We start from the raw sequence: 239,177 nt of genomic DNA on the forward strand, positions 1-239,177 counted from the left end.
ATTTGCATAACTGGGCGCGAACCTCGTACCCATTGCTGTCCCGCAGGTTTGTAAATAATACCTTCCCTCATACCAAAAATAGTTATGCTGTAGAATAAATTGTATACTATTTAAAATAAATTCCTTCGATTCTGGACTTATTTCCTCATCACTATTTAGGTAATGTTGTATTGCTCGTATTCCCTGCTCATGTCGTATACTAGTATAAAGTGCTTTAACATCTAAAGTTACTAGCAGCCAATTTTTCTCCCATTTTTGATTTGTCAATAAATTGAGTATTTGTGTTGAATCCTTTAAATAGGAGGGTAATTGGTTTACAAACGGTTGAAGTTTTGTATCAATGTAGTGGGAAAGGTTGCTGGTTAGGGAATTTATGCCTGAAATAATGGGTCTTCCTGGTGGTGTAATTGGATTCTTGTGAATTTTTGGAAGAATGTAAAAAACAGGAGTTACCGGATATTTACTTATAATATATTCCTTTTCTGTTCTATTTATTATTCCTTCTGTTTCAGCTTTCTCTATAAGTTTTTCCAATTTTTTTTGAAAAATTTCACCGGGATTATTTTCCAATTTTCTATATGTACTAGTGTCATTTAATAATTTCAGGCACCTTTATGTCTTGAGACTGGACCGAAACGTTGACAAATAAACTTCACTTTGCTTGATCTCATTATGAAGTCCTGGAGTGCGTCATTCCTTGGAACATGACTATTTTATAAATATATATATATATATATATATATATATATATATATATATATATATATATATATATATATATATATATGTGCTAGAACATATATCAATAGAGCAAAGAAATCCGCACTCATAGGTCTTTTTTATCACAAAAGTGCGGATTTCTTTGCTCTCTCTTGTTCTCTCTCTCTCCGCTGTGGGGCCACCCCCATAGTTTGGAATCCTATGGCATATACAGGCACTGTATATGGTTCTGGTCCCGTGCACTAGGTTGTGACCTTGTTCTCCAATCAGAATTGCTAGTACCCAATAGGAAAAAGGGTGGTAAAGAATGTTGCCCGAAGTATTTAAATAAAGAAATAAATAAAAAGAAATCAATACAAAGAAAAAAAACAGTACAAACATAATTTAAAAGCAGTTTTATTGTTGTCATTTTACAAGTTTTCTCTGGAGACTCTGGTAAAAGAATTTGCTGTAAAATTCTAATAAATAGCCTGCCTTTAACAACTCCCTGTTCAAAATAGGAACTCAGAGCAAGACATTAGAGTACTCTAGAGAGAGCCTTGCAAAAGATTCAATTTACAAATGATATCAAGCATTAGAATATAAATCTCCTTCATACAGTTATTAAAAAAAGACACTAAAACACTCTTTGTTTCAGCATTATAGCATTTCTACAAATGATCCCGAAAGGGGGGGGAATAACCATCGGACTGCAAGCTTTTCAAACTGCTGTGTAAGGGAAATAGGTTATTTCTGTACATGCCACTTGACCATTAGAAACATTTCAAACATTGTAAAGGAAAAAAATCCAATTTATTGATTTTTTTTCAGTGTCACAAACTTTACTGACGAAGCATAACACACTGAAAAATTTTCTTACAAAATATAAATATCTCTTTGCCTACATAGATTCTCATAGCAAATATAATGAGCAGTTCTCAAAATTTAGGCAGATTTCAAACTGTTTTTGTGTGTTTTGTGTTTCGCATTGTCCAGCTGTAAAATAAAAATGCATGTGGGCAAACGAATGTGGTTTATTAGAAGAGACAGTCGTGTGAGCCAAGTCCTCGGGTCTGAGCCACTCACTGAGAACTGTAGTTCCCGAAATCTGTGTTTGTTGTAGTATATAGGGTTTATAATGCACTTAAATAATGTCTTTAGAAATAGTTATACATTGAATCGTTTTAGTATATATCTAGTAACTACTACATCCAAAGTAATACCCTCTTTTGCAATATATTAAAACAATGCCCCCTTTCAGGCTATGTAGCAACATATCATCCCTTAAAATCATGTTATGCAGCAGTAATATCAAATTACTAAAATACATTTTTACACTATTCAATGTAGAATTTATAAGCAGAAGGAACAATGTCATACGAGACTGCAATATTCAAACCCACAACTTGGTTTAAAGAATTAGGTTATACTTTTTGTGACTGCGTAAAAAAAATAAAAAATAAAAAGGAAACTGTGATTTAATATGCATATAACATATTAGTGCTCTGTGTAATACACCAGAAAATTAAAGCAAGACAAAAAAAAAGAAGAAGAAGAATCTAGGTTTCACCAGTGTTGGTATTGTATTCAACAGCAAGTTTGGAATATCAGGGCCCTGTGTGCATTGTCTTATCCAGACAGGCTTCCTTTATAGACAAAGCAAGGAAGCCACATACCCTGGCACTTGCTACAGACCATAGTACCATAAGCATAGTAAAATAATGACGCCTAAAAGTAAATGCTAAAGGTCGCTCACAGATATCCATTCTCAATCTGTAGGCCTCATCTTCTGTAAACTTTAACATCGGGACTACAGAAGATCAATAAGATGATACAGGACTGTTCAATACTTGACTTATAAAAAAAATACCTATTATTGCTGCCCATTAGCAGAGGGGAACACTGTCATAAAGCAATTGAAAAATGAACTGTTAAAACATCTCTAATGGGAGAAAAATATCAAAATCCAAGATTTGTGGATCTTTGATAAGAAGTATCTTTTAATGCACAATTTTCCTTTAAATCATCCTTATTTTTTGTCGTTTTCTTAGGTTAATATAATATGAAGTGATATAAACCAGGTAAAATGAAACATTTCTGCACAGGGTTGGCTACACTCATTGCAATTAGTGCTTGAAATGCAGCCAAACATGGCAATTGTACTGCTTTCTGTAGTTATCAAAAGAAGCTGCATTTATGTGTTGCTGAAACCATACAGATAAATAGAGGTTGTGGCTCTCAGTTATGTGTACATTTTGATCCAGGAGCAGTTAAAGCTAGAGTGCTAAGTTATGGAGAAGTGATGGGCTTGCTTATGATCAAACCTGCCCTTAGCTCATATCTATGGTGTTGAAAACCCATTCGGTAAATTTTTTCAGCTTGGCCGAAGCGTTTTGGGATTCCTCTTGCAAGCGCATATTGTCCTCTCGTAAAAGTTGCACTTCAGCCTGAAGGTTGGTTTTATCTTCTCTTTCCTAGAGCAGAAGGAGAGTCGACATGATATTATGACATTATTTAATGTGCATTGTTCGTAGGCAATAGTAAATCATTGAGAATGATGGAGAGATTTTTGTTCTCTTCATTTATTAATATAAAAGTGAGGCAGATATTACCATTCTATAAATTACCTTTTTCAAATCATACTGGAGCATTTTGAGCATGCTTTCTAGCTGTTCCACTTTGGAGGCAAGCGTTGTAGGAGAATCTTTCCTGTCAAATGAATGAAGACCACAATGATCACCTTCAAGGCAACTGCAAAAAAAATGGTTCTCCATATACCAGATGCAGGCAGCATATCATACTCTTGTGTTAGTACTGTAACTATGAACTACTGTAATGTGCATGGCACTGGATACTAGGAGAGTTTTAAGGACAAATCCTACATCTTTTGACACTGTTAGCCCTTAAAGACCATCAAAAATTCTCCCAAAACATTAACATAAAAACATTAATATAAATTGTGCTGAACTTCTGTGTATACAGAGATAAAGTATAGAGATATGCATTTACTTGGCAATTACTTATTAGCTTACCCAAAGTATGTGTTGGCTTGGGATGCAGACTGGCTTTCTGTTTGGTCACCCAAGGATTCAGTGCTCCCAGGTCTATGGTCTTCATCGGGACTAGTAAAGAATGTGGCTCTTTGAACTATATATATATATACAAACAGAAGCAAGGATTAAACATGCAAGTCCTTTAAATTCCTTCACTTGCAAATGTACTTTGATTAGTATGAAAGTATCCAGATGGAATGTAACAGCTAATTGCACACAAAATGGTTTCTCTCAATGACACTTGTCTTAACCTACGTACCAAACCATAATCTGCCAACATAAATGTGTATGTCCTCTATGTTAGAGGATCAATCCATCAACAATTCTAGTTGATCCAAAAACTACAACTACCACTCCATCCCACCCCAAGCCTATCCATATTGATTTTGTAAGCAAATTCTGTGCAGGATATGGGTTTAGAACAGGACACTAAACTTGTTTTCTGCTGTTTCACTGTGTCAAGGTTTATGGTTAAATGGGGAACATTGGATACACTTGTTTCATAAAGAAATTGCACTAGAACAGTAGTGGCACCAAAGCCTGCTGCATCGTCCTTTACATACTGTAACTGGTTAAAATACAAAACAAACCCGTTGGCTTATTTTCTTTGGAAATTGCCCCTCCTTTCTGTAATCTTAAACCTTCATATCTACACGTAACGGACCTAATATGGTTTTATGCTGTGTGGGTGGCAAAGCTCATTTCCTTACAACAATATAAAATGAAAGCTTGATTACTAGAGGGAACAATCACACAAGAACAACTGTAGATAAACTAAATTAAATTCTTCATCTTGTAAAGACAAAAAAGAAACACAAAGAAAAGACCTTCAATTAAATTTGGGAAGAAAGGGGTCTCATTTGAGGGTATTTGAATTTTCTCATTTGCAGCAGGAGACACAATTATGATCAAAAACCTACTTCTCTCATTTTGCAGTAACCTCACATTGTACACGGTCAAACTCTATCCAAATATGCACTATAATAAAGCACATCCATAATCATCTTAGAATATCCTTAAATGTACAAAAATGGACCTCATGGGAAATATATTGAGTGCAATTAGCCAAGCCAAGTAATTAGAAATGTAAAAATACACAACCAATAAAATTTACCATTTTCCAAACATACAAGCCATGAGGAAGGAGAAGAACTTGAGGCATTCACACCTTCCAGAAAGGTCTAAGTGATAATTAAATAAATGTTGCTATATTAACTCTTCTCCTCGAAAATCAAGATACATATTTCACTTTGCTAACCTCTTGTTCTAGGCATATAATATGTATATAAATATATAGATATATAAACACACACACACGCAAATATCAGATGATAAAAGGAGACTTGCATTCCAAAAGGCTAAAAACTAGTAGATATCTTTCCCTTACTGCTAATTCTCCTTCCTCACATGGGAGGGACCTCCCATCCAAAAATATTCCACTATCACTATATATATACTAGATATCACTATATCTTAGCTTGCCCCCCCCCAAAAGAGCTAACTTTGTGCATGTGCAATTCTATACACATTTGTGGATGGCTACAGGCACATAATTACAAGGCAAAGATTGTGGATCACTGCAAATTAAAGCCACATATAGGTCAGTCAAATATAATGTTGTATCAGTACTGTCAACAAAAACAAACAATTTGGACTTAGTGGATTTGCAAAAAAAAAAAACTGGAGCTAATTCATTAACTGGCTCTCTGCCTATTCTGTGTATACACCCACACACAGGCCTGTGAGATGCATGCAGTGCAGTACCAAGTGGAAATCAAAGAAATATTTGGGAGGACTTCTTGTTTGCACTGGACAAGTCACTGATGAACCAGTAAAAGATGCAGGGGAAAGAGCAGAAATATACCAGAAATATGTTGTTTTAAGAGGAGTGCTCAAGTGTATATTGAAACAGAAAGCAAGGGTTGAAAAACCAAGGGCACATAGACTTCCTGGACTGGAAGCATGTCGTTTTGGATTAAAGCCATAGTATACTTTGGGCATTATTTCCTAAATTAAAGCCTATTTCTGTCTTCGTTTCATATGTTCCACCCTTTTCTTTTACTGGCATCCCACACACTGTATATCAGTTCCCAGCCCATTACTTCCATGAGTATATTTATAAGGCTCACAAGAACATGTAATTCTTCCAAAAACTCAACCGTACAACATTCTTTCCAGTCCTCCAACTGCCGATATTGCAACCCCTAAACCACACTAAATCTATTTCTAAACATATCCTTAACTTTGTTTCTTCTCCATGCTTTTACTTCTATACCACTACCTCTAACCTGCTTCATCAATACATATGCAATCTCAAAATTAAGATGATTACCAACCCTTAATTTCCTCAGAAATAGAGGCCTAGTTAAATTCCCCCTGACTAATCTGCCACCAGCTACCTCTTGTACGTGTATTCATCTCCTCTATAAAATCACATCTACTTAAATGTCTGGTCACTGTGCCGAGTCAATCATTCTTCTACCCTCAAAATTACCTAAATCCAAATAACTACGACCCTGGGACTCTGAACCTTGTTAAAAAGAAAACTTACCCTCAAATGCTTTTGCGGCATCTACCAGATTTGACCATTCAAGGTCTGAGGCAGCATCTGGGAGGGGCATGAGGCCAGGATCAGGCATGGCTTGCCTCCTTTGATCATGGATGTCAGTGAGGGAAGTATCAGAAGCAGAAAACTCACCTAAGCAAGCAAAACATTTTATTTAAAAATTGAGCTCTATTTTGCTTCTAGGGCAAACACTGGCAAGTACAAAAAAAAGAGAGAGACACTACAAAAATTGTCTCCCAATTTAAGCATTAAAGAAAGGGCTTATAAAGTACTCTCCATGTGGTACATCACCCCTCCCTAGAAACACACAGTCATCCCCTTTGCCTCACCCTTATGTTTTTGTGGGTGGCACTGAACTATAGTGAACGCTTTCTGGACTCGTTTTTCAGATGGCATTAAAAATACTTAACACAACGATATCTTCTACTCCAGCAGTAGTACGGTTGTGCTTACCAGACACAAAACCTCAACGTATCCACAGGGAGCTACTCAAATACTGGGAGCGGCACGATGGGTTGTGGTTTTTAACTGGTTGACCCCCAAATGATCTTTACTATATAAAAGACTCAACCACATTTAAAATATGCATTACCTCACAGCTAGATGTGTCAACGGATCAACACTTTTTTAATGTGTTAAGTCCATGTAGTATTTTTTTTTTTGTAACTTTTTTTTTCCCTTTCCCTTTTTTTCTTAATTTGTAATTTCCTTTTTTTTTTTTGAAAAAATGTTAAAACTCATAAATAGTTATAAAAAAATGAGACAAAATCTGCATATTCTGCATGTGGAAAACCTAGTGTACAGATAAGTATTGGGTCCTTTGCTTGTGTCAAAACCTTGTGAGCAAATAAAGAAACAGATAACCCATAGATGAGTGACAGCAGTTACAGTGAGTCAATCAGGACCTGTTGGCAAATATAATACAATTGAATACAGCTAATTATAATGACTTTATTGCAAATGGATGATACTAATGGCTAAAGCACAAGACTGCTAATATGCATTTTGATTAAAACGATGTAAGTTTGTTGTTGCTAAGCACATAGAAAAGAACCAAAATAGAACAGAAGCCTGAAAATTGCAGCTTTTAAAGTCAGTATAAAATTTGCTGCATTCTCTCTCTCTCTCTCTCTCTCTACAAAGGAACACTGAGGATTGATACATTTATTTTTCGAATTTGTTTCACATTTACATGCCATTATCTTTAACATTCACCCTTCATAAATGTCATTATTCTTTAATGAAATCTATGACTACGTTGTAGATAAAAGCCAAAATATTTGTTGAGGACCAAGCCTATTAGAAGCCCTATGGAGCAATAAGCATTTATTATGTATTGTAACTTTACTTTATATTTATGTGTATTGTATTTTTATACTTATTTGAACTTAGTATTGTAATGACCCCCTGTTTCTTCTACTAAATTATTGTTCTGCTGTACAGCGCTTTGCCTCAAGGAGTGCTATACAAATTAAAATATACATACATACAAATCTAAGGTCTCTGAGAAACCTTGGAATGCAGTAGCATCCTTATAGGATAGTGGAAGCAAATGTTACAATTGTTGTTATGAAATAATCTACGGTGTAGCCAATCTAGTGGGGGGGGGGGGGGTTCCAGTAAATTAGCCACCAATTTAGTAAATCCAATCACTAAGGTGCTCCTTTTAGGAAAAAAATGCATCAGCCCATGGAAAAAAACTTAAGGACCGAGTCTAATTGCAACATTTTACTCTGCTGTGCATGTGGGCACTTAAGAAAACAGGGCAAGCAGCTGCTAGGTCAATGGAGCCAACGGAGGCAACAGAACATCTGTAGTTTCCTTCCTACCTCCAGAATTGAGAACTGCAGTGGGACAAGTTTAATCGTTTCTGCATTCTGAAGTGGACTGAAGTTTAGGGATGCACCGAATCCATGATTCGGTTCGGGATTCTGACTTTTTCAGCAGGAATCAGAATCAGAAACCTAATATGCAAATTAGGGGCGGGGAGGGAAATTGCATGACTTTTTGTCAAAAAACAAGGAAGTAAAAAATGTTTCCCCTTTCCACCCTTAATTTGCATATGCAAATTAGGATTCCGTTTGGTATTCGGACGAATCCTTCGCAAAGGATTCGGGGGTTCGGCAGAATCCAAAATAGTGGATTCGGTGCATCCCTACTGAAGTTGTCTCGCCACAACTCTTACCATGTACTGATTTCACTCCTAGAGTATATGAAGGTCTCCGTAATGATATTGACTTGTTCAAAGATGGGTAGGTGCTACTGAAGAGGACATCATTAGGAAGCGCTTGATCCAGAAGTGAAGCCCTTGAATTGACATACAGCATGTCTCGCTGCCCGCTATAAATGCTTTCATCTGATAGTGTCCTGTGCAGGGATCGTCTGGTAGTTGGAGTTGTGGGAAACGGTGTCTTTTGTAGAAAGAAAAGATAAAACATAAGAGGGGTTACTCTTTAACTTGATGTTAATTAACAACAGGCCTACAGAAAAAAGATATCAGTTAGACTAAGTATCCCTGCAAAAATATGGAAACTGCAGAATCGCAAAACTATTTTAGAGACGTATCAGACTTATTTCCGGCAGACAACATTAAACAGCATTTTATGGTTGAAGGTTCTTCATTCAATGGCAAGGTAAGGGAAACACTAAAATAAGGGGGAGTTATGATTTATAAATCAGAAGGGACACACAAAATGAAATTTTGTGAAGCAGCAATCAGATTAGGTTAGATGAAAAAAAGAAACCAAGGTAAGGCAACCTAATAAAAGATATATAAAAAGCAAAATGATGGAGACTGAGGGGTGTGATCTGTTCAAAATGAGAATGGGCCGTTTTCTGGGTCTGCTGAAAAAACAAAAGATCTAAATTGTTTCCATTTATCCACATATAAAAGTTTTTGCCTATAAGGCCTGAAATATTAACATAAAACCGTTTCCTTGACTTATGCCGTATTATAAAACCATTGTGACAAAGCTCAGTTACTATATGGGATACATCTAGAACTCATTTGGAAGGTTTGCACTGATTAAGCTGTTCCTTTTCTTGTCTGCTATGGTACCAGTGGGTTGTAGCACAGCAGATATATTTCTAATTTTCAAAAAGACAATGTTGAGTTAATATTAGGGGTGCACTAAATCTAGGGTTAAGAGCCTTTTTCCGCTGGATGTAAATTCGGCTGAATCCAAGTGCCTGACCAAACCAAAACCGAAAAAAAACCACAAAAATTGACAACTTTTGGCAGGTGTGGCTCGACAAGTTCTACCGCAAGAAACACCAATTTGCATATGACCATTAGGGTTCAGTTTCCAAATACTGTGTGAAAGATTCAGGATTCAGATATAAACCAAAGAGGGGCCCACACTCTCCTTTTTCTCTGTAATAATAAAACAGTAGATTGTATTTGATGGTAACTAAGCTGCGTACATCTATACTGGTGGCAAAGCAATCCTACTGGGTTTATGTGCTGGTCATATTTCCCATTTAACATGAATGTTGATATTATGGGGAATATTTAATAGCTATAGTTAGTCGCCCCAATCATTTCATTCATTCCTAAAGGTAAGACCTTGCCAAACAAACAAATCTTTCACCGGTATTCCAACCTTGAGGTGGGCAATGTTGGGCTGATCTATTGGTTTGGCCCTCCCAGCTTGCCGCTAATGCAAGCTGGGACATGGATTGCATCAACATGCAGAGCGTTGTTCCATAAAGGTTAGAAATTATGATTAGAATAGGTACCTAGTAAGCCTGTGGGGAAATATTAAATGGTGCCCCTGTGCCACATATACCACAGTTTGTTTTTAGCTGTCCTATTTCTGAGAATACAGAGTGAACTTGATATAGAAACAGAATTTTGACATGCTGACATAACCTGTTATTATTTTTCAAGACTTTCTTTTGGTTTTATGAACACATGGGGAAGGAGTCTAGGGCATGGTTGTCATGGGAACTGTGCTTGCCCCCAGATAAAATATGCTGAAGTGCTCTGGGCTGCAAAGGTTTTGATTTTTTAAACTGTAAATTAAGCTCTTAATTCAAGCAAAATGTACATTTGCTGTGTAACCTGAGGGCAGTAATATCCTTTGTCCAGGAAGAAGTAGGGATAATGACTCAGTTTTCATGAGTAGCATTTTAAAGAAGTTTTTCTTTTTCTCTCTTGAATTAAAGGAGACATATAGGATACATGAAAACCCCCTAATTTGTTAGGCAATTATGAGTAATAAATGGTGTTCTTTTACATGGTGCTAAAATTATTATCTTTTAAATTAGCCCCTTTATTTGAGCTCCCTATAGATGTTCTCTGGTCCCTGTATCAAATGAGGGGTGGGCGTGTCCTAACGGTCCCTACCAGAAGCACAGTAGGAGGGGCACAGCCAATCACAGCCCTACAGTCACTCAATCAAAGACAGGCTTCAGTTCCCTATCAGGTCCTGCTAGCTGCTGATTGGTTCCTGTTCTACAGTGGAATGAGCTGAGTGCTGCTGGCTCCCCTGCACAGCCTGGGAATTCAGGGAGAAGGAAGTGGAAAAGAAGGGAGGGATTATCAGGGTTTTTGCAGAAGTATTCAATAAATCAGCCGAAACACCACTACACAATTCTTCTATATCTTTTTACACAAAATGTCTCCTTTAACAATTCCCTTGAGAAAAAGAAGATCTGAAAACGTTGCCACCCTTATGCTAACAGTAGAAGACTTAATGGCTCTGGCCAATGAGCCAACTGGTTTAAACTTTATTAAAGCACCATTACTCGCTTCATTCCTCAGACACCAAGAACAGTTTAAACCTCTGGAACCTTCTTCCACCCACTGATTGAGTACAGCCTCCTATTCTCATGTCAGAAGAACCTTGAAAAGTTTCTGCACTGCATGGTACCAGAGGATTCTGGCAAGGACCCTCTATGCCAGCGGTTTTCAAACTGTGGGTCTCGACATGTGGGATCAAAATGAAAGGCCAATTAGGGTATAATTTGGAAAGAAATACTATTTTCTCTCCTAAAAAAACCCTGAAAGCAAAGGTAGCAGTTGAATATTTGCTTTCCAAGATATCCTAGATATTTATGGAATTATGTCTGAATGAATAAGACACCACAGAGATTGTAAACTTCTCTTGTGTAGAATAGGACATCTGTAGGCTCTAGATCAACAGATACAAACTTTAAAACAGGCATATAAAGTTGCCTAAACTTGCAGACATACCAAATGTCTTAATAGAAAAGTTTGTCTTGAAGGTGAGTTTATGCACTCAAGAAGAGTGCACCTGGAGTGTTTAGGGTTTGTATATGAACACTGGATCCTCAACAAGGAATGTCTTGTGATAAAACAAGGGCTTTAAGGAAGGATTAAATATTCTCATAACAGCTCAAACCAATTCTTTTTTTTTTTTTTAGATATTTTAAATTGCTTATAAATCAATCTTTAGCCAGCCACTGAATTTAGCCCAAGGATAAAGATACGAGGCAATGCAGTAACCTGGAACAGAAGTAATCTTTATGAGTACGTCTTTCAACAGCAAATTAGTCATACATCTTGCAAATATGTTAGTGTTTCACTTATAGCATACCTTTAATGTATTTTCTGATCCACTTAGTGGGATGTCTAATTCTATGAGTTTCTTAAGCTCCTCCTGCACAGTAGACACCCTCTGTGGGGATGCCTGTAGATCTCTGATTGATGCACGGAGTCTTGGTGGAGGCATGTCATTACAATCAATGTGGTGGTGTCTTTAATGAAGAAAACAGAGGTCAAAAACTCATGAAAATTTGTTATAACATGAACAATGAATCAAGAGTGAAGAGTTTGAGAAACGGCTAAAGCAAAGGAAAGGAATATATTTTCTTTGTTATAGATATCACACCAATGCGTGAATACCTGTTAACGGAAGAAACCTGGTAGAAGTTTTATTTTGGCAACTAACCTATTTGAACTTTTAGCATCTTATCAGCTACATTCTTAAGATTCTTAAGCACATTAGGTTTGATTCATGCAAAATAGCGTGAAAGGGTTAAGTTGTGCGCATTGCAAGATTAGTGATGGGATGCTATTTGCTAGCAAAAGATACTGTTCTGCTATAGATGTAGGCAATTTAATACTGAAAGCTATAGTCCCATCTAGGATTTTGTAACAAAAGCAGAAGGGCTCTTACTTTCTTGAATCCATAAAGCCCACAGAGTTTATTGTCCCTTCAGGTTTTTTCCATCCAATCAGGTACTTGCTGGTAGCACCCTGACGAGGGTAGAAAGTTCTAGGACCAGAGGAGGAGGAGGAAGAGGAGGAGAAAGAAGGTGCAAGTTGTGGGGAAGTAGAAGAATGGGACTCTTCCTTGGGGGAACTTCTGGCACTAGTGAAAATAACAGGACTCGCTGAGTGCCGAGAACTCATGGTGCTAAGGGAAAAGGACAGAGAGAAAGCTATTCTTAATGGTTGTTTAGTAACCCTTTGAAAATCATTTTCAAAGGGAAATTTTACTTTGAAAAAGTCTGGGTCAGTGTCACCAGCCAGCAATTTATGGACCTGATTTAACACATAGACAAAATAGACAAAAAATGGAAGAGCAGGACTGTACACAATCCAATGAAGAACAAAAAAAAATCTCTCTTAAGTTTACTATTTTAGGGACTGTACCGAATCCAGGATTCGGCTCTTTTTGTCGGATATAGATTCAGCCAAACTGATTCGTGTGATAACAGATGATACAAGTTTTTAATCTCTTTATATATTTATAAGCAAATAAGGGTTCCATTTTATGGTTCAATATTTGATCAAATCTTTTGTTAAGAATACAGGCATCAACTCCAAAAGGGATTGATCTGGTGCATCCTTAGTCACTATGATTTGCGAAGTAATCTCTAATAGGGATATAATACTCAGAAGCCAGCAAAAAGAATTCTTTATTAACTGCCTCAATTTTTGACTGATGCCAGCTGCACAATGGATTAAATAATTGGCTCCACCACTGACTGATGCCAGTAATACAAGCCTTTTAATACAACAACAAAAACATTTAAAATGAAGGTATTAAATGTCTCTTTTCCCCTTTTAGACTTTGTGCGACAACAAAGACAAATGTGACTGAACTGACAACACATATTTAAATCTAACAAAACCTATTAAGATTTCCTTTAAACGATAAATGAATAATAAACTTTTTAGCCTACTGCTTGACGAGCGAACTGCATTGTAGAGCTGTATTATCATGAAATACATGTCTATGATAGACAGTTCAATTTAGGCATGTCTAGCAATATATCAATGTGGGAACACATTTACTTACTCATGAGAAAATCCTTTTTAAATATGTTTCAAGGCTTTGTCAAATACTAGTAGCTCTGCTGTTCTTATTTTTGAACAGCTCTGTAAATAAACCCCAACACTTTTACCGGGGAGGCTGCACTAATGAATCTATGCAATTCTTGAAGGTTGAAGTTTGGTATTTGAAAGGGAAACCAAGGGGAAGAATGGAAGAAAGGCAAGAGTTGGATTTTCCCATAACCATACTGATGCTCAAGCTTAAAAATGTTTTATACAGAAGGAAAATGCTAGTTTGTGTTGAACCACCACCGTTATTGAAGACACCACAGGAAGACAATGTGACAATACACACAATTATACCTACAAATAGTTGCATACCTTGTGTGAGAGGCTGCATCACTGAGGCTGTAGGCACTGTTCTCTCTTGTTAAGGGTTTGGAGCCAATCTGACTCTTCGTGTGACTGTCCATAGCCACAGGGGACTCCCGCTTAACATCTAATGCATGTGAGTCTCTGTCACAAGTCCTATCAGAGATTAAGCCAACATCACTGACACTATGCCACAGAGGGGCTACTTTTTCCTTTGGAGGACCAGAACGTGGTGAGGTTGAAGAGTTGCTGTGAGAGGCGGCGTTAACATGGTTGATGGCATATGAGGTGGTGTCTATTCCACTGTCAGCAGATGTTCCTTGAATGTAGGTGTAACTGTTTATGTCGGAATCTAAACGGTCTCCACTGTCATACCATTTTTCATCACTGTGTGCACTTGATGCATTACTGGAAAGAGTATTGGTGCTGGAATGGCTAGAGTAGTGGCTATCAGTCTGGGAGAAAAGATGAGAAAAGATAACCCATTCACTTGATATGCTTACAACAATATCATGATTTAGATAAAGAACTCTGCATTTACAAATGTGTATTCTCTTCTGTACATGTATTCAGTATATTAGAATATCTAGAAGGCACAAAGGATTTTACCATAAAGGAATTGTTCAGTATAAAAATAAGGTAAATAGATAGGCTGTGCAAAATTAAAAATGTTCTCGATATAGTTAGTCACAAAAATGAAATGTATAAAGGCTGGTGTGACTGGATGTGTAACATAATAGCCAGAACACTACTTCCTGCTTTGCAGCTCTCTTGGTTTACACTGATTGTTTACCAGGCAGTAACCAATTAGAGACTTGAGGAGGCCACATGTGTAATAACTGTTTGCTTTTGAATCTGTCCTGCATGATAAGAATCAATTGCAAACTCACTGAACAGTTATGTGCCCCCTCTTCAAGTGGCTGCCTAACTCAGAGTTAGAGAGCCCAAAGAGCAGTTGTGTTCTGTTATGTTAGACAGCTGTTCATTCCAACCTTTACAGATTACATTTTTGGCTAACTAGCTATATTAGAAACATTTTTTATTTTGCACAGTTTTTATTTTTCACTGTTCCTTTAAGAAAGGAATATATTCACATGTCCTGTGGGCATTCTCTTGGATCACTAGTAGGGACTGAATTAAAATGTTTTAATTAATTATTCTACTTGCAAAAGTTTAAAGGTTCTAATTGGATGCAATGAAGTTCACCAATGACAACGAGGAGCAAAAGTGAAACTGAATCTATGGAATTGCTGGTCATGCTAGACGAGAGAGAGTCTAGTTTTGGAATTGCTCTTTGCTTGCCTTAATTTTGCATTAGAAAATGAGCAGAGATTAAACATCCCAAGAAGCAATGTTAGATAAGAATAAAATGCTGCAATCACATTTTTTTCCAGCTCTAATTATAGTTCTTCATCTCACTTGTATGTGGAAAACTAAAGTTAATGTAATTCATTGTCTAACACAAAGACAAACATGTCAGACTCACAAAATTCTTGATAATGTTACTTCCATCACTGGTATGTATAGAAAAAGTATGACTGCCATTAAATAATGCAAGGTCATTGTTCAATGTTGGGCGGCACTGATAGAGGATAAACCACTTATACAGATGTGAAGGCCAATTATCCAGTAAGTATATGAATAAGTGAGGTTTGTAGTACCTTTACCCTACATGAGAAGAAGCAGTTAAGTGCGTACAGGCAGTCCTAATAACAGCACCTCATACATTAATGAGACACGAGTTAGGGGGAATTCAATTCCGAAATTGGGATGAATGGAAATTGGAATAAGCATTGCATAGCTGAGGACAGGGGGACAGTTTCAGTGAGCGTTACTCCATGTAAAAAATGTGGAGGAAAAATATTGCTAAAATTATTGTTTTTCAATGCAAATTCACAAGATTGACGGTGAACTGTCTTTTACCAAATGATGAAAATTGCTATTCGTGACAACTGTAGAGTTGAAATTGTGTCAAATTTCTGTTGTGAATATGAACAATGTATTGACACTAGTTTTAACACCACTTTTACTGCAAAAAAAAAAACCCCCAAAACCCTGCTTTCTGCTTTTTTTGTGAATTCTGCCGATGCATGAATTTTCATGTGAGCGCTGCAAGCTGTATACCTCATTAAATGCAAACAAAAGTAAATAAAAACACAGGTAAGGAAAGTCATACATTCTTTGCCTGAGGGGGATGCATGTACATTGCATACCAACTGAGGTGCAAGGTATGGGGGGATAGAATATTTCAATGAATTGAGTGGGCTGCATTAAAACTGCTTTCCTCCCAGCTTCTCATCAAACCTGTTATTTGGGTTTAACTGATTATGCAAGAAATCATGCAAGGCCTGAATCCATGTGAAACAACAAATAGCTTACTTCTAAAATGCATCTTTTAGGAAAGAAAAAAACAAAAACTGTATAACCTATTTTGTTATACTTACAAAATTTACTGAGAAGTAGAAATGGAACATTATTAAATAACTGTTGCCTATGTTTTCCAAGAGTAAAGGCTGACAACTGCTGACAGGAGGAAGATTTGACAAGAAAGGCCTGAAATAGTTCGAAAATCACCCAAGACTGTGACTTTTCCACAACAAACATTTTTATGGTGATTTCAAAATGTCTTTTACACCAACAAACACATGTATGGCTCATTTGGAAGGAAGCAGGTCAGGTGCCGATGCAGCCACAAGCATAACATTAGGATTCAGTAAAACAAACTGAGGCTCAACATGAATCCCTCTGCATAAAAAACTGACACAGGGATTTTGTTTCCCGTAAATAGCAGAGCATTTGTGGTTGTTTTTAATGCAGGGAAAATGAAAAAGCGATAAAAGGAAGCTTTATATTTTTTCCCTTAAAGGACTATTCAAACGAATGAATCGGTTCATTGTGTTCACAGAGAGCGTGCTAATGGTTGAAACTGGATGCATTTTCAAAATAGAATCATCAAATGAGCTACTTTTTAGTGGGAGAATTACTGATGGTTTAAATTAAGCAAAAGATGGGAGAAAAGACTGACTGTATTCCATGACACAGGTTCCCTTCTATAGCCAGTAAAAGAATATAAGCTCAAACATTTCTACTGCAATTGTAAATAGCCTTCAGCAGCAGAAACGTTTCAAAAACATATTTTTCTATCAAAGACTCACAAAGAGTTTCCAGTGCAGTTTAACCCAAAAAAACAAAAGCACATTTTAATGTAAGTGCTGCAACATGCTGCAGGACTACATTCCCCAAAATCTTCTGGCCAGTTGAAGTAGGCACCGGTTTGTTACTATAGCTAACTAATTCAGTCTGTATGGCTGCCTGTTAATATACTGGATTAAATCCACAGACAGAAAGAAGCAAACTCACAGGTGATTACCAGTAGTAACATGCAACTGTTTTGGTTTCTAGAGTAAACATAACCGCAAGGAAAAATGTAACAGTACCTGTCCCTGCTTGTGGGGAGAGAGATGAAGAACGGGGTCCTGTCGAATGAGTCGTCCAGTCGGGCTGTCTCTGTATGACGGATGTATTTTCGAGACAGCAGGAAGATGACAAGTTGGTTCTGCAATACAAGAGTTTTGACAATTTGAAAAGAAGAGGACTGAATCTAAAGCAGTTTCTGTATGTCTCTAACCCATACTTCCAACAGGGGATGTCCATCTTGAGTTTAGCCCCTTATACCCCCTTTGCAGACAAAAAAATCCTGCATAATCATTTGCCCATATGTCATCAACATTACTGAAGAATAAAGAGCTGATGGTGGAAAAGAACACAGGCTAAGATTACTGATTGGGTTGTACAGTAAAACAGCAAAACATGGCTGTCCTTGGATATTGCATTCAGTTGGGAAGTCGATTTCAAGACAGATACCTGTCATCATATATATATATATATATATATATATATATATATATATATATATATATATATATATATATATATATATATATATATATATATATATATATATATATATATATATATATATATGATGTGATCGTTAGGGCCCAACGATCACATCAAAATGAGAAGAATACATCAGTTGGATCGATAGTACCATCAATAAACCGATGTGGCCCGTAATTCGATAAAAATTATAAGCCCAACCTTATCTGTCAGCAGCTTATATCGGCTTGTGTATGGGGAGCAGAAAGCTGGATGTATACACATTTAAGCTTCTGATTTAGCCCCTTCAGACCATGTCGGCAGATTATCTGTATATATATATATATATATATATATATATATATATATATATATATATATATATATATATATATATATATATATATATATATAGAGCGAGATACGGAACGCACACCCCCAGCAGAAATTACAGATCGGGTGCCAGTCGAAAAAAAGCTTCAATAGGTAATGTGGGGTGACGGCACACCAAACAAATACAGCAACACGTTTCTAGAAGAAAAATAGGAGGTTTATTGGACTGAACCAACGTTTCAGTTCCTCACAGGAACTTTCATCAGGGAGTGAAAAGCTAAGTGCACAGTGAGACGCTTAAATTGTGAATAAGGCGCCAAAATTGGTTGCTAAGCAACCCTAGTAACAGTGTAAACAAGCAGTGATCGTGGCACCTGGACGTGAAGCACAATAAAAACAAAGCCGTATGTCTCGTAGTCAACAATTCTTACCTCCTCAGCCATGGCTTAGTGCCCCTTATTCTACATGGATCGTGTGTCGATGGCCCAATACAGTCCCCGTCCAGGGTCCTGTGCGCTGTGTATGTCTCTCACCACTTGCAGGCGCGGAGGGGGCGGAGCTTGCTGCGTGGTGCGCCAATTTGCGCATGCTTGCGATTGGAGGCCATACCGCTCAGATTGACAGCTAGGAGCCGTAACCAACGTCGCTAATGTATAGCAACGGTGGCGCTCCCCTGCTGTTCTTATCACAGCCCAGGCCCAGCAGCAATAAGGGTGTAGGGTCTGCGAGCTAACGCTGACCCATGCGCCTTGCTGCAATTAGCCCTGCTGGAACCTCTTTGGCCAATGCTTGCTCCCCAAATACGCCTCTCACATGTGGTGGAATGAGACCATGACAGCCATAAGTAGATCAACGAGGAACACACTATGTCGGGGGTACTGCCCCTGGGGTCCTGATGCCAGGCTGAGTCATGGGTAAGGTGACAGGGGACAATGGATATAACGGCATAGACTGTGAACAATAAAAACATATTTTGACATAAGAGGAAAATTAACACAATAGCGAGAGACCCCGGGCATAAGCTGGCAACGCAATGTGATGTGTCTCAGAACATATTATGACAGTACAACTGCTGGGCAAAACTGTCCATAAGTAGGTAAGTTCATATGAAGCACCCCAGTGGGAGTGTTTCGTTCAGACCACGGGGGGATACTGTATCCAATGTGTAAATCCACCTGGACTCTCTTCTTAACAGGGCTTGTTCTCGGTCGCCACCTCTTTCCAACGGAGGTTGATAATCTATAGCCATGCATCTGAACGTTGGGAGAGTGTGTCCTTCCACTAGAAAGTGTTTTGCCACAGGTTGCATGGCTTTACCTTCTTTCCATGCTTTTCTGATGGCGGAACGATGATTGCTGATTCTCTCACGGAGAGTGGTGCATGTTTTTCCGACATAATATTTACCACATGGACAGGAAATGATATAGACAATGTATGTGGAGGTACAACTTAATCTTTCACGTATCTTAATTCTCTTGCCAGTATGTGGATGAGGAAAGTCAGGACCTGTCAGTAAGCTTCTGCATGTTACGCAATTGGGACATTTGTAGCACCCGAGTTTCTCTTTCTGTGCCAACCAGGTAGTATCAGTAGTAATGGTGCCTTTAAAGTCAGTGCGTACTAGCATATCCTTGAGGGATTTACCTCTTCGAAATCCCATCATGGGTTTCTTAGTTGCGTGCAGTGAGAGCGATTCATCCATGTTCAGCATGGGCCAGTGTTTGTTAATACTGGCGGTGAGATGTTTTGATGCAGTTGAAAAGGTAGTGGTGAAGATCATTGGAGAGTTTGTTCCTGTCTTCTGTTGCGGTCTAGATAATAGATCACTTTGAGTATGTTGTAGAGCCTTGTCTAGCTGTGTACACAGTAGCTCCTCGGAGTAGCCTCTTTCTAAGAACCGACCAAACATCTCACGAAGTTGTACTTCGGCTGTTTCTCTTCTGCTGTTGTTACGTATTACTCTTAGGAATTGGGAATACGGGATACCCCGGATTGTTGCCGGCGGATGATGACTGGAGGCATGCAATACAGAATTGCGGTCAGTAGGCTTCCTATGCAGTCTGGTGCCCAGTTTGGAGTCTTTGATATAAATGTTTAAATCCAGAAAGTCGATGTTGTCCACATCAGAGTTGATGGTAAGTTTAATGGGGCTGTTGAGGTCATTGAGATGTTGGTAAAATTGCTGTAGGGCTTCCTGTGTGTCCACCCAGACCATGAATAAATCGTCGATATAGCGAAAGTAAGTGAGTATAGATAGTCCAATCAATGGAAGGATGTGGGAGCGTTTCGAAATTCAACATGTATAGATTGGCATATGAGGGGGCCAATGAGAGACATACACAGCGCACAGGACCCTGGACGGGGACTGTATTGGGCCATCGACACACGATCCATGTAGAATAAGGGGCACTAAGCCATGGCTGAGGAGGTAAGAATTGTTGACTACGAGACATACGGCTTTGTTTTTATTGTGCTTCACGTCCAGGTGCCACGATCACTGCTTGTTTACACTGTTACTAGGGTTGCTTAGCAACCAATTTTGGCGCCTTATTCACAATTTAAGCGTCTCACTGTGCACTTAGCTTTTCACTCCCTGATGAAAGTTCCTGTGAGGAACTGAAACGTTGGTTCAGTCCAATAAACCTCCTATTTTTCTTCTAGAAACGTGTTGCTGTATTTGTTTGGTGTGCCGTCACCCCACATTACCTATTGAAGCTTTTTTTCGACTGGCACCCGATCTGTAATTTCTGCTGGGGGTGTGCGTTCCGTATCTCGCTCTACATATGATTTAACTCCTGTTTTGGGGTTTCATCCTGGTTCGCACCCTGCTTTTGTCAGATGGACTGTTCATTTGATTTGCACAGTCCATATTCTTTCTACTATTACTAAAGTTTGATGCTCTAACCTTTATTTGGAGGCTGGTTTTTGAGAAGCTATTTTTTTTTTTTTTTGTACATAAGAGGATATACACAACCACGAACATCACGAGAGACTATAAGATTTGTGAAGAAGAATCAACTATCGTATAGATCGCACGGAATATTTTACGATAATGGCAGAGAATCCTTCGCAACTACCATTGGACATAGATACTACCTTGGACTTTTCTTTTAATGTACACGATGTGGACAGGATTCTCTTCACAGAAACTCCACTGGACATAGCGGTGGACAAACCGAGTAACGACATATACCATGAACTTTTGACCTTAAAGAAAAAAGCAACAGATCTACAACTACACGGCATCTACCTTTCCAACTACCACCGACAGAGATTAATCCCCAGAGGCTTCAGAATTTCCAATATCCCCACTTTAGGACGCAGCAACCCTGACTTCTGTGCAAAATGGTGTGGGATCTTAAACAGATGCTCCTTTGACCTTATCCTGTTGGTGGTAGAACAGGTAGGCAAAGAACTTATTACAGTCAAAGAAGAGATCAAACGACTGGAGGATCAACATTTGGAAACACTTAAAGCAGATACCTCATCTGATTGGATTGAGAAACTACAAAAACTGACGGATAAATACAAACAAGATTTGACACTTTTTAAACAGAACAAATTGACAAAGGTAACAGAGGATTATAGAGCAAAACGAGTCTATGGATGGCTGATGGGCTTAAGAACCGACAATTACAGAGCACCTCCCCGCAGAAGACGACATATACCTAGAGCATTGCACACTGTAGACAGCTCAGATCAGTCGACGGATTCAGATGCTGCATCAGAAAACACAAACACTAACTCTTTTTTAGGGGTGGCCACGAGGTCTCAGAAAACAAAAGAAAAAACAGGAGAAGATCGCACACGAGACGAGGTGGGAGGCATAATAAGAGGAAAACCACCAAGGGGCAGGAAAATATAATCTTCAACCTGAGTCGACATACATTATCCGCAGGAGAAACATCTCTTTTATCTAAAGGACTTTCCTTCGTTCCCAGTGGGGCTCCAAATACCTTGGACCTATTGGTTGATATCCACAAATTTCAGAGGAAATTAAAACTGAAAGAATTCTTCAAAGATTCACCAACAAGCAAGACACCAGTGTTCAAAAATAAGAGTACCTTTGAGCCCCCCAACACTCCCGCTTCGATCAAAACCTTTGGCAACATTCTAAGTAGAGATATTTTAAAGATGAAAAACACATTCAACCCTAAATGTAATCTCAATCCCTCTGAGAGACAAGCAATCAAATCCCTCAAAGCAGATCCAGATCTGGTGATACGGGCGGCTGACAAAGGGGGTGCCATCGTCCTATTGGACTACACGTACTACAGAAACGAAATCTTGCAACAATTATCGGACACGACAACATACAAGCCCCTTCCTGGGGACCCTACCATCAAGTTCAAACGGGAACTAGATGAGTTTCTATTCCTAGCCAAAAATGCTGGTTGGATAGACCAGGACACACATAGATACCTGGTAACAGAGCACCCGAGAACCCCCATAATCTACACACTACCTAAAATTCATAAGTCCCTGTCGGCTCCCCCCGGAAGACCGATCATCTCTGCCATTGGTTCCCTATATCAATCCATCTCTACATATGTGGATTTTTATTTACAGCCAATTGTACAGACCATGGCATCCTTCACACAGGATTCTAGCCATGTGATTAGACGACTGAATGAACTACACCACATCCCTTCTAGCAGCATACTAGTGACAATGGATGTAAAGAGTCTTTATACTGTCATCCCGCATGATCAAGGGATCCAAGCCTGCAGAGAAGCACTCATCAATACACCACCTAACACTGTACCCATAGAATTCCTCATACAACTTCTAGAGCTGACGTTGTCCAGGAACTTCTTCAGATATGAGAAGTCTTTCTTTCTACAGGTGTCCGGGACGGCCATGGGAAGTGCATTGGCCCCCTCATATGCCAATCTATACATGTTGAATTTCGAACGCTCCCACATCCTTCCATTGATTGGACTATCTATACTCACTTACTTTCGCTATATCGACGATTTATTCATGGTCTGGGTGGACACACAGGAAGCCCTACAGCAATTTTACCAACATCTCAATGACCTCAACAGCCCCATTAAACTTACCATCAACTCTGATGTGGACAACATCGACTTTCTGGATTTAAACATTTATATCAAAGACTCCAAACTGGGCACCAGACTGCATAGGAAGCCTACTGACCGCAATTCTGTATTGCATGCCTCCAGTCATCATCCGCCGGCAACAATCCGGGGTATCCCGTATTCCCAATTCCTAAGAGTAATACGTAACAACAGCAGAAGAGAAACAGCCGAAGTACAACTTCGTGAGATGTTTGGTCGGTTCTTAGAAAGAGGCTACTCCGAGGAGCTACTGTGTACACAGCTAGACAAGGCTCTACAACATACTCAAAGTGATCTATTATCTAGACCGCAACAGAAGACAGGAACAAACTCTCCAATGATCTTCACCACTACCTTTTCAACTGCATCAAAACATCTCACCGCCAGTATTAACAAACACTGGCCCATGCTGAACATGGATGAATCGCTCTCACTGCACGCAACTAAGAAACCCATGATGGGATTTCGAAGAGGTAAATCCCTCAAGGATATGCTAGTACGCACTGACTTTAAAGGCACCATTACTACTGATACTACCTGGTTGGCACAGAAAAAGAAACTCGGGTGCTACAAATGTCCCAATTGCGTAACATGCAGAAGCTTACTGACAGGTCCTGACTTTCCTCATCCACATACTGGCAAGAGAATTAAGATACGTGAAAGATTAAGTTGTACCTCCACATACATTGTCTATATCATTTCCTGTCCATGTGGTAAATATTATGTCGGAAAAACATGCACCACTCTCCGTGAGAGAATCAGCAATCATCGTTCCGCCATCAGCAAAGCATGGAAAGAAGGTAAAGCCATGCAACCTGTGGCAAAACACTTTCTAGTGGAAGGACACACTCTCCCAACGTTCAGATGCATGGCTATAGATTATCAACCTCCGTTGGAAAGAGGTGGCGACCGAGAACAAGCCCTGTTAAGAAGAGAGTCCAGGTGGATTTACACATTGGATACAGTATCCCCCCGTGGTCTGAACGAAACACTCCCACTGGGGTGCTTCATATGAACTTACCTACTTATGGACAGTTTTGCCCAGCAGTTGTACTGTCATAATATGTTCTGAGACACATCACATTGCGTTGCCAGCTTATGCCCGGGGTCTCTCGCTATTGTGTTAATTTTCCTCTTATGTCAAAATATGTTTTTATTGTTCACAGTCTATGCCGTTATATCCATTGTCCCCTGTCACCTTACCCATGACTCAGCCTGGCATCAGGACCCCAGGGGCAGTACCCCCGACATAGTGTGTTCCTCGTTGATCTACTTATGGCTGTCATGGTCTCATTCCACCACATGTGAGAGGCGTATTTGGGGAGCAAGCATTGGCCAAAGAGGTTCCAGCAGGGCTAATTGCAGCAAGGCGCATGGGTCAGCGTTAGCTCGCAGACCCTACACCCTTATTGCTGCTGGGCCTGGGCTGTGATAAGAACAGCAGGGGAGCGCCACCGTTGCTATACATTAGCGACGTTGGTTACGGCTCCTAGCTGTCAATCTGAGCGGTATGGCCTCCAATCGCAAGCATGCGCAAATTGGCGCACCACGCAGCAAGCTCCGCCCCCTCCGCGCCTGCAAGTGGTGAGAGACATACACAGCGCACAGGACCCTGGACGGGGACTGTATTGGGCCATCGACACACGATCCATGTAGAATAAGGGGCACTAAGCCATGGCTGAGGAGGTAAGAATTGTTGACTACGAGACATACGGCTTTGTTTTTATTGTGCTTCACGTCCAGGTGCCACGATCACTGCTTGTTTACACTGTTACTAGGGTTGCTTAGCAACCAATTTTGGCGCCTTATTCACAATTTAAGCGTCTCACTGTGCACTTAGCTTTTCACTCCCTGATGAAAGTTCCTGTGAGGAACTGAAACGTTGGTTCAGTCCAATAAACCTCCTATTTTTCTTCTAGAAACGTGTTGCTGTATTTGTTTGGTGTGCCGTCACCCCACATTACCTATATATATATATATATATATATAGGCAGATAATCTGCCGACATGGTCTGAAGGGGCTAAATCAGAAGCTTAAATGTGTATACATCCAGCTTTCTGCTCCCCATACACAAGCCGATATAAACTGCTGACAGATAAGGTTGGGCTTATAATTTTTATCGAATTACGGGCCACATCGGTTTATTGATGGTACTATCGATCCAACTGATGTATTCTTCTCATTTTGATGTGATCGTTGGGCCCTAGGGCCCAAGATCAGATCAGCCCAATATTGCCCACATCAAGGTGGGCACAACAAGGAGAATTCTGCTCATCTGGCGACGTAGCCAAACAAGCAGATCTCCCCAGCTTTACACATTGCACACCTATATGAATACATACGTTTTTCTGCAACAAAAAATTAAGATATCTACTCCTGTCTGGTTGGGGAAACACATGTTCAGCATTTTTTTTGGAAATGTTACTTTATAGAGCAGCCATTGATTGAATTGTGCAGTGTATTCTGTATGTTGAGCAATATAATACAACCGGCCTCTGTAAAAGCATAACATGCTCATGTTGCCGCAAAAGAATTTATCAAAACAAAGTTCCTCATGGTAAGAGGGAAAGATCCAACTCTATTTGCTAATGACTTGGTTGGATCACCTTCCTTTTCTGCAGATCAAAAGAAAAACCTGATCCCGAAGGAAATCTTTTTATTTCCTAATGGTTTCTATCCCAAACATTTTCATACTGAAGTACCTTGTATCTCCTCAGGGCTTTAACTTGTACTGCCCAAAAACAGACATTGGCATTATTTTCTTTGACTACAGGAAATGACTGCAAATTCCAGTGTCATAAAAATACATAGTAAATGATTCCTCTTACATCCAAATAAAAATCCATGGAGGAATCGTTGTAACTGTAAGACAAGTGGACACATTTGCAGCATATTCTACTCTGTTGCTTGCTGCATTAGTTTGAGACCATAGCTTATTCATTGCCATTAGACCACAACTCCATGAACTGCTGTCATATTTAACTTGCAATAAATCACTAAGAAATACAAAAATGGTCCTTGAAAACGGAAGATGGATAGAAAAACATTTAAAAGGATTCTAAGTTTCAGGGTTTAGTGCGCTATTTGAAATGTGAATCCCAAGTACCTAAATAAAATATAAGGTATATATAGTGTATTACAGTTTTTTCAGGAAGATAAAGCAAAAAACATATCTACTCACAGAGTGTTCTCTTGACTTGGCAGGATTCTGCCACTTACCGAGCAGGTGCAGTTGTTTGAGCGCTTGGGGCGAGTGCACCGCAGCTAGGAGGGAGGTGTACCGAATACCGGATTTACCTTTCACTATATGCGGCAATACTTTCCGTGAAAAGCACTGTGTCAAGAGAACACTCTGTGAGTAGATCCGGTTTTTGCTTTATCTTCCTGAAAGAACTGTATATACCTTATATTTTATTTAGGTACTTGGGATTCACGTATCAAATAGCGCACTAAACCCTGAAACTTTTTATTGCTTACTCTGTGGACAAGTGGATTCACAAAGCTTTGGTGCTGCTGACTACATCCACAAATAGACCTTGCACAGCGCTCACACCGGATTGACACCGGATTCTGTCATTATTTTTAAGGTGAATTTTTTTTTTCTTAAGTACACTGTTGACACTGCAAACAATTCACTCTATCATGTAAAATTTCATTCCTGAACCAACAAGTATATTTTTGTAGCTGTAATACTAGTGTGTAGGCAGCCATCTTAGGTAATTTTGCCTGGTCATGTGCTTTCAGAAAGAGCCAGTGCTGCACTATGGAACTGTTTTCTGGCAGGCTATTGTTTCTCCTACTCAATGTCACTGAAGGAGTCGCAGTAGGACATGGATTTTTACTATTGAGTGTTGTTCTAATATTTACCAGAGAGCTGTTATCTGGTTACCTTCCCATTACCTTCCCATTGTTTGAAAAACACGTTTTCCAATGACAGTATCTCTTGTTGAAGCAGGTTTTTCATTGTTTATTGATATAACCAGTGCTATTTGCTCTGTTTTCTTTCAAAATGGAAATGTTTTAGTGCTTTCATTTATTGTGGGGTTGCTCTTCTAGACTGTGAACATTTTAGTGCTCTAATTGATTCAAATGCAATACAAACGGGCAGAAGGAAAAGCATTGGACACATGCTTCCAGGCAAAACATACATCACTCAGGAAGGGACATGTGGTCCCGAAGCATTTGATTTTGGTTTCGTTGTCTGGTAGCAGTATGGAATAAATTTGGGATCACCCCCTTTGCAGCATCCAAAGGTATTGGCGTCTTTTTCATATTGCATTAATTACTGGTGTGTGGCTTCGCCAGTGCCATTACCTTACACCCTATATATAAAGAACTCTTTGAAGCATACATGGCACCAACAGTGTTGACACCTACCCAATGCTTAACTCTTTATTAAAGGTCTCTGTTGAATCTGGTCTCATAGTTGAATAAACACCACATATCTGACTTTAGGTCAAAAAAGTCCACAGTATTTACTAAATTAGCATACTGATATAGCAGCAACTAACTTAACAGAATTTTCAACCTCCTATTCCCTCTAATGTTTAATAGCCCTTGGAAAGCACCAAAAAGTAACATAGTTAAGTTCATCAAGTCCAACCCCTCCAAATCAAACCCAGCACACATACACACAGACACCGAAACCTCCATACACTCACATAACTATATATATATCAATTGCTCTATTAAATGTAGATTTTAGTATCACTATATCCTTGGATATTATGATTCTCCATTAAATCACCCAAGCCCCTCTCAAGTAGAATTCAACCCTAAACTTAAAAAACCCTTCTCCCTACCCAACATAGACCCCCCCCCTCCTCCCCCAGCATAAGTGTTACTCTGGGCAAATGCTCCTAACGTTTTACTAACCTCTCAGTGCAGATGAAGGCATTGAATGGAGGGGGTAGGGTTTTTTAAAGTTTAGGGTTGAATTCTCCTTAAGGTATTAACAGAATCAGTCCTCACAACATCATCCAGCAGAACATTCCACAACCTCACTGCCCTCACTGTGAAGAACCTCCTACGTTGCTTCAAATGAAAGTTCTTGCACTAGTCTAAAGGGGTGGTCTCTGGTGCTGTGATCCATTTTAAGGGGAAAAAAAAAGATCTCCTGCTATCTATCATGTCCTCTAATGTAAAGTGTAATAATGTGCCATCGCAAGAGTCTTTTTTCCAGAGAGAACAGCCCCAATTAAGCATAAGAATTGCAAAAAAAACAAAAAAAACAAAAATTAAAAGCTCTTGTAGTCATATAGAAGTCTGTGGGAACTGTCCTTAGGAAATTGTAAAATATTTAGTTACTTCGAGGAAGTAGTTTTTTTTTTATAGTGTAAATGCAGAAAAAATTTGGAGCAAATACGGATTGCGAGGTTTTCATATTCTTATAAATAGATATTAGTGTTTTGGGGTTTTTTTCTTTTTAAATGTGAGTTTAGTCAAAGTTGACATACAGCCCTCTAAGAGTGGGAAATCAGCCCACTGGAAGTTTTACAGCTCCTGCCATCTTCTCTACCCCACTCTACCCAAGCAAACCCTGGTAAGCTCAGTAACCTCTGCCATTGGCTAAATAAACAAAGGGATGCCTAAATATTCAAAATCAAAAAGGGACGGCACTCTGGAAAAAAGCAGGTTTATTGCAGTGTCCTGCAGATATTCTATGATTAAAGGATTGACTCCCAAAAAGCGTAAGGTGTTGGATATCTGCAGGACACTGTAATAAACCTGCTTTTTTCCAGAGTGCCGTCCTTTTTTGGTTTTTGAAAGTGTGCAGACAGTGGGGACGCTGTGAAACTGAGCACCCGGCCTTATATAGGATAGCTACTATGGGTGTGTGAGTTTTTTAAGTGGTAACTTTTGTTTTTTTGGATGCCTAAATATTGCTGCAGTGCAATCCTTTCACAAGGAGGCCATAACGGATAACATATTTTGTTTTCATACAGGTTTTCTATTTCTACAGCTAGCATCAGGGATGGATATTTATTATTAGTGAAGAACAGAACAAATATCTTTTTACATATTTGATGCATAAAATATGCCAATCTTTGCTGAATAATAATATTCAATAAAATGTATATTTGCTTTTACAAAAATTGCATCATAAATTACTGCTTAGCAAGTAGGGCTGTGTGCTTGGGTGAAGTGATATTACTCGAACATAGGTTAAACTGCTGAATGATTAAAATATCTAATTGAAACCCACTCCTTTTACATGACATTTACATTAGGATTTAAAGGGGGGGGAGCAACAAAAATACAGCTTGCTCCTACTGTTACCAGCTTAACTGAATTAAAACATCAGCGACTGAAAAACACATTCTGTCCCTATAAGAAATTACGGAGCAGTTAAATTGCAGGTTTGCCATGTTAGAATGTGCATGGAATGGAACAGATGGCTTCTGAATCAAGAAATGGCCAAGGCAGTGTATTGTATTGTGTTACTAGGCAACTCTGGATTTGATGGAATACATCTAAAGTTTAAGGGATAGTGAAGAATTTCAATTTTAACAAGAACGTGTACATATAAACCCCTTAGTGCTGCTAATCTTTTCTAATGGAGGTACCCTCTATCTCCCCCAGTTGAACACTTACTACCCTCATTCTATCTCTGGTATGGCTTTCAGTAGAGTATCTTCCTGAATAATGTCGTGCGTGTGTCAATATTCACATAGGCTGGGGTCATTTTTATATTTGCCCTTCAGCCTCAGGGCATTGCCTCAATCCCAAGTACACCGTCACTGACAACCCTGCTCTCTTTTAAGCCTCATTGGAGAGCTAGAAGGTAATAAGTGTTGAGCTTGGTGGAGGCAGGAGGGCACCTCCATAGGAAAACATGAGTAAAATTCGGGTTTATATAAGTATAGTGGCACGTTCCTGTTAAAAATTGGAACCTGTCACTATCCCTATGTTAAGTACTGGAAAATTAATAATGATTCCATGTCCAATACAGCATCACTGATGCTCAAGAAGTCTTTGGATAGCTTCAGTGCCTTTTCTGGCATGAGGCAGCAATTTACCACGGGCAACAAATCGATTTGAGCCTCAAACCCAAATGAGAACATTCTTGATACAATTTTATAAAAAATCAAAGTGAATAAAAATATTTATAGGTAATAAATGAAATAATCTAGGCTGAAATCTGCTGATTTTTAGTTCTGTCTCTCATCCTTTCAAGGAATGCCTTTGCAAGGATGACTTCAACATTCATTAAAGGGAAAGTCCACCTTAACAAATAACAATGTTGACACATCATTCTAAAAGTGGGCATACACACAAAGATATCTCACAAAATTAAGTTTTGTATGATATTCGGTGCTTGTATTGTGGGAGATGAGGTGACCGATATCAATGGACAGGATGGAAATGTTTTACTGGCCACCTTTAAACACGCCCGAACACTGGCAAAATTCAATGTTGAATCGTCAAGAGATAAGTAGAATTATTTTGTTTCTACCTGCATATCTCCCAGTACAGGGCAGGGAAAAGAGCAAATTGGCTGTTTCTTGGCCTGCATGTGTCGCACAAGCCTAGTGCAGTGGTGGACAATTATATCTCATGTTTATCCTAGACAACAGACACATAACCCTTTATTTAGTCATGCTAACTGTTACCCAAGTCCATCTGCCCCTAGGTAATTATGGAGGTCATACATTCATGTGCATTGTCACTCTTTCATCCTTCTTTATTCCCCCCCCCCAGCTTTTGTTACACTGTTACGCTTACCGATTTGTTCAGGAGCTCCATCCTCACTTCTCTGCCAACTAGGAGTTGACTTGCCACTGCCTACTGTATCAGTTTGAGTGCTTTGCCTGTCAAGTGAAGCAGGTGATCTACGACCAACTCCAAAACTGAATGGAGAGTGACAAAAAAAATAAAAAAAAAAGAATGTGAGCGAAGACTAAGAATGACCTAAGATTATAATTACACAAGTTTATTGTAAATGTCATATTTACTTTCCCTTCATGTCATACATAATGTAACAAAACTTCCTGATGACGGCTTGAGTTAGGAGCCGAAACTAATAAACTACATTTGTTTGCACTAAATTAAGCGGTTCTTTTTTTGAAGTTCTATATCATATATGTTTAACCAGCACCCAGGCAGTTACTACATTTTGGATTTTTGAGTGCACCAGCATATACATGTGCTTCAGTCAATACATAAGGAAAGCAAAAATCAACATATTTCTGTAGAAAGAGTGCTGTGCATCTTCACAGACAGAAGCAATCAACAAATATGCAAGCAGGTTATCTGCAGTTGTAAACAAGTGATTATAAAAAGACAAACATTTTCTGCCGACACCTGGCTGGGGATGGAGTTCTATCACCTTGGTCACAGTGTCTCATTAGACTATAGGAGACACAGCTTTGTGAATCACAGTCTCATTTAGGTTCTCACATACTCTGAAGACACAGCAATCACATTTTTTCCTCTGCACATCTTCCCCATAGGCAGAAAAGGCATAAAATCAATATGTACATCTCAAGACAGGCTGGATATCCATTTACATCAAGAATCAATGCTGATAAAACATCCAATGTAAGGCTACAAGTAACTGTGTGCACAAAGCATTCCCCTTCATCTAATCTGCACAGTATATAAGAGTAGGCGCTTCATGGTTTTCAAGAGACTTAAGGTAGACCCAGCAAACAGTATTTTTTTAGGTTAATGCATGCATTAACCTGCAGTACCTGATGGTCTTGCTGCTTACATTAAACAAAAATTATCAGCTGCCAAAATTCTACTAAAATCTCATTAAAAGAGTCAAACTGAGCACAAGACACAGGGAAAAATAGCAACACTATATATATATATATAGAGATGTGATGGATAGATAGGGTGAGGAATACAGCTCTGTGGTCTAATGGACCCCCTGTATATTGGCACCTAGATGGTCTGAATACTAATGTATAAAGTGCTCCGTCAGCTGGCCAGGAGACGTCAGGGGTGGATCTACCTCTCATTTGAATTCAATCTCCATTCCATAGTTATGGGAGTTACATCAGGTCAGTTCTGAAATACTTTAATAGGATATGACAATTCTTATTATAGCTGTTACGTGCCAAAAGAAAACATTCACCTCCATGCAACAAATGCATTCATCTGTCACCATATTAAATACTTAGAACATACCTGATTACAATTAACAAGCTAATAAAAGGATTTACATTACTGGTGATATCATTTCGTCCTTATGCCTCTTCTCTGTTTTGTTATAATCAAATAAAAAAACACTGATATTCCTACCCTGGCAATTGCTCAAAGTCTCGCAATAGGCTTATTGGCCTGAACACAAAAGGTGGTGTTCAATTAAGGAGCAGGGAAATTATATGCCATGTGTCCAAAACCTTTCTGAGCTGGGCCAACAAACTCACAGTAATGATTTCCCAGTAGCAAGGTTTGTGTTTATGAAGAATTAAATTACACAATATTAGGTTGTGTAAGGAGAACTGCTGAGAAAGAGCAAACCTGAGTATCATATTGCAGGAAATCTTTAGCCTTTCAGTATGTTTCCCGTGCCCTGAGGCACAATAGTTTAAAGCTGTTTATATCTACATTCTTTATCGATATATATATATTCAGAGGTATAAATTAGCATGGGTTGCCTGTTGTTAATGATCTTTCTTAAAGGAGAATTCAATCCTAACTTAAAAAAACCTTACCCTACATAGACCCCCCCTCCCATCTACCTAAGTGTTACCCCGGGCAAATACCCCTAACGTTTTACTTACACTTCGGTGCAGATTCAGGCAGGAGTTCACATGCGGCATCTTCTTCTGTTCGGAAATCTTTCGAATGAGACTGGCGTGGCGGCGCATGTGTAGTTGGAGCAATTTTCTGTTTCGTGACAACTGCGCATGCTCCAAAACTTGCAAAAATTACCGAAGCGCTGGTCTGGCCGGACGGGCTGAAAATGGCGACTGTGAACTCCAATGCCTGAATCTGCACCGAGGGATAAGTAAAACGTAACGGGGCATTTACCTGGGGTAACACTTAGGCTGGGGGGGGGGTGTCTATGTAGGGTAGGGGGGGTAGGGTTTTTTAATGTTAGGATTGAATTCTCCTTTATAGGAGAACTATCACGAAAATTTTCAGCTTCAGAATACTGAAATAAGAAACTTTCTAAATACAATCAATTAAAAATTCGATACTGTTTTTAAAATAAACACGTTTATCTGCACTATTCCTCTCTCAGCATCTGTTTCTCCTCATTTTGTCTTCATTCAGGAGTTGGGTGTCAGATGAATGATCCAATATATCTTATGGGGGGCTCCTTTTGCCTAGAAGATGTATTAGAGCTCACTCTATTGAAATCACTAGAAATCCTGTCTATCTACATTTAGAATGTGTGCAAAAGGCAGTTAATTTGTTAGATATTGTTTGTACTGGAATCATTTATTTGAATGAACTCTACTACATCTGCAAGGAAAGGGAGCCCCCGCCATAAGATATATTGGATCATTCATCAGACACCCAACTGCTGCATGAAGACAGAATGAAAAGAAACACAGGGATAGTGAACATAAACTTGATTATTTCAGAAACAATGCAGAATGTTTAATTGATTATATTTAGGAAGCTTCTTACTTCAGTATGATAAAGCTTATATTAGATTTTCATTTTTGCAATAGTTCCGCTTTTAGGAGATCTCAGACTTAAATGAATTAGCTACCGTATATACTCTAGTATACCCCGTCCCGAGTATAAGCCGAGGTACCTAATTTTACCTCCAAAAACTGGGAAAGCTTATTGATCGAGTATAAGCCTAGGGTGAGAAATGCAGCAGCTTCTGGTAAGTTTCAATCAAAAAAATTGAGGGTTTCTGCTCCCATTGGAGGTGCCGGCGTCTCGTTTTTGGATGCCGGCGACCATTCTTGGACGCCGGCGAATATTCTTGGAGACTATTCTTGGACGCCGGAGACTATTCTTGGACGCCGGTGACTATTCTTGGACGCCGGTGACTATTCTTGGACGCCGGTGACTATTCTTGGACGCCGGTGACTATTCTTGGACGCCGGCGACTATTCTTGGACTCCGGTGACTATTCTTGGACACCGGTGACCATTTTTGCGCTTGACCCGAGTATAAGCCGAGGTAGAGTTTTTCAGCATATTTTGGGGGCAGAAAAACTCGGCTTATACTCGAGTATATACGGTAATAGCCCATTATAGCAATAAGCCAAAAGAAGAATGCTCCATAGGTAAAAAGGGTAAGCTCCCCTTAGTGCTCTTGCACTTCTTGAGCAGGAGTATAGTAAATGTCTCTAATATATCCTCATAAGTCCATGTTAGTATTGCTAATACTGAACTTTATAAAAACATAAGGTTGTTTGTCTAATATTTTCATGCAGCATATAGTTGCTGAAAGTATCTACAACAATGTTTCAGGATATAACTTAATTACCATTGGTATGGCCCCTGCAGGTGACCAGAAAATGGATCATTTGGGACACCGGAAAAAGGTGCAGTTTTGTATGCTTGCCATTTCACCCATAACAACCCTTCCCCTATGGGCCCCCTTATAATGATATCAGGCTCATTGTTACGCCAATGTTTATTGCTTATTATGGCACAGGGATTCTGCATATGAGAGAGCTTAAAATAGATTCTTTGCTTTGCTAGATGTGACTCCTGAAACACTGTTTAGAGGTAATATGATAAAGCGACTTAGATGTGAACTGAAAAATTGTTTCAAGAGCCCAGTAGCTTTTCTGCTACATTTACAAGTAAATTAATGACTTTACATTTCCATTATGCAAAAAAAAAAAAAAAACTAAGAAAATCTTTTTTGTGAAGAAAGCATTGCCAAAAGCTTTTGGAGCAAGGTAACTCAAGAAAATTAAAAATATACTGACCCATCCGGCATTGATTTTTGTCTACGGTGAGAGCCTCCAGCAGACCCTGTGTCGCTAGATGATGAAAGGTTACTGGGAGAGTTGCGGCATGGCTGAGATCGGTTAATAGCAACGGAGGAAACCGTGACATAGATCTCTGAACCTGGAGAAAGCCTGTGTGGAAAAATAGACATTGTTATATAAAGTACATATCATAGGAATTCAGCTAAATTTTCTACTATCAAGGATGCTCATCTTTGGGATGGACGGATAGAAAACATTCAGGGTAAACTTATATGGTGACTGAAAATTCAAGTGAATCTTAAAGGGATACTGTCATGGGAAAACATGTTTTTTTCAAAATGCATCCGTTAATAGTGCTGCTCCGGCAGAATCTGCACTGAAATCCATTTTTCAAAGAAGCAAACAGATTTAATTTTGAAATCTGACATGGGGCTATTGTGACATATTGTGAGTTTCCCAGCTGCCACCAGTCATATGACTTGTGTTCTGATAAACTTCAGTCACTCTTTACTGCTGCACTGCAAGTTGGAGTGAAATCACCCCCACCCTCCCCCCCCCAACAGAACAATGGGAAGGTAACCAGATAACAGCTCCCTAACACAAGATAACATCTGCCTGGTAGATCTAAGAACAGCACTCAATAGTTAAATCCAGGTCCCACTGAGACTGATTCAGTTACATTGAGTAGGAGAAATAACAGCCTGCCAGAAAGTAGTTCCATCCTAAAGTACAGGCACAAGACACATGACTGGGGGCAGTTGGGAAACTGACAATATATCTAGCTCCATGTCAGATTTCAAAATTGAATATAAAAAAATCTGTTTGCTCTTTTGAGAAATGGATTTCAGTGCAGAAGTCTGCTGGAGGAGCACCATTAACTGATGTGTTTTGAAAAAAAACATGTTTTCCCATGACAGTATCCCTTTAATGTCATGATCACCTTTTAAGTGTACCTCTGGTTATTTTTATTTAATTAGCTTTTTCGTATAGTTTTGATTTCTTAGGTTGGCTGGCCACAATCTTCTATATCATGTCCACAGACATGCTACGGTATTATAATAATTTACAAAGAAGCCAGAAATGGGCATATCTCTCAATCGAGGGGCAAGATGAGGCTAGGGAGAGGGTGACCAGTGCAAACATGCCATAAATGAAACATTCTCAGTTTAATTTTTCTCTGCAAAATACTAAGGATATAAAAATAATAAACAAAATACCAAGACTCAAGTCAAAATAACTCATTACAACTGAAGTCTATTTGAATAGTGCTTTTAGTGTCACAGCATTATACCTCTTATTCTCCAACGGACGGCCATCACTGGAGATGCTGCGTGGAATATTTGCGCCACGCTCTTGTGTTTGCATTTTGCCATCTCCTTTTACAGAAGACACTCTAGAAGAAACGGGACTCTGCAACTGCGAGGGAACTTGTCGCAACTGTGCACTCTCTCCCTTTGCTGCATTCCTCTGCCATTTGTTGTTGTTTCGGAATGGAAATTTCAGCTCATAGGAAATCATTTCATTCATTTTATACTCTACTGTTGGTATGCGAAATGTTTCCGAGCAACCCCTAAAAGAACAACACAATCCAGTTATTTATTTTATACAATAAAAGCGAATCCACAATTTCTCCCAACATTACCAAAGCTCTCAAATAAAATTTCTCTCAACATTTTACCCACATGTTTTTTTAACTTAACTTAATGTACAACCTATACAAATGAGGAATCAGTGTATGCATTAAGTGCGTTAGATGAGCTTACCACTATGTACGGTGGGTCCGGGTGCACACGCCCCAGACCTTCAGCAAAGGGAGCAAACACCAGGAGACATCAAAAGAGGCCCGCACAAAAGTGTGGACCCACAAAATAGTAGAGCTGAAGTCAGATTGTAAAAGATTAAAAGCTTTTTTTTATTCTCCATGGTAGACACGAAACGCATCAGGCCTTGTTTCTTAATTAAGAAGAATATAATGTAAGCTTTTAATCTTTTACAATCTGACTTTGGCTCGACTACTTTGTGGGTCCAGGCTTGTGCCAGCCTCTATTGATGTCTCCTGGTTAGGGTAAGGCCAGACGAGGAGATTCGGGGAGATTTTGTCGCCTGGCGACTTATCGCCACGTCTTTTGCGCGACCATCTCCCCGAACTGCCTCAGCGTCTTTTCCGCATAGGCTAGAATAAAAAGTCGCCTGTGCTAATGCACACGCGGCGATGCGTTTTCAATAGTCGCCCAAAGTTGCCTCACTGAGGCAACTTTGGGCGACTATTGAAAACGCATCGCCGCGTGTGCATTAGCGCAGGCGATTTTGCGTTGTAGACTATGGGGAAAAGACGCTGAGGCAGTTCGGGGAGATAGTCGCGCACAAGACGTGGCGATAAGTCGCCAGGCGACAAAATCTCCCCGAATCTCCTCGTCTGGCCTTACCCTTAATGTACCACCATCAGACCAATCTCTGGAGGACCATTAATTTTTTTTTTTAAATTCTCCCATCTTTATTGCAAGAAGTTTGAAGAGGTCTGGACAACAAATATATCAATGTATCTGTTATTATAAAACCAACTAGACCTAGCATGTATTTGCCCCCCCCCAAAAAACGGAACACTTAGAAATTATTTCAATAATACTGACAAAACTGCACTTAAGTTCCCCCCAGAGCAGCTGTATGGGTATATATTGGGTGGTGCCATGGTTTATATGCTTTTACGTTAATAAACTTTAGTAGGTTTATTAGATTTGTTCACCAAAAAAAAAAAAATCATGACCAATGACTACATGAGCTGAAACTTCCAAATCAGTTTTAAGCTAGAGCATATTACAATGCAATAAAAAATGATAGCATTCAGCTTGCAGCTGATCTCTTCTACTCCTTATTTATTCCATAAAATATGCTCCCAGGGAAAGACTGTGCAAGAATCAACATTTATAACATTGTTTCCATCTAGGCCCGAGTCCTGTGAATAGGTGCACACAAAAGACAATGAAAGATTATAGAAAACCTGAGGACATTAAAAATTATTATTATTAAAAACAGTAAGCTACTCTCTCTCTTTTCTCAACACTTTGTGATGATGGCGTGTTTAAACCCCATTAAAGAATTAAGTGCAATGAAATGTTTAAATTGAAATTAATCCTTTTCCGTACTTTATTTCTTCTATAGACCTCAAGTTTCATCTTACCCCAGAGCTGAAGTTTTTAAAAACAAATGCGTGTACTCTTTTTAAAGAATAAATGTTGTCGCTCTGTGTCATAAGATTAGAATAAAATGAATAATGAATACTGAGAAAGATGGTTTATAAAAAAAACAAAAAAAAGTTCCATAAAACTTGATACATTAATAAATCCCTAAATACCTGCGGGGAATTCCATCTTCATGTGGTGGGATGATGATCACCTTTACAGTCACGGACGTTCTGAGAAGGTCAATCATTTGCTCATGACTTAGTGTGGCAACAGCAACTTTGCAGATCTCCACCAGTCTACTTCCTTGTCTTAATCCAGCTTGCCAGGCATAGCCATAAGGTTCCACCTCTGCGACGATTCCTTCATAATTTACATGGAAGCCAAGCTGTCCCAAGCCATTTCTTCTCAGAGTCATCTCAACTGTTTCACACCCTTTAGTAATAATCTGAAATTCAGAACCAATAAGTAAGGCAAATTTACTAGCACAGTTCAATAATTAATATTTACACTACACCTTATACCATGTTTGAATGGGACAATGAAAATGAATACATTCTACAATCAGACCTGTTTGTCCAGCATACACTAACCAATTCCAATAGTTCTAATCAAACATCTAATAAATGAAGGTAATGATAAAACCTGTCCAATACACTTGTACAGGTATGGGACCTGTTATCCAAAATGCTCAGGACCTGGGGTTTTCTGGATAATGGATCTTTCAGTAATTTGGATCTTCATACCTTAAGTCTACTAGAAAATCATGTAAACATTAAATAAACACAATAGGCTGGTTTTGCTTCCATTAAGGGTGAATTAGATCTTAGTTTGGATCAAGTACAAGCTACTGTTTTATTATTACAGAGAAAAAGGAAATCATTTTTAAAAATCGCAATTATTTCGATATAATGGAGTTGGCCTATCTGTAATTCAGGGTTTTCTGGATAATGGGTTTCCGGATAACAGATCCCATACCTGTATTTGTATTTTTTTTTATTCTAGTCCTGCCACAAAAATAATGCCTTTTTTTTTTACATAGCTGTATACCTATATTAACCCACAGAAGTTAGGGAGAGAAGTTCAGTTTGAAAAGTGGTGAAAAAATAAGCTTAAAAAGCGGCAACACAACACTAACACCAGGATATTACATTCAACTACACATCCACTTACAATAATACGATATTTATGCTAAAATTTCAGAATATATTAAATATTCCGAATATGCTAATATACTCCTGGGCATTTATGTGTAGAAGCAGCCATGGTTACTTAAGGCAAATTCTTCCCAAGAGCTAAAAATAAAATATAATCTTTGGTGGTAAAAAATGTATTTTTGCTTTGTAAACACACGCAAGCAAAGTGTGAAGTAAGCCTCTTTAAGACACGGGGGTACCATAAATGTACAAAACTTGGCCTCCAGATGGGCAGTCATGCGTAGAGAATCTAACATGCATCTGTGGAAAAGGGTCGTAGATTGCACCAGCCATTGCTAAACTTGAAGAAATCTGAACTAATTCTATGTCTCAGAGACGACAGGAAAAAGCACCTCTAGGAAACAAGTAACAGTTCTCCAATTCAATGGTAAACTTGGCAGCAATCTGAAGGAAACAGTTATTACTGGGTACATTTCTCTAATTAATACAAGTACTATTTGTGGTGGCATGGAAATGTAATGGTCTCTTAGTAAGTTGCCAGGAAAACATATGACACAAGTCTCTTTTTCTATTATTTAAAACTTGTTCATATATTTGGTTCCCAACTAGGATCTTCCAAAATTGTCAACTATACATGAAACATAAAGCTATGACCGACATAACTACGGGACTTATTACATTCCATCTGCTTTTTCCCCCATAGATAAAGCTCTTACCTCCAGTCTTTTGACAATTTCCTTGATGTCTTCGGTGTTATTGTTTAAACTCCTTACGAAAATACACTCGCCTCGCTCATAAAAGATCTTAATCGTTGTGTTATTGGAGGTCCAGCCTATAACATCCCGACTAGAACAGTTAAAAATGACGCTTTTTGTTTCATGGTCAATCAGTGCCAGTATTTCATTAGAAATACACAAAAAGCACTCTATCTCCAATGCATTGCTGAAGTCTTCCACTTGGACATTCCACACTACGGCACCATTACTGTAAAGTTCAGCCCAAGGATATGGTTTAGACTTTTCTTTTTTCTTTGATGCTAAAGAGATAAAAGGGAACTTTCCAGAAGAGTCTATAGAAGTGTTGGTGACATTTTTTTCAACAAGGTCTTTCAGGTATTCCTGATGGGTCCTTGTAGCCATGGCCAAGAATTTTTCAGACTTGTGAGCTGCGTTCTCAGCGTTAATGACTTTTGCTAACAGGAAGTCCCTGAATACTGTGGATTTAGGGAAGTTAAAGCTTTTTGGGATAGGTGGTCCAAAGCCAGGGACATCTCTGGATTGTGTAACAGCCACACTATGAGAAACACAAAAAATCAAAATACATGTGTTAGAATCATCCTTAATACATTTTTGTTCATTCACTCTGTGCACAAGAAATTCTGTTCATGGAGTCAGTATACCATCAAAACAAAATAGGTTTGTCTGTAAAATGAAATTACAAGCCAACCCTTATGCAATAGCATCTCTCAAAAGAGGGGTGCTACGTAGGGTCTATTGAAATATTCTTCCATTTTTAGTAACTGTATGCTAAATGCCCCACATAATGAAAAGAATTCATGAACCATAAGAAATTGAATCTACAAATTACTATGTGCTGGTGTTAACACGATTGCATACAGCCCAAGCAAATATTTCCAATACCTCTGCAATAGACTCCCCACTAAGGCAAACGCAGAGAGAGGCACATCAATTACTATGAATCGCTTGCTTACACCTGATAAAACGGTTGTTTAGTCTTGAGGTTTCTGTGTGTGCTCTGCATATTCAGCCAGGGGCTTGAAATGTCTCACTTTCCAACTAATAATCTTAGCCAACTGAATGCATCTGGTTCTAATTAAATTGTATGAACTCTAGGCTACAACATGCAATGCAAAAAAATATTATCATCATTGCTGCAGAGAAGTGCTACTCCAGACAAACTGCAGCATCCTAGCTGTGGTGAACCTATTACTTCCTAATTTCCCAGACAGAGATGAATCAGGTGGGCAAAACTGAGCCAAAGTGGTACAGAAGTAATGACACAAAGTGCATAAATAGCAACAGAAACTGAGATATGGTCAGATGGCACAGTACAATAAGGATTGTGAAAAAGTATTGCCTTAGGCATCACTAATAGCAAAGCTCCTCTCTACACTATGGGCTATATTTATAAACCTGGGTAAAATGTTTTACATCAAAAACCTGGGTCACGCAGTCCAACTAAATCCACTACAAAGTTAAAAGTAGGGACAAAGGTGCATATTTTTATACCTGAATTTTACACATTGGCTACTCAACTTTACAAAAACACATGTTTTCACATGGTGTTGATGGTCTGTGGGGTTTTGTAGCATATTTATTTTTCATGCCTTTTTAAATATACCTTGGTGTAGCACAGTAGCCTTCCAGGGACCATTCCATCAAAAATTGAGTAAACAATGTAAATATTCTTGACATACCAATAGCCGAGGAATCTTAGAGGGGGCAAACATGAATAATCTGCCCTCTTTATTTGCATCTGAATATAAAGGCATCACAATTTCTTCTAGGTTACTTGCAAGCTATCATGTTTGCTTTATTTGCTATGTGACAACCTACCCTGTAGCAAAACTTAAGGCAGATTTCACCTGGAACCTTTCATGCATATAAAATATAAGAGTAACTCAAAAAAGTAAAGCATCCTTAGAAAGTCATACCTGTAGCAAACAGAGTCAGTGCAAGGGTTGTGGGCTCTCACGATAACGAAGACGTGCTGAAAATGAGAGCGGATGTTCTTCGGGCTGAACGGCAGTGCTCCTGGCTCTTGAAACACTATTGTCACAATATCGTTGCCAATGTGGCGCTTTCTCAGCAGCTGCAATTAAAGAAAATCATAGTGTTGGACATTTAAAGGGATACGATCACCAAAGTTCTGTATCAGTGCTGAAAAACCTTGCCTCGCATGAAGTAAAAGCTTGGCAATGTAAATGTGTTTACAAAGGCATCTATTGTGAGATTTAATTATGCGCACATTTTATTTCTTCACATAGGTCAATTTCAAACTTGCAACAAGGACCCGATGTAAAACATTCTTTGGAGCTGAAAGCCTCATATGCACAAAAAATTATACAAGACATTTCAGGTGCTGCAATCAATAAAACAAGATCATTGAAAATATTAACTACTTTTAGTTGCAGCTTCTCTGCACTTCCTTTTGGCTGATCTATGGCCATCAGTACAGGTAATTCTTGATCCCCCAGGATTGCAGAGTTATCCCTCTAAATGCCCCCCTGGATTGCCATGCATGCCCAGATATTCAGGCATTGTAATCACAATATTCCAAACTGCCCAACCAAGTCTGGGCCTGTATGTCCATCTTAAGAGGGCAAGGATGGAAAAAGAACAAAGCCTTGGCTGTTATAATCACTATAAGTATAGCATGGACATAAATATTGCATGGCCTATCTATAAACAGAGTACTAACGCATCTGCCTTATAATCTACTGTTCCTATCACATTCATTCTGCTTATGTATTCTTCCCATTATTAGTACTTTTAGGTGTTTATTTCTTGGTTTCTGTTTTTTCACTCTTCTAAAGATGAAACAAACTTTAACTGAACATTTGGCTCTGATGAATCCTCCCCTCCCACAATATCACTTTGCCGATATAAATTCTGTGACATGGAATCAAGGCACATGGTTTACTCCATCTATTCTCCCTGTTGGCCCTCTTCTCATTGGCAAGTTTTGTGGTTCCATAGATCAAGCTTCAATTCAGGACAGAGAATGTCAGTGGCCCGGGCACAAAGCAACATGGTTGGTTAATCCGGATCATAATTACTGCATGTATTGAAAAGTGTCTGAAAAGGTGGCTTGGGCAGCTCATTTACAGAGAATGGGTAGACTTGGAAATCAACTTGAATTCAGATCTGCTCCCTCAGGTCATATGCATTAAAAACTTGATAATATTCAACTAATAAGCCTGTGGATTAAATGATCATATAACCATGGCACTGGTATAAGTATGGTATATCCATGAGTGGATCTTCTGCTATCACTGCACTAAACTTTATCATTGGCATGGTGCTAAACAATGATGGAAGTTGCAGATCAGCAGCAATATGAGAGACAAAGCATTGCTATCTTACTGAACAACTTCTACTGACCTTGCAATCTACACTCCAAAAAGAAATATGACATACATTACAAGATTAACCCAGATCAAATGAATACCGGCTTCCTGATTCAGTCCGAAGCCCACTTTCTCACCCACAGAAGAATCTATTTGTACATATAAAGCAAGCTGCAAGAATCAGAGCTTGTGTTTCTATAGCAACATAAGCTGACAGCCACTGACTGTAACAGTTATAATTATCCTTCTATGGAACTGACTGCTTTAATCACTAGGAGATCTGCATAATTACCTGTAATGTAACGTTTCTTCATCGGCTACATTGTGCTAAACTGCTCCGTGTTGGTAATGTGAGGCTATGCTATCGTGTTTAAAGCTGAACAAAAATAAAAACATCCCCTATTTTATTTGATCTTATGAACGCTCTGCGGTTTAGAATATGCCTATAATTTCAGTCTTAGTGGCAGCACCATAAGATCTGATGTGCTGAGTTTGCAAAAGCATTTATTATATTTACATGGCGTATTACAGTGGCACATGTATGCTATCTGGGTGCTCAGTGCTATGCTAATAAAGTACAACAGCAGTGTCCTTGTACAAGGGACGACATTATCTATTGTTTAGGAATACCTTCCGTTAAAGCCATACTTACAGAATTACCTCTAGCTTGTGCAATTAGTTTTTAGCTCATCACAGACACTTTGTACCTGCAGCTCTTTCTTCTGCAAAGCATCAAGGAGCAGCTTTGTCTTATTCTCTTCTTGTAGGCAGGATTCGGCTCTGACAGACAGTATTATCCGCTCTATTCATGTTTCAATTGTCCCTGGCAAGCAGAGCCGAGCCCCACCCACAGGCAGCGCACAAGCACCCGCACCCCCTTTGTACTAACCCCTGCACACTTGCCAACAAAGAGAAAGATGGATCTAAAGGTCACAATGGTAAAAATAAGAGGAAATAATGTATTCGTTTTAGCTAATTAAGTATTACTAGGGATCATTTTATGGCAGGAAGCCATTGTTGTAGTTGCTTTAAGAGCCTGTGCTATCACTTCAATGGGTCCAAGAAAATAAGCCTTTTTAAGCTCGCAGAGCACACAAACAATTGGCTCAACTTTAGTGTCCTTCACAGTTTGCAATAACTAGAGTCTCCTTTGGGAGCATATATCTAGGGCTTTGGCTTTTCCTGTGGTTAAAGTCCTTTCTAAAGCAAGTCCCAAGTTTAATGTTTGTGTCTGTGGTGTTTCAGTCTGGCAGCTCAGTTATCCAGGTACAGATTCTGAACTATTACAAATTGTTATATTAGTTGATGCATTTCTCAGCAGCATCTCTGGAGTATTAGCAACTATTGTATTAACAACTGCCTTTCATAAGACTCAGGGATTATGCTCAGCAGGGACAAAAATAAGAAATGCATGATGTATCAATGTATCAATTTGGAACAGTTAACAGAGTCGGTGACCCCCCCCCTCCTCCCAGAGTTGCTTCAGTTAGGCATAAGAAGGTGAAAAATGAAACTTTAAACATTAATATTAGGGAAAAAACTGTCAAAAATAGAAAGTAATGGAACATTTTTTAATTCTGGTGAATTATCGGAAAACAACTTGACAGAAAAAGGTGTTGGAAGGTGAACAACCACTTTAAAGGAGAATTCAACCCCATCAACGCTAAAATCCCTCCCCCCAACCCTGTGTTGCCCCTAACTTGTTACTGACCCCTCTGTGCAGTTCTTCTTCTCTCGCCTGTGCGCTCGTCTTCCTGTGTTTGGTGGCGCATGAGCAGTAGAGGAATTTACATGGCGAACATGGCTGCCGTGAACTCAACAGGAGAGGAACTGCACAGAGGGGTCAGTAACAAGTATGGGGCATTTGCCCGGAGGGGAGGTAGGTCGGGTGGGGCAACACAGGGGAGGGATTTTAGCGCCAAAAGGGTTGAATTCTCCTTTAAGGCCCAGGGCAAAGATCTAAATGGGCATATGCCCATTTATTAAAGCAGCCCTGGATGGACTCAAATGGTGTTTAATTTTTTTATGAAGCGTAGAGATAGTTAGGTGTGTGCCAAGTACAGGAACGACACATTACATCTACTTGGACAATTACATGACACTTCCAAATGCGAAGCATGTGGTAAATGCATTAAAGGCGGCTGGAAGATTTGGACAAATCTTTTAAAAATCAAGTGAATTCAGAGCATGTTCAGTACTTACTGCCTTTCCCACCCAAACTCCAACCGCCATACAGATTAGGCCTCTGTTGGGCACAGCAACATAACTAGAGGGGGACGGGCCCTGGCACGGGACATGCAGCCGGGCCCCCCACCCCCCTCCGTATGCCCGGAATCCGCCCAGAATCACCCGAAGTCAGTGGCGCGCAAGCTGCCGGGGGGCCCTGGGGGGGTGCGGGCCCTGGCCCAATCACACCTCCAGCTCCCCCGTAGTTACGCCACTGGTTGGGCATATGTCAAACACAGCAAGCCTTGATGCCATAGTAAAAATGCTTCCAAAAATTTCTTTGTCTAATTTAGTATTTTTGACAAGAGCCAGTAATATCAAAAAGGGGGTTTGTATGGATTTTAATATAATATATATTTAGTCTGTACTGGCAAAATTGTGTGTCTAATACAGAAAAATAATGCCATTATGAGCTTGACTCAAGCTGCATTTAACAAAAACTTCATAATTTCTGGACAGCATGATGCCATTATTTAAAAATACTCTTACAAATGTTTTTTTAGGATACTTGATATATATTACATAAGGGCAGCACACCACTAAAACACGCTCCTGGGGTGCATAGTAAATTATATACACATTTCAAAAAAAGACCAGCAACAGAGAGATATTTTGTGAAAAAATTCAAAATATATTCAAAACTTGCATGAACAGTACATTACAGTACAGTGCATGAACACAGACGTCCATTAAAGTCTATGGGCGTCAGTTTTTTTTTTTTGACGTGTGTCATTTTTTTTTTTACGCACAGCATGGCGTCATTTCCTAGGCGACACAAAGCAAAAAAATTTGCCCATCCCTAATACTCCTGCCTACCACTAGGGTTAGCAATGCACACCAATCCTTCAGCAGAGGTGGATCAACAATAGTGTTTAGCCGCACACCACTTACTTGCTTGCTGGGTGCATCCGTATCCCTGGCCGCCTCGAAGCCAAATATTGCACAGATATATGAAGTGGGAAGGAGCACACCAAAATGTCCAGGCAATGCCTTAGTTCATATGCAGATTTATTGAGTGCACAAGCTTTCGGGGTCAGAACCCCTTCCTCAGGTGCAATGATTGCACCTGAGGAAGGGGTTCTGACCCCGAAAGCTTGTGCACTCAATAAATCTGCATATGAACTAAGGCATTGCCTGGACATTTTGGTGTGCTCCTTCCCGCTTCATATATCTTCAGCAGAGGTGTCATAAATGTTATCTGGTTAGCTGCCCATTGTTCTGTTGATAGGCTGCTGATGGGCTAATGGGGGGGGAGTGAATGGGTGATATCACTCCAACTTGCAGTAAAGAATGACTGAACTAATCAGAGCACAATTAACATGACTGGGGGTAGCAGGGAAATGAATAGCATGTCTAGCCCCATGTCAGATTTCAAAATGAAATATATAAATATGTTTGCTTTTTTAAAAAACAGATTTCTCTTCAGAATTCTGCTGGAGCAGTACTATTTGGAAAAAGAGTTATTTAGTGAGACAGAATCCCTTAAAGGAGAACTAAACCCTAAAAATTAATGTGGCTAAAAATGCCATATTTTCTATACTGAACTTATTGCACCAGCCTAAAGTTTCAGCTTGTCAATAGCAGCAATGATCAAGGACTTCAAACTTGTCACAAGGGGGTCACCATCTTGGAAAGTGTCTGTGACACTCACATGCTTTGATGGGCTCTGAGCAGCTGTTGAGAAGCTGAGCTAAGGGGTCATTGCAAATTATCAAGCAGAAAATTAGGTTGGCCTGTAATATAAGATGATGCTAGAAGGCTGTGATCTTACCTGTTGCTTGTTGTTTGGAGTATATGGCAACATAGAAGATACATGGAACATAATCTCATAATCCTTGTATGTTGTATAAAGTGAGTGGGTACCAGTTGAATCAGCTGTAACAAAAAATTACAAGCATTAGACTGAGTGCCACGTCTCATCATTTGGATAAGTAAATTACTGTGAAGCCCACTTTAATATTAACATAAAATAAATTTGAGTTTAAAAAGGTTGCTCTGGGCTCAACCATTCTCTAATTTCATAACTTGACAAAAAAATGAAATTTCCATGTATGACCAGGTTAAGAACTAGAGAAATATGCATGGCCTATGTACAAACGATACCTTTACAGTAGTTTTGTCCACAATGGTGAATGGTAAAGAAATGGCTATATAACATGTATTACAGGTATGGGACCTGTTATTCAGAATACTCGGGACCTTGGTTTTTCCAGATAATTCTGTAATTTGTATCTTCATTCCTTAAATCTACTAGAAAATCATGTATACAATTTGCTTCTTATAAGGATTAATCATAGTTTGGATACAGTCCACTCTACTGTTTTATTATAACAGAGAAAAAATTTATTATTTTTTAAAATTTTTGATTGTTTGGATAAAATGGAGACAGCCTTTCTGTAATTCAGAGCTTGGCCAAATCTAAATCTTAAAACCCGTTTAACTTTTCATCACACAAACAGGGCGATTGCTATTTCTTTCTGTGTGTGGTTCTTTTTGACCCTTGCTTGTCCTAATTTGCATATAAAATTTAAAGCTCCAATTTGGCCGAATCCTTCATGAAAGATTCAGCGGAATCCGAAAATAGTGGCATTCGGTGCATTCTTAACGTTTAACCGTCTCCAAAGTAAAAAAGGAATCAGCATCTAAATAGTGCCATTGGTCTTAAACATTAATTATTCAAAACACATAAAATTTGTTGGTTGCCAACTGGACTAAGTATGCCTCATCACTGTACAGAGGGGCCTGGTTTTGTTTAGTTAACATTGAAAGCTTCTGGGCAATGTGTTTGACTTTTTGCAGCTGCTGAGATTCTTATTCTAGGAAAGACAAATGAAAGCATGACAACACACAAGCAGCAGCTGTAACTGTGAGCTGATCTATGCTTAGTCTAAAAGCAATACCATGTTCATCCTCAGCGTTAGCTTTCAAAATGCTGAGTCAACAAAATTCATTTGCCAGGGCACAATATGAAGAACAATACAGCCACACAGTCTTTGTGATGGTGCTACAGAGGCAGTAGACAGATGGGTGTGGATTTTTTTTTCGTAATGAGTCAGCTCCCATGAGAAAGTATTTCTGGGGGAAAACGGTTTAAAAAAAACAGAAAGAAAGAAAAGCATTGAAGCTCTGCACACTATAGAAAGTGCTTTATATACCCACAGTTTAGTCTGTGATACATTGCCCCAGCTCATTTTCAACAGTTACCTTGTTGAGGTGATATCTTAGGGCATTACTATGTTCTATATGAAAGCCCTGGAATACATTGATTTTGGGGGATGTGACAATGAGTATGTTTGTGTGAAAGTAACATTTTATAGATGTATGTAGGGGAATGGTTCATACTTTATATTTTCTTGGGAGTTAAAACAACCTATCTTTTTTTGGGATCTTGAAACACCAACTGCTTGAACATCAAGATAGATGTTTTTATTCCATTCTGGCTGGGCTTTCTGCCTCCTTAGACTAAACCTTTGTCTCTACACTCCCAGCTGGTAATGGCAGAGATGCATTGAAGGATGTGTTCTGATTTTTCCTGGTTAACTAGATCTTAAGTCAAGCGCAAGTTGGATGCTAGGTCAATTCAAGAATCCTGTATGTACCTGAGAAGAGGAAAGTCTAAAGCTGGTCATACACAGGCTGATAAAAGCTGGCGACAGACCGAGTCGGCAGTTTATTGGCCCGTGTGTGGGGTCGGCCAGATGCCGATCGGCAGAGTTAAAAATTTGTTCTTTGATGCGGTCCCGCGATCCGACAGCCCGATATAACCAACCTCAATGTGGGCATATTGGGGGATAGATCTGCTCGTTTGGCCACATCCCCAAACAAGCGGATCTCTTGGTGTATGGCCACCATAACTTTTGGCACCCCCAACTAAATATGCCTTTCCTTCTCCTATAAGTAGAGGACAATAGTATGTATGGTCACAATATACTGTACCTGAATGATGCTAAATATGTAAGAACTGTATAAATATATGGGGGATATGCTTTACAGAGATATTAATTTCATAATATACCCACATTAGCAATTCATGCAAGACATCACCAAACAAGCTGTGTATGGCCAACTTTTAAGGCTAGGAGCCAGACCATCCATAAGACTGCAATTTCTCCACAGGCAGAGAAGCTGCTGCCCTGCTGCTCCGCTTGTCTTCTGAACTACGGTTGGATTTCAGCACAAAATAACGCGTTTTGGCACAGAAATCCACCACCCGAGCCTGCTCCTGAGAGCAGACAATGCTTCTGAGTGCAGGCAGAGCAGGAGCAGATTCTTGGCCTGTGGAGAAACGCAGGCCGAGACCCACAGTCATCTGCTCCTAGCCTAAAGTCACTGAAGGTACGTAGTAGTCTATTTAGAGTATCGAGAGATAAGATCTGTGTTATAAGGTAGCTGCTGGTATAAAGAACTTTTAAAGGTTAAGGGCAGGACTTTATATCTGATGAGATTGCACAGGTAGCCAGCACAGGGATTTGGTGGTTTGACAAGTAGAGGAGTCTTGCATGGCAAGAAATAAATAAATAAAATAAACCAGAGGGAAAAAAATCCACATTTACTCAGGATGAAGAAAATCTCTTTTGAGATAAGGTAAATTATATAAAAAAAAAAGTTTACCATGAAAATGATATTGATCCTTTAAGATCATGCATACAAGCAAACTACAATTTATACAAGACATTTTTGAAAAGGTGCTGCATACTGTAAATATAACATTGCCTTACGCTTATCTGTCCATTTGCTGTCCGTTTTGAATATTGATGCTGCCTTCCATATGCCCCGATGTGCTGTTCACAAACCAATGGTGATGCACAACTAATGTTTAGCAGACACACTTTCTGATTCTGATAATTAGGCTGGTTGGCTCAAACAAACAGAGCAATAAAATGGTTTACAGTATCTGTCCGTTCAGCCTTTGAGCAGATTAGTCAACTTATGAATGGCCACATAAAAGCTGGCCATACTCTTGAAGATCTGCTCTTTTGACGAGGTCACCAAATGAGTGGATCTTTCCTGATATGCCCATCTTGAGGTGGGGGATATCGGGTTGATGCAATCTTTGGATCATAGGAATCCTAACGACGGGAATACAGGTGGTGTCGGAGCGATGACTGCATCAACAAACGAATGCAGTCCTCATCAGATGGGATTTTTAAACCTGTCTGACCGATATCTCCCTGATGTTCACCATCTGGGGGAAACGTCAATGGAGGGTCCCATACGTGGGTCAATAAGCTGCTGACTAGATCTGTTGCCAGCTTTTATCAGTCCATGTATAGCCACCTTAAGACTAGGGTGACTAAATCTCCCTGAATCTTCCCGTGTGTCTCTGCCCTTAATTGTATGACCAGTTTTAGACTCTAGGAAGGCGATAAAAATGGGGTTTTGAAGATAAGAAAGAACAATAGATGTTTGGCAAAGGAGATGTTACAAGCAGAAGCTGTCCTACAGAAACAAGGGGAAAATCAGAAACTGTTGGCCATAATTACCTGAACATTTCAGAAAGTTCTGTGCATGTATATGTGCATTAAACAGGAAAACATTTACATGGTCGTTTGTTACTGTTAATTCGTTAGAATATTAAGTTAAAAAAGTAAGGTTAATTGCGCTTTTAATCTTACTTTTGGTATCCAGCTGAGCTCTATACTTTTCAAATCCCTTAAGTCGCACCCGTTCTCCCAGAAGTTGAAGGAATTCTTCAAAGGCTGGTCCTGCTGACTCATTATTGTACATTTCCTCCTCTGTACTCTGGCCAGCTTTGCAGTACATGATGCCCACTTTCAGCTGGTAGCTTAGCTGGAGAAAGACAGCGGTTTTAGCATGACGTATGTGTCTTGGCTAAAACCAAGCTTTTAGGACTTTTCAACCTTCACATAAAATGTACTCACAGAAAGTTGTACAGACGCTATTTAAAGTTTATTTCAGTGTCCCACAAAAATACTTTGGGAACACATTTACAGCACCTATTATCAAACAGATTCATTTAAATGGTGAAAGCAATGAAAGTAGATGTTTAAAAAACTGTTTAAGTTGTAGTCCCCACAGTTTTGTTGAATGATATACTGCAACAATTGTAGGTTAATAATGAAATAAACAGTGCTTCATATCCACTCACCTTCTAGGCCTAGAGATCCAAAAAGAGTTTATGAAGACCAGGGGGCACATTTACTTAGCTCAAGTGAATGAATAGAATAAAAAATACTTCGAACTTCGACCATCGAATTGGCTACTTCGACCTTCGACTACGACTTTGAATCGAATGATTTCAACTAAAAATCATTCGACTATTCGACCATTCGATAGTCAAAGTACTGTCTCTTTAAAAAAAACTTCGACCCCCTACTTTGCCAACTAAAACCTACCAAACATCAATGTTAGCCTATGGGGAAGGTCCCCGTAGGCTTTCCTACCAATTTGGGATCGAAGGAATTTCGTTCGATCGATGGATTAAAATCCTTCGAATCGTTCCTTCGATCGAACATATATCGCTAAAGCCTTCGTATTCGATGTCGAAGGATTTAACTTCGACAGTCGAATATCGAGGGTTAATTAACCCTCGATATTCGACCATTAGTAAATGTGTCCCCAGGGTAGAAGGTAGAATGTAAATAGCAGTTGTAATGGAGTAAACAGTATTTATGGAGAGAATTGTTGAGGCAGATGTACACTTTCCATTTTATTTATAAAAACTAAGCATTTTCTCTTGTTCAGCATGTGTAGGAAGAACCAAGCTCTAAAAAGAACATTGTGGAAAAAAATTATGGTTGCAGTAGAGACTGAGAATGTAGTAGTTAAAGACTTGGTTGGTATCATTTTAAAGAGTGACAATGTATGTTAATTAGAGATCGACTTTGACTTGCAGTTCATTTTCCTTAAACGTACAAATTCAAGAGGACAGTCGATTGCTTGGGCTTAACTAGATTTACCAAGAATTAACCTTTGAACATACAGCTCTCAGACCCTTGTTGTACAGAGGAAGAAAAGTGCATCGTAAGGATTATTTGCTAAACATGTTCTGAAGATGATGAATGGAGAAGCAAAATGGGAATGCTCAAACCATGAAGCTACTTGGTTTCTAGTACGTCCTCAGTAGTATGGCTAACCATCTAAATCTCCCTGCACTTAAGTAAGAGAGATGAAATAGACTAAAGTAGAGGTAGCAAACAGAAAACCTTAATAGATCACTATAAAAAGGGCTGTAAACCTAACAAAATATTTAGTATAGCAAGAGTTAATTTTATTCTAAGCAACAGTCCAATATATATTAAATATTTTCAAAGATCTTAGGCTGATGGCACATATGGTGCATCTCAGCCACCTGAAAAAGACATTACGGTACATTGCTTCTTCTGACTTGAACTGGAAAAGAGCCAGTACCAGGCATTGCATATGGTCAGACTGCTATTGAAAGCAATATCTGTCTGTTCTTTTACACTCGGCTCACTGCTGTTTTTGACAACATGTATTAATGTCGCAGTCCTTAGCCCTCTTCCAACTCACACAATGACTTTTCCTCTTCTTTTTGATCACACAACATGCAAGGAATTGCGGGAATTGGGCGTTTAGCAAAATAGAGCTGCCTGCTATCATTTATGCAATTATCATGCTTGCCATTGCAGCCTTGTCTCAATGGCCACTGGGACTAATTTTGTAACAGAAGTGCAGTTATCCATAGCAACCAAAAATCTGTGTTACTCAGTAAATATCTCATTATCTGGTATAGATAACTGCACTGTTGCAATTCAGTAGCAGGCTGGCAGCTATCTCCTACAGTTGCCCTGTAGTATTGACAATTCCATTAAGAAAATTAATCTGAAGGGGTTGCAGCCTAGTAATCTAGGCACGTGCTAGAATGATATTGTGGATCATGTATCGAAGGTGTTAAATTCAGTTTTCATTAGCAGACGTTTCACATACTGTAGACTATTACAGACAGATAACAAAACTTGAATGTCAGGAAGACTGTTAAAGGGATTCTTTCAGGATATTAATGGTGTAGTTTTTATTTTTTATTGTAGTTTGCTCTTTTGAGAAATGGATTTCAATGCAAAATTCTGCTGGAGCAGCACTATTAACTGATGCATTTTTTCCCATGACAGTATCCCATTTAACATCTTCAAATGGGTCACTGGACCTCTCCCATTGACTTATACATGAACTCGGCAGGTTTTAGGTGGCGAATAGTCGAATTCAAATGATTCCCAGGGTAAAGGTTTGATAAATCTCGAATTTCAAATTTGAATCGAGTTTGGATTACTCCCAATTTGAATTTGTGAGTTTTGACCAAAAAGAACAATTCAAAAATTTGAATTTACTATTCGACCCTTGATAAATCTGCCCCTAATTGTGTGAATAATGCAGCCCCTGCTGCAAAATATATGGATATAAGAAGTCACCATGGAGCTCCATGACCACATAAAGGTAGATACATTTTTAAAATACACAAATACTTCTTTTTTTGGCTAAACAAAACATTGCATAGTTACTCCGATGGACAGTGAAAGAATATTGTATTAGAAGGTACTGAGTAATTCAGAGCAGCAGAACCACTAAATGATTGCATTCAGCCCGGACCCAAGCCATGAATATATTTATTGGGCTGTAACAGGCTCCTATGGGCCCACACTGTACAATATGAATTTAAAGTAGTAATCATTTATATAGAAAAAGAAAACAAACAAGCCGTCAGTGCTGGGCTCTTTATAGTGTATGTTTGCAATTCAGCACGGATTAGGGCCATGAATAGGAAAGTAATTTGTGCAGGACTGAAGAGGCGTTGAGAGGACAGCAGTTTTCAGCAGAAATCAAAGGATATGTGAGAGGTCAGGGTGATAATTAGCAACAAGCTCCGCCCATGACTAATTCTGCATTTGTGCTCTTTGCTTCCAGTAATAGCGGATAAACACAGGAGCATTGTTTACATGTACAAAAAAGAATCAGGTGAAAATTGCTTTCTGGCACAGATTGGTTTTGATTCCACTCACTGAGCCTTTTATTGAGACAAATATCTACACAGAACAAAAACATATGAAAAGGGTGCTGTAAATAAGAGACAAGGTTTTAATGTTGAAGGGCTTTACCTACCCTTTACATTGGCAATTAAATAAACAAAGGGGAGATATACACTTAAAAGGGTAGTTCACCTTTACGTTAACTTTTTGAATATTATAGACTGGTCAATTCTTAGCAAATTTTCAATTGGTCTTCATTATTTATTTTCTATAGCCTATTTAATTATTTGACTTTTTCTTCTAACTCTTTACAAATGTCAAAAGGGGGTCACTGACATCTAAACAAAGGCTCTGTAAGGCTACAAATTTATTGTTTTTGCTACTTTTTATTACTCGTCTTTCTATTCAGACCCTCTCCTAATTATATTCCAGTCTCTTATTCAAATCAATGCATGGTTTCTAGGGTAATTTAGACCCTAGCAACCAGATTGCTGAAATTGCAAACTGGAGAGCTGCCGAATAAAAAGCTAAATAACTCAAAAACTACTATTAATAAAAAAATTAAAACCAACTGAAAATTGTCTCAGAATATCACTCTCTACATCATACTAAAAGTTAACTCAAAGGTGAACAACCCCTTTAACAAAAAACTTTCGATGAGCAGGACATTAGGGGCAACATGATAGATGCTGAATAGCATTGCCACCCAAACCCAAGGTACCTCTTCCTCTGCTGGTCACCATTCACTAGGGATGTAACGAATCCAGGATTCGATTTGGGATTCGGCCTTTTTCAGCAGGATTCGGATTTGTCCAAATCCTTCTGCCCGGCCGATTCCTTCTGGGAGGGAAATCATGTGACTTTTTGTCACAAACCAAGGAAGTAAAAAATGTCTACCCTTCCCACACCTAATTTGCATATGCAAATATTCTGCCAAATCTTTCGTGAAGCATTCTGGGGTTTGGCCGAATCCAATATAGTGGATTTGGTGCATCTGTACTATTCACAGAATGTTGTGGGGTGGGCAAGTAAAAACTGCAAATTACCTGCTGGAGAAGTGCACTTTTATTAATAATTACTGTCTATAGTTACTCTCTGCACTTCCCAATACAATTCTATTGCACAGGTTCAGGGGCTTATGATTGCTGATACTAAGTACTGTAGCTAAGATGAGTTCACATATGCCATAGTGTTAATATCCCAAGGGTTATATGAATGAAAAATAATGTTTTTGTTCCCTTTGTGGGCTTCCACCAAATCTGACCTTTTAGGTCTAAATGAAACCTGCTACATGATCCAGAGAATGGTTAAAAAAACATATGAAGCCATCTCCAATTTGACTCACAGGGACTCTTAAAGGAATAGTTCAGTGTGAAAATAAAAACTGGGTAAATAGATAGGCTGTGCAAAATAAAAAATGTTTCTAATATAGTTAGTTAGCCAAAAATGTAATGTATAAAGACTGGAGTGAACAGATGTCTAATAAAACAGCCAGAATCCAACTTCCTGCTTTTCAGCTCTATAACTCTGAGTTAGTCAGCGACTTGAAGGGGGGCCACATGGTACATTTCTGTTCAGTGAGTTTGTAATTGATCTTCAGCATTCAGCTCAGATTCAAAAGCAACAGATATGACCCATGTGGCCCCCCCTCAAGTCTCTGATTGGTTACTGCCTGGTAACCAGGGTAACCAGTCTGTGAAAACAAAGAGAGCTGAAAAGCAGGTTCTGACTGACTTGTTATACATCAAATCACTCCAGCCTTTATACATTGCATTTTTGGCTAACTAACTATATTAGAAAAAAATTTTTATTTTGCACAGGCTATCTATTTACCCAGTTTTTATTTTTACACTGAACAATTCCTTTAAGATGGCAATTGGACCAATCACTGGATCTACTTTGAAATATCAGAGACTGTACATTGGCAGATTTTAGCTGCGATTCAGCGCCATCAGTCTGAGTTGGCAGCTTATCTGCCTGTGTATGGGGCACTCAACCACCCCTGCCCAAAACTTGGCCAGATGTTGATCGGACAGGTTTAAAAATCTGGTCGGAGCAATGACGAGCTTATTGATTCAGTCCTTGCTCCTTGAGCCAAACAAATAAATCAGCCCAATATCACCCAACTCAAAGGTGAGCATATTGTACTAAGGTTTGGTGATGTTGCCAAAAAAAAAGCAGATCGTTCATTGTATGGAGTTAAGAGTTTCAGTAACTGTATTTTCTGACTTTCTAAAAAGCTATCCATCCTGCTCTTACTATATATCTATATATCTATGCAATGATGCTCACCTTAAGGTGTTGATCCCAGTGGATGTGCTCTTTTTTTAAATTCTCTAGTTTGGAGGTAAGCTTTGGAAAGCTGAATATACAAGTTTAACGGCAAAAAAAGATCCTCCTGCAGCCTGTCAATTCATATGTCACTACTGAATAACCAATCACAGCCCTCATTTGGCTACTCCCAGGAATTATGTCATGTGCTGGCCCCCACCTTTTATATTTAAACCTAGCTCCCTAAGAAAACAAGTTGTTTGGGACCCTTAAACAAATGTGTTCCCATAAGCATGGGATCCCTTCTCCAGAAAACAATGGATTATGGTAAGGTCATCTAGTTAATTTTAAGCATATAATTCACATTTTTAAAAATTATTTCCTATTTCTCTTTAATAACAAAATAATATCTTGCACTTAATGGTAACTAAGCTGCATGAATCCATATTGGTGGCAAATCAATCCTGCTGCGTTTGTTAAGGTTTAAATTATGTTTTACACCTCTCATTCAAGCTTTTTTTCCATTATAACACTGGTTTCACAAGAAAAGAAAATTCGAATTAATTTCTCTCATGTCCATCTGACCTATCAGTACCTATAACTGAAGTGTACTGTATTGTTTAAAGGAGGGTGTTTTACTTTTTTTATCATCCAAGTATTAAAAAATGTATGCAATTTTACCAAAATTAAGGCTTATCTCTGAAGCATTTTCAGTTTTGCGATTCACACCTTTTCTTTAACATGTAATTCACCTTAAAGAGATACTGACACCAGAAAATAATTGTTTATAATGACATTGCCATAAAAGTATCTGCCTGATGCTTTTACATTTTCTTAACCCCTTTTTTCCTCTATGAGGGGCTGCCATATTTATGTAGTAGTAGTTCGTTAGCATTAGAAACTCTGACAGGTTAAGAGACAGTCAGGTTGGCAAAACAGTCAGGTTTATGAACTTCAAGTAACAATTACTTACAAAAGTAGAACTATCAGTGAAAAAAATATTTTTTTTAGCGTCAGTATCACTTTAAAGGAGAAGGAAAGTTGTTTAGCACTTGGGGGTGTCAAAAGTTAGGCACCCCCAAGTGAATGTATTTACTTACCTAAAACCCCGGGCCGGTGCTCCTATCAGCAGAAAACTGCACTGGCCCGGGGTTATTCCAGCAAGCAGTAGAACGAAATAGCCGACTATTTAGTTAAAGTTCGGCTTTTCACTCTAATGCAGATGCGCAGCCGCGAGAAGAAAGAGTCGGAAGAGGATCGCTCTGTGGTGCACACTGGAATAACCCCAAGCCGGTGCAGTTTTCTGCTGATAGGAGCACTGGCCAGGGGTTTCAGATAAGTAAATACATTCACTTGGGGGTGCCTAACAGCTGGCACCCCAAGTGGTAAACGGCTTTCCTGGTCTTTTAGGGATATCTTTTGGCATGATGTAGATATCTTAATTCTAAGACTAGCTGAAAACAGTCTTAGAATTAAGAGCTGCAGAATTTTTTTTGTTGTGCAGCTCTTTGCCTTGGAATTTTAACATGAAATACCCTAGCAACCAGGCAGTAGGTTGGAAATCAGGAGGGAAATAAATAGAAGAGAGCCTGAAAAGAAAGATAATAAAAGAAAGAATAACAATAAAACTGAATCCTCACAGTCCAAGAGGTCACATCCAGACAATTAGATTACATTTTCAGTTTTGGGCAGAAAAAAAGTCAGAACAGGAATTCTGCTCATTTATAAACTATATGCAACTGTTATAGTTTCTAATACTAATAGTTTCTTCTGCTGCACAAATATGGCAGCCCCCTCATTGAGGAACATGGGTAATGGATAGGCAATGTGGAGCATCAAGCAAATACTTTTATGGCAAAATTATAAATAGCATGCAAAGACAATATTATCATTAAGATGTTAAAAAAAGGTTTAATTCCTGGTGTCAGTATTTCTTTAAAACCGAGATATCCGAGAAAGGCTTAGGAAATGCATTTTTCTGTCTGTAAACAGAGTGTTAAAGGTGCATCCCTCTTTTTACTGTACATGAAGATACAATTTAAATGGTGCTGTTTTGCACATAAAAGGAAAATAAGATAAACATAATCACAACTGCTTTTAGTAACTTTAACTTTTTGCATATTGAGAGGAGAAATATTTATAACTACATTTATTCATGTTTCTTAAATATACAGCTGCAGACTGATTTTGTTTGGAAAGGAAGTATACATATGGATCAGAACAGCAAATCCTCTATGTTTACATTTGATGTATAAAGTACAGCAAGTACAAGGCTCATCAAAGCTCTGGACAAAATGTTGCTATTTCCTGGAATTCTAAATAAACATTTCTGCAGGAATGAAATTGCTCCTTTAGAGCAGTTTTTCTTAACCTTTTTCTTAGTGGACCCAATTAAGTAATGGAACCAGTAAAGAACTGTTTTTTTTCCTTCACTATTTCTTATATTCAAATAGGAATATCACTCGATTCAAGGGAATTGTGGTAACCTATTTTTGTTCCACACCCATGCCTTAAAGGAGAACTAAACTCTAAAAATGAATGTGGCTAAAATGGCCTATTTTATATGATGAACTTATTGCACCAGCCTAAAGTTTCAGCTTCTCAACAGCAGCAATGATCCAGGACTTCAAACTTGTCACAGGGGGTCACCATCTTGGAAAGTGTCTACAACACTCATAGGCTTAGTGGGCTCTGAGCAGCTGTTGAGAAGCTAAGCTTAGGGGTAGTTGCTAATTATCAAGCAGACAATTAGGTTTGCCTGTAATATAAGCCGATGCTACAAGGTTGATTATTAAATTCTGATGCTAATTGCACTGGTTTCTGTGCTGACATGTAGTAATTATCTGTATTAATTACTAACCAGCCTTATATTCTGTGCAGTATACTGTGAGTGGGTCCCTAAGCTCAGTAAGTGACAGCAGCACAGAGCATGTGCAGTGAATCAGCAGAAAAAAAGATGGGGCGCTACTGGGGCATCTTTGGAGACACAGATCTTCCCTGCTAAAGGGCTGTGGTTGCCTTGGGCTGGTACAGAAGCCCAAAACATAATGTACAACATTTCTAGTCTACTAGAAATTCCGAATTTCGCCATGTGCAATTTTTTTCGCAAAACTGCGCCCAAAATTTGCAGCAGAAAAAGTTGCCGTGAAAAAACGCCCATTGACTTTAATGCACTTGGAGAAAAAAGTCGCCATAAGAAAAAAACACCCATTGATGCATTAGGACAAAAAAGTCGCCATAAGAAAAAATGGCCATAGACTTTCTAGTCTTTAGGCTTTAGTTCTCCTTTAAGAATGCCTGTTTTAGAAGACAGATAAGTTTCATCCACTACATAATGACCAGTAGCAGTTTTAAATTGTTCAATGATAAGGGCTCTTGATGTACAGTGTTAAACGCAAGCACATTTTGATCACAATTTTCGTTAGTAGTAGCAGCTCCTTCCTATTTGTTTGAATGGGAATGTACTGGTGAAGTTGGAATATCATAAGGGTTAGCTCCAGAAAAATCAATTTGGTGTTTTGTGGTGGATTGGTGTTTCGTGGTGGATCCCTGACACAAGGATTGGACTAGACAAAAAAAACATATGCCCTTATTAACTAGTAAGTGAAAAAAATGTGGTTTATAAATGTTTTTTAACCATTGGATTTATATACCCAGTTTTGTGAATAGGATGTCTCCTGCATGGTACAACCATATCCTCGCTTGATTTCCCAATATGCCAGACATTTGGGAAGGGCCAACTGGTTGAGGCCCATGAGCCTTCTGACATATTTTGCATTAGACATAATTCGTTTGTAATAAAAGTTTATAGTGGTGCATGCGATACACAGAATATTAAACCCCTGCACAATATGTTGGCATAACATTTCTGCAACATTTACTGTAGATATTAGTCACTAAACATCAAGCCATTGAAGAAACGTAACGTGTATTTCATGCATACCCCTTGCTCATCCAGCTTCAGCAGTTGCTCCGTCACTTTTGGTGTGTTGAAGGCCAGTCTAAGACACTGAACATTCAGCTCTGGAACAATGTGCTCAAGTACTTCTTTGAGGGGCAATCCTCGAGCCGTGCCGTGTTTTGCAGTGGATGGGACAGCATCCTCAAGCACAGATCCTCGTAATGTCATAAGCTATAAATAAACACACATTAACATAAATACACGTTTTTTTCCAAATCAATTATACTATTGTTTTTAAAGGGGAATTTTGCCTTTTCACATTTTTGCTGTTATTAGAACAAGTAAACCTTTTTTTTTTTTCTATCTCTAAACTGAAATCTTGTCTAAGCATCACACAATTACATTTCAGATATATCCAGTATTTCCCCAATATTCTGACGCTGCACGTTTATCATGTTAGATACATAAAGAGAAGAAGGTCATATCTGTGCCAATATGGATGCTGATTCTGCTACAGTTGAGTGAGTTTGTAGCCTGTACATGGGGGTCAAAGCAATAGCCTTCCTAATCTATATCTATATCTGATCAAGGCACTGCATGACTGAGAAGGCTGGGAATTCCTACTAGGAGAGGAGAGCATGATGATGGTATATAAGAGATTTTGGGTTTTAGGTGAGAATTTCCATTTCAGAAAGCATAATCATGGCAAAGACTCTACAGTCACTGGGTGTTTGTGCTGCACATAGTGAATAGGAATAGCAATGTTTACCTCGCTGGATCTGAAGATTACACGGTAGTTGTACTGCGGCCCATTTTCTTTAGCATCTTCCAACTTCTCTCTCCTCACACTTAAAGCAACTGGGCCTAGATTCTCATCTGAGCCAAAGTAATTCCAGTGCTCTGCAAAAAATAATTATATCTTAGAAAACCAATTGCGCTGGACATATGAATAAACCAATGGGTTATCTGGCAGCTCCATATGGTGGCTATGAAACACTGCAGCCCTTCCAGCTAGTAACAGCATGCAATTTCAGAACCTGCATTTATCTTTTAGTAGATTTCACTCAAATAGTGGATAAAAGTATAGAATATAAATTATAGATTATAAGATAAACATTTTATCAGAGTATAGAAAAGGGAGTTCACACGTCATTGTCCTTGTGTATGACATTACCCAATAGCTTTGTCAACAGAACTGCACTCTATTTATAACCAAATTCAAACACTTTTCGAATTGTATTCTTGGTCAAAACAAATTTGAATTGGGAAAAATCCAAACTAGAATTTAAATTCGAGATTTATCAAACATTGAGCCTGGGAACAATTTGAATTTGACTATTTGGCACCTAAAACCTGCAGAGTTTATGTATAAGTCAATGGCAGATGTCCAGTGACCCATTAGAAAATGTTAATAGCCTTCCTGAGATTCAAGTCGTTGTGTTTTTTTTTTTTTTTTAAAGAAAAAACTCAATTCGTACGAATCAAATACAAATCGAATTTTCGGATCATTCCTATCTGATCATTTCAAATTCGATTGAATTTATTCTTAAATAACCTCCCATTTCAGTTGTGAGTATATTCAAATTTATTAGAGTAAAATTTGCATTAATTCAAAATTCGACCTTTGATAAATCTGCCCCTTAAAGATCTGTAGATGGCCAGGAAGACTGCCTCATCCAAGGAGCACAGTATGGCAGCTCCTATTCAAATAAAAGGGCGTTTGTATCGACTTTTTAAATGGAGTATATTCACCTGTCACAAAAAGAGCAACATTATCAGAGGTGGGTCAATAGGAATAAATATACAAAAAGGAGTTACATATACATCAGTGCACCCATGGAAGTCTAAAACATGTTTTGTCCTACAGTCTCTTATTAAAAATATATAGCACTGCTGGCTGGAAGTTCTCTTGGTGAAATATTTTGCTGTAACTGAGAATAATTACGGGGTTATAGATAGTGATGAGCAAATTATTTGAGCCATGGATTCGCATCGAAATTCAGAATTTCGCATTTGCAATTTTTTTCACAAAACTGCGGCAAAAATATGCAGCAGAAAAAGTTGCCGCGAAAAAACACCCATTGACTTTAATGTATTTGGAGAAAAAGGTCGCCATAAGAAAAAACACCCATTGACTTTAATGCATTAGGACAAAAAAGTCGCCATAAGAAAAAATGGCCATTGACTTTAATTCATTATAGAGATGCACCGAATCCACTATTTTGGATTCGGCCAAACCACCGAATCCTTTGCGAAAGATTCGGCCAAATACCGAACTGAATCCGAACCCTAATTTACATATGCAAATTAGGGGTAGGAAGGGGAAAACATTTTTTACTTCCTTGTTTTGTAACAAAAAGTCACGCGATTTCCCTCTCTGTCCATAATTTGCATATGCAGCTTCGGTTCGGCCAGGCAGAAGGATTCGGCCGAATCCGAATTCTGCTGAAAAAGGTCGAATCCTGGCCGAATCCAGAACCGAATCCTGGATTCAGTGCATCCCTAATTTATTATTAAGGCAAAAAAGTCGACACAAGAAAAAACTCTCATTGACTAATAAATTAGGACAAAAAAGTCGCCATAAGAAAAAAATGCCCATTGACTATAATGCATTAGGACAAAAAATTTGTTATAACAAAATGCCCATTGACTAATACATTAGGATAAATGTATTTGGGGCGAGAAAATTGTTGAGTGTGTAAAAACGCCCAATTTTTGGTGAAACGGGACAGATTCGCTCATCACTAGTTATGGACATGGAGAACCTATATACAATACAGCGGTGTATTGCTCCAGTGAGAAATATTATATTAAAAATCACAGCAACCTTCGACAGCAGTGAGGATTCTGGGAGATGAATTTCAGTTGGAAACAGGCAAACAAAGCCATATTTGGAAGTATTGAACATGTACTGAAGGCAGTCATGATTTGCCTGAAATGTAGTCCTTGACAGTGGTGGAGAATTTATAATTCCTAATCGTTTTAACTGAAAGCTGATGTAAAAACTTCCCTACTGGCACAGCTCTGCTGGAAGCTCGAGGGAAGAAAGGGAATATTCTGTGTAACAAAGCCCGGAACATATTGCTTTGGCCAAACGTTTTCTTCTTGCTTTCAAGGTGGGTGGATCTAATATTAGGACGGCATGCTGTCATCAGCGAAGTTTGCGAATGACTCTCAGACAAAGAAGCGCTTTATTAACAGCTGAGCCTCTTACCTCCTGCTTTCCTGGAGAGTCAAATAAACAGTAAAGGGCAGACAATCTGAATCCTTATTGATTCATTCGCAGTGCAACAGAAAGAACGAAGGGTGGCAGCCCTCTTGTTTTTAATCATTGCAGAAAAAACCCCAAAACAAATATAGGTGTAAAACTGGTTCTCTCTTTAATACTATAAGCACATACACATTGGAATGTGACTGGATTTAAATCACAAATTTAAGGGCCACTGAAGTGCAAGTGCTGGTAATGGGGTTGTTCACCTTTAAATTAACTTTTAGTATTATGTAGAGAGTAATGCGACCATGAGACAATTTGCAATTGATTTTCATTGCTTTTTATTCAGCAGCTCTCCAGTTTGCAATTTCAGTTGTCTGATTGCTAGGGTCCAAGTTACCCTAGCAATCAGACACTGGTTTGAATAAGAGACTGGAATATGAATAGGAAAGTGCCTGAATACAAATATGAGAAATAAAAAGTAACAATAAGGGGCACATTTATCAAACCTATAATCATCGCATCCCCGTGTTTGCGGCGCTGATCCTGGACAAAACTCGGACAGCAGTGTTGAATACAAAATTCAGGCTTTATTCCATACACACAGAAAAGTGATTAAGCGGTGGGTAGGTATACACGCTGACTTACGCGTTTCTTGTAAAAAATAATATGGCTGCATATATAAATTTGACTAATCATTGAAATATGACATATATATAGATATCGAGTTATGTTTTTAAGCTTTTTATTTTTTATTAATGACACAATATGTAGTCACATATGAATATTTGCACATTGATTGTTGTTGATTAATTAGACCGCACCTGTTTTTTAGAGCACTGATGTCAGAAACTGTTGCTATTTAATTCTAGAGTCACGTGATATTCACTGACTCTGAGGAAGTGCCGGTGGATCCGGCAAGAAACGCGTAAGTCAGCGTGTATACCTACCCACCGCTTAATCACTTTTCTGTGTGTATGGAATAAAGCCTGAATTTTGTATTCAACACTGCTGTCCGAGTTTTGTCCAGGATCAGCGCCGCAAACACGGGGATGCGATGATTATAGGAGTGGAAACCGGTATGAAGTAACCGGCAACTCGTGAAGGCTGCGACTGGATGGACACAGAGAAATCCGGGTGAGCTCAGATGCGAACTGCATCCCCTTTCTTTGTTCTGTTGAAGGCACATTTATCAAAGGTCGAGGTGAATTTTCGAATGAGCTATTTTTTGTGTACTTCGACTAGGGAATAGTCCAAATTCGATTTGAATTTGAAAAAAATTTGAATATCGAAATTTATCATGTACTGTCTCTTTAAAAATTCAACTTTAACCATTCGCCATCTAAAACCTGACGAATTGCTGTTTTAGCCTATGGGGGACCTCCTAGAACCTAATTGAAGTCAATTGGTGGACTTTGAAAAATCTAAGTTTTTTATGAGAAAAACTTCGAATTGAATTTGATCGAATGCACTATTCCTTCCTCCACCGAATACGGACCTATTCGATTGAAAACTGACCTAATCGACCCAAAAAAAACAAACTAATTTCGGTTGGTCTTTTTGAATTCGAATTTTGAAGTTTTTTCAATTCGAAATTCGACTCTTGATAAATATCCCCCTAAATGTGTAACCTTACAAAGCATTTGTGACCCACATTTGAATGCTGTATAAAAAAAATATATAATTGAGGACCAATTGAAAAGTTGCTTAGAATTGGCTATTCTATAAAATACTAAAAGTTAACTCAAAGGTGAAGCACCCCTTTAAGAATATATATGAACTGCTCTTATGGAACTCGTATGGTCAGTGTCCCTGTTGGAATACAAGATAGTAATGTTGATTTTGTCCATTTACCCTCTGTGGTTTCTCTGTGACAGCCCTCAAACATCTACATACTAAACTAAAAGGGTAGTTTACCTTTAAAATAACTGTTATTATGATGTAGATATTGACATTCTGAGACAATTTGTAATTGTTTTTTATTATCTTTGATGGTTTTTGAACTTTTTAGCATTTTATTCATGAGCTGCACAATTTGCAATTTCTGGTTGTTAGGGTTCATGTTACCCTAGCAACAAGGAAGTTGTTTGAATGAGAGACTGGACTAGGAACAGGAGCCTAAGTAACCCCTATTTAAAAGCTAGAAAGAGATAGAAGAGGAAGACAAATCATTAAAAAACTATAATGAAAAATAAAGACCAACTAAAAAGTTGCCAAGAATAGGACATATAATGCCATACTAGAAGTTAACTTAAAGGTGGACTACCCCTTTAAAGCAATAACAGAGGAGGTGTTTTCTGTGCCAGGGCTAAAGAATACTTTTGCATTTCCATGCAGATTGACTTTTTCCCAGAGCCTTGGAGTCTGAAGAAATTTTAAATAGAAGCACTGAAAATAATCAAATCAGATTTAAGAGCTTCTATGAAGGAGAATATGGCAGAAGCAATTCTGTTTCTAAGAACAATACTTTAGTTAATGTTGGATTATATTTAACAGCTATTCTACAGCTCTATGTCAGGTTCAAATAATATATAAGCTGTTCTTGGTTTTCCAATTGTTTTTGATTTATGTAGTTTAACTTTCATTTTGTTTTAGAATTAGCAAAGGATGTGGTTTATATTTTAGAGCTTTGGCAGTGATAAAATGCCTTGTATGTTGTCTACTTAACTTCTTTCAATCAACATGGAAAATACATAAGTATAACAAAAAAACAGGAACAGCAAAAATTAAAGCATTTTTAAGTAATTAACATATTATATATGTTATATACATATACTAATAATACTGTTAGCATGCTCAGGGAAAGCACAGGTTACATAGTAGATAAAAGATGTCCAATACAATGGTGTCGTATCTGTTATGTGCTATGTACCCTGTGCCTTTTCTGCTTTTTCCCAACTTAATTGGTTGCCCCCATGGCTACACAGCAGCTATCCTCGTCACGGAACAATTTTGTTACAACCAACTTTCCCACTTTTATGATTCTCAGCCCCTCATCAAGCTAAGTTAGAGGGCTCGCTGTATGAATTCTGTTGCCGTAACCCACTTAGAACCAGAAATGTAGTTTCATTAATCTACTCCCAGCTGATTGAAGCAGCGTCTCCTATTTTACATAAATACATGGCAGCTTGGGAGTCAGATTTAGGAGCTCCAATCTCACTTGAAACCTGGACCAAAATATGGGGGTCTATCAGAAAATTCTCCCCCAATGTAGGGGTTAAAGAAACAGCGTATAAAGTGGTGTTTTACTGGTACCTTATGCCCAAATACAAACACACCATTCACCCAAGTTTTCCACCCACTTGCTTCAGAGGTTGCACAACAGGGGGCATTGTCTGGTGGCATTGCCCCATTGTCTCAGCCCTATGGACCGAAGCTTCTCAGATAATAGGGGTAACTATTAAAGGAATTATATAGTATTATAGTTCAGTGTGAAAATAAAAACTGGGTAAATAGATAGGCTGTGCAAAATAAAAAATGTTTCTCATATAGTTAGTTAGCCAAAAATGTAATATATAAAGGCTGGAGTGAACAGATGTCTAATAAAACAGCCAGAATCCAACTTCCTTCTTTTCAGCTCTCTAACTCTGAGTTAGTCAGCGACTTGAAGGGGGGCCACATGGTACATTTCTGTTCAGTGAGTTTGCAATTGATCCTCAGCATTCAGCTCAGATTCAAAAGCAACAGATATGACCCATGTGCCCCCTCCTCAATTCTCTGATTGGTTACTGTCTGGTAGCCACGGTAACCAGTCAGTGTAAACCAAGAGAGCTGAAAAGCAGGAAGTACTGATCTGACTGACATATGTCAAATCACTCCAGCCTTTATACATTACATTTTTGGCTAACTAACTATATTAGAAACATTTTTTATTTTGCACAGCCTATCTATTTAACCAGTTTTTATTTTTACACTGAACAATTTCTTTAAACCCACTACTGAGTCAGCATTGTTGACCCTTCCAGGGCAGCTGCCTAGGGCGCAACAATTGGGGGGCACTGGGCAGCTACCTCTTCTTCTCCTCTTCCTACCCCTAGACTGGACCTGACACTAGACTTGTACGCGAACGCCTGTACTGCGCCTCTAGGCACATGCGTGCACCAACACCTCTACGGGCATGCGACTGAAAGCCTCTACTGTGCATGTGCACGCAAACGCCCATACCAAACAGGCACGTCCCAATGCTGCTAGGGCAGTCTGCAAGCCTGGCCTGCCTCTGGTCCCTACCTTACCCTAAATTAGCGCTACACCCAAGCAAGCTAGTTTTTCAAATACTGACAGCTATTAGCTGAGTAATAGCCCTAACATTGGCTCGTCCCCTCCCTTTCCATTTCACTTGTCATTAACAGACTTAAATGTATCCAATCTATGCACTTTCAGCCCACCTGGAGGATAAACTCGACCTTCATGCAGCCATTTGGACAATGTGGGACAAACTGTTGACAACCATAATGAGTATGTGATCGATTCATACTTTGTTTCTGTTAATATTGTTTGTCAATTTGTTGTTATAAACATATAACTGCTATAAATAAAGAGTTATAAAAAAAAAACTCTTTCCAAACACTTTTACAGTTCAGTTGTTGCTCACCAGAAATAAAGACTTTTTTTCAGTTGTTTCCCATTTTGACAGTTTTTCCAAAATTACATTTTTAAGTTTCAAGTTCCTGTCTCTGTTGGTTCAGTCTGGCAGCTCAGTAATTCAGGTGCAGATTTTGAAATGTTACAATTTTGCTACACCAGTTGTTACATTTCTCAGCAGCTTCTCTGGAGTATTAGCAACTATTGTATCAATTCTAACAGCTGCCTTTAATGAAACTCAGGGATTCTGCTTAGCAGGGATAAAGATAAGAAATGTATCAACTACATGTATCAATTTAGAACAGTTCAGAGTCCGTTACACAGCAGATAACTGTTGTATTGGACATGGCTGCTTATCTGTTATGTGCTATGTAACTTGTGCTTTACCACAGCAGGCTAACAGTATTATATATGTTAATTACTTTAAAACACTTTCATTTTTTGCTATTACTGTTCCTTTAAAATACTAATATATTTTCCATGTTGATTCAAAGAATTTAAGCAGACAAATACAAGGCATTTTATCTGCCAAAGCTCTAAATTATAAACCACATCCTTTAGTAATTTTTCTAGAACAAAAAAAGAAAGAAAAATACAGCAAGTGCAGTTGATTTGACTTATTAATTTAGATACACCCTTAATTGTGTTTCCAGGCCAAGCAAAGAGAATCATAATGTAAGCGATTAATGTAATAATTTGGTGAATTTTATTCTGTTAACCATATAAATGTTTATGTATAATTAAATGCAGTTGAATAAATATGAATTCTTAGTTTATTACATATGGGTGACTCAAAGACATGGCAATACCTTAACAGTTTGGAAGCTAGGAAGGCTGTAATATGAGGGCAGCAAGGTTGTGGAATAAATACCCAGCAAAGAAATGTTGGGATTGTAAACCGACTTGTGGATGTGCAGTTGCATTTTCTAAAACAAAAATGTAACTAAAACATAATAATCTCTATGTGGGGATTTATCACAGTCTCAGATTTAAAAATATACTGTACTTCCCTTTGTGGCATTTGCAGTTAAATACTAGTGAAAGACAGGAAGGTTCCGCCAAGGTCAATATCAATATGGTTCAGCTAAAAAAAAAACAAAAAAAACAACAGAGACAAAGGCAGTGTGTGGGAGTAAGATGGTGAGAAGGAAAGCATTGGGGTGAATTCTCCTGCGCTCTTTTTTTTTTTTTTAAAAAGTGATTGCTGCATAGTTAGTTTGGTTAAACAAAATCCCCAGTGTGCCTGTTACTATTTTATATATATATATATATATATATATATATATATATATATATATATATATATATATATATATATATATATATATAATACAGTACCCCCTCTTACAAGAGGGGATTTATCAGTTACCGAGGAGTTCATTGACCATATAAAAACACTTTATTTATTATAATACACATGGTTGCTCACCCGGAGTTAACTTTTAGTATGATGTAGAGAGTGATACTCTGCGACAATTTGCAATTGGTTTTAATTTTTTATTATTTGTGTTTTTTGAGTTATTTAGCTTTTTATTCAACAGATCTCCAGTTTGCAAATTCAGCAATATGGTTGCTAGGGTCCAAATTACCCTAGCAACCATTCTGTGATTTAAATAAGAGTCAGTAATTTGAATACGAGAGGGCCTGAATAGAAAGAGGAGTGATAAATTGTAATAACATTAATAAATATGCATCGCTAGCAGAGCTACAGTTCCTGAGAACACGCCCTGTGCATATACTTTTGCTCCTTTTAGGGAAACTAATATGGCTGCCTTCCAGACCTCAGAAACCGCAAGAACATGATTTAGCAACTTCCTTCTTGCTTGACCCTTCTAGCTAACTTAATTATTACTGGGAAATAAGATGGTTACATAGAAACTATGGCTAAATCAATATCTCTTGTGTAATTAAAAATGGCAATCTATCCCTAGACAAGATTGGGTTTTAAAGGCTACTGAAAGCATGGTTACTGTGCGTTGCAATATCTGCATCAAGCTCCTTCTTTCTTACTGAGCATACAAAATATTGTATTACTACTTCTAAACTACTTGTGTAACTACTTCTAAACTACGGAGAGATCAAGGCAGAACCCCCATGAGTGAGAATTCCTTACTGTGCAGAATGAACTAGGCGGTTGCTATTCAAGGAGCCACTCAAAAGCCTCCTGGCAGCACGTTATCTTGGGAACAGTCCGTCTGACAGTTTTCTGGCTGCTTGTGTCAGAAACTGCCATTAACTGCTCTTAAAGGCATTGTGGGTGGAAGGGGTAAAAATAACTAGTAATGTAGTAAGGTACTGTGACTTGTCACTGTACATGTGTGAAGGGATGAGGACTAGTAATTGGGGTTACTGTATCCAAAGAGTTGCTAGAAGGTTGTCAACTCCAGCAACCTACGGGCTAATAGAATGTATGAAAAACTTGGCCATTTTTTTTTCAATTTACATGAGCTTAAAAATATTAGGGACCTCTCAGGAATATGCTTTAACATTTGTAGTGAAATATGTTTTCCTCTAATGAACTCCAGTGCTGTGGTTTTAATACATTCTCGGTTGAATCATATGTTTCCTTCTAGCATTGTATAAAGATATATAAGTATTAACAGCAGGTCATTGCTCCAGGCATGTTGAGATTGGATCTGTTACTGGAGGTGGCCATTGGGCAAGGAGTTCAACCAAAACCAACCAGAATATTCCACCATAACTGGTGAAGACTTTTAGTATGTAATAGAAAGGCTACTTCTAAGCAACTTCTGACTCGTTCCAGTTTTCAGATGGGCGTCGCTGACCCCATCTAAAAAGCAAATTTTTTGTAAGGCTACACACTTATTATTACTGCTACTTTTTATTTCTCGACTTTCTAGTAAGGTCCTCTCCTATTCATATTCCAGTCCTTTCATGGCCGGATTTACATAGTGGGCGCCCCTAGGCCCACTGCTGTTCGTCGCCCCTGTCCCCTCCCCTTTATTCGTGCAAATTTTCATCTGGACCAGAGCAATGGGAAATTTAAAAAATTAGTGCATCTCCAGCGAATCCCCAGTGTTTTTGAACCAATGTGGGTGTGATTGGGTAGCATGTCGCCACCCTAAAATCCTGCCACCCTATGGCCCGGGCTTAGGTGGCCTTTCCACAACCCCTTTGATTATCATCAGGTAGAAATGACGGTCCAGTTTCCAAACTTCTCCCAAAAAACATTCCGTACCTAGGCACCTTAAGCTAAATATATATATATAACTGGACCATTCCTTTTTACATCCATTTTGACATTGCCCGAAGGCTGCAAACTGCTGCCTAACCAATCACCACCACTCTATGCTTTAGAGAATTGTAAGAGAAATTGGTTACTTATAAAAGATGATGAGACATAAGGTGAGAGAAGAGCTTTTTTGGGTAACTAGTGACAAAAACTGAAATTCCTATCTTTATGTACTTTTCCATTAATGGCTGCTTTATAAAACCAGCGAATATATTTTCTCTCTCTCTACATCATGGACAGTCCTAGTACCTAATTGGTAGCCCTTTCCCTAGATGGTGTATGAGAATAAATTGACTTAAAAATTTAAAATGTAAAATCTTAAACAACTTTAAATAAACAAGTAACTCTGGCACAAAGCCTGCATGTAGGGAAAGATTGCCGAGAGGGAGACAGCAAGAGTAACCTGATAATTTTTAAGTTAGAACAGAATTTTTAAATCTGAAAATTAAAACGTGTATGCAGATTTTAATTGTTAAAACAGCCAAGCGATCAATTTTGTTTTTAAATCTCTCAGCATAAAAACAGATCAGCGTCACAGGCAGCACTGGAAATAAGAAACTAGTGAATTATAAGCAGGATGGAGGGTGTAACCAATCCATTGTGTAGGTTGAACTTCTATGTAAAATAAGGAAAGGAGGTTGCTTGAGATTTATTAGACTGCAACATAATGCCATGAACTTCCAGACTTTTTAATCACAACACAGGAGGTGTTGGCCTACTCTGGTGTGATGCAAGGATTATAATCAGAGTAGCATTAAGCAACACCCTAAAAGACTCCATGATGCCAAACTGAACACAATTTCCTTGTTTTCTTAGAGACAGCAACTAAAACAGATTTAAGAGTTGAAAGTGAAAGGACTTTCCGTTTGTAAGGAGGTGATCAGATTGGGGCATGAAGGAGGTCCTCTCCTGATGGGTTTCATGTGACCTCTAAATAATATCATTACTGGGGTAAAATGTAATTCTTTGGTGGTGACATGAAATGTTCTCCCAGGTGGGCAGCTCTGGGGTCCAAAATATCTTTATCGAATCACAACATGAACAGTTGTTGTGAATTATTGGGCTTGCAGAGAGTCTTGTGAAACAATTGCTCTGATTCAATAACACAAAGACAGGTAGAACTTGATTTTTTTCCAGGATCTCAACAACTGAACAGTTGTTGCCTGAAAAATGCAACAACTCAAATGAAAAAATCCTCAAGTGTGTAATAGAATATGTTATAATAAGTGATTCCACTTGTGCACAATGACTAAAGACTATTGCAAGCATTATGTTACCAATATTCCATATGAAAGCTAGTGCTTGGCAAACAATTCAGAACACACAAATGGCACAGAAGATGCTGTTTGACATAAAATAACTAAAACAGAACTAACATACCTTTTTGATAGAAATACTTCCGAAAATAGTAAGCACCAAGATCAACATGCTCAACAATGTATCTTTTTGCTCTGTCAATGTGCAGAACTAGGTTTTCCTTGGGAACCTCCAGCACAGCCAAACCAGCATTTGCACAATGTGTACTCATCGTAGATTCAAAAGAAGAATTTTCACACCCAGAAAAGGAACCAGAGTTTGATTTTGTCAAGCTGACCTTCTTTTCTGCCTCTCCACCCATTTCATTCCGAAAGTAAGGGCAGCTCAACACTAAGTCATTGCTTTTGTCATCTCCTTGGTCCATGGATTCTTTTGGGTTTAAATCCTCTGTACTGCCTGTTGGAGAGTTAAAACTTGAGGAGTGTGATAATGGTCCAGCAGCAAGAGAGGCGGCGGCAGCAGCAGCAGAAGCACCCGTTGTTGTATTTTTTCTTTTGATGACGTTTTGTCTATTCAGGACAATTTCATTCAAATCAAACAGAACACTCTGAATATCATAATGTGCAAAACATTTGGGACAGGTCCAAGGTCTGAGGCTATCATCAGAACGGCTATCTTCTATATCTGAAGACTTTCCTAATTCTCCTTCACCTTTGGCATTACGCAGCTTGCGAAAAATGGAAGAGTCTCCAGTCTCTGATTTGGAACGTCTTTTAAGTGGTTTGTCTCTATCCTTGAAAGCCCTATGCCCTTCCCTCTGACCATCTATAACATCCAATGAAAAGCCAGATCCTCTGTTTCCACTACTTAAAAGTAGTTCACTCAGCTTTGATGGTCCGTGGCCACGGTGATCAGATTTCTCAATTCTGTATCCCTTTAATAAGTCAAAGAAACTCTCCCCTGAAGTCCCCTGCTTATCAATTGATGAGGTACTACCATACTCTCTATGTAATGAAGGGCCTGTTTTAAATGTTGGTGACATACACTCTTCAAAATTGTCCATATCAAATTCACTTATGGTAATGTCACTGTTACTCCGTTGTCTTATCCTGCGAATAACTTTTCTTGGAGAGCTGGCGCTGGAAAAACCTTCAGGGGAAAGAAACCTTGAGTCTAAGCTTTCAGCCTGTCTGGTTTTGCTTTTGAGGGTATTCTGGATACTCTTTAGCATAGCAGAATCACTAGAATTCATGCTTGACATGCTAACTTGACTACTAGGACTACTTTTAACAGACACATTATCAATACTTGCTGTTTCAGCATCCTGACTAGTCCTGCTCACTTCTTTCACATTTTCTTTCCTAGGTGGCCAATCTGCAATTCTTGCCCTTACCCCCATCTTAGGAACACCAGGAGTAGCCGATATATGATGGGAACTTTCACTGCGCGGTGGCCCAACAGGAGACATTGCAGATGAACCTAAGCTACCATTCTGTGACCTAAAACGCCTCATATAAAAGTCATCTGAACGAGCTTTTTGTGGTCCATCTGGTAGAGCAGTTTGGATTCCACTTGCAACTGACCTCTCAGTCTGGGACCTTTTCAAACTGGTCATGATCTGAAAATAGGCTTGAACTTAAAATCCTCCAGAATAAAACACGCCCATGTTTGTTCTCTACAAGGATAATTTTCTCCTGGAGAAAACACTCCAGAAATTGCCCTGGTTTCATGAGATCTGTAAAAGTTAAGATAGATGGAAGGAAAAACAGTGTTTTCTCTTAGTAATTTGCATGGAATGCAACAGCTGCGGTCTTCATTTTATTTGTGTGTTCCAGAAAGACTTCCTTTCCGGGGATTACGAATCCAGATTTTTCAGGCCATCCAAGCAGTGCTTCTAACCAGTGAAACCTAGAAAACATAATAGTTTAAATTTACTGAAATATGTTTAAAAAAAAAAAAAAAGTCTCTCTAAACAGTCAACCACATAGAGGTTTAAGATCATTCTAACATTAAGGCAGTGATCCCCAACCAGTAGCTCGTGAGCAACATGTTGCTCCCCAACCCCTTGGATGTTGCTCCCAGTGGCCTCAAAGCAGGAGCTTATTTTTGAATTCCAGGCTTGGAGGTAAGTTTTGGTTGTATAAAAACCAGGTGCACTGCCAAACAGAATCTCAATGTAGGTTGACAATCCACATAGGGCTACCAAATGGCCAATCACAGCACTTATGTGGCACCCCAAGAACATTTTTCGTGCTAGTGTTGCTCCCCAACTCCTTTAACTTCTTAATGTTGCTCACGGGTTGAAAAGGTTGGGGATCCATGCATTAAGGGTTCATCCATAGAGTACACACAACTCTTAAAGTCCTCTGCTTTGCCTTTGCCAGCAGTTTAATGTTAGTGAGGACTGTGCTGCCAATTCAACCCTGGACAAGTGGCATGTGCAGTAGAGAAACTTTTTTTTTGGTGTCAATTTATGATTTTACTCTATTGCGCATGTACACAATGAAGGGTAGTTTCATTTCTGGGACCAACGATAACATGGCAGTACTCACTAGACTACTATTTGCTGCACTTGGGGTATATTACACAACACAGACAGAAGCCATTTGATAGCATCAAGGTGTTACTAACAGGAATCCTTCTCCTTCTAGTATTAATGCTGTGGCCAAATTGTTTTTTGTTAATTCCCTATATAAGTGTCCAAAGTGCAATATTAACAGATATTACACTGAACAGCAGGAGTGCCCATACTTTACTAATGTGAGGTCTATTTTTAGCGATGTTGTCCTATTATGATCTACATCCAAAATAGTTTTGTTAGCATACCGTTCCATGGAAAATATTACTTAAATATTGTTTTATGAGAAAATGTATATTGCTAAATTTGACAAATAACTATTTCTTATGTAACCTTAACATAATAAATATCTGAATGAAAATCATAAAACAGGAGGGTGATTTAGACAAGCTGTTGACAGTGTTGAGATCTACTGATCACCAGCTAAAGGTTTTCTGTTAGATCCCGATCTTCCCTTTGGGCACCGCTGCTGTACAAAAAATCTTGTTCACCTCTGTGTGTATATATATATATATATATATATATTTATATATATATATATATATATATATATATATATATAACAACTTAGAAAAGATATTGTATACACTTATGGACGTAATAAAGCAAAATGCACTCTATGAAGACTTCTAAACGTAACCAATGAGTAATTTGCCAACTTCAGAATGTTCAAATAAATTAAGTTCAAAGGAAGTTGGTTAAAATAAATAGAAAGGCCAAAGGTACATGTGTTTACCGAAACATATTCATTTATCATGCCGGAATGGGGCCTTTGGTTAAAAAGGCAATAAATGAAGTAGAAATGTTCAATGCTATTGAGAAATGTAAAAAGGTTTTATGTAAAATAATGAAATAAAATTGAGGGGGAATTTAAACCTGGACTATAAATGACAATAAAATATAAGTAGCAGATCCAGCAGTTAAGGCTATTGCAGTGCTGAATGACACTGTGCAGTGTGGATTATAAATTGATAAATTGGTAGTTGGAGACTTCCACTGCTGAATAGTGTCACAAGCCACCTGCAAAAAAAAGGCATACCCCCTTTCCCAAATGTGGCCGCAAGTAGACATAAGTGAGATATGAGGTGCACAGGGAGAGGGGGGACGAGTGTAGGCCGGCTCAGAATCACAACTGGGGGTGTAGGGCCCTAAGGTGACAGCCCGATGGGACCGATACACCCCAGTCCGACACTGCACAAGGCATTAAGCAATGTTTGTGAGATTGCAACAGGAGAATGAGCAATGTACCTGGGCCAAATGTTGGGAAAATATAATGGCCCATAGATGCAAAGCAGGCAACTGGCTAATACTTGATTTGGCATTAAACGTAAACAATTTAATGTAAATAATAACTGCTTTGCGGCTGTATATACCTTTAGCAAATTCTTTATTTATAAGTAAAATTGTAGTTATGTATGAAACATTAGCTAAAACAAATAAGGCCAGATTATATTCCATTCAAAGTGAAAAAAATGCTCTGTATTCAGTTCCATATTTTGACAGACATCAATGGAGATTTTCTTACGTTAAACCATAACATTGCGTTTCTCCAAAATGGACCTTTACCTAGTAAACATTTGATCACAAGGAATTATTGACTAATTTAGGCATTTACTATCACAGGAATAAAATGGTCATAACAGACTCATAACTCATATATAGTTTACTGTCAACATCTATTTGTCACATTGAAGCCTCTTCACTTGTGGGTAAGGCAGCCCATCCACTAATCAGCTTAAGGGCTGGGACACACTGGGCGATTTGGGGAGATTTAGTCGCCTGGCGACTAATCGCCGCGACTTTCCACCACCAATCTTCCCCGAATGCCTCCCCTCGCTCTGCGCCTGGCTAAAATGAAAAATCGCCTGCGCTAATCACACGCGGCGATTCGTTTTCCGAAGTTGCCCGAAGTTTCCTCGTGAGGCAACTTCGGGCGACTTTGGAAAACGAATCGCCGTGTGTGATTAACGCCGGCGACTTTTCATTTTATCCAGGCGCAGAGTGAGGGGAGGCATTCGGGGAGAAAAGTCGCTGCGATTAGTCGCCAGGCGACTAAATCTCCCCAAATCGCCCAGTGTGTCCCAGCCCTAAAACTTTTAATCAGATTGCTTTTAAGTAAATATATACATATAAACTTTTCCATAAATATTTATGGAACTGACAAAGGTGCACTTGAGCGCTTTAACAGTCATTAAAGCTTTCATTTTTGTCCATTAGTTATAAGAGTAAAACTTCAACCTTGCCTATAACAATCCATATGCAAACCACTTGTAGATATGATCATTTATAGGTCACTCATTGCCTACAGTAATTGAGATGTTTGAGATTCTCAATCTGCAGACCATAAATACAGCAGATATGCCTGCTCTGCCATGTGTTTTGAATTTCCCCTACCAGTAGCACAGCTGAATGAACACCATATGACCAACAATGTGCACCACTCAACCCCATTTAAAATAAAAATGTAGGTGGTCTAATGTTACCATTACTCGAGAGCCTGAAGACAATACATTAGTGATTAACTGTACAGCAAACTCATATTCCAGCTCCGCACCCAAGAACGAGGTCACACTGAATATCTGATACACCCACCTTTAGAGTAAGTTCACAAGCTAAAATTAGATTCTTAGGTTTTCTTTATTAGTTGGAAGAACCCATAACATCTTGAGACATTCTATTGCACAGATGACTTTGCCATATGCTTTAATGAAAAAAGTAGGATGAGATAATACCATCCATGCATATATAACAGACCAATATTTAAAAATTAAATTATAAAGTACAAATGTATTTTTTAACAAACAATATCCAGTGAGGAACCCCCTTTAGACCAACTTCCTCCTACTGGAACAGCCAGTACAAATATAGTAGGTTGGTTTTTTTTATGTAGCAAAGTTGCATTGTATTGATGCTTTAACAGATCCAATAAGAAAGCTGTATTCTGAAATCACAGATAAAGGGTGATTAACTTCTCACATTTATTGGGGGTCGAATTTTGGCTGATGCTCTCTCTAGCAGATCTAGCTGAAGAGATGAAATGTTGTCCTTCCTGCATCTTATGGTTTGACCATATCCATTTAAATAAAAACTATTACATAAGCTGATGAGATAGATCACCCCTTTATCTGGAAAATGCATTCTATAAGGCAAGAGTGGTTTAAATACACCCTTGCAAGATTTATGCACCCGGGCCCCTTTTAAATGGTGAAAAGAATGGCTCTTCGTGGCCACCATATTGGACATGCAGCGCCTTTGCATGCATCCTGACTGAGCATATATGGATTTGATCAGATGGGAGAGCTGATTTCTGAAGTCCATGAATTGCTAAAAAGCCTAGATTTTACAATATGATAATATGGCATACAACAGGGTGGAGATGTTTAGTATCACTTGCATGGCTAACTGATAACCAGGGCACATTGCAGCATATATTTGTGCTACTACTAATCTGCTATGCAGTATGTGAATCTTATATGTGACTTGTATTAAAGGGGTTGTTCATCTTTGAGTTAACTTTTAGTATGATGTAGAGAGGGATATTCTGAGACAATTTGCAATGGTTTTCATTTTTTATTATTTGTGGTTTGGTTATTTTGCTTTTTATCCGGCAGCTCTCCAGTTTGCAGTTTTAGCAATCTGGTTGATATGGTCCAAATTACCCTAGCAACCTTGCACTGATCTAAATAACAGACTGGAATATGAATAGGAGTGGCCTGAACAGAAAGACAAGTAATAAAAAGTAGCAATAACAATAAATGTGCAGCCTTAAATAAATAATGAAAACCAATTGAAAAGATGCTTAGAATTGGCCATTCTAGAACAAACTAAAAGTTACCTTAAAGGTGTACCACTCCTTTAAAGGGATATGGTGAAACAGTAAGGGCAGGACTACACGGCAGATTCCAACGCGCAAAATCGCAGGCGTCATGTCGGATCGTGTCGCATTGTTGATGCGACACGACTGTCCGATGCAGACACAGCGTGCAGCTGCGACTCGATCCGACAATTGAATTACTTACCTTATTTCCGTCGCATCTGACGTGAAGCCTGCGATTTTGCGCAGCCCATCGGATCTCGGTGGAATCGGCCGTGTAGTCCTGCCCTTAAGTAGGTAGAAGTTTACATTGTTACTCGCACCATATATTTTTTATTATTAGATGCCTATTAACAACTTTATCCAGATGCCCCCATTTATTTGGGAATCCAGACTACATAGTCAATCCCCATTGCCTTTGTGCAAAATGAACTGGATATGCACAGGACAGTAGTGGAAGTGGGCATCATACAAGCAGAAAGTACGTGAACTGGTAAATTAAAAAAATCACAGTATACAACTGCTGTATCCAGTAGCTATACCTAAACACTTTGCCTAAGCAATTGCGCAATGGTGCTCCCTTACAGAGGAAGACTGAAGATCCGCAAGATGGTGCCCATGAGCTCTGCTGCGCTTACTCTGCACAGATACATGAGCAATGTATTGGGGACACTTTCAGGGGTAATGAATGCAGGGGGGAAGCAGGGAGGGGGACTATCTAAGGTAGTAGGGGCTTTTCTTATTGGGGGGTTAGTTCTCCTTTAACACATCTGCCTTTTTGAGTTCAACACACATTTCTTCATTGTATACATAAGAAATAATGTTTAGAGTGATACATTTAGTTCTTTAAATTTGGAGAGTATGCAACTTTTACTTTAGAAGGTTATTTGCCTCAAATTCTCAGGGGTCACCAAAAAACATCTGAAGTGATAACCACTGGTTCATGGCAGATGCTTTGAACACTATTAAAGGAAAACTTTACCCCCAAAATTAATATTAAGCAACAGATATCTTACATCATATTAAGTGGCATATTAAAAAAACATCTTACCAAACTTAAATATATATATTTAAGTAAATATTGCCTTTTATTTTTTTACCTGACCAGAAATACTGCAGCTCTAACTGTAACAGGAAGAAGTGTGGGAGTAAAACACAGAACCAAGTCTGTTAAAGGGGTTGTTCACCTTCAAATACTTTTTTCAGTTCAGTTGGTTTCAGACAGTTCACCAGAAATAAAGACTTTTTCCAATTACTTATTTTCTATTTGTGACCACTTTTCTAATATTGAAGTGTAAAGTTTAATTTTTCACCTTCTAAAGTTGCTCTAGGAAGGGGGTCGCCAACCCTGCGAACTGTTCTAAATGGATACATTTAGTTGATACATTTGTTATCTTTGTCCCTGCTTGAGTTTCATTAAAGGCAGCTCTTAGAAAGGATCCGATAGTTGCTAATACTCCACAGCTACTGCCTAGAAATGTATCAACTAAATGTAGCAAATTGTAACAGTTCAGAATGTGCTGCCCCAGAGACAGGAAGATTTTTTTAAATTTTTGGAAAACAGTAAAAAAGATGTAAAGCAATTGTTAAAAAAAAAAAAGTCTTTGTTTTTGGAGAACAATCTGAAAACAACTCAACAGAATAAAAAATGTTTGGAAGGCAAACAACCCCTTTAATTGGCTCTTGTGACCTAACAAGTATGGTTTGATTAGTTTGTTTGTGTGCACCGTAAATCCTAGGATCCCAGGGGGCTGGGATCGAACTTCAATTTCTTATTTACTGATCCATTCCACCTTCTGCACCATTGTATGGCACCCCACTAAACAAAAAAAAAAAAAAAAAAGCTCAAATGTTTCTTGAAAAAAACATGGAAAGAAAATAAATTATACATCAGAAAAGGTTACATTTAAATCAAAATGTATCTCTAATTTACAATATATTTAAAGTGGAAATTAATAAATGTCACTGCAGCATCATTCATGATGGTTTGACCACAATTGCATTTGTGCAGAAGCTCCTTTCAAAAAAAGCTGGGGCTAAATCCGTGGCCAGCAATTAACTAAAGCTATTGCCCACTGGAACAGATAGCTTTGCTGAGCACATCGGCATTGCTAATAAAGCAGTGATCCTATGGGAGATATTAAATACTGTGGCCTAAGCAAAGAAAGTCATTCTAAACCCATTAGCTGCTGGATGCAACAGAATAAGTTGATTTGGCAGAGGGTAGAACAATATTCGATAAAAGCACTACACTTGGCTATGCTTATATTATTAAAGGGATAAATAACTAATAAAAGATAAAGGGCCCCTTTTACCTCTTGTATCAGTTACTGGCTGCTTTGTACAGTATGTAAATCTGTATGTTCAATGTATATACTCATTTTTTGGGGCGCTCTATAAATACATGATCGTAATAAATACATGATGTGTTTGTTTATTTTTTTTTAGGGAATAAAATATTAAAAATACTATATAACAAGGTTTCCAAATACCTATATTTATTATTTATCTTAATGGGAGTTCTTTATTTCAAAAAAATGAATAAATAAATAAAATTTGCAAAATATTTCAAGAACACATGCAAATAACCATGCTAAGAAAATTCAGGAAGTTGTCATTGGTACAAGGAGATATTATGCTATGCCGGTGACACGGTATCTCTCCTCCTTGACATCTACATACCAAGCTCCCTTGTATTCTTCTGTAATACTTCTGTAGATGGGATTATTAGCACAACAGCATCCCTTGGTGGGGATAGTAAGAAGATTGTGGCCAGCGTGAGGTGAGACAATGGCAGTTTAGGCAAGGCTCGTTTACTAACCACATTATAAAATGGCAACAGTGTGGTAACAAAGCACAATAGTGCCCTACTTTAGTCTGATAAATGTTTCTGCAGGACTCTACAAAAATACAGAGAACCTTCTGTCTAAAACAGATCAGCTGTAAAAGAAAGCAGTTCTCATTTGTCTCTGCCTCGGTGAAGCTTACAATCTAAATCCCTATCCTATTCACATTAAGATACATTTTATTCAGTTCAAATATATCATTTTTGACAAAAGAAGTTGCCTGAATAGTGAGTAGTAACAAGCACTGAATGGCTTAGGAGAGACCCACACAACTGGTATTCTGACTGCAGCTACATATATTGATCATAAAATCCCCCCATGTACTGTATGTCCATCTAACCAGAGTGGCTCATGTATTTCAGTCATATCTGCAAATACAAATGATGAACAATGAGATTTGTTGACAGAAGGATATCCAGCAGAAGGTCCCAAGATTCCATGTAGTCCAGTCCTTACCCCCAAAAACTGTACTAAAGTGATGCCCCGTAAATTGTTCTAGTGTATAAATTATTGGTTCATATAGGAGTCCAAAATTCAGTTAGCTATAATAAGAAACAGATGAACCACAGAAAGTTTTAAAGGAAAACTATACCCCCCAAACAATGTAGGTCTCTATAAAGATATTGCATAAAACAGCTCATATGTAAAATCCTGCTTCATGTAAATAAACCATTTTCATAATAATATACTTTTCTAGTGCCATTGGGTAATCATAAATAGATAATTGCCATTTTAAAAAATAAGGGCCGCCCCCTGGGATCGTAGGATTCACTGTACTCACAAACATACCAACAAACCATACATGTTAGGTCACATGAACCAATTAACAGACAGAGTTGTGTCTTTTGCTTCCACACTTCTTCCTGTTACAGTTAGAGTTGAAGTATTTCTGGTCAGGTGATCTCTGAGGCAGCACACAGACCATCACAAAATGGTGGCTCAAGGCAAGGGATGTAAAAGGGCAAGATTTACTTAAATATATATTCCAGTTTGTGAGATTCTTTAATATGCCACTTAATATGATATGAACTGTTGCTTAAGTGTTCATTTTGGGGGTATAGTTTTCCTTTAAGCAAAGTTTACAATTAGGGATGCACCGAGTCCACTATTTTGGATTCGGCTGAACCCCCAAATCCTTTGTGTGAAAAGATTTGGTCCGAATACCGAACCAAATCTAAATTTGCATATGCAAATAAGGGATGAGAAGGGGAAACATTTTTTACTTCCTTGTATTGTGACAAAAAGTAACGCAATTTCCCTCCCCACCCCTAATTTGCATATGCAGATTAGGATTTGGTTTGGCTGGGCAGAAGGGTTCGGGCTAATCCAAATCCTGCTGAAAAAGGCCAAATCCCGAACCGAATACTGGATTTGGGGCATCCCTAGTTACAATGAAGCAGAATCTGCTCTCCTCCAGCCAAGACTCAAGTGCCCACAATACCCTGCATGTTCTGTGGTTAACATATCATTAAAGAAGTCTGCATGGCATTGTGGGCATTGGAGTCTTGGCTGGAAAAGAAGTGACATTTGTTAAAAGTTGAACAGAAATAGTGAAAGATACTATTTGTCATGTTTAAAGGGGTTGTTCACCTTTGAGTTAACTTTCAGTATGATGTAGAGATTGATATTCTGAGACAATTTGCTATTGGTTTTCATTTTTTATTATTTGTGGTTTTTGAGCGATTTATCTTTTTATTCAGCAGCAACAATACATTTGTAGCTTTACAGAGCATTTGTTTTTAAATGGGTTCAGTGACCACCATTTGAAAGTTGGAAAGAGTCAGAAGAAAAAGGCAAATGGCTTAAAAACTATAAACGATAAATAATGAAGACTGATTGAAAAGTTGCTTAGAATTAGCCATTCTAGAACATGTTAAAAGCTAACTGAAAGGTAACACACCCCTTTAATTAATGTACATTGGAACGTTGCTTAGAATGACACTTTATCATGCAAAATCTCATTCTTCTTGCTGAAAGTCAGCAACTGAGAGAAAGAGTGTGCTTGTGAGTGTGTTCATTTTCAGCCATAAAGTGTATTGTGTCCCAATAGAATGCATGAAGGTTAACAAAACAACCAAAGGTCGACAGAGGAATTGAATGAGACTTCCCTGTGTCAGGAACCAGCGATTTAATCATGACTATACCAAGCCACACAGTGTTAAAGAAATTGTTCAGTGTAAAAATAAAAACTGGGTAAATAGATAGCCTGTGCAAAATAAAAAATGTTTCTAATATAGTTAGTTAGCCAAAAATGCAATGTATAAAGGCTGGAGTGATTTGATGTATAACAAGTCAGTCAGAACCTGCTTTTCAGCTCTCTTGGTTTACACAGACTGGTTACCCTGGTTACCAGGCAGTAACCAATCAGAGACTTGAGGGGGGGCCACATGGGTCATATCTGTTGCTTTTGAATCTGAGCTGAATGCTGAGGATCAATTACAAACTCACTGAACAGAAATGTCCCATGTGGCCCCCCTTCAAGTCGCTGACTAACTCAGAGTTATAGAGCTGAAAAGCAGGAAGTTGGATTCTGGCTGTTTTATTAGACATCTGTACACTCCAGCCTTTATATATTACATTTTTGGCTAACTAACTATATTAGAGACATTTTTTATTTTGCACAGCCTATCTATTTACCCAGTTTTTATTTTCACACTGAACTATTCCTTTAAGGACTGGAAATCACTGGCCTTGTTTATAGTGTTTATAGTGTTAGAATAAGCTATTCTTTAAACCTTAAATCATTTATTTAAATTAATATAGCTGTCATTTAACCAGAACCCATAAAGACGCCCAGGCCTGACAGTTTTTAATTGGACTTGCTGGCGAGTGTTACTCTTTGATCACCTCTTTTAAGGACCAAAGCCATAAGCAATTAATTGGCAGGACAAAAGGCAACCTACCCTGCATCTGCTTTAGTAGCAGAGTTAATGGCAGGGCTGACAATAACTCCCACATTCTCAACAAGAGTCTAAGGGCTAGTCCACACGGGGAGATAGCGACGCGTTTGCGGTCGCGGCGACAAAGCGCCGCGACAGTCGCAGCGACCGGCGCAGGCGACAGTTTTGTATGGGCGCCTATGTAAAAACGCCTGTGCTAACCACACGAGGCGATGCGCTTTTCAACAGTCGCCTGAAAAAGCCTGGCGAGGCATTTTCAGGCGACTGTTGAAAAGCGCATCGCCTCGTGTGGTTAGCACAGGCGTTTTTACATAGGCGCCCATACAAAACTGTCGCCTGCGCCGGTCGCGGCGACTGTCGCGGCGCTTTGTCGCCGCGACCGCAAACGCGTCGCTATCTCCCCGTGTGGAATAGCCCTAAAGGCTTTCTAAAAATAACGAGTGGGAGATTAGTATTTACAATAGGCTGCTCAGCCAGAAGGTAAAGTGCATGGAATGTTGTGTACATCAAACACGTCTGGGACCATTTTAAGCTGAAAGCAATATGACAAATTGATAGTGTTAACTGCAAGTACTGCTAACCTCTGAGTAAGGTATGTCAGCTCTGTGTGCACCATGAACTGTGAGTTGCCAGAACTTCTCCTGTTAAACATCAGGCTTCTGGGTTGTAATTCTTTCAGGATGACAATAAGTGCAAGGGCAACATGTAAATATCTTCATACAGGGGGTATGGGGACTAGATCGAGTCACTATAATTTGCTTTAATACTGCTTTTCATTAGAGGAATATTTCCAAATAACTTTACAAATGATTGAACATTTATTGATAATGGCTTCCTAAATATCCAACAACATAGATTTATGGAAGTGTACTTGTCTCCCATTAGTTTACGAAAAAAAAAAAAAAAAAGACCATTAAATTTAGCGGAGAAACATCAAACAAAGATAATTGCTGTGTGAGCAAAGGAAAGGCTCGCAGATCTAAGGCGCTGAGCTAAGCACTGGGAGGGAGTCCCAGGTTCGATTCCTGGTGTCAGCAGCTTTTGACCTTGGGCAAGTCACCTCAGGTTGCAAAACTTCCATTGTTAACTCTGCTGAGCTCTGATTTAGCTGGAGGGAAAAAATACAGTACTCTTTGTTCCTATCCATGGAGATGGTCCTAATATAATGCATTTTATTCAATAAAAGGCCTAGTGGAGTGTGAGTTTCTTTGCAACATATTTAATATAATAATATTAATATTTAACAAATATTCCTGAATGGGATGCACCAAATCCAGGATTCTGCCTTTTTCAGCAGGATTCGGGTTCAGCCGAATACTTGTGCCTGGGCGACCCGTATACAAATCCTAATTTGCATATGTAAATTAGGGGCTGGGGGGAAATCATGTGCTTTTTAATTACAAAACAAGGAAGTAAAAACATTTTTTCCACTTTTTACCTTTTCTGCCCTTAATTTGCATATGCAAATTAGGATTTGGATTCAGCCAAATCTTTCATGAAGGATTCAGGCATTCGGCCGAATCCCAAATAGTGGATTCAGGGCACCCCTAATTCCTGATAAGCATAGGCGCTACTATGAAATAAAGAAATTGCAATATTAGTTCTAAATAAAGCAAGATTAATTTACGTCTTAAATAACATGAGAACTTTTTTCCCCTCTAAAAAGGGGGGGGGGGTTCCAGCTTGTTTCTAAAGCACTACATATTATTTAGTTTAAAACATATATTTATTTATATATTAGATTGTTTATATAAGCCCTTATCATTTTCAACTCAATTAAAAAGTGCTAACAAAGTTTATGGGTTAGTAAAAATGTATTTAGAGAAAAACAATTTTCAACCACAAAACACAAGAGTAATTTTAGTCACACACAGCCAGGGCAATCTTGAAGGTTTTTGATGCATTTTACCACCTACCCAGCTATTCTTTTTTTACCCACTTGGAGGGGAGACACTGTAGAGAATGCCTCTGCACTAAAGCTTGTCCAAATATTGTTAATTTGAGGAACAACAACAAAAAATGTCACTGTGGGAAAATATTGTCACTTTTCATGGTCTAATGCTTAAAGATTTAATTACAGGAGTGGGTGCATCCTTACTGCAACGTTATGTGCTAATGTAGGCAAGTGAGCATATAGGGTTTGTATTCACCACAAGTGAGCATACAGGGTTTGTATTCACCATGTACAGGTATGGGATCCATTATCCGGAAACCCGTTATCCAGAAACCTCTGAATTACAGAATGGTTGTCTCCCATAGACTCCATTTTATCTAAATAATCCAAATGTAAAAAAAAACAAAAAACATTCCTTTTTCTCTGTAATAATAAAAAGTGCCTTGTACTTGATCCAAACTGTGATATAATTAATCCTTCTTGAAAGCAAAACAGGCCTATTGGGTTTATTTAATATTTAAAGGATTTTCTAGAATACTTAAGGTATGAAGATCCAAAATACATAAATCCATTATCCGGAAGACCCCAGGTCCAGAGCATTCTGGATAACAGGTCCCACACCTGTGTTGGATGGAACAAATAGTCACTGGATTGACTCTCCAAAAGAATATACTGAGGCTGATGTATCTTGATAGTCCTCTAGGGTTCCGTTGCCTCAAAAATGTATTTTAAAAGTTGCAGTAGAACCATTAAAAAAACCTTCATGGACTACCTCCAAATGACTGCTTTCTGTGCTGTGTCCAGGTTGCAGCTCACTGTGACTTGAGTCTAAGGGGCAAACACTGAACAACTATACCATTATAAAGAGACAAGGACGACCAATAGAAATTACGCTTAGTTGACCACTATTGATCAACCTATATACAATGAATAAACTCACACATAAAATCTCTCTATTCGTATATTACTATTATTTTCAGTAATGAGCAAAACCCCTATAGTTTAGCACTGGAGATCTGGATGCCCTAGTAATGCCATTTATGCAAAAGTAATTTGATGAAAATGTTTTGCATTCCACTCTTTGGGAGATAGTCATGCAGAAAATTCAGCCAAGAAAACAAAGATCTGCCAGATACTCCAGCTTGGCGCATTATCATTTCACTGGTGTTCTCAATGTTGGCTAGCAAGACACAGGAATCAGCTCTAGTGGAAAATCTATCCAAAGCGCAGTTTGTTATTCTTTTCATGTGTGGTGCAATCACATTCTTTTGAGGTTCACAATTTTTTCAGCTTGTCATCAACAGTAGTAATGCCAAAATATAATACCATTAATAAAGCTACAGATAAAGAAGCATTCACGGTTAAATGAGCATTGTACTTGTATCAAAGAGAACACTTGTGTTCATTAATAAAGTATTGTACAATGAAATAACGGCAAACAGAAGAGGTACAGATGCCCAGTCCTGATAACTGCTATTCTTAGAGCTTCATATATTAAAACTGTAGCCTACATACTGAAAAGCCAGACATGGACTAGAATACAACAAAAGAGTTAACTTAAAAGAATGTAGTACAAGTTAAATGTTACATTCTTTATTAAACCACTACGATACTTTGGCCTCAACAAAGGCATGGACATAAACCATAATCTCCATGGTACCATATGGCTTTGTAACATTGGCTCGTTAAAGGCTTAAAGGAGAAGGAAAGCTACCAACGCAGTTTATTGGCAATAGATTAACCACAATAGTGCAAGCTTGAACACTATATTTATTTTGTAGAATACTTTACCATAGTCAATTTAACAGCTCTAGAACCTGTTTGTTTAGGATAGCAGCTGCCATATTAGCTTGGTTTGACATCGCTTCATGCCTGTCTCCCTGCTCACTTATAGCTCTGGCCTCAGATTACAGCAGGGAGGGGAGGAGGGAGAAGGGAGGGAGTGAGTGACAGAGGAGCAAACTGAGCATGCTCAAGCCCAAACCTAGGAGGTTTAAGCTGAAAGAAAGAAGTGTGATACAGAATCCCATGTGTACACAAAATAAGGAAATAAATGTGCAGCTTTACTTTGAGGGTTTATTGATCTATGTACAGTCATATGAAAACGTTTGGAAACCCCTCTTAATTCTTTGGAGTTTTGTTTATCATTGGCTGAACTTTCAAAGTAGCAACTTCCTTTTAACATATAAAATGCCTTATGGAAACAGTAGTATTTCAGCAGTGACAAAGTTTATTGGATTAACAGAAAATATGCAATATGCATCATAACAAAACTAGACAGGTGTATAAATTTGGGCACCCCAACAGATATGTTATATCAATACTTAGTTGAGCCTCCTTTTGCAAATGTAACAGCATCTAGACGCCTCCTATAGCCTTTGATAAGTGTCTGAATTCTGGATGGTGGTATTCTTGACCATTTGTCCATACAAATTATCTCTGGCCCCCAAAAAAGATATGCTGAAACACTACTGTCTCAGACTCAGCACCAGAAATTTGCAGAACAGCAAATAAATGTTTGTCCCATCAAGCTAAGCTCCAGAATCTTCAGTGAGACCAAGTAGGCGTGCTGCCTGAATCTCTCCCTAATTGGACTCTAAAACTAACTCTGGCCACCAATGTTACAAATAAATTACAAAATGAAAACTAAAAGAAACAAAAGGAAAATTAAAACCACAGGTAGTCCATCTACTCATTTATAATGGGGAGAATATTCCTTGTTCCAACTATAAGGCTCTCTGGACTGATTGCATTTAGAGTGCAAGTTCTAGGCAGCAGTGCCTTCTTTACATCCTATGTCTCAAAGTATTTATAACTGGTATATCTATTGCATAGCACTGTTGTTGGAACTTAATATACTTAATAATAATAATATTGCTTGAAAATGAAAAAATAATAACTGAACCCAAACAATGAGTCACTCATAACTTTTCTTTATACAGGAATAATCTGTTTATATCATTCTTATATGGAGTGCTGTTTGTTATTTACTAGTAATTGTTTATTTATATTAAAACATATCTCATAACAGAATTGCTTACATTTATCCTCTGCAAGACATTAAGGGAGTTATTTATTAAAGGACTGGGAGTTTTTGAGTGTATTTTACAGTCAAAACTCGATTTTCTGGTTAAAAAATATAAAAAAATTTTTTCGAGATTTGTTTTTCTCCTGATGCTGGAAAGTGATATAGAAGTCAATGGCAGAGGTGCCTTGAACCATTTGAAGATCTTTTTAGCCTTCGTGATGTTTGGGTTTTGCTTGAATTAATTCGAACAATTTGAGGTTTTTTTCGCAGAAAACTTAATCGATTCGAGTATTTGAGTTTTTCAACCTGAATTCACAGATTCAAGTTTTTCATATTCAAGTTTTTTCATAAATCAGAAAACATTCGAGTTGTGAGTTTATTTGAGGTATAAAAAAACCTCGCAAACCTCTAAAACTTGACCTTTGATAAATAACCCCCTAAATTTCTACACATTATTATGAATGTTCACTTAAAAGGCATAGCCTTAAATTTGTTCCCACCACAATTATGTTGCTCATCCAATGGCACACCATAAATGCATGAAATACAGCCTACTGGTTTTCAGATGGGTTTACACAAAAATACAGAGGGTCAAAGAGCTTGAATGGTTTCCTCAAATCCAGAGTGATTAACCTGTGTCACCCCCAGCAACTGTTTGTATGTCCAAATAAAGGGGACCCATCACCCAAAAAAGAAATTCAAAATCCTATTTTATCACATTAGTCAAGCAAAATGAACTTTAATTATACTATATACATTATTTGAATCGTATTTCCTTCAGTCTGGGAATTCAGAATTATAGCAAGCAGGCAGGAGCCATTTTGTGGACACTGTTATTAATGGAAGCCTTGCATCATCTCAGAATCTTGTTTGTGCACCAGAATGGGGGACCTGATGTCCATCCCCATGTACTGGCTACACAATTAAATGGTGAAGAGAACGGGGGGAATGTGGGGAGAGCAGTGACATCTAGGAAGTGCTGAATGGAAAGCGAAAGTAGTTGTCTGCCCCGTCTCTATGCCTGAGACATAGAGGAGGGGCAGACAATATTTGATTGACAGCGGAGATTTTTAAATGAGCTATGAACAGCTATTAATGCTTTAATAAAAAATAGAAATTGGATTTCATGTTTAATTTGAAAAGGACTTTTATAATACAGCTTTTTGTATCTGGTTGACAAGTTGACTTTAAAATAGGAACAGGGCACATTTTTGAGTGCTTTCAAAAGTATTTATATAAAGAAGGATTTATTATCCAAATCGTTCTATAATGAGAGTATGAAACTCTCAATTCCCAAACATTTTAGACTTCATAAATATAGAAATAAAACTTTATAGTCTGTATTATTAATAAAACGACAGAAAAAGACTGGGCTGAGCATTTATCCCTAAGGTCATTTGTTTTAATGGCCTCAATACAACCAATATGCGTTAGTCTAATGCATAAACTAGCACCGATTTATTATGTTCCTCTGTAAATGCTTTAAACGGATTTGGACACACTAAAAAAACTACTGTTCAAAATATTAATGTAAATTAAAAGTTACCAATAGATCATGTTTCTCTCTGATAGGGCTGCTTTTGTAAGTACATCATTGTCAACTTGACTGTCCTTTCTGAGCCTGTCAGTTATAGCTTCTAATGGTGATGATCTACTGCAGCTCTACGTTTTTTCCCTTTTTAAAAAATCTGTGCTACATCAACTTTAGGGGGCAAATTTACATAGGGTTGAATATCGAGGGTTAATTAACCCTCGATATTCGACTGCAGAATGTAAAACCTTTGAAGGAATAATCGTTCGATCGAACTATTAAATCCTTCGAATCGACCTTCCCCATAGGCTAACATTGGCCTCGGTAGGTTTTAGGTGGCGAACTAGGGGGTTGAAGTATTTGTTAAAGAGACAGTACTTTGACTATCAAATGGTCGAATAGTCGAACGATTTTTAGTTCGAATCGTTCGATTCGAAGTCGTAGTCAAAGGTCGAAGTAGCCTGTTCGATGGTCGAAGTAGCCATATTAGACCATTCGAAATTCGAAGTATTTTTTCTTCTATTCCTTCACTCGAGCTAAGTAAATGGGCCCCTTGCTTATGCACAGACCTTGACTAGTGCATACAGAAAATAGATGAAGCAGTCTGTCTACTGTTGAAATTAATTCACACAAGGCTGTTGAAAGGAATCCAATAAGACCAGGCTTTTTTTTCTCAATTTTGGATGTATTATGTACTTTTTATTTTGTAGAGTGATTTTCAGTGATGTAAATGGGTTGGAAAAAGAGTAAAGTATATACTTCTCATAAAGCATTATTCTGGGTGTTGAACTACCCTTAAAAATCACAACCAAGATGTAATATGTATGTATTTAACCTTCCAATAATATGAATGTTCATAAAAAGCAGCATCAAAAAAAAACTACAAAAACCCTAGCCTGAATACTTCTGCTTCACGTAAATCTGAATGCGAATAATAAAACCAACCACTGCTGAAATGTCTGGAAATAATTATTGCAGAAAGTTTATGGAGAATACATTAACACATGCAGGGAAACACCAACGCAAATGGAAATTGTCCTCACTGAGCCAGCCTTTTGTGCTCCAAGCTGATCTATTCAGTCTGTGCAGAGCATAAACAGCAATTCTATGGAAAAGACAGATACTATTTAACGTCATTACAAAGGTAAAATGAACTTGTAAACCATTATGCCATTTTCCTGCCCATAAACAGCCAAATATTTCTCTATGATGGCATCAACTACAGCGAGGGTTGGCACAAATATTTAAGCCTAGCATACATGCTACCTATGAACTTTATAACCTCTCCAAGATGTTGGTGAACTGTTAAGAATAAAAATGATCACAAATAATTTGAAGCTCTTATTAGCGGTGCATTTTGTATTCTTAAAAGGTAACAGTGCGCCCTACTGTTTCTAATTACTATTACCATAGTCCAAGGTGTGGTTATAGGTGGGTCGTTATAATCACCTCAAATTCTTCTTCCAACAGAGAATATAAAGAACATTGCTGAGAAGGGAATAGTGAGCTTCAACACGATTATTTAAAAAATGGCACACCATTTTTAATCAATTACGTGTAGAAAGTTGATTCGCAGGAGATAATTTTAATATTACATATTTGTGTTCATGTCCGTTCCCTTTAATTAAAACAATGCACATAGCTTATTCCGTGGCATAACTTTCATCTCCTTTAAAGGGGTGGTTTGCCTTTAAGCTAACTTTTAGTATTTTATAGAATGGCTATTTCTAAGCAACTTTTCAAATAGCCTTCATCTTTTATTTATTTATTTATTTATTTATTTATTTATTTTGAATTATTTGCTTTCTTTTTCTGACTTTTTCCAGCTTTCAAATGGGGGTCACTGAACCTATTTAAAAACAAAGGCACAATAAGGCTACCAATGTATGGTTATTGCTGATTTTTATTACTTGTAATTCTATTCAGAACCTCTCCTTTTCTCTTATTAATAGCAATGCATGGTTGCTAGGGTAATTTGGATCCTACCAACTAGACCGCAATATGTTGGCGCCCGAAAAATGCATGTTTATAATAATAGACTGCAGAAATTGCAAACTGGAGAGCTGCTGAATAAAAAGCTAAATAACAAAACCACAAATAATAAAAAATGAAAATCAGAATATCACTCTCTACATTAAACTAAAAGATAATTTAAAGGTGAACAACCCATTTAAACACTGGCATTGTAGACCTTGACTTTTATCCAAATTGCAAAAGCACAAAGAAGTGCAGACAGTAAAGTGGAACGTGAACTGAAAACAAAGGGAAATTCTGAGGAGGTTCAAGTTACAATGTTTATACTCCGGGGCTAAGAAATGACTGCTATATACAGTGAATTTTTCAATCTGCAATTTCTGTTTAACTTCATAAGGAAAAACAGAATCACTGCTACAAGACCAAATGCCCTTGGCTAAACTTTGGTCAGACATTAAACTTCTGCCAGAGACCTCAAACACAAGCTTGGAGTGAGTCAAAAATCTGTATGTCTGAAAGAGTAACTAAAGTAAAATTCCATAACATTACTGGAATGAGTATGGGCCTTGAAGGAAAGCTCACTTTATTAATTACTATATTAATTACTAAGTGCTGTAATGACAACAGGCACATATGACAGGCAGAGTTAAAGCAACAGTAACATCAAAAAATGAAAGTGTTTTTAAGTAATAAAAATATAATGCAGTATTGCCCTGCACTGGTAAGGGCAGAGACACACATGGAGATTCGGGGAGATTAGTCTAGTGACAAATCGCCTCGTCTTCGGGCAACTAATCACCCCAAACTGCCTTACCGCCGGCTAGAATGTAAATCGCCGGAGGGATGGCACTCCGAGTGCTACGTTTTCCGAAGTCGCCCGAAGTTTCCTCGTGAGGCAACTTCGGAAAACTAAGCGCTCCAAGTGCCATCTCACAGGCAATTCCGATTCTAGCTGGCGGGGAGGCAGTTTGGGGAGATTAGTCGCCTGAAGAAGAGGCAATTCTTCACTGGGCAACAATCTCCCCGAATCTCCTCATCTGTCTCTGCCCTAAAACTGGTGTGTTTGCTTCAGAAATACTACAATTGTTTATATAAATAAGCTGCTGTGTAGTAATGGGGGCAGCCATTCAAAGAAGAAAAGGCTCAGGTTACACAGCAGATAAACTCTGTAGAACATAATGGTGTTATCTTTTATCCACTATTTAACCTGTGCCATATAGTCTTTTTTCAGTTTCTGCCATTGCTACTCAGCAGCTTGTTTCTATGAACTATAGTAGTGTTTCTGAACGAAACAGATTTTTTGTTTTGTTTTGTTTTACCAGTGCAGGGCAACAGTACATGATATTTTCATTACATTAAAACACTTTCATTTCTTGGTGTTACTGTTCCTTTAACAAATGGTGGAATAACAGGCATTGAGCAATATTGTGCTATTATGCTTCTTTCACATTTGCACTCTCGGCAGTTGCAATTTCACACTACAGGGCTACAGATGATATGATCCTTCATTTATACAATGCCACCATTTTCTACCACACATTCACATTAGTTCCCTGTGAAGCTTACAATTTAAGGTCCCTTTCATATTCATTAACTATACATTATTACCAAACTTTCCATACACTTCACATCTCACTGCACCAGTAGCATACCTCCCAACTGTCCTGTTTTTTTCTATTTTGACAGCTCAACCCGCAGTTCCTGATTGTTACTGAAATGTCCCAACTTTCTTTTTGATTTCCTGCATTGAACAGCCAGAAAAAGATACAACGTTTCTAAATTAATTGGCTTTTGGCAGAGAGCCCAGAACAGCCACCAGGTGCACTTTTAGGTACAATTGTAACAATTTAAGATAAGCAAAGAAGCAATTCTAGCAATTTAAGATAAGCAGGTCTCTTGGGGAAACTGTGACTAGCAGTTTAAAGGGCAATTCACCTTCAAAACTGAAATAACAGATAAAAACCACAGAAATGTGATTGGAAGACAAAGTACAGATGGTGGGATCCCTTATGTAGAAACCCATTATCCAGAAAGCACAGAATTACAGAAAGGCTGTCACCCATAGACTTCATTGTATCCAAAAATCCTTTTTCTCTGTATTAATAAAACAATAGCTTGTACTTGATCCCAACTAAGATATAATTAATCCTTATTGGAAGCAAAACCAGCCTATTGGGGTTATTTAATGTTTACATGATTGACTAGCAGATTTAAAGGTATGAAGATCAAAATTATGGAAAGATCCATTATCCCGGAAACCCCAGGTCCCGTGCATTCTGGTTATGTTTCGGTAGTGTGGGTCTTAACACAAGAATCGCCTATGGGTAGAACGTACATAAAAACCAGGTTCAGGTAGTAACTCCAGCCCTTTTAGGGTCAGGCCACACAGGGAGTTTTGGGGAGATTTGGTCGCCTGGTGACTAATCGCCTCGTTTTTGCGTCGACCAATCTCCCCAAAATCCTTCCCTGACTCTGCACCGGCTAAAATGAAAAAACGCCGGCGCTAATCACATGCTAGAGTCAGGGAAGGTGTTTGGGGAGATTGGTCGCCACAAAAAAGAGGCGATTAGTCGCCAGGCGACCAAATCTCCCCAAAACGCCCTGTGTGGACTTACCCTTAATTTGGAAGGGTGCAGCTGCAAACAAGTCCTTATACAAGTAGGGTTGCCACCTGGCCAATATTTTACCGGCCTGGCCGGTAAAAATTAAGGTTGATCCCAATTTTATTAATAGGAAAAAAAAGATAAATATATAGGAAGGCCGGAAATTTTTTTCCAGGAAAGGTGGCAACAGATGCAAGTCACTGCTTAGATCCGCAGCAACAGACTTAAGCTCATGACACACACAGCGTTTTGACAATCACAGCTACTTTGCATTCTTATGAAACACAAATAAGCTGGAATGGACAAGCAGGGATCACTCAAGAGGAAAAAAAAAAGTGGTCCTAAATTGCCGCTTAATATAATTCCCAGATAGTTTGGATATTTGATGGGAGATCAAAGCAAAGTAGATCTCTTGCACACCTGCACTGCACTATTAGGAACAGTTTGTTAAGCGTGAAGCATCTTTATCCAGCAATTTAACCACCTTGCAAATTCTAACAATGAAACGTGATCTTCTCCAATGAGCATATTTTCTGGAGCTACCAGTCCCATGAAATTCAATCCCTTTAAGCCTAGAAAGCCTTTATGTGGAAATCTGATGAGCCCTTGCCACTTACCTACTTACAGATATATTATCTACCATGCAGAAGTGAATTTTAACAACCCTGCAAACCAGTTTTTGCCCACTTTTAGCAACGGTCATACAGTTTAATTGATGAAGTAATCTTTGCCATACAGATACCTCTGTTGCTTTATTAATGATAATTTAGCTTTATTAAGCACACTATTTTCCTAACTGATTTGCATACATTAATGTAAAAAAAAAAAATCCAGTAGGAAAAAAAAAATTACAGCCTACTCAGTATTCATAATGAGCTGGCTGGCGAATACAGAAAGTGAGCAAAATGCCACCATCTGGATATAACGAAGGCTCTTCGTTAAGAAATGAGAAGATATCAATCAACGTCTAAAAACTGATCTTCAGGGAGCAACTCTTCATCCTTGATGCCCACCAAATTCTACAATTTCTATCGTGAGAGGGAATAAATTGGTCTTACTATCACAGAACATTCAAAATCAAAATAGATTAGTTGAGGGGTTTTTTTATTACTATTATAATTTATTCATATAGTGCTGGCACCAAGAGTTTCTCCCTAGTCGGAGACGCCACTGCCCTGTTGCGCTTCTGCTCCTGGTCTGTGCGCACACCCCAAAGCATTGTTTCCACTCGGGATTTTGGCATTAAAAAGCAACATTGTGCATTTCACGCCTAAATCCGCCCTGCACCTCTAGAACAAGAGGAGGAGCAGCAGGGGCAGTGGGTTCAACACCTGCGAAGAATCCGTATTCTAAGTGTCATCTGGCCTAGCCTAAATGGCTGTAGTCACCTTGAGCTAGTGTAGAAGATTTCTAGCCCACTTCTTTATGAAGATTTAGTTTTTGAAGGGTGGTGGCACATAAGAAGATTAGTCGGCAAAACAAATCTTCTTTACTGTGGGCGACTAACCTCCCCGTAATGCCTTACCCCCAACAACAATGCGAATCACCAGCAGGCTGTTATACGGATCGATTTGGTTTTCCAAAGTTGCCTCACGAGGAAAGTTTGAGTGACATTGGGAAAACAAAGCGATATGTATGCCATCCCGCCGGCAATTTGCATTCTTGCCAGCGGGAAGGCATTTCGGGGAGAGTAGTCGCCCGCAATATCGAAGATTTGTCGCTTGGCAACTAATCTCCCTGTGTGACACCACCCTAAGACTGCATGGATACAAGACAACAATGCTTGTCATGGCACAACTGTGTTGACAAAGAGCCTTTTAAAGTCAAAGAGGCAAGATAAACGATTCAATTATCCACGTACAGGTTACCCGTGGTCTAGTTCTCCCATCTTTTTCTTCTTCTTGTGAACAAAATATATATATATATATATATATATATATATATATATATATATATATATATATATATATATATATATATATATATATATATATATACACACACACATATATATATATATATATATATATATGTATATATATTTAATTATTTAATGCATTAACTAACTTACACGAGTTGTTTGGCTGCAGGGAACAGATGGATGTCACCCACATTCCAAATCTGCCTCAATCAGGAAATTGCCTGAAAGAAGTGTGGAACCCAAAGAGCTATCCAGCCCTGCTGCATGCAGCCAAAGACAACCAAGCTTGGAACATACAAAATTATAAGAAATAAATGAATACCTTTTAAAAATATAAGAAGCAACACTTAAGGTTTCACAGTCCTGCATAAAAGCAGTTGGTAGAGAGTCACGTGACATCCCTTCTTTAGAAATGGCAGAGAAGCAAATACAATTCTATGGGAACAGTTCTCTTCTGCCAGACACCACTGGGTTACATGCTTATTTCTGGTAGGTCTCCTCGAAGTACAGAACAATTAACAATGAAGACAAAGAAACCCCATGCGCTGAAGAATGTGTGAGTCATATTTTGCTTTCTGGGTCAGTAAATAAAGGAGCTGCATGTGATTAGAATTCGGTATTTCTGCTCCAGACAAAAGGCTATAACCCGACATGATTGTGGCACCATAATGTCCATGCAGAACTTTATGCCAACATATAATCAGGATTTTTATTCACATTTATAGTAACAAAAGAAAAAAAAAATTCTATTTACTGTGCTTGCAACCAAAAATTCGGCAAAGAAAAAGCTGTGCGTATCATTTTAAAAGCTCTTTTCTATTGTTGGACATAACATAATCAAAAGGGATCATGGGGCCTCATTTTTGGTTCTCGACTTATAAATTCAACATGGATTTAGACTGGTCTTCCTTTCTACCAGTTCACATGGCTGGAGTTACAGCCTCTATGTCATAAACAGCTGAGATTACTGCCTAAATGATCCACAGTATTGCCTGCAAGAGCTTAATATAATACACAACACACCCTCTTTTGTATTAAACGATATCCTTCCAACAAATATTTTAATTATACGCCCTTTCTGAAGAATAAAAACTGTAAAACTTAACCCTGAACTACTCCCTGATCTTTCAGCCTGGGATATGTGCCAGTTTTCTATGATTCTCACGAATCTTGAAAAGATATAAACCTGATCAAAGAACAAGAAAAAACCCAAACCTACATAAATCCACCCCTCTCACTTTTTAATCTCTAGATTATTTTATTGAAATGTCCTTCCTTTTAAATTTAAGAGCCCCAAGAATATCCTCCAAGATCCAAAATTGTGAGCACCTGTGTGTTCCATTGATTCTTGTACATTGTACAGCAAATACAAAATGCAATAATAAGGATATATGCTAGCAGTTACTGAATTCTTCCCCTGCCACATGTGCTGGAGCATTATGGGTAGTGATCCATCATAATGGTCTTGCAGGAAATCTGGTGCAAAGAACAGCGTTGGTGCTGCCCAATTTAGGGACCTCCCTAATTAGGAGCTGCTAGTGCAGGAGTGCCCATAGATTACTAATGCGAGGTCTACTTTTACTGATGTTGTCCTATTAAGATCTGCATCCGTAATATCACAGTTAGCATTCTGTTTTGTGCAAAATATTAATTAAATATTGATATATTTAAACCTCCATTTTTTATGTAACCTTAACATAATCTGAATAAAAAGCATGAAAAAGGAGGGTTATTTAGTTGAGCGGTTTGTTGACAGTTCCTTGAAATCTACTGATCACTAGTTAATGGTCTACTGGTAGATCCCAATCTACCTTTTGGGCACCCCTGTGCTAGTGGATAGTGTGCCCCCACAAGCCTGGCCTTCATGAATACAGCATTGCCAAATGCAAGCTGTTTTTAAGGAGCAGACAGTTCTTTGCACTCCATTTTTGAGCTTAAAGACCTGCAGCTGTTCTAGAAAGTGCAGGGCAGGGAGCAAAATTTATAAAAATAAAGTGCTTTTCATCAAAATGTCTACATTTTACACCCCTTTCGCTGTGAAGAGATTAGGGACTAGAACTATTAATGTTTTCAAAATGTTCAGGGCACTATTTTTCTACTCCCGGGGACCCTATGATAATCATTGCGCCATCCAGAGATATCCAGAGTACCAGATTTTTGCAGCTCCAATCGGAGATAGGATGCTGTTATATGCACACATACTGACCAATATTTTATATTTTGGCATTCTTGTACAAAATGGCAGCAAATCGCTCTATCTAGGGGATCAAAGCATATCCATTATAAATAAATATCTAATCATGAGGATTATTTGGTTAACACGTCACTTTAAGTGTCCATGACCAGCAAGACTGCAAGAGCCATTAAAAAGAAAATAATAATAATATACAGTCAGAAGAAGAATCCTCACCTGCAATCTATACAAATAATAAGCCAATAAAATGCTTTAAAAAAAAAAAACATATTCCCACACCTCATGATTTCTGATAAAATAAAGTTCATAAAACTTAGGAACTATTACAAAGCACTCCCCATGTATGAATAAAACAAGGTCGTTATATACAAAAATCAATAAATAACATATAGCTTTAATTAATAAAAAATCCAGTTAAAATTTTCATAAATGCAGAGTAGTAGTTATAAACTGTAAAAGAAAAAAGAAAAAAACAGTAATCTGTAAAATGAAAACTGTATTGCCAGCACTAGCAGAATGACTTCTATGCTTATTTTAATCAATCTGAGCACTTACATATTATGAGGCAGTTTCTTAATATCAGATCTCAAGTCAACCATAAAATTGCTATTAAAACTTACAATCCACATCGGTAATATGTTAAAACACCTTCATTTTGACTTGAATAGAAAGGAGCATGGAAAGTTCAATATTATTAAATGTGGCCTGTGTGAGTTGGAAATGCTGGATGGGGTATGGGTAACAGAACAAACATTTTATTAAGAAAGGCAGCAGGAGCGCAGCTTCGCCTTTCCAAAATCAACAGGATTTTTCTGCTCTGTATATCTGCAAAGCAGCAATACTTTTCTAGTAAAACTATCACACGGATATGATCTATATAAATCGTTACTCTGGCGGTTGTATAAAACAGATTTTGGCTTTAAATGGAATGCAAAGATTGGGTGTTTTACCAATCAGGCCTTAAATGCAAGCATAGTTTAAATCTGCCTCCTGTTAATGGCTTTGATTTTTTTTTTTATAGCATATGAAGCAGCTCTGGTTCAACAAGAGACAAATGCAGATTAATGACAAGCATTAATTTAACGTCTGAAATGTTGACAAAGATGAAAAAAGAAATGTCCTAAGCAAATAAACTATGCCTTTGTCGTTTCTCAAAACACAAGTGGTGCTTTCTACCGAGAAAGAACCCAGAACCTCCATGGAAGTGTGCCCGTGCAATGTGAACCATACATTTAGCCCTAATGTTACTCTTTGGTTTCCAAAATTAATTCTGTGTGAGAGCCAACAGTTACCACTTAAAGGAGAACTAAATCCTAAAAATGAACATGGCTAAAAATACCATATTTTATATACTGAACTTATTGTACCAGTCTAAAGTTTCAGCTTCTCAATAGCAGCAATGATCCAGGATCGAATTAGTCACAAGGAGTCACCATCTTGGAAAGTGTCTGTGACACTCACATGCTCAGTGGGCTCTGAGCAGCTGTTAAGAAGCTGAGTTTAGGGGTTGTTGCAAATTATCAAGTAGAAAATGAGGTTGGCCTGTAATATAAGCTGATGCTACAGGGCTGATTATTAAATTCTGATGCTAGTTGCAATTCTGATGCTAGTTGCACTGGTTTCTGTGCTGCCATGTAGTAATTATCTGTATTAATTACTAATCAGTCTTATATTGTGACATTTCTAATTTATGTGTACTGTATATTGTGAGTGGGTCCCTAAGCTCAGTAAGTGACAGCAGCACAGAGCATGTGCAGTGAATCAGCAGAAAAGAAGATGGGAAGCTACCGGGGCATCTTTGGAGACACAAATCTTCCCTGCTAAAGGGGTGTGTTGCCTTGGGCTGGTACAGAAGCCAAAACATAATGTACAACATTTCTAGCCTGCTTCTTTAGCTAAGCTTTAGTTCTCCTATAAAGAAATTAAATTTGAGAGGAAACACTTTAGAGAATAACTGTAGTTTCCAAATGTGACCTAGAACTAGTGCACCACCATTATGACGCAGAATTACATTTTAGGGGATCACATTATAGTTCTACAGCTGGGGGCAGCAGGACAGATAATCGTTTTGCACAAGAAAGCAAAATATAAGTGAAATCAACCTGTAGCATTCTAGCTATACCACAGTTTACATACTGAAAAATGACCAATGAGAACTCTGATGTGTTTCTGATGTAGGACATTTACTCAACAGATATCTAAACCAAAAAGAGAGTGTGCAGTCATGCTATTTTGACTGGGGAAGCACAACTGCTTTAAAATAACACCACCCACGCCATCTTTACTATTTGTATGATAGAAATTTTAGACAATTTCAGAGAAAAATGAAGCAATTAGGGCTCAACAAGAAAACGAATCAATAGATAAAAAGATATCAGCCGTCATTTACTAAAATAAGTGATATTAAGTGCAGCAGTATCATTATCCAAAGCCAACGATTGGTGTTCGATCCCAGTTTCAGTTGTATAAGGCTGATTAAATCTACTTGCCGATTATTAACTATAGGCAACTGGACTGGCCCCATTTAGCATTTATGCTAGTAAAGGAACTTTACAATGTTCCTTTACAGGAATGAATAGATTTATCCATCAACAAAGGACTCTAGATACTTCTTATTTGTGTAATGAATTAAACTGCCATACCTGCTATCAGAAGATGTTAATGGATGATGTTCTCTTTGATAATCACTGATCCGTCTTTGCATCTCACTCGTCTGTGCAAAAGACCATTACCGACTCTAGAGAATAAAACAAGGCAGATGCTCAGTTAACTGATCCAGCTTCCTTTGGCACATTCAGATACATCAGTTAAACACATTAATAGAAGCTGCACTAGGTCCCACCTATTTGTGCACAGAACATTTCCCCCTACGTCCCCTACCCCCCAAAAAGGGGTTAGGTTTAACTTGGTACAATGCTTGAAATATAATTGCTTTTACTGGGAATACACGGAGTGTATTTCCCTGTACCGATAAATATCCAATTATTCATATTATACAGTTAGCAAGGACCACATTAGTCTAAGTACAGGCATACTGTGTCCATGATTGACCAAATGCGTCCACTGCACATCTGTTTGTCGGACACACCAAGAAATATTAAAAGTATCCTACATCTTATTTTGTCCCTGTTTGTTTGGCAACATGTCTGTAGACTAGATCTTTTAATGCTGTTGGGCTGATAAACGTTAAGTCTCAATTATGCAAATCCTGTTTTCTTTAAAATTCATTTTTCAATACAATTTTGCGGGATTGAATGGAATCTGTGTCAAGAGTTATAAAAGCATAAGATACATTTCTCCTGCCATGAAAGCTTCCTGGCAACAATAAATGGAACACAAACGATCCAAATTTACCATCCAGTAAAAAAAAAAAAAAAAACAAACCAGAAGAATGCTGGTGTTGTTGGACTTTTCCGGTTCAACACCCACTTTGAGGTTCAACCTTTGCAAAGGGTCCCCTTTAGCTCATAAAATTACAGATATAGAAAAAAACACTAATGTGTTACAGCCATAGTTTCAAGAATATCTAGAAGATCAAATAACTTTCATCCCAAGTCTCAACCTAACGGACCTTAAAGATCGACCTTCAGATATATCTAGGGGTGCAAATAGTAATTCTCCTCAATTCTCACCCGTAGATGTTGAGGCTCTCCTACCATTTCCGCAAGCCCCCATTACACGGCCAGCCACAAATTTTGGAAACCACTAACTAAGTGTAAAGGAGGCAGATGTCACCTATTTGGCCAACATTTCATAAGGATACAAACGGCAGATTATGCTCAGAATAAGGCAAGGCCAATATATTAAAAACTGCCCATTAATCTGTAAGAGTAATTTGTAATATTGCACAAACTTTCACACCCTGTGTATTTGCACTGGTACCCTGCCTCCTAGGGCAGCTTGCTATACATGGACCTGTTGGGTTTTGAGGCAAACAGTTCAACTTTTCTTAGGGGTGTTCGTCCCAACTGTCAAAAGGCTATAACCCGGACATTTATCTGGCTAACATCCATCTCTGATGTCAAAGGAACACCCATATGAGCAACCAAAATGTCATAACCCCACCCTCCATGTCACTGCTCCACCCCCTATACCATCATCCCGTCCCCTTGTTTGATTTTTGCAAAAATCAATAGGTGGCAACCCTACTTCAGCCCAGGTAAGGAGGAGGGCTCCATAGGAGACCTGAAGACATGGTTGAAGTGGGACAATGTAGAGGTCTGGAAATCAGATTTGCAATGGGAACCAACAAAGCATTGCTATGCTATAGCAACAGCAAAAAGTTTTGCTTACCCTTTAAGGTTTATATTGTTACTTTAACATTATACTTGAACGTGATCCAAAGTTACAACCAACAGGAAGAGAGACATAGAACCATCCAATTAACTTTTAAGATTTAAAAATACAAATGCAACCAGTGTTATTTTGTGCAGTCGCATGTTAATTTTCAGATGTGGACACCCAACATGTTCTGAATTTTCTGTCAGGCAAATCTTCTGCCCACACAAGACAAAAGGGAAAAGTGCCAAAGAATTGCAGCTGTAGGTGTTAGAAGGAAAATAATCTGAAAAAAAAAAAATGTTTTAACCATAACAATGCTGTAAATCTGACTAGTTCTAAATAATTAATCAGATAAGACAGAAAAATGCCAAAAAGAAATGCAAATAATAATGAGAATATGAAATGCTGAGACTCAGGGAAAAGGCAAGTGCAGAATCAGATCATCTCAGTGTCTCAGCTAATAAATAATGTATTGTGAATGCTATGTAAAACAGAGTGTGTTATCTCCTTCCAGAAGACAGGAAGCATAAAAAGCATTCCATTAGGATTCCATGGGAGACCGTTCATAAAATAAATGGTTCAAATTAACCACCAGTAGTTATTCATTAAGATTGTCTTTTAAATGAACTGCCATTCAATAAAAAATAATACATCACCTAAAAGCAACAATAAAAAAAATGTTTGCAGAAAGCCACAGAAATCCACAAAATCATTTGGATATTCTGTAGCAGGATAAAAAGGTTTTGTTATCTCCAGTTCTGTATTGTAAGTGGCGCTATTCACACGCTATAAAACAAATTAAAGGCTTCCCACAAAGTTTGTCTGTGGACACCCTGCAAACCAGCTGCACCTCTGAAAAGAACTACAGAAGACTAACGGGTAAATTTATCCAAATGTGAGTTAAGAGCTTAATAAATAAGCACTCACTCATGTTCTATTAATGCCTATAGGATTTTTAGAACTATATTTATCAAATGGTAAGTTCTAAAGGAAGCCATAGACACACAGATATTATTGTACAAAAAAATGTTTTTGTACAATATTCAGTGCATGTAAATCATCCGATACAGGTAGAATTCTATTGTTTCTACCTATATATCTGATGATTCAGCTCTACATGTGTGTATTGAAATGAATGATCTTTCTTGGAAAGATCTTTTCCGAGAAAAACCATAGTTGTTAGTCTATGGCCACCTTAACTTTCGACCATTGATAAATACAATACTAAAAATCCCATAGGAATGAATAGAATCCGGGTTAGTTCTTATTGATTAAGATCTAAACTCACATTTTGATAAATCGGCCCTCCCAAGTGGGTTGAGATTTCCCTTGAATATCTTCATAAACGGACAACTAGAATGCAAAGCTGGGCAAAGTCTGATAAATAGAAAGGTTAAATTAAATAAAAAGAAAGTTATGGCGGCCTATTTTGTAACTTGAATTTTTTATAAACTTGAAACCTTGGGCAATAAAAATATTAATCCCCAACACACCTCTAATCCTCTTGGAATCAGCAGCCAGTTGTGGGCTGGCCCAAAATCCGCAGATGGTTTGGGGCCGTCTAGTACAAAAAATCTTCAGATGGTTTTGGGTCCATCGCTCCATTTCGCTCACCCAACGCACCAGGACTGGACTGAGAATAAAATAGGCCCTGGCATTTCAGGTACACAGAGGCCCAATCAACCCACACAGAGGTCCAAATGGCCCAACCAGCCCACTAAATACTGACTTTCTATGGCACCTTATAGCAGACCCTATGGCATTTGGCAGAACCCACAGATTGCCAGTCCGGGCCTGCCACGCACGACCTCACACTGCCGGCATCCGTTCCCCGAATTTATAGACTTGTGCCTCTTCCGCCCACTTTGTGACGTCTCCACAGGGCATGGCGGGCGCGAGTCCATAAATAGAGGGAACGGAACGGGCCTGGCCAGGTTCTGGTTGGGAGGCAGCGTATTCGGTCGAGGGGAAACTCGTAGTGCATATCACTAGTTGCCACATTCTCTAATCTTTCAAGCGGAAGCCAGACATGAGTACAGATGGTGTGTATTCCTCATATAAGAACCAGAAGGTGTTGACATCATTAAAAGGATGCAGATGTCATTGTGTCAGGCTACTTTTAAGTAACTGTAATAGTGGGGGTATGAGCTGACAAAGCACAACCCCCATAGTAAAAAAAAAAAACCACAAAAAATTACATTTTGAGGAAATCTTTTTAATCAACTTATTCTTTTCAATGACAGTGTGTTCATATTTTGATTTCAACCTGGCCGTCATCTGCAAGGAATTTTACATTTTGCGCAAATTTCTCCAGGTTCTTCCAACACAAAAAATACAAAGGAAGGTTCATTGGCTCCTGATGAGATTAACCCTAATGTGTGTGTGTCGTGTAAAAGAGACTTTAGACTGTAAGGTCCACTGGAGCAGTGCATGATCAGAATGATGTAAACATTCACTTTGTAACAAAATCGGCGTTATGTAAATAAAGGCGAATAATAGTAATCTTTTCTCATGTTCATTTACCAAAAGCTACCGACAATAGTATATAATGTTATTAAACCACACCCTATAGTGTCACATAAAAGATTTTAAAACAAAAGGAATTTTCTGACCAAGAACCTGCACAATTTCTTTCATTTTTTTTTTTTTTACCCTCGCTCTCTTTAGGAAAAGATATCCTTCATAAAAAAAGAAGCAGGTCTTAAAATCGACAGTGAATAGATATCAATCTGCCAGTTAAGTTTTCAGGAGTATTTTGGCTAGGTCTCAATACACCCTGATCATGCCACATTGCACCCCAGCCCCATGATGCCAGTAACTCAATGAAATCTAGGAGGGTTTAAAAGCCTTTTCAATAGTAGGGTGAATATTAATTTGGGTACCAGCATGTTGTTACTGAGGGAAACTGGAAAAGTCAAAACTGGGCCAATCCAAGGAGAGTCAACATGTGTAAATGTGACGTGAGACTCTAAAACTACCAAACACTTAAAGAGCAATTCTTTTAATGAACAAACAGAACAGAGAGGCAAACAGTTTCTTAAAACAGAACTTTCTCACTCCACAGATGAATTCTAGCAATGCCAACTGTCATTTACACTTTGCACCAAAGAAATGTGCAGCAGACTTTGAGCTAAGGAAATAGCAAACACATGAGAATGTGCGGTTTAAATGAGGATAGAGAAGTGGTCTCTCAGACAGTCTGGTTGAGGTTCTTGGACAACAACTTTTACAGACACAGAGTATTTTATTGATTCAGAGCTGAAACTTTCACATATGTTTCCCCTTTTTTATTTTTCCCCTTCAGAAGCTAAAATATCTGGCTGTAGATGATAATTTGTCCTTATATATGGAAAAATCCTTACTTTATAGTAACAATACCTCCCTCTCAAATGTAACTGTAATGCACTGCCAATGTTGGCAAACTCTTGTTCCAAAGTCTTGTTCATTTTAACTGAATATTATTTCTAAGTAGAACATTAAAGGATAAGGAAAGCTACCAAAGCAGTTTATTGCCAATAGAATAACCACAGTAGTGCAAGCTATAACACTATATTTATTCTGCAGAATGCTTTACCATACCTGAATAAACAGCTCTAGAAACTCTCTGGGTTTGTTTAGGATAGCAGCTGACATATTAGCTTGACGTGACCACTTCCTGTCTGAGTCTCTCCCGCTCGCTCATAGCTCTGGGCTCAGATTACAGCAGGGATGGGAGGAGGGAGGAAGGGAGGGGGAGATGAGCAAACTGAACATGCTCTAGCCCTAGCCATGGAGGTTTAAGCTGAAAACAGGAAGTCTGATACAGAAGCCCATGTGTACTCAATTGAAGGAAAGAAATTAAGTGTTTCTTTTGACAGAAGACTCATAGCAGCATTACTTTGAGGGTTTACTGGTAAATTTATATAGACCGTTCTGATAAAGCATACTTCATTTTAGCCTTTCCTTCTCCTTTAAGGGGCAGATTTTTTAGATTTTCTTTAGAAAAACTCAAATGTTTGATATATTTTTTAGAAAAACTCTTTATTTATTATACCCTGAACCTAGAAATAGCTGGAATCCAAAATTACGCCATCTAAGACTGGTCGAGGTCATGTAGGAGTCAGTGTCCCTTCAACCATTTGAAGATGTAAATAGCCTCCATGATGTTACTGTTTTTTTCTGTGGGTTTCACTCGAAATGTGTTGTTTCGAGGTTTTTTTTTCCATGTGAGCCTTTTCTTTAATTAGAAACCATTCGAGTTGCGAGTTCATTCGAGGCCTAAAAAAACACTAAAATTCAACCATTGATAAGAAACGTGCCAGGAATGTCAAGACTTGGTCAATGAAATCAATTAATAAATGTACGTATACAGTATCAGGAAGGTGCAATTAGGATTAGCTTCGTGAAAGTACTTGCATGTCAGTTATTAGAAATTCACCATAGGTAGGAATGCACCGAATCCAGGATTCTGCCTTTTTCAGCAGGATTAAGATTCAGCCAAATCCTTCTGCCCGGCCGACCAAATTTGCATATTCAAATTAGGGGTGGGTTGGAATTTGCGTGACTTTTTGTCACAAAACAAGGAAGTAAAAGATGGTTTTCTCTTCCCACCCCTAATTTGCATATGCAAATTACGATTAGAATTTGGTTTGGTGTTCGGCCGAATACCTAAATAGTGTGTGTATTCGGTGCATCCCTACAAACAAGTGCTTCACTAGAATGGATAATAAGGAAATCATTAATCCTTATTGAAGGGAAAACAATTTTATTCGTTTTAATTCATATTTAAAAAAAAAATTTTTAGTAGCCTAAAGGTATAGATATCAAAATTATGGGGAGACCTCTTATCCATAAAATCCCCATTTCCGGAGCATTCTGTATAACAGGTATTTTGTTCCTATACAAATTCTAATAGTGTTCCACATTGGTCAAAAAGGGCCAGCTCAAGTCAGTGTCGGTCAATGTAAGTAAAGTTAAAATACTACAATTTCAATAATGTTACTAGATTATGTGAAAAATCAGGAAGACTTTTAATTAAGGAAATTTGCCATGTTGCTGTGATTATTAATATTATAAATTGAAATCAGAGCAGGTCTTCTTGCTGGATTTTCTAGACGTGTCACCTATTTTTCCCATGATCCAGTAACCTTACATTAAAACTCAGAAAGGATGAAGAATGTGCCCTTCTGCTGTCTTGTTGTTCTACACACATTGTTTTGAGAACAGAAGACCCTAACATGGGTCATGGCACATGTGGTATTTTGATGGGCTCTACTGGCACAGTTCAAACCTCCACAACCCGCCCCAGATCACTTGTCATTCAGAGTGACACACATGCATATAAATGTGACATGCTAAACTGGAACTCACCAAAGCAACTTAACATTAAAGAACAGTGATGCCATTTTGGGCGAGGGGGGGGGGGCTAAACATACTATGGTATTGCTAGACTTTTATCAATCCAAATAACAAGTAAACTATTCGTTGTCACACAACAGAATAAACAATTTCCAGCAAACTTTTCAGTGCATGACTGCTAATTTAATGTATGCAATTATAACTTTTGCACAATATGCTGGAAAACCAAACAACCCTTAAGGTGGCCATACCCAAGGAGATCCACTTGTTTGGCGACATCTCTCCCCAATATGCCCACATTGAGGAGGGCGATATCGGGCTGATCCGATCGTGGGCCCTAGGGCCCAACGATCGGATCAGAATGGAGGCAATACGGGCGGATCAATCGGATCAGAATGGAGGAACCAACGGGATTTTTTACCCTGCCCAATCGTCATCTGCTCGATTTTTGGCCAGATATCAATCAGGGACGCCCATCGAATGGCCCCACACATGGGTTAATAAGCTGCTGACTCGGTCTGTCTGCAGCTTTTATCAGCCAGTGTATGGGGGCCTTTAGAGTTTAGTCTGACAAAATGTTGGACCTCAAAGGGGGAACCAATAGGAAAAATGTTAGAAATGCCTTGCTCTAATGCAGCCAATGCAACATGTTGCTCACTAGTCCCTTGGATGTTGCTCTCAGTGGCCTAAAAGCGAGTGATTATTTTTGAATTCCAGCCTAAAGTTCTAATTAGATAAAAACAGGAGTCCAAGAAGAGCCTCCTGTAGGCTGCCAGTTCACATAGGGGCTACCAAATAGTCAATCACAGCTCTTAAGCTGGCCATAAGACGCAAAGATTTAGTTGTACAAAACTAAGGTCAATGGGAGACTACTACTATTTGTGACTACTATTTGTCAGACATAACTTTTGTATGATTGCCATCGGGCCTGCAGCCTCAGGGGCCCCCCATACCATCCTCCTGCCACCCCCCTTCCCACACCATCCCCCGGGCCCCCCAGCCGCAAAGTCCTCTCAGCAATTCCCCCACCGTGAGTGTGTGAGCAGGTACCTCTTTCCAGCGTGTGAGAGAGGGAGGTAAGGAGAGGGTGAATGATTAGTTGTAGGTCAGGACAATTGGTTATAAAATCTGCACGTCTATGGCCAGCTTTATATGGCATCCCAGGGACTTTTTTCATTCTTGTGTTGTTCTCCAAATCTTAATATTTGTATGTGGCTCACTGATAATAAGTGACCCCTGCACTAAGGATAACAGGCTTCTAAATTGCATTTCAACTCAAATTATTTCTTTAACTTATTAAAATATCGCTTTTATTAAAATGTCTTTTTACAAAGCTACTCTTAAAAAAATTTAAAAGCAAAAAAATAAAAAACAAGTATAAAATGCAGCATATTTTCCAAGCACTTTTCTTTTCTTCCGCCCCCCCCCCCAAGAACTGAATCCGGCAAACTGATGACATCATCCCCCTCAGTTGCTAGGATACCTGATTGCGGTGGCAAGATTAATGTAAAGAACACAAGCATGCCTGAAGAAAAAAAAATTGAAAGCTATATAGGCTAAACTTGTATTTCAGCCTTATCTTTATATTGTATGGAAAATATAGAGTGCTGTAAGCATTGTGTTGCATAAAGAATCCAGTCATTATGTTAGAAAAGACCAGAAAAATAATGGACAGTACCAGATAAGCAAACAGATCTTGAGCACAGCCGAGAAGCCAGCTTCCCTGCAGATTTGGCCAGTCCCCGTGTCCTTATCATCAGAGGTGACTTTCAACAGAAAAGGACATGCACAGCTTGCCTGTAGATGGATTACAGTTACATGGAACATATATAAAATATTTAAAGGGGAACTATCGCAAAAGGCATCGCACAGAATGGTTATAATTACGAACCTCAGACCCTGGGTTTGCACAAAATCATAGTATCACTGCAATAGGAGGCAAGATGGGGCCCAGCATTCACTAGACTATTACCCCAGGCTGGTGCAGCTATAGGACAGTGCCAGCCAGTGGTGTTGGGGGCATAAAAGTGATTAATCTTTCCCTTCTCCAAATTGTATATGGAAATTATGAGCTTTCTGGAAAATAGAATTCCAGATAACGAATTCCATTCCTGTATCGTAACACACCGAGCAAGGAAGTTTATTTGGCTTCATTTCAAACATCTTGTTACTGGGAATGATATAGATATTCTTTACTATAAGGTCCGTTTTGAAGAATCTACCCAAGGCTTAAAGGAACAGTAACACCAAAAAAATTAAAGTTCCCTAAAAGTAATGAAAATATAATGTAGTGTTGCCCTGCACTGGTAAAACTGGTGTGTTTGCTTCAGAAAGACTACTATAGTTTATATAAACAAGCTGCTGTGTAGCCATGGGGGCAGCCATTCCAAAAATGGAAAAAAAGGCACAGGATACTCAGCAGATAAAGAAGCACTGTAGCATACAATGAGATTCTTCAGACCGTATCTGTCATTTACTATGTGTCCTGTGCTTGAATGGCTGCCCCATGGCTACACAGCAGCTTGTTTATATAAACTATAGTTGTGTTTCTGAAGTAAACACACCAGTTTTACTAGTGCAGGGTACCAGTACATTATATTGTCTTTTCTTTAAAGGAGAAGGAAAGCTACGGAGGCATTTTATTGCCAATAGATTAGCTGCAATAGTGCAAGCTAGAATGCTATATTTATTCTGTAGAATGTTTTGCCATACCTGAGTAAAATGCTCTAGAAACTCTCTGTTTGTTTAGAATAGGAGCTGCAGTATTAATGTGGTGTGACATCACTTCCTGCCTGAGTCTCTCCCTGCTCTGGGCTCAGATTACAGTAGAGAAGGGAGGGGTGGGGGGAGAGGAACAAACTGAGCATGCTCTTGCCCAGGGCAATGAGGTTCAAGCTGAAGGCAGGAAGTCTGATACAGAAGCCCATGTGTACACAATAGAAGGAAAGAAATGTGGTGTTTCTTTTGACAGGGGACTCGGAGCAACATTACTTTGGGGGTTTACAGGTATATTTAGATGGACCTTTCTGATAAGGCTTACTTAGTTTTAACCTTTCCTTCTCCTTTAAAACACTTTCACTTTTTGGTGTTACTGTTCCTTTAATAAACCAATACCACAGACCATAACATGGGCTCCATATACTGTACATTGCCAAGAGAGTCATTCACCTGTGTCCAGTGGTCAGCCACATGCCTAGGAACTCTGGGTAGCTTAGTGGCTAAGGAGTATTAAAAACAGCAAGTTAAAGGACCGAAGGGCAGATTAAATATTAGACACATTTGGAAAATGTAAAATGTAAATATAATAATTCACACACTACTAAAGTTCCGCAAACATTTACGAATATGTAATGCAAGTCAGATCAAACGGATTAGGCTTATATGTTTCGTGAGTAAACAGCAAGCAGTACCAAAAGCATAAGCATATGGCTTCTTTGTAGATAAATGGAATTTCTCCTGTTTAATCTAAAAATGCAACCACTGCAAAGCAGTTAAATTGTTATGAAGATTAAATATTAGATTTGACAGAGGTTGTTCAACTATTTTCTCTGGTTTTATAACCAGTAAAGAAACCAGAACAATATATGGGGCATGCCAGAAACCAATTCAGAGACGTAAGGTAACGGACGTATAACATCTATAAAGATGTGCTTTAAATAGAAGTTATATTTAAAAAATATGAATTATAGCAATTATCTATGTAAAACATGGGAGCAGATTTGATGGTGCAGAACCTAGCAACCACTAACCACATTGCACAGTTACGATAAACTTATAAAACAGTATCTCAAAAATCGCACTGGGTGAATTAAATCTTATTTCATTAAATTTTATTAGTAATTACTGAGCTCCCAAATTAATCCAGCCAAGTTCATGTATGCCAATCATTTATTTAACTTCATGAATTGATAAAATCTTTGTATATAGTTCAATTCCTATGTCAATTAATTCAAAAGGATAAAAATTATGAATTCATTCAACATAATCAAATAAAAATTGTTTTAATGAAATGAGATTTAGTTCACAGAGTGAGATTTTTGAGATATTATTTTATAAATATATCTTTGTTTTTTTTTCATCTCATGCACCGCTGGTGATTTACCGGCAAAGATGAATCTTATGAATGGGGGTAAGTGCAAAGCTGCCCATACATTTCCGAATTTAACAAGTATGGGGGTATTGTACTTTTTTGTAGTTGGGATGATGCAGCTAGAGCGGGCAGTGGAAACTGTGCAGCTCTAAGTAATTAATTAATAATTTAAAAAAAACGTTAGGGCAGGATAATTCCCCTTCAAAGTCATAGCTCTAATCATCAGGTGTATATAAGCTCTAATGCATTGTTGGGTTTTTATTGTTAAATTAGAGGAAAGAGCATTACATGAACAATTACATCCAACATTTAAAATATGTATTGTACCAGATCTATTATATAACAGTTACCATGACAACATAGACCTGTGTACAATATTTTAAAAGGATTTTTTTTAATTAAAATATGAGACTATTGCATACCTTTATAATGAAGTTAGAAACAGCACTCTCAGCAACAGTCATTTAAAAAAGTAATTTGTTGCAAATTAAAAAAAAAAAAAGCTAAGCACAGTGTGATACTGTTGGTCTTGCTAGAGAAGGATAATTAGAAAGAAAAATAGCTTTAAAGGCTAAACAGGTGTATGGCAAACTTGCATGCCATTGTGGAACTTGGCGGTATTATGTGCAGATCAGCAGCTCTTGAGATCTGGAGGCAGCATATGCTACACACACACAGCAGAATTGTCAATGATGATACCTTAATGATTGTGCAGCCCACAAAATACTACAGAAAAAGGAGACACAAATATAATCTGCTGAAACATATAAAGCTGCTAAAACATAAGAGAAGAAACAATGTGCACCTGGCATAACCCATAAAGTTGTAAATGTAGCTCTGCTGCTCAAAATCCATGTCAGCTTTGCACAAAGGCCTACGTTTTTCAAAATATATGACAATATTTCATCATTAAATGGGAAAACTCAAACCCATATCGGCAATTGCACAAAGCCCTCTTTCCGACCTGTATGGATCAGTTTTTGTCTATACTTCAGTGTCGGACTGGGCCAAGGGACACCAGAAAAAAACCCGTTGGGTCCCTGCCAGGTACAGACCTGCTCCCCCATAAATAAATAAACCGTGCTTCTTTTTGGCGTGGGGGCATTCAGCGCGCCTGCAGTGGGTCAGACAATCAGAGGTCAGACAATCAGAGGTCGGAGGGGGCCCCTGGGGACTGCCAGGAGGGTAATGATGTGTGGGTTGGGGTTTCCCTGACCCGCCCGCCACCCGCTCTCCCTCAACCCTCCGACTTCCTTTTATAGACCTGCACCAACCCACCACACCGATGACGTCACAAAAGGGGTGGGGTGAGCAGGCGCAGCATCCATAAAAGAAGTTAGAAGCCACCAACCGCGAAGAAGAGTGCGAGGTCGGCCCCAACCCGACAACCCGCGGGTATCGGGCTGGCCCGCACATCACCACAGGAGGGCCCTTCATTTGCAGCCCCGGTGGGCCACAAGGCTCCAGTCCAACCCTGACAAGTACTTCAATCATATGTTGGGTGGTCCCTCACTCCAAAGTTATCAAGGCTCTATCAAACAGAGTCAGTGGCACCGTCCAAGCCACACAGTGTGTGTGTGTGTATATACACACTGTTATATGATTTTATTTTTAGTAGGATATTTTGGTGCTTTTCTTGGATCAGTGGGGGTTCCTCTGATTCAGTGGGGCCAGTAGATTTTTTTCATTATTAGTAATATTAATAAATTCAATGTTTTCATCAATACATTGCATGTTTGGGAACCCTGTGGGTATTACCTGGATTTCTGCATTAAGTTCTGATCTTCAACTAAATGGCAGATTTATCAAAAATTCTGGAATACTTTTTGATTTAATTGTTGCATCTACTGCATGAGAAATATTGCTGAATGTTTCTTGCAGTTTCCCCTCAAACCATGCCCCCTGGGTTTGTATTATTTGTCACGTGGAATTTCTTGCATGCTATTCTTGCATTGGGCAGGTTTTCAATAGACTAGTGGTAAATTCATGGAAACTGAAACATACACTCTGCCTAAGGTTAGTGATGATGTGTGGGCTTTCCCATATAAGCCACGTATCATTGCAGAATCCAAATAAGGCCAGGGACCTGCATTGTGCTGTGGCATAGACAACTGCACATACAGTACTCCATGCTGTGATATATGCATAAATATTTCTGGCCTTGCTATTGGCATAAACAGCTGTTTGAGGAAGACTAAAGTGGCTTTTGTTTTCATTTAGAAAGAACCAATACCACGGCTATCTGCGTAAGCATGGAAAAATTTGAAAACTTGAAACTGTTTCATGTTTACAGTCTTGTAACCCGATTTCCAAAACCACAAGGCCTTGTCTGCAGACACCTGAAGGAATGCATGTGGTCTTAAAGAGGATTTATTACAACAATGACAAGATGTTTCATTTCCTTTCCATCTCAATGGCAACAACAACAACAAAGCATTTAAAAATAAGGTTTTGAAATGTGGGCTTATCTGATTAAACCCAGTGGCAACATGAAATCAAATTTTTAGGAACTGGGTGAAAGCCCACTCAGGTGTATATAATGTAAACAGTGAGAAAGACTGATTTTAAGACATAGAACGCTTGACCAAGCATTAAAGGAGCAGTATACCACCGTGTTCGATGCTAGTTCAATGAATAGGCCTTGTGCTGAATATATATTTGCCTGGTTTAATTAAGAAATATCTATGGTGGCATGAAACCATTTTCATTTTCTATGTTCTAGTGGCACTTACTAGTGCTTGGTCACTGGCTACAGATGCAATGATATAGTTGTATGAAATGAACTTTCATGCACTTTTCAAACCATGAGTACCAACATTTTTCATACCATGGTGTTCGGTTGTTCAGTCGAACGGACAAGATTTCTGTTGGCTAATGATAATATCTCAGCATGTAGATATCAATGGGTGACAGTCTGTCTGATTTGTATATTTTTAATCCTACAATTTAAATCTGAATGGTTATTTATAGATCGTTACATAGAAACGAGCAATCCATATCCGAAGATAGCCATTCTAGGAGAAAAATCTGAATGTCTATGGCCAGCTATAGTCCCTGCACATAAGCTCTCATTTTAGAACTTAAAGGCTGTAGTTAAGAAAAGGGAAGAGATTCATTACCCGGTTTACGGCAGGAGAAAAAGAAAGTCCATTTTAGAATTGCAAAAAAAAAAGGGCAATTAAATAGGCCTATTTATTGTGGTCTTGTTTAAAATAATTTATAATGGTGCCCCTTTTTGCAGAAAACGTATGCTTTTTGCCATTTTTTGAAACTGGACTTCTTGGTTCTTGTCAGTAATTGTGAGAGGAGGGTAAGAAGATCATAAAGAAGTTCATTAGAACTTAAGAAAAGGTGTTGTTTATACAGAGATCATTATTTATACTAAAGGAAAACCAAAACATTTATCTGTTCTTTCTACAAACAATGACTGCATAAAGGTGTCCATACACTGAAAGATCTTCTCGTTTAGCAAGGTCGTCCAGGTGAGGTGGGTGATATGGTGTTGATTCAATCGCTTGGACCTTATTAATTAGCTGATGCAGTCCTCTCCTCAACTGGACTTTCAAATCTGCCAGGTTTTCAGACAGATATTGGTTGGGTTGGCCCATAGGAGGGACAGCTATACAGGGCAATAAGCAGCCGACCAGATCTGTTGGCAAGTTTTATCAGCTCAGTTATGGCCACCTTAAATTCTATATATTGGCCAATGTTCACTCGAAAAAAGCTTCCAGCAGACAGAGTCAGTTGCTTTTTGGCCTGTGTATAGGGCCTTCCAACAGACCTCTATGACTATTATCTTGCTGAAAACTGACCATATATCATCAGGTAAGTTTAAAAATCCCATTGGGTGAGGAGCATATCAGGAAAAGAAGAGTCACCTCGCACACCCTGGCCTTCAGGAACTCTGCCAGGTGCTCAAATACCAGGAGGGATCGGCACCCTCCTCAACCAATAGTAAGGAAAGAAAGGCAATGGCACACTGGGTACGATCAAGCAGGGAAAACCCTTGCGAAGATTTATTTGCACACGATGCAACGTTTCGGGGTGGTCCCCTTTGTCAAGCATATCAGCTCATTGAGGAGCATATCAGCTCATTGACGGTGCACCGACAGCTGCTTGTATGGCACTGTGATCTGAGCACACCAAACGAGCAGATAGTTACGTGTAAGGCCAGCTTTACAACATTATTTAAATTAACTTCCAATATGGCAGAACAGACTACCCATAAAAAGGAAAACTACAAATATATATAAAAGTAGACAGTTCTTGTTTTCTTTAAGAAATCCTACAATGCTCAGGCACCAAGTAATATCACCCTGAAATAAAATAAGTTGACAAAAATTGATATTTGTGCAAGTGTTAATTTCGAAGTAGTTTTTGGTTATAAAAGTTATATATAAAGTACAGTTAGGGACCAGTTATCCAGAATGCACGGGACCTGGTGTTTCCATAATTTGGATCTTCATTCCTTAACTCTACTATAAAATCATGTAAACGTTAAATAAAATCAATGGGCTGGTTTTGCTTCCAATAAGGATGAATTATATCCTAATTTAAATCAAGTGCAAGGTTATGTTTTATTATTACAGATAAAAAGTACATTTTTTTAATCTGGATTATTTGATTATAATGGAATCTATGGGAGACAGCCTTTCCGTAATTCAGAACTTTCTAGATATCGGGTTTCCAGATCCCATACCTGTATATACAAGTTTTGTTCACCTTTCTTATCTCTACCACTCCACTGTCACATTCAACGGAGGCCCCTCCAGGCAACAGTGGCATAATCATCAGAAAGTAACGGCAACGTGATTGACTCATGACTTCATGCTCTGTTACACAATACTTGAATGTCAGCCAATACAATCACAACAGGACTGCTTTTTTGACAAAAAGTAGGCAGGGATCCAATTATTAGGAAATATCAGCGCTCCAGGTAAGCATAAAATATTACTATAACTTTTTTATTTTATTTTTTTTAAATGAACATCAGCTTTTTTTTCACATGACTGATTCTTTGGCCCCGAAATAGGTTTATAGAGTCCCATTAAAACCTGCAATTACATTTGGCAATTTGGCTGTAAGCAAGCAGTATGTGCAGACAAGGCTATTCCATAGCACTGAATAGTAGTGGCAGTCCACAATTACTAATATACATAGCAGGAATCCATGGTCGAAAAGTGAAGTCTAGATCTACCAGAGCTCTACTAAATCTAGCATTTACTAGCAAGAACTGACCAAGAAATAATTTAAAAATTATGAAATATGGTGATTAACTTCTCTAAATGGTTCTTTTATTTAATACAATGGGCAAAGTATATTTGGAGCAGATGACTAATCGCCTCTTCTTCTGGGCTACAATCTCCCCGAACTGCCTTCACGTGTCTTCCCGTCCGCTATAATGAAAAGTTGCCTCATGAGGCAACTTCGGGCGACTTCAGAAACCGAAGACACGAGAACGCAGTTCGGGTTGCCCAGAAGAAGAGACGATTAGTCGCCAGACGACTAAACTCCCCGAATCTGCTTGTGTGGAAGTCCATATAGAAACAAATAGCCTGCATGCTCAGGCAGAGTCAATCTACCTTCAAATACGTAAATACAGACAGACGTTTTGTGTCAATACTGAAGTGTCTCAGACTAGACAAAGCCGTTGCTCTTGCATCTGCATGCATGGATGAACATGGAAACACGTTAACATGTTTAGAGCAGAAAGTTGAAAGTGATGTACGATGTACCTGAAGGAGGATTGACAGACCTCCGGATCCTTCTACCTTTCTCATGAACCAAAGGCAGCTCTGAGCAAGTCGGAAAATGTCACAACATATTTAAAATGTGAAAGTGCAATTTAAAAAAAAAACAAAAAAAAAAAACTCTCTACCTTCACTAAGCATTTTAATGATCACTAAAGATGCCACTGGAGAATGACAAACTAATAGTCGATATGCAAGGGTAGGAGAATAAATATATAAATTAAATAGTCAAAATATTTATTAAAGGGATGGTACCTTTGTTAACTTTTAGTACGTCATAGAATTGCCAATTCTAAGCAATGTTTCAGTTGGTCTTTTTTTTATAGTTTTTTAATTATTTGCCTTCTTCTTCTTCTAAGTCTTTAAAGCTTTCAAATGGGGTCATTGACCTTATCTAAAAACTAATTTTCTGCAAGGCTACCAATGTGCTGTTATTGCTGCTTTACATTGCTCGTCTTTTAAGTCTGGGCCTCTCCTATTATTACTCATATTCCAGTCTCTTATTGAAATCAATGCATGGTTGCTAGGGTCCAAATTACCCTAGTAACCATGCATTGAATTGAATAAGAGACTGGAATATGAATCAGATTGCTGAAATTGCAAACTGGAGAGCTCCTGAATTAAAAGCTAAATAACTCAAAAAGTACAAATAATAAAAAATACAAACAACTACAGATTTTCTCAGAATATCGGTCTCTACATCACATTAAAAGTTAATTGAAAGGCAAACAACCCATTTAAAGGTCAAATCAGCGCTTGGACATGAATAATAGGATAGCTTTGTTTTTAAGAACATGCCATGTCACTCATAAGCCACATCAACAGGCTGATGCTTTTCAAACTGTGTAGGTTAATAATGTCTCTAATTTTTGAAGACCATCTGTTTAAGCTACACCAAATGGCATTACAGATCTCTTGCATAGGGGAAATTAGCTTTAGCATCACATATACTTGCAACGCATCAAATTACTAAGCAATTGGCATCTGCAAATGCTTCAATGAATTTAGTCTCTGATAGCTGTAGCTGAGCCAGGATACACAGCATGGGGAAAATAATATATGTACCGAATAATAATAAAGACATAAGAGATATTGTTCTATACTGAGAATAATGAAAGAGAGGGAAAATATCGGTATATGAAGGCACATGCCAGTGTAAAAGATGTAGGAATGTCATAAACATGGAGCAAAACATACAGCATTACCCATAAGCTTTGTCTAATAGTAATTAAATAAACATTAAAGAAATGAATAATACATACAACCTGTCACTTTGCCACAATAATGTATAGCACACATCCCATACACATACTTTTAAAAAAAAATGTAACGTTGGTATAATAATCATTTGTCAAAAATAACTTCCCAGTGTAATAAAAGGTTATATAAATATTTTGCCCATTATTATTCCTTTCATCAAGATGATAAACACAGACATTTACTAGTGCTCCTCTTAAGAAGAAAGCAATTAGGCAAGCATGACAATTTTATTTCCATTTTACGCTGCTTAATTACAGGAGCAGAAATGAGACAGGGAGTGTTGTTCATAAAAGAACCGTGTGCAACCACCCAAAAGTCACATGTAAAGACAAGCAGTAAGCCAAACCCAAAAAAGAACTACGAATACAATAACTTAAAAGACATTGGTCAATTTTTGCTTCTAACATTTTTTTTTAAACCACAACTACAATTGTCCCCGTATATAATTATAACATTACAATTATTGCTGGTCTGACTAGATAATCTGTATGGAACGTTTCATTAGAGGGGTTAAAATAAATATCTGCGCTACAGCAGGCAACTAATCTCCTAGAAATGCTTTCCCATTGGCAATAATGTAAATTGTCAGGTGGATAAAATAAGCAGTGCTTCGTTCTTTTGAAGTTGCTTTGCGAGGAGACTTTGGGCTACTTTCCAAAACCGTAACCCTGCATATGTTTTCCCACCAGCAAAGTACATTACTGCCAATGAGAAAGCATTTGTAGGCGATTAGTTGCCCGCAGTAGTGCAGATTTATCATATAATATGGCTAAGGGAAGTTGCGCCCAAAGTCAGGATTATGATGCTGCTGTATGCTTTTTGATATTTTTCAATAAAGACTTTGGGGCTTTTAACCGAACGCCTGAGATTGCGGAAACCTCATTTTTTTCTTCACCATTGTGATTAGGGTTTGGAATGCCCCTAAGGAGACTGCATCCGGGGAGTTATCTGGACACCAAAAAGCAATGTTACTCCCCCCCCCCCCTCATTAAGAGGCAAATTGACTAAAGGGCAAACTAACTAAAGCTCCCCATAGACGCGACGATGCTTATTGCCGAACGACCGATTTTAGGGTAGTCCAACCAATCCTTCGAAATTATCATGGGTTAGAGGGATTCGAACGATCGTACATCTTACGATTTTTCGGCCGACATCTGTCAGGAAATTGATCAGCCAGGTTAAAAAATCTTTGTCGGTCCCAGTGAAATCTATCTATGTTTGCAGGGACAAGCAGGCAGCTCCCATTTGTTTTCCTGGCAAATTGGTCTTTTTAGTTGATGGACAATTCGTACGATCGTATGATCGTTCTGAGAAGATCGTGGTCTCACGATGAGGATCTGATCTTTTAAAAATCTCAACATCTATGGCCAGCTTAACGCTGGCGAAAATTCACCAGCGTGACGTCATTTCGGAACTTCGCAGATTAACTAACGGATGCTGGTGTCAATTCGCTAGCGAAAGAGATAGACTCTAGCTCTTCTTCGCACTCTAACGTCAGGCAAATTTTCGCTCTGGCGAATGGACATAACTATGCAAATTCACTAACTTGTGAATTTTACTGAACGTTACCTCTTGCGTCAGACTTGCCTTCGCCACCTCAGACCAGGTGAAGTGCAAGAGAGTAGGTAGAACTTCCTTGAAGAAAATGTGAAAATTTTTCTAAGTCCCAAAAAACGCTGGCGTCTTACTTTTTACAGGGTGATAGCTGAAAAAGGTTGAAAATTTTTTTTGGGTTCCCTCCTTCCCCCCTACATTTCCTAACATATGGCACATAAACTATACACTGGGCTCATGTGTAGGGCAATATAACAACTCTATTTTATTAAGGTTCCCTGGCCTTGTGTAGTGTAATGTACTTACTGCAACATATACATCCATTGTACTTTAACTTCAAGCCGTATGCTAATTAGGCAACGCTAGCGTAACTTCGAACTGCTTATCGTATTATTTATTATCGCTAGCGCAACTTCGCAAGCATTCGGAACCCTGGACGCAACTACGGATTTTCGTGAATTAGTGTTGTCCTGGCGAAGTGTTGCGATGTCAGCGAAGCTGCTGCTGGCGCTATTTCAGAGGTAAGTAAATTTGCCCCTAAGCTTGAAGCAGCAATCTTCTTTCTGAACCCCTGCAGATTTATCATGGATAACTAATCTCCTAGTGTGCAATCAGCATTACAATTTTTTAGCTGAGGATTTCAAGATATGAAGAAAAATGTATACTGCATGCTGAACAACAGAACAGTAATGTCAGAAGAAAGGGACTATTATGATGTGGCTCTCTTAAAAAAAGAAGCGAAAAACCTCCGCTAGCTTTTCACATGTCTTTCCTGAGAACATTATCTAACAGCTCTCTTCTGACATGTACTGCTGACCAGATCAGTTGGAAACCTGACCAGCAGGTAAATTGCTTAGAAAAGCACTGAGCAATTTTACAGTAATTTACTTTGCACTTTCATTAAGTCACTTCAGGATGCGGGTTCCTGGATGAGTGATCCTTCTGTTTAAATGAAAATCATTTAAACATTGACTAAACCAATAGGATTGTTTTGCCAGCAATATGGATTCATGAAGCATATTTACCATCAAGTACAGGTATGGGACCTTTTATCCAGAATGCTCAAGACCTGGGGTTTTCCAGTTAATGGATCTTTCCATAATTTGGATCTTCATACCTTAAGTCTACTAGAAAAAATCGTGTAAACATTTAATAAACCCAACAGGTGGGTTTTGCTTCCAAAAAGGATTCATTATATCTTAATTTGGATAAAGTGCAAGGTACTGTTTTATTATTACAGAGAAAAAGATAATAGTTTTTAAAAATTTGGATTATTTGATTATAATGGAGTCCATGGGAGATGGCCCTTCCGTATTTCTGATCTTTCTGGATAATGGGTTTCCGTATAACGAATTCCATACCTACATGCGTTTCTGGTATTGTCCTCCACTTTCATTAAAGCCATAAATGGTTTGTCATTATTATTCTAGGCTTTAAAGAAATCCACAGTGAGAAAAAGGCCCTTTATCAGCAACTGCTGCAATCTGTTCTCCGAGTGCCACAATATCTTCATTAGAGGTGAGGATGCTGACAGTTACTTTCAACTACAAAGCACTTCCTATGGTTTACACATTTTTCATTTCCCTCTAAGTGGCATGTTCATTAGTGCTTCTACTGCAACGGCTTTTCTGCGAGGCACGTTACCAGCCTCTGGACACTGTCCTCAGACAATAGCACTTATTACTTGGCATCTATTATATAGCTGGCCTGCTGTCAAGAGAGAATTTACAAATCCATTTACCAGCTGTGTCACAATTTGTACATGCAACAGCGCTGTCATTAAACAGCATGCATGCCACAGCAAGAAGCAGCCCAGGAACTATTTTGTTTTTTAGGTTTTTTTTTTTTTAACTACAAACGATTGCTCATCCCAAAAAAATACAGTTCAGCTTGAAGCGTGTGGGGTCTGTCACCAATGGGCTATATATGTCATAACCGAAGCAAGACTATGCTTTCCTACACACACACATATATTATAGAAATAAAATATTAAAATATTTTAGCCATTTGTCACAAAAGATAAACGACTTCAAAGATGCAAGTAAGACAAGTATGGCTAAGCATCTGATATGGCCTCTTCTTCTGGGCGAAATCTCCCCGAACTGCCTTCGCGTGTCTTCCCGTCCGCTATAATGAAAAGTCGCCTGCTTTAAAGCAACGCGGTGATTCCTTTTCTGAAGTCGCCCGAAGTTTCCTTGTGAGGCCACTTTGGGCGTCTTCGAAAAACAAAGCGTGTTCTTTAACTCAGGCAACTAAATCTCCCCGAATCTGCTTGTGTGGACTGATCCTAAAAGCCAAGACCATATCTAACAATTCACACTATGGGAAAATAAATATTATATAGGATAAGTAAAGAGCTGTTGGGCAAATGTGAGTGGGACTGTGACAGAGATATTGATGAGACAAGAGCAGGTAGAAAAGGAAAATGTAGTAGGACAGAGGAAAGGGGAAAATAAATGTTGCCGTTCAAGAAGAAGGAAAGCTACAGAGACAGTTTATTGCCAATAGATTATCCACAATAATGCAAGCTATAGCACTGTATTTATTCTGTAGAATGTTTTATCATCCCTGAGTAAACAGCTCTAGACACTGTCTGTGTTTGTTTAGGATTAGCTTGTGACGTCACTTCTTGCCCGAGTCTCTCCCTGCTTGCTCATAGCTCTGGGCTCAGATTACAGGGAGGGGAGGAGGGAGAGGAGCAAACTGAACATGCTCAAGCCCTAGCCCTGGAGGTTTAGGATAAAAACAGGAAGTCTGATACAGAAGCCCATGTGTACACAATAGAAGGAAAGAAATGCTGTGTTTTTTTTGACAGAGGACTCCGGACCTTTCTGATACAGATTACTTAGTTTTAACCTTTCCTTCTCTTTTAATTTGGTGGTGTATTATGAGCTGTGTTTACAAAATGAATGGGTGTGCAAATCATGTGTGACCCTATTTCCTATTACTTATATAGCCTGTGTACACTGATCATGAAATTGTGAGTAGACAGCTTTATTGCCCAAACAAGCAGTTGGTCACATTGGGAAACAAGGAGGGTGACCCCTGCCGAAGAGAAAGGCATTATTCATTTAATAACGGCTAGGAGACTAAGGACCTCATTAATCAATGCACTGGACACAAGTGCTAGAGCTCTGGGAAGTACAACTTTGCAGAATTGCTCGCTTTAGTGCTCATTCAGACAGCCTGTTGGTACTCCCTAAATTGTGCCTCTGGATGGTGTGCATGTTAGGGGGTAAAAGATGGGATACACATGTGCATTCTCATCATAACTATAGGGCTGCCAAACACAGGATCATTGTATTCATAGGGGAGTGCAGGTCCTTGTACTCTATTTTAGAGTGCAAGGAACTTTGTCTTTAGTGCTCAACATAAGATAGGATGCTAAATGAGAAGAGCATATAGCTTTGCACCAGTTTTTTTTTTTTTTTTTTTGCACTTTGCACCCTGCACAGTGGGATAGTAAATAAGAACTCTTTTCTTGACTTCTACTCCCTGAAAAACTCCACAATAAAAGCAAATAGTGTTATAGAGGTCACCAAACTATCAATGGGACAGTATAATCCCCTTTTCAACACTGGATCAGCAAATAGGGCATAGGATAAATATTCTTTTTTCCCTCTATTGTTGTAAATATGAAATATGTATGTTTTTTGTTATTTCCGACACCTAACAAGGCAAAATCTGAAGCAAGCAAAACAAACCAGCAGTCCACTGAGAAGCCCTCGTACACAAACCCCTACCTTTCCCCATCAGCAGCTTGTTAGGCTGTGCGATAAGGAAGCGCTCATTACACAGAGGCCTTCTCAGTTAATTGGGGATGTGTTTTGACTACAATGAACCAAAATAAACTAAAAGTAGAATGTGACGACTTTAAATTTCAGATTTTGCCCTTAGTAGAAATACATTAAAAGTAACAAAAACTATGCACATTTCCTAATGAAACAGTAGGCAATAATTATGTTCAGCACAAGCTTTATTCACCGAACCAGTGTTGAAGAAGGGAATGTACGCCAAGAACTGAAACATAAAGACAAAAATGTATCCGTTGATATTGCTACACAATGAAGCTATAATTCCCACTAGAGACGCTATAGATCCAAACATTTATGAAGTCACCTTCTCTCTTCTCACCCATTATCGTCTATTGCTGCTGTATCACTGATCAAACATAAAGCATAGCTGAAGTGTGTGCGTGGCTCTGTTGATATTCACGGGAAAAAACAGCAGCAATTAATCTGTCTTTCGCCACTGACTTGTGACCACACCAAAGCAGTCTGCTATACACGGAGGAGGACTGTATGGATAAAAGAGTGATGATTCAGGCCATTACCTCACACGGAGTCTGGTTATACGTGCCCATGACAAACATCACTTCAGCAAGCAGTAATCCTGTTACTCAAGTCAATGCATGTTTAACAATCCTTATAAAGACATATCACAAAGGAAATATACAGTATTATGGGGTTATTGATTGCTTCTGCATACACTTACTGGCTCATAGCACGCCTTAAAGGGTTGGTTCATTTAAAGTCAACTTTTAGTATGTTATAGAATGGCTTATTCTAAGCAAGTTTTCAATTGACCTTCATTTTTTCTATATTTTTTATAGTTTTTGAATTATTTGCCTTCTTTTTTTGACCCTTTCCATTTTTCAAACAGGGGTCACTGACCCAATCTAAAAAACAAATGCTCTGTAATTCTACAAATGTATTGTTATTACTCATCTTTCTATTCAGGCCTCTCCTCTCATATTCCAGCCTAGAGTCCTGCAGCGGTCGGGTACCAGCGGGTTACCCACAAAAAAAAGCGGGCACCCTGCGGAATATTCAGGTGCGGGTATAGAGGCGGGTCGCAGGTCTCATCTAAATTTATCTTATGTAATATTATATAATATATGTCTACAGTATATTTTAATCCTTTTAAGTTTTACAAAAGTGTTTCTGTCCCCGCCCACTTTTGATGACGTCACTTCCGGTTTGCAGCACCGCCACTTCCTGTTTGATGGTGGTCAGCAGGTTGCGGGTCGGGTTGCAGATAAGGCAGTTGTGGGTCCGGGTCGGGTTCCGGATCAAAGTGGGTAAATATGCGGGTTGCGGTTCGGGTTGCAGTTTCGGGTCCAGTCCGGGTCTTAGAAATTGGATCCGCGCAGGACTCTATTCCTGCCTATTATTTAAAGCAACGCATGGTTGCTATGGTAATGTGAACCATAGCAACCATCATGTGAATGTGGAATTTAAAACCAATTGCAAATTGTCTCAGAATATCAACCTCTACATTGTACTAAAAGTTAATTTAAAGGTGAACAAAGCATTTAAACAAAGCAAACTACAGAATAAGTCTGCCCAGATACTGTTTATGGAACCATGTGCCTAATGTCTCTCTTCAAGGTTATGTATGTAGTCCAGGTTCTTTAAGATGTTTGGACTCCTACTGTGATTATCATTGTATATATCATGTAACTTAATCCTGTAGCTCCAAGCAGTCCCAACATGCAAGTAACTGATCAAAGAGGTTCAATACAAATATTGTACAGGTACAGGACTTGTTATCCAGAATGCTTGGGACCTGGGTTTTTCTTAAATTTGGATCTCCATAGCTTAAGGAGGTGGTTCACCTTTAAGGTAACTTTTAGTATGTTATAGAAAGGTCAATCCTAAGCAACTTTTCAATTGTTCTTCAATTGTCAATTATTCTTTATAGTTTTATAGCTATTTGCCTTTTGTCTTCTGACTCTTTGCACCTTACAAATGGGCGTCGCTGACCCCTTCTAAAAAGCAAATGCTCTGTAAGGCTACAAATGTATTGTTATTGCTAATTTTTATTACTTGCCTTTCTATTCAGGCCTCTCCTATTCATATTCCAGTCTCTTATTCAAATTAATGCATGGTTGCTAGGGTAATCTGGGCCCTAGCAACCAGACTGTTGAAATTGCAAACTGGAGAGCTGATGAATAAAAAGTGAAATAGCTAAAAAACCACAAATAACACAAAATGAAAACCAATTGCAAATTGTCTCAGAATATCACTCTCTCTACATCATACTAAAAATGAATTAAAGTGAAATTTACTATGCTATGTAAAAATCACATCCACCTAGTCATATTTACATCAGTTTTTTTTTAGAGATGAACTGGAGCGTAATTCTGAGTGTGACTGCATGCACCACAGTGTGGAAATGCCTTGACGGCTGTAGTAAGTCACACCAACTGGCCTCAATCAGATCAGTAGCATTTGAATGAAAATGAAATGAATGAAAATAAATGTAAATGAATATAAACTTATCAAAGAGAAGTTAGAGTGTATGCGTTAGAGTGCATGCGTTAGAGCAGTGATCCCCAACCAGTAGCTCGTGAGCAACATGTTGCTCTCCAAACCCTTGAATGTTGCTCTCAGTGGCCTCAAAGCAGGAGCTTATTTTCAAATTCCAGGCTTGGAGGCAAGTTTTGGTTGTATAAAAACCAGGTGCACTGCCAAACAGAGTCTCAATGTAGGTTGACAATCCACATAGGGACTACTAAATGGCCAATCATAGCCCTTATTTGGCACCCCAAGAACATTTTTCATGCTTGTGTTGCTCTCCAACGCCTTTTACTTCTGAATGTTGCTCACGGGTTCAAAAGGTTGGGGATCCCTGCGTTAGAGTTTTAATCAATGAGTTCACTCTTTGATAAATATGCCTTTCAAAATGCCATAAAAATAAACAGAGTGGCGGAATTTCCCCCTAGCGAACTATGGCAATCTCTAACTTCACTCTTTGATAAATATACCCCTATGAATGAGGCCCGATTTATAGCTGGGACATGAAAGTCAGCAAACCCTGCATGTATACTAGGCCCTTCTGCTGCAGCTTTCCCAGGATATGTAGGGGCGAAAACAACACTGGCATTTCCAAAATTGCTGGGGAGAAAAAACATATACAAAATGCCACTGTCATAAATCTATATGTAATGTTTTTTTACCAGGAAAGTTTTAGACATGGAAGGACAAGTTGAAAAGGAGATAAGTATTTAGATTTGGAGGTGTGAGTATAGAGCATGAGCAAGCGTTACAATGCTGCTGAACATCAAACTGCGGAGAAGCTTGAAACAAGCAGAAGTCGAGACCATGACTAAATCCCGGATGATGGATGGGTGTAATTTAACTAAATAGCAGTCTCCCATTATCACCCAGGGCAATAACATTGCGTATACCTACAAAGGAGTAAAGGGAAGACTAATGATCACCCAGGCTTTGATAAACACATTTTCAGCATGCAGCGTTTTGCCAATTACACTGGAGAGCTTTATAGCGACAGGTTATGTCATCTCAGAGGAACAGGATGAACTAAAAATGTGTTCTGACATAGGTTGCTGTTTCACCACCGACAATGTTTTTACACCACCCAAAGGAAACCATTAAGGTTTAATTCCAGCAATGCAATGACTGAGAAGGCAGATAATAGGGGCGTGACTACTATGGAAGCAGAGGGGGCCCAGGAATGTAGGGGTCCCAGTAAGGTCCTAATTAATGAGCAAATGTAATATATATTGGTAGGCTAGGCCAACTTATCAATATTTTGGGGACCTAAATTGAATTTGTTGTGGGGCCCCGTAGCATCTAGTTATGCCACTGGCATACAGTTTATAAGGGATTATGTCATGATTTTTATGGTGTTGTTTTTATTTCTAAACTTACACTGTAAATAATTCACTCTACCATATAAAATTTCATTCCTGTTTGTTTCTCCTACTCAATGTAACTCAATGTGTCGCAGTGGGACCTGGATTTTACTATTGAGTGCTGTTCTTAGATCTACCAGGCAGCTGTTATCTTGTGTTAGGGAGCTGCTATCTGGTTACCTTCCCATTGTTCTGTTGTTTGGCTGCTGGGGGGGGGGGGGGAAAGGGAGGGGATGATATCACTCCAGCTTGCAGTACAGCAGTAAACAGTGACTGAAGTTTGTCAGAGCACAAGCCACATGACTGGGGGCAGCTGGGAAACTGACAATATATTTAGCCCTGTGTCAGATTTCAAAATTAAATATAAAATAATCTGTTTGCGCTTTTGAGAAACGGATTTCAATGCAGAATTCTGCTAGCGCAGCACTATTAAAGGAACAGTAACAACAAAAAATAAAAGTGTTTAAAGAAAAGACAATATAATGTACTGGTGCCATGCACTGGCAAAACTGGTATGTTCATTAAAGTCCAGATAGGGGAATTGGGTAGAGGCTCTGGCCTAGCCACTCACCAGTGAAATAGTCAAAAATAAATGGAAAGCCAATACCTTGTCTGCTACAAACAGGTGAATCCCAAACTTTTAAAAGCATGGCCCTTCCTCAGTGAGGACTGAGGAAGGGCCATGCGGTCCAGAAAACTTTTGAACATTGAAGTGTTGTGAGCACCATGGAATAAAGTTTGGGATTCACCCGTTTGTAGCAGACAAGGTATTGGCTTTCCATTTATTTAAAACTGGTGTGTTTACTTCAGAAACACAACTATAGTTGCTGCTGTGTAGCCATGGGGGCAGCCATTCAAGCACAGGACACATTGTTCTCATTGTATGCTACAGCGCTTATCTGTTATCTGCTATGTATCCTGTGCCTTTTCTCCATTTTTAGCTTCGAATGGCTGTCCCCATGGCTACATAGCAGCTTGTTTATATAAACTATAGTAGTCTTTCTGAAGCAAACACACCAGTTTTACCAGTGCAGGGCAACACTACATTTTATTTTCATTACTTTTAGGGCACTTTAATTTTTTTGGTGTTACTGTTCCTTTAACTGATGAGTTTTAAAAAAAAAAAACATGTTTTCCCATGACAGTATCCCTTTAAACACAATGACATATTAAGCTGTAGGCATAAAAGTCATATAGAGAACATCGATTGCACTCAAAAACTCAAAACTCAGGGGCCCCACCTCTACTACTGACTGATAATACCCACAGAGTGACCAGAAAAGTTACTACTGCACGGTGGATTAAAAGATCTAAGAGCCCTCCCCTATAAAATGAATACTGAAAAAGTCTCCTTTCATGCTGTAGTTAAACTACAGCTCTGTAACCACTCCAAAGGATACTGCTAGCGATATACTCTTTGCGGTATCATCCAGCATAATTCAATTCAACCACATTATGTCAAGAGCCTATTTAAAAATATATATCCCACCTTGTCTATTCATTATTAAATACTGTTCATTTATACCTTCTACCTCTCTAAATGAAGTGTGTAGCAAACGGACACTGAAAACACATCCATTAAATCCCATCCCTGGTCAAAGTGCAAATCTTTACTCATTAAATGCAGTGGTTTTGTGCTGCGCACAACGGGCTGCTCTTGCACATGTGGGTAGAAGTTGTACAAGATAGCTATGGTATTGATTTGGTTCACCAGTCTTTTAACCTCCTCCTGAGCAATACAAAGCCGGTAATTGCTTTATTTGAAGCTGCCTAATCCTTTTCTTGTACTGTGTTTAAGGGCTTATTTAACCAATTCCATGCTGGATAAGCCTACTATAGCTTACTTGGTATGGAAGAGCAGGAATAGCAATACGCTGGAATGGAATTTCTGCATTTATTGGAGCTCAAGCATGCACTGACAATGAGTCAGTTTTGTATACACATATAAAAACAAAATGCTATAGCAGAATACTCATTTTACAGTGGTCCATTAAAGTGCTTGATAACTAGAAACTTCTTCCTGAAGGAGTATGATTAACCAGTCTATGTTCCTCGAGCAGCTGCACGGCCAGAGATACTTGTCTGACTAGTATTTAGGCACATGCATGTTCAATTGATTTCAAAGCATTCTGAACGATCACATTCTGACACTTATTAAAATGAGACAGCGGTGTTTCAAACCTTCATGGCTCTTTCACATACAGTCGAGTTGCACAGTGAAAATCTTGCAACCAACATACTTAGGGGCATATTTATTAAGGGTCAAATTGAAAATTTAAATTGAACATTTTTTTTATGGTGTAAACTCTCAAATTCAAACTGTGAATTATGAAAACTCGATTTGAATTTTAATTCGAATTAGAATTTGATTTTCGAGATTTACCACACTCCGGCCCTTTAAAAACTCGAATTCGACTATTCGCCACCTAAAACCTGCCGAGTTCATGTATAAGTCAATGGGAGAGGTCCAGGGACTAGCCTTCCTGACTTTCGAGTTTATATTTTCGTGGTAAAAAACTTGAATAGAGTTTTCAATTTGGTAAAATCAGTGCAAGTTTTAGATATTTAATTTTTTTTTATTTTTATTAAATAACCCCCCAATCGAATTTTGAGTATATTCAAATTTAAAAGAGTTAAAAAAAACTCACATGAATTCGAAATTCGATCTTTAATAAATGTGCCTCTTATTTTTAAAAACCCATGCCTTGCTGGCAGTCAGTGGAATAACTAGAGTGCACCAGGCCCCCCTGCAAAAAAATCTTCAGTGGTGCCCGGCCCACTCGGATCCCCATCCTCCCAAACGTCCCACTCCATGCAGACTTGTGCCATGCAGACTTGGGGCCCCCCCTTCCCAGCCGCAGCTAAGAGTGACTGGGATGCGGAGGTTTTCTTGTTACCTATAGAAGAAGCAGAGAATGAGCAGCTAGAATGTAAATCGTGGGCGGGATGGCACTTGGAGACAAAGCGATGCAGTGATTTACATTCTATCCAGCAGGAAGGCAGTTTGGGAAGATTAGTCGCCCGAAGAAGAAATGATTTGTTGCTGAGCGACTAATCTCCCGATATAGTACCGTGTGTCTCTGCCCTAAGAGACTTTATAGTCGGAGTAAAAGATATCACAAATTCTTAGTCTGATGTTAGACTTGGTGCTTTCTCCACTGAAAACTGCAATACCACCCTTGTGTCTGTAAGTAGTGATGACATGGCAGCCACCTGTCACTGTACACACCTCTATCACTATTTGAGAAAATGACAATTGTGACATTAGGCCAGTGTCGGAATGGGACACCAGGGGCCCACCCAAAAATGTTTTGTAGGGGCCCACCAATTAATCTTAGACCAGGGGCCCACTCTTAGTACTATTATTATTCCTCTCCTCACTCAACCTCTATTCTCCTAGTCTCTTTTCTTTACATACTGTAATCTATTATTCCATCTATTTAGCCACTTTGTTCTCATAGAAATAGGGAATGGCCATGAAATAGGCCACATGTCTAGCAGCATAAAGGCCCACTGACACCTTGGCCCACTGGGACTTTTCCAGGTATCCCAGTGGGCCAGTCCGACACTGCATTAGCCTGAAGCAGCACACAGCTACAGCAATTTCCTAGTATTGTGCCCTTGTAGTCATTAGTACATCTGTGACTACTGAACTAAAAAGAATACAAATCACCCCTACATTCACTCATACAGAAATACACTTACCGGTCAGACAACTGTTGACAAGACACCTGTTCTTTCAGAGTAACTGCAGCCTTTTCCCTAGTATTGGGTCAATACATATCTCGCTTCATAAATAGTAACCGACCAGGGCTCTTTCACATACTAATAAGCCATGGTGAAAAAAATTCTCTTGCCCGAGGAGCAGAACAGGCAAAAGTCTGTGACTGACAATTTTTGCCCTTGTCTAAAAATGTAAACATGCATAATGTGGCCTAGCCCTTACGTGGTCAAATCAGGCAACCTGGCCAAACACATAATCATTCCATGTATGGAGAGCTTTAGCAGTTATTATTATTAAAGGCGAGGCAGTCCCTGCACAACTGCTCTTTATCTTTAAAGTGTTTGATTTACTTATCAGTATAGATGAACTTTGGTCTTGTCTGAATACAGAAACATGTCTAGGCATTGCCTCCCTATTCCTCCATTAGCAACCCCACCTCCCAAATTAACCTTTCAAGTGCCACTGATTGTAGACTATGTAGACAAAGGGACCGAAATGCAGCATAAAAACCTTCAATCTGAAGCAGTTCTAGTATTACATGTTTTTCATCCTATTTATATTTGCCATCAAACTGACAAAGACTCATATTCATATTTATGATGTTTTACCTTTGCAGCTGATGACATGTGGGAGGTAAAGATTCAATTAGCAGTTAGCAAGTAGCAAAAAGTCTATTTTTTGAAAATTCATAAAAAGTGTAAACTTTAGGGAAGCTTGGCAGCTTTGTAGGCTGAAGAAAGACATTTAACCAGATTATATTTATGTGCTCCTGCACACACCAAATAAAAAAAAAAAAATAGGCAGTGTCTTATAATGGTCGAGAATTTCTCGGCCCACACCAGACCCCTCACAACCCACATCCGGCCCTCCTTTTCCCCTCTATTCATAGACCTGCACCTGCCCCGCAGTGATGTCACAAAAGGGGCAGGGCTGGGGTGGGCGTGAGTCTATAAATTTAGGGGCCAGAAGCTGAAAGCCAGCAGTGCTTGGTCGCTATGCTGAGGATTTTGTGCAACCCATTAGTGATGCGTGGGTCAGGGTTTCCCTGACCCGCACCCGACCCTATTAATGATAATTAATTTATTTCACACTCATACAGAGAGTTGTGAAATCCGGTATAAGCTTATTCAATAGTGCTTATTAACTTTGAATTTTTCTCACCATTAAGTTAAACTGGCTCAGGTGCCAATTGCCCCGAGCCTCTCACTTAAGGAAGGGGGGAGAGAGAAAAACCGTCCCCAACTTTAATATCCCCAATCTTCAATATGGTATTTAGCTTACCGGATTTCTGTTGTGACCCGGGTGCAGCCGCCCCGAGTCCGTCGCCAAGAAATAAACGCCAAGTTACGATTATTGATGTATGGCAGCGCACTCCAGACCACATTCAATAGTCACCAACACCGCAGTCGCTTGTTAAAAAGATAAATTTTATTTGAACATTAGGCTAAAAAGCGTCTGAGGTCTGACGCGTTTCGTGTTCACACACTTCCTCAGAGACCTCTGTGAACACGCGTCAGACCTCAGACGCTTTTTAGCCTAATGTTCAAATAAAATTTATCTTTTTAACAAGCGACTGCGGTGTTGGTGACTATTGAATGTGGTCTGGAGTGCGCTGCCATACATCAATAACCGCACCCGACCCTAACCTGCCCTGCACCGACCCGCGCCCGATTCCGGGGGTCCTTTTACAGACCCGCCGATAACGTCACAATGACCTTACAAAAGGGGCTGGGCGAGCAGACGCGAGAGTATAAAGCAGGAATCTGGAAGGCATTTGAAGGTGGCACCCGCGGGGAGCACTACGAGGTCGACCTGCGGGCCCCGCGGGTATCTGGTCTGCCCGCACATCACTACAACCCATGGGTTTTGGGCCAGTGTCTTGCCCTTGCAGCAGTTTCAGTTCAATTTTTACTCCCACCTATTTCAGTAAATCTATGTACAGTGGGCTTGAAACTGTTTCGAAGGGCCCATGACATTCATACAATGATGTTTTTATTTTAGTAGCTATAGAAACATGGGAGATACTATTATTTTTAAGCATTTTCAGGAATTTGATGAAAACGGAGGAAAGCTTTGCAGTTAGGTAGTTATAGTAAGACATAGTAAGACATAGTAAGACATTAATCCATTTTGACTGAGTGTGAAGTTTACAAAAATATATGGATTTGTGGGATCAAATTACTGTTACAAGCATTTTTGGCCTTGCAATCTTAAGTCTACATAATTTTGGTACCGTGCATTACCAAAATGATAATGTACTGCTGTGAGCTTTCAATATATTCAAGTCAAGAATCTCTATACTGGCTCACTTGGGAGGCATTGGGGTTTTCCATATCAATTTAAAAAAAACTGTTTTGGAGGTATTTATGGGATTATGCAATAAAAGTTGCTAAATTTGCCCAAGAGCATAGCAAATAATCAACTAATAAGCAAGCATCTTACTGGTTACTATGGGTTACTGCTTCTGGACAAACTTGGTGCTTTTTATTACTTATGGGGTTTAGACTGTTGTAGATGCTACAGAAGATTTAGAAAGTTTAGATTGTTCTGAAATATATATTTATATAGTTTTTTTTCTCGGTAAAAATGCCCAAAAAGTGAAATAGTAAAAAAACTTTATAAATTACAAAAAATAAATAAAAAAATAAAAATGATGTCACTGATAGGAGTTAAACATAATGGGACCCTGAAGCAATAATACACGAGTGAATGTATGGGCTCAATACACAACAGTCTCCAATTAAAAGCAGCTGTATAGAATTTTGTTTCATTTTTCCCTTACCAGCTGTTAACATATCCAACACAACTAAAACACTAGCATTAAAGCTAGTGATGAACAGGGAAGGCTGCAAAATTTCCAAACTGCCTTCCCCCAACTAAACACATACACCACAAAGGAGATACTAAAGCTGGTGATACAAGGGGAGATCCTCTTGTTTGGTGACGTCACCAAATAAGCAGATCTTTCCCCAATATCAGATCACAACGAGAAGAATACAGGAGGTGGGATCGAGGGCCGCATCAGTGTACCGATGTGGTCCTTGATCCAACGGGATTTTTAAACCCGCCTGATCGACATCTGGCCAATTTATGGCCAGATATCGACTGGGGAAGCCCATCAGATGGCCCGATACACTGCCTAATAAGCTGCCAACTTAATCAGTCAGCAGCTTAGACCGGCTTGTGTATAGGGAGTATATCATATTGCATGGTTGTTGACCTGCTTTCTTAATCACCTATCAATTAAAACATGGAGACACATAACATATAAGCCAAAACCTTGAGTTCTAGCCAGGGAACGCAAGTTTCCTGGAAGATGAACACAGGCCAAGAACCAGCCAATTCTCTGGACAAGAGGCACTGCATCAGCCTGGGTGCAGACACACTGAGTGGATTCATGCACTTCCGTGACTAAATCTACTCCATGTGTCTGAAACATTACTGCAAATTGTATCAGAATATCACGTTCTACATCACTGTCATATTAAAATTTAATTGTAAACCTTCAGTCATCCCCTTACCCTTTTTCTGTAGCCCAAAAATGAATGGTAAACTACACCTTTAACATCTCCTGTCTCAAAAGTAATCTTCTTCTCTCCCAAAACCACCTAACAATGACTAGTAAAATAGTTTAGTTCCTTGGACAAACAGTGGAACATTAAACAGAGTTTTGTAAAGAAATCCAAGAACCATTCTTTCAGCACGTACAAGCATGGAAAACACCCATCATTTTGATCAAGCAGTTGTTGAGCCATGTGGAACTACTACATTTTCTGTAGCACAAACTATTAGAGAGCTGTTACAAAGAACTACGTAAATGCAATAATTAAAAGTCAGCAGTAGTCAATGGAAGGTTCAAACAATAAGAGGAATTCACAAACATGGAGTTAGCCAAAAACCTAATGGAAAAGCTGATTCCCTCTGCGCTGTCAATTTCTAAGGTTGGAACTACATGTTACGCTTCTTTCCGATCCGACGCAATAAAAGTAAGCGCAGACGTCACGTTGGAGTGCTCAGTGTGCTTCCTGTCATTGCGTCGGAAGGACGCACACCGTGTAGTTCCAGTATTAGTGTTTTCCCTAGATCTGCGCTCCCCTTTTAAAGGAGTGGTTCACCTTCAAACAACTAGTTTTTTTCAAATAGATCACCAGAAATAATGACTTTTCCAATTACCATTTTTCTAATATTGAGGTGTAAAGGGTCAATACCTTCTGAAGCAGCCCTGGGAAGGGGTGGTCGCCAACCCTGTAAACTGTAAAGAGCTTATGCAATCAAAAATTCACAAACTTCCTAAGACTAGTTTAAGATTTTTACACCACCTAACAGCAAAATAGCTTTCTTAATTTTGAAGTAACAGGTTGCCATTTTTAACTTTATCTTTCTGACCTGATGCTATTGAGGCAAGCAAAATGGCTTTAACGTAAAAATAAATTGCATCTACTTCAAATTGTCAAACAGTTCAGGCCGAGGATTGATTCGTCGATGATATTCCAAATTCATGAAAGTGCCATGTGATACAACAATTAACCTTTAGTTAAAAAAAGTGATGACTATACTTAGTTGGGGGAGCCCAGGCTGAAAGTCGATAAGTAGCGATGCACAGAGTCCAGGATTCGGACAGGATTCTGCTTTTTCAACAGGATTCGGATTCAGCCAAATCCTAGTGCCTGGCCGAACCGGATCCTAATCTGCATATGTAAATTAGTAGTGGGAGGCAAAATCAAATGACTTTTAGTCACAAAACAAGGAGGAAAATATTTTTTCCCAAACTTTTTCGTTTCCGGACCCTAATATGCATGTGCAAATTACTATTCAGATTCAGTTCGGTACTCTGCAGAATCTTTCACAAAGGATTTACCCAAATCCAAAATTGTGGATTCAGTGCATCTATATCGATAAGGGGCAAATTTAGGGAGATTTCGGATCTGCTGTCCTAGATATTCCTGGAAGTATATTTTAGAGGTCAAATATAACAAGGTTTGAGGGAAACACATCTTTGATATCTTTCGATATCCTTGGAACTATAGCCGATTGGCCACTTTAGCAATGTGTTCTTATGGTTCTAATCTTTGGGGATCCTTGCCAAATCTTGGGTCTCAAAAGAGAACAAATAAGTCTAACAAACACTGTTGTTGCACAACAATACTGTAGTAATTTTTATAAAAGCACTATAGACATTAGATTCATCTTTGCAAAATTATAGATTGTAAGGTCTTGTAGTCAAGATCATTGTGCACAGCTAAACACCAGTTGTTGGTGCTCTAAGAACATGAAATAATTTTCAAATTTCAAATGTTTTGCAAAGAATATGATTGATTGATTTTAGATAATACATTTAATATTTAATTTTGCACAGTGGTGAGTTTATAACTTCTTCATATGAAATGCAAACTAAATTACACAAAAAGGAGTTCTCATTTAGCTCCAGAATTCTCTAAACGGAAAAAGTAAGATATCCATTATTCAACCACACTCCCTCCTGTTTTTCATACTCCACAGAAACGAATATAGAGCCAGCTCAAGCTGGGATGATTTAAGCATGTGAAAGAGAAACACATTTGCTAGAGCCAAGTTAGCACACAATCTGTCCTCAATCAGCCCGGCTGAATAGGTTTTGTTTCCAGCTACCACCTGCAGTGAGCATCCCAAACCCATGGGCCACTAGCGGACTACCGCCACTCTGTAATTAGGGAGGGCATGATCTAACTAAAAACAATACCATATTTACTTTAGAAATCTCAGATGCAATCTCCTTACTTTAAATCTGTTGCATTGATTATGGGCATCAATTTTATACAGTCTTGCTAAAATTTTAAATTATGGATAGGGGTGGAAAGGACCGACATAGGAGAGATGAATATATGCTCCTAGTAATTAAGTATTCTCAGTTAGTAAAGCCTTTGTCTTTTGTTTTGGAAGATTCCATGTGCGCCAATCTCCGATTCCACAGTTTTTATTTTAACTCACAGTATTTTTTGAGGTTTCGGTCCATTATCCATTATACGGAAATACGTTATCCAGAAAGCTCCAAATTACGGAATGCCCATCTCCTATAGACTCCATTTTATCCAAATAATCCATATTTGTAAAAATAATTTTCTTTTTCTCTGTAATGATAAAACAGCACCCTATACTCGAACCAAACTAAAGGTGGCCATACACGGGCAGATAAAGGTGCCGATATCGGTTGTTTGAACCGATTTGACAGCTTATCTGACATGTATGGGGGCTTCCGACGGGTGTTCCCGATCGATACCTGGCCACGATATCGATCGGGAAGGTTTGATTTTTAACCGACCGACCCGTCAGAGCCCCTTGGCGCATCGTAATTAGATCGTTCAGCTATACGGCCGAACCTTCGAATTACCCCCGATATAGCAATGCCGTTAGTGGCATATCGGGGAAAGATCCGCTTGTTTGGCGATGTCGCCAAACGAGCGGATCTTTGAGTCTATGGCCACCTTAAGATATAATTAATCCTTATTGGAAGCAAAGCCAGCCTATTAGGTTTAATTAATGTTTACATGATTTTTTAGAAGACTTAAGGTATGAAGATCATAATTATGGAAAGATAAAGGAAAGCCGCAGGTCCAGAGCATTCTGGATAATAGATCCCATACCTTTACCACTTACTCATTGGACACTAAATTTAAAATCAGTGTTGGAGATCAGGAGGTGAGAAGTGTCATGATTAGTACTTGGCACACAACTGTTGCCTAAAACCCACCACCAAAGCCCTAAGGGCTCTTACTGACGAGCGGTTGAAGCTGCGAACCCCTGCGTTCCATTTTTCTGCGTTCAGCCGCAGGGGAGCGCAGGAATAGACGCATTTAGTTCTTTTCAATGGGGCTGTACTCACACAGGCGCATGTAGGCACCGAACGCAGATTGAGACGCAACATGCTGCATTTTTCCTGCGTTCGGCACCTACACACGCCTGTGTGAGTACAGCCCCATTGAAAAGAACTTAATGCGTCTATTCCTGCGCTCCCCTGCGGCTGAATGCAGAAATACGGAACGCAGGGGAGTGCAGCTTTAACCGCTCATCAGTAAGAGCCCTTTTAAAAGCAAGGCATCAACTGGGTTGGGGGGGGGACACAAATTATAACAAACTAAACATCCATTATTATTACCCTCAGCACAACAGTGTTTACCAATTTGTGGGGCAAAAGCAATAGGTAATGACATAAGATAGAACAGTGATCCCCAACCAGTAGCTCGCGAGCAACATGTTGCTCTCCAACCCCTTGGATGTTGCTCCCAGGGGCCTCAAAGCAGGTGCTTATTTTTGAATTCCAGGCTTGGAGGTGAGTTTTATTGCATTAAAACCAGGTGCACTGCCAAACAGAGCCTCAATGTAGGTTGACAATCCACATAGGGGCTACTAAATGACCAATCACAGCACTTATTTGGTACTCCAGGAACATTTTTCATGCTGGTGTTGCTCCCCAACTCCTTTTACTTCTGAATGTTGCTCACGGGTTGTAAAGGTTGGGGATCCCTGAGATAGAAGATAAGCATGAAACCTTTCTACAATGCTTGTTTTTTGTAAAGTAAATCTAATTTAGGATTCCTGCATTTAAATGGCATAACATTTCTCTGACTCGGATGAGAAAATCTAAGAAGTTTCAGCTGAAACCAGCCATGCATTCTGAGAAACACTATACAGCAAATCAAAGGACAAAATAACAGGGTGTCAAATGTGCAGAAAAGCAGCCAGCATAAAAAAAATCTAATATAATCACAGCATAAGCCACTTGTGTGCCAAAAAAAGGAATACGATTTAAAGAGCTTTCCGACAACTCAGGTATTAAGTAAAGCAACTAAAAATAAATGAGGTATATTACATTTTATAAATAGTTCTCTCTCTCACAATGTTTTTTTTATGAGTGCTGAAGTTATACTTAAATATTTACAAGAATAGTTACTCATATAAGGCAATGAGCCAGAGTCATACTGTCATACTTACAAGACAGCGGTATATCTGTTTTATAAAATATTATTCCGGGTGCAACCGCCGTACAGAAAATACGCTGACACGCACCAACTGTGGTTGAACTGTGGACTCCTTAGTGTTTATTGTACATATAGGTGTACACTTACAAAGTAAAGAGGTTTCACTTTGATGTGTGTTTGAGGACTTTTGAGGCTAGGGCTGAAACAACCTGATGAAATACACAGGCCGAAAATCAGTTTGCTGCTCTTCCCCCCCCCCCCCTTCTCTGCTGTAATCTGAGCCCAGAGCTATAAGTGAGCAGGGAGAGACTCAGGCAGGAAGTGATGTTACACCAAGCTAATACAGCAGCTGCTATCCTAAACAAAGAGCTTCTAGAGCTTTTTACTCAGGTATGGTAAAACATTCTACATAATAAATATAGCATTCTAGCTTGCACTATTGCAGCTAATCTATTGGCAATAAAACTTTCTGCTACAGTTCCATTGATATTTTGATAATAAAAATAATTGTTGATCCTAAATCTTACCAAATTAACCGTTTAACTAAGGTTTCCAGGATCAGCTAGCAGTGCAAACATGCATTCATCCCAAGTCTGGGAATCACTGCTCTAGGGCTAGCAACATACAGCTAGGGCAAGATGGGGCAGAAATCAGACTGCCGAAACCCCGAACACTAGCCGAATATTCTTGTCTGCTCTCGTTCGGAAGACTATTCAGTTAACAGCCAAAAAGGATGAACATGTCCAAATCTGGTACAATATGATTCTGAAACAGAATTTTAAATGTATGAAGGGCACCATTTGTGAAATACGCATGATGCAGATTAAACCGTCTTTTTTTGCCACGTATAAATGGAAAATCTTTCGCAGGAAAACCTCTCTCTATATACTGTGCTTGTATTCCCACAGTAGATACACGGTATTGTACTTAAAGGACCAGTAACATCAAAAAATGAAAGTGTTTTAAGGTAATAAAAATATAAAGCAGTGTTGCCCTACACTAAATACAGTGTTTGCTTCAGAAACACTACTATTGGTTGGATAAATAAACTTCCGTGCAGCCATTCAAAGGAGAAAAAGCTTGGGTTACACAGCAGATAGCAAATAAGCCCTGTAGAACATAATGTTATCTGTTATCTACTATTTATCCTGTGACATATAGCCTTTTTTCAATTTCTGCTATCGCTACTCAGAAGCTTGCTTATATTAACTATAGTAGTGTTTCTGAAGCAAATCAATCAGTTTACCAGTGCAGGGCAACACTACATGATATTTTCATTACTTTAAAACACTTTCATTTTTTGGTGTAACTGTTCTCCTACAGCATGAGCAACAAAACATCTGAAATGACATATGCATCGCGGAGCAGCACAAAGTTGCCTCAGTATGGCTTCTTGTTGCCTGGGAAGGAGGATATTAAGCGCAGGTGACAAAATGACCCAACTGCCATTATCCTAGGACATTTGCATGATGCTGTTCATAATAACAGGACTGGCTTTGTTTGCTGAAAGGGAACGTTCAATCTAACAGCATACCTAACTCTTGGTATGCTGTAGAGAGATATGGTATTGTAAGGCAAGTGCTTTTTTTATGTATGATTTTTAACAATACAAAAGCAAGTTTTGAGATTTAAGCTAAAGAAAAGTTAAATTGGCTCGTAAAAACGTTGGGAAATTAAACCATGTTAAAAACACCTAAATTACTTGGGCCGTAAGAAGAAAAAGTCGTAAAACAAAAGCACAATGTTAAATCAATAACCCCAAACTATTACAAATATGGATTATGCTTTTATACATATTGAGTCATTGGCTTAATATTTTTATGAACTATATTCTACGCTCTGGTATTTAATTTCCTATTTAAAAAGGCTTTTAAAAGCATGCAATGAATCATATCACCTTGGAAACATGAGCAAGGGAAAGGGTACGCTGTGTTCTTTGCTTTTGTTTAGTGGAAATGTATTGAGACAGGCAACATATACAACGCTGGCTACAAGATTTCGCTTGGGGTTGGGATATGTGAACAAGTCAAAATTCAAGAATATTTCGGTTTCATATCTTACATGAACAGATCATTTGTGGTAAATGCCCACAGGTAGGTGCCCCAACGTTATCTTTAGTCATCAATAATATGCAATTTCGGTGATATAAATTACATGATCCTTACATGTCAATTGAGCAAAATATTTATTGCATATTTTTTTCCTACCACTCCATTATTCTGCCCTGACTGATTTATAGGAAACAACTTCAGCAAGACAATATTACGTACTGCAAATGCTTTTGTTTTAAATATGATTTTCACAGGAGACTATTCTGCTAAACCAAAAAACACAGGGAGGCTTTTGAAATGGACCTGTATGCCTTTAGCATTAATCAACAAAAAATACAGATTTTTCATATTGCTTGACCTTAATAGAGCAAACGAGAAACAAACTACTCCGTGTTTGGTCCTTACAAGGCATATAATTAAGATAACCAGTGCACCCTTGAATCACAGATTTATACTAACAAAACTGTCACAACAAAGGGTGAAGGGAGGAGGCTGCATTCAGGTAACCTAATTATCTACTTTGCAAGAACACTGAATTGCTATGGTTTCCCTGTATCGATTAAAGGGGGGTTAACTTTTGGTATGTTATAGAATGGTTAATTCTAAGCAACTTTTTAATTGGTCTTCATTGTTTTATAAATTCTGAATAATAATAACCTTCTGCTTCTGACTCTTTCCATCTTTCAAATGGGGGTCACTGACCCCACATAAAAACAAATGCTCTGTAAGGTTATGGATCTAATATTATTGATACATTGTATTACTTATCTTTCTATTCAGACCCTCCCCTATTCATATTCCACTCGCTTATTTGGATCAGTGCGTGGTTGCATTGATTCGAACAAGACCTTAGCAACCAGATTTTGATGTTGAAATTGCAAACCGGAGAGCTGCTGAATAAAAAGCGAAATAACTCAAAAACCACAAATAATAAAAAATTAGAACCAATTGCAAATTGTCTCAGAATATCACTCTCTACATCATACTAAAAGTTAACGCAACCCCTTTAAGAAACATTAAACCAGATTTTTTTTGTTATTAAAGGAACTGTAACACCAAAAAATTTAAGTTTTTTAAAGTAATGAAAATATCATGTACTGTTGCCCTGCACTGGTAAAACTGATCTGGGTGCTTCAGAAACACTACTATAGTTCATATAAACAAGCTGCTGTGGAGCAATGGGGGAAATTGAGAAACGGCTTTATGGCACAGGTTAACTAATGGATAGATAACACCATTAGACAGACAGAGCTTATCTTCTATCTGCTGTGTAACTTGAGCTTTTTTCTCCTTTGAATGGCTGCCCCCATTGCTACACAGCAGATTATTTATATAAACAATAGTAGTGTTTCTGAAGCAAACACACCAGTTTTACCAGTGCAGGGAAACACTGCATTATATTTTCATTACTTTAAAACACTTATTTTTTGACGTTACTGTTCCTTTAAATATATATTTATTCTATTTTTTTATATATATTTTCAGCACAAGCCCTATTCACTGAACTCATGTTGAACAAGTGGGTATAATATCCCTTTATGGGAAAAAGGAATAATACCAATCAGATAGGTATATATAGAAATAGCACATACAGTAACAGGTAACGGAATTACTCTTTTTTTTTCTTAGTTTAGCCGAATAGTCTCCTGAGAGAACAAGTAGCATAGACAAAAACAAGACTCCTATAAAACACGTGCAATAGAGCTCATGTCATGATACAAGCAATACTGCCCACAGCTATCAGTGTCACACTGTTAAACTCCATTTAACATTTGTCTTACTATATGCACCATTCTGTGGCTTTGATACAAAGAGCTTTATAAACAATAAATAGGAAAAAGAAGCGAATCCGTTACTGCCAGGAAGTGCTGACAATTGAGATTATATATTATCTGACAAGATTTTGAGATAGGTTTCCCCTAATTTATACTCTAAACTGAATTGAAATACACAGAAATTGGAACCTCGATAATTGCAGCTAATTCCCAGCCTTTAATTGCTTGAAAAAATGCAGAAAGCCTTGGCGTTTTGCCACAAATTACAAATCCAACATGAGAGAGGAATCATAATAAACAGAGGCCCTTGAAATCCAGCTATTTTTCTAGCAGTTTTAAAGCAAGAAGACAGGTGTTTTGAGCTTTGCCATTTTAAACAGTGGTGCAATCAATTATTGGCCCAAAACAAGGAACAAGCAGATTTCAAGCAATGTCCTGGGAGCATGATAAAATGTACATTCATATTCAGTATAAATGTATGGCATTTGTGCAAAAAATCTGTGGGGTTGATTGATAAAGTATCTCACTGGGGAACCCTTAAGGAATCCCAGCAATTCCATTTAGCTATTTTTGCATTTAAAGGGGTTGTTTACCTTTGAAATAACTTTTAGTATGATGTAGAGAGTGATATTCTGACAACCTGCTATTGGTTTTCCTTTTTTATTATTTGTGTTTTTTGAGTTATTTCGTTTTTTATTCAGCAGCTCTCCAGTTTGCATTTTAAGCAATCTGGTAGCTAGGGTCCAAATTACCCTAGCAACCATGCATTGATTTAAATAAGAGACTGGAACTACGACTAGGAGAGAGCCTGAGTAGAAAAAAAGAGTAATAAAAAGTAGCAATAACAATACATTTGTAGTCTTAGGGCAGGGGCCCACAGGCAGATTTGGGTAGATTTAGTGGCCTGGCGACTAATAACCTCTTCTTCTGGGCAACAATCTCGCTATCCCCCTGCCTTTCCGCCTGCTAAAATGAAAAAACCCCTGCGGCAAGTCACCCGAAGTTTACTCGTGAGGCAATTTCGGGTGACTTCAGAAAACGAAGCAACGCGTGTGCCATGCCGCAGGCGATTTCGCATTCTAGAAGACAGGGGAAGCCGTTCGGGGAGATTAGTCACCCCAAAGAAAAGGCGATTAGTCGTGGGGCGACTAAATCTCCCCCAATCTCCAGGTGTGCCCTTACCCTTAGAGAGAAGTTGGAAAGAGTGAGAAGAAAAAGGCAAATTATAAAAAAAAACTAATGAAAAGCAATTGAAAAGTTGCTTAGAAAAGCAATTGAAAAGTTGCTTAGAATTAGCCATTCTATAACATACTAAAAATAATTGAAATATGAACCACCCCTTTCAGGGAATAGTGTTTCAAGTCTAGAAGAGAAGAAGTCAGTAAAGAGAAAGAGAGAGAGTGCACTACCCACCACCGCATGTGTTACAGGCTCATTAAAGTGCTAACAGCTTGAGCTATTAGTGCAGGAAGAAAAGGCCAAACTGTACAACAATACCACTGATCATACTGGCGCTGATGTGATAAGCAAATCAGATACAACTGGGAACATTTCCCACAAGCATGTTTAGCAATTCAGTTATTCACAAGTAACAAACAGTGGATTTAGCCTTCTGAGGCTACTACATGCCTCAATAGACACTTCCTATGAGGTGCAAATAAAGCCCAGTTACTTTAGGACAGACAAGCCAATTAACCCCATGCCATTGTCAAACTGAATTTTCTCCTTTTGCACCCCTTAATTTTGCATTACAAAGGCTGATTACTTATCAGTCTACTCTTGTACATTTTATTGCCAATAAACTATATACTGCGCAGCAGCCCCTGAGGGCTCTTACACATGAGCGTTCTGACCTGCGCTCCCCTGCGTTCCGTTTTTTGGCGTTCAGCCGCAGGGGAGCGCAGGAATAGACGCAAGTCATTATTTGAAATGGGGCTGTACTCACTCAGGCGCGTGTAGGCGCCGAACGCAGGTTCAGACGCAACATGCTGCATTTTTCCTGCGTTCGGCGCCTAAACGCGCCTGAGTGAGTACAGCCCCATTTCAAATAATGACTTGCGTCTATTCCTGCGCTCCCCTGCGGCTAAACGCCAAAAAACGGAACGCAGGGGAGCGCAGGTCAGAACGCTCATGTGTAAGAGCCCTACATGTAAAGTACTTATAATAACCCAGAGCATGTGCTGCAAATCTAGGAGAAGCAGCTTCAGAAGCACAGATCTTCATTGCCCAAAGGATGGGGTGGTCTTGGTATAGTAAAAGCCCAAAATATCTAGACATTGTTTTGAGCTTTAGTTCTCCTTTAAACAGGTGGTTCACCTTTAAATTGACATTTATTATGTTATAGAATGGTTAATTCTAAGCAACTTTACAATTGGTCTTATAGTTTTTAAATTATTTGCCTTCTCCTAACTTTCAAATGGGGGTCACTGACCCCAGCTACTGCTATTGCTACTTTTTATTACTCAGCTTTCTATTCAGGCCCTCTCCTATTTATATTCCTGTCTCTTATTCAAATCAGTGCATGGTTGCTAGGATAATCTAGACCATAGCAACCAGATTGCTGAAATTTCAAACTGTAGAGCTGTTGAATCTAAAAATGTATTAATAAAAAATGAAAACCAAATGCAGACTGTCTCAAAATATCACTCTTTACATCATACTAGGAGGCCCATTTATCAAAGGTCGAATTTCAAATTCGATTCATACGAATAGAGGTTTTTTTTTTATTCGAATATACTCACAATTCGACCGGGAGGTTATTTAAGAAAACATTTGAATGTCTAATATTTGATCGAATGGTTCAGACCCAAAAATAAGTATTATACTCGATTCATACAAATAGAGTTTTTCTCCTAAAAAAAGCTTGAATATCAGGAAGGCTAGTAACATCTCCAAATGGCTCAACGGACCTCTGTCATTGACTTGTACATGAACTCGTCAGGTTTTAGGTGGTAAATATTCGAATTAGGACTGTTTCTATGGTTGAGGTGTGATAAATCTCACATTCGAATTTACATTCGAACAGGGGGAATCAAATTCGAATGTGTGAATTTTGAAACTCGAAAATTCAAATTTATTATTTAACCCTTGATCAATTTGCCCGTAGATGTTAATTTAAAGGAGAGCAACCCCTTTAAGGTAAACAACCCACTTTACCTTCCTGCATGTGTGTTATTTTTATAAGCTGAGGTTTTGACCTTTGATGAAGCAAAAGCAACACAAAATAATCAGTATTTTAGTAGCTCATCCTAGACAATGCACAAGCAGCAACTTATTTCAGTGTTTAACATAACACAGTCTTGCCACAGGGCATCCATGTTTCCTCTAACAAAGCATATGTGCCTCGAGCCTCAGAAATGAATGGCCCTTGCATGCTGCTTTTGTTTTGAACAGTTTGGAGAGGGTTTTACTAAAAACCAGGATCTTGCTAGGATTTCCATTCAATAAAGGTAAATGGAAAAAGCACCTAGCAATAATCTCCCTGTTGAACAAGTGCGGTTACTTTCTTTTTATTTCTAGAAATACTCAGGACAATACACAGTTATTGGTTGTTCTGCACAAAGAGATTATTTAAACAGCTCCCACATTGTTTACTTTGCTGAGGTTAAAAAAAAAAAACACTCCAATGAAATAATGCCTCTATTGGCCCAATTTTGAAAAAATAATTTTTTTTTTCATAATTTATTGTTTTATTTTGTTTTTATTGTCTTCCTATTTTGCCTCTTTCCAGCTTTGAAATGGGGGTCACTGACCGCAGCAACTAAAACAGGATTGCTCTGTGAGGCTGCAATGTTTATTAAAAAATGGGGTTGCATATTATTACTTAGCTTTCTATGCAGGCCTTCTCAAATCCAATGGTCTCTGATTCAAACCGCTACCTAGTTTCTAAGGTAAACTGGACCCTAGCAACAGAAAGTTGATTAACAAGCCTAAATAACCTAAAAAAACATAAATACACAAGTAACAAAAAAAAATAAAGACTCAGCGCAAACTGTATTAGAATATTAGTCATACAAAAAAATAGGTGAACTACCCTTTTAATGCACCAGGAAACGGGTAAAGAAAAGTAGCTTGAAATAAATGATGTAAATATGTAACAAGCTTAAAGGGGTTGTTCACCTTCTAAACACTTTTTCAGTTGATTTGTTTTCAGATTGTTCTCCAGAAATACTTTTTTCAATTGCTTTCCATTTTTTTACAGTTTTTCCATAATCTAATTTTAAAGTGTTACGGTTCCTGTCTCCTGCCTGTTGTTTTTAAGTCTGGCAGTTCAGTAATTTAGGTGCATATTCTGAACTGTTACAATTTGCTACATTCATTGATACATTTCTCAGCAGCATCCCTGGAGTATTAGCAACTATTGTATCAGTTCTAACAGCTGCCTTTAATGAAACTCATGGATTCCGCTCAGCAGGTACAAATATAAGAAATTTATCAACTAAATGTATCAATTTAGAACAGTTTATAAAGTCAGAGACCCCCCTCCCTCCCAGAGCTATTTTAGAAAGGTGAAAAATTAGACTTTACACTTCAATATTAGAAAAACGGTCACACATAGAAAATACAAAGTAATTGGAAAAAGTCTATATTTCTGGTGAACTGTCTGAAACCAACTGAACTTAAAAAAGGTGTTGGAAGATGAACAACCCCTTAAAAAACTCCTGACTTTTCTAAAATAGGACTTGCCCGATTACAAACAGTTTTTGTTTACAAGACCTGTACAGCTCGGAACTGTAAATCTCTGCCTTGGTGCACTGGTGTATGGTGCTAAACACACAAATTACAGGAAAAGTATTCATGTAGCTGAGCACACAAAGAAAACAATAAAACAGGCACACGTCGTGGGAGCCAGGAAAGAATACTGGAACAATGCTGGAGCCAGAAGTAATATACCAAGATCTCTCTTTCCCACAATTATTTTGTCAAAGTGGGCCACTCAACATTCATGTTGCTGGAAGCATGCCAAAGCAACTAACATTATATATATATATATATATATATATATATATATATATATAGTGAATAAAGTATATATATATAGTGAATAAAGTACCCCCTCTTGTAAAATATAAGGATATTATAAGTTACCGAGGAGTTTCATGACCATATAAAAACACGAGGCCGAAGGCCGAGTGTTTTTATACAGGTCATGGAACTCCGAGGTAACTTATAATATCCTCATATTTTACAATTGGGGGTACTTTATTTATTATAATATACAAATTTTAGTGAGTCGTGACAGAAATTACATCACTACTCACCATTTATAACTGATGACATCACTACTCACCGTTTATAAGGATATAATTTACAGGATATTCATGGCTTTTGTGTAAATATATATATATATATATATATATATATATATATATATATATATATATATATATATATATATATATATATATATATATATATATATATATATATATATATATATATACACATACACACACATACACACACACACACACACACACAAAATGCTATAATAAATAACCCTGGCTGTTTCAGTGAGAGCTCCCAAACACAAACAAGAATGTGAGCCATACATATACAAATACTTTACTGTCAAGCTGATGTTTCGGCAATAACAGAATGAAAGCAGGCATGTCATACCGCAGAACATTGTAAAAACATGGGATTACTTGACTAACGCATAAAGACAACAACTAGAGGAACATGAAAGATCCACTCAGATCCGAGTGACTGGGCTTATATAAGAGCACGGCACATAAGTTGAATGGCAGATTTAAAAATAAATAAATATCAGCAACACAGTAGAGACCAATGCTTTATAACAAGCAAAGCAGCAGTTCAGAATAAAAGGTTGAATGAACTCTACAGTTATCCGGAAACCCATTATCCGTTATCTGGAAACCCATTATCCAGAAAGCTCCGAATTACAGAAAGATTGTCTCCCATAGACTCAATTACAATCAAACAATCCAAATTTTAAAAAAAAATTATATCTTTTTCTCTGTAATAATAAAACAGTACCTTGTACTTGATCCCATCTAAGATATATTTAATCCTTATTGGAAGAAAAATCAGCTTCTTGGGATTTATTTAATGTTTACATGATTTTCTAGTAGACGCAAGTTATGAAGATCCAAATTACAGAAAGATCAGTTATTTGGAAAACCCCAGGTCCCGAGCATTCTGGATAACAGGTCCCATGCCTGTATATTAATGAAACTGGAAGAAGATTTTCAGTACTAACAACAGTCATACGTTGCACTGTACTTGATATGTATCAGAGCACATTTTGCTTAGTTGCATGCACTTACTGATGGAGATAGGGTTAACATGCACGCTCTAGAAATGAAACAATGTAACTCAGATTTATCAGTGTTTGCATGTTTCATTTGTGTCTTTGCCCTTGTCTATATTAAGTGACCCACCTACGATTTAGCCAAACTTCCATTTAGCTGCTCACAAGGTCAGCTCGCTCCAAAGCACAGAAATTGGTTAAATACAGAGAATAAAACACCCCGCTGCAATTAACCAATATACAAAGAAAGGGGACTGATTTTCCTACCTGGAGTCAAGATAAAACGGGCCGAGTAGGGAGCGCAAGGTGTGAATTCAAGCAGACATCACTGGCAAGTAGCGGATGCTGTTTTCCGGAGAATGCAGCAGGAGCTGGGAGGCTTGCGCTGTAGACAGTCAGTGCAGTCCTCATAAAACACCAGCTCTTAAGCTCTAGTGCTGGCATGTCTGAACACAGCTATACCCAACACATCTACCGCCCAATGAAATAAAGGAGCTTCATCGGAGACCCCCGGAAGCAAAAGGGCTTTGCTCCAGGGCCCCCAGTGGACCCTCTGTGAGGCAATATTCTCCAGAGAGATCAAACAGACCTTGATCCATTACTACAAGACACATGGCTTCTCAAAAGCACTGTAAAAAAAATGTGATAAAATCCAGGCCTACAGGAATGATGTATTTGTAAAACAATTCAAAAGAGGTAAATTGAGCCTTTACATGTATTTTAAAAAAGCAGGAGGCTTTTGTCTAACATATGCATGGAACAGGCAAGACTGTGCAGCACTGTGTAGCTTTTCCCAAGCTCTAGTCCAAAAGGGGTGGTTCACCTTTAAATTAACATTTAGTATGTTATATAGAAAGGCCAAATCTAAGCAGCTTTTCAATTAGTCTTCAACATTTATATTTTTACAGTTTTCAAATGATTTGCCTTCATCTTCTGACTCTTTCCAGGGGGGTGGTTACGGGGGGTGGGGTCACTGACCCCCATCTAAATAACAAATGCCCTGAAAAGCTACAAATGCACAGTTGTTGACACTTTTGATAATTTTCTGTTCAGGCCATCTTCCGTTCATATCACAGTTCAAATCAATGCATGATTTCTAGGGTAATTGGAACCCTAGCAACCAGATTGCTCAAATTGCCAACTGGAGAGTTGCTGAATAATAAGCTCAATAACTGAAAAACCTTAAGGTCCCATACATGGCCAGATAAAAGCTGGCAACAGACCAAGTTGGCAGCTTACCGGCCCGTATAAAGAGCCCCCCGAACGGCCTTTCCCAATCGATATCTGGCCGAAAGTCGGCCGGCCAGATGCCGATCAGACAGGTTAGAAAATCCCATCGGATTGCACCGCATCTGTTCGTTGATGCGGTCCCGCAATCCGACCACCCGTTTGGCCTCCGCTCTGATCCGATCGTTGGGCCCTACGGCCCACGATCAGATAAGCCCGATATTGCCCACTTCAATGTGGGCATATCGGGGAGAGACCCGCTCGTTTAGCGACATCGCCAAACGAGTGAATCTCTATGTCTATGCCCAACTTTAGTCTCCTCCTCTTAGTCTGTACTGCAATCTTCACAATACACAAACCACTTAAGGATATACCACAGTCCTGTATTAAAGTTTGAAATAGGCAAAACAACATTTTAGATTTGAACATGCCATTACATCCACCAAAAGCAATGAATCCATGTATTTTACTTTTAATAGGGTGAGAAATAAGTTAAGACTATGAACTGATGCATCTCAATAACCTGTTCCTATATACTGAACCCCAGTGCAAAGTATATACTTGCCATAATTAAAGATTACCAATCACGTTTGCTTTAATTGAAAATATAATTATTAAATAGCTTATTGTGAAAATAACTTTGCATTTATATTTATGCCTAGTTTCTGCCAATGTGCTTACCCTATCTGAGGCTCTATTCCTATTCCCTACATACCAACAGAAGAGCATTAAAGAACACAATGCTTCAGATGCTGGAAAGGACATTGGAACAAGCACAAACAGGCTGGATTTTCATATATCCTTTCCTGGAGCAGCTGCCAGCCATCATTCCTGCTATGGCACCACCATATCTGCCAATGGACAAGTCCAAAATGCCTCAGAGCTTAAGCCAGATAGAGCTCAATATTCTGTCTATAAATAAAGCATATTTTTCATACAAAAAAGAACCAGAACAAAACTGGCAGGTGAATTAATTGAGACTGTCAATTTCAATTGCATCAATGTGCCTAGGTAGCAGGCATTGTTTACCAGCAAAGATGCAGCCATGATACAAAAGGGCAAAGCAGTAAGTGTGATTCACAGAAAAACAATGTTGAGACTGAAACAAAAACTAAGCTAATGCTAAGATAGGCAGAAAAAGTGATTTCTCCAGGAAGAAAGGAGAGCTGAACGGTGCAAAATAATAAAGCATTCTTCTGTTCTGGAGCGCACAGTGGTATATGGCAAGACAAGCATAATTAATCACCTCTACCCTTCAATTTTGTACGAATTCTAGTTAAAAATGAGTGTAATGGGGCAAAGTCAAAAAGGCTAGCTGTAATGGGGCAAAGTCAAAAAGGCTAGCTGTATTAAAGGTGGCCCTGCAGCTGCTACAAACACTTCTCAGCATTCATAGGTGGGGGGCAATTGCTTATGAAGGATACTGGTAGTTGTTGTCCATGAATTTGGCATTCCTGTTGTTCATGAATTCAGTTTACTGCGTAATGTTAGACAGCAGCCTGCCTCAAACAAGACTGGTGGGGGGATGCAGTGGGTCAAGGGGAAACCCCAAGGTCAGAAAGCAACTCAGCTAAGGGAAGCATGGCATATATTATACAGAAGTGCTGCCCTAGTCTGGCCATAAATAGTTATTATTCACTAATGAGTACATTTAACTGACTTCTATGCCCCTAACTTTGAAGTGAATTTCAAAATGTGAGGAGCAGGTCACTCTCAAAGACCAAACGTGGAGACCACTGATGTTGGTTATTAAGTTGTTTATGATAACGTTACTGAACCTGGTGCCATGCAGTGACAACATTCAACAAAGGGTACTAATATTATGAGGTGCAAGCTAATGGCACTGCTCATCATGGCAATGACAGGTGTACTAGTGAACTGTGTGCAGTTAAAATGCACAGCATGAAAAGTACAGAGCAGTACATACTGCACCTCAATGTACAGAGTCCTCTTATAAGGGTGACTGTGTATATTATAAAGGGTACATAGATCAGGCGGTGAAAGCTCATCAAAACCCATCCTGGGTAAAAGAACATATTACCTATCATTACATGGTTTGTTTAAAACTATATGAAGACTATCTAGTCTGTCCGGGGGAGCTGCAGTACAATATATCCTGAGGATCGATGTTGGCCATCCCTGATTTGCTACATTTCTTCCTCTAGTTGGGAGCTCCAGCCTTCCAGCAATGCCCGATTGCCCTCTTTTGTGTATTGCAAATCAGAGTGTAACACAAGGGAATATTAAATATTAATGCAGCAGGTCATTTATGGTGCTAGAGACAAATCGGGTCTCCTCCACCTATAGATTATCCCATGTGGAAAGTGGCAAGCGATGCCCCTGTGATATTGGCATACTGAAATGAAACGCTGTCATTATTGAACCGTAGGTCTTACATGCATTGCCCTCTAGAACAGACGTCTGCAAATAAACAAATGCTGGCTGACACGTTGAAATGGTTTTGACACAGATGCTGTTAAAGTGCCAGCGACCTTGCGAATGAAGAGGTTGTTCAACGAGAAAAGGGCATTGTATGTCAGAGAAGGGCGACCTAAAGGCACGGATATACTTATATCAGCACTTACAATAGGTGCCAACACTGCAAGATGGATGCGGTACATAATGTGAGGGAAATTGGGGTGCGGTAGAGAAATATTGATTAGTAGTGACTATGAATACACAGCGGCACTGAATGATGGCACACACTATGGGCATCCAAGCTGCAGTCCTCACACCAGGGCTGGAGATAGAGATCCAGAGACCTGGGCATCTCATGAAAGACTAATGGAGCTCAGGAATGTCCAATTGCTGATAGAACTATAACTCCCTGCATCCTTTGGAAAGCAGCAATAACTAAAGGGGTGCAGGTTGTACGTTTCTGATAGACACAGACAGAATTTGTAATTTACTCAGCTTTCCTCCTATGACACTGGGGTCCCGAGGCAAATGGCCTGGCTGTCAGTACTGCCTCCTCCATAAGTACAACATAAGCAACAAAGACAGCCGAGGGGTGGCACGGACATGAGCACAGCAATACATGAAGCCATTTGGCAATGTAAGTGGATTCCTGCACATGAATACAGGGAGTCTGTGAATACAGGGAGTCTGTGAATACAAACATGAGTGCGCTGGAAAGCAATGCAGTGGGACACTACCATGTGAATAGGGTCGGACTGGCCCCTCAGTACCTGGGATTGTGTTACGGCTCCTCCTGCAGGCAGCGCTCACAGACCCTCATTGTCCGCACGTAAATCCACAACAAGCAGCTTCCAGAGCCCGCATGAATCCCCCCCGTCTCTTCTACATCCCCGCCGCAACCGAGACCTTCTCCACCCGGTCCTCCCGGACTCCCGTTTTGCTCTTGTCCAAGTTAAGAACAAAGTTACTCCCCGCCCGCTCTCGCTCAGCCTCTGCGGCACACTCTCGCGAGACTTTCAGCGGGCAAGATGGCAGCGGGCGGTGGAGAGGGCGGTGCGGGTTACCATGGCGACAGGGGCAGCTTGGTAATAGAAGCTACCCAGGGGTGCTGATTAGCCGCTTCCCTGCTGAGGGGGAGTGTGACTGCTGCTGCTGAATCAGGTTAGGATGGCGGCAGCAGTCCCTCTGAAGAAGGAATTTTGCCGTACATTTATCACAAATCCTGGCTGTCTTTATATGGTACCAGTTTGTATCATATGTATTTTTAGACTGATTATCCAGTCTATTACCAAGTGGAATGTAAGGTCAACATAATCTCTATTAAATATGTTTAAGTCATTTTAATGGAATTTACATTCCCTATCCTATAATCCTTCCCTACTAATACAGTCATATTGGCATTAAATATACTTTTTTACCAGCTGACCTAGTAAAATACTGAGGTCCCAACCCAAAATGGCAGACAAGATGGTCGCCCTACTGATCCCTCTCTCACAGCCACTCACTGTCAAAATGCAGCCTGTCACAAACATTCTGACCTTTGCCCTGTTTCAGTGTCAGTCAGTGTAAAGCTATATGTTGTCTCATTGATCTGGTCGCCACCTCTTGTGGGACAAAAAGTACCTATTAATAGTACTAGCAAATACTAGCCAGATGGCTTCACTGTTATACCCTTTCTAATAGCATTTCTCTGTAAAGAGGCCACCTGTCCCATGTACTCTGCCCCCTCATTTCAAGGATGCTGCCTGTCACTCTGATTCTGACTCCTCTCTCACAGATTCACATTGGAAGGATACCTAACACCTGTCTCTCAGATTTTTACACCCTCCCTCACAATATCTCATTTTAAAGATACAACCTGTGTGTCAAATTCTGACCAGTCTCTCACAGTATCTCACTGAGAGTGCCACCTATGTCTATCTTGAATAACAGGATATGAAGCACACCATCCTCAGGCTTTGCCTTTAAAACATTTTATTCCAACGGAAAATTAATTTTTTCCCCTCAAAAGCTTTTGTGTGAAATTTCCACTGGAAAAAAATGTTTTAAAGGCAAAGCCTGAAGACGGTGTGCTTCATATCCTGTTGTTCAAGATAAGGAATTTGGCTGACTTGGAGGCAGTTTGGGAGTGGATGCACCCAGAAAGAAGTAAGTGGTGTGCTGAAGCAAAATTGTACCACCTATGTCTATGACACCCACATGTGCCTTGGGTAATTTACTAAGATCCCAGGCAGAAAGTGCACAAAAAACAATGGGTCCAAAAGCACACCCTTTAATGTTCATGCAGAGAATGCTGCTATAGACAGATGGTAAGTACATGGTCTCAGTTCCCTATCTGAATGACACACAATGTAAAGGGCAGAACTCCTACATGCCACCTCCAACCACCCATAATGAATACAAAAAGAGCAGAGAAACCTGTGGTATCCTCACTAACTCCTGTGGCTGAATGGACAAATCCCAAAATCAGTGTTCCAACATCCAATCGAAATGGATCTGCAATAAACCAAAACCTGAGCAAAATGATTAGATAAACAAGGCATTGTTATTTTTAAAGTATTATATTGGGTACTGTTCTTCTGTTGCAAAGTACTGCCAGTCTGGTAGGACTTTGCAATAGGTGGACATGCCCTTTTAAAATTAAATAAACCCAACAATATGGATTAATGCAGCTTAGTTATAATCAAGTACAAGGCACTGTTTTATTATAACAGAGAATAAAGAAATCCTTATTAAAAATTATAATTATTTGCTTAAAATGGATACTATGGGAGATAGCCTTCCCATAATTCTGAGCTTTCTGAATAATGGGTCTGTATATGGGATCCCGTAACTGTATTACCCTGCATTTATATAAATGGTGTGTTTCAGTGGAGGCTGCTATGTAGCATCGTGTTTTAAAACTCAGTTTGCATACCAGATGACAGCAATGCAATTGCTAATACATTATTTTTTTTAGTTTTTAAGGGGTTGTAACCAGGGTTTTAAGTGTCATTCAAAGCTTTAAACCAGTAGGTGAAAACCTTTATTGTACAAAGTAAGACTGTAGGTACCAATAAATATTGGATTGCAGTATACACTATATCGGTATAGGATCTATTATGAGGAAAACTGTTATCCAGAATGCTCAAAAAAAAAAAACAGCAGCACATAACACTGAAGGTTCGGATTTGGTTTGGCTAAACACTAAGAACTCAACTAAAACCAAATCAAGGTCAAAAAGTGCTAGGATTTGAGAAATCCCAAAACTGAATCCTGAATTTGATGCATCCCTTTTTTTAACAATATATAGATGAGGCACAGATTAGGTATCGCTTTGTGATTTGGTACAGAAAACAATTCTACTATAGGCTGGTGTACTGTTTCCATTGTTTCCACTTCTCCAGTCCAGCATATCTAACAGAATAGTCTCTCTGTGTTATGGTGGGTCAAGCTAGCCCAGAGTTCGTAAGTACCTCTGGGATGATGGGAAGAGAGCAGCAATTTAAAAAAAATAATAGTACGTCCCTTCTTTACTAGTACGGTAATACTGACATCATTCTGTCAATTTTATAGGAATGCATCAGTATTCAGGCAGATAAATTTTCCCTAGCATCCTCCAAACTCAGACTCATCTGTCAGATTGCCAGATGTTGAAGGCCCATTCATCACTCCAGAGGATGCTCTAATGTCTGATGAAATGGGTACTGAAGTATTATGGTAAAAACATCTGCAATTAAATTATACAATCCTTATAATTCTGTACATTTTCATAAGTGAATACTTAAAAAAGCATGCCATATAAATGCCATTGGGATTGAATCATATTCTTAATCTAAAGGTCAAACATTAGTTTACCAGACAAAGTGGAAGGGAAAAAAAAATCAACATTCTCATAATAGGAAAGGTATTAATCAGAAAATCTGCCTTTCCCAAAATCACTTAGCTTTGTTTACATGTGCTGATACTATAAATACAACTTCATAAAAAGACGGAAATGTTGTTCCTGTTTAGTATAAAGCAAGCACTGGAATGTTTTTCCAAAATTCTAGACAGCAATTTGGTGTTCACTGATCAATGGCACAATCTTTTATTTTATGTTTAATAACAGTGCATTTGCTTGATATTTCTCATAATAGGTATAAATAGGATGTATCCTTTCTTGTCCAAAGAAAGGATTGACTGGCATGCATGTATAGTATAAATACTAGAGGACGACTTTTTGTAACATTAATTTTATATAGAATTGTGTTTTCAGATTAGAAATTCGAAATCTTTGGCCTTCCAACAGATAACAGGGCAGAAAAGAACATCATTATTTCCTGGGCCTTAAAAGAATGTAATGAATGCAGTGAAATGCCATGTGTAACGCTGAAATACAGCCACCTACTCACAGACCTTTACAGGCAGGTTGGCTGATTTAAGCAGTTTTGCACTAGTGCTTTGGGATGTTGATGGAATGTAGGTAACTGTAAATCAATAACAGCTGCAGGGTTACGTTATTATTTCTTTTGCCCTGTGATTGGCTAACACGGTACAACAACTTGAACTCGAGAACTAACAATTCATGTAAAATAGCATAATTAAAAATAACAAAATGCACAGTTAAAGGTTTGCTACATATTTCTGTCTTCTCAAACAGTGACAATGTGCGGAGCTGACATTTTAGATAAAATAGAATCTCATTTCCAGTGATGTCTGTGCCATCTGATCACTTCTTCCCACTCACGAAATGGACTGCTCTGTTATCTGTCTACCCCTTGGAAACTCACCCAGTTATGCTGCAGATCTGGGCAGACATCCCACGTTGAAAAGAAAAAAATATCCTCCTTAGAATTGCAAATTGTTCTCAAGCTCTTTGAGATTTGCTCTAGAGCACCATACACCAGCATAGCACTGAAGATATTTTTTTCTTGTGCATGTAATTTTCAGCTTAGCTTCATTAAGCACTTTTTAGCTCAAGAATTGACTTGACATGACTGACAGACCAACTTGCTAGGTCTGTTCTGCAAAAAACTGTGATGTTTCCAAATCCTCTGTTACAGTATCTTGAGATGTAAAATTGATCTGCAATCTTTATATTCTTAATCCTCCTGCCTTATTCTACGAATTCTATGCAATTATTACAGTAAACTGGTTAGGAATGGTATTTTAAAAGCAAGTGCACTCTCTTAAGTCTAATCTGTTACAATAATTGTTGTAATTTGAAGCTAGTGCATCTCAGACATAGTTAAATTTTAGTTAAAAATAATAATCCTCTGACAGTTAGTAAACCCTACAGGGCAGGGACCTCCTTCCCACTGTGTCTCTTACCACATAGCACTTAAGCTCTTCGTCCTGATATGAATTCTGTGTATATTTATTGTGTGATTTGTCCTCCCTGTGTAAACTTTTAAATATAATGTACTTTTATGCATTGTACAGCACTGCAGCCAGCGCCGTTTCTGGGGAAGGAGCCGCCTGAGGCGGCTCCTGCAATGGCGCCCCCCGCACCGACTTACCTGTCAGCGAGGGGAGGCAGGAACACGATTGCGGAGAGCGCAATTGCGCTCTCTCGCAATAGCGCAGCCGAATTTCCGGTTTAAAAAACGGAAATTCGGCTCTTAAAGGTGCAGGAGCGGCTTTTTGCCGCCCCTGGAATCCTGTCTAGCGGCTCAGCTCGCCTCATTGGCGGAGCGCCCCTGACTGCAGCTCCTTAACAGCACTTTACAAATAAAGTTATACATACATACAATATTTATACAAATAAGCAACTGAATAAATTAATGGGGACATTATTGTTCCATGGAATTTTGTGGTGGTTATGAGCAGAAACTTTAAGCAATGAGTTTGTATGTTCTCCCCTTGTTTACATAGGTTTCCACATTCCAAAAGCTAACCGGCAGGTTAATTGGCTCCACATAAAACTGACCATAGTCTGTCAATGTGATAGAGACTTTAGACTGGAAGATCCAGTGGGGCAGGGACTGATGTCATTGATGAATAGTCTCAATATAATCCAAGGCAGGAATGTCAAAGAAATAGAGTGACACCCTTAACCATTAAAGTACCCCAGGCCAGTTTGCTTTTTGAGGGGCGCAAGGCCACCACAGACTTTTAGCAGTGATGATATGTGCCTCCAAATATGTCCCATTTAGCTTCCTATCTTCTCCTCTTCTAAATTATAGTACGTGGTCTGGGCTGCAGTCAGATACCTGAGCTTAGGGACAGACTCACATTATACAGCATTAACGTATCTACCCTCTTGGGGGTCTGGGTGCAGGATGAGAACCCACCCCTGGATGCAAGTTTTTCTTACCACATTCACTGCGAAGTAGTCTCTGGGGGCTCCGGGTTGGAGCTAGAGTTGCCACCTTTTCTGGAAAAAAATACCGGCCTTCCTATATATTTACCTTTTTCCCCTATTGATAAGATTGGGATCAGCCATCATTTTTACCGGGCAGATGACATCCCTAGTTGGAGCAGGCCCGGGAGCAATTCATTTTTCCTGCTTCCATATAAAGTATATTCACACAATATAATATTCACAATACAAGGCATGTAAAATACAGTTCTAGCCATATTCTTTCTTTACACTACTGTTAGATTTGATTCTAATGTGTGAATGATTGACATGACATACAATATATAGTGAATAAAGTACCCCCTTTTATACAGGCCATGCTTTTGGAACTCCGAGGTTACTTCTAATTTCCTCATATTTTCCAACAAGGGGTACTTTATTTATTATAATACACAAGTTTTAGTGAGTCATGCGACAAAACTGACATCACTACTCACCGTTTATAACTGATGACATCACTAGTCACCGTTTATAAGGACATAATTTACAAGATAGTCATGGCTTTTGTGTATTATATACAGTTATTTTACTAAATGTTATCATACATTCAAACACTTCATTCTGCTTCTGCAGTTAAACTGGTCACCAAGTACATCCCTTTCCATCAAAGTAAGCCAAGCGTAGCAGATATAGGAATATTTGAAATGAACTCATGCCTTTCCACAGTTTTGTGTTACCTTTATCTTTGCTCATTCAGGGACTTGGGAGATTTGCAGCTTGTTTTGACAATAGAGGCTTTCATCCCTCACTGACTAATTCAAGCAACAGCACTTTATGAACCTGTTATTCATATAAAAGTCTGATTCTAAAGGCCACTGTGTTATTTTTGTCTCTAAAAAAACAAAATGTACAATGTGTATCTGGCAAAAAAAATAATAAATACATAAATGTTCATTTTTATTTAAAAAACACAAAATTAAAAAGAGTATTTCTGTTTGCGAACAGTATGTACTCTTATTTTACACCCACTAGCTGGTCAATTTTTAAAGTGGAGGATGTTCTTTTATAATAGTAATAGTGAGATTCAGTAGAGAACTTAGGGATTTTATTTTTGAAATGTAAATTTGTGAATGTAAAGCTTGAACTGTAAGATTGCACAGCCTGGTCCTATGTCAGGCAAGTGTCTCGGAATGACACCTGCAGCTGTCTAGGTTTTTATCTGACAGAGCCTTGAACCTATCATGTCAGAGTTTAAAAACTAGGGATGCATCAAATCCAGAATTCGGTTCCGGAATCCGCCAGGAATCTGTCTTTTTTAGCAGGATTCGGATTCGGCTGAATCCTGTATGGCCGAACTGTATCCAAATCTTAATTTACATATGTAAATTAGGGGTGGAAAGGGAAATCACGTGACTTTTTGTCATAAATCAAGGAAGTAAAAAACATTTTTTACCACCTTTTCCTTTCCTGCCCCTAATTTGAATATACAAATTAGAATTCGGTTCAGTATTTGGCCGAATCTTTCACAATGGATTCGGGGATTTGGTTGAATGCCAAAAAGTGGATTCGGTGCATCCCTATTAAAAACTGTAGGGCAGTAATGTAATTATTACTGGTGGGTACAAGGCATGGCAGTAAGTAAAGAACTGCTTTGTATCATATGCTCCATTCTGGCAGCTTTTATCTGTTCTTTGCACCCTATCCCATGACTGATAAATTACCCTTATAATGTAGTGCAAAGTATACCAGTAAGAAAATGTTTGGTTTCCACAGCTTGATAGAATGTGCATGAATGTACCCCTTCACATCAGGCTGGAGAAGAGTTGGCCTTTTCTATTTCTGTTGTGCATTCCCGTAGTAAATTACAGCCACCCAACAGCAAAAAGAAGAGTGCAAGACTCATGGCTTCTGTCATTGGAAGTAGATTGGCTGCAGTTTCTTGAAGAGAAAAGAATTCTTTCTGTCATTGCAAGCAAGGTTGCAAAAAATAGTCCCCAGTGCAAATCAATCAGTCTGTGAATTATGACTGATGATTAACATTATTGCCAGAGATCTGAAAGGAACATGTATTTTGTGATTTGACATGCTTCTGAATTTAAAAGTAGATTTTAGGGTTTTGTCACTATCACAATGTGGATGTCAGAATGCATTTTTTCCATCTCTTTTTGCTTTATATGATAATAATATATAGATAGGAGCATTTATATTGCTGCATCCAACATTAAAAACCACTGCAAGCCACTAATTAAAACATGAAAACAACTATGCAGTTATAGTCGCTAGGTATAGGCAACTAAAACACAGAACAGCAGAGTAATGTGGTTATCACATCAACAACCTGTTTTTTTCTTACTAGAGATGTTGCCTCTAGCCAGTGTAATAACACATTACAACAAAGTTACCAGAGTGTTACTACTAGCCCTAAAGGGGCAATAAACACATATGGTTATTGTCAGCTGTTTTGGTTGATAAATGGTTTCACTTTATACCAATGCTGCCTCCTGCCTCATCTGCTTGGGTAAAGAACCAGTAACACCAAAAATGGGAAATGTTTTATATGCATTTTATTATTGAATATCAGGCTCATTTAGTAAACAAGTTGCAGCTTACCTTGAAGATTGCACACAATGGTGCAGATTTTTGCTCTAGAATGAAGCACAAAGCGTCATCAGTTCTTTCTTCAGAGGGGGTACAAGTTTGCCTGCACATCCCATGAGATGCCCCTAAGCTTGCATCATCATTCATACACTACACATGCCTGGGGCACATGTTAGGTAGAGAGCTGCTTGCAGTCAACATAACTGCTCTCTGGACCTTGGGCTGGATTTTTAATGCAGAGCAGAGTCCAAACAAACTATTGCCCCAGGCACAAGTTCTCTGTTGACAGGCCATAAGAATCTCATAAAATACATGAATTTTGAATATTTAAAGTTGTGTTGATCGCAGATGTATCCATACAGAAATATAAACATAATACCCAGGCAGTATCATCATTATCATAAAGGGAGCATGAAGCTACTGTATTTAGAAAAAAGAAAGCAATTTAATTTGGCATAATGTCAATCCTTAGGTACAGCCGTAGTGGTTCTATAATTGTCTCAAGGAGAGAATATACCCAAAGTGTTTTCCAATCTAGCTGGGAGATACTATTTTTTGAATGTGGTCTGGTATAGCTGTAATAATGATCATTGGGGGGCAAACCTGTTTAGAGCCACAACCCAGCGTGCCGCTGCCAGTATTTGGTGAGAGTAACTTTGTATGAGTTAGTTACACAGTTACATAGTTAAGTTGGGTTGAAAAAAGACCATCAAGTTCAACCCTTCCAAATGAATCCCAGCACACTTACCTAAACACACCCACTGAAACTATACAGTATATACCAATATCTATATTAATTGTAGATTGTTAGTACCAAGCCCGGACTTGCAGTCTGTGGGTTTTGGCAATTGCCAGAGGGGCTGCTGTAAGGTCCCATAGAAAATCGTTATTCACTGGGCTGGTGGAGGACTATTTGGGCCTCTGTGTACTTGGAATTCCAAGGCCTATTTTGACTCCCAGTCCAGACCTGGTTAGTATCACTATAGCCTTGAATATTATGCTTGTCCAAGAAATCATACAAGCCCCTCTTAAAAGCATTAACAGTATCAGCCATCACAACATCTTCCGGCAGGGCATTTCACAACCTCACTGCATGAAAGGAAGTCTTAACTGTGGTACAGTACCAACAGGCATGCGTATAGTCTCCGGTTTGTTGACAAGAAGGGATTTTTGAATTGAATTAGAAATAACCAACCAAACTGTTTGAGTTTGCAGGGATAAGAGCATTATGTTTCTATAAAATACATAAAAGCCATGAATATCCTGTACAATCCCAGTAAATGGGGCTTAATGATCTCATAATCAGTTGTGTCACATAACCAGTGTATTACAGAAATAATGTACTCCCTGTTGTAAAATATGAGGATGTGAGACTTCGGGGCAGATGTATCAATGGTCGAATTTCGAGGGGTTAAATCCCTCGAAATTCGACTGGGGAATAGAATCGAATAGGCAATTCGGGCGAATTTACGCGCTGGCGAATAGTCGAATTTTCGCCAGGCGAAAAGGTGCTCGATCGAATATTCGCTCGAAGGATTTTCGTTCGATCGAATGCCTTTTTATTCGATCAAAAACTTGGAAAACAAGTCTATGGGACTTTCCCATAGGCTTTTAAAGCAATTCGGTAGGTTTTAGGTGCCGAAGTAGGCAGTCGAAGTATTTTTAAAAGAGAAAGTACTTCGATTATCGAATGGGCGAATATTCGCAGCGTTTTTGCGCTCAATCCAGTACTTCGACTATCGAATGGCGAATAGTCGCAGCGTTTTTGCGCTCGATCTATTCGAATCATTCTACTCAGGCGAATTTACGCCAATACGATAGTCGAGGAGCACAAAAAACCACTCTAAATTCGAAGTTTTTTAATTCGAATCCTTCACTCGAGCTTGATGAATCGGCCCCTTCATCTTGCAGTTCCATGACCTGTATACAAGAACTTGACCCAGCATTGTACTGACCATGGCACTGGAAGAAATTGCACTGGGCCCAGCCCTAATGGGGCCCCCACTCCTGGTTAATTGAAAGGCAGGTATGTGCATGGTGGGCAGTGATTTGTGGCAGAGTGAGTGGTATTGGCGGTTATGGAGGCTGAGGGGTGGTCGGCAGCAAAAGGAGGGGGGGCAGGTGGGAGGGGTATTTGGTAGCGGTGAGCCCCTGTTCAGGTCCTCTGACTTGGCATTTCCCTGATCTTGGAACTCTTCTGTGACTTCTCTGTGACACTCTCTGTTTTAACTGGCTTGATGAATTAAAAACAAACAAAAATCACTGACATTTGAGGCAGACAAAAGACATTTTAGGAGCAGACTTCCTAGGGATGATAACTGTATATTAAAACAATTAGCAAGCCAGCAATAGTGTTCGTTGTATTGTGCAGTCATTTTGTACACCATTTGATAACAGTTTGAAATGTTCTGCCCCACTTTCTGGAAACATAAAAAAGTGCAACCTTTAATATTCTTTGCTTTTCTCATTTAATATAAGGTTAGACTCATGGTGTTAATGGATTTCAGTTTCACAAAGTAGGATAATGGAATAAGCCACTGGCTGCATCATGGTCATTTCGCAATTGTTTTTGGACCTAATGCCAAACCTGGACGTCTCCGACAATAAATTACCCTGAGCCAAATGGCTCACTGTTGAGTGTGTATTTTATTTATGAATCTGTAATTTTTAAGCAATTGGAGATGTCATTGTGTTATTGTAATATAATAGCTCTGTTTTATATTCCAGATACACATTACTCTCATTTCTCATACCTCTAGTACATTAAAAAAAAAACTGAATCTTTGTTTTCATCAAATAAAAACTGATTTTGTCAGCATGACAGACACCACTAAGCTAGACAGGCAGGGGAATGTAAAGCATTTCTGCTGCAGGCGGTCAAGAGGCATCGGATTAAGCCCTTGGCTTCTACATGCAGATAGGAATAGCAGGAAAAAAAGCTTAAGCCAGGAAGGAAGAAAAACGGAGCAAACAGAGACATGGGTCATAATATGTCAGGAGTTGTTTAAGTCTTTCAGGATGCTGCCATTATGAGTAATACGATTCCGAAAGGGTATTACCTGACTTCTAAATTGGTTTAACATGAAATGACATCCTTAGAGGAGTTTATTATCTGTGTACAAATGATGCAATTAGTCTGTTTGTAACTCATTTTGATTTCGGCTCAGGATTAAATGATATTGATTAGGGAATTCAGTACAACTGTCTAAATCGCACATGATTAGAGATTGCATACTTCTCCATCCAACAAACACAACCCCTATGGTGGGGGTCCACAAGATTGTGAGCAACATTCAAATGTCAAAAGAGTTGGGGAGCAACACAAGCATGACAAATGTTCTATGGTGGTGCAAAATAAAGGCTGTGATTGGCTATTTGGAATCCATATGTGGATTGGCAGCCTACGGGAGGTTCTATTTAGCAGTACACCTGTTTTGTATGCAACCAAAAGTTGCTTCCAAGCCAGCAATTCAAATATAATATCCTGCTTTAAAGGAGAACTAAACCCTAAAAATGAATATGGATAAAAATACCGTATTTCATATACTGAACTTAATGCACCAGCCTAAAGTTTCAGTTTCTCAATTGCAACAATGATCTAGGAATTCAAACTTGTCTGAGGGGGTCACCATCTTGGAAAGTGTCTGTAACACATGCTCAGTGGGTTCTGAGCAGCTGTTGAGAAGCTAAGCTTAGGGGTCGTCGTAAATTTACAAGTAGAAAATGAGGTTTGTCTGTAATATAAGCTGATTATTAAATTCTGATGTTAGTTGCACTGGTTTCTGTGCTGCCATGTAGTTATTATGTATATTAATTACTAATCAGCCTTATATTGGGACATTTATATTCTATTTGTATTGCATATTTTTAGCCAGTCCCTAAGCTCAGTAACTGACATCAGCACAGAGCATGTGCAACAAATCAGCAGAAAAAAAAAGACGAGGAGCTACTGGGGCATCTTTGGAGACACAGATCTTCCCGGATAAAGGGCTGTGGTTGCCTTGGGCTGGTACAGAAGCCCAAAACATAATGTACAACATTTCTAGCCGACTTCTTTAGTTAGGCTTTAGTTGTCCTTTAAGGCCACTGGAAGCAACATCCATGGGGTTGGTGAGAAAAATGTTCTGCATCAAGAAGAAGAAGGCTCAATTACAAAAAGGGATAAGCATGAGACTTCCATGTCATTAGGGGCAAAGGACCCAAGTAATACAAAACAGGGGCATAACTACAGAAGAAGCAGACCATGCAGCTGCAGGGGGCCCAGGAGGCATAGGGGCCCAATGAGGCCATAATGAATTAGTAATTTTAATATATATTGGTAATACAGGGCAACCACTATATATTTTGGGGACCCTAAAATTATTTTATTGTGGGGCCCAGTCTAGTTAAGCCACTGACACAAACCATAAAAATAAATAGATCTAGTGTGATTTGGGTAGCTGTAATGGCACACAGTGCTATTTGTTTCCCTGCATTTTGCTGTGGCCAACAATATAGATTGTTTTAAGATATTATGCAAGATGTTACACCTTGGGGTAACCCAAGGTTACCCCTCCAGGGGTAAAAGGATACCAGCTGCTTAGAGGATAGATGCAATGGTATACTCACTGGGATACTGGAGGAACAGGCATGAAACAGTGATTGTATCAATAAGTCAATTCTCCAGTTTTCTTTTTAACCAAGAGAATGGTGAATTTGATCAGGTCTTCCAGAATCCCCACTCCCCACTGTGATATGTCATTAAGCATTGTCTCTGAACCACATTATTACAAGTTCAACAGGACCGGACAACAGGAAAGAATGTGGATCACTGCAAAATGGAGTCACACACCTGCATAAGTTGCAGGGATAAAATGCAGAGAATTGTCTTGGGTTGCATAACATTACAATTAATTGGAATGGCTGTGATTATGCAAATGACAATGATTCAGACAGCTATAGTCATCTCTGAGCCAAACGTTTCATGATTCCCATTAATTATGATGCAAAGCAACTTCCAATAATCTTCAGTATTTTGCTGCAGAGAAAAATGCTATGAGTGACATTACTCTGTAGGTGAGGGTTTTGTTTTGTTTTCTTTTTTTAATTCTTTCAGCAAAAAAAACAAAGGTTCAAAGAGACCTTAAGCAAATGCTGGTAGCTTGTTATAGTGGTGGATTCCGTGTACCAGAATATCATTTCTTCGCATTCTTTAATTTTTTTGCAATATCTGTCATGTCCTATCACAGAGGCGGCACATCTTGTGATGCTTAATCCCACTGCATTTACTGCTAACACAAATATCCAGTCTGCAGCCTTTTTCTTTTTCCCAGAAGTATGTATTTAGTGTATCAAATTACAAAAAAAATCATTTTTTGTTTGGTTAAAAAAAAAAAAAAGCATAAACATTCACTAGACAACAACCTGTCCTCAAAAAAAGAAAAAAAGGAAACTAAGCTCAGCATCATATAAAAATGTCCTTTTCAATCTCAGTCCATCCCTTGCCAGCACATGTAGTTAAATTAATATGCGCTCTGCAAATTAGAATTTCATCTCATGGATAGAAATACTTGAAAGTGATCACCTTGGGCTTAAGTCTCAAAAGGGAGGGGGGGGGGGATTTTGTGTTTGCCAGTAAACAATAATCTCAAAGTCCTGTATTGCAAATGCAATGTCAGGGCAGATAGAGATTGGGTGCACTCATCCTTATTGGAAGCACAGACAATAAAATGTATATTTACATTATATGGCCTTTCATCAATCAAGAATGGAGTCTCATTGCAAAGGCCAAAAAAAGGTATTAGTTTGAAAAGTGTGGTTTTTATTGCAAAACTGCCATTTTTACTGAGCTTCCCTACTTCCAAAGTATAATGAGCATCAAATGGAGCTCCATATACTTTATGTCTTTGGGTATCCAGAATTAAAGGTGGCCATACACGGGCCGATAAAAGCTGCCAACAGACCGAGTCGGCAGCTTATTGGCCAATGTATGGGGCCCCCGACGGGCTTCCCCAATCGAGATCTGGCCAGATCTCGATCAGATGGGACCAAAAATCCTGTCGGATTGCAGCCGCATCTGTTCGTTGATGCAGTCACGCGATCCGACCGCCCGTTAGGCATCGTTAGGATCCGATCGTTGGGCCCTAGGGCCCACGATCGGATCAGCCCGATATTGCCCACCTCAAGGTGGGCATATTGGAGGGAGATCCGCTCGTTTGGCGACATCGCCAAACGAGCGGATCTCTCCATGTATGGCCACCTTAAGAGTGTAATGTAATAAAAGGTGCAAGGGTTGCTAAAGGTTTGGTAACCCATGACAACTAATCAACAGGTAACATTTTGAAAACAGCATCTCACTGTGAGTAATGGCATACTAGACATAAGCAAATGTTGCACCTTTTATTACATTATCCCTTAAGTCTCATCCTTAACCTCAAACATTCTGTGGCATTGCCTTCAAGACAGGTTCTTGTGATGTCGGTGAAGAAATAGTCACATTTATGTCAATTAAACTTTGAAAGCATTCATAAGAGATGCCTGAAACTTGCTGTACCTTCTTTCCTGGAATCTACATACATGCAGGAATGCTAATAGGATACATATGTACTGCTGTTTGGTATTTCATTCAATGGAGCTAGCCTTTCCATACTATTGTTATGAGTTATAGGGAGTAATATAATCCATATGCAGAGTTTGTACTGCTTCTAGGAACAACAGGAGGATTTACTGGTCTACTGCAAACATCTTATTAGTTGCTATGGGTTGCTAGAACTGGAGTAAAAATTGTTACTACTTTATGCCATTATTCTTTCATGTTCTAATATATTCTTCAGCTATAGAAACCTTAATTTCCTTTATTACAATCAGACCTCTCTTGCTTTGCTAAAAGAAATGAAAGTTTTACTGTTCCTTTGCACATTAAGCCATGAAAATGGCACAACAATGGCGTCACAGAGCAGTGCCAGCTCGGCGTTGTTATTGCCATGGGACAGACAGACATGCACCTTACAATATATCACCTTTGCAATTCATTGTCAGCTGAAAAGTTTTATTCTTTGCCAGTGTTTTTGTTGTTGTTAACATGGTACCACAATCTCATTTGGGCTGTGTCGTACACATTTTATATTCATAGGCAAGTAATGTAATATATGGGCTAAAGCTTGTTACTTGTCTAGTAACCTATAGCAACCAATGAATTGGTAGCTATTTAAAAGCACACCTTTTATCTCAGATTCGGACTGGCAATCTGTCTGCTTGGGCAAATTCATTTGTGGTTAAGTGGGCTGGGGTCTGGGAAGCTGAGTGGGAGCCGAAGCTAAATGGAGCCAAAGCTAAATGGAGACGAAGCTAAATGGAGACGAAGTGGAAGCTGCCAAAAAGAGCAGAAGCCGCCAAAGAGGAGAACGAAGAAGCTGCTGTAGCCTAGGAGGAACAAGACCGGCCTTGTTTGATCTCATGTCAGATGTCAAATTGTGACTATTTTGCAAATGCTTCCCCCACCACTTTACCACCATCCCAACCTTCCTTGGAAGGTCCAGATGGACTAATGAATTGAGTACATTTCACCACCCCCTTACAGATTTACTGTTAAAAAGCAACAAGTGTCCATTGGGAGTGCATGACTCAACCTGCCTCCAGATGCTGCTTTCAACTACAACTCTCCCGATATGCTTCTTTGCCTTTTCTCACCCCAGTGTTTTCTATCTCTGGCCCTATCTGTAGTGAGCAAATGAGCTCAGTGAATGTGTTCCACCTCTGCGCTGGGCAAGGAGAGACCAGTCACTTTCAGACACAACAGCCTCTATGAACCTTCCTGGGAGGCAAGGTAATGAACTGTGTCAGGGTTAATTCAAATTGTCTGGGTTTCAGGGAATCACACGCAATCACTAAATGTATTCTCTCCACTCAATGCATTCCACAGCAGTTTTTCACTAGGTAAGGGTTTTTATTAACCTTTATTTGTATAGCACTAAAACGTTTACACAACACTTTAAAGAGATTGTGCGTCTTTCACAGGAGTCCCTGCCCAGTGGAGCTTACAATCTAAGGCCTCAATCACATAACACACTACAGTCAATTTAATCAGGAGCCAATTAACCTGTCTGCAAGTTTTTGGAGTGTGGGAGGAAACCCACACAGACAAGAACATACAAACTCCTTGCAGATAGCGCCCTTGTGAAAGCTGAGCTGAGGAGAGGACCTCACCAGTGCATCCGCTGAGCCCCCCATGCCTCCCTGGTAAGGGACATGTAATTATCCACCTACATGAAAATACAAATGGCTTTTATAGATTTTATGTGTTGTTAAATAAGGTGCAAAGTACAATGAGTGCAGACCAAAGGATTCTTCAAATTTAAACATACCTTGGGGAGGGGTAGCTTTTAGGTCTCACTTTGTGATAATACCAGTAAGAATGTTTTCTCTTTTATATATGAAAGATTGGGACTATACAGGCAATTTGTTTTTGCATTTTGCATACTTGTGCCTTGTTTTGTGTTCTTAAAAGCAATGTACATGGGCACTGCTGCCATGAGACAAGGTAAGAATGTTTTTTCAGTTTTCAGGTTGCAGCAGCCCCAATGTTATCAGGGTGGCAAAAATAAAAGCAATAAATAGCAATAAAAGGCAATGCACCTCACTTTGAATTTAGTGCTGCCTGCATTGAGCAGAGTTACATACAGAGGAGATAGTGGGGTAGTTTATAGGCAGCATGTGGTTCCCCCTGGGACACCCAAAAATTATTTTTAATAATAAGAAAAGGATCTGTCTGTTCACAGAGCATGTTTACATTTTACAATGAATTCTTATAACCATCCTTAGGGTACAGTAATAATTTCACATTTTTGCTGGTCTAGTCAGCACAAAAAAAAAAGCCTTAGTTATACAATAAGCCATTATAGTTAGTAATCTGACTCACAGAGATAAAGGGGTTTACTTCACACAACACAATTTCATAAAGAATGCGCATATTTCTGTGTTAGGAATCTAAGTTATGAGGTTATCAAATTTGGTCCGGGCATACCGAATGGCAAAATGTAGCAATTATCAAGTAGCTGAAACAACAGCCTTGAGGAACGCACTGTAACTGAATATGTATGAGAAAACTGCATAAATGGCTAACAAAGAATTTACTCTGGCATAACATATCTGTTCCTTATATTTGTTATTTAAGTATAATAGATAGGTGTGCTGGTGCGTTGTGTCGACATTGTGTGCAGAAACGCAGCCTTTGTGAGACGGATTAAGTGTTGCACGATACTGTGTCCCGGGCTGGAGATAGAAAGTTGCCTCCTCCATCTGGGTGAATACAATATATATATATATATACATACATACATATATGTCCAACCTGAAGCCTTGTAGCTTCTGGACTACACATACAGTATTACCTCCAGAAGCCATGCTTTTGGGAGGGAAGGCTGGGATTAGGGTTGCCAACTGGTCGGTATTTTACAGGCCTGGCCGGTAAAAGTGATAGTTGATCCCAATGTTATTAATAGGGAAAAAGATAAATATATAGAAAGGCCGGTATTTTTATCCAGAAAAGGTGGGAACCCTAGCTGGGATTTGTATTTTACAAATATCTAAAGGACTGCAGTTGATCAGCATTAACCACTGAGCAGAATGTCATCACTAGAATTTCATATTTATAGAGGTGGTTCACCTTTATGTTAACTTTTTGTATGTTGTAGAGCTTTTCTCAGATTCTAATCAACTTTTCAATTGGTCTTCATTATTTATTTTTATAGTTTTTGAATTATTTGCCTTTTTCTTCTGAATCCAATTAAAAAACAAATGCTGCAAGGCTATATCTATATTGTTATTGCTACTTTTTATTACTCATTTTACTATACAGGCCCTCTCCCAATCCTATCCCAGTCTTTTATTCAATTCTCAATGCATGGTTGCTAGGGTAATTTAGATCCTAGCAACCAGATTGCTGAAATTGCAAACTGGAGAGCTGATGAATAAAAAGCTAAATAACTCAATTGCCATGAATAATAAAAGATGAAAACCATTTGCAAATTGTCTCAGATTATCACTCTCTATATTATACTAAAAGTTAACTCAAAGGTGAAAAACTCCTTTAAGTGTAACTTGCAATACAACCAGCCTGAAGTGATATCTTTGCACATTGTTGCAAGTATACAAAGCACAGTATGGATCCATTTACATATGACATATTATTCACATAATTACTATTCCAACTTTATATATAGATGATAGATAGATAGATAGATAGATAGATAGATAGATAGATAGATGATAGATAGATAGATAGATAGATAGATAGATAGATAGATAGATAATTGATCAATAGAGAGAGATAGATAGATATATAGATAGATGATAGATAAATAGATAATAGATAGATAGATAGATAGATAGATAGATAGATAGATAGATAGATTCAAATACTAAATGCTAGCATCCAGTATATCTATGATCCCTTCCTCCCAGGCTTACATAATGACTCTCTGTTGAATGGGTTTGCATGCACTCTATAGTTATCTGGCAGAAAGGTGCTTATGCCATTCTGGGAATGTGACTAACTCTGTGGCACTGCAGCGCTGAATATAAAGATAAACATATACAGGGTATAATATTAGAAGCTGAGTGTGGGAGGCATGTTCCTTAGCAACCAAACCTGCCAATGAATTAGACAGAGGCATCATTCACAAAGATACTTTTGACAACAGGAAGGGAAAGAGATTCAGCGCGCGCCAGTAACAAGGACGGTTTGTACTCAGTGGTCTCTTTGGGAAACAAAATACTCACACACTGTACCTCACCACAGCAAATATATACATGTTAGGCAGTGTTTCCCACGCAAACGCCTCAGTCTCTCTCTGTGTTACATAAATGTTTGAATGTCAATTTAGATTTCAAAAATGATGTCCAAGTAAATGACTGTATTTTTATTGTTTATTATACCCTCATGCTCCTTTTGCAGAATCAAATGTTCTTGCCTTCTTTTTGGTGAAAGGTTTGTACACTGTCTCTTTATTAAAGGGACACTAACAGGATTTCTGCAGTGCTATTCTTAGATCCCAGTATCCCAGAGATGCCATTCAGTGCTCCTTAGGCAATTGGGTTAGTATATTTTGGGGATGGCACTGCAGAAGGTTCCAGAGGCAGAGCTGTCAACTTTTAAAATGTACGTATATGGGGACCTGAGATTGTTAAGTGGAATTGACGTCACTGCATGTGCACAACCTCTCCTGAAGCCACAGATTCCGTGCTGCGCATGCACACATCACTCCGCTGACGTCAATGAAATGTCTTTCGCATGCGCACATTGGATTTTTGCCTGAAAATCGTCCAAAATCATGGGAAATCGCCAAAAATTGGGGCAATGCTTAAGAGTGCCGGGAGACCAGAGGATGGAGCCCAAAATCTGGTAACTCCTGAAAAAATATGACAGCTTTGCAGAGGTATGTTCCAGAGTACTCCCATGTGCTGGTGTCTGGCTGCCTTCCACTGCTCCCCCCCCCCTTTACTTAACACTAGAAAAAGCAGGGCAACTCTCAGCATTCCACTCTAGAAGAAACAGGGTAAGGTGCAAAGTGCAAAAACATGGCAACCACTTTTTTTCCATGTTCCACTGGCATGGCCCGCCTCTTTGTGTGGGGCATAGCAAAAATCAGCAATGCTGCCCCACCACTCACAAATTGGAAAACATTGGAATTTCTGGAATTTTGTCTCTTAAGGATTCTTTCCCTCATGGTAGTAGCGCACTGGGTGCATCACCCTTGTGGGTCAAGGGGCAGGTACTCATGGCCATTATGTATACTGTACCTCCGAGCTAAGTCACTGTGCTTATACGATGGTGAAGGTATTGTAACTCAGAGGTGACTCACTGTACATACACAATGGTGGAGATTGGACAACAAAGAAGGAGGCAAGAAGCCCAAAACTTAGGTTAGCACCTAAGCAATAGCTTTTCCAAGTAGTAAGGGGCACAGAGGTATTGTGACATACAATTACATTATATAATTCATGTTTAGGGGCTTTAGTTGCTCCTTTACCTGGTAAAAACCTTTACTTTGTGATATAAGTATGTACTAAATGGCTATCCTGCGCCTAGCTAACCTCGTTTATGGGTTCCCCAACTTCTCTAAGGGGATTGTCCCTTTAGGGCCTGTAACTTCTGGGGCCATGTTGACTCTAGGCTCAATGGACAGCCACCCAGATCAACTGCTGCAGGCCAAAGAGGAAGGACCTCCCCCTGCAAAACACTATGTAACAGTGATGCAGGATATGGTCATCAACCTACAGGCCAAATGAACTGAGTATGTAAATAAGTACAAATGGATAAATAGGTTTTAACATAGGAACATAACAATGAAATGAGGCACTGGTAGGGGATTGAAGCCATTGGGGCCATTAAACCTATGGGTAGAGTTGCCACCTGGCCAGTATTTTACCAGCCTGGCCGGTAAAAATTACGGTTGATCCCAATGTTTTTAATAGGGAAAAAAGATAAATATATAGGACGGCCGGTATTTTTTTTGCAGAAAAGGTGGCAACCCTACCTATGGGTCCTTACATACACATAGGGGAGAAACAAAAAGTATACCAAACAAAAAGGGTAGGTTTGCTGGAAAGTTCAATCCTGCTTTTTGGGGAATATCACTGTTATTTACACTCTGCCTATTAAGAGGTCAGGGTGAAACACCTGTCCAAATACTGGGTTCAAGCATTTAGACCATTATTGTTCAAACTGGAAAAAGAAAAAAGAGTTCAGTATCCATATATTTTTGCTGTGCATAACACTGTATGGATTATTGGTAAAACTGCTTTTGACATATATATTTAAGTGTTTGTTTAAAGCACATCTATACAAATTGGTCAATATAATACGCTGCTGTAAATACCCAGTTCTTTGGTGTATGGGATACTGCCGATCCACAGACCCAGATTTGTAGACAAACCATACAGGCCTGGGCATAGGGGGGGGCAAGATATTAGGGATGTCATCCACCACCACACTCACAAGAGGGAGCGCATCATTAATCAATTTCTGCAGTGCTGTCTTATGTTTTGGGTAGCCGAGGATGAGTAGAGTATAACAGTGCTTTATTAGCAGGTTCTCATGCAGCCATTACACAACACTGTCCATCAGCTGTAAGTTTCTTATTCACAGTGAGGGTACCCAGCATATTGGGTTCAGGGTGCCATGTAGGGGTGGTAACCTCAGAGCACATTGGCCAAGGGCACCAAATCTGTTATGAGAACCAGTTAGCACAAAACGAAGTTCATTTAGGTTATATAAAAACAGACATTTGGTAACCTGCCCTTGCCCTTGCAGTTAACAGCAATGTAAAAGATTGTTCTCTCACTTGAATAAACCGGGATATGCGCAGAGACACTGCATTAGCTGCCCAGTGGACTGGAGACAGCAGAAAATCTATTCTGAACTCTAAATTTCTGCCCGAGGATCCCCCCCCTGTAAGCTTTGACCTTTTAAATATATATGCAGTAGGAATGCTGAATAAAGTAAATAGGCAATTAGATGTTCATTCATACTAAATGACATCTTAATTATTCTGCTAATACATTTTGTCAGAAATCTTCCACGCTGACGGCCCAATTAATCCTCTTGTTGTCAAAGGGCCCTTTTGTTTTTGTGTGCTTTAAATGGATAGAGTACTGGAGTAAGGTGAGTATGAGTAAACAGTGAGTTGGGGTCACCTGGCACGTATGGTAGTGGGGGCTTTTGTAATTTCCTAATTATACATTAGCATTAGCTATGGAATTACATTTTTTGGGACAAATAGGAGTAATTATAATTATGGGTTCATCAAAGAAACCGATTCTGTGAAGCTGGAGACTCAAGCAGCAGAAGCAGTTTCTACAACAGGGAGAGCAGTTCCTAAGAACATTTTAAAAACCATGGGATTAGCACACTCTTCTGAATGGAACAACAGACAAATGTCCTATATAACAAAAACAGCAAGACTTTCGCCACTTGAACACAATGCCATTAATGACTGGGAATTGGGAGGCATTTCACATTCATAGAGCAAGCAGATGGCATTTTTAGTGACTTTGCAAATCGATGCTGGACAGTCTGAGCAGCCCAAGCTGATGAGGTGGATTCTTTTTCCTGCTAAACAAAACAAATTTTATCTTTTGTACTTTTTTTTCCCCCTGCAATGTGCTGAGATCAGGAGATTTTTTGGCAAGGCGGCATCAGTGAATGGAAAAGCCTATTCTTGCATCTGACAGCTGGTTTGCGGGTATTAGGAAAAATCTCAGGATCTTATTGGTTTTGCATTTTGGTTATTGCAAATATCCTATGTAGGCACAATCTCACTCTACATTTTAGTGACTTGAGCCACTTTATATATTGCTAGCCAGGGATTATGTATAGTCACACTTTAGTTTTTCAGTATAAATGACAAATTTATACCTATTGACTGTGAGCCATTCTATTATTGTCTTTAATATGATATATAATGACACTGTACTAAGGGTTATTGTTTTTTTGCCACCATACCCAGAACCCAAACTGCCGGATATTGTATGATCTGGCCACACACATAAATGGACGATAAGAATCTGGTGTGTGAAACAAGAAATAAAAGAAAGATGTGGCCCTTATGGGAGGTATCTGGAAACTGTATTTCTGATTCAACAACCAACTGTGCTTTGATAGTGAGATGAATTGCCTCCCCAGGGACCCATAACTACAGTAAGGCTAAATTGTTCCATGTGTGGAATGGGAGTAATTTTGCTTACTCCATATTCTATGTAGCTAGTCTGTAGATGTTTATATATAGTCCACTGAAACCTATCTCTCTATTTTTCACCCTTTTTATCTTCCTTAACAGTTATTCTTGCCTCTGCCGTAGCACAGTGCAGCCTGCAGGAGAACATTAGTGCCTGGAGTTACTGGGAATTACTGTCTAAGCTGACCAGTTGGACCTGGACCTGCATTTACAATAAATGTTCATGTTTGCTATAGAGGGGCAGACCTCAGGCAAGATCAATTCTAGGTCAGAATATTTTTTTTTTTACCATTCTGCAGTTTAAACGAAAGAATTATTCTCATGTTACCAGTGCCCTGCAGTGAGTCATGACCGAGACATTGATATGTGGAGGAGTGGGACCTAGTAGTGAATACACATTCCATTCAGAGTTCCTTCTCGTTTCCCCTTGTATTGTTCACATTGTTAAGTGGTGAGAAATAACTTCACTTTTTTTTTAGAAAACCAGTATTTGAAAGAACCCGAAGCTTCATTCCTGCATTCAATGAATGCTTTTCTGGTCACTAAAAATGGGCACTATCACCTTCAGGCCTAACCTAAAAAGGCAGTTTTATCTGAAAATCAAGGCTACCAGAAACAGTCCTAAATATCAGCACTCATGATTGTGGTATAACTACTAGGGGAGTAGAAGTGTGCAACTGCACCAAGGCCTTCCACCTCAAATCAGCTCTCTGGGAGGTCTGCTGTGTTGTTGCCAAAAATTCAGCTGAGGCACCATGAGTGCTAAAGCGCTGTCGTGGGTTGTTGCTAATAGTAAGGGGGCAGGTGCAAATTTTGCTCTGGGGTGCAAATAGTTTACTCAGCCCCACTGATTTAGGATCCTGAGAATGAGAGGCTCAGTAAAGGTTTACCTATTCTAATAATATCTTTGTCAGTGCCATAGGGTCCCCAATTGAAACCTTGAGCTCTCAATAGGGTTCTGGGAGTTGCAGTTTTTTTACATATGGAGGACTGACTGCAGGTTACAGATTTCTCATGTGAGTCCTGTAATCATTTTTCACAACATGAACATTTTTTACTACTTTTCTTTCCATCAAACCCCCTCTGATTCTGTAGGCCCTGGGCAAATGGCGACTCTGTCCTACTCTAATAAACCCCTCTGAGAAAGAATGATGAGTCCTGACAAGCTCATCGAGAAAATATATTTACATTCAAATTATGCGGCTTCTGAACTAAGAGTAGAAATATGTAGATATGTCGGGTAAGATAAACTCATTGATAAAGCCATATCCGCCTATGTTCATTATCCAGTGCTATTTAAAGTCTCCGAGTTCATAATTAAGATAATGCACAATGATGTCAGTCAGGCTCTTTGATCATAAGAACATGTAATACTTATGATCCAGAATGCCAGGCACAGGCTGTTCAGCTCTAATAGCCATGGCCTGTTTTCTTGAAAACATGTGAAACCTATTACATGTTCTACATAATTAACTGATTACCAGAGTATGTACAAAAGCAAGTAAACACTATAACAGTCCATCCTTGACAGACCCTATCCCAGGGACATCATACTCTATATAAAGATTTAGGTTATATCTTTTTTGTACAGGTACAGAATACCCAACCCTAACCCGTTAGTGTCAGGCACGGATTTCTGATTAGGGCGTCTGGAGGTCTGCGTCCTCCTGCGCCCCCTCCCTCCTGCAAGATTGTGTTAGATTGCATATGCATGTGCATATTTTCTTAGTGAGCACTAATGCACCAAATACACCTGCGGCTGGACGGCATGCCGCTCCTTTATTTTTGCTGCCCTAGGCCCGGGGCTTTGCAGCCTCGCCGCAAATCCGGGCCTGGGAATGGTCGACCAAATTTCAACCAGAACCCAATGAACTGACAAACCCCAAACCCCCCTTATGGGGTTTAGGCCAACCCACAGATCACTACTGTGTAAAGGTGTCCATAGACACACAGATCCGATCGTACGAATCGAGGATTCGTACGATTTTCGGATCGTGTGTGGCGTGTGCCGACATCTTTCATCCAGCGGAGATCGGTCGTTTGGTCGATCGGTCAGGTTTGATTTTGCCCCTACCGATCCCGCCGGAGCCCATGGCACATCGTAATCTGATCTTTCGGCCATACGGCCGAACAATCAGATTACTCCCGATATAGCCATGCTCGTTAATGGCATATTGGGGAAAGATCCGCTCGTTTGGCAACATCGCCAAACGAGCGGATCTTTGCATCTATGGCCACCTTTAGAACTGTGTTATATATGTACCAGGTATCCACTTTTTCCTCAAAAAAGGGGGAAAACACCAAAACTCAAACCATTTACAAGCACTCCGGAAAAGCAAACTGATCCATATAACTTATGGAGCTTAACTGCTGGTTCAGAGCAGTTCTGAGGGTTCAACATAATTACCTAGAAAAGGTGGGATCATATGGCATGATACCTGCATTTCAACTGAACCATGCTAGCTTCAAAAGGTGACGTCCTCTGAAAAATAGAACATAGGTTCTAAAGTGGACCAAGAAATTGTGTAAAGAAGAGAAAAAAAACATATATTACATAAAGCACCCTCTCTGTGGGGACACATGGCAAAGTAACTGTCACTTCGCCCTGGTAATTTGAAATGTCAAATTGTTGTTGGATAAAGTTTTTTAGTAGTCTTGTGTAACAGTAAAGTCCCATGTGCCTCAGTAGTATTACTTTATGAACCCAATACTGTTGTGGAGAACCATCGTATTGTAGTTAGATGGTAAGTATCTTCCATACAGTAGAGTCCCTTGCAGCTGCCTTTGAGACATGGTACCCTGCAACTTTTACAGACAGGAAGCAACAAGGCCCCAATCTTTATCTGACTAGCGGCATCTTCTGCCAATCTAGACCCCCAAAAATCTTGATACACTAAAGGCCCTAACATTTTGTCTTCTACTTCAGAGAACCCTAACCCTAGTAAGAGGGGTGAATAGTATTATTAATATTAGCAAATCTTACATAATTGTTTTTCCCCAGGGGTCCCTCTGAAGCTGGGGGGGGGGGCAAGAGCAAATGCACTTTCTTATCTACTCTTAAGTAATGTCTGTCTTTTAACAATAGTAACATAACATTATATTCATTGTCACCCCTAGCCTCATAGATTGGTGGGAATGGAAAAGAAAAATCTTTCTTGACTTCTGTTTTTACAGTTCCCTATATCAGGCCACTAATTTATTTAACAATTAATACTCGCAACTGGGTCAAATGCATTATCAGGCCAGACAGTTGCAGGGCCGGTTGCCTTTGCTCTGTAAGCTGTAATGCTCAGACTGTATGGATCCATTATAATGAGTATTCTACAAAATGTGATAACACATGTTCACATTAATAAATGTAACTATCTCTATTGCTTTCCACAACTATTTTGTTATGGTAAAAAAGATGTAAAAAAAACCCAGAAATATTATATATATATTTAAAAAGATGAATGCATGACGTGTAAATAACAACCTGGCAAGCACTGAATGCTGCCCTATAGGTTTGCAGCAGTATCTGTCAGGTTATTATTATCCTTAACGTATGCCAGCACCAATTGCTTTTGAGAACACAAGATCAGATTACATCAGGCCCTTATAATTACACATCTCCCTAAGTGTTTATGAGTGCATGAAACCCTTTCATTAAGTACCCATCTGCCGACTGGATATTAAATGAGAAATTCTACGGTTATTGTAAAGGATTAATACCTTTATTGCTACAGATCAGAAATGTCATTCTATGCATTAACATAAAAACATGGAAACAAATTAATGTCACCCCATTAAAAATCAAATATGGCATAAATTCTTCATCATTTAATTTATTTATGATGATTTCTCTGTTTAATTTATTAGTCAACAGAATGCAAAATGTTTCCACCCCTACAGAATTTGCCCCTCTGCCACATGACCTTATTAAACATTTCACAGTTTCCTAAGATTTGCTAATGCTCATGTGTTCTTACCCCAAATCCTCCCACACCTTTTCCTGAATCGAATCATTCATATCCTTCTCTATTTTTAAGATTTGCATAATTACAAATTGCATAATTGGCTTTCATTTTTATGTACACCAAAATCCATCTCTCCCAGTGTATTCTGAAGCAACCATTCTCCTACATCTTTCCCGCAACAGCAGGGTTCCTGTAACATCTTTTTTTTGCAGGCTCTTTAATAATTCATTGGATGAGATTTAACATCACCCACAGACATATGTAATGTCCATTCCTTGCTCTGTGCTCATGTTTGTGTGTTCTGCCTTCTGTACAGATTTATCACCTTCTGAAAGGAAAATGCATCACAGCTGTACAAGGAAATTATATTTCAAGCCATTTGGTTAGTAGCATCCTTTAATATAGAATATTCCTCCAGTTATTAGAAAATGGTTGTTGGGGAATAATGCAAGCATACAAATTCCATGGGGATACAAAATAAGGGCTGTGATTGCCTATTTGGTAGCCCCTATGTGGGCTGGCAATCTACAGGAGGCTATGGGGGAAATTTACTGCAAAAATTCGCCAGCGACAGCTTCGTACCCATCGCTACACTTCACCAGACGAAAATAACGCTAATTTACTAAAATGCGAAGTTGCGTCCAGGGCACCGAACACTGACGAATTTTCTCTAGCGTTACTTCGCCAATGCAAGCAAATCCTAGCGCAACTTCGTTAGAGGTCTTCGCTCAGGCTAATTTAAATACAGGCAGGAAATTTGTTGAATGGACGTATATGTTGCAGCAAATACATTACATTACACAAGCCCAGGGAACCTCAATAAAGACACTAGAGTTGTTATAATGCCCTACACATGAGCCCACTGTATAGTTTATGTTCCATATGTTAGAAAATGTATTAGGGAACCCGGTTACCCAAAAAAAATTGTAAGGACTTTTGCAGGCTATCACACCGAAAAAAGGAAAAAACGCCAGCGTTTTTTGGACTTAGAAACTTTTTCCACTAAAACATATGATGTAAGTAACAGAAGAATGAGGAAGATCTATGCACTCCAATGCACTTCGCCTGGTCTGAGCTGGCGAAAGAGGTAACATTCAGTAAAATCCGCATCTTAGTGAATTTGCGGAGTAATGTCCATTCGCCAGAGCAAAAATTCGCCTGGTGATAGAGTACGAATGAGCTTTAGCGTCTGTCTCTTTCACTAGCGAAGTTATGCCTGCGCCCACTATTAAATCTGCGAAGTGAATAAAAATGGTAATGCTGGTGAATCGTCACCAGCGTTAGTCACTTCGCCCTTTAGTAAATCTGCCCCTATGTCTGGCAGAACACTTGTTATTTATGGCCCAAAACAAGCCTGGAATTCAAAATTAAGCACCAGCTTTGAGACCACCAGGAGCAACATCCCAGGAGTTAGTGAGCACTGGTTGGGAATCACTGCCCCAGTGAGTTAAAGCTCTCCAGTTTTTTCTTCATTAACAAAAACCAGCACCTATACCCTTTAAGAAATTAGCGGCATCGTTTAAGTGCCTTTCATTAAAGGGAATCTGCACTCATCCTTCATAGAATCTGCTTGTGAATGTTGACCTGGCATTTAGCCTGGAGCTAAATTAACCTGAAAGGCACATGATCAGTGCTTTAGGCAAGGTCCCCTACCCCAATGCCTTAGTTTTTAGTTCTGCCAAACATCTTGTAGGATCACTTACATAAGGAATATTTTCACTATATAGGGAATACTGAGCAGGTGGATAAGTGACTTCTTGGGGTTAAGACTGATATGACCTAGAGTTGCAGCCTTGAGTACTGAAGCACCCAAATATTTCAGTTGATTCCCGTTCATAATGGATATGATGATGTAAGCTTGCCCTTTTACAGGAATTCTGTCATCTGTCTGTAAAGAAATGCTCTTCTGCATGAATTAGACCCAAGTTTGTAAAGTCACTGAATGAATTAATGCACATGACATCACATGCATTCACCTATGTGAATGGAGGGGGCAATGCTTACCCATGCAGCAATAACAGCTGCTTCTTTACAGAGCAGATAACTCACTGCTTATTTTACACATCAGACCAACTTGCACAGCTACAGAGCCCCCAAACCTGTTCTGACAGCAACTCAGCCCCAGGTTGAAGGATGATTAACTGCCCATGAGACAACTTGCTGATGTGCCACCTATAAAAGTTCTGTTTATGAATAGATAAAAGAGACATTCCAAAAGCTCCCAGAATGCAGTGGTTCATTACATTTATATAAATGCTCCTTTTCTAAGCACAGTTTACCATTTTAGGCCAGCGGGGGTGCTGCGTCAATGAGGCGAGTGCAGAAACCTCCTCTAGAAACCTCTTCTAGTGTAGTGAAGTGGAGCTGCTTTTGGTGAGGAAAAGGTGAGTTTGGGGGAGGCTCTTCTAGTGAAGTGAAATGGACCCCCTATGATCCCCTTTGGTGCTAAAAGAATGAGCGTGGGGAGGGGTAGGAGGGGCCGATGAATGCCAGTTACTAACAAGTAATGGAGTTGTTTGGTGCAAAATGGTAATGGGAAGAGGGTATAACATTTATGCAGAAGTCCACCTGTCACCACTCAATGAGTACCAGGGTTCTTTCCATCAAATATGAGCTTGACAGGTGGAGAGGGACATTTGGATCACCACTGACATCTGCAGTACCTATATGCCATAGACTTAAGGCCACTTGTTCTCAAATTGAGAAATACAGCAGGTCCAGTGGCTACTTGTGGCCTAAGGACCTAAAGGACCAAGATGGGGCATTATTTAATTTTGCAAGCAGGTAATAAAGCTCAAGGTTTGCGGTTAGAGAGGGGAGGTGCAGAACATTCTTCATTTAGATACTTTTCCCTCCCATTCCAGTCCCACCTTTAGACTTAGCCTTGTGTATTAAACCTTTGTCCAATTTTTCTGAATATTATGGAAACTTACACAGGTATGGGATCCATTATCTGGAAACTCATTATCCATAAAGCGCTAAAATTACAGAAAGGCTGTTTCCCATAGACTCCATTTTATCCAAATAATCAAAATTTTGAAAAATGATTTCCCTTTTCTCTGTAATAATAAAACAGTACCGTGTACTTGATCCAAGCGAATATATAATTATTCCTTAAAGGACACAATACCAGCCTATTGGGTTTATTTCATGTTTACATGAATTTCTAGTAGACTTAAGGTATGAAGATCCAATTTACGGAAATATCCGTTATCCTGAGCATTCTGGATGACAGGTCTCATACCTATATATGCAGTTTATGAGCAAAAGGAGAAAGCTCTTCTGCTATGCACACACCACTTTGAACTTTCAAATAGTTAGATGGAAGTGCCATCAGAAAGCTCCGAGTAAGCTCTCAAAGGAGCGTAATGAATTTGCTTAATAAAATAAACATCAGAATCAATACAAAGCCCAATAATCTCATGCTATGTTACTAAATGTCAGTTCTCAAGCTATATTTACTTTTAGCTGTCACTTGGGAAACAGAAGATTATTGGAGCACGAACAAACAGACAAATGATTTTTCCCTAGAGCACATACCAGCAAGGTTGTTTATGCAGCACTTTGGTGGAGCAATTGATATATAAATGCCATGCAATGTGCTTGGGATACTTGACTTATATACAGGGGTACACAAGGGGTCCAGGAGATGTGACTGCACTGGGCCCAGGGAAATATAAGAAAACAGCAATATAATATAATCAAACCACAATTATACACAGGGGGTTAAAGAACTGAAGCCTAAAATGAATAAGGCTACATACAGTATGCCATATTTTATATACAGTGAAACCTCAATTTTAAGTACCCTGATTTTAAGTTTTCCCGCATTTTACATTTTTTATTTGTGGTCCCACCAATTTATAATGTATTTCAATGGGTGCATTTCCCTCATTTTAAGTAATGCTTTCCCAGATTTTACATCAAAATGTTGTCCTGATGTTCCCAAAAACTGCTTTTTTCTTCTATGAATGTTATTATTTGTGAAATAAACAGGTTTACTATACTAAGCAGATGTATATTTTGCCATGGTTCTGCCAGTAAATGGTGAATTCCAATTAGTCTGCCCCTTATACAGTCCCGCACCAATCACTTATTGCTTTAGGTTGTGTATGTGACTGATAGAGGGTCTTGCACATGCCCCCCACAGTGTAACATTAATGCTGCAATGTTTAACCCTTGTTATTAACACAGTAAATATTGTATCTCAAAGTAAAACGCACTCAGTACTTGAAGAAAACGTTACTTTAACACATTTCCCTGATTTTAAATTTTCACGAATTTTGCAGAATTTTTTCGTGGTCCATTGAAAAATGTAAAATGGGGGTTCTGCTGTTCTGAACTTACTGAACAAGCCTAAAAGTTCAGTCTCTCTATAGCAGTGATGATCCAGACCTTCAAAGCTGTCACAGGATTTTCCCATCTTGGATTTTATTAGGAGTGTCTGCGACACTCACATGCTCAGTGAGCTCAGAGCAGCTGATGAGAAGTTAAGCTTAGGGGTCGTCACAAAGCATCAAGCAGAAAATAAGGTTTTCCTGTCATATAAGCTGTCCTGATTATTAAATTCTGACGCTAATTGTGCTGCTTTCTGAGCTGCCATGTAATCTGAATTATTTACTAAACAGCATTATATTGTGACATTTATATTATATTTATTCTGTATTTTGTGTGTCTTTCCATAAACTCAGTAAGTAACAGCAGCACAGAGCATGTGCAGTGAATCAGTAGAAAAGAAGAGGGAGCTACAGGGGCATCTTTAGAGGCATATATCTTTACTGCTACAGGAATCTGATTGCCCTGATTGACTGGAATAGAAGCCCATAATCTGATGTACAACATGCCTAAACTACTTATAGTTTTCTTGAATTCACAGAGGGCCTGGAATTGAGAATCTGGTATAGATATGAGGTACTGTGGTTGGGGGCAACCAGTGTCACCTGTTGTCAGGGGAAAGTATTCTGGAAACATTTCACTACTCTTTTTTTTTATGAGTGTTTGTCAGGCAATTAACATTGAAGTGTATGGGGGTGATGCTTCAAACACTTTTGTGGCATGTACTCTTATACTTAAAGGAGTGGTTCACCTTTAAGGTAACTTTTAGTATGTTATAGAATACGGTAACTGTATTTTAAGCAACTCTTCATTTGGCTTTCATATTTTCTTTATTATAGTTTTTGAAGTATTTGCCTTCTTCTTCTGACTCTATCCAGTTTTCAAATGGGGGTCACCGACCCCGTCTAAACAACAGATGCTCTGTAAGGCTACAAATTGATCATTATACCTACTTTTTATTACTCATCTTTATATTCAGGCCCTCTCCTATTCATATTCTAGTCTTATTCTTATTCAAATCAATGCATAGTTGCTAGGGTAATTTGGACCCCAGCAACCACATTGCTGAAATTGCAAACTGGAGAGCTGCTGTATAAAAAGCTAAATTACCCAAAAAAAACAAATAATAACAAATGAAAACCAATAGCAAATTGTCTCAGAATCATTTTGCACATCATACTAAATGTTGATTTAAAGGTGAAGAACCCCATGTGCTATTACACTGAAAACATTTATTTTAGCCATGTGCAGACATATATTGATTCAATTACTTAACTCATCACTGACTTATTGTTAACTCTATTTTTAGTGGGAGCCTTATCAGGGGCTAAAGAATTTGTTGTGGAGGAAGCAGTCAATTGATTCATTCCTTTATCACCTGGTATATGTCAGAGGAGATGAGGAGTGTTAGAAACTGCTAAACTGAACTGGCAATTTCAGTTTATGAAATTGCCAGTTAGAACTGTCAATTTGGCTTATGCAGGGATGGGGGCATCAGACACATAGCAGCACGGGGTAAAGACTTGAAATTATTTTGGGAAAATGAATTGAATATCTTGTTTATTTCCGCATAAGATGAAGACAAAGTGAGCAGGTTAGAATGTTGTCTAACGGAGACAATGTCATTGGTGCTGTTCCATGGAGATTGTTTCAGCCATACTGTAGAGCAGTGACCCTAGGGTTGCCACCTTTTAAAATGATCTTTACCGGCAGGTGGATAGGGCGGGGTTAAAAGGGTGGGGCTGTGAAGATAAAGGGGGCGGGCCGTGACGAGCTATTGGCTGGCCGGGTCGTGACGTCAAAGGGGGTGGAGCCAAGCACGTGCATTTGGCAAGAAGCCCAGCAAGAAAAGGTAAGTTTGAGCAGGCTGCTACATTGCCGGTAAATTTGTAATACCGGCCCCGGCCTTGGCTGGTGTTTTACCGGCTAGGCCGGTAAAATACCGGCCAGCTGGCAACACTAAGTGACCCCCAACCAGTGGCTTGTGAGCTCACCAACTTATTGGATTAGGGATACAAATAGCTAATTACAACCCATATTTGGCACCCACAGGAACTTTATGCATACTTGCATTACTTCATTACAACTTTTTTAACATTTGAATGTGGTTCACTTGTGAAAAAGATTAGGGACCTCTGCTATAGAGCATATCTAGAGGCTTTCTCCCACTTGGCCTGGGCCTTATCCACTTCTAAGGAATGTATTATCCTGCATTTAATGGGTTTTCTTCAACCAGTATAAACGTTGTGGAAGGCACATGCCCCAGTTACTAATTTGCAGGCTATACATTTCAGAATTATTTCCCTTTGAAGCTCATTTCCCAGCCCTCCCGCCCCCCTTCAGTCAAGATAACACAACATATTTAAAATTCCATTGCAAGACCCTTGTAGTTGACTGGATAATGTAATAATGCCTTTGTCAGACCAGAAATTGGGGGCATGCTGTTCTAGTCAAAGGAATAGCACTGCCTCTGGAATTAAAGTATTGAAATGTTCATTGCATTTGTGACTGCTCATTTCTGATCTACGTTGTTTTATAATAAGATCTTTTATGACAAAAGGGGCGATTGCAAAGTGCTGGTTTGGATGCAGATTTTAGTGTGCATTGATGTTACTTGGAAAGATACCCGTGTCCTGTTTAGTGTACATTGATTAATTGTAAACAATTGTGTGCATGGAAGTACCACTGAACCCTGGAAGTACCAGCAGTCTGGACCTGGCAGTGATTATAGGGCTGTCCTAGCAGCTTGTGTACATAAATGCAACTGACTTGCCTCTAACAAATTGCATGCTAATACTGTTAATAACACAACAATCACAGCTACTAGAACTGCTGCCACAACTTTCAGAAAATTGTGTCCCTATAAGCAGTTATCCTGGAATTCTGAGGAACATACAGCACTGTAGGATAAAAACATTATAAATTGTATCCAAAACTTGCCACTGATTTTCTTCATTTGAAAGTTTTAGTTTGCTGTGAGTGATTGAATTCTTCCCTGTCATTACTGAAACTACAGTCTTCATAGCAACCAGATGAGTAACGCTGTGTGGGCCAGGGCCTACTCAAGCTAAAATCCATTTTTAAAGACAAAAAAATACTCACACAAACATATTCCGGTTTTGTTTTTGTATTAAAGGGCCATTACTTCATTTTAAAAGTTTCCCATTTGGAACTGCCTACTGGAAAGATTAGCTGAAATTATATTTATCTTGCATTTGATTGATTCATATTAAGGGGCAGATTTATGAACCCTCGAGTCTTTTGTGCAAAACGATCACATTCAACTTATTATTTTTTTGCAATTATTTTGCATGAACCTGAGCTTGGAGTATTCATAAATCTGCCCCCAACTTTCTGTAAATATATTATAGATTTAGACATACTAGAAATCAAAGGTATAATAGGTATTCCCTTGTTCACAATTCTGCTGGCAAATGTAAGGGTACGAGGGGGTCATTTACTTATACCCCAGACAGAGCACTATTGGGAATTCAGAAAGAACTTCTGTTCATGCTCTGGCATCAGATTAAAAATCTGAGTGGGTTCAAGGCACTGACCACTCTAAAATAACAAAAGCTCTGTAAGGCTACAAAATTATTGTTACTGCTACTTTTATTTTTCACCTTTCTTTACAAGTCCTCTCCTATTCATATTTTAGTCTCTTATTCAAATCGATGCATGATTGCTAGGGTAATTTGGACCCTAGCAACTCGAGTCGATACAAAAGACGGAGCACCGTGGAAGCTGATTTGAAAAATGTAGTAAAATCACAATCTATTCAGAACATTAAAATCTCCAACATTACCGCAGCATAACTGAAAACTTGGCTGCCCGCTTGACGCTTTTCATGGCACCCCACCACTTCATCATTGCTACTTTACACAGGCTGCTGCATTATATTGGTATTCACTTCCTGTGGATGGGTTAATGTGTCTATTTGAGTGTATTATTCCTTTCTAGTATGCATTACATTTTCATTGGTTTCTATTTTGGTAAAACATGGTTTTACCACCAGGGGTTAATTTTGAAAGTGGGCGGGGTGATTGCACATTTAAGGGAGATGATGTCCGTCCATTCTGATGAAGTGGCAGGGTGCCACGAAACGCGTCAAGCGGGCAGCCAAGTTTTGAGTTATGCTGCTGTAATGTTGGAGATTTTAATGTTCTTTGTGAATTGTGATTTTACTACATTTTCAAATCGGCTTCCACGGGGCTCCGTCTTTTGTATCGACTCGAGATTGGAATTCACTGCATGGGATGGCGGTGGACGTGCAGCACGCTGAAGCCGTTTAAGGTGCGGTAAGTGCTCCCACTTAAATTCTTGTGCGGGACCCTAGCAACTAAGTTGCTGAAACTGCAAACTGCAGAGCTGCTGAATAAAAAAGCTAAATAACTCAAAAACCACAGATAATAAAAAATGGCGGTACTTCGCTCCCTAACGCCTGGCAAAGTTGTGCTCTGGCGAAGGGACATAACTACGCAAATTCACTAAGATGTGGATTTTACTGAACGTTACCTCTTGCACCAGACTTGCCTTCTCCACTTCAGACCAGGCGAAGTGCAATAGAGTAGAAAGGACTTCCTGAAAAAAAATTGTTGAAAAATATTCTAAGTCCCAAAAACCGCTGGCGTCTTTTCCTTTTCTAGAGAGAGGAATTGTTTTGATGTGACTCCGCAGAATTGTTATGCTGTGCCTGCAGCGAGTATGATAAACATCTTTTTTATTTCCTTTCCTAACAGATTCTCATCTTCTCTTAATATGTTGAATAAAGCCCATCCAAAGGTTTTCTGTTTAATTTCTCTCACTTGTTAAATGGATGTTAAAAGTATTGCACCATCACATTGTCATTCCTTTTAACTCCTTTACTGCCAATCACAAATGTGCCTCATCATCAGCAGGCACAGTGACCAACCAACAAATTAGCACTCACTCACATTTCTGGGTTCAAGGTCACTACGAGAAAACCATGTTGCCTAGAACTGCACTTTTTATATATCTATATTACTGGCAGGGTTAATTATTTGATGTAATTGTATTATGGATAGAGGCTTAAATAACACAGGGTTATTTTATGTTATGCAGAACATGTTGTTCATTCCCTTGTACATGCAATTGAGTGACTAAAATATTTTCAAGCCCTTCAGCTATTCTTCTTATAAAATGTGTTAGTATACATTGAAAAAAACCCACCAAGACAAATTAAACTTTAGAATCGCAAAGTCTTTATTAAGAAATAACTTACCGAAACGCCTCTTCAAAAAAGGCGATCGGGAGATCCATCGTGCGACGCACAATTTGTGGTGTTCATACAAATGGCCTGTAGATGTCACTGTGCTCAGACTTATACTGTGCATACTTCCTAGTAGCTTAAAAGTGAAAGCTTACTGTTGTGTAAGGCCTGCATGACTCTGCTAATAAAGCACTGTTATACTCTACACATCCTCGGCTACCCAAAACATAACAAATGACGACAAGGATGGCTCTTCTACCTCTGCAGCAGCCTGCACCTTTTCTTCCAAACCCTGGTGAGCCTACCATACATGAAAGATGTTCATGAAGTCACTACTACAAATGTTACATCATTAAGTGTGGATAAAGCTGGTACGTTTATTCCAGACAAGTTTATATGCACTGTCAGTGTCAGTACTGCTTCTGCTGACAAGGGACACTCCATTAACCTGATGCTTGATACAGGTTCAGCTGTTTCTATACCACCAAAGGATATTTTCTTGAAATACTTTGCAAAAGATCCGCTTGTTGCACCTGCCCTGAAACTGGTCAGTTACTTAAAGGATCCAATCCCTGTGCTTGGTTGCTTGCCAGTGACTGTATAATTTGAATCAAATACTGCAAAATGTGACTTTTACATTGTGAATAAGGGTACTGCTATACTTGGAAGGGATCTCTTTGCTGCATTAAACCTACAATTAGTTGATGGTCTCATTACTACAGCACCAGTGCCTGCCACACAGCCAGTGTCTAAAATGTCACCACAAATCAACACTTCACTGGGTTGTGCAAAGAACTTTGTACACAAAGTTGAGTTGAGACCAGATGTAAAACCAGTATGCCAGAAATTGAGGTGATTGCCCTACTCTATAAGGAACCAAAGAAACTGGTAGAGCAAGATGTGATTGAAAAATCAGAATCCTCTGAATGGGTTTCACCTATTGTTGTAACAATGAAAAAAATGGAGGTATTCGATTGTGTGTTGATCTCCATGAACCTAACAAAGCAGTTTTTATGGAAAGCAGTTTTATAAGAAAGCTTACTGTTGTTTAAGGCCTACATGACTCTGCTAATAAAGCACTGTTATACTCTACTCATCCTCGGCTACCCAAAACATAACACAATTTCTCCTCCCTGCCTTCCTTATAGGAGATAGCCAGGGAGGAGAAATCAAGCGCCGCACAATGGATGGTTGCTATGTCGCCTTTTCTGAAGAGAAGCGGAAGCGGAGTTTCGGTAATATATTTCTTAATAAATGCTTTGCTATTTTAAAGTTTAATTTGTCTTGGGGTTTTGTTTTCAATGCATATAACAATTTTTTTTCGATGTTAGTGGTCCTTTAAAGGGGTGGTTCATCTTTGTTAATTTTCAGTATGTTATAGACTTTCAGTTGGCCTTCATTTTTTCTTTTTTATAGTTTTTGAATTATTTGCCTTCTTTGCTTCCTTCCTTGATATTCCAGTATTTTATTCAAATAAAATGCTAGGGTAATTATGTCCCTAGCAACCAGATGGCTGAAACTGCAAACTGGAAAGCTGTGGGATAAAAAGCTAAATAGCATCATACTAAAAGTTCATCCAAAGGTAAAAAACCCATTTAATTATATTATTGCATTCATACTGTAGTTCTGCAAATGTGGACAATGGGTTATCTAAAATCAGCCCACACATAGGGAGATCCTCCTAGGTATCCGATCAATTAAAGGGGTGGTTCACCTTTCAGTCAACTTTAAGTATGCTATAGAATAGCCAATTCTAAGCAACATTTCAATTGGTTTCATTTATTTATTTTTCATAGGTTATTTAAATGTATTTGTTTGCCATTTTCTTCTGACCAGCTTTCAAATTGGGTTCACTGACTCATCTAAAAACAAATGCTCTGTAAGTATACAAATCTATTGTTATTGCTACTTTTTATTACTAGTCCTTTTATCCAGGTCTTCTCCTATTCATATTCCAGTCTCTTATTCAAAGCAATGCATGGTTGCTAGGGTAATTTGAACCCTACAACCAGATTGCTGAAACTGCAAACTGGAGAGCTGCTGAATAAAAAGCTAAATAACTCAAAAACCACAAATAACCAAAAAATGAAAACCAATTGGAAATATTCTCAGAATATCGCTCTCTACAATATATATTACTAAAAGTTAACTCAAAAGTGAACAGCTTCTTTGAGGCAGAACAGATGGAAACCGTATGAAGGAGCATATACTGTATAACTGCTTTTCTGTTGGTCAAGTCATTCAGGCAGACATTCCAGACAATTGCTAAAAAAGGAACTGAAGAGAGCTGTGCCAGATATAGTGCCTCTCCAGAAAATACTTTCCAACAAGCCCCCAGAACTCACCAGATATCCATATAGGCTTGCCAGCTTTGTCCATAAAAAGAAAAACCAGGCAAAGGTGTGTGCCTATGATGCTGAGGAGCAGACTTAGTGATGTCAGTGACATTGGGTGAGAGTAAGGTGGGGATATGACATATTAGGGTGAGGTTACGATGTCACAGAAGGGGTTATCTACATTGCTCAGGGAGATTTCTGTTCGATTTTCAGGGGGCTGTCTGAGTCAAAACCAGATAGGGTGTAACCCTATATCCATAGATCACATTGTATAGGTCAGCATACTGGTATTGAAAATATTTGGTTTGTGTATGAGCTAGGGATGCACCGAACCCAATATTTTGGATTCGGCCGAACCTCCGAATCCTTTGCAGAAGATTCGGCATAATACCGAACCGAATCCAAACCCTAATTTGCATATGCAAATTAGGGCTGGGAAGGGGAAACATTTTTTACCTCCTTGTTTTCTGACAAAAAGTCACGTGATTTCCCTCCCCACCCCTAATTTGCATATGCAAATTAGGATTCGGTTCGGGTGGGCAGAAGGATTCGGCGAATCCTGCTGAAAAAGGCCGAATCCTGGCCGAATCCCGAACCGAATCCAGAACCGAATCCTGGATTAGGTGCATCCCTAGAATGAGCATCTTAAGCCATTTAGATCTGATAAAGAATTTATGAATAAAAGTTAGTGACTGAAAATGTCTATAACAAAAAAACGTAGGGATATTTTGTTTTATATATCGCAACATCAAAAATGATCCCTGAAGAATTTATTATGCATAATAGGGATCTAACCTATACTTTACCTGCAGGACTTAATGTGTCTTCCCTAAGATATCACAAAAAATGATAGATTGAAAGCATACTCTCACCTACAATTCCAGAAGCAGAATATCAACTCCAAAGTTCTTCTTTCCTAAATCCCACACTGCTTGGCTCTCGCTCTGCTCCAACATGGCCATGAATTCCACAGTGGAATGCACAACCATCTTGGATTTGTTTTTCTTCAGATGCAGGAAGCAGAGAGCTGGCCAGGAATAACTAAAGAGAAGCCAAGCAAATCAGGACATTAGCATTACAATTTGGAACAGCTGGATGTGCACTCAAAAGCAATTGGGAGGCATGCAGTATTATATCTCAATAAGGATAGTTGTCATGTACAATCCATATTGAGTGGAGGCACCAGCACTACATTCACTGAGTATTCTGCTCTCCCATAATAAGCCAGTTCGTGGGTTTATGTCATTTAACAGGGGGCACCATTTCACACACTACTCTGAATATTATATATATATATATATATATATATATAATATATATATATATATATATATATATATATATATTTATTTATTTATTTCCAACAGGGTTACATATGTATAAACAACAAATAGTTAATTAAGCCCTATAAAACAAGATTTTGTTAATGGCATTTGAAAATCAAATAATTGTTAGCTTCCCTATAAACCACTGATTTATACTTTGAAAACTCCTTCTCATTGCTAGAATCATACCCTGTTCTTAACAACAGTAACATTTTATTCACCTCCTCCTCTGACTGACTCCCACTCTTCTAGGTTATGTAACAGCTTCTAATTATATTAAAACTGATTTAAATGAAAGTTGCAGAAAGGGGGAAAACACATTAGGAACTGCTCTGAGTACACCTTGATTTGGAGCCAGAGGTGATGTTGTGTCGCATCAGGAAGAGCTGATGTTAAGAAATAATGCATTCTTCCCAGCTGAATTAATGTCCTTTGGCCAGTGAAGCAGCAAATACATTCATGATAAAGCAGGCGTACATTTGCTGAGGGCAGGTACAAAGGAATGAATTAAAGTGAGTCTCTGCCAAACATCTGATGTCATACATCCAAACCAAGCCAGAAACAAAGTGCAAAATTCTTGTGACAGCCTAGCACTACAAATAGCTTCTTAAAGGGCATGCAAAGGCAAAAAAATAAAATCCCATTTTTACTTTCTTTAATTAAAAAGAAACTCTCCAATATACTTTAATTAAAAAATGTGTACCATTTTTATAAGAAACCTGACTGTATGCAGTGAAATTCTCCCTTCATTTGCTGCTGTGGATAAGAATTGTCAAACGGTCCCTAACTGCTCTGCAGGGAAACAATCATACTTATGAACAGCAGGGGCAGCCCCCGCCTTACTTCCCAGCCATGCAGAACTCAAGCAGCTTTGTTTGTTTCCCTGTAGAGCAGTTGGCGACTGTGTAGAGATTTATATTGGATTTTATTTTTGCCTTTACATTCCCTTTACTGTTTTCAACTGCAGCTGCAGGAACAAAGATCATGGAGCCAGATTGAAACAGATAAACTGGGATTCTATTTGGAGGATTATTTTGCTGCAGCCACTGGTTCTGCAGAGTCGGAGAAAGTTTGTATTAAACAATACAATAACTCTAAAATCCACATTAGATTACATGACAACATAGGACCCAGTGCAGTCTGTATATTCTGATTATTAACCAGTCTTGCTGTATCGGCTTCTGGCAGATATAATTTGTCTTGTGCTGTTTTGATCATTTATGACGATCCCTAAGCAGCCCAGACCACACGGAGCATGTGCACAGTCTTGGTCTTGCGAAGATGTTTAACAAAGTTACAAGATGGTGACCCCTTGTGGCCAATTTTGAAAGTATAAATCATTTGTTTGATTAGGCTTGTGGTGCAGTAAGTTCATGTTTAGTATACAAAATACAGAATTTCTAGCATTATTCTATTTTACACGTTACTTCCCCTTTAAAGGAGGACTAAACCTAAAAAATTACCCGCATAGGCCCACATACAACTTGAGCTGTGAAGATCTGTGCATCTTAATATGCTTCCAGTAATTCCCTATCTTTTCTGTTGTTTCACTGTACATGCTCTAGGCTGCTGTCACTAAGCTGAGCTTACATGCCAACTCATAATATATACTACATATACAATATAAAAGTAAGAAAGCAAAGTGAATTTAGAATACATTCATATTAACATTAATATGGCAGAAAAGAAACCAGTCCATTCTGAATTCAGATCAGCTCAGTTGTATCAGTTTCTATGACAGATGTAACCTCAACCTCTTCTAATATTTTGATGATTTTCACTGGCCCCAAAGCTTAGATTCTAAACAGTGTCCCAGACTACACTGAGCATGTGCAGTGTCACTATTGCTCAAAAAATGGCCAAACAAGTCCAGGGAATATGGCGCCAATGTGGTCAGCTTTGGAGGGATGGATCATTACTGTTATGGGGATGCTGAAGCTCTGGGCTGTTACAGTATATAAAAAATACAGCATTTCTAGCCATGTTCTTCTTTAGGTTTTAGTTTGCCTTTAAATTTGAAGGCAAGCTGTAATATATTTCAGATGAGTGTCTTTTAAAGCAAAGGGCTGCTAATGACACAGCAGCTTTATGCCATAATAGGAATTAACATCCTTTAATTGGTGGATGCTAGTGATAACTGAATTTTGCTGCAAAATTCCACATTTCGCCATCTGTGAATTTTTTCCAAAAATAAAGCAAAAACTTTGCCACAGAAAAATTTGCAGCCACAAACAAGTCGCTGAGACAAAAAGGTCTCCATAAGAAAAAACGTCCATTGACTTTAATGCATCGGGAGCGAGAAAACATTTTTTTTTTGACAGTGCGTTTGGCGATTCGCTCATCACTAGTGGATGCATACATTTGGGCTTCTGTGAGGCAGATTTCCAGTAAAATCGACACGTAGGTCTGTATTTATATATTTATCATGTTTCTCAGCTCCGCCAATTTTATGACATTATGGCTATGGAACAATTCTTGTTCCTGTCCAGTCATCTGAAGAAGAATGTTGGCAATGAAATGCCCTTCACTTCTTTCCGCGTCTTCGCATTCAGTTGAATACTGTCTCGCATTGACCAGTACCTTGTACCTTGCTTCATTTTAGCCATCCTACCCGATCATGTGTGCACATGTGACCAGTCATGGGGAGTTTAGATTGATCATCCTGTGATCCTAGTGGATTGAAGATTAGAGATGTCGCGAACTGTTCGCCGGCGAACTTGTTCGCGCGAACATCGGGTGTTCGCGCTCGCCGGAAGTTCGCGAACGTCGCGCGACGTTCGCCATTTTGGGTTCGCCATTGTTGGCGCTTTTTTTTGCCCTCTCACCCCAGACCAGCAGGTACATGGCAGCCAATCAGGAAGCTCTCCCCTGGACCACTCCCCTTCCCTATAAAAACCGAAGCCCTGCAGCGTTTTTTCACTCTGCCTGTGTGTGCTGAAGAGATAGTGTAGGGAGAGAGCTGCTGCCTGTTAGTGATTTCAGGGACAGTTGAAAGTTTGCTGGCTAGTAATCGTTTTGATACTGCTCTGTTATTGGAGGGACAGAAGTCTGCAGGGGTTTGAGGGACATTTTAGCTTAGGTAGCTTTGCTGGCTAGTAATCTACCTTCTACTGCAGTGCTCTGTATGTAGCTGCAGTGGGCAGCTGTCCTGCTTCTGATCTCATCTGCTGACTGCTGCAATAACAGTAGTCCTTGTAAGGACTGCTTTTATTTATTTTTTTGTTGTTTTACTACTACTACTACTACTACTATAAGAGCCCAGTGCTATTAGTCTAGCAGTGTTGGGGAGTGGGACTGGTGTGCTAATCTGCTGCTCCTAGTAGTTCAGCAGCACCAACTTTAATTTTTTTTTTTTAATATTCATTTTTTTTTATTTTACTTTTTTTTATTTTACTACCGCTGTAGTAGTGTATAAGTTGACCTTTTAGGCATTATTTGCCCTGTAGGCATTATTTGCACACTGTTTTCTTCAACCCGCCATCTAGCTGTGTGACCTTGTTCACATTCTGTCTAAATATCCATAATATTACCGTCTCCAGAAAAAACACCGGAGTGACTTTTTTCAAGCAGCCATAATATATTTTACGTAATCCGTATCCACCGCTGTAGTAGTGTATACGTTGACCTTGTAGGCATTATTTGCACACTGTTTTCTTCAACCCGCCATCTAGCTGTGTGACCTTGTTCACATTCTGTCTAAATATCCATAATATTACCGTCTCCAGAAAAAACACCGGAGTGACTTTTTTCAAGCAGCCATAATATATTTTACGTAATCCGTATCCACCGCTGTAGTAGTGTATACGTTGACCTTGTAGGCATTATTTGCACAGTGTTTTCTTCAACCCGCCATCTAGCTGTGTGACCTTGTTCACATTCTGTCTAAATATCCATAATATTACCGTCTCCAGAAAAAACACCGGAGTGACTTTTTTCAAGCAGCCATAATATATTTTACGTAATCCGTATCCACCGCTGTAGTAGTGTATACGTTGACCTTGTAGGCATTATTTGCACACTGTTTTCTTCAACCCGCCATCTAGCTGTGTGACCTTGTTCACATTCTGTCTAAATATCCATAATATTACCGTCTCCAGAAAAAACACCGGAGTGACTTTTTTCAAGCAGCCATAATATATTTTACGTAATCCGTATCCACCGCTGTAGTAGTGTATACGTTGACCTTGTAGGCATTATTTGCACACTGTTTTCTTCAACCCGCCATCTAGCTGTGTGACCTTGTTCACATTCTGTCTAAATATCCATAATATTACCGTCTCCAGAAAAAACACCGGAGTGACTTTTTTCAAGCAGCCATAATATATTTTACGTAATCCGTATCCACCGCTGTAGTAGTGTATACGTTGACCTTGTAGGCATTATTTGCACAGTGTTTTCTTCAACCCGCCATCTAGCTGTGTGACCTTGTTCACATTCTGTCTAAATATCCATAATATTACCGTCTCCAGAAAAAACACCGGAGTGACTTTTTTCAAGCAGCCATAATATATTTTACGTAATCCGTATCCACCGCTGTAGTAGTGTATACGTTGACCTTGTAGGCATTATTTGCACAGTGTTTTCTTCAACCCGCCATCTAGCTGTGTGACCTTGTTCACATTCTGTCTAAATATCCATAATATTACCGTCTCCAGAAAAAACACCGGAGTGACTTTTTTCAAGCAGCCATAATATATTTTACGTAATCCGTATCCACCACTGTAGTAGTGTATACGTTGACCTTGTAGGCATTATTTGCACAGTGTTTTCTTCAACCCGCCATCTAGCTGTGTGACCTTGTTCACATTCTGTCTAAATATCCATAATATTACCGTCTCCAGAAAAAACACCGGAGTGACTTTTTTCAAGCAGCCATAATATATTTTACGTAATCCGTATCCACCGCTGTAGTAGTGTATACGTTGACCTTGTAGGCATTATTTGCACACTGTTTTCTTCAACCCGCCATCTAGCTGTGTGTATTATCGTTTCCAGAAAAACCAACTGAGTTTTTGTTGTTGTTGTTGTTTTTTAAAAAATAATGCCAGGCAAAGGCAGGCCGCCACGCAGAGGCCGTGCTAGGGGCCGTGCTGCTATGCAATCCTGTGGCCCTAGCAAATTGCCCAGTTTTAAAAAGCCAATGACCCTGAACTCCCAAAATGCTGAAGAGGTAGTTGACTGGCTTACACAGCACACCCCATCCTCTACCGTTTCTAACTTTACCACAACATCCTCCTCATCCTCCACTGCTATGGCCACCCCACGTAACACTTCCTCCACCACCGGTGCCCCTTCTTCACTGGGGTCAGAGGAGTTATTTTCCCATGAGTTTCTTGAACTGAGTAATGCGCAACCATTATTGCCAGAAGAAGATGAAGGAGATGAGGACCTTACACCAGATTTAATTCTGGCAGAGAACACGACAGAGATGGACATAATGAGTGATGAGGAGGAGGTCCCCGCTGCTGCTTCCTTCTGTGATGTGTCAGAAGAAATTGATGCATCTGAGGAGAATGATGATGAGGAGATTGATGTTTTGTGGGTGCCTAGTAGAAGAGAGCAAGAGGAGGGTAGTTCAGATGGAGAGACGGAGAGGCAGTAGGAGAATAAGACTTAGAAGAAGCAGGGAGGACAGCCCGCAGGGATCAGTAGGGCAACAACATGTATTGGCACCTGTGTTCAGCCGGCCAACGCACCCGCCATTGCCGCCAATGCCGCCAACTTCTACTGTTACCGCCAGATCGCACACTTCCAAAAAGTCAGCAGTGTGGGATTTTTTTAATGTGTGTGCCTCTGACAAAAGCATTGTAATTTGCAATGAGTGCAGTCAGAAACTGAGCCTTGGTAAGCCCAACAGCCACATAGGTACAACTTCTATGCGAAGGCACATGAGCGGCAAGCACAAAGCACTTTGGGAGCAACACCTCAAAGGCAACAGGCAAACTAAAAGCCACACTCCTTCTGGTCCAGCATCTTACTGCTCTACCTCTGCTCTCCTTGACCCGTCTGAACCACCCTCCACTCCGCCTTCCACCTTGACCACCTGTTCCCATTCCCAGTCATCTGCCACCAGCCAAGTTTCTGTGAAGGCCATGTTTGAGCGTAAGAAGCCAATGTCTGACTGTCACCCCCTTGCCCGGCGTCTGACAGCTGGCTTGTCTGCACTCTTAGCCCGCCAGCTTTTACCATACCAGCTGGTGGACTCTGAGGCCTTCCGCAAATTTGTAGCAATTGGGACACCGCAGTGGAAGGTACCCAGCCGCAATTTTTTTCTAAAAAGGGAATACCACACCTGTACCAACATGTGCAGAGCCAAGTTACCGCATCTCTGTCACTTAGTGTTGGGCCAAAGGTCCATATGACTACTGACGCATGGTCCTCCAAGCATGGTCAGGGCAGGTATGTCACCTACACTGCCCACTGGGTGAACTTGGTAATGGCTGGGAAGCAGGGAATGGGTAGCTCAACAACAACAGTGGAGTTGGTGTCACCGCCACGGATTGCACGCGGTTCTGCCACCACCTCTACTCCTCCATCGCTCTCTACCTCGTCTTCTTCTTCTTCTTACTCTGCTGCTGGGTCCTCCTTCTCCTCCTCCACACCTGTGCACCCCCAGCTCCCCCTAGGCTATTCGACGTGCCAGGTACGCCGTTGTCACGCTGTCTTGGGGATGACGTGCCTGGAAAGCAAAAACCATACCGGATCTGTACTCCTGTCATCTCTGCAGTCACAGGCCGATCGGTGGCTGACCCCACACCAACTGCAGATCGGAAAAGTGGTGTGTGACAATGGAAGCAATCTGTTGGCAGCGTTGAGACTAGGCAATTTAACACATGTGCCCTGCATGGCACATGTGTTAAATTTAATAGTCCAACGTTTTGTCTCCAAGTACCCAGGATTCCAGGACGTTCTCACCCAGTCCAGAAAGGTGTCGGCCCATTTCAGACGTTCCTACACAGCCATGGCACGCCTTGCTGACATTCAGCAGCGCTACAACATGCCAGTCAGGCGTTTGATTTCTGACAGCCAGACTCGCTGGAATTCAACGCTCCTTATGTTGGAACGTCTGCTGCAACAACAAAGGGCCGTCAACGAGTACCTTTTTGAACTGGGTGGTAGGACTGGATCTGCACAGCTGGGGATTTTTTTCCCCCGTTACTGGGTGCTTATGCGCGATGCCTGCAGGCTCATGCGACCTTTTGAAGAGGTGACAAATATGGTCAGTCGCACCGAAGGCACCATCAGCGACCTAATACCCTTCGCTTTATTCCTGGAGCGTGCCGTGCGACGAGTGACAGATGAGGCTGTAGACCAGCGTGACGAGGAGCTGGAAGCGCACGATTTCTGGTCGGAATCACCAGAACGAACCCAGGCACCTGCTGCAACGCAGGGAGAGGTGCCAGAAGTGGAGTCAGAGGAGGAAGGTGGCTTTGTGGAGGAGGAGGACGAGGAGGACCAACAGGAGCAGGCTTCCCAGGGGGCTAGTGGTGACCTTTTGGGGACCCCTGGTCTTGTACGTGGCTGGGGGGAGGAGACCGTGGATGATGCAGTCCTTGATAATGAGGAAGCGGAGATGGATAGCTCTGCATCCAACCTTGTGAGAATGGGGTCTTTCATGCTGTCATGCCTGTTGAAGGACCCCGTATCAAGAGGCTTAAGGAGAAGGACCTGTACTGGGTCGCAACGCTACTAGACCCTCGGTACAAGCATAAAGTGTCAGAAATGTTACCAACATACCACAAGTCCGAAAAGATGCGGCATTTACAAACCAGCCTGCAAAACATGTTGTACAATGCTTTTAAGGGTGATGTCACTTCAGGAACTCATCAACATTCCAGGGGCAGAGGTGCCAGTAATCCTGCCACGAGCACACCTGCAAGGACAAAGCCCTTTGGCCAGTCTGTAACGTCAGACATGCAAATGTTTTTCTGTCCAAGGCAGCGCCACAACCCTTCTGGATCCACCCTCAAAGAACGCCTCGACCGGCAGGTAGCGGACTACCTGGCATTAACTGCAGATATCGACACTCTGAGGAGCGATGAACCCCTGGACTACTGGGTGCGCAGGCTTGATCTGTGGCCAGAGCTGTCACAATTTGCCATGAACCTCTTGTCTTGCCCAGCCTCAAGTGTGCTCTCAGAAAGGACCTTCAGTGCAGCAGGAGGGATTGTAACTGAGAAGAGAACTCGCCTAGGTCACAAAAGTGTCGATTACCTGACCTTTATTAAAATGAATGAGGGGTGGATCTCGGAGGGTTACTGCACGCCGGAAGACTTGTTCTGACTTCTATGCAGCTGTCCTTCTCTTCAAGCCTCATGACTCCACACACAGCTGTCCTTTAGCGTCCTCCTCCTCCCTCCGCCACCGTTACAAACTAGGGTGCAAACCCTACTGGTTTAATTTTTTCTGGCCTCTGTGCTTCAGTGGCTGCAACCAAAAAAACTGGGCAAACAATGTCTACAAGGTCAACGTATGGCAAAAAATGACTATTTTCAGCATTTATATGGCATATTTTTTCTGGCAACTGTGCTTCAGTGGCTGCGTCCAAAAAAATGCATATTTTCTGCATTTATATGGCATAATTTTTCTGGCCTCTGTGCTTCAGTGGCTGCAACCAAAAAAATGCATATTTTCAGCATTTATATGGCATAATTTTTCTGGCCTCTGTGCTTCAGTGGCTGCAACCAAAAAAATTTATATTTTCAGCATTTATATGGCATAATTTTTCTGGCCTCTGTGCTTCAGTGGCTGCAACCAAAAAAATGCATATTTTCAGCATTTATATGGCATAATTTTTCTGGCCTCTGTGCTTCAGTGGCTGCAACCAAAAAAATGCATATTTTCAGCATTTATATGGCATAATTTTTCTGGCAACTGTGCTTCAGTGGCTGCGACCAAAAAAATGACTATTTTCAGCATTTATATGGCATATTTTTTCTGGCCTCTGTGCTTCAGTGGCTGCGGCCAAAAAAACTGGGCAAACAATGCCTACAAGGTCAACGACGTTGACCTTGTAGGCATTGTTTGCCCAGTTTTTTTGGCCGCAGCCACTGAAGCACAGAGGCCAGAAAAAATATGCCATATAAATGCTGAAAATAGTCATTTTTGCCATACGTTGACTCAACGTATATGGCAAAAAATGACTATTTTCAGCATTTATATGGCATATTTTTTCTGGCAACTGTGCTTCAGTGGCTGCGACCAAAAAAACTGGGCAAACAATGCCTACAAGGTCAACGTATGGCAAAAAATGACTATTTTCAGCATTTATATGGCATATTTTTTCTGGCAACTGTGCTTCAGTGGCTGCAACCAAAAAAACTGGGCAAACAATGTCTACAAGGTCAACGTATGGCGAAAAATGACTATTTTCAGCATTTATATGGCATATTTTTTCTGGCAACTGTGCTTCAGTGGCTGCGTCCAAAAAAACTGGGCAAACAATGCCTACAAGGTCAACGTATGGCAGTTGTTTAAAGAGAACAGTAGATTACTAGCCAGCAAAGCTACCTAAGCTAAAATGTCCCTCAAATCCCTGCAGACTTCTGTCCCTCCAATACAGAGCAGTATCAAGCAGATTACTAGCCAGCAAACTTACTATCATCTGTCCCTGAAATCACTAACAGCTCTCCCCCTACACTATCTCTTCCAAGCACACACAGGCAGATTTTTCAGATACATTTTTGCCCTTGATCCCCCTCTGGCATGCCACTGTCCAGGTCGTTGCACCCTTTAAACAACTTTAAAATCATTTTTCTGGCCAGAAATTTTTTTTTTAGATGTTAAAGTTCGCCTTCCCATTGAAGTCTATGGGGTTCGCGAACCGTTCGCAAACCGCTCGCGTTTTTGCGCAAGTTCGCGAATATGTTCGCGAACTTTTTTTCCGACGTTCGCTACATCCCTATTGAAGATGATCTTCCTGACAGAAAGACAGTGGAGAGTGAAGGGGGGCTGCAACTTTGCACCCCTTCATTCCTATTTCCTAATGTTCCCATTACAAAGGCGGACATATAAGTGTAGAGCCACAAATACAGTATACATCTATATGGCCTATCATATACCATGCCTGGTTCCTCTTGTATGGCCACCTTTAGCCAATAGCCATCCAGTTAGTAGACCACCTCTAACAGCTGTATAAGCAGCTATAGGTGGTGACTGGCTGTGGCTTTGGGTGAATGTCCATTCAGAGGAGCCTAGGTAGTGTCAGTGAACCCCTTCTTTTCTGCCAATAACACCTTCTCATACAGCTTAGTATTCAACTTGCTGCTCCCACCACTTTACTACATTGTTTGCTTTTAGCGAACCTGCAACTCACTCACACACACTTACCTTTTCTTTATTGTTATACTATGAGAACCTACCATTGCTTATTTCCCATTCTAAACTCAGTACCATGAGTTCATGTTCCCTTTGAGGCCATCAGTAGTTAATATTAAGTGGAGCCCAACATTGGGGTGTACAACCTGTTGCCTACAACCTATGATTTGTCTTTATACACATTATGGGACGGATGTATTAAGCTACAACGTTTTCGGGTCAGGCTTTTTGATGCCAAAAATCAGAAAAAGCCACGTGAAAGAAAAGTGCAACTTTTTCATGATTTATTATGCGTCAAAACTGCAACATTTCCAAATATGAAAATACTCCAGTTGAAACCTGTAAAAGTTAATGGCAGATGTCCCTTTCACAAGTAGAGCATTGTTCTTTGATTTGTGGTTTTAGAAGTTTTTGGGTGTTTTTGACACTGACTTTAGTGCGACAAAAAAACTGTGAATTTTCATCATGTCTCAAATTTTTCCATGTTTTTTTTTTTTTTTACATTTTTTTACATTTTTTTCAAGGCCAACACCACCTTTTAGTGAAATTAAGATCTGTGCCTAGAAGATGCCCTAGTAATCCCCATCTTCATTTCTGTTGATTTAAAACACTAGTTTGCTGACCCTAAGGATTGTGTTTATACAATATACAGTATAAACACAGGAAAACTCAGAAACCAGTGCATTGTGTATCACTTTAGCTTTTACGACGGAAATTCTCATTTCCTACTTTCTAGCTCACAGATTGCGCACTAAAAATATAGTCTAACAAGTTCCAAGATGGCGAGCTGCTCTGGACAATTTTCAAAGCCTGGATCATTTTCATTTGTAAGTTTTTTGGGCCCTCTAAACCCTTTGTATTGGTTACTGGTCACTATATATGTTCCATGTATAAACCCATTTATTGTACAGTGCTGTGGAATATGCTGGTGCTCTGAAAATACATACAAATAATTATAATTATAGGGTCAGTGAACCTCTGGGCTTGTACAGTAAATTCAGTATATGAATTTCTAAACTTCTTAGGGCAGAGACAAACGCTGCTATTTTGGGAGATTAGTCGCCCAGCGACAAATCGCTTCTTCTTCGGGCGACTAATCTCAGCGAACTGCCTTCCCGCCGGCTAGATCACCGGCGGGATAGCACGTTTCGTTTTTTGAAGTCGTCCAAAGTTGCCTCACGAGGAAACTTCGGGCAACTTCAAAAAGCCAAAGCAATCAGAGTGCCATCCCGCCGGCGATTTACATTCGAGACAGCGGGAAGCCAGTTTGTGGAGATTAGTTGCCCGAAGCGATTTGTCGCTGGGTGACTAATCTCCCAGAATAGCAGCGTTTGTCTCTGCCCTTAAACTATGGGTGATTTTTAGCTATCTTTATTTTTGAATGTTATCTCTGTTTACATTAAGTTGAAATATTATGTTATATATTATTAAGTTGCAGGAATGGTCTGGGACTGGGTTATCAATAGGTTCTTACAGTGCAAGAAATTTTATCTACAGCCTTTTATGTTCACTCTTTTTTTTTTAATATGAATAGTTGGTCAGCATTATGTATATCACGTGTAGAAGGTTTTGGTTATTGCGGTTTTCAGGTTAGCCTTTTTAAGTGTATATTACATATGAATAGATTTTGCTCGTTGCTAATTGTTGCTAATTTCAGTATTAGTGGTGTTTTTTAGGCTTGTTTATGCTCTCAAGATGGCGTCCGTGAATCCGATTCCTGAATCTGCAAGAGAGGTAAGTGGGTCTATGTAGGGTAGGGGTTAGGGTTTTTTTTAAGTTTAGGATTGAATTCTCCTTTAAGCCTGCTGAATTGCTGTTTTAGCCTATGGGGAACGTCATCAATTTGGAGTTTTTGCAAAAAAATTCCATTGGTCGTTTTTTGTCCTGAATTTTGAGTTCACGTGAGTTTTTACAAACTCGACCCTTGATAAATTTGCCCCTTAATGTTGTGGACAGTAAAAAGCACAAATTGCCCAAACTGCCTTTCCAGCTCACTTCATTTTCCTGCTCTGACCACACTGACGGGAAACAGCTCTGAATGTCAGCTCACCTTTAAAACACTTTTGTATTTTGATGCAATGTGGCCAGCATGTACTGAGTGAAAACAGTGAGAAGCAATGCAGCTGTGCGAGGCAGTGCTTATAGTGCACATCACTTACCTGTGAGATGTGCTGGGCAGAGCAGCAAAGTGTAACGGGTAGGTGTTGCTTCATTCAGAAACAAAAGTAGACAAGACATTTGGAGGGCCAGGATGTGGGTCATGTGGCAGAAGAAGATGGCTCCTTCCTTCCTCCTGTCCAGAGACAGCAATGGTTGGCTGAGAGGAAGTCTGTTGCTATGGGGACAGCTTTCAGAGGCAGGCCAAATTTCCACAGGAACAGAGAATCTGGAATAGGTTCAGTCCCTGTGGAAAGGGCATGGGTTACTATCTCTAGACTCACAAAGAGACATCCTCCAGCACTCAGGAGAGGAAAACCCCTTGTGGGGGAAAACTCTGGAGAACCATGGCTGGCAGAATGGCCCTTCCCTCTGGCAATAATAGTTGATTGCAGTGAGAACAGATAATGACTAGAATAATACATAGACTACCTTACCACCTTCTATTTACATTCATGTCAGCTGCTTAAAGACTTTAATGTGAGCATGAATTACTTACTTAAAGGAAAACTATACCCCCAAAATGAACACTTAAGCAATAGATAGTTCAGTTCATATCATATTAAGTGGCATATTAAAGAATCTTACCAAACTGGAATATATATTTAAGTAAATCTTGCCCTTTTACATCTCTTGCCTTGAGCCACCATTTTGTGATGGTCTGTGTGCTGCCTCAGAGATCACCTGACCAGAAATACTACAACTCTAACTGTAACAGGAAGAAGTGTGGAAGCAAAAGACACAACTCTGTCTGTTAATTGGCTCATGTGACCTAACAAGTATAGTTTGTTGGTATGTTTGTGAGTACAGTGAATCCTACGATCCCAGGGGGCGGCCCTTATTTTTTAAAATGGCAATTTTCTATTTATGATTACCCAATGGCACATAATACTAGAAAAGTATATTATTATGAAAATGGTTTATTTACATGAAGCAGGATTTTACATATGAGCTGTTTTATGCAATATCTGTTTATAGAGACCTACATTGTTTGGGGGGCATAGTTTTCCTTTAATGGAATAGGTTTTATTCCTGATAAACCTGTTTTGCATCTAATTTCCTCTGGCAAATCTAATATCATTAATATCATGATTAATTATTCACTTGATTACTCTAATTACTAGTTAGCAAAGCATCTTACTGGCACTGCCATAGTATTGAACTTATGTCATTGTTCTTGTTTTATCAGATAACCAGAACCAGGCGAAAGCTTGTGGCATTGGATGAGTTTAAATTCCTCCCCCCCTATGATACTCTAACTTTATACCAGTACCAGGGTATAGTATCTCTAGTCTAGCATATTATTATTACCTATAGAGCTAGATTATCAATTGGATCAAAAGTGTCAATCTCACTCCCACCTTGTTTCTCTTAGTTACTTTACTTATTTAGTTACTTTGTTATTTGTCCCTGGAGATGTTGTCATGAGCATTTTTTATTAAAAATAGATTGGACCACAATTAGTGTATATATCCATGTATATCTCACCATCAGCATGTAAAGGGCAACAACTCGGACATTTGACTATAAGAAAAATAATTAGTATTATATCCTGCATAGAAAAACAATATAACAGGTTTTAGTTGAAACAGAAACCGTAGTACAGCTATAGGATCTGTTATCCAGAATGCTTCAAATGCTAATGGTCAGCATTAGCTGCATAGCAACAGTTGCCACAATACTACCTGTAGACTAAACCATTTCACAAAAGAGTTGGAATATACTGAGTAGATATTGTACAGACCACTTTTAAGCAATAACAAATATCCTCCGTCTACTAGGTCTCACCTATATAAACCCTAAAGCTCATGGTACATGTGGTTGGTTGAGAAGCTTCCTAGCAGTACAGCTTATCCTATGTTGCTGTCATGGAAACTGTCACATATGGTGATAGGTGGATTTTAGGGCAGGACTACACGGCCGATTCCGCCGCGATCCAAAGCGCTGCGCAAAATCACAGGTGCCACATCGGAAGCGACAGAAATAAGGTAAGTAATGCCAGCGTCGAATGATGTGGCATTGTTGATGCGACACAACACTACTGTAGGATGCAGATGCAGCGCGCAGCGTCTGCATCCGACAGTCGTGTCGCATCAACGCTGCAACACGATCCGACAATTTAATTACTTACCTTATTTCCGCTGCATGCAACGCCTGCGATTTTGCGCAGCGCGTCGGGATTGTGGCGGAATTGGCCGTGTAGTCCTGCCCTAAGAAATTCAAATGATCATATTAGCCAGTGGTGGGTTCGAGCCAAGATGCACCCAGGTGGAAAAATTATAACAGAGTTTATGTGACATTTATATTATGTCTTTTATAAGGCCATGGAGTTGCTCAGGGACTGGATATTTACGTAGAAAAGGGGGTCGATTTTTCCCTAAATATCTGAAGCTATTAATGCTTATGCCTCCACCTCTGGTAATTGTCAATTCATTTATAGTTGCCTGTATTTGAAAAATAATTTTCAGCGACTTATTCATTTCAAGCAGGAGAAACCCCTGATATAATACTATGCAACTTTCCAATATATCTGAAAAAAAGTAATTTTAAATGCATCCGCAACTGAAAGCAACATTTGTCTTCCTTCACTGCTGCTTCCGACTCTTGGAAACAATGCATCACTATTTAGCTGTCCTACAGCCGTGCCACTGACATTCCAGTACTGGGCTCAGTAAGCAGCTTTTTTATTTGGAATACCATCATTGATTGATGTCTTCTCTTTCATTTTCAGGGATCAATAATTCATTACTTGCTTCATGTCCCTAAACCCTAAGGGCCCAATCTAACCAATTTTAAACTAGTGTAACAATCTAGCATAATAAAATATTCAGGCCTCAAAAAATAGTTGTGTTAAAGTGACCATTGGTAGACTGACTAAACTAACTGTCCTATCATCCTTATCGGACAGAAATCGGGCCTATATCAGACAGGTTTAAAAATCTTGACAGGACAACGATTGTTACTGAAATGGCCCGAGTTTCACTTTGATTTCTTGCACAAATGCCAGAAAAAGATACAATGGTTCAAAAACTTTATTAAATAAGAGGTTTTTGGCAGATCCCAGAATATTCAGCAACTGCACTTAGATACAATTTAAGTTTTGGGGAAACTGTGGCTGCTTAAAGGGCAATTCACCCACATGATCTGTATAAAAACAAAAGGCCTCTTGTTTTTATATGGTCATGGAACTCCTCTGTGACTTATAATATAGTGAATAAAGTACCCCCTATAGTAAAATATAAGGATATTATAAGTCACCGAGGGGTTCCATGACCATATAAAAACAAGAGGTTTAATGTTTTTATACAGGTCATGGAACACCTAGGTTAATTCTAATATCCTTTTCAAACAAGTAGTACACAAGTTTTAGCGAGTCAAGTGACAGAAATGACATCGCTAAGCTCCGTTTATAAACAATGACATAACTAAGAGCCTTTATATAGTGAATAACGTACTCCCTCTTGTAAAATATAAGGATATAATAAGTTACCGAGGAGTTTCATGACCATATAAAAACACGAGGACGGTCATGGAACTCCGAGATGACTTCTAATATCCTCATATTTTGCAACTGGGGGTACTTTATTTATTATAAACACAAGTTTCAGACATCAGAACTCACCGTTTAAGGATAAAATTTACAGAATATTCATAGTTTTTGTGTATCATATCCTTATAATACACAAAAGCCATGAATATCTTGTTAATTATATCCTTATAAACGGTGAGTTCTGATTTCATCACTTATAAACGGTGAGTTCTGATGTCATTTCTGTCACATGACTCACTGAAATCTGTATATATTATAATAAATAAAGTACCCCCAGCTGCAAAATATGAGGATATTAGAAGTTGCCTTCGGCCTCGTATTTTTATATGGTCATGAAACTCCTCGGTAACTTATAATATCCTTATATTTTACAAGAGGGGGTACTTAATTCAATATATAATAACAGCCATGAAAGTTGGCCAGATAATAGAGCCTTCAGTGGGAAACAGAAATGAAAAAACGCTTTTATCCTGTAACTCCTTTTTCACAACGAAAACATAGAATGTGTTTGAAATCATTCATTTTCTTGCAGTCAGTTTTCTGCCATCTTGTGGAGACATCTGGAAAGTAAATGTATATTTACAGGCATGGGAGCTGTTATTCAGAATGCTTGGGACCTGGGGTTCTAAAGTAATTTTAAATGCATCCGCAACTGAAAGCAACATTTGTGGTCTTCCTTCACTGCTGCTTCTGATTCTTGAAACAATGCATCACTATTTAGCTGTCCTACAGCCAAACTCCACTTCTCACAATACATTTCAATGAGTCAGAACTAGCAGTGCAGATGGTTTCAGTAGCTTTCATTTGCAAGTTACTTTAAAATATTGATTATTTTCACTGAATATATATATTGGACAGTTGCTTAGACAAAATGTCGTTTTTGAGTTGACATTAAATAGATTTTTAACCTTTTAAAAGACGTGCCACTGACATTCCAGTACTGGGCTCAGTAAGCAGCTTTTTTTATTTGGAATACCATCATTGATTGATGTCTTCTCTTTCATTTTCAGGGATCAATAATTCATTACTTGCTTCATGTCCCTAAACCCCAAGGGCCCAATTAACCAATTTTAAACCAGTGTAACAATCTAGCATAATAAAATATTCAGGCCTCAAAAAATATTTGTGTTAACATGGGAGCTGTTATTCAGAATGCTTGGGACCTGGGGTTCTCCCCAAATAAGGGGTCTTTCTGTAATTTGGATCTCACAACCTTAAGTCTGCTGAAAACCCTTTAAACATTAAATGAACCCAATAGGATAGTTTTGCCTCCAATAAGGTTGAACTGTATCTTAGTTGGGATTAAGTACAAGGAACTGTACTTTATCACAAAGAAAAAAACATTTCAGTTAATTGATTATAATATAGTCTAAGGGGAGATTTCTGAATAATGGGTGCCCAGCTATATCAACTAAATGTCATGGCATGCACCTGATGTTTCAGTGTGTAATATACTACTTTATCTCAGTTCTCTTTCAGAAGGCACCACATTAAAACTAAAAACAGAAATGTATGCTCTGCTCTAGTAAAAAAAAAAAAAAACATGGCACAAATACCAGTACAGGGAACATGAGTCAATAATTTGGGTGTATAAGGCTTAGAGTGCATTAATGTCAGTTGAATGCACATAGTACCTGCCCAAATATTACAGACCTCAATAACTTCCAGGGTCGGACTGGGCTTTTTTAAGTTGTAATATTTTTGTGTAGGCAGCCATCTCAGGTCATTTTACCTGGTCATGTGCTTTCAGAAAGAGCCAGCACTTTAGGATGGAACTGCTTTCTGGCAGGCTGTTGTTTCTCCTAACTGAATGTCGGAGTGAGAGCTGGATTTTACTATTGAGTGCTGTTCTTAGATCTACCAGGCAGCTGTCTTGTGTTAGGAAGCTGCTATCAAGTCACATGACTGTGGGCAGCTGGGAAACAGACAATATATCTAGCCCCATGTCAGATTTCAAAATGAAATATAAAAAAAAATCTGTTTGCTCTTTCGAGAAACGGATTAAAGTGCAGAATTCTGCGGGAGCAGCACTAATAACTGATGTGTTTTGAGAAAATTATTTTTTCCCCATAACCGTATCCCTTAAAGGTTCAAAGTTAAAGAGGAACTATAGCGGAGATGAAAATGTAATATAAGCTTCATCATACTGAAATAAGCATTTACTAAATATAATCAATTAAATATGTACCGTTTCTGAAACAATTAATGTGCTCTTCACTCTCCTAATTTATTTCTCTTCATTCAGGAGTTGGGAGTCTGATTTTAAAGGACAGTTAGATCCAATATATCTTTTGAGGGGGGGCTCCTTTTGCCTAGAAGATGAATTAGAGCTCACTTTATCAATATTAGCAGAAATCCTGTCTCTCTACATGCAGAATTAGTAGTCAGTTATTTTATTAGATTTGAGTGAGCTCTAATATATCTGCTAGGAAAGGAAGCACTCCTATAAGATATATTGGATCTAACTATCAATGAAAATCTGACACCCAACTACGGCATGAAGATGAGATGAAGAGAAACAGATGGCGAGAGAGGGACAATGAAGACAAACTTGATTTCAAAATAGTACAGATTCTTTAATTGATATTCAGAAATTCAGTATGCTGAAACTTATATTACATTTTCGGGATAGTTCCCGCTGTGAAGTGACAATTCTTTTCTTTGACGTTCATGGCACTGCCACATACAGCGGGGAAAGTAAATAAAGTAAACATATATTCACATCTTAATATTTTCCATTGGACAAATCCATAGGAAATAAGTGAGTCTTTAAACAAAGGACAATGAAAACTCCTATAGTCGCCATACTAGAAGTGCTACATGAATTGATTGCTGAAAATACAGAAGGAAAGGACGACAGGGATGGAAAAAAAAATCAGTTTATTTCTCAGTGTTTCCCACTGACAATACTTTATAATGCAACACACTGGGAAAAAATGTCTTAAATTTTCGACAACTACAATATTTACATCTTGTTTTCAAGAACACGCAGACACACACAAATGTAACCATAGGTGGATTTGGTTTTTTTTTGTACTTTTGCTGGTAGGAACCCTGTAAGTTGTTTTGGAACCTGCAAAGAGCAATACCCCAAACAGCATTTTTTATTTTGCAGTGGATAGCTCATCCACGCTACCACCAACCATGTATAAATAAGTCATTTCTATTCTTAGCTTTGTAATAAAACAATATTTTACCTGAATTAAAACTTTTTTTCTCTTTAAAACTATATATATATATATATATGTATATACTATATCAGTTTTGGAGTTGGGAAAACCAGGTATTAAAAACAAAACAGAGGTTGGAAGGAAATGACACGTTAGTGTGCACATCTCTCTCCAACCTTCCGAGCAGCTTTTTTATAAAACATTTTCTAAGCACGGAATATACGAATAAATAGATCGAATTTCACAGAATAAAGCAAGACATTTAAATACAGACTAACTGTAACCAGCTGAATGTATGTACAGACCTGTATACTGCAAAGCAGCAACACAGAGAAACAAAACGAAGGCCAAATGAAGGCGTCTCTTGCATAACCAGAAGGCAAATTGAGTGTTTAGACACATACAAAATATATATTGAATCAAGTTGTAATGGGTGGAAAGGTTACAGGTTATCAATCAAGTTTGAATGGCTAAAGTGAAAAAGATGGCTAGTGCCAACAACAGAATGGAGGCAACAGCAACCAGGACAAGATAAAACCATGCTGCTTGCCTATTAGCTTATCCAAATCTAGTCAAAGTACATTTACTTCTTCCATTTACCAACCATGCACTAGAGAACAACATTTGCAGCAATAAGCCTTCATTGATGGCACCGTCCAACTAGAAGCTTGCAGGACTTAGGGGGAGTATTATAATAAGTGCTGCCTGCTGGAACCTGTAGTCCAACATTTATATCATCTCAACTGTATGATTACAGTATTTAAAGTGATAATGACATGAATGATTGAAGTTATGTCAGCACCACTTCTTAAAGAGACTACCATTATTATTATTCAAGGCAGTGGAGCGGGGTTCCTACTAGAACCTGCTGGATCACTCCTACCAACAGACACATTGCATTTGTGATAGAACGCACTCCAGAAGGAAGGCAGACTAAACATCAGGGTGATCTGATTATGATTTAATAATCACATTGTTTGCTTCTGCTACATAAAGTTTAATGATGTTAAGTATAACCACAATTAATTCATACAGAAGTCATTGCTCAGTGTTTTGACACTGTCACAAACTGCAGCAAGTTATAGGAGTGACATCACCAGTGATGTTGCCTATAACAGCCAATCAGATCTTTGCTTTTGTTTTTTCGACCGTCTAGGTGACTTGAAATCTAATTGCCTGTTGATGTCTGTCTCCAATGTTAATAAATATGTTCCAAAGTGTTATAAAATAAGAGCTCCACTTGCTGCTTGTGGAATTACAAATCAAGAAGCAGTTGGTGAATGCAGTGTGAGTCAATGCTTCTGTAGCCAACATTTAAAATAGACCTAAGAACCTACACTTACCTAGAATATCTGATACTGCCCACTTGTCTCAGCAACTTTCACTTGAAAACTTATTTCTATAAAGAAGAATGTGCTAGACAAAATGAGTTTATCAGCTTCACTATAGTGGATACACCAAGCTCACTTTACATCAAATCACCATTTATTCCTTGTATATAGTGCCCAGTTCAGGGCTAAAGATGCTTACAGGGGGGTACTGGTACAGTATAGAAGGAGATTATTCCAAAGTGTGGGCAGAAAACGTGTTGGCAGCTGTGTGCAAAAGGTGCCACTGAATATAGATGCTAGTGTGGGAGAATATTGTATTCGGATTCTAGCAGAACATTTCTATAAAGCAGTGTTTTAAATCTTACCAAGCTCCCATTTAAGATCCAACATTTGGTCAGGCATACTTAGTCTCCCCTAGCTCATAAGGTTACTGACTTATGAATAAAATAGTTTTATTTGCTATTATATGATAAATACCCAATAAAGAAAATAAGTGCTCATTTGAAAGCTCACCCTTACAGCACTGGGCTTCTAGAAGTATCTTGGAGAGTCAGTAGGTGGTGCATCCAAATTCTTACCCAACTCGCCTTTAAGATATTATTCTTGGCATCACCAGGCTAGAAGTACATACATTAGACTATTTGCATTTCAATGACGAAAACTGATGATAATATTTATCCATGTACCTTTTTTTCCCCACTAGTTTATATCTCACACGGTTTCGATTTATTTCATTCATATGTTTTCACTTCTATTCTGACTTTTAAATATTTATATGTATAAGATTCTGCCAGTATGCAATGAAAATTAGCAGCAGAGAAACTCCCTGTTAAAATCTTTGGAAAATGCCATTGTTTCAAAGGCTCCAGCCATAAGGGAGGGGAGAAAAGTTCCTTTTGCATTCTTACCGCATTCTAAGCACTGGACAAAATCTGCCCCAGGGCAGTAACCCATAGCAAGCAATCAGATGTTTGCTTTCAGTATTCAATGTGCAGCTGGCTGAAAAAAAGCTAATTACTGATTGGTTTCTATGGGTTACTCCCCAGGAGCAAACTTGCCCACTGCTTATAAATAAGCCCCACTGAGTTTTTAGGGCAATGTCAGACAGGGCTATGAGAAACTCTAGTAAATACCTCTTTTGTCTTGCCTAAATGCAGGGCAACCTAACCATGAGGAAATGCTACCTTCTGACAGATGCCTTTCTGATATTGCCCTAAATCTATAGCAGGAGAATACATATAAGGGATAGCTCTGCTGTGTATTCAGACAACTAGCTACTGCCCATGTCTCTCAAGAAAGACAAATAGAATTAAAAAAGTTAATAAATGTGTATATACTTATGCTTGATAAAGGATACAGCTCACAGGCAATCATGCTCTTATATACTGCAGGTAGGGACTTGGCTAGAGAATCAATGTGGCAGATCACAAGGTTAAGAGAAAAGCAGAAAAAAAATGGCCCATTTCCTCCCTATTTTGCCACCTCTATCATTTGCTGGGGGTTTCTGCAGCACAATATGATTCAGGCCGTATTGCTTCTGGCACATTTTACAAATGATTTGTCATTGACTTTCCTCTTGATGTACTACACATTATATACCATTTTAATAAATACTGTACATACCTAAGTATGCGCCTTTGAGGAATTTTGTCCAGCCTCAAATATCACTACGGAGCAAAATAAATTACAATAAACCCAACAGGTAAAATTATTCCTGAGCTACACTATTAAATAGCAAGAGGTCATTTTTATTTTATCTGGATAAACATCTTATCAATGTGGTGATTGCAGAGGCACTGTCCATGTACAGAATTAAGAAATATTTATGCAACTGAAAAATCCACAGAATTTCTAAATTGAAGGGTTTTTCTCCCTACCAGAAAAAGGGAAAATACACCCACAACTGTACATATTAAAAAGCACAAATGTTTACCTCAACATCACAGTTAAATTTCCTTCTGTCTACATGACTAAACTAGGATTTTATCCCGTAACCCCAATGAATCTAAAAAGAAAAATTGTGGAAAGAGGAAAAAGTGACAATAACTGACAATGGACCTGAAAAGACTAATTTATCACAAATCGTGCTATTGTGTTTATTATCTTGCTGAAACATTACCTTCCGTGCGCTAATCAATAAACCCTTCTTCCATGATTCTCACTGTATCTTATGCTTCCACTGACTTTGCTCAAAGAATGATACTTGAACTTGTAATTTTCTTGGATACCAGCATCCCCATTCAGTCTCCCGCTATTTCAGGAGTCGGGTAACATCGTATTAAAAACCCTGAACATTTGAATTTTCTATAAACCAAAAAAAAAAAAAAAAAAAAGAAAGAAAGCTGGACTATCCAATTCAACAGTTGTATCTAGGCAGATCTGAGCTGGAAAGATGAAACTTGAGAAATGGTTACATTACAAACTTCAGAAATCGGGATTTGGGACTACAAACGTTTTAATTGCACAATATTGATCAGCAATCATTCTTATATCAAAGGGAAACTATTAGCTTGCATTAGCATTATTAGGCATGAATATCTAGCTTTTTTTTTTTTTTATAAATGTGCCCTAAAGATAATTTGCAATTTTTTTGGTGCCATTACCTAGTTGATGGCCTCAAATGGGAACATCACTCAAAAAGCAACAAACCATAATAACCGTGCATCTCAAACAAAAGCCTTAGTATTTTGTGTGTGCATTTTTGTTTTTTTCGTCTGGGTAGTTACTTAAAAATATGCCACAACACACCCTAAGGGTCTGGCCACACGAGCAGATTCAGGGAGATTAGTCGCCCCAGCGACAAATTTCCTCTTCTTCGGGGTGTCAATCTCCACCGAACTGCCTTCCGCCGTTTTCCGAAGTCGCTCGAAGTTTCCTCAGGGAATCTGCTTGTGTGGCCAGACCCTAAAAGCCCAGTCTAGAAGTTCTGATATCCAGGGATGCTATGTAACTGGGTGGAGTTGTACAACACACAGATCTCTAGCTACTGCTAAATCACAAAACCCGGCACCCCAATAACTGAAGATGCAGGAAACTTAAGTTTAGCAATAGACTTAGGGTCACACATCCCTGATATATAACTATGCCCATTTCTGTACTCTATGGGTTTAGATAGGCTTTTCCTCTAAACAAAGCTAAGAACAAAGAATGGCTTTATCTTCTGGAGTCATATTTCCATGCTCATGATTGCAATGACTCTATACCTTTATAGAATGTTACTCTCCCAAGATGCCCAAGCTACTAGAAGTAGTTCAAAGTGTGTCTATATGTTTGGCCTTCTATTAGCGCCTGTTTTGCTTCCCTCCCACTGAGAATGTACTGGACTGATAAGACATTTGGGTAGTCCAAAAACGCTTCTTTAATTCCAGTGAATTGATTGCACTGTATGTGTACACACAAACAAACCAACAGCCTTTATACATAAACTGCTTGCTAGAACAAATGGGAGAGGGTCACAAGACTTTTTTTTTTTTCATAATAAAACAATTTAAATTACGGTATTTTCTGTATATATTTATATATTTATAAATATCAATCTCAATAGATATCAGACTTTAGTGCATTGTTGTAGAAAAAAATGATTTTAGTGCAGTTTCCTCAAAAGTCTTCACCACAAAAAAATGTCTTAGCGAGTTTGCAGACTTCTTACCGTATATAAAACATTTACTGCTCTAAAAAGAACGGAATCTATTTGTATAGGTGAAGTTGTGGGGTGGGGGTGAGAAAAAGACATGCTGCAGTACGAGAACATGGAAATTATTTTTTTGGCAAATAAATTAGAAAAATATGAAGATCATATTTTTGAACAGAGAAGTACAATATGTTTCTGACTTAAAGCATATGAAATGCATAGCATTATATCTTTTTCACTTTTTTTTTTTACATATAAGATAATGGTCTTATAACCGTTTTTTTGTTTTTTCTTCTTTAAACATCCACAGATAAGTAAAACAACCCCAGAAAAAATAACTTTACATTGATTGGGCTTAATTAAAAGCCCTTTTTATCCATCTGGAATTCTGTAACAGTTCAGTTCTCTCAGAGTCCTCGAAAGATGGGTGAAAGGCAGCCTCATACTTCGGCTCCGAGTTCAAGCACACCAGTTTCAATCACAGCAACATATTTGTCCTCAATCTTAATCAGCAGGATTGTTTTGTCAATGTGGGACCTATTACAAGGGTCTCTGCTGCAAGGCACCCAGCGGTGAATTACCTGTTAGATCCAAAAGGAGACAATAGAGAGAGAGAGAGAAAGAGAAGGAAAGATCAAAGAGGAAGACTAGAATTAGACATTTCCAATGTCATAAAATAGAATGGACTATATTTCATTCTTTTCTCATAAGAGATTATTGATACAATTGACAAAATTTGGCATCTGGGGTTAAAGCAGAATGATCATACACAAGAAAAAAAGGAATAGACTTAAGCAGGAATGGATTCAGATTTGAAAAATCGGGCGGTTAAAGCAATATTTGGACCAAAGGCTACTTGAGAAATTGTGGGGAGCAGGTAAAATATCAAGAGGCAAGAAAAGCTGCCCACGGCTTACATGTCGCGGTTAAATCCACCATAAGGTGCTGTCTGGCTCAACTGCAGCTATACACTCAGCCTGACTGAGATATCTACCACTAGGTGGAGCACAATGCAGGTGTCAGGGAGCAGCTATCCTTTTACCTTTCCATTGTTCTGTTGCAAGACTGCTAGGGGTAAAGAGTGGGGGGGTGGGGTGATATCACGCCAACTTGCAATGCAGCAGTAAAGAGTGACTGAAGTTTAGTAAAGCACAAATCACGTGGCTGAGGGCACCTGGGAAACTAAGAACATGTCTAGCTCCATGTCAGATTTCAAAAAATTAGATATACAGCCTGACCATGATATGCCACTTTAAAATGGCAGCCAATGGGACATTCTGACCAGTTTAGCTATAGCCTGAAATATGGCGCAAGAGCAAGTAAAACACATGCTGCAATCTATGCAAAACAACAGTTGTCATCCTACATTCTTCAGCAGGCTGTACCAAGTTCAGGGCATCTATTAGGGGGTGGGACCGGAAGACAACACGAAAGCTGCAGCATACTCATACAATAATGAGAGCTCGGATATGCAATAAAAAACCCATTTATTAAAACAACATAATATTTGCATCCAGTGGGAAGTCCATTATGGTAACTTTAACATTAATCATTTCAGGAAAAAAATTGGTCAGGTACTTTCCCCTCAGTTTCTTTAAAAAGTTCCACATGCAAGTTTAAAGTGACACAATGTCCATGCCTAGAATTTTAATGCATGGGAAGAAGAAAAAAAAAATAAAAATAAAAAAAAAATGTTCTGAAAAGCCACCATTCTTTGGGATACATTTAATGCTGCGAACTAACAGAAAAATATTTTCTCCCATGAAGATATTTATGGTAAGCAGCCAAACCTACATGGCCTTCCATGCCTTCCTGAGGGCTCCAGTCTTTCCAGCTGTTCTTGCCAGCTTTTAGCCGCACCAGCTCATCTGGCCACTGCAGCTCCTTTCGTTTGGATATATTCACACCTTCAAGCACTTGGCTTGAATCCACAATCTACAGACCAAAACACACGTTAGTCTTTGGAATAAGGATGAGTCAAATAAAAAAAAAATGGTGAAAAAGTGACACTTGCGCAATACATTACCCCTAAAGTTAATTTATATAATAAAATGCGGGTATACATATTCTTATATAAAAGCACAAATAATATTTCCTAGAGCAACACTGTTAAACACATAGAGCAACACTGTAAAACACTTCTTTACAAGTCTGGAAACCAGTTGCACACATTCCGCTTCACTGATCAGATAATGGTATAGATAGGTGCAAATTGTAATAATTTTAAAGAGATTCTGTCACTTAATGGCATGTTTTTTTATTACTGCATTACACTGTGTACATTGCAAGTATTCATTCTATCATTTTAAATGTTATGCCTGAACCAAAAATTTATTTTTTTAGTTGTAATATTGGTGTGTAGGCAGCCATCTCAGGTCATAGTGTCGGATCCTGTACTTTCAGAAAGAGTCAGCACTTCATGATGGAACTGCTCAGATAAGCTGTTGTTTCTCCTATTCAATGTAACTGAAGGAGTAGCAGTGGGACTTGGATTTTTACTATTGAGTGATGTTCTCATATCTACCACTAGGTGGGCACAGGAGCATTTTAGCAATACAGGTGTCACGGAGTGGTTATCCTGTTACCTTCCCATTGTACTGTTGATAGGCTTTTGGGGGGGAAAGGGAAGGGGGTGAGATCATACAAACTTGCAACACAGCAGTAAAGAGTGACTGAATTTTTTTAAAGCACAAGTCACATGGCTGGGGGCACCTGGGAAACTAAGACCATGTCTAGGTCCACGTCAGATTTCAAAGTATAAAAAAAAAATCTTTTTGCGCTTTTGAAAAACGGATTTCAATGCACAATTCTGCTGGAGCAGCCCTATTAACTGAGGCATATTGCTTAAAAAACAGTCCTAGTTTTTCCTTTACGAGTTTTAGCAAGTACACCACTGTCTTGCAGGCAAAAAGTAAACTGCCAAGGGAGGAATCCTCATCGGTTGAGATTTCCATAAATAGCAGGAAATCTGGTAAAGACAGGAGTCTGGTCTTCAAATCTGTCTCATATACACAAAGAAAGGGTTTGATTAAATATAAAAACAGGCTAACATTATACTTGCAAGCATCACATGAAAAGAGATTAGGCAGAACAGTGTCTGGATCGTTTCCATGTGTTTAAGTGACTATTTCTCAAAGAGAACATTAACGAAATTCGGAAGAGTCAACCTGCCTCATCAGGAGGATTCTGGGTGGTCTGATCAGACAAAAAGCATTTCTAGATGCTGGAAAGTGTAGTTTATAAATGTATTTTGCAGAGTGCTTAAAGAATTCCAACTTCCAAAAGCTAACAGGTGTGCTTTCGTTCTTAGATCCTACTCTTGGCTTTTACATGATGTACTTTCAAGAACTGTTTCCATTTGACACTTGCAATAATGCTTGATAGTTTCATGTTTAACCTTTATTAAACCTCTTATTTAAAAAAGGAAGATCACACATTTTTCTGGATCAGTTCTCTTTTTGCTCCTAAGAATATTCAATTAAAACTATAGAATACTGCTTTTTCAGGATGTACAGGATTTACCACCAAAAACAGTTGTTGTTCTTAAAGGGGTGGTTCCCCTTTCCGTTAATTATTAGTATATTATAGAATGGACACCTGTAAGCAACTTTTCAATTGGTTTTCATTATTTATTTTTTCATAGTTTTTTAATTATTTGCCTTTTTCTTCCGACTCTTTCTAGCTTTTAACTGGGGATCACTGACTCCATCTAAAAACAAATGTTTTATTGTTTATTGTTACTGTTTATTCCAGTCAATCAATGCATGGTTGCTCGGGTAATTTGGATCCTGGTTACAAGACAGGTGAAATTGCAAACTGGAGAGCTGCTGAATAAAAAAGCGAAATAACTGAGAAACCACAAATAATAAAAAATGAAAACCAAATGCAAATTGTCTCAAAATATCACAGTCTATATCATACTAAAAGTTAACTCAAAGGTGAATAACCCCCTTAAAAAGCTTCTTTAAAAAGAGTCCATAAAAAAAATATATATATATATATATAGTAAGACAACTATTCTGTCCAGCATCGGAAAATATCACAGGTAGATCTTTGCCCAAACTGGTAAGGCAAGTCAAGATTAGAATCTGGACCTATGTACTCGCCTTTTTCTTTTTGAATATTAATGAATTTTTCATGTATTATTACAGACTATGCTGTTTTGTTTGCCTTACTATGTTTTCTTGTGTCATTTGCTTTGCTTATTATTCCTGTTATTGGCTCAGAATCCTACAGAGTTTTTTTTATGCACCAGAGTAACGGTGTGTTAAGTATATTTATAATAAACAAAATAGTTGAAAAACAAGCCTGCATAATTAAAAAGGCACTCATACTCAAGAGCTGGCTCAAAAAATTTAACACAAATTTTACTAACCTTATAAAATGTAAAGTTAAAAACCTTAAAAGCCTTTGCGTTAAAGTGGACCTGTCACCTACACATAAACTGCATAATGAAAGTCCTTTCCAAATTAAATATGGAACCCCAAAATTTTTTTCATTAAAACATCCATACCTGTTATAAAGGTGTTTAAATATCTAAACTGTCAATCAAATATTACCTGCCCCGCCTCTATGCCCATGGCATAGAGGAGGGGGCAGACAATTACTTTCACTTTCCATTCAGCACTTCCTACATGTCACTGCTCTCCCCACATTCCCCCATCCCTCCTCAGGCTCTATAATTGTGTACGGCACTGCACATGGACATTAGGTCCCTCATTGGGACACGGTGCCATTTTGTGGACACGGTTATTAAGGGAAATTGTGTATCACCCCAAAATCTTGTGTATGCACCAGAATGGGGGACCTAATATCCATGTGCAGTGCCCTAAACAATTATAGAGTCTGAGGAGGGAAGGGGAATGTGAGGAGAGAAGTGACATCTAGGAAGTGCTGAATGGAAAGTGAAAGCAATTGACTGCCCCTCCTCTATGCCATGGGCATAGAGGTGGGGCAGCTAATAGTTGATTGACAGTTTAGATATTTAAACACCTTTATAACAGGTATGGATATTTTAATGAAAAATTTTTTTGGGGTTCCATACTTAATTTGAAGAGGACTTTCATTATGCAGTTTTTTATGTGTAGGTGACAGGTCCACTTTAAGTTTTAGTATGATGGAGAGAGTGCTATTCAGTGCTAATTTGCAATTGGCATTCATTTTTTATTATTTTGCGTTATTTAGCTTTTTATTCAGCAGCTTTCCAGTTTGCAAGACAGTGCTTATAGAAACTGCATTAACTTTTGTAAGATGTGGAAGCCTGAAATGTATTCATCTTAGTGTGAGTACCCATCTCTTTTACACAACACCAAATGGCTGCTGTTAAGTTGATATCTTGGAATGTTCGGGGCCTTAACGATAAGGTAAAGCGGGCATTAGTTTTCAATTATCTTAAATCTTATACCCCCCACATTCTCCTGCTTCAGGAGACCCACTTAGTTGGGAGTTGGGTCTTGGCTCTCCGGAAACCGTGGGTTGCGTATATTCATCATACTACATATTCCGCATATGCTAGGGGCACCTCGGTCCTGGTTATGAAAGGCTTCCCATTTGACCTTATGGAGGTGCGTTCGGACAGATCAGGCAGATATCAAATTTTGGCGTGTGCTATAACTGGATTTCCCATCCTCGTAGTTAACATTTACATCCCTCCCCCCTTCGCAGAAACAATACTTCATGACCTAATATCAAGCACTGCTGCAACTGCCCCCCGCCCCGGTGTGTATTATGGGTGACTTTAACAATTGTTGTAACCCTCTGTTGGATAGGCTGTCCGCTCCTACAGTGACTACCTCTAAACTTGCTGATTGGGCCCGGGCCTATAATTTGGTGGATGTATGGCGCTGGAAGTATCCAGAGCGCAGACAATTCTCCTGCTATTCTACTACCTATCAGTCATTATCTCGAATAGATCTTGCACTGGTTTCTTCAGATCTCCTCCCTAAAGTTCGAGAGGTTGGATATTTGCCACGGGGAATTTCAGATCATGCCCCTTTGCTTCTTTCGTTAGACCTCCTCTCCGACCCCGCACATAGAACTTGGCGGCTGAGCCCATACTGGTTGAAGGACTCTAGTGTGGTCGGGGAATCTGCTGATTCTGTCGCACAATATTGGAGTGTGAATTATGGTTCTGCGGATCCCTCGACTACTTGGGAGGCTTTTAAGGCGGTCTCCCGAGGTACCCTAATGGCTGCAGTGGCCAGGGCTAGAAACACCTCCAAAGAAATCCTACACCACTTAGAAATGGCAGTTACCCAAACCTGAAACGGAATATATTGCCAATCCCACGCCACAGACGCATGGGGAATTCACTGCTGCTCTTAGACACCTCAGTTTGCATAGGATAGAGCTGACTAAAAAGCAACTTCTACATGCCACCAGCACTACGTTTGCATATGGTAATAAAAATGGCAAGCCCCTAGCTTTCCTAGCCAATCCTCCTTATGGTACTTCTGCTGTCCCCAGGATACTCTCCTCAACGGGGGACGTGTTGACCTCTCCGTCTGAGATAGCCTTAGAATTCAGTAAGTTTTACTCCTCTCTTTACACCTCTACTGCGCACTACTCTAATGCTGACCTCCACGAGTATCTTAATGGGATTCCCATTCCGAATATCTCACCTCAGCAAGCAAAGTACATGGATTCCCCGATTTCCCCTCTTGAGATTGCCGAAGCCATACTATCCTTCCCATCCGGCAAATCCCCGGGCCCGGATGGCTTTGTTATAGAATGGTACCGTATTCATTTACGCGAGATAGTCCCCAAATTGCATGAAACCCTGATGTATGCCTTTGAAAATTTCTCTCTCCCTAAAACGCTCGGATGCGACAATTGTGGTCATCCCCCAGCCAGGGAAGGACCCCACACTGTGCTCCTCTTATAGGCCAATCTCGTTACTCAATATGGAAATTAAAATTCTTGCAAAAATTTTAGCTAAACGTCTTGTCAAAGTTGTCTCTACGGTGGTGGAACCTGATCAGACCGGCTTTATGCCTTCTAAAACTTTTGTAAGATGTAAGAATATAAACATGAGGAGGGTCTAGGAAAGGCCTACGTTGGTTTGCTAAAAATATTTTCCTCTAGACATTACCTGGACTCTGTAAACAACCTCTTCCTTTTTGGCTCTTGAATGGGTTGCTGGACTAGAATTGCCACAGGATTGTGTTTCAGTGAGGTTATTGCCACGTTCTGTTTCCAAAAAGCCCACTAAGGTGTGTCTTTTGCATGCAGGTATGCTCTGGCTTGAGCTGCTGGAGGAAGGAAGGCCAACCAAAACGGACTGTCCTGTGGGGTCTGTTTGGTTCACCATGGAAAGACGGGACTGAATGGATGAGGGGAGATTGCGAAGCGATATCTGGCTGGTAGAGGAGCGCCTACAAGGCACAAATCCTGTTGTGGATGTTCTTAGTGATGAGTGACGGCTGTTGTAGCAGTAAGATGATTGACTTGCTACTGATCCACGAGCTGGGGAATGTCTGACAAGGCTTGACTGCATGGAGTGGGAGCTGTGACTGGTTCCTGTAGAGAAAAACCAACAAGTTGTGGTTTGTCAAAATGGGATTTTTAACATAAAAAATTATCAATATAACCTATTGGTAACATTTAATGTACATTTTGATTCTATAGGACAAATGTGCACTTTCCAAGAGTTGGTACTTGTCTGTTTTGTGTACCTAGTGTTGATGGATGAGGCATCCCTGGAGGCTGGAGCCGTGCATTGGGCACATGTCCTGTTCCAGCTGGGACACCAACTTGTGATACACTGCTCTGAGTGTCATTTGCATTTGGTGGATTGTTGCTATTTATGGAGGTCCCGCCTCCAGTGTCAGAGTCTTCAATATTGCCACCACTATTGCATCCTGCCCCACAACCTTTCCTTAACCTGAAAAAGCAGAAATGTGTTTTTATCAGTGATCAAAACATGTGCCAAAGTTAAACTATACAAATATATTTATAAAATGTGATTTATAATTTCTAATAGAGCATGAACGTTGCACTGTGCAGTTAGCCCACAGATAACAAAGGAAACAGGAAGTTTAAGCAATGTTACCTTTCACATACAAAAAAAAAAAACTCATACTGTGAAGTATATTCCCTATTACCATTATATTAAATAACATGACCGCAAATAAGAGTGTGTGCATCTTTAATAGCCCATTATCAGCACAACTCAACACTAAGATGGGGAAGATCACAATAAAATGACCATTTATTTATTTTATCTTTTAGTTCTTCACTTACTCAATGGTTTTTAGATGTTTCTGTAGCATACCAGTTTAGAACGATGTCGGGTTGCCAGGAATAAATCCCAGATTAACCTGGCAGCAGCACCGACATCAGAACGAAAAAGTTGCATAGAGTAGGCGAATGTATACCATCCTAAAAGTTAATTTAATACTGCATTTCCCCTTTAATAGAAAAAATACAACAATGTTTGTCTAATCAGAGAAAGGGTGAGTGGAAATACATGCGCAGAGAAGACATATGCAGGGCATCAAATACCCTACTAGTGTTAATTTATCATAAATAAAACAGAGAGCCAATTTTAATTAAGTGCTTTCCAAAGTAAATTACAGAAAGCTGTAAACCTACCTTATGAAAATCTTCCTGCTGTTCTGGGCTATTCATGTAAAAGTAGCAATATTGTGATTTATAAATTCTCACCTGTGCCATGTTGATACAATAAAGTTCTGGATATTGGCCAAACTAATTGGCCCACCAAATATCTTTTTAAGCTGATCATGGCTGTCTGAATAAGAGGTTGTCAGAGGGGAAACATAAATAGGGTATCCGATAGGTTGGTCGCATGAGGAATTGATCATATTCCGGAGAGCTTGCTTAGCATTTTGGATGCTTCCTCTTTCAGGGTTCCGATTACGAAGGAAAACCAACTCTTGTTGCTGACCAGCCCATAAGCCCCGCACACACTCCTTGTTTACCTGGGAAGCAAGAGGAGAAATGCTACGCAAATCTGACCAGAGCTATGAACAAGCAGGGAGAGACTCAGGCAAGAAGTGATGTCACACCAAGTTAATATGGCAGTTGCTATCCTAAACAAACAGAGAGCTTCTACAGCTGATTACTCAGGTATGGTAAAGCATTCTGCAGAATAAATATAGTGGTATAGCTTGTACTAGTGTGGCTAATCTATTGGCAATAAACTGTTTCCGTAGCTTTCCTTCTGCTTTAATAAGAAAGAAGTTGTCTTTTATAACAGGTGCAAGGTTAAGAATTAATGGCTTAATAATGGCTATCCTGTTTTCAAAGAATAGCCACTTATACTGCTCCCAATATCTTTGCATCACTAAAGTAATTTTATTTTCTGCTGATGGCATGGCGGCAGTAGCAGTGAGAGTACAGTGCCTAACAGTATTGACTGCAGAGACTAGTGCATGGGCAGCAAAGTATGACAATTACTGCCATGTTACTTCTTAGTATTTAAAAAGTAAATACAGTTAAATTTTTCCTCTGAACTGTACTGTATTTATTTACAGAGCACCACAAATGTACCTGTTGTTTTACAACATATAAACACAAAGGTGTAGCTATAAACAGGGCAGTAAGATTAAATAAATATTGTGACTATTGCTAGAAGCTAGCTATATATTTTTTTTTATAGCCTTAGACATGCAGACGATGATTACAGGATCACCAACAAATAGACTCACCTTAATGACTCTAAAACTTAGATAGCGTTTATTTAACATTATGATCTTGTATTCGTTAGTTCCATCATCCATCACATGGCGCAGTGCAAGAAGTGAGGGTGAGTTGGAAAGAACGGCACTCCTCCATGCTGGATCTCCCTCATGCGCAATAACAAGGTTCTGCTCATGAGACATAATGGCTTCATACAAAACTGCAGGATCATCATACTCATCTGGAGATGTAAAGTGGTCCTTAAAGAGAAAAAAGCCCAGTTTCAAGCATAATGCAATATTAAAAAAAAATAGCAAAATAGCACTACTGAAAGCATCATTTGCTTAAAGGGATCCTGTCATCGGAAAACATTTTTTTTTCAAATGCCATCAGTTAATAGTGCTACTCCAGCAGAATTCTTCACTGAAATCCATTTCTCAACAGCAAACAGATTTTTTTATATTCAATTTTGAAATCGGACATGGGGCTAGACATTTTGTCAATTTCCCAGCTGCCCCCAGTCATGTGACTTGTGCCTGCACTTTAGGAGAGAAATGCTTTCTGGCAGACTGCTGTTTTTCCTTCTCAATGTAACTGAATGTGTCTCAGTGGGACATGGGTTTTTACTATTGAGTGTTGTTCTTAGATCTACCAGGCAGCTGTTATCTTGTGTTAGGGAGCTGCTATCTGGTTACCTTCCCATTGATCTTTTGTTTGGCTGCTGGGGGGAAAAAGAGAGGGGGGTGATATCACTCCAACTTGCAGTACAGCAGTAAAGAGTGATTGAAGTTTATCAGAGCACAAGTCACATGACTTGGGGCAGCTGGGAAATTGACAATATGTCTAGCCCCATGTCAGATTTCAAAATTGAATATTAAAAAATCTGTTTGCTCTTTTGAGAAATGGATTTCAGTGCAGAATTCTGCTGGAGCAGCACTATTAACGGATTCATTTTGAAAAAAAAATGTTTTTCCCATGACAGTATCCCTTTAACTACCGGTTGTTACTTTTTAAACCAGGTTGCAAGAGTCTTGGTTACCCAGCAAAGACAGGTCTGTTAATCAGCTGCCTTGTTTTACATTGTATTAACAGTCTGTGCAGAAATATAATGAATGTGTATTGCAATGTTGCTTAGAATTAGGTTTTCTTTTCTTAGGCAAAATTATTTTTGGGGGTGACACTCCCTTTAATGCATACAGCAGAGGCACTGCGCAAATGGTAATTTTATTAGGTATACAAAATGACTACTAGCAGCAATAATACATTGTACTTTCTATCCTAAGAATGCAATAATAATTATTGACATTGTTTGTTAGTGTAGCTTAGTTCCCAACATATTTATTTAAAATATTATTATAAATTCAATGACATGACCAATGAAAAAATTATGTACTCTAGGTGTTGCTGTTGGGTTCAATGTGTAATCCCCACACTCCAAATCTAACAGATGTAAGAGAAGTCTTGCTGTTAAGATTTTCCTAATTTCATTTGCAAGAATAATTTAGCTTGAGTGCTCTATAAGTGTTTGATAAGTGAGAAAACACCTGAATGGTATAATTACCTGATGAAGTTTTAGGGACATGCGTATGCCGGGAACTACAACTTTTCTTAAAAGCTCCATATCAGCAAAAATCCACTCATCGCGGAGAGATGATATGCGGAAATCTCCTTTAAACAAGGCATGTAGACCATAAAGAAAGGACTCCAAATTGCTGTAAGATGTGTACAATAAGATGAATTAGCATTTAAAGAGCATGTAAAGGCAAAAAAAATAAAATCCCATTTTTACTTTCTTTAATGAAAAAGAAACCTATCTCCAATATAACTAATTAAAAAATGTGTACCTTTTTATAAGAAACCTGACTGTATACAGTGAAATTCTCCCTTCATTTACTTACTGCTCTACAGGGAAAAATCACATATTAACAGCATGGGGAGCCCGCACCTTACTTCCCAGTCATGCAGAACTCAAGCAGCTTTGTTTGTTTCCCTGTAGAGCAGTCAGCTACTGTGTAGAGATTTGTATTGTATTTTATTTTTGCCTTTACATCCCCTTTACTATTTCCAATTCCAGCTGCAGGGATGAAGATCATGGAGCCAGATTTAAACAGATAAACTGGGATTCTATTTGGAGGATTATTTTGCTGCAGCCACTGGTTCTGCAGAGTTGGAGAAAGTCTGTATTAAACAATACCAAAACTATAAAATCCACATTAGATTACATGACAACACAGGACCCAGTGCAGTCTGCATATTCTGATTATTAATCAGTTTTGCTGTATCGGCTTCTGGCAGATATTATTTGACTTGTGCCATTTTGATCATTTATGACGATCCCTAAACAGCCCAGACCACACTGAGCATGTGCACAGTCTTGGTCTTGCGAAGATGTAACAAAGTTACAAGATGGTGACCCCCTGTGACCAACTTTGAAAGCATAAATCATTTGTTTGATTAGGCTTGTGGTGCAGTAAGTTCATGTTTAGTATACAAAATACAGTTCAGTATTACTAGCCTTATTCTATTTTAGACTTTACTTCCCCTTTGACAAAACAGGAATCAGGTCATTCAAAGCCATTATATATCTTATTATAAAAAATAATATCTTATTATAGGCAGTCAGATCTGTGCATTTCTATAATAATTAGATACATCCTTATAAGGCAACTAGCAAGTTAATTTAAGAGTGTAGAATGATGAATTGGCCTAATCGCAAAAGGCCAAGAATTATCATATTTCCATTCATCTGCAATTGGATTTTATGTCAACCGAAAATAAACCAGCTGGAAGAATCTCATTTATCTACATGGAGGTATACCATTATAACATGATGTAATAAGCAGTGTAAAATATAATCTTTAGGCAGTTTTGCAGTCTAAAATTAAAGAAATCTAAATGCATTTTTTTTGACAGTGACACAGTAGCAAGACAAATACATCAGAAGCCAGAATAGGAAGTAAACAGCTGTTAAGACTATAAAAAAAAAAAGAGAGAGAGAGAGAATAAAGTCATTGCTACACAAACAGGACAAAAACCGCATCTACGGATTTTATGGCAACATGTTGTCACAAAGTGTTACAACTCAGCTCAAGAATGGAAAGAATCAGGCTTAGGGCACTGCTGTTTTCATTTAAGCGAGACGCTGCTGCAAAATCACCATCGTTTTAACCATTCCGTATGGATGAGTTCACACAGACAGCAGCAGGGGTGCCTTTGAATTGTATGTGACATCAACCTTCATGCACTTAAACCAATAACTGGTTTTGGCCAACCTTTAAATTAAATTGAATGTTATCTTAAATGAACAGTAACACCAAAAAATGAAAGTGTATCAAAGTAATGAAAATATAATTTACTGTTGCTCTGCACTGGTAAAACAAGTGTGTTTGCTTCCGAAGACTACTACAGTTTGTATAAATAAGCTGCTGTGTAAATATCAAGCTGCTGGAAAAAAAGGCACAGGTTACATAGCAGATAACCAACAAAACACCATTGTTTTGGACAGGGCTTATCTGTTATGTGCTATGAAACTTCTTTCCATCTTTTTTCCAGCTTGTTTATATAAACTATAGTAGTCTAGTATTTCTGAAGCAAACACACAGCTTTTGCTAGTACATGCTTACAATATATTGTATGGTAATTATTTTAAAACAGTTTCATTTTTTTGGCGTTACTGTTCCTTTAATGTTGTATGAAAATTATATTTCATTTAAAACTTTAATAATATGTTTTACTAATGAAAGTTGAGATTTAATTGTTATGGTTACAGTAGCATTACCCAAGGTAATCAGCAGAGTGGATAACCACCATTTGTCCTCTATTATTCCTAGCAAAATCTTTACTAAAAATGGCCAAACATTCAGTGGAATGCTTAGACGCAATGACAACAGTGGCGAGAAACACAAAGTATTTAAAATTGTGTATATGAACTACCTGGACATGTGATGAGAAGCTGTACCAAGTGCTCTTCTCCCCAAAATACAGAGCCCATAACAAAGTGTTACCAAAGGTGAATCCTTTTCAGCATCAAGAGGCTACCAGAAAACAAAGCAAAACAAAACATTGGTTTATTAGAATACCACGGTGGTGGGCAAGTTGCTAAAATGCAGAAGGATCTTTACTTTAAAAAAAGCAGTATAACACCTATTCAACTTAAGTTCAACAAAAAGGAAATGTGCTGAAATTACTTTTTACCTTTTTTTTTTTTAATTTCTGAGCTAAAAAATGAAATTGAAGCATGTGTGGCCCTTGTGAGGTAAATTAGATGTTAGCAAGAATACATTATGCAGGGGGAATATTTCTGCACTGGTAACCTTGTTAACTACCTTATATATACCTTAAATAACACAGTTTGTCTTATTGCGTTGAAAAAATTATAAAATACATTGATTTTTCAATATTAAAGCAAAAGGCAAAAACTATATTAAAGGAGAAGGAAAGCTACAGAGGCATTTTATTGCCAATAGATTATCTGCAATAGTGCAAGCTAGAATGCTATATTTATTCTGTTGAATGTTTTACCATACCTGAGTAAAAAGCTCTAGAAACTCTCTGTTTGTTTAGGATAGGAGCTGCAGTATTAACATGGTGTGACATCACTTCCTGCCTGAGTCTCTCCCTGCTCTGGGCTCAGATTCCAGCAGAGAAGGGAGGGGAAGAGGAGCAAACTGAGCATGCTCTTGCCCAGGGCAATGAGGTTTAAGCTGAAGGCAGGAAGTCTGATACAGAAGCCCATGTGTAAACAAAAGAAGGAAAGAAATGCAGTGTTTCTTTTGACAGGGGACTCAGAGCAGCACTATTGGTTTATTGGTATATTTAGATGGACCTTTCTGATCAGGCTTACTTAGTTTTAACCTTTCCTTCTCCTTTAAGCATAATCAGTGAACTCATGTTGAAAATGTTCTGACCACAAACTAAAGGTCTTACTAGTGCATTGCAAATTTACACGTAGTATTTATCCTTGCTTCAGACATCACAGTTATAAAATATTATATCTATAATCACCTTAATGCATATAAGTATTCGTTTTTTTGCCTACCTTCTCCCTTCTAGAGGAACAGTACTTGATCCAGTTAAGGTAGCTTGCACAGAAGCTCTCCCGGGAAATGCCAGCTAAACGAAGGTCATAGTCTTCATCAATATTAGGGTTGAAAGTTGGATCTACATCCACATAACAATGGTCAGAACACTGCCGAAGACCTTCCTGCATTGTTTCATTTGTTAACCACTCTTCCAGTTTTGCAGATGCAGTCACATAGTATATAATGCCCTAAAGACAAAATAAAAAAGAGAAAAAAAAAAATTAATCATGCAGACGTGCGATTATGAACAAATGGTCTCTCTTATTTCAATGAACCTTTATTTGTTAGCTGGTCCAAGTATTAAAAGGATTGTCCACCTTCCAACACTATTGCTGTTGTCTTTGTCAAATAGTTCACTAGAAATAAAAGACTTAAAACTGACTTTCTATTTGTGACCATTTTTATAATATTGTAGCTTAAAGTTTCATTCTTTGCCTTCTTAAAGGCCACCTGTTGGGCAAAAATATTATCCCCAGGCTCTATTAGCCTTGGTTGGGGATAATACTTTTGCCAACAGGTGCGTTTAAAGGAACAGTAACACCAAAAAAATTAAGTGTTTTAAAGTAATGAAAATATCATGTAGTGTTGCCCTTCACTGGTAAATCTGATCTGTTTGCTTCAGAAAAACTACAAAAGTTCATATAAATAAGCTGCTGTGGAGTAATGGCGTAAATTGAAAAACGGCTATATGGCACAGGATAACGAATGTATAACAGATAACACCATTAGACAGACAGAGCTTATCTGCTATCTGCTGTGTAACCTGAGCCTTTTCTACTTTGAATGGCTGCCCCCATTGCTACACAGCAGCTTATTTATATAAACAATAGTAGTGTTTCTTAAGCAAACACACCAGTTTTACCAGTACAGGGCAACACTGCATTATATTTTCATTACTTTAAAACACTTCTATTTTTTGACGTTCCTGTTCCTTTAAGTCTTTCTTAATCTCTGGGATGGGGGTCACCAACTCTGGAACCTGTTCTAAATTGATACATTAGTTAATGCATTTATTATCTTTGTCCCTGCTGAGCAGAATGCTTGTTTTATTAAAGGCAGCTGTTATAATGGATACAATAGTTGCTAATTCTCCACAAATGCTGCTGAGAAATTTTACAACTAATGTAGCAAATTGTAACAGTTCAGAACCTGCACTGGATCACTGAATTGCCAGCGATAAACACCAGAGACAAACAAACTTTCAACTTCAATTGTGGAAAACCGGTGGAAAGCAACTGAAAAAAAGTCAATATTTCTGGTGGAAACAACTGAACTGAAAAAAAGTGTTTGGAAGGTGAAAAACCCCTTTAAGAAACCTTGCCAAAAATTAAATAACTATATACAAAGTGCAGGAAAGCCTTGTTCCTATTAGAGTTTAGCGCCACTTCAGATAATGCTCAGCCCTGTACAAAGATATCCAGATATTCAAAGCGAAGAAGCAGGTAGCACATACTCTGTGTGCTCTGAGCAGAGGTAATCTTAGGGGTCGGCACAAATCATCAAGCAGAAGAGGTTGATTAATTAAAAGATGATGCTACAGGGCTGAATATTCAACTCTGATGCAAATTACACTGGTTTTGGAAATATATGATAATCTGAATTAATTACTAATCAACTTTGTACCATGAAATTCTATATATACACATTATATTGCGAGTAGGTCCCTAAGCTCAGGTAACTGACACCAACATTGAGCATGTGCTGTGAATCAGCAGGAAAGATGATAGGGAGCTACTGAGGGCATAACTGAAGGCAATCACAGAGAAAAGCCAATAAGTTTGGCTATTTTTTTTTTTTTTTTTTTAAATAGAAGCATTAGAAAGAGTTCTAACCTTAACATAATAGGTAGTGAGGATTCTGCGAAGGTCAAACACTTGAAGCATAGAGGCTGCACTGTTGTCTGTGATGCTGTAACCTTCAAGAACATACTTTGTAACCAAGACTTCCCATGCCAGCCAGCGCTGCCCAAAAGCAGCGTTGAAAGACAGCATATGTGGAATATGTCCAGGCTCGCAACAGCAAAAGCCTTCATCTTCCTCTACGCCCTCAGTGATTGCTTCAACTTCACGTTGCTGGCAGTATGTACCTAGGTTAAGAAACAAAAGTTATGAGGTTTTAAAGCATCAGTGCCTAGTTTTCCAACAGTCCATTACCCACCCATAGTCCAAGTCAACAAACACTTATTAAAGAAGCAATGGCAGTAGAAAAGCATTCAATATCGAAGTGCCTACAAATCAAGTATGAGCTAGTGAATATGAACACTACAAAATGTATGCCATAAGGTTAATTTGTCAAAGTGACTGCAAAGAAAAACAAATATAGTCTCTTGCAGTAGTCTGGTAAAAGTGCAATAGTTGACGGGTATTCCGGAATACACAAAAAACGTTACACCCAAAACAGAGAGACAGATTTCTGGGTGATAACTGCTCATAAGATGTCTTGCTGCAGTTTCCAGCACAAGCTAAAAACGAGCTTAGAAAGAAAGAATAAAATATGTAAATGAACCATTACCTCTGAACTCTAGTCCTCTTAGCTGGAAAGTTACAAGGCCATTGCCTATTTCGATAAGGTGCACCAAGGCATTGAGATAATCCGAGGCCAGAATAAAGCAATCCCCTGTATTGTAATTTCCCCAGCGGCCAAGCAATAGGTCACCACACAAACTATGCTGAAGGGAGCGTGTGAGATGCTCATAAAATATGGAATTCAAGTTGTTGTCATCTGAACCTAGACAGATTTCACCATTAATAAAAGGTAATGAGGGAACAGAAAATTCACTAAAATCAAAGTTAAAAAGCTTTGGATTTGAGTTTTCCATGGGTTTTACCCTTTATAAATGTCCATTTTTTTTTCTTTAGAGTAAAACAAACATTTTTAGAGAAAAAAAATTGATTTGTAAAAAATAAATAAATAAATAAATAAATAAATTTGAATGTTATTAAATAGGCCCCTCAGTATCAAGAACGTCAAAAATACAAGTGAATTAAAAGTGAAATACCTGGATTTCTGTCAAGCTGAGAGGCTAATCTTGTGTTCGAGTGGTCAACTCTCTTTGTACTAGAGAGAGAAATTGTAACAAATCAGACACACAACACAATTTTAAAAATGGGGTTCCTGTCCAGCAACCTGCCATATTAAACTTTGTCCAGAAGTGCCGTCTACCTCGAGTTTTGTTATAAAAATGTAAGCAGACTCAAATTTAGGCCCCCATTACATATTAGTGTACCAACCAATACTGGATTTAAAGATTTAGTGCATGAAATCATTTCTTGCTGAGTGCAAGGTTACTACAATACAGACACTTTCTTCAAAAGGTATTGCCGGTTAAAAGTTAAACAAGCTTCTAGCAACATTTTAGGTTAGTTTGGTTACAGTTTTACTGGATTATATGGATGTCATTTGAAATGATCTGTAGAAGCACAATGTATATTTCATTGCTCTGTTCAACACCAGCAATACAGGCTGCAAGGCCAAACTGAATTATAACACAAAATAACCTCTCTTATAACTCAGACTATACTCCACAAAACATGTCTATGGCGTTAACAGCAATTCAAGGAAAACGTGGATTTAAGTGTCAACACAATATTTTTTACGCTTATTTCCTGTGACATAACAGACATACAGATGGGGAGGGGGGAAAGCTTCTCTCTCTCACACTCTAGAGATATATATAGATTTTTTTTTTGGTAAGATACATGAGCAAATAGTTTTTCTATATTTAGGTGCAAGTTTCATCAGAACT

The 239,177-nt window shown here is 38.9% G+C and overlaps 2 protein-coding genes across 13 annotated transcripts in view; both read right to left on the minus strand.

Moving 5' to 3' along the window:
• Window positions 1–1,100: 1,100 nt before the first annotated feature.
• On the minus strand, window positions 1,101–156,803 carry sipa1l1.L (signal induced proliferation associated 1 like 1 L homeolog). 6 transcript variants are annotated; one of them, XM_041573296.1, is made up of 23 exons: window positions 156,571–156,803; window positions 103,087–103,181; window positions 79,759–79,841; window positions 73,285–75,069; window positions 61,629–61,759; window positions 60,902–61,090; window positions 51,358–51,532; window positions 47,514–47,617; window positions 42,101–42,258; window positions 40,143–40,719; window positions 38,443–38,717; window positions 36,382–36,660; window positions 35,088–35,240; window positions 30,956–31,080; window positions 17,374–17,492; window positions 13,946–14,391; window positions 12,462–12,701; window positions 11,880–12,039; window positions 8,504–8,729; window positions 6,304–6,450; window positions 3,732–3,846; window positions 3,327–3,450; window positions 1,101–3,173 (listed from the first exon to the last, which is right to left on the minus strand). In XM_041573296.1, exons 4-23 carry the CDS (start codon window positions 74,774–74,776, stop codon window positions 3,030–3,032), a joined length of 5,379 nt encoding a protein of 1,792 aa, XP_041429230.1. In that variant the 5' UTR covers window positions 74,777–75,069; window positions 79,759–79,841; window positions 103,087–103,181; window positions 156,571–156,803; the 3' UTR covers window positions 1,101–3,029. The 6 variants fall into 6 exon arrangements, with proteins under 6 accessions (XP_041429230.1, XP_018086575.1, XP_018086570.1 ...); XM_018231086.2 differs by lacking the exon at window positions 79,759–79,841 and having other exon boundaries at window positions 3,327–3,408; XM_018231081.2 differs by lacking the exon at window positions 79,759–79,841.
• Window positions 156,804–215,443: 58,640 nt separating this feature from the next.
• LOC108699189 (pecanex-like protein 1) overlaps window positions 215,444–239,177 on the minus strand; it is a 101,002-nt gene continuing 77,268 nt past the window's right edge. For 6 of the 7 annotated variants that reach the window (XM_018231092.2, XM_018231094.2, XM_018231093.2 and 3 more), the window contains 12 exons: window positions 238,431–238,489; window positions 237,944–238,159; window positions 237,265–237,518; window positions 235,390–235,620; window positions 234,285–234,385; window positions 231,913–232,063; window positions 230,381–230,611; window positions 229,377–229,651; window positions 228,386–228,594; window positions 227,803–228,230; window positions 222,507–222,647; window positions 215,444–221,293 (listed from right to left, as the gene is read on the minus strand). In XM_018231092.2, the coding sequence (XP_018086581.1) occupies window positions 221,153–221,293; window positions 222,507–222,647; window positions 227,803–228,230; window positions 228,386–228,594; window positions 229,377–229,651; window positions 230,381–230,611; window positions 231,913–232,063; window positions 234,285–234,385; window positions 235,390–235,620; window positions 237,265–237,518; window positions 237,944–238,159; window positions 238,431–238,489 (2,437 nt within the window). In that variant the 3' untranslated portion in view covers window positions 215,444–221,152. Of the gene's footprint in view, window positions 221,294–222,182; window positions 222,648–227,802; window positions 228,231–228,385; window positions 228,595–229,376; window positions 229,652–230,380; window positions 230,612–231,912; window positions 232,064–234,284; window positions 234,386–235,389; window positions 235,621–237,264; window positions 237,519–237,943; window positions 238,160–238,430; window positions 238,490–239,177 lie in introns of those variants that run through there. The other variant, XM_041573297.1, reaches the window with a different exon arrangement.

The sequence above is a fragment of the Xenopus laevis genome, chromosome 8L, assembly GCF_017654675.1.
Source record: "Xenopus laevis strain J_2021 chromosome 8L, Xenopus_laevis_v10.1, whole genome shotgun sequence".
Classification (NCBI taxonomy): Eukaryota; Metazoa; Chordata; class Amphibia; order Anura; family Pipidae; genus Xenopus; species Xenopus laevis.

What these genes read in the sequence shown, in the direction of transcription:
- sipa1l1.L (XM_018231085.2), bottom strand. Translation starts at nt 74,776, where the DNA reads ATGACCAGTTTGAAAAGGTCCCAGACTGAGAGGTCAGTTGCAAGTGGA. An exon ending in GAAGTATTTCTATCAAAAAG is followed by an intron (nt 61,760 to 73,284) that starts GTATGTTAGTTC and finishes TATTTTTTGCAG; the next exon opens with AGCACTGGAATTACTTTGGC. An exon ending in GAAGATGGAATTCCCCGCAG is followed by an intron (nt 36,661 to 38,442) that starts GTATTTAGGGAT and finishes TTGTTCTTTTAG; the next exon opens with GGGTTGCTCGGAAACATTTC.